This window comes from Stenella coeruleoalba, assembly GCF_951394435.1.
Source record: "Stenella coeruleoalba genome assembly, chromosome: 5".
NCBI classification, from domain to species: domain Eukaryota; kingdom Metazoa; phylum Chordata; class Mammalia; order Artiodactyla; family Delphinidae; genus Stenella; species Stenella coeruleoalba.
In genome coordinates, this window is record NC_137150.1 from 33,000,381 (window position 1) to 33,288,738 (window position 288,358).

A 288,358-nucleotide genomic window follows, 5' to 3' on the forward strand; every position below is an offset into this window, starting at 1 on the left:
AAGAGTTTCCAGTGATTCACTTTTCCAAGCAGTAAGAGTCAGGACTTCACGTATACCTGATGAAATTTATGGAAAATATTTTAAATGTGTAAATCGTCTATATTCTTTTTCTGTACTGCCTTGAACGCTCCATCTCAATACTTACTCTGCATCCTCCTTCCTCCCCCTTCCCCAGCAACACACACACACACACACACACACACACACACACACACAACACACACACAGCCTTATACACTTGATTATATTATAATGACCATGCAGACCCCTTTTAGAAAGAATTCCTACTTGGACTGTACCCAGGAGGTATGGCTATGGGAAAGAGCAAATGAATCTCGAGCTCTGAAGGAAGGGCTAGTTGCACATGTATTTAGTCCTTCCAGACCAAACATTTAGGGAAAAAATGAAGTTTTTAAAAGATAAAACCAATAATAACTTTTATTTTTATTTTGTCCCGCAGAGGTGCCACCACCAAACTGAAGGCAACCAAACCACTCAGACCAGCAAAACCAGGGGAAGCTTATGGGTCCGGTGAGCTCCCATCTCCATCAGGTGGTGGCCCCACTCTTGGATTTTAAGGTCTGTGGAAACTGCAGGCTTCCAGGAGTTCTGTGGGGACAGAGCAGAGGGGTAGGGCAGTTAATATCTACCTATATTTGTTTTCTGTTAAGTGAATCAACAGTTAAGCCTGATACAAAAGTGCTCAGACCCGTTGCCCTGCTCTTCTGATGGGTGGACCTGGCCGTTCTCCTAGTGGCCTCCTCCTCCTGCCTGCACAGCTCCTGTGCCTACAGTGGGCAGTGTCTCACACCAAGAATGGTAACAGGATTTCCCTGCCCTACATCATCCCCCATCTTGTGTCTTACGGGCAGGGCTCACACGCCTGAGTCCATGTGGCTGGAATGAGCCTGGGAGGACTGTCCTCTCTGATCCAAGTGAGGAACTAACATAATGAGATACACTAAGCACCCAGCACGTGCCAGTTTCCGTCCTGGGAGCTGGGGATGGAGCAGGGTACAGCAGGGACAGAGTCTCCACCCCCTCACAGACTGTATAGGTTAGGTAAATACAACCTGGGTACTCAGAACAGTGGCCATGGATCCTTCCTTATACCAGAATTATGTGGGCAGCTGTTTATATGCAGAAACCCTGGACCTGGCATAGACTTGCTGAATCAGTATCCCCAGGACCTGGGAATCAGTATCTTAAGGACTGTGGCTTATGGACCTGCACTCTGCAGTTGAAGAATAACCTCCCTATAGCTACATGGTATTCTCCCACATCTTCCAAATGATTCCAAGTCATTAAATGATGTCCAACATAGCTATAGTACAAAGGTGTGTTTTACTGTATTCTAGTTCTTAGAAAACTGGTGTTCTAGATAAGTACAGGCATACCTCATTTTATTGTGCTTCGCTTTATTGCACTTCACAGATGTTGTGTTTTTTACAAATTGAAGGTTTGTGGTAACCCTGCATCAAGCAAGTCTACTGGCGCCATTTTCCCAATAACATTTGCTAACTTCATGTCTCTGTGTCACATTTTGGTAATTCTTGAAATATTTCAGACTTTTTCATTATTATTATATATTTGTTATGGTGATCTGTGGTCAGTAATCCTTGGTGTTACTATTATTAATTGTTTTGGGGCACCACAAGCCATGCCCATTAACATGGCAAACTTAATCGATAAATGTTGTGTGTGTTCTGACTGCTCCACCAGCACAACAATATTGAAATTAGGCCGGTTAATAACCCTACACTGGCCTCTAAATGTTCAAGTGAAAGGAAGAGTTGCACATCTCTCACTTTAAATCAAAAGCTAGATGTGATTAACCTTAGTGAGGAAGGCCTGTCCAAAGACAAGCTGGGCGTCTTGTGCCAAACAGTTAGCCAAGTTGTGGACACAAAGGAAGAGTTCTTGAAGGAAGTTAAAAGTGCTGCTCCAGTGGACACAGAAATGATAAGAAACAGCCTTATTCCTGATATGGAGAAAGTTTTAATGGCCTAGATAAAGGATCAAACCAGCCACAACATTCCCTTAAGCTAAAGCCTAATCCAGAGAAAGGCCCTAACTCTCTTCAGTTCTGTGAAGGCTGAGAGAGGTGAGGAAGCTGCAGGAGAAATGTCTGAAGCCAGCAGAGGTTGGTTCATGAGGTTTAAGGAAAGAAGCCATCTCCAGAACATAAAAGTGCAAAGTGAAGCAGCAAGTGCTGATGTAGAAGCTACAGCAAGTTACACAGAGACCTACCTAAGATAGTTAATGAAGGTGGCTACACTAAACAACAGATTTTCCATGTAGACAAAACAGCCTTCTATTGGAAGAAGATGCCATCTAGGACTTTCATAGCTAGAGAGGAGAAGTCAATGCCTGGCTTCAGAGCTTCAAAGGACAGGCTGACTCTCTTGTTAGGGGCTAATGCAGCTGGTGACTTGAAATTGAAGCCAATGCTCATTTACCATTTCAAAAATCCTAGGGCCCTTAAGAATTATGCTTAGTCTCCTCTGCATATGCTCTATAAAGGGAACAACAAAGCCTGGATGACAGTACATCTGTTTACAATATGGTTTACTGAATATATTAAGCCCACTATTGAGACCTACTGCTCAGAAAAAAAGATTCCTTTCGAAATATGAGTGCTCACTAAAAATGTACATGGTAACCCAAGAGCTCTGATGGAGATGTACAAGATTAATGTGGTTTTCATGCCTGCTAACACAACATCCATTCTGCAGCCCATGGATCAAGGAGTCATTCTGACTCTCAAGTCTCGTTATGAAAGAAATATATTCCATAAGGCTATAGCTGCCATAGATAGTGATTCCTCTGGTGGGTCTGGGCAAAGTCAAATGAAAACCTTCTGGAAAGGATTCCTCATTCTAGATGCCATTAAGAATATTTTTGATTCATGGAGAAAGGTCAAAATATCATCATGAACAGGAATTTGAGAGAAGTTGATTCCAATCCTCATAGGTGACTATAAGGGGTTCAAGACTTCAGTGGAGGAAGTAACTGCAGATGTGGTGGAAATAGCAAGAGACCTAGAATTAGAAGAGGAACCTGAAGATGTGACTGACTTGCTGCAATCTCATGATAAAACTTTAATGAATAAGGAGTTGCTTCTCATGGATGAGCAAAGAGAGTGGTTTCTTGGGATGAAATCTACTCATGGTGAAGATGCTGTGAAGATTGTTGAAATGACAACAAAGGATTTAGAATATTATATAAACTTAGTTGATAAACTAACGGCAGGGCTTGAGAGGATGGAACTCCAATTTTGAAAGAAGTTCTGCTGCGGGTAAAATGCTGTCAAACAGCATTGCATGCTACAGAGAAATCCTTCATAAAAGAAGAGTCAATTGATGGGGCAAACTTAATTGTCGTCTTATTTTAAGAAATTGCCAGAGTCACCTCAGCCTTCAGCAACCACCACCCTGATCAGTCAGCAGCCATCACCACTGAGGGGAGACCCTCCACCAGCAAGGAGATTATGACTTGCTGAAGGCTCAGATGATGGTTAGCATTTTTTGGCAATAAAGTATTTTTTAATTAAGGTACGTACCTTGTTAGACACTTTTTACACATAATGCTATTGCACACTTTATACTGTAGTATAAACATAACTTTTATGTGCACTGGAAAACCAAAAACTTCATATGTCTTGCTTTATTGCAATATTCCTTTATTGCAATAGTCTGAAACTGAATCTGCAATATCTCCGAGGTATGCCTGTGGTGTGTATGGCAACTTTAGAGTTACTGGAACTTATCATTGTTCAAGCTTTCAGGAGCAGCACCATGTAAAAGAACTCTCTGCAATGCTGGAAATGTTCTCTTTGCTCATCTGTGTGGAGACACATGTATCTATTGAGCACTTGAATTATGGCTAGTGTTACTGAGGAGCTAAATTTAAAATTTTGTTTAATACTAATACAAGTTTAAATACCCACATGTAGCTAGAGGCTACCATCTTGAACAAGGCAGCACTGTATAAAAAGCTGTTTAGAGCAGAGTAATTGGCATGGGCACATAACTCTCTTCCTTTTCTTAGTAATAGCATGGAATTCTGTATGTCCTGGCAGTCACTACCTCAGTGCCTTCAGCCGGTGCCCCCTTACGATCAGCCCATGCAAGTTAGCCTTTCATTCATGCTGGGATTGCATTGTTCCCTCAGCATTTCATCCTGTCTGTTGGTCATCTCCTGGGGACTGCAGCCCGCTCCTCCTTTTGTATCCAGCACCCAGAACCCCGCACATGTTCGTTTTGCAGATTCCCCAATGCTGTTCCTCTTACTCACTTGAGGTTGAGCATTGTCTCAGGTTAGCCACAGCTGTGACATACTCAGTTCCTAAGTAGGTTTCATACGTTGTTGCGTTCGGAAGTGCAGCCAAACATTTAGTGTCACTCCTAAACAGAAGGTCCTTGTTTTCTGAGTCGAACAAACAAAAACTGTTCGGGCAGTTATTTCCATTTTTTCCAAATTGAGCCTGTCAAATGGACAGAAAGTGCATGAGGACCTGTGGCAAAGAGCTGCTGGGAGCACATGGATGGGATGGAGGAGACTGGAAGCTGGGAACCAGCCCTGGGAAGAAAGGGAAGCTGCAGAGGATGCCTCAGGATCTTTCCACATCCATCACCTGGCATTCATACAATTATGGACCACAAATCTGTACTTCCATGAGGCCCCAAAGTCCTCTGTAGGGTCTTTCCTGGTCCCATCTCCTTGGGGAAGTCCCTGCCTCCTGCCCACTGCTGACTTCTCTGATCTCTCTTCCTCACTTTGTTGGCCATGGTCTTGGGGGTGGCTTCCAGGAAATGAGAGGGAAGAAGCATATCCCTTTTAAGTATTATTGTCAAAGAAAATATTAAATATGAGCAACCCAGTGAGGAGTAGTACAGGTAGCTGTTAAAAGTTCATATCTGACTTTTAAGTTCATATGAACTTAAAAGTTCATCTTTGATCCTATCTTGATAAGAGGCTCAACTCCTCCAGGCCTTCTAAGATTGTAAGTGAAATAATGATTACAGAACATTTAGCATTCCATCTAGCACTTAGGAAATGTCCATTAAATACTAATTATTAGTACCATTTACCTTCAGAGGACTCACAAAGGGAGCTATCTTAATTTTTAAAAGAAGAAAACCAATGGTGGATCATTAATTTTTAAAAGAAGAAAACCAATGGTGGATCAACAGACAGGAAGCTGTCACTGAGGGGAGGGTGGTGTTTGTGGGTGGAGGGGTCTTTAGGATTAAAATACTCAGGCAGTCTCTCTCCCCACAAGGCCAGCCCTGGGTTGGTTGTTTTCCCCAGAGGACAAGTTCCCTCAGGGTAGGTTCCTGGGTTCTGCTGCCTGTTGGAATGGTTCTTAGTATGCCTAAGCAAGAGAAACACAGTCCACATTTCATGACTTGTATCTAGAAGGGCTGGGAAATAGGATCAGTCACCTTCATTTTAAAAAAGGCAGAAGTGGGGAAAATGAGGGTACCACAGAGCAAGATCAGCGTCGAGCTGCAAGGCAGGTACTTGGACCCTGGGAAACATGCATCAGATGGGGTCTGATCTCTAGTGAGCAGAGCGAGGCCTGGGAGATCCAGTTCCACAGTCCATGCCCTCCCAGTTCTAACTTCCAGGAAAAGAATGCTGGGGTAGGGCTGGGACTCAGCTGGGAAATCCCCAAATAATCCACACGCACCCAGGAAGAAAGGGTTGGAGGCCCTGTCTGTGCCACCATACCTGCTGTTTTTCTAATATTCTGCGAACACAAGCTGCCTTATCTTCCCGTGAGACCACAGCATGATTCGGGGCTCGGGCCAGGTGGCAATCAATAGCATCCTTCACAGGCTTCCTGCTTCCGTCGGTGCACAGCAGCTCAAAATCTTCCTCCTTCAGTGTTTTTGCCCACTCTTCAGGGTTGTTTCCTGGGTACAGAAAAGGTGGGTCAGCCACAGTTTTGATCAAGGCACACCTCACTGGGGAGATGTGACCAACCCACTGGCGTGTGGAGGGCCTGGACCCAGTGGCCAGCAGGGGTTACAGTAATGTGGAGAGGAAGAGAGTTACCAGGAATTCCCAGAGACCACTCCATTCAATCTGCCCACCCAGCCAGGGGAGGGGGAACCACATTCTATGGATGATGTTCAAAATGATCTTCATTTCTTCTAAATTCCAAAGCATTTGGATCTCCTGCTCCAGTGTAGAAAGAATGTGACCCTCTAAGCAGGTTTGTGCTGTACCATCTGGCACTAGCAAGCAAAAGAACTTTCCCCAGAGGCCCTTTTGGAAGGGCCAAAGATTTCACTTTTATGAGTGAAATCTGGCTCACTCGTTCTAGTTCTATGTGGAATGCCTGCATGCCTCTGTGCATACAGGTCCATATCCTGTTCTCAGCCCCTTGCTTCATCTTTTCTGTATTCTCTCCGAAAAAAGAACATCTCACCTATTCTCAAGGCTTAAGCTCCTTCCTCCTAAGGCAATTCTCAAATAAGTTTTCCTGATTTTTGCTTCTCTCCTAAAATACAGGATTGCAGTCTTTTGCTTAATTTAATTTTCTCATTTAATTGAAAAATTAATATATGAATGCAGTATTTTAAAAGTTTAAATTTATACGGAGAGCAAAAATATCCCTTTTCCTACACTCTCCAAAGGTACGCTTTTGGTTTTTATAGAAAACTCCAAATTGCCTGCCTTTCCTCCCACCAGTACCTGCACATATCTTTGCTCACCTTTTAACATTTCTCCTTTCTTTTCTTACCCATCCCTCCAACTCAACACCTTCCAAGTGAAATCCATCCTTATTCTCTCCAAACCCATTCTGTTCTACTTAGTACTTTAAGCATTTATTCAGTACCATGTCCTCAGCCTTCTGCAAGACACAGTCTTATTGGAGGGGGGAAATAGCACACATACCAAAATCAAAAATGCAGGGCACAGATAATAACATTTTGTATTTTGTGTAACACTCTCTAAACGCTGTGTGAGCTAGGGAACCAGCACAGCGAGAGCACATTAACTCAGGAAGGCAAGTTTTCAGGTGTGTCCTGTAACATGTGTAGGCCTGAGAGGAGGAGAGAGGAACGCTTCTCTGTGAGGGGATGGAGGGCTCCAGCAAGACTCACGGACAGGTACGCGCCCGGTGTTCCTATTGGGTGGAGGATAGCCCCACTGGAACAGAGTCTTGGGCAGTCAGGCTAAACATGCTCAGATCCTCAAGGCCCTGAGTGTGGGATGGAGTGTGGCACTTAGGTAGGAAGAAAAGTGGGTCTATGAGAACTTATGAATGGAAATCAGTGTTAATGTGTGAGCCTGAAATAGGACAACTAGGAAAAATGAGATGGGAGGTGATTTGGTCTGGGTTAGGAGCAGTGGGCATCTAGAAGGGCATGATAAAAAATTTTCTTTCCACTACAAATAATGCTTGTTTACTGCAGCTAATTTGTAAAGTGCTACATAGTTTAAGGAAGAAGACTTTGAAACCCAGTATAATCCCACAGCATTCACCTTCAGCATTGGTGCATTACTTCTAGTCTCTTTTCTAGACTCGTATGATATGCAGACACATATCTATATAATTAGATCATACAGTCTCTATGCCTTCGTATCCTGGTTCTTCCATATCACAACATACCATAGAATTTAATGAAGACATACATATTCCGAAGAAACAAAAAACATACTGACTGAAAAATTAATCTAGGCTCGACTGGCAGGGCATATAATAAAGACCTCCATGGGGACAGAGGCTGTGTGAAGAGGACTGGGTTTTGAGAGAAGTATGAGGAGTTTGGATTTATACAGGTTGAGGTTGCAGTGCCAGTGTACTTTGTACATAAAAATGACCACAGGGCAAACAGAGATCTTGGGATGTTATTTAGATGGGAGGTGGGCCTCCTCTATAAATTCCCCTCAGGAGGTAAGGCTTTTGGAGTCTTTGCAAAGAGAGTTGCGGCCTCGAGAGGGGAGCCCTACTTGGAAGGGTACAAAGAGAAATCAAGGGATGACAAAGAACCAGCCTAGGGTAACACTCAGGTAGCAGGAAAAAGGACAGCCCTTAAAGGAAAAAGCAAAAGTAACAGGAGGGAAGAAAGAAAAATTAGCCAAACCAATTATTCCTTCAAGTAAGTACTTAGCAACTTCTGTGTGCCATGTACTATGGTTGGTGTTGGGATGTAAGAAGAGAAAAAAAGAGCTCCCTGTGGCCATAGTTTATTACGGAATGTGATGAATTCAATAATAAGAGCAATATGGACAGAGGATTCTGTTGTGGGATGGAGGTGTGCCATTGGGGAAGGCGTCTTAGAGGAGTTGGTCCTGTACTAGTTCATTCTAAATGAGTTGCTGGAAACATCTGAGGTTGAGTAAAGGGACATGAGGGAAGGAGGGAAGTAATAGCTGCCTGGACTCTAGGTGGGGAATATAAGCAGTTAGTGATAGAGAGTGGGCAGGTGGAATACTCATTCTTACTGACATTTTTAAAATTTTTGTCTTGTTTGTTAATGTCATGGCCGTCTAATATTCACCCCCTAGTTTTAGTGCCCATTGATGATCCTTGCTTGAATCAATTATTACTATCTTGGTTGCCAAACGATAGTTTTTTAACTTCATAATTATTTCTGCATCTGTAATTAGCATTCTACAATAAGGAAGACGTTTCCCTTATACTCATTTGTTTAATCAGGATGGACTTATGCGTTCCTATTTTATTCAATGGGTTATCATTTCTTACTACTATTATTATGTCTTTTCAAGCTCAAAATGTCCCAGATTTGGCCAGTGGAGGGCTTTCACAATGGCTCCTATGTGCTTTGATACGTCCCATCTCTCTGAGCTCTTCAGCATGATGTTCCAGGTTCACCTTATACTTTTCCTGCCCCAGCCACAGAATCAGCTATTTTTCCAAGGGGCCTTGGTTCCTTCTATTGGAGAATGGTTCTAGAAGCCAAGGTCTTGGTGCTCATTCCTACAGGGGTGCCACTCTCTGTATGTTTTTCCCAGTGGACCTATAATATATTTACATATATATTGGACCTAGAAATAGTTATAAAGGACCTTTTGGGGACAACTCACAGAATTTGAATAGGGACTGTGGACGTGATGAGTATTAAATCCATGTTAGTATAAATTTCCTGATCTTCCTAATTGTAATGTAGGTATGTGAGAGAAAGTCCTGGTTCTTAGGAAATGTGCACTGAAGTATTTAGGGGAAAGGAGGCACAGTGCCTGCACCTGTTGGAAGGTTCCTGGGAGAGACTCAGGGCCACTGGGAAGCCCATGGTCCTTACCATTCTGCCTATCCAAGCAAACACTTCTCTCTTCACCGAACAAACAGGTTGAGAATCAGAGCTCTGGACCCTGACAGTGTCCATAACACTTCCACAAAGACATCCTGGACACAAGTGAACCAGCGACCCTGATTTATGGGGACAAAGGTTATGCACGTACCACCAGTGTTCTCTGTGACAGTCTGGGCCTTCACAAAGGCTACGTCTCCCTTCTCAACCAGACACCTGCAGAGTCCCAGAAAGGGAGAGAGAAGAAAAGAGGTCAGAGACACATCTGTCATTCAGAAAGGCCACCTTATAGATCCAGGGCTGGCCATCTGATATCAGCAATTGTGATTCCCATTTGATCACTAATCTATTGTCACTGATCTTACATATTACTAATGCAAGTAATAAAAAGAAAACAAAACCTCTGATATGCTTTGTAGTTATGCAATCTCACTTCTACACTCTAAATTCTAAATTCTGGCCCATTTTCCCCAACAGAGCTACATCCATTTCCTAGTTTCAACACAGATATTAGAGGGGCAGTTTTCCCTCAAGGTGATTCCTTACTCACAGTCTCCTTGTAAAATTGTAAACTTGTGGGCTGTGAATTGTTCTTACTCTAACTCACAAGCTGGTTGTACCTGGGAAGTTGGGATAATCTTTGTTTTTCCTTCCCTAGTGAGGATTTTAGTTACAATACCACCATCATTGTGAAGTTGATGGATTCATGAACTGCTAAGTGACACAGGCCCAAGTCAGACAGGATAGTTAAAAACTAATAAGGTCGTAAAGTGCCCAGGTGTCTCTTTAAAAATGATAGAGACTCCATGAGCTAGAAATGTAACCAAAGATGTAGAAGTCATGTACTTTACTTTTGTATTGATATATTTCCATGGTTGTAGGTTCCCCCAGAGGTGAATGGAAGAGCATGAGCCAGATGCTTGACTCCTGTGTTTATTCAATTATGGTAGGGTTTCCTCACCTGGCACTAGTGACATTAGGGGCCAGATAATTCTTTGTTGTAGGGTGCTGTCCTACGCATGTAGGATGTTTAGCAGCCTCTCCCAGTTAGATGCCAGTAGCATCCCCCAACTCCACTGATAATCAAAAACATCTCCATACACTGCCAAATGTCCCCTGAGGGGCAAATCACCCCCCGCTGAGAACTTCTGACCTGTACCATACTGCCAGTCTTTGCTGTCTATGACAGCCAGGTCTGGAGACCGTGTCCTGGAGGGAGCTGGATGCCTCTTCTCACAGGTTTCTACTTATGTTTGTAAACGTGACACCCTAACATGCAGGACTAATGGGATAGGAATGTAAGAATCTCACCTGCGTTCCTAAAAAGGAATCTCGTCAGGGCTGGGATTACTATTATTTTTGTATGAGGATTATAATACTCACCTGAAAGCCCCTGAATAGCCATAGTATCTCTCATGGTTGTTGGGAAGACACTCCCTTCCCGGAACACCTTCTGAGCCAATGCACAGAGCACAGAGACTGGAATCTCGCAGAGACCCAGGAGCACAGCCTTCACTGAAAAATTTATCTGTGCAGAAGGATAAGAGAAAGTCAGCTCTTCCTGAGTCAATGTCAGTGGCCTTTACCTAACACATCACAGGTGTGTATGGCCCAGGATAGGTAGAACATACTCATTATGTGACCTGCCATCAACTCAGGACCTGCCAGGGTATAGGCTTTGAAAGGAAACTTAATTGAGGCTGGGAACCTTCACAAGTCAGGTGGAGGGGATTCCATCAGCATACCAATAGTGTCTCACTCACCTAGAGAGATGGGATGGAAATGATATGAAAGTTGACTAAAAGGGGTAAAATTGAAGGTCTCACTCCCTGAGCTGTGCCACTTGTTTTTGGTGTTTCTTTTCTCTGATATTCATTAGAGGAGCCTTTAACAGAACTTAGAACTCCAACCTTGAGAAAGTGCTGGGGAGTTTCACACACAGTTCAGCTGCTCTCCCATAGCTGTAAAACTGCCAGGAGGCTCAGGAGAGCAGAAGTGCTGCCCTTGCTGGTGGGAAACAGAACTCCTGAATGCACCCCCCTCACACACACACACACACACACACACACACACAGGACTTGCCTGGTTCATAACTGTCTTTAGAGACCCTCCTTTTGAAGTACCTACAAATATTTGGAGGTGGCAGGGAGGAAGTACTCAGGAAGTTAAAGAAAATAAGAACCATGAGAAAACATGTCCATGGTGAAATTACACACAGATTTTAGGAGGTAGAACTAAGCTCATACCTGAAGATATTCAGAGGACACAGAGAATAAACTGATTTCCACCACTTTGAAGGGGCCTAGGAGCTGAGCAGTCACTTGGTGAGACTGCCAAGATCTTAAAGAAACCTGAAGATCCCTCATACCACATTGCCTAGAAAGCCCTGTGGCAGGGCTTGGAGCTGTCCACCCAATGGCCATTTCCCCTTGCTTCTTCATAACAAAGATCAAGTTTCTTTTCTTTTTCTTTTAATTTTTTTCTCCATTAATTTTTTATTGAGATATAATTGATGTATAACATTAATTTCAGGAGTACTACATGTTTCGCTACTGTGACTATATTGTGAATGATCACCACAATAGGTCTAGTTAACGTCCATCACCATACAGTGTTAAAAAACTTTTTTTCTGGGCTTCCCTGGTGGCGCAGTGGTTGAGAGTCTGCCTGCCGATGCAGGGGACACGGGTTCGTGACCCGGTCCGGGAAAATCCCACATGCCGCGGAGCAGCTAGGCTAGGCCCGTGAGCCATGGCCGCTGAGCCTGCACGTCCGGAGCCTGTGCTCCGCAACGGGAGAGGCCACAACAGTGAGAGGCCCGCGTAACGCAAAAGAAAAAAAATATTTTTTCTTTTGGCTAGGACTTCCAAACTATGTTGCATAAAAGTGGCAACAGTGGGAGTCCTTGTCTTGTGCCTGATCTTAGAGGGAATGCGTTCAGCTTTTCACTGTTGCATATGATGTTAGCTGTGGGTTTGTCATATACGGCCTTTATTATGTTGAGGTATATTCCCTCTATGCCCACTTTCTGGAGAGTTTTTCTCGTAAATGGGTGATGAATTTTATCAAAAGCTTTTGCTGTATCTATTGAGATGATCATATGATCTTTTTCTTCAATTGGCTAATGTGGTGTATCACATTAAATTTTTTTTCTTGTGATGAGAACTTTTAAGAGCTACTCTCTTAGCAACTTTGAAATGTGCAATACAGCATTAACTACAGTCACCATGATGTACATTACATCCCCATGACTTATTTATTTTATAACCGAAGTTCTTACCTTTTGACTACATTCACCCAATTTGCCCACCCCCAACCCCTGCCTCTGGCAACCGCCAATCTGCTCTCTGTGTCTATGAGCTCGGGTTATTTTGTTTTATTTTTGTTTAGATCCCACATATAAATGAGAACATGCGGTATTTGTCTTTCTCTGCCTGACTTATTTCACATAGTGCCCTCAGGGTCCATCCATGGTGTTGCAAGAGGCAAAATTTCTTTCTTTTTTATGACTGAATGATATTCTATTGTATATATATAAACCACAAGTTCTTTATCCATTCATTCATGATGGACATTTAGGTTCTTTCCGTGTCATGGCTGTTGTAAATAATGCTGCAGTGAACGTGTGGGTGCATATCTTTTCGAGTTAGTATTTTTGTTTTCTTCCAGTAAATACCCAGAAGTGAAATTGTTGGATCATATGGTAATTCTACTTTTAATTTTTTGAACAAAAATCTAGTTTTATTTGGGACAGAAACATGCGCAAATAAACGATGACATTTTTCAGCCTCTCTTACAGCTAAATGTGACTATGTATCTAAGTTCAGGGCAATGAGAAGTTAGCTGAAGTAATTGGGCTAGAGCTCCTGAATAGCTCCTTTAACAAGGTGGCACATACGTCAAGTGCCCTTTCTCTTTGTTCCTTGAGGTTGCCTGGATCATGGATATAATGGCAACCATGAGTGACCTTGAAGATGGAGGCCTCATGCTGAGAATGGTGCAGCAGGAAGAGAGAGGAGCCTGGGATTCTAATGAGAGTACCAGCCACGGACTGCTGTCTCTGGTCTTTTTCATGAGAGAGAAAAGTAAATGCATATTCACTTAAGCCATTATGTGCAACTGAAAAGAACCATTCTGATCCACCTCCCAGCCCTACCATTCCTTTTAGATATTTTCTTGAAGTTCACTAAACCAAATTGTATTACCATAGAGCCACAGCCACAGCATCTTGTACCATACCACACTCTTCCCAGTACAGCTCTTCCCACCTGGCCCTGACAACAGTACCCTCTCAAAGCTCACTCACCAAATTCACAGTGGTTAATATTATTGTAGAGCAGACCCATGGGGATGTTCCAACCAGCGGTTCTGTCTACTGCAGTGTGGCAGGACTTCCTGCCTTTCAGATTGTTCCAGTTGAGATCAGTATCTGATTTCTTAACCACAGCCACAGCAAGGTACCCTGCAAGAAAGACACCTAAATAGGGAGTATTAACATCCCTGGGCCCTCCAGAGTGTCTAAACCTGCCATCTCCTTAAGGAGTAGAATTATCCCAAACCATTCCTTCTCTCTTTGAAAGGGTCTTCCCAATAACTGACGGGGGGGTGGGGGTGGGGTGGATACAAGTCATTCCAGGAGGTGGAGATTAATCTGAACTTAAAAAGTAAAGTAGTAAGAATACATAACCATCAGAGCAATGGCTGGTGTATAACCCTTCCCCAAATGCATGAAGCTACTGACATAAACCAGCAACTCACCCTCCACTGTGGAATAGCAGAGGAATGGATACTGAAGGGTACATTAGGAAAGAGTAGTAAATGAGCAATAAACCACAGGGATATTCTGGCCAGATAATTTGTGATAAGGAGAATACAGGTTTGCAGCACAATAAATATGCAAAGTGGAAACTGTCAAAATCAAGTTAGCTGCCATGATTAGCTGCAAATACATGCTGATCTTTAAAACTGGTAATAGAATATCAACTCATGATTTCAGTTTTCCAATTTAATTAATTCAGGAAATTGTTTCCAACAGAAAAGACACAAATCTTATTGTTCATGGAATAAGAATAGTTCTGTTTTCGGCTGAAGAGCTTGGTTCCTAGTGTGATGGGGAGAGGCTGAAGGTTGTAACTGGGAAAAGTGATGAGGACAGACTTGCACACTAATGGCTGGAAATGACCTGCAGGGACCTGAGTGTGGGCCCCAGAGCCCACTTTGATAAGATTTCCTGTCTTTCTGCTGCCACATCTTTCCAGATCCACCCCCAGCCAGAGCGCTGGGTGAGAGCCAGGTTGGCCTGGGTTCCTGGGCCTAGCTCTGGCTGGGAGACTAAGCAATCACATGCCCCTAGACATCTGCCGGTATGAGCCTCTCCCTTCAGCCCTGCCAGGCACGTATCAGCAAGGCTCCTGGGCTGGTGCTAACTCTCATCTAAAACTTTGCTGGCCTCGTGCAATGCGAGGCAGTCAGGAGTGGTGGGGAGGGCCTGTATTTGCTTGCTGGATGTTGGAGTGTAGACAACTTGTAATCTCTCTGAGCTGTTGGTCCTCTTATGCATCCTTAGAGGACAACAAGACATACCTTATAGGATTAAATGAAAATTCCCATGTGCAAGTCATAGCAAGTATAAAAAAGTAATCATCATTGCCAGTTACTCTACTTCCATGATTCCTTTGCATTCTGAAAATTGGTCTCTTATCTACTTTTGATTTGAATTTAAACTTACCTTACCCTTTCCCAAAAGCAATGGGAATTTATCTTAAACTCATGAGGTTACCAATCTCAACTCACCGTCCTCTAGTGTGGTTGTACAATGTTGGCCCTCACTTTCTGTAGAGGAGAAAATGAAGAAGTCATTAAATACTCATTTATAGATTGGAAATCGTCTTTACCATGTGCAGCTCAGAATTAAAAGAGCCAGGAAAACTGTCTACATATCACCAGTTCCCAAAAGGTCCAGGCTGTCTGGATTATACAAGTTCACTTTAGCTCCCTGGCCTCTGGAATGTAGTCCAAAATTGTAAATTTCAAGTTTCCCACCCTATCTGTCCTGTGGCCACAGTGGTCTCTGCCAACCGTACTTGAATCCCTGCACCAGGGCAACAGGAGAAGTGTGAGCTTTGGAATCAAGAAGACCTGCCAGGAATCCCAACTGAGAATCTAGATGTCCTCTGCAGGGGGGTCACTTTTAGCTAGAACTTCCCAGTGCAAAGCCTCCAACTCCCTTGTGGGAGGTATGATAGAAGATTCCATCCTTCAAGAAAACTGTTGGGGACTAGAGATGAGGGAGCCCAGAGCCTAGGAAGTAGGAGGTGCTCAGTAAGCAAGAGCTTTATGGCCCATGTGGCATAAATCAGGCTGTGATTTTCCATTTCCTTTCTCCATGGCCCAGGGGAAATGAAACACTGAGAGAAGCCCCTTCCACTTACTGTAGTTCTCTGCCAGGACAGGTACCAGACCACATTTGCCTGCTATGTAGATGTAGCCTCCATCCAAGCTCATGGCATCAGCTTCTCCTTTCTGCAAAGACACAGCACATCACAGCAGGTGAAAAGAGACCATCTTCTGTCCCACATGCCCTCCAAGCTGTTTCCTTGAAGCAGCCTTGCCAGCACAGGTCATGAAGGCCCAGCGAGACAGAAGCTGCTGGTACTGGACCCCCAAAGGATCAGTCAGGCACACCCAACATAGAAAATAAAATGTACTCCCATTTTCACCCAAACCATGATGAACTGATGATCAACTCTGGGTGCTTTGCTTAGTTTCTTCAGAAGGAAAGACCCACATTCAGTCCCCCTGTCCTCTCATAGGGCACACTGTCCCAGAGACACTCTCACAACACCTTTCTGACACCAAGAATTCTCATTTGTAAGACAAATGAGCGGAGTCAGAGACTCAGGGCTGTGTCTGTGGCACAGAGCGCCTCCTGATGGGGGCCCCAGACCCGAATCTCGGCCACATTGGCTGGGTGCTATTTTGGTGCTTGATCAATACAAGGTCTTTAATGAATGAGTCAAATAAACTCAAATGATCTGTTAGATATAATGATCTAATAGAGCTAATAAGCCCCAAATTTCAGAAATGCTTAAATTCAACAAGACTGCCAAGCTTCCCATTGGGCTTAGAAATATGCTTTTGAGGAATATACCCTAAAGGAATAATCAGATATGTGGGAAACTATTTGGGCAAAATGTGTAAGTGGGCAAAAGCATGCAAGTGTGATTCATAATATCAATAAGATAGGACCAAACTTAATGCTCAATAGCAAGGAAATGGCTCAACAAATTGTAGCACATCCACACTCTGGAATAGCTATCAACATGTTTTCATAGAAACAACCTAAATGTCCATCGACAGATGAATGGATAAAGAAGATGTGGTACATATATACAATGGAATATTACTCAGCCATAAAAAAAGAATGAAATAATGCCATTTGCAGCAACATGGATGGACCTAGAGATTATCATACTAAGTGAAGGGAGTCAGAAAGAGAAAGACAGATACCATATGGTATCACTTATATGTGGAATCTAAAATATGACACAAATGAATTTATCTACAGAACAGAAGCCGACTCACAGACTTGGAGAACAGACTTGTGGTTGCCAAGGTGGAGGGGGCTGGGGAAGGAATGGGTTGGGAGTTTGGGGTTAGCAGATGCAAACTGTTATACATAGAACAGGTAAACAACAAGGTCCCACTGTATAACACAGGCAACTGTATTCAACATCCTATAATAAACCGTAAGGGAAAATAAAAATAAAAATTTAAATTTAAAAAAAAGGAAAAAAAGAAATGAAAGTCCCCCATAAACTTGGTCCCCAGATATACCACTGTAAACAGAATAGTGTATATTCTTTCAAAAATAAACTAAAATATATTTTTAAAAATCATGTTTTCAAAGAATGACTTGTGACAAGGGAAAAGCTCCCTAGATAAGATTAGGTGAGAAAAGAGAGTAAATTGTATGAATGATATGAGCCCAGTTAACAGGATTTTCTCTGAGTTATAAGGTTACAATTAGTTTTTATGTATTTTCTTCTTTATATCCTCCAATTTTTCAACATTATCTAAAAGCAAATATGGAATACTCTTGTGATCAACAAGGCTAAACTTCTACCTGCTTGCACAATAACACGACCCTGTCACACTTGTCTCACTTGCCATGGCACACCATGGGTTTCAGGCACACCCACACTCAGGTCCAGCCTCCCTAAGCAGACATGGCTCAGATTGCCCTCCACTGGGTGCTAACACTAGGAGGAAACAAGCCCTAAGGAGCCCTTCAGATCCAGAAGCCCAAAGGTCCTGAGGCTCCAGTTGGGCTGGTCTCCCACAGTGAGGGCAAGGTTCCTTGGAACCCGGCTTTTCGTGTCATTCCCAGGAACACTCACTCACCCTTGGGGACAGGTGGGCAACAGTGGCAGGGATGCTGCCCTACAGAGGCAGGAGTGACGTACCGTTATCTTGGCGATGCATTCTTCAGTGCTGTCTGCTGATTCACACTCTATTTCCCCGTCACTGCTCACACTCCACATATCACACTTGACCTTCTCCTGGTGGTGCACTGCACACCACTTCACCTTCTTGCATTCATCCTTTGAGGCGATCGGGCCTAGGACATAAGGAAGAGAACCAGAGATTAGAAGAGGCCCAGATGTTGCCTGCTGGTTATGCTACTGTCTTCATGAAAATGCTAGGATTTTTCAGCAATACACAAACAGATCCCATTCAAGGAATTAATCTCTTAGAAATCAAAGGTAATAACAGTCTCTTAGTTGCTTCTTATCATTTAGATTTAACTTAAAATTGTTTCTTATGAGAAGTCAACTTTCCTCCCAACCCCAAGGCACTCTATCACTTCAGGCTGGGTTTTTTTTTTTTTTTTCCCCTCTTTGTTTAGAAATAGCACTTAACCATCTGAGCTGTTGTTATATATTTATTCATTATTTATTGTCTGTTCCCTGCAGGAGAACATAAGCTTGGCCAGGGCTAGGGTCATGCCTGTCTTGTTCTCCATGGCACCCTTAGTGCCTGCCTCATGGTCAGTACAATAAATGTTGGCTGAATAAATGGACACCAACCCAACTTTCAGACCCAGCTCAAGAGGCACTTCCTCAGGGAAGCCTTACCTCAATTCTGGGACCTGTCTTTCTTTGTTTTGCACCCTTCTAGAGCCATGATATTTTGTTCTGGGTTTTTGTTTTTGTTTTCCTTCTGCTGAGGAAATCTCTCATTTTTAATTGATCATTCAATGGAGTGACTATTCCTTCAACATTTGTCTTCCCCACTGGGCTGAAGGTTCCATGACAGCAGAATTTAATATATTTTTGACTCACCATTGTATGCCCAGCACGTTGCACAGTTTATAGATAAGTGGTCAATACATGTCTGTTGAATGAAGGTTCAAACACATCCCCAATGACCCAAGGAAATTCAGAAGCAGGATCGACCTGTCTAAAGCTCCAGCTTCACCATGGCACATGTTGACCATAGCATTGGCTTCAGATGTGCACATTTGTAGCAATTTCATTCTAGTTGACTTACTTCACGCCAGGCTAACTGGCTTCACAAAGTGGGTAGGGTAGCCTTGATTTATACAAGGAAAACAGTGCTGGTATCAATACAAATCATTTTAAGCATGAATTTCCTTTAATGCCCTTTGGTGATGCCATTTAGCATTCATCTAACACTGGGCTGCACAGGCAGGGCAGACAAAGGATTGTTGGGACAGGTGTTCAATACCTGGAAAGACTCTATTGCTGGTGCACACCCTCACCAGTTTTCCAATCTCCTAGAGCCACACGATCCTTCGCAAACACTTACGTGTATCTTCTCTTAGATTCCGGAGAGCGGTGACATACTCATATCCCAGGTAGAGCCAGGAGTCCATCTTAGGAGGAATCTTTAAAAACCCATTGGCAGAGTCCTTAAACAGCAGGTCCTTCCCATGAGGGGAGCTGAAGAGCTGGAAGCTTTCAGAGGTATCTCTGCCAAAATGTTCCTGTGTGTGGTAAAAACACAGATCTGAATGGCTACAGCAACAAGGGATGCTGCAAAATGGGACCGAAGAAAAATTTAAAACTCAGGAAACTAAACTAAAAAGTGAAATTTTCAAGATGCCAGGAGAGAGGGCAGTCGGATCTGTTCTTTCCCACCCAGCACCTTCCCCATTCACAGCCCTCTTGGGCCATATAACAAACACCCTATTTCACTGAATGTGTTTCTGTGCCTGTCTCCCTGGCTGGATGACAGCTCACTGAGTGCAAGAAACACATCTCCTTCAGAGGCTGACACTGTGTGGCTGCCTTGATGGACAGATGGACAGATGGGAGGGCCGGATAAGAGAAAGTTGGCTCAGTTCTGGTGTTCTGCTGCTCTAGGGAAGGAAAGCTGGCTGTGTGTGCAGCTCCCTTGCAGTCAGGCTGAAGGACCTTGGAAGAGAGATCATTTCCTTTCCAATGGGAGAGATATGGAATAGAGCAAGAAGGAGCAGCTTCATGTCACTGGTCTAGAACGTAAGGGTCTGACAGATGATAATGCAGGACTAGGCTCTGTGCAAGTCCAAGAAGGCTTTGCTGGGTGCTTTCTTACAAGTGGATGGTGTGTGGCATGGTCCCCACTGTATCCTGAACACAGAAGGGCTTCTACAGTGGCAAGAAGGGAGTGCAGGAAAATGCCCCAAATCCAAGCAGGAACTGCTAAGCAGGAAAGAGGATGGGGATTCGATACCTGGGCCTGGTTAAGAAGCTCCCAGATCAAGTCCTCCTTGCCGCCCATGCTTCGTGCCACGACAGCGTGGGAAGGGACCCGGGCCAGGTGGCACCTCTCGTACTCGTCCACAGGCCCCCGGGTGTTGTCCCTGCAGAGCAGCTCATACTCGTCCCTGTCAGCCTTGTTAGGCAGGTTCTCTGGGGGAGGGAAGCCCACGTGAGCCGACGGCAGGCAGAGCGTGAGGTGTGGTGCCCCTTCCGCTCCCTTGCAAAACCCCACTGAATCATAAACTGTGTGAGCCGAGAAGCCTAGAGTAAACACTGAGCCAGAAGAAAACTGACTTGCTCAGGATCCCACAGCCAATTTACAGGTAAAGCTTCTGATGTCCCGTGCAGGGGTGACTGCCCACACCCCACAAGAGGTCTCATCTCAGCAGGCTGACTACAGGCCAAGGCCGGCCAGACCTCCTCCCAATCCTTTGCTATTGCAACACTGACCAGGAGGAAGGGTCCCAGTGTCTAGGAAGTTGAACGATAGGATGAAGCCCAGGAGTCCAGCCGGGGACCCCACAGACACACGCCTCTGCGCGGGTAAACACCCCAGCAGTGAGAAAGGAGGAACACACTATGCTCATGTCTGACTACTGAGCATGTAGAAGAAGGCAGGAAGAAAAGGAAGGCCTTCTGCTTGAAGGGACCTGCAGATGCTTCTCCTGTCACCTACCAAATACCGTGGTGTGCTTGACAAAGGCCACTTCCCCAGCGTCCTCCATCAGACACCTGTGGGAAGGAGACACATTAGGAGGGTTCCTGCAGGGCTGGCCCTTCTCCTCAGGTTGAGGGTCTGACCACACTGTCCAGCCTTGGAGAAAGGGCAGGGCCTGGGGGAGGCCTCTACGAAGACCCACAGCTAAGGGGGCACCATGGGGCACTGATATCCAGGGTACCATGGAGATAGGGGGGTGAGCTCACAGGAGCTGGAGGACCCTCACCATGTGCCCCAAAGCATCAAAAAGGCACTGAAGATGTTTCAATGAGAAAAGTGTTTTCAAACTTCTGGTGGAGGATAAAGGCATAGTGTCTCTTGAGGGAGGAAAGGTGCCCTTGGCTGGCTCTAAAACTTTAGAGTATAACCAAGGGAGGAGAGGGAGCAAGAAATCAGCCACATGAGCTGCCTGCACAGGGACAGTGAGAGGAGCCAGGAGAGAGGCCAGCGCCTTGAGCGGCCAGCGCTGCTGCAGTGGAGAGCAGAGGGCCCGCCACTGAAGAGCAGCATGGACACTAGGGCCGTGCCCGTCATTTCAGGCTCTGCCTAGTCCAGTGAGAGAACTCTGGGGAAACGGAAAGAAGAACCCCAGGAGAGGGCTTCCTTGTCAATGTCACATGAAGAGAGTATGCACTGGCCCGGCCTGGCCTGGGGAGTCCCAGCTGTGTCACTAAGTCCCTGTGTCACTGAGGCGATTAGGCCCCCTGGTTGCCCCTTTGAAGACTGGGCTCTGCTGTGGGCCAGGGGAGATTTCCAGCCAAGGACATTGGACACTTAGGAGCCCGGATGGAGCAGAAGCCGGTCTCACTCACTTGAAGGCCCCTGAGTAGCCGAAGTACGGTTCATGGTTGGAGCAGGCGCACTTGTCCGTCCCTTTCCCCGCACACAGTTGGCACAGTTTGGGGAAGGCCGACTGATCCACACAGGGGACGCAGCTGCCGGCGAAGAAACTGGCCGCTGCTGCTCAACACAGAGACACAGAAGCACAGGGCGTGAGCCAGCCTGGCCAGAGGCACTTACAGCTCCCAGCTTAGGCTCATGATGGGACAGAGAGACCCAGACAAAACCAGCACCCCCAGACCCAGTTTGCCTTTACAAGTGTTCACTCTTCAAGATTAAGGGTTTCCAAAAAGGGACGAGTTTAACCCCTTTCCTCCCTCTTCCCTCCCCAAGAACCAGGCTTGTGCCAGCCACCCTCCAAGACCAGGTCACCGTCAGCCCCCCTCCCTGCCTTGTCAGACTGGAACAGCTCAGAGACAGGTCTCCTCTGGGATCCATGCGTGAGAAATGGAGGACCCGCCTGGAGAGGTGCACGCCAAGGTCATGGCCAGCAGATGGCCACCAGGGAAAGCTCCAGCAGAATGGGAAAAGCATCAGCCACAGACAGGAAAGCACCCCAGGGAAGTGAACAGTGGGGCCCAGCAACCTTGGCCCTGACTGAAGCCCTCTGTTCCCTTCCCCCGACTCCTCAGGACAACCTCTGGTGGGGTGTCAGGAGCTCAGAGATAAAAGGACTTGTGACAGCCCCTAATGGCTGCTGGTGCAGCAGACCTGCCAGTTTAAAGCTGTTTAACCTCCCACCTCCACTCCCAGAGTCATCACATATCATCACCTGATCATGTTGAGTGACGCCGGTGTGGCCCATGTGGGCATCTGAGGAAGAGATGCCTGCTGAGGGCACTCACCCTCCTGCCTGCTTACCTCTCTGAAGAGATTCATGTGGCTCAGGCAAGTCCCAGTAAAGTAAGCCCATGGGGATATTCCACCCAGCAGATCTGCCGAGGCCTGTGTGGCAGGACTTCTTGCCTTTGAGCTCTTTCAGACCGAACTCAGTGCCCTTCTTCACCACGGCCACAGCGTAATACTGAGTTTGCGGCTCTGCAAAGGGAGAGCGTGGATGAAAGACTCTCAAACTGGGCCCCAGGGAAGCACTGCTCATCACTACTGGGCTCCTGAGTAGGGAAGGGGAACCCCGAGGTAACGTTTATGTTGGGTTGGCTTCTAAAGAGGGAAGGATCAGAAAAACTTTCCTAGGCTTACATGGGAAAGGTAGGACCACAGAGGAGACATTTGTAACAACCCTCCAGGCAAACCCAGGAGCAAGAAGCCACATGCACACATGCCCCAATGCTATTGCCTACCCAGGCCTTGCAGGGAGTGTCTGCCTACAACTACCAAGCCAAGCTCCCCTGGAAACTGGAACTGTGGCAACAGAGGCCACAGTCCTGACTTTCTCTAAGTATTTCTGTCCCTCACACAGCCCCAGGGACAGTGGAGTTGCTCTCAGATGAGATGCAAAGCTGTCAGGGCTCCAAGTTCATGCTCCTGTGTGATCTCTCCCCTGCGTGTGGCACCTGTGGTTCTTGGAGAGCTGCTCTTTACACATTTAAACCCCAGTGGTGCAGCTCAGATTGCACACAGCCTGCCCAGGAGGTCAGTGTCCTGAGCACCAGTCCTCAACCAGCCCAAAGCTCCCAGAGGCCTTGGGTTGTGGCTGTGGTGGTTGATAGGGCCTCTCATTCCCCACTCACTGCCCCCTGGGGCAGGCTCTTCAGTAGCTAATCTCCATTACCTGCCTGAATGAGACAAGACTCAGCATCTACCAGGAGAGAACAAGGGCCACAAACACCTTCCTTGGTCCCCGGGGAGAACTTACTATCTTTCGGGCCATAGTACTCTGCCACTGCAGGCTTCAGGTTGTAGGGCTTCAGGCCTGCCTCAAATACCAAACCACCATCCAACGTCACAGCATCTGCTTCATTATCCTGGAAGAGAACAGACCAGAGTCTGAGGAAGCCCTTACTTCTGAGCAAGGTCTATCTATAGTTGGGTGGTGCTCCTTGGATCTGGGGCCAGAAGAACACTCAGTTTGGCCAATAGCTAGCTGCACAACACCACAAGCTTCAGTTAACTCTACCTCCCTGGTGAGGGGATTTGGCCACCATATTCCTTAATTCCTGCAAAGAGAAAGAATGGATCGTGTTTCTGTTTTCCCTGGTGAGGAGTCCAGCTGCTAGCCCAGAAAACTATCGTGATTTTTCAAGACTGACCTAAATTACAGAGGCTTTACCAGCAGGCCTCTTGGGGGAAAGCTGCCCGCCAACACCAGACTGGGTGCACAGCCCATGCACCACAGGCTCTGAAGGGGCTGCAGTCAAGGACTCAGGTCCCTCTGCCTGGCCATGCTGTTACACATATTTACATTTCAAGTTCAGGTCCTTTCATTTGGTGACCTCTTTATTTTGGGCCTTCTGCTGAGATCTTCCTCAGATGCCTCTGTGGGGAAGGGGAGCCTTGAAGACATCCTTCTCCACTCTGATTCAGTACTCAGTACTTTTTCTTCCTGTCCTGGGTCCATATAACTGCAGGAGTCTTTTGTTCAGGGACGGGTGCTTTCTCTGGCTTTAACTTCTAGCCTATACTCTGAACTGAGTGTTAAATGCTAACTATTACTTCCATTATGGCTGATTGTTCATTTAATCAACTACACAGACACCATTGTCCAACTCAGCTCCATTTTACACATTAAAAAATAGAGGCCCAGAAACTTTAAGTCACCTCCCCAAGCCACATAGCTAGTAAGTCATGGAGCTGGGATTCAAATCCACGTAGTGTGGGTTTCTTTCTCCCATTTACTGTTACTTGCTGGGTTTTTGGTTTTCATTTTTAGTTTTTGCTTCCACTAATTCTCATCTTTAAACCAGTAGTTCACTTGGTTCACTATAACCAATATTATAGATACCTTCCCACTAGGTCTAGAATTTATTTTCTCTTGAAGTGAGAAGCACCATCTTTTATATAGGCACTTCATAACATACTTTTATTGCTTTTTTTCTTGCTTCAAATATCTTTAATCAAAATGATTTTTCTTGAAGCCCTTGCTAGTACTCCATAAATAGTTCTTACTATTTATGGATTAAATTACAAGGCAGGGACTATAGCTCTATGATCTATGTCATGTTATAGATAAATAATAAGGTAATAGTATTTCTAAATGAAATAAAATAATAATGTAAACCAAACCATATATTTGTCTAGCTGAAACTTTTCTTTCGATAGTTGGAATTGTTTTTGTTATTTTATTGTAATTAAATAACAACATAAAATTTATCATTTAACCATTTTTAAGAGTACCTTTCAGTGCCATTAAATACATTCACAATGGTGAAGGACTCTTTTATTCCACAAATAGACTCCATATATGAAACAATCTTTATGGTTTTCTTGGTATCTCAAAAGGTAGGTGAAACCTCCAGAGACTGTCCCCACCCACCTCACACACCACAGAATAAAAATAAATGAGTAAACAAATAAGAGCTTATCCTAGAGCAGTGAGGTTGGGGCTTTTTTGGCCCAGACACCAGGATCCTGGGCAGGAATCACTGGGGCCTCAGGGGCTCAGGAACCAAGGAGCCAAGGCCTAACTCATGGAGTCCACAAGAGCAACAGGGATTCTGAAGGGAAACTGAACCAGCAGGGAGGGGCAGGATTAAAGTCAAGCATGACTTCCCAGGTGCAGATAAACAAACCCAAAAGAAGGTAAGCCACAATGCATGGGCATCAGCAGGAACAGCAGACTTGGGCTCTCAAGGGTTGTGGATGTTGGAATGGTCAGAAACAATGGAGAAGAGCTATATATGTGCTTTATGCACAGAGTGAAGGCTACAATCACAGAGATAAGCATAGAAAGGAAATTATCAGGAATAAAAAAGAAAAGCTGTTTAAACTGGTACTTCTAGAAGCAAAAAATATAGTTGTTGAAATTAAAAAAAAGTGAATGAATGGGCAACAAGTTGATTAGACGTGTTTAAATTGAGAATTAGGAAACTGGAGGCTATATCTGAAGAATTCATCCCAGATGCTGCCAAAAAAGAGGTGCAGAGACTGAAACTATGAAAGAGGGATTAAAAGATATAGATGCTAGGTTAAAGAAGGCCTAACATGTTTTCTTGGAATCCTAGAATTAAAAAAAAAAAAAAAGGAACTAAAGAAAAGGCAGTATTTAAAGAGATAATGGCAGCAAATTTTCCAGAACTGGTGAAAAACATGATTCCACAGATCCAACATACTTTAAGCAAGATAAGTAACAAGATTTCTACAACTGGAAATATCATAGCGAATCTATGGAACATCACCAACCAAGGACATGAAATCTCAAAGTTTTCCAGAGAGATGATTGAGGGAATAATAGGATAATATCAGACTTCTCAACGACTACAGTGGAACTCAGGAGACAGTGGAATGGTATTTTTAAATAGTGTAAAAATATCAAACTAGAATTATACATTCAGCAAAATTACCATTCAAGAATAAGGGGGAGATTAAAGCATTTTCAGAGAAAACAAACAAGCAAGCAATGGAGAGAGTTTAACACCAAGATACTGACTCTAAAGTATCACCAAAAGAACACATTTCAAAAGGAAAACTTGTCCCAGAAGGATGGTCTGAAATATAAGAAGGGATAGTAGGGAGTTCCCTGGTGGTCTAGTGGTTGGGATTTAGTGTTTTCACTGCCGCGGCCTGGATTCGATCCCTGGTTGGGGAACTGAGATCTCGCAAGCCACGTAGCTCAGCCAAAAATTTTTTTAAAACTTAAAAAAAATAAAAAGAGAAGGAATGGTAAACAGATGAAATGGCAAAAATGGAAACAAGTCCAAATTTCTCTCTCTGCCTCTCTCTCTCTCCGTCTCCTTCCCTCTTTCTGAACTTTTGGATGCATACACAAACTTACACATGCACACACTCACACACACACACACATATATAAATATATATTTATATAGTATTTTATGTATACTGCCAACAAATACATGAAGTATCTACATTCCAGGGTTAAAACAAGATAGACGTAAAATATCAAATAGTAATATCTACACAGGGAAGAGCAAAGTCTGAGCTACTACATTCCAGAGTTCTTTTGCTGTTTCAGAAGGACATAATGGTCAAGATTATTTTACTATTAACATTTTGTTAAGCTAAAATTGTACAGCAAAAATTTAAGGGAAGTCATTAAAATATATAAATTGTTTAAATTTACTTTCAGTAGGGGGAAAGGTGGAATAAAGGGAAAACAATCCAAATGAACACACATGTACGAACTCCATTTTTAAAAATCAGAAAAGGAAAAATCAGAAATCAGAGGGAAAGCAGGACTAAGAGAAATCAAAAAGTAAATGGCAGAAATAAGCACAAATTTATCAATAATAAAAATAATAATTTGGGCTTCCCAGGTGCCTCAGTGGTTAAGAATCCACCTGCCAATGCAGGGGACACGGGTTCGAGCCCTGGTCCGGGAAGATCCCACATGCCGCGGAGCAACTAAGCCCACGCGCCACAACTGCTGAGCCTGCACTCTAGAGCCCGCAAGCCACAACTACTGAGGCCGCGTGCCACAACTACTGAAGCCCACGTGCCTAGAGCCTGTGCTCCTCAACAAGAGAAGCCACCTCAGTGAGAAGCCCATGCACCACAACGAAGAGTAGCCCCTGCTCGCCAAAACTAGAGAGAGCCTGTGTGCAGCAACGAAGACCCAACGAGGCCAACAAAGAAAATAAATAAATAAATAAATTTATTTACTAAAAAAAATAATTTATTAACGGTCTAAATTTACCATATAAAATAAATAAGATTGTCAGATTTCATTAATAAACAAAATCCAGCAATATACAAATTTCAAAAGACACACCTGAAAGATCAGCACACAGAAAGTTGAAAATAAAGGAATGGAAAGAGATATAGGAAGAGGATACTAACCAAAAGAAAGTTGATGTAGTATGTATGCTAATATCAGAAAAATAGAGTTTAGTTAAGAAGTACTGCCAGAGATAGTGATTTTTTCATAATAATAAAATATCAAATTCACCAAGAATGATATGGGTTATGCTCTCATACACTGCTGGTGAGAGTGGAAATTGGAATAACCACATTGGATTTGCTTAAAAACCAAATACATTTGGCATCGTCTTCAAAGTCAAATACTCACATATCCCATGGCACAGAAACTCTGCTCCTACATATATATTAAAGAGAAACTAGTAATTCTTGTGTCCCAGGAGATTTGTATAAAAGTATTCCACAAACACTGATTAGAATAACAAAAAACTGGAAAAAATCCAAATGTCTTATGACCAGAAAAGAAAACATAAATTGTGGTATACTAACACAATGGACTTTTGTAGAGCTCTGAAAATGAATGAACAATAGCTATATTCAACAACATGTGTGAAAACTTAGCATAATATTGAGGAGGGAAAAGCAAGTATGAGAAGACAACACATAGCGATGGCATGTTTATAAAATATTTTAAGAAGCAAAACTGTACAATCATCCACACATACCTATATGTCTTAAATTAAAATAAAAGACAAGAAAGTTTTAGGATTCTGTTTGCACTGGATGGGGAAACACACACTAGTTGTAAGTAGGGCCAGTGGCTTACACTACCCCAAGTGGTGTTGTTCCCATAGAATCCAATGCTGCCACACAGTAGCCCTAGAAATAAGCTATTGGCAGTGATGAAGTTTTGAGAACCTCTGGTGGGTTTGTGGATAATATTATTTTTATATTATTAACATATTTAAAAACAAAGAGGGGTATGCATACACCAAAGCTGAAATTATGTCATAAATCAAGAGTTATAATTAATCCATGATAGTAACTAAGGTTCAATAAACACACACACACACACACACACACACACACACACAACAGACCAGTTGTTTATACCAAATCACTGATTCCTTGAGCTAATCATGCTCCATCTGGCTGAGTCTACCTCTCCCACCTCATTCCTCCTTCCAGTCTCCTGCTTGCTCTGCTCCAGTCACCCTACCTTCCCTACAGAAACTCAAACAAGCCCAGCTCTCCTCTGTCTCAGGCCCTTTGCACATGCTATGGTTCACTACCTGGTGTATTCTACCATAGCTTTTGGCAGGCTTACCCATGCTCATCCCTGGGGTCTCAGGTTCCTTGCTCCCTCTCAGAGAGATTGTCCCTGACACCCAGGCCAAAGCAGGTTTCCTCTGAAAGTTCTGTTTCTTTCCCTCCATTGTACATGACACAATTTGAAATTTCACATCTACTTGTTTTCATGTCTTTCTTCTCTCCTGACTAGACTGTAAACTCCTCAAAAGTAAGGAGCATGTGTGTTTAAATTCACTACTGCAGCCCCATTGCCCAGCACAGGGTCTGACACACATTCAAATGTGCAGGAACAATGTTAAAGGAGCGAAGAGTATTTTGGAAAACCTAGAAGACAAAAGGATCAGCTATCAACTGCAATCATGACTATGTATTCCTCTTCCCTGTGTGTACCATTCATCTACTTCTTGTGATGCATCAGGAACCTCCAAAATAGTGTTACATGGTCATTCTGATAGCATGTATTCTTGTTTTCTTCTCTGAGTTCAGAGAATTTGGTGGCTCAAAAGAGTCCCCTTTCAGAACATGTTAGATTTTGCTTCAAGACTCATTAAAGGTGACTGCTCGTATTTCCATTTCTAAAGTGATTTTACTAGCACTAGGGCTGACTGCCCCACACAGCAGCCTCCTACCTGTGAGTACAGAATGATTCCAAAACAACAGGAGAAAGAGAAAGTATGGATTTTCTTCTGCTCTCCTTTAGGCAGCCACGACTTACCATGATGGCCTTGATGCAATCGATGTAGGAGGTCTTCTTCACACAGGAGACAAAAGGACCAGTATCAGCAAGGACTTTATTCATATTTTCACGGAAACTGGAGCACTTATTGGCCTCATGACTTGAAACGGTGCACCACCTCACAGTTTTCTCTGAGACAGCCAGACACAGCCCTAGGGGAGAGAGGTCAGAGGTCCCTGTGCCAGTGGGCGAGACAGCAGCACCCTCTGGAGGGTCGTGAAGTCTACTTCCCCTCCATCATGTCCACTCCCACTCCTGTCCGTGAACAACAAGGGACAGAGTTTCCACTGCATTCTGAGTCTGGGGACAAGTGACAGGCACCCTAATGTCCTCTTAGTTTCCCACTGACCAGACTGTGCTGGCCAGAGGGATGCCGACTTGACTATCAGCTCTCAATTGGAGACAATAAGCTGCTCCTCTGTGTTCTCTGAGCCTCCTTCATTCACCTCATGACCCGTGGCCTGCCATGGAATACAAGCTTCAGTATACACAGGGGATTTTCAGCTACGTCAAGGTGTTGGTTCAATGCTACAACTCTGGGAAGCCAGCAGGGAAGGAATTACATCATCCAGTAATTACTATCTTTTAGAGATGAGGGAACTGGGCTCAGAGAGTGATGCTTTACCCTAGGTTACCCAGCCTGTTAGTAGCTGAGACTGGCCTAGAAATCAGGTCTCCAGACTTTGGTCTCTGCCCAGGGAACAAAAGAAGATAACATTCTGAGTTGTTTTCCATGTGCTTGGCCAGTACATAGGGCTACATGATTGATGAGGCAATAAATTTGCCTGTGATGCTCATCTGTCATCCTCTGTTCCAAGAATAACTAGAAACTCCACATATTCAATGTTTCTCTCTGTTTCCAATGACCCCTCCCTCAATTTTACCATTAGGCTTTTTGGCTGCCACTATGAGAAGCTAAAGCCAGCCATGTCTGTGGCAATTAATCCATGGGGTTGCAGATGTGTTGTCCCCATGATATGAGCATTTGGCACTGTCCGCAAAGCCCTCTGTCATCTCCACTCTGTGGATCAGCAGCACAGGGCTGGCTCAAGGACGCGGATGAATATTCACAATGCACAAAGCAAGAGAGGGGGAGGGAACAGTTCTCCAGGATGGAAAAAGAGGGGCCACAGGAAGCCTGTCCCCCAACCACCCTTTATTCCACCTCTGCCCATGGGATATCAAAGGAGGCAACAAGGAGTCAGTGGCAGACTCTCCCAAAAACCACTCCTCCAGGCCCTCCCCAAACTACCCCTCCTGAGATCCCAAAGGCAGGAATTTGTCCTCAGTCAAGCATTTACCTTCCACAGCCCTGTGAGATTCTCTGAGGTTAGGATTGGGGGCTGGGCGGGTAGGCAAAGGCAAGTAAGGTGGGTCGACTCTCAAGGGTTAACTTTTTCAGGAAAGACAAGTAGCTAAACACAGAAGGCTCCAAAGGTATTATAAATGCACCACTACTGGCCAGCAGAAGTTAGAGGACAAAGGGGGCCTAACAGTGACAGGCTTCGAAGCACAGATGTGTGCAGCAAAGTCCACTCCACTAGTGCCTGGATCCACAGCCTCATTTACTCTCACGGGACCTTTCCAGGCCAGGCTGTACTACCCCCCTCACCGCTGGGGACGCAAAAAGTTTGGCTTCAAATCCCATGCTCCAAACCCTTCAACTGCCCTGCCTCATTAGTGGGGCATGGTCAGCACCAAGGGCACCCATGGGACATCAGACTATCAGTGGAGGTGGGACCAGATCTGGGGAGGCCTTGAATGCCATCCTAAGCAGTTTGGACTTGATTGAGACCGCAGCAAAGGGATTTGATAAACCGTGATGGAAGTGCTCTAATTTATTGTGTTCCGCTACTACAAGGTTTTCTGGACAGGAGGAGGAAGCAAGGAGGGGGTGAAAATGTGGCAGAGGCACAGGCAGGACCAGAAGGTGCGCACAAGCGCAGAGCTGTCCCTGAGGCAGTGATGAAGCAGATGCAAGGGTGCAGCGGGGAGAAGCGAAGGAAAGGTCCGGGCTTCCAGTTCCAACGCGGAGCCCAGGGATGGTGTGGCGGGCTCCGGTATTCAGGGGGCGCCCGGGCCGGCGACTCTGCGGGCCTTCCCAGCGACCGCACTCACCCAGGACCGCGCAGGCTAGCAGAGCGCAGACGGCGAGCCTCATCCTCCCGGGTCTGCGAAGCGGAGTGCCGAGCACAGACGGACCGGCTTCTGGGCCACCTCCCTGCACCCCGCGCCCCTTTATCACCCGCGGGGCTGGCCAAGCACGATCTTTGACCCCCTTTGTTTGTGCAGCCCGCTTGCCCAATCGCCCCTCAGCCCTCCCCCTTCATTCCTCGCTCAGGCTGATCACCTCATTTCCTGACCTCTGGGACAGACCCGTGGGTGGAATCCAACACAAAAATGCTGACTGGAAGGGAATTAAAGAAAAATCACCCCGTTGTTAACGCGCGCTTGCTCTGTGCCAGGAGCAGAGTTGCAGCGGAAAGAGGCGGGGGTGGCTCTGCTTCTGAATCCCAGGGTGCCACAGCTGGTCCTGAACCAACCTATGTGCTCATTCTACAGATGGAAGAAGGAAGGGACTGCCCCAAACACACACCAGAACAGGAGAATGACAGGCAGAGACCTTCCTGGGAGAGGGTGTGAGAGAAGAATAAGGCTGACCACAAGTCAAAGACAACAGGCTCAACCTCTTTCACTTGTTCCCAGGTGTATCCAGAAATCCTACTCCTTCTTGGGCCCTTAAAGGCCCACAGAGGAGCTGTCCCTCCCCATGCGTCCTCCTGAGCACAGGATGCTGGACCGGTAAACTTCCTTCCCTTCATGCAGCCTGCTGGACACCTAGGCTAGGGACAGAGTCACAGGAGAGACAATGTCTCTCCTACAAGAAGCTGCCCTGGAATGTGATCAAGACTCTGTGACACTCAGGACAAGTGACACATGAACACAAAGAAAGGGACCCAGGAGAGGATGTGGCCTGATCTCATTGCCCTGGGTCATCCCTGGGTCCCTCCAGAAAAGTGGTCTCCAAACCATTTTGATTGCCCATCCTTATCCAGAAAAATAGTGAGGCTGTACACTGTGTGTGTGTGTGTGTGTGTGTGTGTGTGTGTGTGTATATATATATATATATATATATATATATATATATATACACTTTTTAAACTAATATTGTGTATATTTCAATCATGAAAGGAATAGAAAATTTGTAAACAATGAGACAAAGATGAAACACTCATTTTTAAATGTCTCTCTCTATACTCTGCCTTATACACAATGAAAAATATCTCAAGGCAAAATATACACTTAGGGAAGGGGCAAAGTTCCTGATAGTAGATGTAAGTCCATATTCCAGAGAGTCAAGATAATTTTAGGGTTTTCTTAAGTTACTTATCCAACCCAATCAGATTAGCATTGTTTTTGGTTTTATTTACATTAATTTACACCAGACTTAGAAGATATCTCAGTAGTGCCATTTTATTTTAGTTCACCTGTGTTTGTGATATCGGAATCATCTTCTAGGTCTAGTTTCTTTGCAGGAATCTTTCTAAGGCACTCATGCATTTTGGGAGATCTGATGAGTTAAATCACGTTACTTAATCTGTACATCCATTTTACTGGGCATATGCAAACCACAAAATGTGGAACCACAAAAGCCAAAAGTAAAGGACAGTTCAGGGAGTCACAGCCTTCCAGCATCCCCTTCCCCACCCCACCCCTTGTGAGGCTTTCCCCATCTTCCCTCAGGAACCTCAAAGGCCCTCCATGACATGCGTCTGCCTGCCTTGCAGACCAGGTGGGAGGCAGTGCCAATCCTCATATGAAACAAGAGTGAGTGTTAACTTATTCATCTTTTGCATGAGGAGTAAATATAATCGGAAGCTAGCATAAACTCCCCACGCCCCAATAGATTGTCTCATGTACAGGGGGCTACACACGCTCCATTTCAGAGAGCGCTACTTTAGCAGGGACTTTCTGTTTACAGGGGGGACATGAGACAAGCCTGGCCCTCCAAATCCCTGCCTCACCGTGAAGAAGAGTGGCGGCTGCTGCGCTTGTGTCTCTGCCCTTGTGGACCCTCTGGCTCAAGCCATGGGAAACCCAGAATCTTGGCAGAAGGGGCGAATTCCTGCTGCCCACTGCAGCAGGCATTAGGGGGTGGCCTGTCCTCATGGGGCACCTTGAGGTACGGAGAGAAGAATGGAGGGGGAAAGTCAGGGGCAGGGCTGGCTGGGAGAGACTCCACAGAGCAGGATGCCCACACTCAGCTCATGCCTTCTACAGGTCCTGCAGTGAGCTTGCAGAGTCTGCCCAGAAGCAGGAAGGAGAGTTGTCGAATGTTGAGCTAATCCACGAACACATGGGAGCTTGGTGGAGGGCATGCGAGGCAGATGGATCTTGATCCTCCCCCCTGGGCCCCTTCTGCACTCACACAGTGAGCCTTTCTTGAGGCAGCTCCTCTGGCGACAGGCCTACAGCCTGGCCTGAGCCCTCAGAGAGAGCACTCTGGCCAGGCTGAGCCCTCTCTGGGCCAGCCAAGCCTATGCCTTGCCTCAGTGGAGCCCTCTGAGTCTGAGCCTAAGACACGCAGGGGAGGAAGTACAGAGCCCACGGGATCTGAAGAAGGGCCAGAGGAGACATGGAGAACAGGATCCCGCACCATCTACTCACAAGAGCCTTGGTTCTTGCTCAGGAGGACAGGATAGAGGCCTGTGTCTGCCACTCCCAGGAGGCAGGGGTGAGGCCAGCTGTGGGTGTACATGAGTGCATGACCCTGGTTGTATGGCTGTGCCCACATCTATAATGTGTATGGGGGTGTGTGGTGGTGAGAGGTGAAAGTGTCAGTGTTCTGTGTCCTTGGTGGCCCATGACACTTGTCCCTGTGCTCTCCCTTATGGTGTTTAATTCTTTACTAGAAACACTCTGGAGTCAGGAAGCTCATTGTCCCTCTTTTACAGCTTAATGATGGCTAATACTTGCTGAGAGATTCACTGGGCCCTCACCACAGCCCTCTGAGATCAGTGCATTAGAATCCTCATTTTACAGATGAGATGAGGACACTGAGGCCCTGAGGGGTTATTAACTTGTCCAAGGTCAGCTGGCGAGCCAGGTGCAAAATCAGGCTGTCTGGTTCCAGAGCGTATGTACCCATCCACCAGGGACACTGCCTCTCCCATGAAACAGGGACACACACACAGGCCAAGAGGCTTGTCTGGGGTCACACTGAGAGAGAAACAGACCAGAGGCCTCCAGGACTGCCATTTCTCCACAGACACACAGCCCCCATTTTCTGCTGCAGAGGGGCTTGTCTCTGGGAGAGGTGTGGGTGTCCCAGCTGCAGCACCTCAGGCATGCACTGGCTTATCATGCTCAGATGGAAGGAAAGGATCATGTTTTCAGCTGTTCCACATGCCAGGCACTGTTCTGGGGCAAGACCTTGTGATCTTGACTAACTGCCTAATGAGGTAAGATCAGTCCCCCATTTTTTAGATGTGAACATTACAGTAAAATGACAGGTCCTCATTCACAGAGCTCTGGAACCTGAACTCAAATCTCCTAAGTCCCAGCCTTCTCTAGACCACAGCTGCCTTCTTGATATTGATCTTTTCTCCTTTTTTTTTTTAATATTGATCTTGTCTCCTTTTTTTTCTATATTGATCTTCTCTTTATTTGTCCAGAGAGGAGGGGAGAAAGGGAGGAAGGGAGGGAGGAGAGAGAGAGAGAGAAGAGAACTTCCAGTTACAGATGAATCTAAGTCATGATCCAAATCTTCCACCATAAGCTGAATAAAACTTTTAAATTTCAACAGGATTGGCCCTCTTGTTGAAAGAGGTGGACTTGTGTGTACATGCAGGGAGGTTGGGTAGCTGACCTAAAGGAGATGGCATGAAGGCATTGGTCCTCTGAACCAATATTTGTTTCTAAATGTTGCCTCATTTACAAAGAAGCAGAGCAAACAAAGGGCCTCTGTCTGCTTGAACCCGTCCCTCCTCCCCCTCTCCCTCACTGCTCTCTGCCCAACACCAAGGCTTCTCCTCTGAAAGACATGCCTGTGGTCATTGGGAAGGTGGGATCAGGCAGCCGGAGAACTACACTCGTAGACTCCTTATCCTGGAGACCTGCCAGCTCAGGGATGTGTGGCGTGATAGTTGGTAACAAAGAGCAGAGTCTTTTTAGGAAAATGCCAGGTAATTTGTAATGTCATACACCACCACCTCTGTCTCTCTCTTAGTTCTATCCCTCAGAAGTCCCTGAACAATGGATGGTTCTTGAGTTTCTATTCTTTCCCCAGGGGAGCCCATAAAAATATCCTTTCCATGAAGAATAGTCCAGGACCAGATAGCTTCACGGATGAATTCTACCAAACATTAAAGAAGAATTCTTCTTACACACACTCTTCCTGGTAATAGAAAAAGAAGGAATACTCCTTGACTAAATTTTTAAGGCAAGTATAGCAAAAACCAAAAACTGTCAAGGATATTATGAGAAAGATTAAAAAAATTCTTTTTATGAACATAGATGCAAAAATCTTAAGCAAAATATTAGCAAATTGAATCCAGCAACATCTAAGAGGGATACTAAATCATTACCAAATTGAGTTTATTCCAGGAATGCAAGTTATCTTCAAAAAAAAAAAAATCAGTGTAATTGATCACATTAACAGAATAAAGGAGAAAAGTTATATGACCATCAGTGGGTAGAGGAACAGCATTTGGTAAAATCCAACAACCATTCATTTTAAAACACTCAGCAAACTTATTCTAGGAAATTTGCTTAATCTGATAAAGAGTATGTACATGTGTGTGTGAAATATACATAAAAGAAATATATATGTAAATATACATAAGAAATGTATATGTGAAACCATCATATTCAGTGGTGAAATGGTGAATGAAAGTTTTCCCTTTGAGATCAAGGAAAAGATCAGAAGGTCTACCATTATCATTTCTATTCAACATTTTTACTTGTAGCCCTACCTGCCAGTCTGCTCAGGTATGAAAAAGATATAATAATATAAAAGGATTGAAAAGGAAAAAATAAAACTCTTATTTTCACTAATGATATGATTGAAAATGTATAAAATTCTAAAAAACTGGATTAAGTATTAGAAAAATAAATGTTAGATAGGCTTCCAGGAAGATGGCGGAAGAGTAAGACGCGGAAATCATCTTCCTCCCCACAGATACACCAGATACACGTGGAACAACTCCTACAGAACACCTACTGAACGCTGGCAAAAGACCTCAGACCTCCCAAAAGGCAAGAAACCCCCCCACGTACCTGGGTAGGGCAAAAGAAAAAAGAATAAACAGAGACAAAAGAATAGGGACGGGACCTGCACCAGTGGGAGGGAGCCGTGAAGGAGGAAAGGTTTCCAAACACTAGGAAGCCCCTTCGCGGGCGGAGACTGCAGGTGGCGGAGGGGGAAAGCTTCGAAGCCGCGGAGGAGAGCACAGCAACAGGGATGCGGAGGGCAAAGCGGAGAGATTCCCACACAGAGGATCGTTGCCGACCGGCACTCACCAGCCCGCGAGGCTTGTCTGCTCACCCGCCGGGGCGGGGCTGGGAGTTGAGGCTAGGACTTCGGTCGGAGCATTGGCAGTGGACTGGAGTTGGCAGCGTGAACACAGCCTGCAGGGCGTTAGTGCACCACGGCTAGCCGGGAGGGGGTCCGGGGAAAAGTCTGGACCTGCTGAAGAGGCAGGAGACTTTTTCTTCCCTCTTTGTTTCCTGGTGCGCGAGGAGAGGGGATTTAGAGCGCTGCTTAAAGGAGCTCCAGAGACGGGCGCGAGCCGCGGCTAAAAGCGCAGACCACAGAGACGGGCATGAGACGCTAAGGCTGCTGCTGCCGCCACCAAGAAGCCTGTGTGCGAACACAGGTCACTATCCACACACCCCCTTCCGGGGAGCCTGTGCAGCCCGCCACTGCCAGGGTCCCGGGATCCAGGGACAACTCCCCCGGGAGAACGCCCGGCGCACCCTAGGCTGGTGCAACGTCATGTTGGCCTCTGCCGCTGCAGGCTCGCCCCGCACTCCGTGCCCCTCCCTCCCCCCCGGCCTGAGTGAGCCAGAGCCCCCGAATCAGCAGCTCCTTTAACCTCGTCCTGTCTGAGCGAAGAACAGATGCCCTCCAGCGACCTACACGCAGAGGCGGGGCCAAATCCAAAGCTGAGCCCCTGGGAGCTGTGCTAACAAAGAAGAGAAAGGGAAACCTCTCCCAGCAGCCTCAGAAGCAGCGGATTAAAACTCCACAATCAACTTGATGTACCCTGCAACTGTGGAATACATGATTAGACAACGAATCATCTCAAATTAAGGAGGTGGACTTTGAGAGCAAGATTTATGATTTTTTCCCCTTTTCCTCTTTTGGTGAGTGTGTATGTGTATGCTTCTGTGTGAGATTTTGTCTGTATAGCTTCGCTTCCACCATTTGTCCTAGGGTTCTATCCGTCCGTTTTTTGTTTTTTTAAAAAAAATTTTATAATAATTATTTTTTTATTTTAATAACTTTATTATATTTTATCTTATTTTATTTTTCTTCATCTTTCTTTTCTTCCTTCCTTCCCTCCTTCCTTCCTTCCTTCCACCCTCCCTCCCTCCCTCCTTTCTTTCTTTCTTTCTTTCTTTCTTTCTTTCTACTTATACTAATTCTCTCTTTCTACTTTTTCTCTCTTTTATTCTGAGCCGTGTGGATGAAAGGCTCTTGGTGCTGCAGCCAGGAGTCAGTGCTGTGCCTCTGAGGTGGGAGAGCCAACTTCAGGGCACTGGTCCACAAGAGACCTCCCAGCTCCACGTAATATCAAATGGCGAAAATCTCCCAGAGATCTCCATCTCAAAACCAGCACCCAGCTTCACTCAACGACCAGCAAGCTACAGTGCTGGACACCTTATGCCAAACAACTGGCAAGATAGAAACACAACACCACCCATTAGCAGAGAGGCTGCCTAAAATCATAACAAGTCCACAGACACCCCAAAACATACCACCAGACGTGAACCTGCCCACCAGAAAGACAAGATCCAGCTGCATCCAACAGAACACAGGCACTACTCCCCTCCACCAGGAAGCCTACGCAACCCACTGAACCAACCTTAGCGACTGGGGACAGACACCAAAAACAATGGTAACTACGACCCTGCAGCCTGAGAAAAGGAGACCCCAAACACAGTAAGATAAGCAAAATGAGAAGACAGAAAAACACACCACAGGTGAAGGAGCAAGATAAAAACCCACCAGACCTAACAAATGAAGAGGAAATAGGCAGTCTACCCGAAAAAGAATTCACAATAATGATAGTAAAGATGATCCAAAATCTTGGAAATATAATAGACAAAATGCAAGAAACATTTAAAAAGGACCTAGAAGAACTAAAGATAAAACAAGCAAAGATGAACAACACAATAAATGAAATTAAAAGTCCTCTAGATGGGATCAATAGCAGAATAACTGAGGCAGAAGAACAGATAAGTGACCTGGAAGATAAAATAGTGGAAATAACTACTGCAGAGAAGAATAAAGAGAAAAGAATGAAAAGAACTGAGGACAGTCGCAGAGACCTCTGGGACAACATTAAATGCACCAACATTCGAATTATAGGGGTTCCAGAAGAAGAAGAGAAAAAGAAAGGGACTGAGAAAATATTTGAAGAGATTATAGTTGAAAACTTCCCTAATATGGGAAAGGAAATAGTTAAGTCCAAGAAGCACAGAGAGTCCCATACAGGATAAATCCAAGGAGAAATACGCCAAGACACATATTAATCAAACTGTCAAAAATTAAATACAAAGAAAACATATTAAAAGCAGCAAGGGAAAAACAACAAATAGCACATAAGGGAATCCCCATAAGGTTAACAGCTGAACTTTCAGCAGAAACTCTGCAAGCCAGAAGGGACTGGCAGGACATATTTAAAGTGATGAAGGAGAAAAACCTGCAACCAAGATTAGTCTACCCAGCAAGGATCTCATTCAGATTTGATGGAGAACTTAAAAGCTTTACAGACAAGCAAAAGCTGAGAGAGTTCAGCACCACCAAACCAGCTTTACAACAACTGCTAAAGGAACTTCTCTAGGCAAGAAACAAAAGAGAAGGAAAAGACCTACAATAGCAAACCCAAAACAATTAAGAAAATGGGAATAGGAACATACATATCAATAATTACCTTAAATATAAATGGACTAAATGCTCCCACCAAAAGACACAGACTGGCTGAATGGATACAAAAACAAGATGCATGTATTTGCTGTCTACAAGAGACCCACTTCAGACCTAGAGACACATACAGACTGAAAGTAAGGGGATGGAAAAAGATATTTCATGCAAATGGAAACCAAAAGAAAGCTGGAGTGACAATTCTCATATTAGGCAAAATGGACTTTAAAATAAAGACTATTAGAAGAGACAAAGAAGGACACTACATAATGATCAAGGGATCGATCCAAGAAGATATAAAAATTGTAAATATTTATGCACCCAACATAGGAGCACCTCAATACATAAGGCAAATACTAACAGCCATAAAAGGGGAAATCGACAGTAACACATTCATAGTAGGGGACTTTAACACCCCACTTTTACCAATGGACAGATGATCCAAAATGAAAATAAATAAGGAAACATAAGCTTTAAATGATACATTAAACAAGATGGAGTTAATTGATATTTATAGGACATTCCATCCAAAAACAACAGAATACACACTTTTCTCAAGGGCTCTTGGAACATTCTTCATGATAGGTCATATCTTGGGTCACAAATCAAGCCTTGGTAAATTTAAGAAAATTGAAATTGTATCAAGTATCTTTTCCGACCACAACACTATGAGACTAGATATCAATTACAGGAAAAGATCTGTAAAAAATACAAACACATGGAGGCTAAACAATACACTACTAAATAACGAAGTGATCATTGAAGAAATCAAAGAGCAAATCAAAAAATACCTAGAAACAAATGACAATGGAGACACGACGTCCCAAAACCTATGGGATGCAGCAAAAGCAGTTTTAAGAGGGAAGTTTATAGCAATACAATCCTACCTTAAGAAACAGGAAACATCTCGAATAAACAACCTAAACTTGCACCTAGAGAAAGAAGAACAAAAAACCCCCAAAGTTAGCAGAAGGAAAGAAATCATAAAGATCAGATCAGAAATAAATGAAAAACAAATGAAGGAAACGATAGAAAAGATCAATGAAAGTCAAAGCTGGCTCTTTGAGAAGATAAACAAAATTAATAAACCATTAGCCAGACCCATCAAGAAAAAAAGGGAGAAGACTCAAATCAATAGAATTAGAAATGAAAAAGGAGAAGTAACCACTGACACTGCAGAAATACAAAAGATCATGAGAGATTACTACAAGCAACTCTATGCCAATAAAGTGGACAACCTGGAAGAAATGGACAAATTCTTAGAAATGCACAACGTGCCAAGACTGAATCAGGAAGAAATAGAAAATATGAACAGGCCAATCACAAGCACTGAAATGGAAACTGTGATTTAAAATCTTCCAACAAACAAAAGCCCAGGACCAGATGGCTTCACAGGCGAATTCTATCAAACATTTAGAGAAGAGCTAACACCTATCATTCTCAAACTCTTCCAGAATAAAGCAGAGGGAGGAACACTCCCAAACTCATTCTACGAGGCCACCATCACCCTGATACCAAAACCAGACAAGGATGTCACAAAGAGAGAAGACTACAGGCCAATATCACGGATGAACATAGATGCAAAAATCCTCAACAAAATACTAGCAAACAGAATCGAACAACACATTAAAAGGATCATACACCATGATCAAGTGGGGTTTATTCCAGGAATGCAAGGATTCTTCAATATACGCAATCAATCAATGTGATACATCCTATTAATAAATTGAAGGATAAAAACCATATTGTTATCTCAATAGATGTAGAGAAAGCTTTTGACAAAATTCAACACCGATTTATGATAAAAACCCTGCAGAAAGTAGGCATAGAGGGAACTTTCCTCAACATAATAAGGCCGTATATGACAAGCCCACAGCCAACATCGTCCTCAATGGTGAAAAACCGAAAGCATTTCCACTAAGATGAGGAACAAGAGAAGGTTGCCCACTCTCACCACTCTTATTCAACATAGTTTTGGAAGTTTTAGCCACAGCAATCAGAGAAGAAAAGGAAATAAAAGGAATCCAAATTGGAAAAGAAGAAGTAAAGCTGTCACTGTTTGCAGATGACATACTATACATAGAGAATCCTAAAGATGCTACCAGAAAACTACTAGAGCTAATCAATGAATTTGGTAAAGTAGCAGGATACAAAATTAATTTACAGAAATCTCTGGCATTCCTAAACAATAATGATGAGAAATCTGAAAGTGAAATCAAGAAAACACTTCCATTTACCATTGCAACAAAAAGAATAAAATATCTAGGAATAAACCTACCTAAGGAGACAAAAGACCTGTATGCAGAAATTATAAGACACTGATGAAAGAAATTAAAGATGATACAAATAGATGGAGAGATATCCCATGTTCTTGGATTGGAAGAATCAACATTGTGAAAATGACTCTACTACCCAAAGCAATCTACAGATTCAATGCAATCCCTATCAAACTACCACTGGCATTTTTCACAGAACTAGAAAAGAAAATTTCACAATTTGTATGGAAACACAAAAGACCCCGAATAGCCAAAGCAATCTTGAGAGTGAAAAACGGAGCTGGAGGAATCAGGCTTCCTGACTTCAGACTATACTACAAAGCTACAGTAATCAAGACAGTATGGTCCTCACACAAAAACAGAAAGACAGCTCAATGGGACAGGATAGAAAGCCCAGAGATAAACCCATGCACATATGGTCACCTTATCTTTGATAAGGGAGGCAGGAATGTACAGTGGAGAAAGGACAGCCCTTCAATAAGTGGTGCAGGGAAAACTGGACAGGTACATGTAAAAGTATGAGATTAGATCACTCCCTAACACCATACACAAAAATAAGCTCAAAATGGATTAAAGACCTAAATGTGAGGCCAGAAACTATCAAACTCTTCGAGGAAAACATAGGCAGAACACTCTATGACATAAACCACAGCAAGATCCTTTTTGACCCACCTCCTAGAGAAATGGAAATAAAAACAAAAATAAACAAACGGGATGTAAAGAAACTTCAAACTTTTGCACAGCAAAGGAAACCATAAACAAGACCATAAGACAACCCTCAGAATGGGAGAATATATTTGCAAATGAAGCAACTGACAAAGGATTAATCTCCAAAATTTATAAGCAGCTCAATAACAAAAAAACTAACAACCCAATCCAAAAATGGGCAGAAGTACTAAATAGACATTTCTCCAAAGAAGATATGCCAACTGCCAACAAACACATGAAAGAATGCTCAACATCATTAATCATTAGAGAAATGCAAAACAAAACTACAATGAGATATCATCTCACACCTGTCAGAATGTCCATGATCAAAAAATCTAGAAACAATAAATGCTGGAGAGCGTGTGGAGAAAAGGGAACCCCCTTGCACTCTTGGTGGAAATATAAATTGACACAGCCACTGTGGAGAACAGTATGGAGGTTCCTTAAAAAACTACAAATAGAACTACCATATGACCCAGCAATCCCACTACTGGGCATATACCCTGAGAAAACCATAATTCAAAAAGAGTCATATACCAAAATATTCATTGCAGCTCTATTTACAATAGCCCGGGGATGGAAACAACCTAAGTGTCCATCATCGGATGAATGGATAAAGAAGATGTGGCACATATATACAATGGAATATTACTCAGCCATAAAAAGAAACGAAATTGAGCTATTTGTAATGAGGTAGATAGACCTAGAGTCTATCATACAGAGTGAAGTATGTCAGAAAGAGAAAGACAAATACCGTATGCTAACACATATATATAGAATTTAAGAAAAAAAAAAATGTCATGAAGAACCTAGGGGTAAGACAGACACAGAGCTACTAGACACCGAGCTACTAGAGAATGGACTTGAGGATATGGGGAGGGAGATTGGTAAGCTGTGACAAAGCGAGAGAGAGGCATGGACATATGTATGCTACCAAATGTAAGGTAGATAGCTAGTGGGAAGCAGCCGCATAGCACAGGGAGATAAGCTCGGTGCTTTGTGACTGCCTAGAGGCGTGGGATAGGGAGGGTGGAAGGGAGGGAGATGCAAGAGGGAAGAGATATCGGAACATATGTATATGTATAACTGAGTCACTTTGTTATAAAGCAGAAACTAACACACCATTGTAAAGCAATTATACTCCAATAAAATAAATAATTAATTAATTAATTTTAAAAAATGTGAAAAAAAAGAAAAATGTCAGGCAGTGTTGCTGGATACAAGATAAATATACAAAAATCAATTATATTCCTAGATTAAAATTTTTTTAATGAATAATGCTATTTAAAGTAGTATAAGAATCACAAATGACCAAGAATAAGTCTATCAAAAGATGTCTAAAATTTTTACACACCGAACTGTAAAATATTGATGAGAAATTTTAAAGAAACTCTAAGTTAATGCAAGGCTATACACAGAAAATGGAGTGGTGACTCAATATTATAAAGATGTCAGTTCTCCTCAAATTATAATATATAGGTTCAGTGAACTCCCAATCTAACTCCTAATAAGTTTTTAATATTTTTTAGTGGGAATTGACAATGTAATCCTAAAGTTTATAAGGAAATGCAAAAGACCTTAAATAGACATTTGTTTGGTTGTGTAAGTTGTAGCATTCCAAGATTAGAGCAAAATGCATTTGATTTTTCTAAACTTTTCTGCCTAACTCTAAGTACTGACATCTGAAATATAATTGCCATGTCTATCCAATTCAGCTGTTCATTATCAATAAAATTACCTACGTGCTTTCTATAACTTGACACTGGATTAGTAGTATGAATAAAAATTATATACAGTCCACTAAATAAGTATTTGTAGACATACATCCACCACAGTTGGTATATAATTTAGTTCTTATGTTTATTCCAATTCTTTCACATTAAAAAGCAAATTAAACTCTAGCTATGGTTTAAGGTCTATTTCAGATTCCTCTTCTCTTCCAGATTCGTCTTCTCTTCCTCCGCCTTCTTTTACATAGATATATGCCATTTTCAAATATACACATAAGTAGAGAAAATGATGTAATAAACTCCCATGTACACCTTACCCAACTTCATCAATTGTCAACATTTTGCCAATATTATTTCATCCATCCTTCCACTTCCCATTTTTTTCTGGAGTAACAGACAGTGCATTACTTCACCCACAAAAGTGTGCATCTATAACAGCTAAGGGATTTTTAATATATAACCATAATGCATTTATCACACCTGTCAAAAATGAACAATTATTCCATATTATTATCTAATTCCCAGTTAATATTCCAGTTTACCTGGTTGTCAAAAAATTTTATTACCTCATTCAAATTAGAACCTAAAACAAGATCTAGGCATTGAATTGGTTATATATCTTAAATCTCTTCTGCTCTTTTCTTTTACCCTTTATGCTATTTACTTGTTGAAGAAACTGCATCATTTGTCCTTTGGAATTTCCAACATTCTGGATTTGGCTGGTGTGATTTAACATGTTATTTTGCATTTAACAGCATTTTACAGAAAGTCCCTCAATTTGGGTCTGTCTGAAATTGCTTCATGATTTGATTCAGGGTGTGCATTTTTGACAGCAACATCACAGAAGTGAGGCTGGGTTCTCAGAGTATTGCATTAGAAGGAACACAATAGTAATTTGTTCCATTATCACTTCTGTAACCTTTATTTGCTTGGTTAAGGTGGTGTCTGACAGGTTTCTACACTGTAAATTTTCCTTTGTAATTAATGAGTAGTCTGTGGAGAGACACTTTGAAACTACTTAACATTTTGTTCCTCATCAGACTTTCATCCTCCAGTTTTAGCATCCATTGATGATTCTTGCCTGAATCATTATTACTATATTGATTACCAAATAGTGATTTTTCTGATTATATCATTCCTTGTGCATTTATCAATTGCCATTCTAAAATAAATAAGTACTTCTCTTTCTCCATTTATTTATTGATTTCCTTTTATTTGTTTTTATCAGCATGGGCTTGGGGGTTTCTTTTATATTCAGTGGGTTATAATACTTTACTATTATTGTTTTTTTTCCATTTTTTATTGTGGTAAAAAACACATAACATGAAATTTATCATCTTAGCCATTTTAAGGTGCACAGTTCAGTGATATTAAGTACATTCATATTGCTGTGCAAATTGTCACCACCATACATCTCCAGATTTCTTTTCATCTTGCAAAATTGAAACTCTACACCAGTAAACAATAATTCCTCATTTTCCCTTACCCCCAGCCCCTGGCAACCACTTCTCTACTTTCTATCTCTATGATTTTGACTACACTAAGTGCTTCATTTAAGTGGAATCATACACTATTTGCCTTTTGTGATTGTCTTTCTTCACTTACCATAATATCCTCATTTCATCCATGTTGTAGCACATGTCAATAATTTCCTTCTTTTTTAAGGCTGAATAACATTCCATTGTATGTACATACCATATTTGCTTATCCATTCATCTAGCAATGGGCACTTGGGTTGCTTCCACATTTTAGCTATTGCAAACAATACTTCTATAAACCATGAGTGTATAAATATCTCTACAAGACGCTGCTTTCAATTCTTTTGGGTATATACTAAGAAGTGAATATCTGGATCATATGGTAACTCTACATCTAATGTTTTTTGAGAAATCTCCATACTGTTTTCCACAATGGCTGTACATTCCCACCAACAGGGTTTTAATTAATCCACATCCTCACCAACACTTACTACTTTCTGGTTTTTTTGATAGGAGCCATTCCAATGAGTATGTGGTATCTTAATGTAGAGTTAATTTGCATTTCTCTAATGATTAGTGATGTTGAGCATCTTTTCATGTGCCTATTTACCATTCATATAATTTATTTTCAAAAAAGTTAAAGTTCTTTGCCCATTTTAGAATTGGTTGTTTGTTTTTCTCTTGTTGAGTTTTAGGAGTTTTCTATATATTCTAGGTATTAATCCCTTAACAGATATCTAACATGGAAATGTTTTCTCCCATTCTGTGGGTTACCTTTTACTGTTCATAGTATCTTTTGATGCACAAAAGTTTTAATTTTCATAAACTTCAATCTGTCTGTTTTTGCTTTTGTTGCCTGTGCCTTGATGTCACATCCAAGAAATCACTGCCAAATCCAATGTCATCAAGCTTCTTCCCTATGTTTTCTTCTAAGAGTTTTATACTTTTTATGTCTTAAGTCTAGGTCTTTAAATAATTTTGAGTTAATTTTTATATGGTATTAGGTGAGTGCCCAACTTCCTTCTTTTGCATGTTTATACCCAGTTTTCTTAGCATGATTTGTCAAAAAGACTATCCTTTCACCTATTGAATGACTTGAACTCCTTTGTGGATATATGTCAGTGATTATTTCTGGGTTTTCTATTCTATTACTTTGATCTATGTATCTGTCTTTATGCCAGCACCATACTCTTTTGAAATCTATAAAATATAATGTTATGTTTGTTGGTATGTTTTGACAACAGGAAATGTGAGTCCTCCAGCTTTGTTCTTATTCAAAAGTGTTTTGGCTATTCAGGATCACTTGAGATTCCATATGAATTTTAGGATTTTTTCCTATTTCTGAGAAAAAAAAGTCATTTGGGTTTTGATAGAATTGCGTTTAATCTGTAGATTATTTGGGGTAGTATTGACATCATAACAATGTTAAGTTTTCTAATCAATAAACATGGAAGGTCTTTACATTTATGTCTTCTTTAACTTCTTTTAGCAATGTTTTGTAGTTTTCATTGTGCAAAACTTTTACCTCTTTTGTTAAGATAATTCCTAAGCACCCTCTTTTTTTTAACATCTTTATTGGAGTATAATTGCTTTACAATGGTGTGTTAGTTTCTGCTTTATAACAAAGTGAATCAGTTATACATATACATATGTTCCCATATCTCTTCACTCTTGCATCTCCCTCCCTCCCACCCTCCCTATCCCACCCCTCTAGGTGGTCACAAAGCACCAAACTGATCTCCCTGTGCTATGCGGCTATTTCCCAGTAGCTATCTATTTTACATTTAGTAGTGTATATATGTCCATGCCACTCTCCCACTTTGTCACAGCTTACCCTTCCCCCTCCCCATATCCTCAAGTCCATGCTCTAGTAGGTCTGTTTCCTTAATCCCATCTTACCCCTAGGTTCTTCATGAGCTTTTTTTTTTTCCCTTAGATTCCATATATATGTGTTAGCATACAGTATTCTGTTCTAGTCAGACAAGATACTTTATATTATATCTATCTTTAAAGTCTATTGAGACTTAACGTGTGGCCTAACATATCCTGAAAAGAATGTGTATTTGCACTTAAAAAGAATGTGTATTCTGTTGTTATTGCGTGGAGTGTTCTGTATATGTCTGTTTGATCTAGTTGATTTAATGAGTTGTTGAAGTCCTCTATTTCCATGCTTATCTTCTATCTGGTTATTCTGTCCATTATTGAGAGTGGGATATTGATGTCTCCAACTATTGCTGTAGAACTGTCTATTTCTCCCTTCAATTCTGACAATTTTTGCTTTATATATTTTGATGGTCTATTGTTAGGTTTGTAAATGTTTTTAATTATTATATCATTTTACTGTATTGAAATCTTTACTAATATATAATGTTCTTCTTTGTCTGTTATAAACTTTTTTGATTTAAAGTCTATTTTTTCTGATATTATTATAGCCAATCCTGTTCTCTTTTGGTTACTATTTGGATGGAATATTTTCTTCCATCATTTCACATTCAATCTATTTGTGTCTTTGGATAAAAGTAAGTCTCTTGCAGACAATGTTTTATTATATCATGTTTTTTTCCATTCTGCTAATTTCTGTCTTTTGATTAGAGAGTTTAATCCATTTACATTGAAAGTAATTGCTGATAAGGAAGGAGTTCTGTCATAGTACTATTTGTTTTCTACATGCCATACAGCATTTTTCTGTTCATTTCCAGCATTACTGTCTTCTCTTGTGTTTAGTTGATTTTTTTTTTGGTAGTGAAACATTTTAATTTCTTTCTCATTTCCTTTTGTGTGTATTCTATACCTATTTTCCATGTGGTTACTATGGAGATTACATCTTAAAGTTATAACACTCTAAGTTGAACTTATACCATCCTAACTTGAATAACATACAAAAACTGCTTGTTTACAGCTCCATTCCCCATCCCTTTCAATTGTTGATTTCATAAAATTACATCTTTATACATTGTGTCTGAAAACATAAGCTAATAAATTTTTATGCGTTAGTCTCTTATATATGTAGAAAACAAAATGTGGAATTATAAACCCTTGTTACAATAATACTAGCTTTTATAATCACTCATGTATTTTCCTTTACTGTGATCTTTATTTCTGCATAAGTCTTCAAGTTATTGTCTAGTATCCTTTGATTTCTTTCTTTTTTTAATTAATTAATTAATTTTTAAATTTTTGTCTCTATTGTTTTTCGTTGCTGTGCGCAGGACTTCTCTGGTTGTGGCGAATGGGGGTTACTCTTCCTTGCAGTGTGCGGGCTTCTCATTGCAGTGGCTTCTCTTGTTGCGGAGCACAGGCTCTAGGCACGTGGGCTTCAGTAGCTGTGGCTCACAGGCTCTAGAATGCAGGTTCAGTAGTTGTGGTGCACAGGCTTAGGTGCTCCATGGCATGTGGGATCTTCCCGGACTAGGGCTTGAACCCACGTCCCCTGCGTTGGCAGGTGGATTCTTAACCACTGCATCGCCAGGGAAGCCCTGTGTCATTTGATTTCAACCTGCAAAACTACCTTTAGTATTTCTTGCAGGGCAGGTCTAGTGGTAACAAATGTCCCCAGCTTTTGTTTATCTGGGAAAGTCTTAATTTCTCCCTCACTTTTGAAGAACAATTTTGCCAGACATAGGATTCTTGATTGATAGTGTTTTTTCTTTTTGCACCTTAAATGTACCAGCCCACGGCCTTCTGTCCTCCAAAGTTTTGTTTTTAAATACTTATTTATTTATTTGGCTGCGCTTGGTCTTAGTTGGGGTATGCGGGATCTTCATTGCCCATGCGGGATCTTTGTTGTGGCATGTGGGCTCTTAATTGTAGCATGTAGGATCTACTTCCCTGACCAGGGATTGAACACAGGCCCCCTGCGTTGGGAGTGCAGAGTCTTAACCACTGGACCACCAGGGAAGTGGTGGTCCTGCAAAGTTTTTGAAGAGGAATTTGTTAATAACCTTGTTGAAGATCACTCGTATGTCAAGAGTTGCTTCTTTCTTTCTGCATTCAAGATTATTTTTTTGTCTCTACTTTTGACAGTTTGGTTATAATATGTCTTGGTGTGGGTCCTGGGTTCATCTTACTTGGTGTTCACTGAGCTTCTTGGATTTATATTCACGTCTTTCATCAAACCTGGGAAATTTTTGACCATTATTTTTTCAAATGTTCTCTCTACTCCTTTCTATTCTCCTTCTGGGACTCCCATAATGTATATGTTATTCTACATTATGAAGACACACTTGTCCCTTATTCTCTGTTCACTTTTGCTCCATAATTTTTCTTTTTGCTCTTCAGACTCAATAATTTCCATTGTCCTGCCTTTCAGTTCACTGATTCTTCTCCCTGTTCAAATATGCCTTTGAATTCCTTTAATGAATTTTTATGTCAGTTATTATACTTTTAGCTTCAGAATTTCTTTTAGGTTTTCTATCTCTTTACTTATATTTCCATTTTGATTATACGTCATTTTTTTGTTTGCTTACTTTCTGCACATATCCTTTTAGTTCTCTCTTGAGCATTTTTGAAACAGTTGTTTTAAAGTCTTCATCTAGTAGACCCATCATCAGGTCTTTTTCAGGAACAGTTTCTGTTGATTTTTTTCTCTTTTCAATGGTCCATACATTTCTGTTTCTTTGTATGCCTTGTTTTGTTGTTGTTGTTGAAAACTGGACATTTGAATCTAACAATATAGTAACTCTGGAAATCAGATTCTCCTTCCTCAGGGTTTGCCGTTTTGTTTTGTTTTCTATTGCTGTAGACTATCTCTGTGCCAAGGATCAGCTGAAGTACAAACTTAAGATCTTTTCAGTCATTTTTGATCCTGCTCCTTTCCCTGGGTATGCACAATGACTTTCTAATTTCTCTTGAATATGCAGTTGCTTTTTAATGCCCTAGTCTTAAATGTCTCATTTTCAAAAGGGAGAAAAAGAAAAAAGTGAGGGGGGGGGGTAAAAAGGTATTGGCCCTTTAAACCCTCTGGAAGTCACTCAGAGGAGGAGGGTCTTGCAACGAAGAGAAGTGCAGTAACAATGGCTTCCCTCCTCTGTATCTGCACCTCCATGTTCAGAAGCTGCAATCAATGACCATAACACAAATCCCTAATATTTCATAACAGGATCCTTATTGCCCACCTTGGATCCCACAAGCTGTGTGCAAGCTGCTCCAGGAATACATACACAGCTGCCTGATGTGGGGCATGGGGGAGGGAGATGGGTAGCCACTGCTAGGCTAAGAACTGAAATTGACTGAAATTAATGGCAGTTTACCCTTTAAACATTCCCCTGGAATTTGGAAGCCTTCAATGGATGCCAACGTTCAAAAATACTTACATCAAACAGTTTCTACCAGTGTAATTGTTGTTTGAGTGGGAAGACTGATTCTTGGTGCTTTATACTCTGCCATCTTCCCAGAACACTCCCCCTCATTTATTTTGATGAATAGATTGTTGTGGCCCTTCACGCTTGCTCCTGTGTATTTGTTACAAGCCCCATAATTTTTTAGGCACATCACTTTCTGGCAGAATAAGACATTCAGGCCTATCTCATACTTTCCCTATACTAGCTCTGGAATCTCTGTTTCAGGAATCTCATTTCTCTAAGAAACTTTATCCTTTTAGTATAGAATGGTATTTAGGAACCAAAATATGGGTGCTAGGTGTGGTAACTGCTTTGGAGAGAAATTGATACTAGGATCTTTCAACATATGTATAGATGATACAGATATAGATATATAGATATAGATTTCCATAATAACACACATCTACATCCATCTCTCCCTCCCTCCTTCTCTCTCTCTCTCCAACCATGAGTTCACACTGATTCCTCCAATTCAAGTTGAACATCGCAGCAAATCTTTTAGTTTTCTCCCTCCCCATATTTGCAACTCCCTTCCTCCTGACAGTGAGAAAGCTGGATCTTGATGTTCTCAATATTTTTAGCTCTTTGTTCCATTCCCCTGTATATTATCAACCTCCTGATCCTCCAGCTGCCTCTTTGGCCCCAGTCCCTCAGGCTTCACTCCCCCTGGCCATCTCAAGGAGAGGAAATGAAGGAGAACAAATAAGTATTTTTTAACTGAAGAAAAGAACAAAAAAGGGAAGAGAAAGAGAAAAGTAGAGAAAAGGAAAAGGAAGAGGAGCTTTTTAACCTGTCTCCACAGTCACACAGTAAACTGTGAAGGGCAGAGAGCAGGATCCTGTGCAGAATGAGGAAAAACTGAACAGAGATAGTTAACATTTTTTACCATTAAACAAAGCTCTGGGCTCCTTTTCCTCAACACAATCATTCTTCTATAATGTACTGGGAGAGACTAGCTGGTGTTTGTCCTTGTTTCAAAAGCCAGAGATGTCTATTCTGCATGCAAAAGAACCTCCTAATAAAACTCTCTCCTTATCAGTATAATGTTCAACCTAACCTGGTTGTATCTGACCGCTAGGCCAATAGGTGCAGAGGCCACTGACCCTGGAGCTAAGTGGACTATGGAAACTGTCATGTGTAAAGGAACAAAAGTCCCTGATCAAAGGCAGGTGTGCAGGGAAAGTTGGTCTTCTCTGGCATGCTCTTGGCAGGGCACTCCGACAGGTCTGGCAAAGATGGGAAGAGAGTTAGAGGTCAGGGCTGGGGCACAGTTTAGAGCTCCATGGCAGGGTTGATTTCAGACAAAATTGTGAAACAGGCAGGATCTGTCCCAGGATGGAACATCTATTCAAAAGCCCCTCTGGCAATTGACTTCTCCCAGGCCACACAGCGGGATACTATGGAGGGGAAAGGAAGGCTGGGGAATTCTAAGAGCCTGGTATAAAGTAGGCCAGGACACCAGGGTGTCAAGGAGTCTTCATTTTAAAATGAAAGAAGGATCTCAGGTAGAGGAATCTGCTCCTAGAAGTGGAGTTAATTTCCAAATTTGTATTTGGAAATCACCTGCCCAGTGCTAAGCAAGAATGTAGTGGTGATAGAAGGAGCATTAAGTAAACATGAGAAATGATCACAACTGCAAAGACTGGGACAAGAGGAGAACCTGGTCCTGGTTCTCCTTGACTGGGGACACCACTATATCTAGTGTGATTTGGTCATTTACTTCTATTCAGTAAGACTTTCAGTTGTTTAGTGACTTAGGTGAGTTAGTTCACTCTCACCACCTTTTGTTTCCCACCTAGAAAATGAGAATAATAATACCTACTTCATAGGGTTATTATGAGAACTAAATTAGCAATTAAAGTAAATCACCTGGTACAGTACCCAGCACATTATTCTCCTTCTTATTTTTATTTATGTCATGACCAATATCTTCCCCTTCAATTCCCGTGTGCACAGTGTTGTGACCCCAGCTCCTGAGTCACACCACATCAGGGAGCCCTGCAAGCATGCTCACCACTAGATCCTAGACAATGCATCATAAAGAATATAGCAAGCAGATGCTGCAAAGTTTTTTTCACCTTATGCTAGTTACCTATGCATGCTTTTTATTCACCTGTCCATTCTTGAGGACAGATACTGGGTATTATCATGTGCAATCTGTAGAATAAAATGGGTATGAAATTGGAGTCAGAGACTCCTCGTTTTGAATCATAGGCCACTTAGAAGGTACATGATGCTGGACAAGTTACTTACCTATTCCTAGCACGTTTTCTCTTTAATAATAGGAATATGAGACCTTCTTGGGTCCTTTCGAAGATTACTTACAGTGCTATTAAAGTGCTAGTCCTGCCTGACATGTAACAGTAACCAATAGATGGGCAATGCTATCATTATTATGGAACACTCAGCACAGACTGAGTACTAACAACATATTCAGTGAATTAATGAAGTGACCTCACATAATATCTTCATGGCACCTTCCATTGCTAATGGACCCTTCAGCAAAACACACCCTGCAAGACCATCTAGTACAATGATCTCATTTTATAGAGAGAAAAACTGAAGCCCAGCCAGAGAACATAACTGGTAGGGTGCCCAGCAGACAAAGCCAGAACCCAGGATTTTGGACTCAATATCCTGAGCTATCCCCACCATCCTGTGACATGCTTTCTTGAAAGGTGTCATTCATAATGTCTTCTAAGTCATTTAGGGATTTCACTTCCCATGCTCTTTCACCAAGAGAAGCCAAGTCCTGAGATCTTCAGGTGGGCCCATGAGGAGTGGCTGGTTAAGCTGAGCAGAGTCTAGTGCTCCTGGGGCAAAAGAAACAGATTGCAGATTCCTCTACTGCCCTGACAGCAAATGCCATTATTTGATGTCCCTGCTCTGCGTGGGAAGAGGATAGCAAAGTCCACCTGGTTTCTTAGCTGTTTCAAAGTAAACCTTTGATCTATACAGATTTGTAGACAATTGGTGTCAACTCTTGGTTTCTACAATTAAATTATCCTACCCTTTTAGTTGTCCTAAATGTTCCACAGATAGGCCTTTTACATAAATATATGCAACTTGTCTATATGTGCAACAAGACTTATTAACCCCTCAGGGTAGAATCTGCCTGAAAATAGATTAAGTAGCCTCTATCTCCACCCCTCCACCCCAGGGGAAAGTGGTGTGAGGTTGCAGAAGAATCAGTGGACTGGAGCTATGAATACACAAAAATTATACACCAAGGGGTGTGTGTGTGTGTCTGTGTGTCTGTGTGTGTGTGTGTTATGATGGTGAGAGTCCCAAGATTTTATTAATACTCAAAGGGGTCCATTAGTACCCCAAACGTGTTGAAATTCTAAACATTTATTATCTGCTCTTGTCTTTTTTCCAAGTCTTAGAATTGGGAAAAAGTAGAGGTAGAGTGCTTGATAGCTTTTCCCCAGACAGGGAGAAGTCCCTGTTGGACCAGGATCTTCAGGCTCCTGCCTCAAGTCTAATCCACTCAAGACTGCAAGGGTGGCTTTCCTGGTAGGGGAAACTGGTGGCAGAGACTCAAGCCCATCAGAGGCAACAGTCTCTGAGGCTTCAGGCAACAGAGCCTGAGGACTCTGTAGCAGGTGAAACTCTAGAAGAGAGTCTTCCTAGAAGCCCCAGGTTGAAGGATAAGCATGCCTGTGGCTTCCTAGGGGTATCCTGTAGGGAGACAGCCTAGGACGAGATGTGAAAATACCTTTCCCAAGAAGGACAAAAGGACCTGGAGCAGTCTGGTGCAAGAGACTGCTGAACGTGGAATCAGATTTGTGTAGGAAAGGGAAAACAAGGATTAAGTAAAAGGAAGGTTTAGACCAAAGTGGACAAGGGAATAAAACCAAAAAATCCAAGAAAGCAAGCTACTATGTTTTTGAATAATGCACAAAACAACAGAAGACGGAGCTCTGTAAAGTTAGAAAATCTTTCCTGAAAATAGCCTTAGTCTAAAAGTTCAGGAAAGCAAATTTCACATAAAATTCAGTAACCAAAAGTACTGCGGTCAAATACTATACAAAGTTATTACAGAAAATTAAATAAGAAGAAAAATAACATATCTACAGACAACGAAAGCATGCCAGAAAGACATAGCCTCAAAATATCTAAAATCTATAACCTACACAAAAGTATGGAGAGAGCTAGAAACAGTAGAGATGTGGGTAAATATTATAAGATTTTTTTCATTTTTAAATTTCTTTAAAAGGTAATTGACAGCTTGATGTAAAAATAATAAAAATATACTGTGGAGTTTCTAACATATGTAGAAGTAAAATGTATGATAGTAAGAGCACAAAAGATAAAACAGGGAAATCAGTGGGGTAGTACAGCCAGCTTGTGATGGCTTGCAAAGGCTGATTGTGTGTATCTCTACTCAACTCTGAATTCATTGACATTACTTTGGTAGCTTGAAATCATCCATGGCGAGAGTACATACTCCATGAAACTGGCAAATGACACAAATCAAGGCTTTTTTTACCTTGAAGATCTGGTTGTTAAAAGTTTATCCACACATCACTGGGGAAAGTGAAGCTGTACAGGATCTTATGTTAGACACAAAGTGATATAATGTTATTTGATGCTGGTATTAAGCTAAAGATGTATATTACAAACCTTGGAGAAGATATTAAAAATAAAATAATAGCTAATAAACTAACAGAGAAGTAAAATGAAATACTAAAAATTATTCAATTAATCCAACAGAAGGCAGAAAAGAGGAAATAAGGAACAAGGAACAGATGAGACAGATAGAAAACAAATATCAAAAATTACATTATATATAAATGAACTAAACACATCATTTAAAAGGGAAGAGAATGTCACACTGAATAAAAAAAAAAACTATGTGCTCTTTATAAGAAACCCTCCTTAATAGAAAGAAACAGATGAATTAAAAGTAAAAGAATGTAGAACAATAAACCAAGCACAAACTATCATGAGAAAGGTGGAGTGGTCATATTAATATCCAATGAAACAGACTTAAAAAGAAAAAGTATTACAGAGACAACTAGGAACATTTCATAATGGTAAGGGAGTCAATTCATCAAGAAAGCCTAATCTCCTAAATGTGTATGTAACAAAGCCTCCAAATATATAAAGCAAAATCTATTTAAACTGGAGGGAGAAATGAGCAAATCCATACTTATAGTTGGAGAGTTCAATCCTCTTCTCTCAGTAATTAATGCAAAAAGTAGATAGAAAATGAGTCAAGGCAGAGGATTTGAACAATAACTTTAGCCAACTTGACCTACTGCTACTTATAGTACTACACTACATATTACAGAACTACACCAAACAATTAAGAATACTTTTTTTTTAAGTATACATGGAACATACACCAAGATTGGTCATATGCTGGCCAAAAAAAAAAAAAAAAGTCAATAAATTTAGCAGGATTGAAGTTATATAGAATATATATCTTCTGACCACAAAGGAATTAAATTAGAAATAAATTACAAAAGTATATCTGGAAAATTGCCAAATATTTGGAAATTAAAAAGAACTTTTAAATAATCAACAGATCAAAGAAGAAATCTTTGAAAAACTAGAAAAAAATGTACCTCAATGATAATGAAAATAAACATATCAAAATTTGTGGGATTCAGCTAAAGCAGTGCTTAGAGGGAAATTTATCATTTTAAATGTCTATATTAGAAAAATAAAATGGGCTAAATATTGATATAAGCTTGCACCTTAAGAATCTATGAGATTAAAAAATAATAGTGGGACTTCCCTGGTGGCACAGTGGTTAAGAATCCATCTGCCAATGCAGGGTACACGGGTTCGATCCCTGGCCCGGGAAGATCCCACATGCCGCGGAGCAACTAAGCCCATGTGCCACAACTACTGAGCCTGCGCGCTAGAGCCGGGGAGTCACAACTACTGAAGCCCCAAGCCTAGAGCCCACGCTCTGCAACAAGAGAAGCCACCTCATTGAGAAGCCCACACACCACAATGAAGAGTAGCCCCTGCTCGCCTCAGCTAGAGAAAGCCGAGTGCAGCAACAGAGACCCAACATAGCCAAAAATAAATAAATTAAATAAATATAAAATTTAAAAATAATAATATGAAAATTTATAAAACTAAAAATTCATTCTTTGAAAAGTTCAAGAAAATTGATAAAGCTACAGCTACACAGGTCAAGAAGAAAGAAGAAAATACAAATTACCGGTATGAAAAATAGAAGAAGAGATATCACTACACAACCTATAAATATTAAAATAATAATAAGGAAATATTTTGAGCAATTTTATGGCAAAAATAGACAATTTAGATCAAACAAATTCCTTGAAACACAAATTTTGCCGCTCTAGATTTTCACTGGTTCTTTTTGAAACCTTACACTTTTTACTTTGTTATGTTCATGTATGTATGTATGTATGTATTTTTGGCCACATGGCTTGTGGGATCTTAGTTCCCCAACCAGGGATGGAACCCGGGCCCTTGGCAGTGAAAGCTCCCAGTCCCAACTATTGGAGTGCCAGGGAATTCTCTTCATGTTTTCATTTAAATCCTTGTGCCTGTTTATAACAACTGTTTAAAGTTAATTGTCTGAATACCATCATCTCTGTGGTTTCTAGGTGAGTTTCTACTGGTTGATTTTTCTGATGACTCTGGGTCACATTTTGTGCTTCTTTGCACATCTGGTAATCTTTGTATCTGATGCTGGATATTATGCATGTCACACTGTTGAATATTTAGATTTTGTTGTATTCCTTTAGTGAGTATTGAGGTTTATTTTAGAGGGCAGTCAGGTGACTTGCAGATCTGCTTGATCTCACCAAGGCTAGTGTCACTCTCAGTAAGGGCAGTTATGGAGCAGCCCTTAGTCTACAGCTATTTCAGCCCCAGCTGCCTTCAGAGAAAAGCTTAGGTGTTCAGTGAGGTCTCTTCACACTGGTTGGTAGGAACGTGATTGACTCCTGGCCCCATGGGAGCCCTGGGCATTGTTCAGCTTATGGGCCTCTCACAGTCATTCTTTGCCTAGCCTGACGGACTTCAGTTTCATTCTATACACAAGCAGATTAGTATTTTGCCAAACATTTCAAGGAGACTCCTGTACAGATCTCTCTGTTTACAAATTCCAGTCACTCTGGCTTCCCCAAACTCCTATCTCTGTTTCCTCAACTCAGTGTGATGGGCTCTCTTGGGTTCCTGCTCCCTTTGCCATGATCTGGAAATTTCCTCTAAGGAAAAAGTAAGGTCATCACTCTGCACACCTCTTTTCTTTTCCTTCTTTCAAGGATCATAGTCCTGCACTGTTATAGCCCAATGTTTGAGAACATTTGTTTCATGTATTTTTTCCAGTTTTTTAGTTGTTTATGGAAGGACAGCAAATCCTGTACTGGTTACTCATTCACAGGCAGAAGCAGAAGTCCATACACCAAACTGACACTTCACAATATATAACTTGGGTTCCCATGCAGCATTTATTGAGGCACTACCATAGGCTGGAATCATGGTAATAATAGATAAGGCAAAATCTCTGGTAAGAAACTGACTTAAATGAGTGTAAATCACACTTCTAGGAAATATACTGCAAAAAGGTAGTAGGATGAGATTTTTGCGGTAATTTTCATATTTTTCAATTAATCTGATCAGGAGTTTGATTCCGCTTGACATTATGGATTTTAAATGCTCAAATATATTTTCAAAATGCAGAAACTCATTCCTTATCAGTCCTTGATACTGCACACACTAATGCTTTTTTTGCACACTCAGACTCCCTTCAGACAGATTTATTGCTTAAATGTTATTTAAGTGACTCGTGGGTAAAACCATCAAACAATAGGGACGGAAGTTGAGCTAGTATGGTAGAGATCTAAAAAAAGATATAATTTAAAACATACTAAATTCAGAAGCACAATTCTAGTATAAACAAACCATTTTCTGCCCCTGCCAAAATCTGAGAACATTTCATGAAGTTTTCTGAAAGACACAATAATTTTTATTCATTTTATTTTTTGCATCAGTTACAGGACACACTTATAAAGATTAACTGATATTAACACAGACCCACCATGCAGACAAGTGAGAATGTGGCCCCACTGGATTTGCAGGCTCTGAGCATCTCTGCGGTTGCCCACTTGGATCAATTTTTAATTTCCATGGAATGTGCAGGCATCCAGAAGTTCTGTGAGAGGTAACATAAGAGAAAGACCGTCAGGTACTACCTGTGCTTATTAAGTATGATGCTCTTCCTATTTTCTAAAAGTAAATGGTAGGTAATGAAGATTTTTTTAAAAAAATCTCTCTCTCTCTCCTCTAACTGATGTCAGTGCTATCCTTAAACATCTACATTTTCCTCTCCTCCTATTCTCCACGTCTCTAACACATGATATAATTTAACAAAAATTCAGGCACACTCCCAATAATTTGATTATTCCAGCTCTAATTTTATTTCTCCAACTTATTTTTTTTGAGGCAGCTATGCCATGTCTATAGTACATAGAAATAGAGAGAAATGACTTACTTAGTGCCACTTCTACATATGTATATATGTAGAGGTGGCCTGCTTAGGCTAACAACACTTGTTTATTTTAATATTAATTATACATTTTATTTAAAATCTTTGAAAATTGGTCCACTATGAGTGGTATGTGTGTGTTATTTCCAACCTCCTCCCTACACTGAAGTGCTCCCACACACAGACATTTTCATTCTATTAGCCAAAAAATGGAAATATACATGTAAACAAGTTCAATTTCCAAATGATCTTCAGTTCTGTTGCACTCTCTGGCTCCTTCAAATGATTTGGCCTTTTCGGTTAGTGTCTTATACTGTGGCCTAATTGACTGCCTCCCTGGTAAGCCTGAATCCTCTTGCAGGGCCAGGAGCAAGCCTTCCTAATCTTTGTGTCCTATTCGTACTGGCCCAGGCTTGGCACACTGTCGTCCTTAAGACAAACATGTTTACTTTGACCGCCACGTTATTGCTCCTTGGTGTTTATTCTACTCACCAGAGTGTAAGCACTGTCTCATGTTAGCAATAGCATGAAGATACTCTGGCCCTAAGTATTTTTGATAAGTTGTTCTGTCCTGAAGGTTAGTCAAACATTCTGTATCATCGCTGAAGAGCAGATCCTTGCTTGAGGATTTGAACAGCTGGAACATCATGTATTCAAACCCGTTTCTTCCAAAGAGCTCCTGGGTTAGACAGACAGACAGCGAGTGACCAGCAGCACTGGGCAGCACGGAGCTGTGTGTTCTGCTTCAGAAGCCCCGAGTCTGCTGGACTGCTCAGCGCCAGGCCCTAGGAGACCTGGGACACAGAGACAGCTTAGGAGGTACCGTAGTAAAATGGCACAAAGCATGGCCTCTGGGTTCAAATCCAGGCCCTAGCTTTTCCTGTCGAGTGACATTAAGAAAATTCTTGACGGAGCTCAGTGAACCTCAGTTTACTCATTTGTATATGGAGGTAATTATGCTAAATACTGAGATGATGTATGTAAAGCAACTGCTAAATAGAAAGAGCTCCAAGTTCACAGCTGTATCACTATCCCAACCAATCACTGCCAGATGTTTTCAACTCTCTGGGTCATCCTTCCATGTCTTCCTGTGGCCGGAGCCCTTACTACCTTGCCTCTTCTGTTCTCTGGACCTGCCCCAGGCACTGACCCTGCCCCTCCCCCGCTTCCTGCCCCTCCCCGCTTCCTTTGTCCACTTTCCTTGTAGCCCAGGTGACAGCTTGCTCTGTGTGGGACCCATCCCTTCAAAAGTCCATGACCAAGAGCCTCTGTATTTCCACCTGTCCCTGGGTCATCACCTTTTAACTGGGATGTGTGGGCAGAATGTGCTAAGATATGTATGACTCATTTGGGGCTCCTCCAGGAATGGGGTGTGCTAGGGCAAAAGGCAGACAAGGCTCTGGGTTTCCTTAAGATCATCTGATTCAGACAGCCACTACTTCATAGGGTCATCCCTTGTTGGCTGCCTGTAGAGGTCATGAGTTGTCTGAATGTTGGCTCTTCGACTTTCACGAAGCCAAAACAGTCTCAGCCTACCCAGGTACGGGAAACACACTGGGATCCTCCCTAGGTCACACAGAGTAACCTCCGTTCTGCCTTTTCCACATGTAGCCCAGCCTACTGTGAAGGGCACAGGGCCAACTCCCTTATTTCTGTGACAGAACAAGCCCAAGAGGTACCACGACTCTGCTTAGAGAGTCAAGTGAGTCTCAGGGAGACGCTTGAGATACCCATGCGTCTGGGACTCTTCCAGTCCACTGTGATATCCTAGACAGCCCCAGAGCAAGAAGTGAGCGCAGCCGCCAGCCTTCCGCATTCATCAGAGTCAGGGCCCACTGCCTAGGGAGAAAGGGCATGCGACTGGGATGTGGCCTGTGCAGCTCTGCAAGTAACCTAAGCATTCGTTTCGGGGATGAGGACTGAATTCCCACACCTGTTGATTGAAGAGCATTCTGCGGACAAAATCCGCCTTATCTTTCCTTGAGACCACAGCATGACTTGGGGCTATGGCCAGGTGGCAGCTCTGAGCCTCGGTCACAGGCTTCCTGGTGCCATCGAGGCACAGCAGCTGGAAGTCCTCCTGCTTCAGATCCTTCGCCCAGGCTTCAGGGTTCTTTCCTGGGGAGAGAGAGGAGGTGGACAGGCTACAGCTGACAGCTTTGGTCAAGGCACCCTCAATGGGGGGTGTGACCGACCACCAGTGCCTGGGAGAATCACAGAGGCGCAAAAAAAACCAATAAAGCCTTTACAATAAAGCAGAAGAGCAACATTCATAAACTCATAGATTCTCTTAAAGGCAAAGATTTCTTCAACAGACCTGAAAAGCACTAGGCAGAAAGGAGAAGATTGATGGATTGAACCATACTAAAATGAAGAATGTTTATCAAAAGACATCATCAAGAAAGTGAAAGGCAAGCCTTTTCAGAGAGGGACAAGATATTTGCAATACACATAGCTGACAAAAACTTGTATCCTGAACGCCTAAAAATCAAGACAGCCAGATGTGCTCATATGGACTGTGGCAGCTGTGTGTTTGTCAGTTGAGTTCAAGACCAATGTGATAACCAACCCTGTCAAGTCTGCCCAGACATGAAGAATTTTCTCATTCCCTAAATAAAAAAGGTTAGACCAAAGTCACCAGAGTCTGATGGGGTTAATAAACTTCCCCCTTGCCCATCTGGGGAATGATTTCCCAGGAAGGACTCTGAGTTTTCCGAGAAAGGAAAGGACAGCGTAGGCGCCTACCGTCAGTGTTCCGCAGGACCGTGGGATACTTCACAAAGGCCACGTCTCCCTTCTCAACCAGACACCTGCACAGAGAGGGTCAGGTCAGCAAGGAGGACTTACAGCAGTGGGAGGGAGAGGCTCCAAGAGGGAACCACTGGGAGCTCCCAGCCCTACCCCGGGCCACTTACACCACACACGCTCCTGTGATGCCTGCTGTCCCTGGGGACTCAAGGGGAAATGCCGTGGGAAAATAGAAGTCTGCTTATTTAGATTCTGTTGTAGATACCTATTGTTTGGTTCCTTGTTTTAAACACTGATTGGTTTCTCCACAAGAGCTGCTTGTGTTCTCCTATGAATAGGGATATCCAAGGATAATTCTCTGGTTGGATCAAAACACACATCAGAGATTAAAATCAGTGTAAGATGTGATTCTGAAGGAGTCCTATCACATCCATATGTCTACTCAGCCTTAACAAAAGTTAATGTGCATCATGAGATATTTTTCATGCTTAATCCCCTGAAAAATGTTTCTGTGTGTTTTTTTTTTTTTTTTTTTTTTTTTTTTGGTGATACACGGGCCTCTCACTGTTGTGGCCTCTCCCGTTGCAGAGCACAGGCTCCGGACGCTCAGGCTCAGCGGCCATGGCTCACGGGCCCAGCTGCTCTGCGGCATGTGGGATCTTCCCAGACCGGGGCACGAACCCGTGTCCCCTGCATCGGCAGGCGGACGCTCAACCACTGCGCCGCCAGGGAAGCCCTAAGGTGCATTCTTTGTGAGAAATGTTGAGCGCGTTAAAAATCAGTTTTGTGACATTCAATCAGTTGGAATTGATCCAGTTCTCTCTCTCTCCTAATCTTCGGGTCCCTCTATCATTAGCTAGGCTCAGCTACTCCGTTCAATTCTCCATCTTGCTCTATTTCCTTGCTTCAACACCACGCCCTCCACCCTGGCCTGATCGTCTCAGTCCTGAAAGAGCCTGATCGTCTGCCTCAGGTGTGTCTGCACCTCGGCAGTGAGGTAAACCAGAGCTTCCCGATCGTTGACTTCACCTGGGCATTCCTGTTGTCCCTTCTCTGCTCTAGATCTGTGATTCTCCAAGTGTGGGCTGGACCGGCAGCATCAGCACCAGTGGGAACCAGTTAGAAATGCACGTTCTCGGGCCCCACCCCAGACCTACTGGCTCAGGAATTCTGGGGGTGGGGTCCAGCCATCGGTGTTTTAACAAGCTCTCTGGGAGATTCTGATTTGTGCTCAAGTGTGAAACAGTGCCCCCTCACCCCCGCTCTATAGAGCTTGAGACAGCACCCCCTCAACTCTATAGAGCATGGACTCCAAAACGTTCACCCACTTCCTGTAAACCTCTGTCTCTCCACACACCCCTACCCAACACTCACACTCTGACATGTGCTTTGGCTTCCCAGAGGAAACACAGAAATCATCACTTGGGCTTCCTTTCAGCATCCTTCTGCCAAATCTGGCAGCCCAAGGCTCCAGCACGCTCCTGCCCTCCAGGGACAAAGGAGGAGGGAAGGTCTCTCTCCAGCAAAAGTCTCCTCCCTGGGTGGTCTGCACCTCACCCACGCTCAGGCACTTTCCACTGTAGTCATCCTCTTTCTCTTCTATAACCCTCTTCACTCTTCTCATCAGCTTCCACACTTCTTGTAAAAACAAACAATAAGCCCTGCCTTGACCCCACACTGCCCTTAGCAATGGGCCTCTCTCCAGGACTCATCCAAACACCTGAAAGGATCATCGCACTTGCCATCAGCACCCCTGCACATGACTCTCTGACCCTTGCCAGTCATCTTAGGGGACTGACTCAGTATTGAATCTCCTCCCGCCCAGGTCACCAGATCCAGGAGCTAGGTTCACTGTACTCATTTTATTTGATCTCTCAAGTTCATCCTTTCCCCAGTGATCTGAAATGTCATCTTTGTTTTAGATTAAATATAGTATGTCCATGTACCTGTCTTGGAAATTTTTTCTCTTCCACTGATTTATTTGTCATTTTTCACATAAACCAGCCTGTATTGCTCACAGCATTACTATATTAAGTAGTATTATAATATTATTTTTATACCTAAGAAAACAAAATTCCCTTTGTATAATTTTATTTTTAAATTCTTGGCGTTTGTTCGGTCTACCTAGCTTTACTACTTTTTTGAGTACTAACCCCCCCCCCCCCATCTGCTTTAATCCATCTGGTCACAGCAGAGGCAGCTGGAACTTCACGATGCAACTTCACAGCATGAGTTATGTGAGCGGGAAACTTTCACCTGAACTGGGCTGACAATCCTATGTCCTGGGACCTGGGACTAATACGTTATGGTCTGTGTTTGCTTCTTTATAACTAAAGACCTGTAACAATGCTGGGGCTGCTGGTCACAGACATTCCCTCTGTGTAGACTGAGAAACAGAGAAAACCACCCTGCGGGGAAAGAGAAATGAGGCAGATGTGCAGAGAGAGAGAGAGAGAGAGAGAGAGAGAGAGAGAGGAGAAGCAGAGTGCTAAAAATTCATTCGTCATTTATCTGGAATTCTAATTTAACTGGATGACCTGAATTTTACCTGGCAACCCTCGCCTTAAAGTATCTTGGCTACTCCTGAGGCTCAGGTCTCAGCCCTTACAAGGAGAAAGCTCCCACAGCACCTGTTAAAATATGCCCTTGCCTTAAGATGGTTCATATGGGTGTTTTCGCTTGCAACCAAAGTCCTCATTCACTTTATTAAAGAAAAAAGATGTGAACCAAGATCAGCAGATAAAATGTATAATATTCTAGAGAGTAAAAAGTGCTAAAGAAAACATAAAGCAAGAAAGGCGGATATGAAATATTGGCAAGGGTATGTGTGTAAAATCAGAGAGTGGCCAGGAAAGACTTCCCTGAGAAATCTTAAAGGAAATGAGGGAACTAGCCATGATGCTATGAGAAGAAGGAGCACTGCAGGTGGGGGTAAGAGCAAGTGCAAAGGCCCTGAGGCAGGAGTGTGCCTGATATCTTCAAGAAACAGCTGTGACGCCAAGATCACAGATGAAGCAGAGACAACAAGAGGAAAGATGTAGGAGATGAGGTCACACAGAGCCTTCCCAGATCTCAAAGGGACCACACAGGTCAAAGAAGGACCCTGACTTTTACTCTGAGTAATATGGAAAATTACTGGGGGGCTTTAAGCAGAGAAATGCTTTAAACAGAATCACTCTCGTTGCTGTGTTGAGACAACACAGCAACGAGAGTGGGGGAGGAGGATAGGACAGATGCTTGGAGATCTGTTGGGGGTTATAATCCAGGGAGAGATGATGGTGGTTTAGATCAAGGTGGTATCACTGGAGATGGGCGATGAGGACAATTCTCGTTACCCTTTGCAGGCAGAGCTAACATGATTTGATGATGACCCAGACGTGGGGTTTGAGAGAGAGAGAGTAGACACGGTTATCACACACCAAGGCTTTGACTTTTTCCTAAAGGAAAAACGGAGTTACCTTTAACTGAGATGGCGAAGGCCTCAGGAGGTACTGGTTTGGGTGGGAGTGTGTAAATTCCAAAAGGTCAGCTTGGGACTTTTAAACTTGACCTGCGGATTAGAAACCAAGTGGACATGCCCAGGAGGCAGTTGGATATATGCGTTTGGAGTTTCATCTGGAGTTTTGAAGAGATGTCTGAACAGGAACATAAATTTGGGAATTGTCAGCATATAGATAGATCGAGACTAGATAAAACCACCAAGGTCTGAGCATGAAGAGAGAAGACCAATGCTGGAGCCCTGGGGCACACCAACTTGTACAGGTTGGGCAATGAGGTAGAGCCAGCAAAGAGGCCGAGATGCAGTAACAGGAGAGGGAGGAGGGAATCCAAGAAAGTGTGGGGTCCTGAAGCCAGGGAAGAAAATGTATGCAAGTGGGGGAAGAGATCGGTGGTGTCGGTGATCTGGGCTTTGGATTTATTTAACAACACAGAGGTCCCTGGCAATTTAAAAGTGCAGTTTCAGCTGCGTGGTGGGTGGTGGTATACAGGGGAGGGGGTTGGGAGGCAGGGAGTGGGGAGGTATGGTGGGAGTAGTCTTCTCACGTGCCAACAGTAAGGAGGAATGTTTTCTGTAGATAATTTAAATACAATAATAAAACCAACTCCACTGGTTGGGGTGGGGGAGGTGAACAGATTCCTAAACTAGGCTTTTGGGAGATTGAAAGGAGAGAAAGTGAACCGAGCAAGGACATTAAAATATCCTCCTTCAAGGAATTTTGTTGTAAAGAGGAGAGAAATGGAAAGCTGCTGCAGAGGAAAGTGAGGTCAAGAGAGGTTTTACTTATTTCTTTATGTTTAAGGTGAGAAAACAGCAGCATGTTTGTATGCTGATGGAAATGATCCCGTAGAGAATAAGATGTGAGAACACAGGAGAAAAGAGGGGGAGGAGCGCTGGGGCAACGCCCTTGAGCGGGCTGCCTGCCGGAGACAATCGCTGCAGATGCAGGGCTGGGCTCGGTGAGGAGATGGCCCGCTCCTCCCCAGTAAAAGGAGGGAGGGCAGCGTCCAGGGGCGCACACATGCCAGCACTCGGCAGATGTGGCGGTGGGACGTTGTGGAGTTTCTCTTTTGATTGCTTCAATTTTCTCAGGTGAAATAGGAAACAAAGGTGTGACAGATGGAGGAAGAAGTGTTGGAGGATTGAGGAGAGGAAAGAGTATGGAATGGTCTTGTAGGAGCGTGGGGTAGTAACGGACTAGAGACTTCTGGCTCATCTGAGCTGGGTTCGCATTACTTTAAAGGGAGGCCAGTCAGCCTGGAGGCGCTGGCACCGAAGTAGAATGTTGCACCCAACCCAGGTCGAGGTTCAGCCAGGAGAGATGACCGGCATTTGAGGATGTACCCAGGGGAATAATTATCACGGTTGGCTGTGGAATGTATGCTGCATCTGGAGGGGGAAAAGGACATGAGGGTGGGTGTGAACAGGATCAACGGACCTCAAGTCAGTAGGAATGGTGGAGCCGGGAAGCTAGAAGGCATGCAAAGGCAGGCAGGTGGTGGCGGGCAGGATGAGATGTCTAGAGCTAAGATTGTTTTTCGTGTGCTCGTCTGCACTTTGGAACTTCCGTGGTTCTGGATAGAACTCTGAGGACAGAATTCTAGGTCTCTGTGATTCTACTGTAATCATACCAAAATGGGACCATGGACCCTAATACCAATGTACTTCCCAGTGTAAAGAGAAGTTCAACTATTTTAGCCTAGGTTTAATGTTCAACATATATTTTTGTAGTGGGGTCTGTGAAAATATGTAATTTATGTACGGCTTATGAAAGTGACCAAACTTTGGAGAGGGAGGGACGAAGCAGTCTGGCAGTGTGATGAGTAGAAGGCTCCTTTCTAGAGACTCACGTGTTCTCCACACCACCCTAACTCCACAGGGTGCCCTTCATACTGAGAATTAACTCTACCTCCTTAGCCAGGCCCTCAAGGCACCGAGACAGCCAATGCCTGCAGCTCCAGCCTCCTCCCTCACCTGATCCCCTCCCTCCCAATGCTCTACTCTGGCGCCTTCTCTGGCCTCAAATATGGCATCATTTGTCCAGCCCCAGCCTTTGTCCTTGCTGTTCCTTCTTCCTGGATTACTCTTCTCCATATTTTCTCAGGCCTGATTCCCTCTCAACATTTAACCCTCAGTTCACATGGCCCCTTTGATCCTGAGGCCTTCCCTGACCACCTTTTCTAAGATTGTCCCTGAGTCACTGCCATATCACCCCCCTTGGTCACCACCACCACCCCCAGCACTTATCACAGTCAGGAAGTGATTGTGCTTTAAGTATTTATTGTCTTACTCTCCCCACGGTGTGTCTTGCTGTTGCTCTAACCTCTCTACTTAGAATAGTGCCTGCCACATACTAGGTGCTCAATAAATATTTCTTGAATGGATGGAGGAGCCCAGGAATATGTGTTTTTAAATATACTCTTCAACCAGGTGTAAGAAGCATGTAGCCGGTGTCCTTCCTTTGATCTTAAACTGGGTCTCTGAAAGATCCTGTGACTTGTCCACAATCACACAGAAGAACAGATCAAAAGTAGAAGCAGGGTTGTGACCTGTGTCCATCAGTCTTGCCTCTCCCCAGGTGCCCTGAGTCCGCTGGCTCTGCCCAAGAGTGCTCCAGGAAGAGGCTGGGCTTGAGTCCTCAGGGCCCCTGGGAATCTGCAGTTCTGTTCTCTAATTCTGGCTCCTCCTAAATGCAGCACCCAGATGGTGGGATGATGAGAGAGGTGAAAGGGCAGGAAGTTCACCAGGCTGGTGCCAAAGCGAAAGGTGGTGGACAGATGCTACTTGCCTGAGAGCCCCACTCGAGCCGTAGTACCCCTCGTGGCTGTTGGGAGCACACGTGTGGGCTGGCGTGCCACTGCCATTGCACAGGGCACAGAGACTGGACGCTGGATCAGACCCAGGGGCACAGCTTTGACTGAAGAATTCATCTGCACAGGAGGACACGAGAGGTCAGCTCTTCCTGCCTGTGTTGGCAAGAAAGCCTCAGACTTTGTTCCTAAAATTGCCTGAGTGACATAAAGACACACTCAGGTATTTAGTACCATATGATTAGAAACAAGAAGCTTATGGAATTTAAAAAAAAAAAGGTTGCAGCTGAAGCAGAGTAAAGGGGGCCTGGCTGAAGCTGGGACAAGGGTCTTTGAGATCACAGCAGTCCCGGCACAGGTCAGTGGTGTGGACGGGTAGACACAGGTTTAGCCCTAAGAGAGTGGACAAAATTGGAAGTCCTAGGTGGTTGAACCTGTCCTGTATGCTTTCCGATCTCTACTGCCCTTGTCCATCTTTACAAGTCTGCCATCATGACTCAAAGGCCAGGAAGGGGCCCAAGAGGCCCAGCTGCCCACCCCTGTGCTGAGCCCCAGGGCACTGTGGTGAGGAAACCACACAAGCCCTGCCCTCCTGGACCCCAAGTTTCTGTGTTGACAGTCACGACTCAAGTAACCACGCCAGTGAATTTATGTTTCCCTATCATCGTGTTTCCCCACCGTGCTCTGGGAAAAAGAACATAGTTCCACGGCTACAGATAAAGGAACCTGGGAGTCAGGGAGAGCCCTGAAGTGGACAGATGAAGAATGAATAGGAATTACCCAAGTGAAGGGCAAAGGGACGAGTTTTCCAGACAGGGAGCAGCATCTGCAAAGGCCTAGGGCAGGAGTTGGGGGAGGGAGCAAACAGCACAGAGAGCTTAATGGAGGCCATCGGTCCTGGACCACCCAGTGGTCCAGTGAGTGGGAGGGGTCAGGGTCCAGACCACATGTGATATTTTACACCTTTGTGTATATTTTGTTCTTTATTTGCAGAGAAATGGGGAGCCTCTGACGGGCTTTAGACAATGTTGGGCCAGGGGTCTAGCAGCAGGGTGAGCCAGGACAGATGTGGGGTGTAGGCAGCAGGCTACTGCAGGGGTCCAGGGGACATGAGGGCAGCTTGAAGTAGCACAAAGGGGAGGGAGGAGCTACGCGGAAGGAGGAGAAGCTGATATCACTGGTGATGGACAGGTGTGTGGTGGCTGGCAGACTCATTTCCAGCTGGGGCCAGTGGATGGACAGTGGGGGGCCTCCACCAAGCTAGGCAGCTCTGGAGCAGGGCCAGGATCGGCAGAGATGATGCATTCCATGTTGTACAGGTCGAGTTTAATGTACTTTTTGAAATACTGGACTAGATAATGTCAAACAAGCAGTTCAATATACATAGGTTTGGAGAGCAAGGAGAGATCTGTGCCAGGGACAAAAACTTGACAGTTATCAGCATATAGACACAATAATCGTACAGCAGCAGACTTATCTAGTGCTTGCTATGTGCCTAGCTTTGTACGTATAATGTTTGTTTAGATCGTTATCTAGGCTATAGGCATGGATGTGAGGGCTTGGGGGTTGAGTTTAGAGTGGGGAAAAAAGTTGCTTTAAGCAACTCAAACATTTATTAACCAGGTGGGAAAGGGACTTTGTAGGGGTAGGAGAAAAAAGAAGCCAGTGTGTTTTCACAAAAGCCAGGAGATGGTGGTTTAAGGTGATCTGAAGCAGGAAAGGTCATGGAAGCACAGACTGGAGCCCATCCTTCCAGTTGAGCAACATGGAGGTCCCGGTACCCTTGACCAGAGTTCTCCCTGTGGAACCAGGTGGAGGAGCCAGAGGGCAGTGAGTGCAGCCATGAGTGGGGTGAGTGGCTGAGACCATGATTTTATGAGGTTTGGCCATAAAGGGGAGAAAGAGAAGGCAGGAGCTGGAGGGGAATGTGGGGAGAGGGAGGGTTTTTAAAGGTGGAAGACACTGGGTACGTTCACATGCTGAAAGAAATTGTTGGGCATACCAGAGGAAGAGGTAGTCACTGAGGGTGCAGCTCTGGGGAGGGGCGAGGCAGGGCCCACAGCCAAGTGCAGGTAGGAGGACGGGCTGCGTTGTAGAGGGAGGCTGAGCAAGTGCAGCCAGCAGGAGCCCCCAGCTTTGGCGGTGGGGTGTTGATGGGAACCTTCCTGAGGGTTTGAAGTATCTCTTGCAGGTGCAGATGAGATCATGTGCTCAGAAAGGGTGATAGGTAGGTAAGCGTGGGATGGAAGTGTACGGACAGCTAGGACATTAGGATAATTATTGGGAAGTGTGGGTGTGGAGCAGAGGAACAGCGGGGGTACTCGTGAGCACCAGGGTAGGGCAGGGGGCGCTGGGGTCAGCAGCTGGAGCATCTCCATGGAATGAACTGCTCTGCCCTGCGACATTCTCCAGCTGTGTTCAGCTGATCAGGTGCAGAGGGCCAAGAGAGCAGGTGACAGGGTTCCTGCAGGGCTCGGATTTGTCAGATGGCTGGGGAATTCCGGGGAGCAGGAGCCTTTTAGGTATTGGCAAGAGCATTGTTGAAACGACTAATATGGAAATTTAAGAGAGGTGAGGGTGAAAGTGAAAGCTAAAGCACTCAAAACTTACTGGTGTAAGGTTTTCAATTAAGAAAGCAGCCTATTCAGTTTATGTGGAAAGACAACACATACACACAAACACACACACATATCACATGTGCACCCCTACATTCCACTCTTTTTTTTTTTGTGGTACGCTGGCCTCTGACTGTTGTGGCCTCTCCAGTTGCAGAGCACAGGCTCCGGACGCTCAGGCTCAGCGGCCATGGCTCACGGGCCCAGCCGCTTCACGGCACGTGGGATCTTCCCAGACTGGGGCACGAACCCGTGTCCCCTGCTTCGGCAGGCGGACTCTTAACCACTGCGCCACCAGGGAAGCCCCCCTATGACCCACTCTTGCTTTGCAACCCAGGTCTCTTCCCTGAGCCAGATTTGAAAGACATAAAGAGTAGCGTATTTCCCTGAGATCTGCCCTTTGGGCCGAACCACTCCCCTCAGAAGCAATGGGAGAGGAGAAAGGGGAGTCCTGCTAAGGAGATGTGAAGCTCACTCACATGGCTGTCCAGACCTTGTCCACACCATCCACTTATGCCATTCATTGAACTGAATTTCTCCCCTACACAGGCACAGGCCCAAGGAAGGGGCTGCTGCACCACCGCTCAGAGCACACTTACCAAATTTACAGGACCCAGTTTGGTTGTATATGAAACCCATGGGGATGTTCCAGCCTGCAGAAGTGCCAACTGCAGTGTGGCAGGACTTCTTGCCTCGCAGAGAATCCCAGGTGAGGTCAGCATCTGACTTCTTGACCGCTGCCACGACGTAATAACCTTGCAACAGAGATACCAGGATGCAATTTCAATACCTCCAGGGCCCTCCCAAAATGTACTGCAGAGTTGCTGCCTGCCAGTCTCCCAGGGGAGGGGGAACAGCTTGAAGCCCTCACCTTGCTCTAGCAGATCCTCCCAGTAACCATCATTGTTAGGTACTCAGCCAAACAGAGCGACTCTACTGCTCTCCAGATATGTCTCCAGGCATACACTCACAAATATTTACACACACACACTTCATACTTTTTCAACAGAATCCTGCCAGTGCTTTATTCTTCCTCAATGATATACCTTTTTGATTCAGTAGAAATAGATATGCCTGTCTCATTCTATTTATTAGTTGAATCTAAGTTATGTCCACTGTATAGAACTACAGTGTTTTATAATCCCCATACTGGTGGGCATTGAAGTTGTGACCCATTTTTCCCCATGAAAAATCACTTATCTAAATAAAGCTTTGTATGGAGTGTGCACCTGCTTAAATATTTCTGTTGAATAGAAGTCCAAAAGAAAGAGCTTTAATGACTTCTTTTTTAAAGTCAGGTCTCTGATTTTCTAGGTTTACAATAATACCATTTTCTAATAATGACAATTTAATCTCTTCCTTTCCCCAATATATTTTTAAAATATTTTTCTTATCTTTCTGCATTCACTTACAAAATAATGTCAAATATCTTTGGTGGGTGTGGGCATTCTTGTCTTCTTCCTGATTGTTATAGGAACACCATTGATACTTGATGTATTCCTATTGCAGTAGAGTGTAACAGAATCCTGCTTGTTGAGTAAGGCCTAAACTGCAAGGCTGAATTTAGAGACTGGAATCATGGGTAATGTGGTTCCCCACCACCACTCCCACCACCCCCAACACACACACCCTGTCTTGCTGTTGTGGATGAGGTATCTATATATTCATGCCTGGAAAATTTGGGAATCAACATGGCAGTGGAAGACCTGCCCACCAGTTACTAAATGATCTCAGACAAGTCGCTTAGCATCTAGGATCCTAAATTTCTCCTCAGTGAAATGGTAACAGTAATGCTAATATGAGCACACTGTACGTTAGGAATGGGAAGGGGAGGTTACATGGATAGGTTTCCAGCCATATTGCTAATGCAGAAGCAGTACCAGAGCCCCTTTCTTGGTGAAGCAGATTCTCCTGAGGCCACCGCAAGCTCTTGCCTATCCGACTGGGTTCTATTATGCCATTCCGGCGGCCAAATACTGTTACAGTGCCTTTCTTGAGCTGTAACAATTTCTGCACAAATGGTATTATTTATTGTCATCTGGTGTGTGTGTGTGTGTGTGGCTTTGGGATTAACCCCTCTCCATCTCTACTCCAATCTAACTTTCTCCATTACCCTGAACCGTCTTCTAAGCATCCTCATTGACCTACATTTGTATATCACTGCAGTTCCTGGAAATTTCAATCACTTGTGAATCAATTAGAATTCTTTCTGACTTTACGTATTTTATAATCAGAACAACGAAATGCCAGCCCTTAGAGTTGAAGATACAGATCCAATTCAGAGAAGACAGAAAGCCGTGAAAGCAGAGGGAAGAGGGACAGTTGACCCCAGGGCTGGGGTCCTGCTGCAAACAAAGGGCAGCTGCCGCAGGGTGAGTGGCTTTGCCCCCCTGAGGCCTTTGTGGAGGCGGGCGGTGCAGGGCCTCAAGACCCCAAGCTTGTGTGCCCGCCCACCTCCTGCAGCTCTCCTGTCTCATAAGAAATTCCAAACCCAGGTGAGCACTTGTTTTCATCTCAAGATCCTCCATCACGATGGTTTCCAAAGCTTAATATGCATCAGAATCATCCCAAGGGCTTGTTAAAACACAGAGCAGCGGCCCCATCCTGGACCCCAGCAGACCTGCAGTCAGACTCAAGAACGCTCACATCTAACAAGTTCTCAAGCGACGCTGATGCCGCTGGTCCAGACACCACACTACCTAGAGAACCACTGCTCTAGCCAATGCCCAACACTAGGTACCTCAGGGACAGACACAGAACCTCTCTGCCCATGTGGAGACATGGATGGGAAAACTCGTCACCTGGTCTCCTATTCTGAAGAGGAGGTCACTCCCCAGCTATTCAAAGCCAGCCACTAAAAGCTAAAGGGCTGATTTCATCTTCATCCTCCTCCTCTTCAGTAGCAGCATCTATGACTCCCCTCCTCCTCCCCCTCTGAGGCATCCACTGGGCCCCAGAAATGTCAGGAACGGGCTCCTGCCCCGGTGCAGACATGGGTGGCAGTATGTGACAGGGAGCACTGCGGTGGGTCAGGAAGGGCAGGGGTCTCCAGTCACGGCGCCTCTGCCCAAACCTAGGTGCAGCCACTTCCTGGCTGTGTGGCCCCGGGCAAGTCACACCATCCCTGAGCCTCACTTGCCCATCTACGTGATGCAGCCAGCGATGTGCATGTTCTAGAGGACTGCCGAGCAGAGTGAGCAGAAGCAGTCCAAGCAGGAGCCCTCTGTCCACTGTGACATGCCCCACGACAGACCTGCTCCTTCACGATGGACTGCGGCAGTGTCATCTCTCTCTCTCTCTCTCTTTTTTTTCAAACAACTCTACTAACTTTGGTTTATTTGTAAGGCTTTCCTCACCCCCTCCCTGACAACAGGACTTTATCTTTTTTTGTGTGTGTGTGGTACGCGGGCCTCTCACTGTTGCGGCCTCTCCCGCTGCGGAACACAGGCTCCGGACGCGCAGGCTCAGCGGCCATAGCTCACGGGCCCAGCCGCTCCGCGGCATGTGGGATCTTCCCGGACCGGGCATGAACCGTGTCCCCTGCATCGGCAGGAGGACTCTCAACCACTGCGCCACCAGGGAAGCCCAGGCCTTTACCTTTGAGCCCCAGTGTTACCGATTCTGACTCACCTTCCACAGGTGTGTTCACACACTTAGACCCAAGCTGCTCTTTGCCATCTTGAGACACTAAAAAGAAAAAGAATTGAGGTACAGGTCATTAAATTCTCACATTACTCAAGTCCTGACTTTCTCAGTCTCAGTAGTCAAGAATAAAATGAGAAACGCTGCTAAGCAGTTTATCATTGGCCATCAACAAGGCGAGATCTTGCAGTCCTATTTCACCTCCTCTCTCCTGACCTTTGCCACTGGAACATTAGTTCCCTCCCAGAACATGCCCAACATTCAGGGAATTACAGAGAAAGAAAATGAGATGCTCATTGAAGGGGGTGGGGTGGGGAACAGAAGCCACTGAAGACCTTGACAGAGATCCTTTCGATTTGCTGTGTGATTCTAGGCATACGGACATTCTTCCCTTCCGAGCTCTGGGCTGTGTAGACAATCCTTGTAGTCATGCTGTGTTGGAGGGGAAGGATCCAGCCCATGGTTCAGAAAGACCTGGTTGCAGTCTTTATTCTACCTTGGACACATCATTCAACTCCTCCAAGCCTTAGTAAAATGGAGATACCACTATTTACTTCATAGAGTTGTTTTGTTTTGTTTTGAAGGATAACGTATGGTTTCTCACTCACTGCATAGCAGATGAGGCATTTAACAAATAGTGGTGAAATCCTCTTTTCCCCTGGCTGTATTTTTCCAGGTGGAGGGATCCCCACAAAGACCATGACCTTGTGGCCCCATCCATCAATGTCCCAGTGCATCTTGGGTGAGCTAATTTTGGATTAGTAAATTTGGCAAAAGGATCTAGGCACCTGTGGCTCTTTCTTTGTTGAAGAGAATGGGGAGAGGGTGGTTTCGATCTCATCTATGACAGAATGTGTTTTCCCTCTGCCCTCAGCATGCGGTCTGCCAGCAGACCTGTCCTCCTGAATTGGTGGGTGACTCTAACTCAAGGACAATTTGACAAGCCCCATGGCTAGCTCTATGCCATGCCCTCCAATATCACTCTTTCAGTAATAAAGGTTTTATTTTGATTTCTTTCAGCCTAAGTTCCGCATCTATATCTTAACTGGTTCTGACTCTGGGGAAGATAGATGTTATCTACTAGCTCCCTACACTCCAGATAACATCTACTGTTATCTCCACATCGAACTAAATTATTTCCTCACCTTTCTGTGTCCATAGCCCAGAAGGAAGAAAACACAGAGACCCTCCCCTCCACTTACAGTAGTTCTCTGCCAGGACAGGCACCAGACCACATTTGCCCGCTGTGTAGATGAAGCCTCCATCCAAGCTCATGGCATCAGCCTCTCCTTTCTGAAGTTAAGAAATAAACCAATAGCACAACAGTGAGGCTGTTATCCTGTCTCATCCTCAGAGGTTTCCATCTCATTGGCTTAATGTCACACGTCCTTGTGATAAACCAAATGGTGTATGACCCAGAGCTTCTGCCACATAAACACAGGGTTTAGAAAACTGGACATGCCTTTAGCCTGTTAACCCAGAAGCAAGCACCCAACCCAGGTCATGCTCCCTGGTCATCTCTGTGCCCTCGCATGAGACCCCGTTCTGAGTACTGGACATGCCATCACTACACTTTCTTTGTGACCATTGTCACTCACTCGACAATCAGACTCAGAGTATGTGTCTAATCTGTTTCTATGGAACACGTTTTCTTCCGTATGGCATAGTTCAATTCTGTTCTTATAACCCCATTAGTACTCTAATTAATAATTCATTAATAATTAACTTATGATTTTAATCAATGAACTTTTCCAACAACAGAGACAAAAAAATGCATACTTATATTCATAGATAAGGTCATCAAGAAACAAACACACAGGCACAGGCACTCTTTGCTCTTCTCCTGTTAATTGCTCTTCTAGAAATCTATCTTAAAACAGTAGTAACTACAGAAGCAAAAGCTTATCAAGCCCCTACTATGTGCCAGGCCCTTTTCTAAACACTTTACAATGATTTCCTCATGTACTCCCTCACAGAACCCAGTAAGGTAGGTACTATAATTCTCCCCCTTTTATACCTTAGTTAACTGAAGCAGAGAGAAGCTAAGTAATTTATCCAATAGATGGTCACTAAGACTTAGGTAGTTTAATTCCTTAGCTTCTGCTCATAACCACTATGGAATGTGTCAGCCTCCAGGATCTGACTAATCCAAAGGACACATCCCTAAATACTATTCTAGGTACGTTTTTTTCATCCACAAAATGGGTGAAAAATCTACCTCATAGGCTCATCATGAGGAATAAATGAGTTAATACAAGTTAAGAGCTCATACATATGCATGGCACATAGTAAGTAACTCCAGACATATTCACTGTCATTAATATTAAAGATATACTTAGAAATATTGATGGGTATAGAACAAAAATGTTCAATCCTATATTGTTTATAACAGCAAAGGATTTGGAAATCATTCAGATATAGACATTTAGAAATTGGTTGAATAAATATTTGGTGGACTATTATGCAGCCATTAAGAACATTTTAAATGAATACTTCATTACCTAAAAAGTGCACCAATTGTGCTCAAGAATTGAAATCGTAATAACAACTGTTAACATTTATAGACTGCTTATTATATGCCAGGCAATGTTATAAGTGTTTAAATTCATTTAATTCTTATAATTGACAAATTTAGGAGACTGTATAAATAGCAAGACTTTAATCTTAGACATTGGTCCCAGGGACGTTTACCAAAATTAGATCTTCTTTCTTAAGAAAAATTGTAGTCTCCTACGCTTGTCATTTTTTCAATCTTTTATTTATAAATTTTTTTCTAATCTCAAAAATATTGTCTGGTCATAGAGAAAATGGACAGTTGATACCAACACAACATCATAACTCAGAAATTATGTGGTGCTGATTTCTAAGTTATGAAGTTGTAAATGATATCATTTATTTTTCAATTCTCTTCCAGCATGTAATAATTTTATCCCCAGAAAAAAACCTGAACCTGTCCAGAGAACTGAAAAGGTTGATTTGCTTTCCCAATCCACAGGGGTCCTGACCACACCCTGGGGTGTCACCCAGCTTCCTAGGCAGGACCCCTCAGAGCTCCCTGGGCTCCAGAGCTGAGCTCCTAAGCAGTCTGGGTCCTGGGCTGCTCTGTGTTTCCGCCGGCCCCGGAGCGCGAGGGGCCTGTGGGAGCAGCAGGGTGTGGCTTTCGAGAGCTGGGGGTGGGGGAAGGCAGCACGTAACAGGTGCGTCTCAGCCTCACAGCTGATGGGAAGACATCTGGGAAGGGGGCTTCACCGCCAGACTGCAGAAGCGCTGCGTGTCTGAGTGTCAGAGCCCAACTGCAGGAACGGGGCCCTCCTTACTGCGACGGCGGCGATGCAGCCCTCCGTGGTCTCCTCCGCGGTGCACTTCAAGATGCCACCGCTCAGGGCACTCCACTCGTCACACTTGGCCTTCTCGTGCTGGCCCACTGCGCACCACATCACCCTCTGGGGGTCTTCTGTCCCTAGGTCTGGTGGAGAAGAGCCAGGGATCCAAAGGAAGCCCCCAGATGGGGGAGGGGAGGGGGGCGGTTAGCGCCACTGTCTTACGAGCGGCTGCCCAACAGCAGAGTTGGCAGCAGTGTCTCATGCCCATGTCACCGCTCATTGCTGCCTATCACCTCCCAGGAGAAATGGTGAACTCGGTTCCCAGAAAGAGCAGTGAAGGCAGAGCCAGCACCCTCCTGACCTCCCCTACTCAGACGTCACCACCCCAGGGGAGGCCTCTCTGAGCACCAGCCTGGCTCAGGGCCTTCTGGGGTTTTCTCTTCCAGGATGGGGTTCTCCCACCGAGGGAGCATCCCCTAGTTGGAAGCCAGTGTCATTTGTTCTGGGTGGGCCTGCTTGCTCTGACGCCCACATCAATCTCAGTGGCTTTGGTACATGCTCCATAACTACTGGTTAACTAAATGAAGGGGGAAAAACAAAAGGAAAGAAGGAAGGAAGAAATAAACCATGGGGATCCAAGGGAAAGCAGGCACTGGATTAAAACCCTCTGAAATTCTAGCTGTGCTGCCGGTGGTGGCAGAGGCTGTGTTCCCACTGCAGTTTAGGATGGGCTATTTTCCCTGTCAAACAGACCTACTGCAGGGTGGGGCAACCCTGGTTCACACAAGGGAGCCAGGACCATCATTACTTCAAGTTGCCTGTAATCTGAAGGTCTTTCAAAGCCTTTTGTGACCCCCTAATTCAGGCCTTTTCCCCAGATCAGCAGAAAATCCTTGCATGAACCCAATGCAGGTGGTAGTTCCCTTGGGCCCTGCAGCCCAGTGAAGGTTGGGTGAGGTGAGGCTTGTGGGCACCAGGAAAACCTCCATGGCCACACCCTGCCCCATGTCCAAGCTCTCCAGGTCCCCCCGCAGGACCTTACACACCACTCATTAGATGCTGGATGGCAGAAAAATGCTCATATCCCAGGTATAGCTTGGCGTCCATCTTAGGTGGGACTCTTAAAAACCCAAGGGCGGCGTCCGTAAACAGCAGGTCCTTTCCATGAGGAGAGCCGAAGAGCTGGAATTCTGCTGACTTGTCTTTTCCAAAATTTTCCTGTTCAAAGGATAAAAGAAACAGTGAAGAAAGGAGGCTAGCATAAGGAAGTAAAGGAAAAACAAACCCCAAACCAGACAAGGAGAGCAGAGAGCGAGAGAAATATGAGTGCCTGAGAGTAAAGACCATGCCAAGGCCCTCCAAAGTCCCTGTGGCTCATGGGGTTCTCAAATCTTCTCCAGCAAATCCCAGCTTGTCTGCTTTGTGGGCCTCAGAGAGACTGCCAGGGGCTGCCCCCAGGTCTGCATAAAGAGTAATGGTCACCATGGGCCAGGCAGCTGCCCCTCTCCTATGCTGCATTCCCATGGGGCAGCCAGTGATGGTGGCCTTGTTGCTGGCCATCTGATTGCCCCAAGTGGCTCCGGTGGGCTTCATCCTGGAGCGGGTGCTGATCCAGGACCATCAAGCCTGGAGATCAGAAGTCCTGTGCGCATCTGCCACCCCAAGCCTGCCACTGAAGGCCTTCAAGCAGTCCCTTCCTCTTTCTGGCCCCCCCCAAAAAGCGAAGGGCCCTTTGCGTATAATTCCCACTGACTGGCCCAAAGCCATTCCTGATGGTAGCTGACAGTAACACCTACCCACACACTCTTTGCGACGTCTGTCTGCTTTTTGCTTTTGCAGTGGCTCTGCATGTTGCCTTCTCTGGCAAACCCCACATTTCCTTGGGGTGCCCACAGCTTACCCCGGGGCCCAGGAACCTTTCCAGGTACGCCCTGCAAGTCAGTCCCTTCAAAGTGCATAATCCATGTCCCCAAGGTTGTGTCCTCTGGTGATTAGCTGTGTGTATAATGTGCTCACCATATCTTCCACAGTCGTCTGTGAGTGACCCAAGGGCAGGTCTGTGTCTAGTTCATCTCTGACCACCCAGTGCTGAGCAGAGGGTGCTGACAGAGATGGGACAGGTGACCGGATGAGGGCGGGCTGGGAGAGAGGGCCGCCAGCGCAGGACACAGAATGCTCACAGCCGGGAACCTGCCGCTGAGGGGTCCCCACCAATGGGATAAGAGGGGAGCACCTCATGGAGGAACGGCACCTGCATTGTAGCCTGAGGACCTCTTTACAACTGAGAAGAATAAATTGGGGCAACAAGGGGCTTCTGTGCAGTCTTTGGCCCATGGCGTTGATGATGCCAAGGGAGGGAGTTTTATGGCCACTGCTGCCCATCACGTATCCAGACCGAGGGCTTATCAGTGAAGCGGAGGACATGTGGCATGGTTCCCGCTGTGCTGGACACCCACGACTTCCACAGTGGCTAGAAGGGAGTCAACGAGAGCGCCCCAAATCTAAGCAGAGACCCCTACGCAGGAGGGGAGGATGGTGGGTGGGGCTACCTGGGCCAGGTTGAGAAGCTCCCAGATCAAGTCCTCCTTGCCGCCCATGCTTCGTGCCACGACAGCGTGGGAAGGGACCCGGGCCAGGTGGCACCTCTTGTACTCGTCCACAGGCCCCCGGGTGTTGTCCCTGCAGAGCAGCTCATACTCGTCCCTGTCAGCCTTGTCAGCCAGGTTCTCTGTGGAGGGAAGCCCACATGAGCCGACGGCAGGCAGAGAAAGAGGTGTGGTCCCTGCCCCTCCCTGTATCCCAGATTGTTTGGGGATTTGTTGAAATAACTTTCTAAGCCCAAGATGGAGCCGCTCCTGCCTGGAATGCCAGGTCACCACTGAAACTTAGATAACTTCCTGTGCCTGTAAATGTTCTGCCTGACCAGAAACACAGTCTATCCAGTCAGCCAGGCCCCCAGTGCCAAGCCAACTCTGGGTCTATACTTCCTTCCTTCTTCCTTCTCACCCTTGGCAATGTGGCCCCAGCCAATCAGATATTATCTATTTTTCTCTTAGTTGTTCTTTACCCTATCAAAGCTTCCTGCCTTCTGCCCTATTCTGCAGTTCTCTGAATGGAGACTGCCCACTTCAAGAAGTGTTGAAGTTTGTATCACCTAAACTGTCTTCTTTAATCATTTTTTAACAGCCTGAGGAGGACTAAAAGAGAATCTTTTCCAAATACATTTTATACAGGTGAGGATGCTGAGCCCTCAGGAGATGAAATGACACATTCTCACTGCAGAGAGACCCAGGGCTGGGAGGCATGCTCAGCCCAAGCCTCTGCTAACAAGGATGATGACAGCAAATGTTTTCTGAGAGCTCACAGCACACCAAAGACTGACCTGAAGGCTCTCCATGCTCTGTCTCGTTTAATCCTCATAACAACTGGGGGAGGCTGGTAGATTATCCAGATTATCCTATTCTAGAGATGAGGAGACTGAGGCTAAGAGGGTTAAGGGAACTCATCAAAGTCTGAGTTAGTCTGTGGCTGACACAGCGCCAAGCTAGGACAATGAAACTCAGAAACTTCTGCTTAAAAGACAATGAGGGATCTTATATAATAGTGGACATGTGACTTTCAGCAAAGGGAAATTGGGATGGTCTCGGACAATTGGTTGTTTTCAGAAAGTGAGGATGTTTTCAGTTCTCCAGGGTGAGCATTAGAAGATGCTACCCATTGGCCTAACTGTGCCAACTTGAGCAGCCAGAGGAAATAACAATGACGGCTATCGGGAACAACTTGATTCTGGGAGACAAAACCCATAGATGACACCACTAATTAAAATTATTGATGATAAGATACACATGAATTGCCAAAATGCTAGCAAACCAGGTCAGTGTGTGATAATGAGGGGACAGTGAATTGTGAACAGCTGAGCAAGGGAACAAAGCCACTACACTTCTGCTCCATGTCAGGGAAAGACACCAGGCTGCGAGGAACCAAGGCCCCTGGAAAAAGTGAGGGCTCAAAATTCTCCTTGAGGTGGCAGACACATTTTAAAAAATGAACCTAGCATAAAATACACATCTCTTGTTTAAACATCCTAAGTGATACAAGTGTGTTTTGTATCTAACAGAAATTTAATTGGTTATAAAACCCAGAATCTGTAAACTGAACTTGTCTGAAATATTATTTTGTTTGTTTCTGATAAACTGCCCAAAACTCTGGAAGGTTTTTTTTTTTTTTTAACATAGAAATACATCTTTGTCCATGGTAGTAATGCTTTTGCAACAGATTTAATTATAGATGTGCCAATAAGTTCTGAAATCATTATAATAATCTGTGTTTGTTTAAGGTGATTAAAGCATTTAGGAGCCCTTCATAATGAAGTATTCAGGAGAAAGTGATTAGATCGGAAACTGGTATTCCAGTGACTAAGAGAATCTGATTATTAAAACTTGTTTTATTAGTTGGTAAGTAATGCTTAAATGCTCAGATTTGTTTGGTAGATTTATAGACTGAACAAACTGAGCACTAAACAAAGTACAAATAGTGGAAGTGTTTTTTATACAGAAACTCTCCTATTTCATTAAGATCTTAGCACCACCCATCTCTAGATGTAAGGCGGCTCAGGAAGCAATGAGTTCCTCTGGCCAGAGGGTGGCCCGCAGGATTCTTCCTCCATCCGGCACTTACCAAACACCGTCATGTGCCTCACGAAGCTCACGTCCCCCACACTGTCCTGAAGACACCTGAGGACCAGGACAGCTGTGGTCAGGCGCTGTCCACAGCACAGTCTCGCCCCTCCCCCAGTACCCCCCTCCCCAGGCTCTGCCCCGGGCCACTGGCTAACAGGGCTTCACCCACAGTTTCCCAGGCTTCAGTCCGTCCTCACAGAGGTGATGGCCCTGTCTGAAGACCCTTTGAATCCCCACAGCCAAGCCAGGTCTGAAGCAAGCAGGAGCCCCCTAAGCTACATCCCAGGCAACTCTGGGGAGGGAGGCTGCAAAAGAGGAACCCACCACCTTCCTCTTCGAAGGCAGCCAAAAGCAACAGATTAAAAAAAAAAAAAAAAAAAAGGTTTAAAGCCTTTTACATAGAGGTTAAAAACTCTAGACAGGCTTGGACTCCCGGCCAGTTTTGCTCTGGTTTTGAGCAGCAGCTATGTCTCTTGCAGGGTGTGGAGTATGGAGAGGTGCCTGCAGGCAGGGGGCTGAGAGGGAGGTGGGGAGAAGCAGCATGCGTCCCTGACACAGAGATACTCAGGTAGAGAGAAGCAGCTGGTGTAGGGGAGGGTTCCCAGCCCTTGGCCCAGCTGGGAGTCCAAGCCTGTGTCCATGGATCCCAGAAACCTCCCTGGTCCAGACCCCTCCATCTGGGGAGACGAGCGGGGCTCCCCCACAGAAGACTGCCCCTCAGGACGGGCAGGAACGAGGGTGGGCCGTGGGAGGCACTCGAGACCCTGTGTTTCACACCGACACTCTAGGTGGTCTGAGGCAGGCCCCGTCCACTCCCTGTGGCTTAGTTTCTCCATCATCAGAGTGAGGAAGAGGAGCAAGGGGGCCCCACTCACTTGAAGGCCCCTGAGTAGCCGAAGTACGGTTCGTGGGAGTTGCAGGCGCACTTGTCGGTCCCCTTCCCCGCACACAGTTGGCACAGTTTGGGGAAAGCCGTCTGATCCGCACAGGGGACGCAGCTGTCCGCGAAGAACTTAGCCGCTGCTGCTCAACACGGAGACACACGGACCTCAGGGCATGAGCTGCCGGGGCCCCTTGGTCACGCATGCGTGTGTGTGTGTGTGTGTGTGTGTGTGTGTGTGTGTGTCCGTATGTGAGAGCCCAGAGGTCTGCATGCACTGCCTGGGACTGTCATGAGGAAGTGGGTGTGCAGAGGTGGCCGACAGTGCCCAGGTCTGAGGGCGTGGCTGGCTCACGCGTGGTCCCGGGGCTCCAGCCCAAAAGAAGCTTCCCAGCCTGTCCCCTGCAGGGTGCGAAAACTGCTGAGCTGCACTGACCCAAGCTGCAGCCCCAGCACCACTCACCTGGTTAGCTCACCAACACGGAGGCTCGGGGGTGGTGGGGGAGGCCGCAGGACTCTAAACACGCAGGAACCCCCGACAGCCCTTCCTTATCTCAGGACGTGGTCCCACCCACCCCTCTCCTCTTCTGATCCAGGGTCTGTGGTGGCTCCCGGGGATCCCTCTTCCAGGAACTCATGGGAGGGGGTTGGATTAACTTGCCTCATGGGCTCGGGGGTGTGCCAACAGCCACATCATAACCGCCCAGACAGACGTCCCACAGCGTCTGACACCGGGGCAAGCAGGAACCCCAAGAAAGGGCAAACATAGCCAGAGCTGTGGCCCAGGCTGCGCACCCCATCTGACCTCTGCAGCCCCAAACACAGGTGAAACATAAATGCTGCAGAGTCGGCAGGGCTCAAAAAGACACAATTTTGCAGAGCACAGAAAATTTGGCTGTCATCTTTCAGGGGCTGAAAAGGCACCCTAGGCTCACCATGACTCATCGGAACTGAACAAGAGACTGGAGTACACAAAAAATCATAGCTCTGGTCCACTCATCCCCTCTCGCCTTCATCCCAAGCCCTCACCCACAGCACTGAGGCCTGACTGCTGGCGGTATGGCGATCATCCCCAGTGAGCCTTCCTGGGCAGCTGGAAGGCAGTTCCCCTTTCTCATCAGCCTCCACGATGGCCCTTATCAAGCCAAACTGCTGGGATTACCGTGAATGTGGGGCTGCCAGGAGCTCAGAGACCGGGGTTCCTTTGCTGAGAGAAGGAAAGACTCAGCTGCCAGTTCCCAAGGCTCGCTGGTGCAGCAAACCCAGACAGCACACGTTTAAAGCAGGTTGTCCCCATCTTGGAGTTTATGAAACCTGTACGCCTGTTAGTGTTCGTAAGGCCCCAATAGAATCCACGTGGGTGCTGGGAGTAGGAGCCCTGCCTCAGGGCACCCCGTCCCAGCCAGCTTACCTTTTTCAACCAAGTCAGAGGGAAGAAGTATCCCGATGGGGATGTTCCACCCAGGAGACCATCCCAGGCCTGTGTGGCAGGACTTCTTGCCTTGGAGCTGGTTCAGCTGGAAATCGCTGCCTTTCTTCACCACGGCTACAACATAATGGTGAGTCTGTGGATCTGAAAAGGAGTAGAGAAAGAAGGGCCAAAGGAAGATGCCACATCATTGCCACTCATCTTACAGAGTGTGTGCAAAGGAACTTGGGGGGATCCTAGGACCTGCAACATCTCCTGGTAAGCAGGCAGAAAAGGAAAGGGAAAGGCCCTTGATTGACAGAAGAAAGGAAACTGCCCCTCTTCAAGGCAATACACTTGAGTTCTTTTTCTGCACCAGCTATTACAGGGCCTGCAGCTCCCAGTCATTGAGATTTACTGTTTCTCCCCACGGGCTCTTCTCCCTTCTCTGTCTGCAGCCTGGGCACGAAGATGAAGGTGTGGGGGGAAGGTATGGAGGGCGTCTCCAGGGTTTCGCCAGGGCCCTGCAAGCTGGACTCAAATTGAGACAGACCGTGCTCACACACACACTGGTGACACTCATGGACAAGTATGGCAGGCACCCCATTCTTCGCCTCCCCAAACCCCATTCTTCAAACTGTGTTCTCTAGCAACTGCAGAGGACTTGGCACACGGAGAGGATGTCCAGGTCTGTGTGTCTCCAGAGATGGGCGACCCCACCGGGCGGGCAGTGGACTCTGGACAACATGCCCGCTCTCACTCAGCAGCACAAGCAGCATTCCCATCAGGATGCTCAGAGTTCACAGCTTCCCAGAAAGAGCCAAGATCCCAGCCCCCACGAGTTAGCGGAGGTAACAGCCTCTCACAGTCTAGAGAACTCCAGCAGCTTTGTTCCCTGCAAGTGTAATGCCAACAGAGTCCCTGCCTTCTGCTGTGCCTGCTGTGTCAGAACAGAGACCTGGGTCCCCGTGGAAGACGCACCATCTTTTGACCCGTAGAATTCTGCCACGACGGGCTTCAGGTTGTAGGGGGCCAGGCCTGCCTCAAACACCAAACCTCCATCAATGGTCACAGCATCTGCTTTGTTTGCCTGAAAGAGAAAAGGCCAGACATGAATGAAGCCCCTCACCTCTGAGGAAGACTCACCTAACCCTCTGCCAGGGACACTTGACAAGTATCGCCATGGATACTTGGTATGGCTCAGACCTCCTCCACCTCCCTAGTGTTGGCTCAAAAGCCTTCGCAGTGAGCTTTCCTCCGACTGTGCTCTTAAAACTACCACCTCATAAATGCTGGAAGCCCTCTGTTTCTCTCCTGAGCCCTTATCAACCATCTGACAAACGTTTATTTATTGTTTGTACTCCCCTTTGAAATGCAGCCTCCTCCAGGGTGGGGATGTTACTGTGTTGTTTTATCCTGCCAAATCCCAGCACCAACTGCCAGTAGGTGTCCAATAAATGTTGAATTGAGTGAATGAGTTGTAGAATATTTCCATCCATAAGAAGTCATGGTTTGCACTCTTGAGTCTGGATTCCCTCTTCAAGGATCTCTCAGCCAAGAATTCCTTCCTCCCTGAGAGAAGCAGTAACTTCACAGCCTCTTCTCAAAAATGAGGTTGGATTATTCCCTACCCCTCATTTCCTCATGGAAATCTTTTTTTTTCAACTGGAAGTCTGTACCTCTCAATCTCCCCCACCTATATCTTTCCTCCTCCTACCCATCTCCCCTCCGGCAACCACCCGTTCTCTGTATCTATGACTCTGTTTCTGTTTTGTTATATTTGTTCATTTGTTTTGTCTTTTAGAGTCCACATATAAGTAAAATCATACAGCATTTGTCCTTTCTCTGTCTGACTTATTTCACTTAGTATAATACCTTCTGGGTCCACCCATGTTGTCACAAATGGCAAGATTTCATTCTTTTTTATGGGTAATATTCCATTGTATATATACACCACATCTTCTTTATCCATTCATCTACTGATGGACACTGAGGTTGCTTTTGTATCTTGGCTATTGTAAATAGTGCTTTTTATTCATTTCTTAATTGACATTTAAAGTAATTTGGCTTTTTATAAATTTAATACTACATTTCTGTATACTTGCCTCCCTTTACTCCATCTCATTTTTTCTTACATATATTTTACAATGTGTATTCATATATAAGTATATGTATACATATGTATATACATATATCAAGTTAGTATTCTGTTGGTTGCATGTATCAGAAACCAATTTAAGAAAAGGAGGGATTTAGTATAAAGGTAAAAGACAAGAAGGCCTTGTGAACACCATCAAGGTCAGAAGCAACAAGAACAGGTTTCAGTCCATCCCCATGGGCTCCAGCTCATGACTGAGGTTCTAGATGGTTCTCAGTCTTTCCTCCTTTTCACACATCTTCCCCCTCCTGCCCACCTCCTCCTCAAGTTCCAGTATCAGATGCAAAGACAATAGTCTTACAGATATCTCTTAACCAGGTCCCACAATTGCATAAGGTCATATATAAATATGAATGAATTAGAGAAAATAAATAAAGTTAGTGTACATCTTTATGACCCTTACTGAATATTTCCAAATTTTTCTCCAGAAATGATGTAGAAATTTATAATTTCTAATGCCCATAGCAATACATACCAATTTCACGCAAAACTACCGGCAAGAAATACTATCATTTAAGAAATGTTATCACATTACGAGATATAAACTGCTACCTTAAGGTGGTTTTATTTGCATCCTTTGATTATTATAAAGGATGAACATTTTCCTTTCCTTACTTGTATCGTCTATTAGTTGTCATTTCTGTGAGTAGTTTGTTTATAGCTTGTTATTCTTAAGCATTTCTTATAAATTTAAATGACATCTTTACATAGCTTTTACACTACACTGTTTCGTTATAGCTGATGTGAATATATTTTTCTGTATGCTTAGGGCTTTAATTTTTTTCCTTTGTCAGAGACTTAAAATTTTTACATTTCCAAATTTGTCTACTTCTGTGATTTATCTTTTTATATCTATCTACATTAGTCAAATTGAGTCAAGCTGGGAGTTTATTTTGGTAAATGGATTAAAAATCTCACTTGATTTTATTTCTAAATGGCTATCCAGTTGTCCAACTAAAGAATCCTTTCTCAGACATTTGTTTGGAAAGTATGCCTTATCATACAATATCTAAATCTATGTGTATGTAACCATTAAGCCTAGGACCAGACTGCCTTAGTGTTGGACATTCATCATAGTTTGCATCTACATCATATCACGTAGATAATTAGACAGATGTATGTATGTATAGAAAGCTCGGAATACGTCTGAATTTTGTTCTCTTCCAGATCTTCTACATCTGTCCGAGGACCCTGTTCTTTGTAATGCTGTTATTAAATATGTTATAGTTTCAGGCAGGCCTCAGCTACTCCCCAGCTCATTTTATTTTTCATAATACTATTTTATATTCTCACCCATATTTCTTCTTAAGAATTGTAAACTTATTTTACTGACTTTTTAAATTTTATAATATAATTTTGATAACAATTATATTAAATTTATGAATTAACTTTGGGAAAATGTGCACATATATGAAGTTTAGTCTTCCTGTCTGGGAATATGGCATATGTTTTAATTTATTAATAAGTACTGTTCATTTGTCTCAGACTTTTGTATTACATTTATAATAATCTTGCGGATCTCTCATATGATTTTTTCCCTGCAACATTTTTCTGTATATCATTTTAAATGTAAATGAGATCACAATTTGAGGTTATTTTTCCCCAACTAGTGACTGTTGATATATGAAAATGACATTAATTGTGATATATTTATCTTTTACCAAACTAATTTTTTCATTAATAATTATGGTAACATTTCTCTTGATTCCATTGTACTTTCTAGGCATGCAAGTATCTGAAAATATTGATATTTTGTTTGTTTCTATCTCATATGTATTTTATATCATTGCATTACTAGGAAATTCCAAAAACAATATTAAGTAATAATAGTGATACTACAGCTTCTTGTTTATTTCTGAGTCTTTATAGATTTCTCTTTCAGTGCAATTCTGGCTTTGCTTTACCGTGGCCATTTTCACTGAATCCTTCTCTATCAGTTGTTTAATTATTATTATTGTTGTTTTCACTATTAATGAATGTTGAGCACCTATATTTTCATCTACACATAGTCTCTGTACTTTGAAGTCTTTAGCTTATTTCTTTCTCCTCTAAAGCATGGTCTAGTTCCTTGCTAGAGAGAAAGTTGTTCTGAAGCAATAAACTATAACAAGTACAAAAAAAGAAGGAGAAAGTATGGATTTTCTTCCACTCTTCTTAGGCAGCAGTGACTTACCACAATGGCCTTGATGCACTCAAGGTAAGAGGTTCTCTCCACACAGGTGACATGAGGACCCTCCACTGAAAGGACATTATTCATGTTGTCACGGAAGCTGTAGCATTTATTGGCCTCATGACTTGAGATAGTGCACCATCTCACAGTTTTTTCAGGGACAGCCAGACACAGCCCTACGGGAGACAGGCCAGGGGTGTAAGTGACCCACAGCACTCACCTTTCTCTGCTGTAAGAAGAAGGTAAAGACAAGGTCAAGGGTTGGCTGAGAGGGGTAGACACACATTGGACTGGCTGCCTGGCCCACATAAATTCTCAGGTCCCATTTCTCTGGTTGTGCCTTTTCCCTTGGAGAAAAAAGCCAAAGCATCCCCCCAAAGTTAAATACAGAATTATCATATGACCCAGAAATTCCACTCATAAGTATATACCCAAAAGAATTGAAAACAGATACTCAAATACATATATACAAATATTCAGAGCAGCACTTTTCACAATGGTCAAAAAAGGTGGAAACAACCCAAATGCACAGCAATGAATGAATTGATAAGCAAAATATAGTACATCCACAAAATGGAATATAATCTACCGTAAAAAGAGTAAAGTACTGCTACATGCTACAGCACTGATAAAGCTCAAAAATAATACGTTAAATGAAAGAAGCCAGACACAAGAGGCCACACATTATATGACTCCATTTATATGAAATATCTAGAATAAGTAAATCTACAGAGGCAGAAAGCAAATTGGTGGTGGCCAGGGGCTGGGGAAGAGGAGGATGGGTACAGGATGCTCTCTTGGGGTGTTGGAACTATGGTGGAACTAGATAGAGGTGGTAGTTGCATAACCCTGTGAACATACTAAATACCACTGAATTGTACACTTTTAAATGACTAATTTCATTTTAGTGAATTTCACACCAAAAAAGAAAATAGCATTATGGGAAGGAAGATTTGGGCCTAATGATTTAATCTTTGTCTTGGCATTAGATACTCTAACCTTACATGGTAGTAACTGCTGGGGCATTAAAATCAGTGTCTGTTCATTTCACTGGCACTTTAGGCTGTAGTAATTAGTGTTAACAATAATGCAAAGGCAAAATGCTGTTTACAGAACTGTGGTATTTGAGCAAAATGTCATCTTAGATGAAATCTAGCAGATGCAAGTAACAGCAGTCACAGCTATGAATTTTTGAGAAGGCCCTGTGTGTCAGGCCAGGCACATGACCCTCCTCGAGTGCCCACAATTGTCCTGCTGGTTAAATACTGGTGTTCCCATTTTGTAGATGAATTTAAACAAGCAAACAAAAAAAACTGTCAGAGACATCAAATAACTTGAGATGAAGCTAATACTTGAAACACCCAGGTTTGTTTGACTCCAAAGCCTGTATTGTGTTTTAACTGTCTGCAAGTAGGAAATATCAAAATAAATGGGACTGGAGATGTCAAATTTCCTTAGAGAGAATCCCATACCAAAGACAGGGAGTGACAAATGGAGTGCTTCAGCTCTGTTTTGAACAGGTCTTCGATAGTAGCCACCAGGGTAGAAGAGCCAGTGAGAGAATGGAGCTGTCAGGACAGATGCCCTTGCGCAGAATAGAAGTGTGTGGAGTAATAGCTCATATTGCACTTTGAGCCTTTCAAAGCATGTTTACTCTGCTTGCCAATACAGATTCTTAAAACGTTTCTGCTCTTAGAAATGACTGATAACTGTAGAGACAATACAACTCTATAAATGAAAATAGCTTTGTAAGCAGGTTAAGTTACACAAAGAGCCACTGTATACAATTGCAGTTTTTTTTTTTTCAAAGGTTTGCACTTACTGAGAAAGCCTTTTTGAAAGTCTATTTTCAGTCACCTGTGCTTATGGTCAAATGATTAAAACTGTAGCTTTTGAATTTCTGATGTTTTTAAATTATTTATTTATTTATTATTGAATGAAAGATTCTTTAAATTCTACCGTGCTTTACAATTTCCAAAAGTTTCACACAGATAATTTCATATAATCCTATAATAACCTTTTATTCCCTCTCCTACCTATATATTGCCCCTCATCCCCTCCCTCTCCCCAGTGGTAATCACTAGTTCATTCAGTGTGAGTATAAAATAGGGTGAATGATATTCACATCATTAGGGGAAACGCTAAAGTCTGGACAAAAACATGGTACTAAAGCAGGGAACTAAACAAATGCAAAACAAATAAAACATAAAACAAACAAACAAAAAATCAAACCAGGATGGGCTTCTATTTCCACCTATGAGAAATAACTGATATGGGACTTGCCCTAGCACTTTAAACAGGTGAGAAAAAAAAAAAAACCTGGGGAAAAACATACGAAAAAAATGTTTTAACACATTGGACAACAGGAAGTGCAGGACTGTGATCCCCGAGAGAAGGGAAACAAATAAAGTAAGCCCTGTAATCACACTAGCTTTCTTCCTGGACAAAATGTCCAGATAGCAGGGCAGAGAAGAGAAAAGAAACAGCCCGATGGTCACCCCAAGTTGAGGAGACAGAGACCATAGTTTGGTAAGGTGGAGGCAATTAGAATGTGCAGCACAGGGTACCAAAGAGCAGGGAATGCAAAAAGAGAGGAGAAAGAGAAGAGAGATTGAGATCCAGAATTGTCACACCTTGGAGATTCTGGCTAAATATCAATTTGAGCATTGTGGAGGCCAGGCAAGGACAACTGCTAGGGAAAGAAAATTTAATAGGGAGCCTAAACCAAACATTTCTCAGAACTCAAATGGGGTTAGGAATCATTTGGGTTCCCACCATTCAGAGTGGAGAAAATCTTATTGAATAAATAGTGCATTTATGAAAGATTCCATAAGTAAGCTAAACTAGATCTAGAAAGAAGGGTATTCTAGACACTGCCTAAACATCTTGAAAAATAGTCTTGAGAAGGTTAAGCTGATCTGAAGACATTATGAGTGCCTGTCAGAAAAAAAGGTTGACACTCCTTAAATTAAAAAAAAAAAAGCAAAAACCAAAATACAGTACTCAGCAAGGTAAAATTCACAGTATCCAGCAACCAATAAAATTAATACACAAGTGAAGGTGCAGGAAAATGTAATCCATAACCAGGAGGAAAATCAGTCAATACAATCAGACAGAAATGAAAGAGATGAGGAAATTAACAGAAAATAGCTTTAAAACAGCTATTTTAAATGTTATAAGTATGCTTGGAGCGCTAAAGAAAAACAGGAACATCAGCGCTGCTGGGGGATGCAGCGCTTCCTTTCTGCTCCCATGCTTGTTGTGGTGCCACCAGACATGCCCTCAACATGCAAAATGATGCCAGAGAGTTCGTGGACCTGTATTTGCCGCAGAAATACTCTGCCAGCAACTGCATCATCGGCGCCAAAGACCACGCGTCAGTCCAGGTGAACTTGGCTGAGGTTAACAAAGTAACAGGCAGGTTCAACACCCAGTTCAAAACCTAGGCTATCTGTGGGGCCATTCACAGGATGGGAGAGTCAGATGATGCCATTCTCCGACTGGCCAAGGCCCATGGCATCCTCTCAAAGAACTTCTGACTGGAGAGGATCATGGATGTGGAATATTTGCCATAAGTAAATAGTGAACCCTACCCCCAAGAAAAGAAAAACATGAGCATAATGAGGATACAAATATAAGATGTAAGGAGCCAAAAAGAATTCCTAGAAATGAAAAATAGAATATCTGAAATAAAAATTCCAGTGGATGAGATTAACAGCTGATTAGATATGCGGAAGAAAAAAGATGATCTAGAAGACATTACTACAAACTATCTAAAATGAAGCAGAGAGAAAGAAAGATAGAAAAACAAATGAGCAGAGCCTCAGTGACTTGTCATACAGTATCAAGTGATCTAACATATGTGTAACTGGAGTCCAGGATAAAAAAGGGGGGAAGGGGCAAGAAAAAATATGTGAAGAAAGATTTGGCCAGAATTTTTCCTAATATTATGAAAACTACAAACTCCCAGTTCTAAAGCAACCAGAGAAAAGAGACAAAATTAGGTACAGAGGAGCAAAGACAATAAATATCTCAGACTTTTTGTCAGAAACCACACAAGTCATAGACAATGGAATATCCTTAAAGTGCTAAAAGAAAAATAACTTGCTAACCTAGAAATCTAAAACCAATGAAAATAACTTTCAGAACTGAAGGCAAAAATAAACTTTTCCAGACAAACAAATGTTGGGAGAATTTGGGTACAGCAAACTTGCACTATAATGAATGTTAAAGGAAGTTCCAGACCCAAGTGGTTACACTCATGAAATCTATCAAACACTTAACAGAAATAACACCAATGTGGCAAAAACTATCTTATAAAGTAAAGGAGAAAGTAATACTCCTAACTCATTTTCTAAGGCCAGCATTAACCTGATACCAAATCCAAACAAAGACATTATAAGTAAAGAAACCTACAACCAAATATCCCCCATGAACATAGACACAAAAATCATTTACAAAATATTAACAAATCAAACGCAGCCAAAAAAAAATTCTTAAGTACATGAACACACACACACACACACACACACACACACACACACACACACACACACAGGTTTATCCCTTGTCCAGGAATGTGAAGTTGAATTAATGTGCAAAAACTAATCAGTATAGCTCACCATATTACAGAATAAAACAGAAAAATTCATACGATTATCTCTATAGAACAGAAAAGGCACTTGCCAATTCAAAATTCCAAGCAAAGTAAGAATAGAAAGGAATGTCCTCAACCTGATAAAGAACATCTACAAAAAACCCCACAGTTAATATTATACCTAATGGTGAAAGACTGAATGCTTTCCCCTTCAGGTCAGAAACAAGGCAAAGATTGACATTCTCTTCACTTCTGTTTAACACTGTATTAGAGGTCTTAACCATTTTAACAAAGCTCAAAAGAGAAACAAAAGGCATACAGGTTGGAAAAGAAGATAGAAAATTGTCTATATTCACAGATAACATGTTTCTCTACACAGAAAATTTTAAGGAATAAATGATTTAGAAAGGTCTTAGGATCTGAGGTCAAAGCGCTAAAATCAGTTGAATCTCTACAAAGCTAAAAAGAAAAAACTGTAAAATGAAACTTTAAAAATACTACTTACGGGCTTCCCTGGTGGCGCCGTGGTTGAGAGTCCGCCTGCCGATGCAGGGGACGCAGGTTCGTGCCCAGGTCCGGGAAGATCCCACGTGCAGCGGAGCGGCTGGGCCCGTGAGCCATGGCCGCTGAGCCTGTGCGTCCGGAGCCTGTGCTCCGCAACGGGAGAGGCCACAACAGAGAGAGGCCCGCGTACCGCAAATAAATAAATAAATAAATAAATAAATAAATAATAATACTTACAATGGCTTTCAAAGATATGAAATATCAGAACTTCCCTGGTGGTCCAGTGGTAAAAAAAAACCCACCTTCCAATGCAGGGGACACAGGTTCCATTCCTGGTGGAGGAACTAAGATCCCACATGCCGCGGGGCAACTAAGCCCTTGTGCCACAACTACTGAGCTCACATGCCTCAACAAGAGAGCCCACCTGCCGCCAACTACAGAGCCCACGCGCCCTGGAGCCTGCGCACCACAACGAAAGAGAGAAAAACCTGCATGCCACAAGTAGAGAAAAGCCTGCGCACCACAACAAAGAGCCCGTGCCGCAACGAAAGATCCCATATGCCTCAACGAAGATCCAGCGTTCCACAACTAAGACCTGATACAGCCAAGAAAAATGAAAGAAAATAAGAAAAAAAATCTAAAATAGATATATATATGAAATATTAGGGATACATTTAACAAATTATGAACAAGAACTGTACATGAAAACTACAAAAAATTTCCAAGATAAATGAAAGAAGACCTAAATAAATAGATATAGAATGTTCATGGATTAGGAAACTCAATATTGTTAAGATGCCAAGCCTCAAAATAATCTATAAATTAAATGCTATCTCAATAATAATCTAAGCCTAATTGTTTTTTATAGAATTTGATAACCTGATTCAAAATTGTGTTTGGATATGCAAAAGATCTAAATGGCCAAACCAACATTGAAGTAGTACAATAGAGTTGGAGGATTTATACTACCTGATTTCAAGACTTATTATAAAGCTACGGTAACCAAGACAGTGTGATATTGCCACAAGGAGAGATATAAAGCTTAATGTAACAGAACAGAGAGTCTAGAAATTGACCCATATATATAGGGTCAGTAGATTTTCAACAAAGCTGCCGAGGTAATTCAGTGAAGAAAGGATATTCTTTTCGAAAACAAGTCCTGGAATAACTGGATATCCATATGAGAAAAGTGAATCCCAACTCTTACTTTATACCATACACAAAAATTAACTAAAAATGTATCATAGACCAAAACATAAAAGCTGAAGCTATAAAACTTCTAAAATAAAACAAAGAGGAAACTATTGCAACTTTGGGGGTAGCCAATTATATCAATATTTTTAGAGAGGACACAAAACATAATAACAAAAAATAAAAATTAGGTAAGGGAACCTGATCAAAATGTAAAACATCTGCTCTTCAGAAGGTATCATTTAGAAAATGGAGGGCTTCCCTGGTGGCACAGTGAATCCGCCTGCCAATGCAGGGGACACGGGTTTGAGCCCTGGTCCAGGAAGATCCCAGATGCCGTGGAGAAAGTAAGCCCATACGCCACAACTACTGAGCCAGCGAGACTAGAGCCTGTGCTCTGAAACACGAGAAGCCACTGAAATGAGAAGCTCGCGCATGGCAACAAAGAGTAGCCCCCGCTCACCATAACTAGAGAAAGCCCATGTGCCGCAACAAAGACCCAGCACAGCCAAAAATAAATAAATAAAATTAATTATTTTATTGGTGGTGTGATGAATTGGGAGATTGGGATTGACATATATACACTAATATGTATAAAATGGATAACTAATAAGAACCTGCTGTTTACAAAAATAGAATTCAAAAATTCAAAAAAAATTAATTAATTAAAAAAAAAGAAAATGGAAAGCTAAGCTACAACATTATTACTCATCAGGGAAATGCAATTTAAAACCATTGTGAGGTAGTACACACACCTATCAGAATGGCTAAATGTGAAAATATTGACAACACCAAGTGTTAGCGGGATGTGGAGCAACTGAAATTATCATATTGTGGGTGGGAATGGAAAATGGTACAACTACTCAAAAAAGTTTGACATTTTCTTAACAAGTTACCGTTATGACCCAGCAATGCTACTCCTAGATATTTACCCAAAACAAATGAAAATATATGTCCACCCAAAGACTTGTACACTAACATTCATAGCAGCTTTAGTCATAATATCCCAAACTGGAGACAACCTAAACATCCACTAACAAATGAATGGAAAACAAACTGTGATAAAGTCATACCATGGAATACTACTCAGCGATAAAAAGGAATGAACTTTGATACATACAACAATGTGGATAAATCTCTAAACAATTGTGCTGAATGAAACAAGCCAGTTACAAAAGACTATGTAGTGCATGATTCCATTTACATGAAATCCTAGAAAAGGAAAAACTTACCTAAAGTGGGAAAAAATGCGAATGACAGGGAAGGGGTAGGGGACAGTTTGGGAGTGATGGAAATGTTCTATATTTTGATTGTGGTGGTAGTTATGGGGGTAGGCGTATTTCTTGAAATTCATTGAACTGTATGTATACTTGTAGGAGACCATTTTATTAAAAGTAAGTTATGCTTCAATAAAAATGATTTTAAAAAGAAAGAGTGTGTGCAAGCAAGCTAAGTGTCAATGGAGTCAAGTAACCTATACTAGGCCAGCCATCAACAACACTCCATCCAACTATGTGACAATTTCAAGAAGGGGCAATCAGAGCCCACTGTGAATATTTCAATCTGCTCTAGAAGGGAAAAGCTGCTGGTGGCCACATGCTCACTGCGTGGAGAAATCTCTTCCCTGGAAGAGCAAAAGGTAGAGAAAGGAGGTGGCAGCCAAGGTGGAGGTACAGGCTGTACTGAGCCCCTGGTTCTTGGCTCTTGCAAGGCCTACTGATCACCACTCCCACTCCTCTGACACTTTTAGTTTAAGCTAGTTTGGTTACATTCCTGTCATCTGCCACCAGAAGGGTTTTTATAGGAAGAGAACACTGAGCTTTGAAGAAAGCACGTCCTCGATTCCAGCCTTGTCCAGTGGCCAAGAGAGAAGGAATGTTGGGATGGAGTGGGCGGAGGGCCAGGGAGAGGCAGCTCTTGCCTCTGTTTAGTAAACACAGAGCCGACTGGGAAAGTGAACTTTTGGTCAGTGCCTGACACTGCCAAGAGAGGGGATGGGGGAAGAACAAACAACAGAAGCCCTGTTCAGGAAGAATACGGGAGAGGCCAGGGGGCTGCACTCTGGATTTTCTGCAGCCATAGTTGGACCACAGCTGTAGCAACATTGCCAGCCTTCCCCAGCCCCATCAGAGCTCCCCGTGTGGCCCTAGGTGGCAGCACTGGGCCAAGGAGGGCCACCCCCATCCCTGAAAGCACTCCTTGCCTTTCCTGCCTTCTTCTGCTCAGCCCAGGTTATGCCTCCCCCCATGATAGATACCCTACCCCAGAAATGATTTAAGACAGCCTGAGACCTGACAGAATCAGGGCTGGACAGAACCCAGTTGTCCCGCCAGGCAGGGGTCTCCACCTGCATGAGGTTAGTGACTTTGCACCATTACCTTCCTTACAGTTACCCAGCCAAGAGCCCTGACAGCCCCCCAACACGGGACGGGGTCCCCTACATTTACGTGCAGGATTTTTTTCCCAGTGATAACTCACCTGTGCCTACAGCTCTGCCCTTAGGTACATGACTTCATGTCACTTTCACAGCAACTGTGTGTTTGCTGTGAAAAAGTAATTTCTACTGAACTGAGGAGGAAATCAGCTCAGAGAGGAGGGCAAGGGACCACCCAGTCACATGGCACCGAGTGGCAGGTGGATTCCATTCTAGGGTGATTGTTTCTCCCCTATATTCCTCCACCTGCCTAGTGTGTAGTCGGGATGGGAGGCATTGTACAGTTCAGAGCAGGAAAGATCCTTCTGGTTAGATACCTGACATGACAAGCTTACCTGATGTGCCCCTCCCCCTCTTAATAATAGTCCTTGAGCCCTCGGAAAAAATCCCTTCTCTCCTCTGACGCTGTTTCCTTCACTGTAAACTGGATGAACAGCCTCCAGGCCAGGGGTCATGAACTTTTTCTGTACTGGGCTAGCTAGGCAATTACTAGCTTTGTGGGCCATACAGTCTTTGTGGCAACTCTCTACTCTGCCCTTAAAGCCTGAAAGCAGCCATGGACAAATACCTGAATGAGCATGATCGTGTTGCAATGAAGTTTTATTTATGGACGCTGACATTTGAATTTCACATAATTCTTATGTGTCAAGCTATTTTTCTTTTTATTTTCTTTCACACATGTAAAAATGTAAAACCCATTCTTAGCTCGTTCGGCTGTATATCAGGCAGCTGGCGGGATTTGGTCAGCTGGTCAGAGTTTGCGAACTCCTGCCCTAGCCTGCAGGGTTTCTGCAAGGGCGAAAGTTGGTCAGGTGCACTGATGAACCACCGGCGGTGGAAGGCACTTTGGAGCCAGCCAGGCGCTGGGTTGCTTCGAAGCCTCCTAGACGAGACAGTGCAGTGTCCCGCCGTGGCTGACCCTCGGCTGGCACCCGGTCCCATCCTAAACGGCCGGCCCCCACCCGGCTCCCAGTGCGCACTCACCCAGGGCCCCCGCGCACAGCACGGAGCAGACCGCGAGCCTCATTCTCCTCGGCGGCGCGCGACTCCTACCCGGCTCTCGGGGCCTCGGCCAACTTTACCTGCCCGCGAGGGAGCGGATCCGCCTCCTCCGAAGGGTTCGCCCTTCCGGCCCATCGCCCTCGCCACACCCCCACCCCTCTCCCAGACAGCTCGCAGGGGCTCGCTGCGGCTGCACCTCTGCCCAGCGCCCGGAACTGAGAGGCTGGATCTCTGCTCGCGGGCTAGTAGTCCGCACCCCGGAGGTACGAACCACAGCAACCCCGGAGCCCACTGGACAGAGAAGCCGAGGCCCAAGATGAGAGTGACCGCCCGGGCCCCAGGTTAGTTACTAGAATGCGGGTTCCTTGACCCCTGGACCTTCATCTAGACAAGCAACTCTTCGATATCTCCAACACAGACTCTTCGGGACTGAGGGGCGGTCCACTAGGTGAACACTGTGGACCCTTCCCCCAGGAGAGCATGTGCACACGCATACACAACGTTTTGAACGCAATTTTCAGGTATCCTCAGACTCTTCCTCCAAAAGCGTCTCGGTTGCCCACTCCGGGTCCCTCCCCCACCCCCAATCCCCCTGACACCGTCTCCTGCAACCCTGGCTGAAGTCTGAGGTCAAGTGAAGCGCTGAACCCTGGGAGGGCTGCTTCTACTCACCAGTGCAGCCCGCAGCCCCATCCTCCTGAAGTCTATGAGCTCTGCCTGGGGGAAGTCTTCCGAATTTAGATTTTTCAAAATTTTTCTTTAAGTGTAATAAACATACATAAAACTTAACATATCCTAAGTATACAACTTGAGCAATTATCACCAAGTGAGCACACCCCTGTAACCAGCACCCACATCAAGAAACAGAACGTTAACAGAGTGGGGGGTGCCTCTCCTCCAATTACTTCCCATCTCCCCACAAAGATATCCATTATCTTGACTTCTGGCAACATAGACTAATTCTGCTGACTGTTTAACTTTACAAAGATGGAATCATACAATATGTACAATGTTGCATCTGACTTCTTTCTGGTTACATTTGTAAGATTCATTTATGTTGTTGTGTATAGTTGCCCGTCAGGAGATCTTGGTGTTGCATATGACCCCATATTGTATATGCAGGACTTGCTATTTATCCTGCCTGTTGATGATAGTGGTTTCTAGTGGGCTCTTATAGTGAGTGCTGCTGTGAACATTCTCGTACATGTCTTTTCCTGCACACAGGTATACATTTCTGCAGGATATTTTCCTGGGAGAGTAACTGCTTGGTAATAAAGTAGGCATATGTTCAACTCACAGATACTGCCAAACACTTTTCCCAAGTGGTTGAACCAATTTCCACTCCCACATTAAGAGTACAAGAGTTTGGCTGTTCCACATTTTTACTGTTTTGCTGGGAGTGTTGTTGGTTTTGCACCATAATTTTGAGTTTTTCTGATGACTAATGAGGTTGAGTATCTTTATATGCTTATTAGCTATTTAAATGCCCTCTTGTTCAAGTCTTTTGCCCTGGATACATTTTAAGTAGACTTTCTCTCAAGGTAAGTATTAGGACTGGCAATATAGTAATTCAAACCACAAACCAAGACTCATCTAATAAAGCATCCTCAAAACTGAGTCTTAAGACTGTAAGAATGTATTATAATTGAATTTAAACAGTTTATTATTTTAGCCCACCATAACTCTTTATTCTGCCCCCCTCTTCTTGTGCGCAAAGGGTGAATCTTTGCTAAGGAAATACTGTTGTTTGTTTCAGCTCCTACCAAAATTATGAAAAGTTCTTCCCTCTGTCAGAGATTAACCCTGCCTTCCACTGAGGCCAGAGATAGTCCTGAGGGAGTAGGAAGAGGTTGTAAGTCACAGAATTCACAAGGTCAAAGGCATGAGACTATTATACACAAACCTGGGCTCTCCTCCCCTTCTCTTACACACACACACACACACACACACACACACACACACACACACTCTCACACATATACCTCAAAGTAAACAATGTATCCTCTTCCTTCCATATCTTACAGACATCACCATCATTGGACAACTAATGGGAGATTGTCCCCATTCTCTCCCCCTTCACACCACCTCTAGGCAGCTAAGTTGAGTTTTCAATTCAAGAAATGTATTGTCTCTATGTGCCAGATAACTAGGGACAGGATAGAGTGAGGAGGGGACCTCTCACATCTGGTCAGCTTTCAAGGTGACCGTCTGGGCTTTGGAGTAAGACCAGCTGGAGGGCACAGAGAAAGGCTTAGGAGCCTCGGTCACACAAGGTCCATGCTGTGCAGAGAGGCTGTCAGGGTCCCTGAGACCACATCCCATATGCTCATGAGCTGGAAATAGCCAACATATTTCTGGTCAGAGATTAAAGCAACCTCTAGACCAGCAATCTGCTGAACACCATCTCAAAGGAAAGGATGAACATGTCCCCTCCTTGGTGAGACACTCATCAGGGGGTTCTTGGCACGGGTTGTCCCAGAGACTGCTATGGTGTAAACCCTTACCCTGGGCCTGCTGTGATGGTGACACAAAGTCCTGAAGGCCACCTGCTGCCCCCCCATGCCAAAGACACTAGAGGCCAGAGATTCCACGTTGGGACTCAGGGCACGATTGCTGAATCACAGCATATGCCTATGTTCAGCTTTAATAAGTGCTGCCACACTGTTTTTAAAGTAGTTGTACACTTCCCACTCCCACCAGCGTATGAAAGTTCCAGTTGCCTCACATCATTGTCAACCCTTGGTTTGGGCTGACTTTTTAATTTTAGCTCTCCTGGAGCATATGATGAAGTTCACTGTAGTTTTAATATTAATTTCCCTGATGACTAATAAAGTTGAACACTTTTTCACATGTTTATTGGTGATTCAGATATCTTCTTTTTATTGGATTATTTTCACATTTTTTATGTTGTAGGAGTTCTTTATTTATTCTAGATATGAGAACTGTGAAGGACATATGTATTTCAAATATCTTCTTCCATTTTATGGGTTTTCTTTCACTCTCTTGATGGTGTCTTTTAATAAACAGAAGTTTTATATATTTCTGAGTCCTATTTCAACATTTTCCTTTATGTTTAGCACTTTTTGTAAACTGTTTAAGAAATCTTTGCCTGTCCCAAGTTCATGAAAATATTCTCTTATGTTTCCTTCTAGAAGCTTTATAGTTTTACCCCTCACATTTAGATCTAGAATCCACCTGGAATTGATTTTTTTAAAAAAACACAGACATTTATTTTCCATTCATGTGAACGAGAAATTAGGTTAAAAGAAGTAGATGACTTTTCTTAACATGACATTTTTTTGCCCCAAATATTCACTCAGTAGGTCTCCTGGAATTTAACAAATGATGTATAGACCCTGTAATTTGTGCTATATAACTACAGTTATAAACTGAGTAACTTAGTGAGCTATATATAGCATGATGTCATAGAAGACAAGGCTAAGGCACATGGCCTAGATCTTTTTGGAACTGATATTTGTGAATGGTATGGGATAGAAGCCTGTATTCATTTCTCCTTCCATATGTGTGCCCAGTTGACCCAGCACCATTTACTTGAAAGATAATTCTTTTTTTACTGCACTTTAGTATAAGCTTTGTCAAAAATCAGGTAACTGTCTATGTGTTTCTAGACTCTCCACTCTGTTCCACTAAGCTATATATCAACCCTTCCACTTATATCTGTCTCAGTCTCTGTAGCTTTATAATAAGTCTTGATATATCAGTGAAGACACCCATGTCTAGAGTTTTATTGGTGGAAAGGTTTTCAATTCCGGATTAAATTTCTTTAATAGCTAAAGAAATGTTCAGATTTTCTGATTCTTCAAGTCTTGGTATTGCTAAGTTTTTCAAGAAATTTACCCATTTCATCTAAATTTCAAATTTATTGATGTAAAGTTGTGCACAATATTATCTTTATTCATTTTTTATGTTTACCAGTTTATTATAAAGGATATAGATGAATGACCAGATGAAGAGGTTCATTGGTGAGGTTTGGAAGGGTCCTGTTACAGGAGCTTCTGTCCTTGAGAAACTGGGATGCACCGTCCTCCCAGCACGTGAAAGTGTTCACCAACCTGGAAGCTCTTATACATTTTTAATGTGTGGAGGATCCTTGCTATAATTTTCTTTTTCATTTCTGATATTGGTAATTTATGTTTTCTCCTTTTTCTTGATTAGTATTGCCAAGGTTTTACCTATTTTATTAATTTTCATAAGGAGCCAACTTTTGGCTTTGTTGATTTTCTTTATGGTAAATTCACTTATTGATTTCTGCTTTCTTGACTTTCTTTGGGCTTTGTTCTTTTTCTGGATTTTATAAAAGGAAGTTAAGATCATTGATTTTCAGCCTCTCTTCTACTCTAATATATGCATTGAAGGCTACAAATTTCCTTTTTCTTGATATATTATTATATCTTTATGATTATCTAAAATATATTCAAATATATATTCTAATTCAAAATATATTCCAATTTTCATTGTGATTTCTTGTTTAACTCATAGTTTATTTAGAAATGTATTGCTTAATTTCCAGTGTTTTCAATTTCCTGGTTATCTTTTGTTATTTATGTCTAACTGAGTTCCACTATGGTACGATAACATACTCAGAATGATTTCAGTCTTTTGAAATGTGCTGAAGGTTGTTTGGTGGCCCAGCATACAGTTACTTTTTGTTGTTTAATATGCATTTTAAAATAATGAGTATTCTATGGCTGTTGGGTAAAGTGTTTTATTTATAATGCTATACATAAATCAAATACATACATATGTGTTTTATATATATATATATATATACACACACACACACACACACGTTGAAAATTGTGTTGTTCAGCTCTATAATTGTTTTTATCCGATTTTTCTATTAGCACTGGAGAGAAGTGTGTTCCCCACTATGATTGTGGATTTGTCTATTTCTTCTTTTAACGCTGCTGACCTTTGCTTTATATATTTTAAAACTATGTTTTTGAGTACATACATATTTGAGATTGTGATACCTTACTGTTAGGTTTTTCCCTTTATAATTCTAATCATTATGAAGTGCCTCTTTTTATCTCTAGTAATGTTTCTTGCTTTAGATTCTTGTCTAATACTGGGGTAGTTACACCAGCTTTCTTCTGGCTATTGTATGCATCATATATTTTTTAATCCTTTTGTGTTCAGTGTTTCTGTGTCCTTATATTTAAAGTGTGTCTTTTACAAGCAGCATATATTTTAAAAACTCCATGTGACAATCTTAGACTTTAATTGGCATATAGTTTGTTGACATTTAATGTAATTACTGATATGTTAGAGTGTTATCTGCCACCTTATATTTGTTTTCTATTTGGCTCACCTGTTTTTAATGTGCAAATCTTCTGGCAGAGCATTTTCTCAGGATTTTTAATGTTTTTAACTAACAGTTTGTAGAGTTTGTTCTTTTCTTCCATAACTTTAATAATGTCACTGTATTGTGTTCTTTTGTCTATAATTTCTGTTGAGAAGTCAACTGAGGTCAACTGTTGTTCCTTTGAAGGTAATTTGTCTTTTTCCTCTGGCTGCTTTTAAAATATTCCCTTTATCTTCTTCATGTTCTTTGGTTTGACCATCATATGCCTAAGTGTGATTTTACCCTAGCTGTGAAGGTTTGGGCTAATTTTTTTTATCACTTTTGGAAAATTCTCAGCCATTGTTTGTTTAAATATCCCTCCTGCCTATTCTGTTGATTCTACTTCTACAACTATAATTGTATGTGTAGTAATCTCATTTTTTAATATTTATTTTTTTATTTTGGCTGGTCTTAGTTGTGGAATATGGGATCTTTGTTGCTGCGTGCGGGATCTTTGTTGCGGCATTCAGACTCAGTTGCGGCGTGCGGGATCTAGTATCCCGACCAGGGATTGAACCGGGGCCCCCTGCATTGGGAGCGTGGAGTCTTACCCACTGGACCACCAGGGAAGTCCCTGTAGTAATCTTTTTCAAATGCACACATGTATCATGCCTTTTTCTGTATTTCCATTTTTTTCCTTGTGTTTCAGTTTGGATATTTTATATTAAACTAACTTTCAGTTTACTAATCCTCTCTTCTTTGCATCTATTGTATTGTTAAATATACTTAATGAGAAATTGACACAAATTATTGCCTTTTTCATGTAAACTCAAATTTCAGACTTTTTAGGGGGAGTAAAACAGGCTCTTTGCTGTTTAGAATGTTATTTCTGAGTTGCAAAAATTCTCTTTCCATGGTTTTGTAATTCCTGTATTCTCCCATTCAGTCTTGGCTGCCACAAGTGCAAAGACACTTTTTCTTGCATCTTTAGTGGAACGATTGCCTTTTTCACTGCTAGAATTTCCATTTTTATTTCTTCTTCATAGATTCCAATTCTCAAATGAAATTCTCCACCTTTTTCATCCTTTTATTCTACTAAGAAGATAAAATGGGGACTGATCACTTTCATCCAATCGAGGTTTGGCTGAATCAAGACTAGCCTGCAGTTTTGATAGGCTCCTATGTCTACCCACTGAAAGCCTGGTGTGGTGGGCAGAAAATGGACCCGCAAAGACATCCATGTCCTAATCCCACAAACTGTGAATATGTTATGCTACATGGCAGGGGAGGATTAACGTTGCAGATGGAACTAAAGTTGCTAGCAAGGCAATTTGGGAATAAAGAGATTATCCTAAATTATCTGTGAGGGTCAATGTAATCACAAGGGTCCTTTAAATGTGGAAGAGGGAAGCAGAAGGGTTAGTGTTTGAATAAGGCAAAGAAAGCCTGCAGTTGCTGGCTTTGAAGATGGAATGGGCTGCAGTCATGAGCCAAGAAACGTGAGCAGCTCTAAAGCAGGAAAAGCCAGAAAATGGGTTCTCCTATGGAGCCTTCAGAAAGGAGAGCAGCCCTGCTGACAACTTGAGTTTAGCCCAGTGAGACCCATTTCAGACTTTAGTCCTACAAAACTGTAATATAATAAATCTGTTGTTTTAAGCCACTTAATTTGTGGTGATTGTTATAGCAGCAATAGGAAACTGATACACCTGGTATATTCTTTGGGACCTCTCTAAGGTGTAGAATTATATTTTTTGCCTCCCTTTCCACAGAACTTCAAATTGTGCCAAATATCTTAAGGGGAGAACTGGTCATTTATCAGGCTTAGTTCTCTGCACCTCCCTTCTCATTGGGATCTTGTCTCCACTTGTGTTTTTCCAGCCGTGAGACTGCCAAAGCTCTGCTAGCAGTAGCCCTCTGCTCAGGCAAAACCAGATACCTCTTACCTTGTACCAGGAAGTGGCAAATTCCCCCAAGGAAATGTGGTTGCAGAATGTCATCTCACCTCCCTGGTTTACCCCTTCCCTTTTCCAGAAATTTGGCACCTCTAATGTCTAATGCTCTTAAATAGGTTTTCTGGTGCTTTATCCACATCTAGATGTGCTCAACAAGAGCACAGTTCTTGAACAAGCTACTTCACCATTACAGAAGCACAAATGAGGACATTAACTACTAATTTTTAATCTTTATTTTTGAAGATTCTAGTATATTGTTACTGAATGAATGAATTTTACAAGTTACTGTGCTCACAACTGCTCTAACTCCTCATTTATTCATACCTTTGAAAGGAAATAGGGTCTATGAGGGCAGAGACCACATTCTTCTTGTTCAGCATGCTAACCCTAGGTTGGAAAACAGTGCCTGGTATAAGACTCAAAAAAAAAAGATCAAATATATGATAATTATTATGAATAAATGCATGTAAAGGATTGACTCAAAAGGAGGTTGAACAATCTTCTCTATAGGCCTGTGGACAAAAATCAAATAGGGTTAAGAGGTGAGCATTGCTCCTAAGGTTAATGATCTACCTAAAGCTAACACAGCCTAAATCCAATAGACCAAGATGCCCTCTGACCTCTGAGTGGAGCAAACTCTGGGAAATTCCTGTGTACCGGAACAAAGTCATATTGCAAAGGAAGGACATCCATAGTCCTAAAGCCATCTCTGTTGTTTTGGCACAATCTCTCTAACAGCAGAGCAGGAGGTTAGGAGATTGTATTGTAGGAAACAAGTTAAAGACTTCATTATGGCCTTTGGAAAATTAGGAATTTGTGAATTTATCATTAACTGTGTGCGAGGCACTGAGCTAAGTGCTTTTCAGATATTAATTTATAGCAACTCCATAAGGTAGGTGCTATTGTCATCCTCATTTCATACAGGAAGAAAGCGAAGTACAGAGAGGTTAAGTTACTTGCCGAAGGTCAGACAGCCAGTACATGTCAGAGCCGGCAATCAAACTAGGCAGCCTGCTTCCAAGTCCAAGCTCTCCCCATGTGGCCTCTGGCATTTGTCTCTGAAGCAGTTTCACTTCCCTCTTTCCAAGGCCCTTTGTGGTAATAAAAACAGTTTTTGAAGTGGCAGCACATTTGTTTAAACCCTGGCAACTTCAGAATTGATTAGGTTGGTACTAGTTGACATAACAGATGAAACTCCCGATCTCAATGGTTTAACATAATGGAAGTTGGCTCCTTGCTAATATAAAACCCAGATGGCAGCAGTGGTCTTGTTTGGTTGGAGAGGCAGGGATGGGGAGTTCACCTTCATAGCTCTGGTCAGTCATTCAGAGATCCAGGCTAAGAGATGCTCTGCCATTTTCAACATGTGGTTTCCAAGATTGCCTTGTGTATTGACATCTAGAATAAGGAATTGTGTAAGGCGGTACAAGAAGTTTCCATGAGCCAGGCCTGGAAGTGCTAAACATCACTTCTACCTATATTCTATTGGCTATAACTCAGTCACACAATCCCACGGAGATGCAAATAGGATGGGAACTGGAATCCCTGGTTTGGGCAACTTTGTCCCAGCAACAACACACACTATCAAAGAGGACCGCATACCTTGGGTCTTTTGTCTCAGTTTGAGTTTCCCCAGAAAGCACACTTTTAGACAAGCCTTTGTAAATGTTTTATTTGGTAAGTGAAGAAACAAAGGTTAGAGAATGGGGAAGGGAGACAGGGATAAGAAGGCATCCAAAGGATGTACTGACAGGTCAGTTATCACTGTGGAGACTGGGGCTTAATTCCACTGGGGAAACTCTGGGAGCCAGGGTAGAATATCCCATTAAAAGGCTTGCAAACAAGAGTCTTTATACACGAACTTCTGTCAGTCATTGTTTGAGGGTTTTTTCCCATGGGTCATAAATCCCCTTGCCTTCTGGGATACTGTGCAGGCGGCTAAGCAGACTCCTGGTGTCAGAGAATGGCTTCATGCAAGGGAATGCAGGTGCTGGCAATTGGAAGTTTCCCAATATGTCTGTGAGTGGTAAGGCTGAGGGGATATGTATGGGATACTAAGGATCTGCTACACAGTCTCAGCCAGAGTCCACGGGATGGTCCAGTGACATGTGGACTAACAAGACCAGTTGTTGCCCACCCCTCACCCCGACCCAGTCGCATACCTGATATACAATGGTGGAGCAGGGACAGAATAATTACAATAAAATTCCTTTTCAGAAAGGGAAGGAGGGGAGACTCCTAGCTGTTGCTGATCAGCATTAACTTCGAAGTCCTACTGGGCAGGCATTGGGTGGTTCCTCTGCCTGATTAGATCCAGCTTCTGCTCTCTGAAAGCAGTTCCTTTGCTCATTGCTCTCCAAGGTCCCTGGCCCCTCCCTCTGGGATGGTCTTCCTTTTCTATCAATATTATATCCTCTCTAGCCAGGTCTGGACGGCGTACTGAGGAGCTTGTGCTCCGTGGGGGCTGTATGACTTTTCACCCACTTCCGACTATGCAAGCTTGAAGGTTGTATAAAGTTTGAATACTCCGGATTTCTGGTTTTCTTCACAAAACAATGAACCTTCAGAACCTTAGTAACCTTCAGATCTATTTGCTCCCAGTCAGTTTCACACATACAAGACAAGGTCAAGGGCAAGGCCTGACTGATGAGGCTGGTGAAGATACATGAGACACGTTTATTATTCCATAGATAGCAAAAAGGAAGAAGTCAAAGGTGCCAGCTCCCTGGGTCCTTACCCACACACCAAAAAGGACGACACTGAAGGGGCTGGTGGCTGCAACTTGAGTTGTGGGAAACCCCATCACTGGGGAGCCAAATCTAGATGGTAGCTAAGTCGTTTTCTATTCTGTAGCTCTGTTCTGAGGGGAGTGGTGCAGAAAGCCCTACACTTCATCAGAATCTGGGAGGTGATGAGAAACTATCTGATGACAGCCTTCCAGGGGAGGCAGGAAGACAAGTGGGAGGTGGCCTCCATCCTCTCATGTTCCTGCAGGATCACAGAGTGTTTTGGCTCACATATGCTGCAATCCCAACCTTAGCCTGCATGGATGTGTGCACGTCTGCCAGGAAGCCATGGCAGAGCTGCTCCCCTACAGTAGCTGCCACACCACAGTTCTCTCCTGGACTAATTTTCATGACTGATTGCTATCCTTGGCCCCAAACCTTTCTCTCTCAATTAATGGTGCCTACTCAGCTTGGGTGGGAGGACCACACTCTTAACTAGGTCTTTTCCACGTGGATGGGTTGTAATGTACGTTTGTTCTGGAAAACCTCTCTTGGGTTTCTCTCTCACTTTTAGAGCCTAGATGCAGTCAGCTTTTCCAACCCTGCAAATCGCCAGTTTTGGACTTTTTAATTCCTTTTATTTTTTGCTTGCAAACAAGCCAGTTCTTCCCTGAGTTTACCACTTTCTTATAATGCCTAATTAAATGCAGCCAATAGCAAACAACACGTGCCACTAACATTCTATTTTACCTCCTCTTCCCAACACTTCAGCAGACTCAGTAGGCCTGTGTTCTACCTTCCACGTACTGAAGACAACAGTTTAAATAAGTATTTTGCCACTGCAAAGACTATTTCTGCAGCAAGAAAGATGGTTTACTAATCTCATTTTTAAATTATACATCCCCTTATTTGTACATATTTATTCATTTACAGCACTGGAAACAAATCTAAAACCCTATCCCTGAAAAAAAATCTACTTTTAGTTTATGTTCTAGTTTTCAGAAATCTTACGTAGCAAAACATAACAAGAAATACTCATATTCCCACCACCCATATTTTAGAAGTAACTATTTTGTCATATTTGTTTCCTGTATTTTTTCATTTTACAAACACATAAAGTTCCCTTTAATTCTACTCCAAGCAGGGTCTGGAGTGACTGGCTCCGCTCTAGGTGACAGAAGTGCCAAGGAAACAGGGAAGGAAGGGGGAAGTTAATGCTCAGACCCCAACTTCACAGGCAGCTGCCTGAGGACACATCACAACTAGTCCCCGCAGTCACCAATATCTTCATGGACCACAACCCATATAACCATTTTCACCTTTCCCTAAGGGACTGCTATTCAAGCAAACGTTAATATGCATCAGAATCATCCTGAGGGCTTGTTAAAACACAGAGCAGCGGCCCCGTCCTGGACCCCAGCAGACCTGTGGTCAGACTCAAGAACGCTCACATCTAACAAGTTCTCAGGCGACGCTGATGCCGCTGGTCCAGACACCACACTACCTAGAGAACCACTGCTCTAGCCAATGCCCAACACTAGGTACCTCAGGGACAGACACAGAACCTCTCTGCCCATGTGGAGACATGGATGGGAAAACTCGTCACCTGGTCTCCTACTCTGAAGAGGAGGTCACTCCCCAGCTATTCAAAGCCAGCCACTAAAAGCTAAAGGGCTGATTTCATCTTCATCCTCCTCCTCTTCAGTAGCAGCATCTATGACTCCCCTCCTCCCTCTCTGAGGTATCCACTGGGCCCCAGAAATGTCAGGAACGGGCTCCTGCCCCAGTGCAGACATGGGTGGCAGTATGTGACAGGGAGCACTGTGGTGGGTCAGGAAGGGCAGGGGGGCTCTGCCCAAACCCAGGTGCAGCCACTTCCTGGCTGTGTGGCCCTGGGCAAGTCACACCGTCCCTGAGCCTCACTTGCCCATCTACGTGATGTGGCCAGCAATGTGCATGTTCTAGAGGACTGCCAAGCAGAGTGAGCAGAAGCAGTCCAAGCAGGAGCCCTCTGTCCACTGTGACATGCCCCACGACAGACCTGCTCCTTCACGATGGACTGTGGCAGTGTCATCTCTCTCTCTCTCTTTTTGTTTAACAACTCTACTAACTTTGGTTTATTTGTAAGGCTTTCCTCACTCCCTTCCTGACAACAGGCCTTTACCTTTGAGCCTCAGTGTTACTGATTCTGACTCACGTTCCACAGGTGTGTTCACACACTGCTGATCTTTGCCATCTTGAGACACTAAAAACAATTGAAGTACAGGTCATGAAACTGTCACATTACTCAAGTCCTGATTTTCTCAATCTCAGTAGTCAAGAATAAAATGAGGAAAAACGCTAACTAAGCAGTTTGTCATTGGCCGGCAACAAGCGGAGATCCTGCAGTCCTATTTCACCTCCTCTCCCCTGACCTGTGCTATTTGAACATTAGGTTCCATCCCAGAATCTGCCCAACACTCGGGGAATTACAGAGAAAGAAAATGAGATGCTCACTGAAGGGGGTGGTGTGGCACTCCTGAAGAAGTTGGCAAAGACCTCTTTGCACCAGGTGTGTAATTCACGTCATCCTGACATCTTTCTTCCCTTTAGACCTCTTGGCTGTGGTAGCTGGTGAGTACATTCGGACTATACTGGAGGAAAAAGAATCCAGTCCGCCAGTCCATGGAATCAAAAAGACTTGGATGCAGTCTTAATTCTACCACTTACTGTGACCTTGAACCCGTCATATACCTTCCCTAAGCCTCAGTTTTTACATCTGTAAAATGGAGATACCACTATTTGCCTCACAGAGTTGTTTTGGATGATAATATATGGTTTCTCAGTATAAAATATTTATTAAAGAAACCTTTTTCCTGCCTATATTTTTTGGTGTGCTAGGGCCTCCTCTAAGGAACTTCTGGCCTGCGGCCCCACCCGCTAGCCGTGGGCGCTTGGCCAGCTCCCAGCGGAGCACAGGCCCGCGCTTGCAAGCCCTGATCGCGAGGCTCCCACCTCGAGGCTCCGACCTCAACGCTCCGGGTACCCCTTGCCCCCGGCCCAGCGCGCCACGCGCCCCACCCACCTCCGCAGCCTTACGTCTCCGCCCTCCTCCCGCAACTGCGGTGGCGTCACTTCCGCCGGAAGGGGCGGGCGCGTCCGCGCGGCTGGCGCGAAAGTTGGGTCGCGGTTCGGCAATTTCCGGGTCTGCGCTTGCTAGGGCCGGGGGCGCCGCAGGGGGCGGCGGTTGTGCGCCGGGCTGGCGCCCGACCCCAGCCGCCGTCCCACGGGCCGCGGAGCCCCCCACTCGCCGCCTGGAGACTCCCAGGCTCCACCGAGGTGAGTGAGGCTCGGAGTAAGGACCCAGCTCCCTCCCGCCGCCCCGCTGGGGGGTCGCGATGCTGCTTCTGGCCTTCCGAGCCCTGGTTTCCGGACCTTGTAACCGGCCCCTGGGCCGGCGGATAGGACTTAGACGCCGGAGAGGGAGTAACTGCGGCTGGACCGAGAGCCGGGCCTTTCCCTGGGACCTGGGGAGCTAGAGCGTCCGGCCTTTTAGGCGCCTGACTTTGCTGGCTGGCTTTCATGTTTATATTTGAAGTCCGTTTACTGAGGGCTGAACCTACCTCGAGGGCCGCGGATACCCACAGGGACCGATTCGTTCTGAGCATCCTTAAGCATAATGCAATTGAATGACTATTGGCTTAGGAGACTTAGCCCCAGAGCAAAGGTCCTAGATATATTCAGTTTAGCGTACATTAATTTCGTTCTCTGATTTGCAAGGATTGGTGTTGTCATCTTTTTCCTTGATTGTACCCACATTCCAGTGTTTGTTACAAATCGTAATGGACGAATTCATGGGCAAAGCCGGAATGTTTGTGCTGTGGCATTCTTGTCTTCGCAGAAGAATAGGTGCTTTAAAACATTTAACTTAATATGTAATGTGTTTTTGTTCTTGTTCATGGTTCCTTTATTTTGACAGTTCAGAAATGTCCCACAATGACAAAGAACCGCTTTTTGTGAAGTTTTTAAAGTCTTCAGACAATTCTGAATGTTTTTTTAAAGCTCTTGAGGTAAGACTACTTGAAAATGTCTTGTTTGATGCTGTGAATTCATTTTCTTGTTTTTAGTGTTTTTGATTTATTAGGCTTTTTTGTCTTAGTCATAGTTATTTTATTTTCATGATAGTTTTACTGTAGTCTACATTCATAAGTATCTCATTGTTACACAGTTTTGAATTGATATTAGTATATCACTGTATTTTGGGGGGCTTGAAATCTTTAATGACATTTCTATTGACAGTGATGGACCTACTATTCTTGGAAATTGTTTTCTTTTGTCTACTAACCATAGACCTTTGTGTGTTGAAAAAATTTGAGTCAGTCCTATATTGGTTACACTTCATTTCTGTTGTTGTTAATTGTTAACTATGTCTCATTATGTACAGTATTATATTATCTAGATAGTGTAGAGCCTTGCTACTCACAGACCACAGTAGCATCACCATGGCCTGAGAGTTGGACCCCAACTCAGACTTACCAGTTGGAATCTGCTTTTTAACAAGATGCTGTGTACGTTAAAGTTTAAGGAACACTGTTGTAGCAGGTTTTTCTTTAAAGTTCATTCATTGAGCAAACAATTATTGAATGTCCATCATCTAAGAAGCACTGTTCTAGTACTTGGGATGTATCAGTGATGAGATCAGGCAAATATCCATACTTTCTCAGAGCTTACATTCTATTCTAGCTGGAGGAAATAGACATTAATCAGACGTATAAATGAGTAAACTGTAATGTTAAAGGTGCCAAGTGCTATGGGAAGAGAAAAACAAAGCAGTTAAGGTGTTCTGGAGGTTGTTTGTTGGGGGAGAAGGGAAAGTTACAATTTATTTTAAATGGAGTGTGATCAGGGTAGACTTTATGGAGAAGATGATACTTGAGTATACTTGAAGGAGGTGAGAAAATGAGCCATGTGGATATCTGCAGAGGAAGGTTTCAGGCAGAGGAAATAATCATACACAAACCCTGGGAAAGTGCTTGCGGTGTCTGTCCTGCTTTAGTGTGGCTGTAGTGTAGTGAAGAAGGGAGGTGGAAAGAATGCTAAGGTGTGCTTTAGAGAGTAAGAGTAAGGAGGTCATGAAGGGCCTTGTGGGCCATGGTAAAGACTTTGGCTTTTTCTTCCAGTGAGATGGAGAGCCACTGGGGGCTTTTAATCGGAAGAGTAACATGATCTGACTTAATCGTTTTAAAAGGATCACCCTAAGTATTTAATGTAAGGACTTCAAAATTTGTTCAAAAAATATTCGAGTGTTTACTGGGAGCCAGGATATTTTGGCAAACAAGATAGATCATGAAATTTTCATTCTTAGAAGGGAGAGAGACAAAAACAGTATGTGTATATGTGTGTGTGTGTGTGTATATATATATATATATATATATATACCATCTATGTTATTTTTCTTCATAAAATACACTAGAGGGATAGGGAAAGAATATTTTAGAAAAGGGTGATAAGGAAAGGCATCTCTGAGGAAGTGACATGTGAGCAGATGTGGTTGAAGTAAGGTAAGTCAGGTGAAGTCCTGGGGGGAAGAGTATTCCAGGCAGCGGGGAAAAAGAGTAAAACCTCTAAATGAGGTCATGCTTAGTTTGTTCTAGGTTGCAAAAGAAAGCAGGAGTGGCTAGGGAAGAGGGAGCAAAAGGGATTAGAGGAAGAAGGTAAGTGTGGGGAGATAGGCAGGGGCCAGACTCTACGGTCTTGTAGGCAATGATAAGAAACGTGGATTTTATTCTGAGTGTGGTGGGAAGCTGCTGGAGGTTTTTTGTTTGTTTGTTTGTTTTGCGGCACGTGGGCCCCTCACTGTTGTGGCCTCTCCCGTTGCGGAGCACAGGCTCCAGACGCGCAGGCTCAGTGGCCATGGCTCCCGGGCCCAGTCGCTCTGCGGCATATAGGATCTTCCCGGACTGGGGCACGAACTCGTGTGCCCTGCATCGGCAGGCGGACTCTCAACCACTGCACCACCAGGGAAGCCCCACTGGAGGTTTTTAACAGGGTGACATGACCTTTTTTGTATTGTTAAAAAGATTACCAGGTGCTGGGTAGAGAACAGATTTAGGGGAAGGGAGGGAGAAGGAACCACTTTGGAGACTTCTGGACAGGTCTAGTGAGAGATGACGGTTCCTTTCAATAGGAGAAAGGCTGGTTTTGAGATGGATTTTAAAGATAGAGTTCATAGGACATAAATACAGGTGAATTATTTCATATGCATTCTTACTTTTTCTTTCAGTCAATGAAAGAGTTCCAATCAGAAGAATATCTTCAGATTATTACAGAAGAAGAGGCATTGAAAATGAAGGAGAATGATAGATCACTTTATATCTGTGACCCTTTTAGTGGCAAAGTCTTTGATCATCTCAAAAAGGTTTGCTAACTTTTAGTGTGTTCTTTCAGGTAGTCTGTTTTTTGGTTTGTTTTTGCTTCAGTGGACGTAAGTTCTTTACTGATCATGAAGTATTTTGCAAATTATGAATTGAGAGGAATCCTTTGGTTTTGGAAGACCAGAATAGTATTTTTCAAGGTAAATCATATTACAGTAGGCTTTGGTTAGTATGTAATTTTTATATTTCAGGGAATTTAACTTCACTTAGAATAATTTAACCCTGTAGTAATGAAGCATTTTATTGATGAAGTTCTACTGTACTTAAACTCAGTTTGATTGCAAGATATATTAGGGAAAAATAGTAGAGTAGGAAAAGACTTCAACATAATCCTGGGTTACTTACTGTCTTTCCTGTGTGCTCTTGAATTTTAGTACCTGTACTTTGTATAGGGTCTGAAAAATTATATGCTAAAGGAAGCATTTGGGGGCCGAGCATTGCTAATATACCATTGAGCCATCTTATTTCTTTTTGTTGATTCTAGAGTCTACTGACTCATTACTTTTTTGGTGTCTGGACAAGAGAGAAGCATTGAAATAAAAGTAAACTGGCTGTAATTACATCCAGATTACAAAGAAGTGATTCTTGTTTGAAGGAGAAGAAAGCATAGAAGAGTAGGTAGATGCAGTACTATCTGTACAGTATATGGAAGGTCTGTGCCCACCTTTGCCAAAAGCATTGTTGGTCGTACCCTCCTTTTGGAAATAACACCGCTTGTAAGATAGAATCAATAGCATCGAAAACTCAGTTTTCTTATGACTGATGGAAAAGATAGCAATAATCATTTACCCTGTAGATATTTATATCGGTCATGCTTTGGTGACTTTGGCAGCTGTAGGCTTTTTAGCCTGGGTTGGATGTGCTGATGTTGAGCAAGATTGTCACGTTTCTCAGTTATCAATGAAAGTGATACCTTAGGAGAAGTCTTTGTAGGTCTTCCTTGGAAAGACATTGAGTTGCGAACAAAGTATTTAAAAAACAAATGTAGGAACTGCCTAGGATTATACATTTTTTGTAGCAGAATAGGTTTTTTACAGGGGGGTTAGTTGGGCTCTCAACACTTTTTAACCGCTTCATTGGCTGGCTGCTTCATTTGAAAAGTAAATGGAGATATTTCCTAATTATTATGGCATAAGACTGTTACTCATATCTCCTATTGTGTTTGTTTCAGAAATTAAAATTTTAATGGCAATTTTGAGTGAGTGTGGCTTTTGGAGCTTATTTCTTTTGATAGCCTGCATTGTTTGATTTGCTTGTGTGTGTATGTTAACGTGTGATGTGTCTGAGAAGTTATATAATGGTTATTTTTTTTTCTTGTAAAAATTTGGTGGTTTTTCTGCAGTGGTCATCAACTTCTGTAAAGAATTGGTAAATACAGTATTACAAAATGTAATTTTATAAGACTGGAGGTCTTTTTCTGCTTAGTAAACTTTCTCTGTTTTTGTAGCTTGGCTGCAGAATTGTTGGTCCTCAAGTAGTCATATTTTGTATGCACCATCAACGATGTGTCCCAAGAGCTGAACATCCAGTTTATAACATGGTTATGTCTGATGTAACCATATCTTGTACAAGCCTGGAAAATGATAAAAGGGTAGGTGTTGCAGTATTGAGTGGAATATCATGGTCAATATGTATGTATTTCCACACTTAACTTTTCACTGTGTAGGGTATATTTTGAAAGACCTTGACTTGGTGTTTATGACTGATAACTAAGTCAAGATGACAGTGTATATCTTTTTTTATTTTTTAATAAATTGAATACAGTGGAATCTTTTATTGCAAACTGGCTAGTTGAAGTTTTTGGTTTTGATTTAAAAAGGAAACTCACTTTTTTCCCTGTGTAATTTTCCCTGTTTGTTTTTTTTTTTTTTTTTTGTGGTACGCGGGCCTCTCACTGTTGTGGCCTCTCCCGTTGCGGAGCACAGGCTCCGGACGCGCAGGCTCAGCAGCCACGGCTCACGGGCCCAGCCGCTCCGTGGCATGTGGGATCTTCCCAGACCGGGGCACGAACCCGTGTCCCCTACATTGGCAGGCGGACTCTCAACCACTGCGCCACCAGGGAAGCCCCTCCCTGTTTGTTTTTGAGTCACATTTTTCCACCGTAGTTGCTTAATCTTTTAAAAAAGGATTGAGATTTACATATATGTTTTTATATATTCTATATATAATTTGTATATATTTTTTTTTTCACTTTTTATTTTATTTTATTTTTTTATTTTTTATTTTTTTTAACATCTTTATTGGAGTATAATTGCTTTACAATGGTATGTTAGTTTCAGCTTCACAACAAAATGAATCAGTTATATATATACATATGTTCCCATATCTCTTCCCGCTTGCGTCTCCCTCCCTCCCACCCTCCCTATCCCACCCCTCCAGGCGGTCACAAAGCACCGAGCTGATCTCCCTGTGCTATGCGGCTGCTTCCCACTAGCTATCTACCTTACGTTTGGTAGTGTATATATGTCCATGCCTCTTTATCGCTTTGTCACCGTTTACCCTTCCCCCTCCCCATAGCCTCAAGTCCATTCTCTAGTAAGTCTGTGTCTTTATTCCTGTTTCACCCCTAGGTTTTTCATGACATTTTTTTTTTCTTAGATTCCATATATATGTGTTAGCATACGGTATTTGTCTCTCTCTTTCTGACTTACTTCACTCTGTATGACAGACTCTAGGTCTATCCACCTCATTACAAATAGCTCAATTTCGTCTCTTTTTATGGCTGAGTAATATTCCATTGTATATATGTGCCACATCTTCTTTATCCATTCATCCGATGATGGACACTTAGGTTGTTTCCATCTCTGGGCTATTGTAAATAGAGCTGCAATGAACATTTTGGTACATGACTCTTTTTGAATTACGGTTTTCTCAGGGTATATGCCCAGTAGTGGGATTGCTGGGTCATATGGTAGTTCTATTTGTAGCTTTTTAAGGAACCTCCATACTGTTCTCCACAGTGGCTGTATCAATTTACATTCCCACCAACAGTGTAAGAGGGTTCCCTTTTCTCCACACCCTCTCCAGCATTTATTGTTTCTAGATTTTTTGTTGATGGCCATTCTGACTGGTGTGAGATGATATCTCATTGTAGTTTTGATTTGCATTTCTCTCATGATTAGTGATGTTGAGCATTCTTTCATGTGTTTGTTGGCACTCTGTATATCTTCTTTGGAGAAATGTCTATGTAGGTCTTCTGCCCATTTTTGGATTGGGTTGTTTGTTTTTTTGTTATTAAGCTGCATGAGCTGCTTATAAATTTTGGAGATCAATCCTTTGTCAGTTGCTTCATTTGCAAATATTTTCTCCCATTCTGAGGGTTGTCTTTTGGTCTTCTTTATGGTTTCCTTTGCTGCGCAAAAACTTTTAAGTTTCATTAGGTCCCATTTGTTTACTCTTGTTTTTATTTCCATTTCTCTAGGAGGTGGGTCAAAAAGGACCTTGCTGTGATTTATGTCATAGAGTGTTCTGCCTATGTTTTCCTCTAAGAGTTTGATAGTTTCTGGCCTTACATTTAGGTCTTTAATCCATTTTGAGCTTATTTTTGTGTATGGTGTTAGGGAGTGATCTAATTTCATACTTTTACATGTAGCTGTCCAGTTTTCCCAGCACCACTTATTGAATAGGCTGTCCTTTCTCCACTGTACATTTCTGCCTCCTTTGTCAAAGATAAGGTGACCATATGTGCGTGGGTTTATCTCTGGGCTTTCTATCCTGTTCCATTGATCTATCTTTCTGTTTTTGTGCCAGTACCATACCGTCTTGATAACTGTAGCTTTGTAGTATAGTCTGAAGTCTGGGAGCCTGATTCCTCCAGTTCCTTCTTTCGTTCTCAAGATTGCTTTGGCTATTCGGGGTCTTTTGTGTTTCCATACAAATTGCAAAATTTTTTGTTCTAGTTCTGTGAAAAATGCCAGTGGTAGTTTGATAGGGATTGCATTGAAAATTTGTATATTTTTAAGTATCAATGTGTATGTAGTATATTAAAATATATAGTGTTTACTGTAGAACCAACATAATTAAATTCATGGAGTTGCAAGAGAGAAATGTAGGAAAATAATGTATATAAAGGTAATTATTCTAAAATTTAAACTTTATCTTCCAAAAAGTAGTTTCATTAATTATTTAACTTTATAGTGGTGAGAAACATTTGTGCATTCAAGCTAACAACAAAAGATGTTTATGGGATATTGTATAAAAAAATGGAAGAGATATTGTTTGTTTCAGTATTAACAGTATATTTTCTTTTGGGGCTATAGGAAGAAGTTCATAAATATGTACAAATGATGGGTGGACGCATATACAGAGACCTTAACATATCAGTAACTCACCTTATTGCAGGAGAAGTTGGTAGCAAAAAGTATTTAGTTGCTGCAAACCTGAAGAAACCTATTTTACTTCCTTCTTGGGTAAAAACACTTTGGGAGAAGTCACAAGAGAAGTAAGAAAGTTTTCAGATATTTTCTAGATTTGAATAAATGATACATTCAATCACTTTGGCACATTGTGGGTTTTCATAGGGGAGGTTTTATGGTATCCTCTTTGGATTTGTTATTAGGGGACAAAAATAGGATCATTACTCTTCTCTCCAATGAAAACAAAAGGTAATCTACAAGCTCTTATTATCAAGGTATAAGTTGATAGGTGGAATGGGCTATGGGCTTTAGCATTAGCTACAAGGTAAGCAATGCTTTGATAATAAAATGGTTTTCAGAAGTAAACATTTATAAAATAGTTGAGAAAATCAGTGTGGCAACTGTAGCTTTTATGTTGCATTTATCCTTCAATACTGTGCTAACATGTTAAGATGGAGAGTAAATTTTAGCCACTTTGGCATTCGTATTCCCTCCCAAAAAAGACATATTTAAGGTTGAATATAAACACATATAAGCCATTAACTGAGATGTGATCATTCAGTAAACATTAACTGAGCCCATTTTATGTACCTGGCCTGAGTTAGGCATTAGATATAAGTGGAGAGCAGAACAGGACAGCATCCCTGCCCTCATGGAGCTTAGAGCCTATTTCAAAGGATAGAATTGAGTTTCCATTAGAATTAGATTAACAACCAATAAGTCCAGGTACCACTGTTTGAATTAAACAGGCATTTTCCAGTCTTCCTTTCAACACCATCTAGCACATCCTAAACACGTCTCCACGTTGTGTTTCGTCCTAGCCTGTTTTGTCAGCGCATCTGCCTAGCACGGCAACAGAATGATAATGATATTTTTGTTGGCATTCTGCCAAAAAGCATTCCTTATTATTTGTATAGTATAATGGAGGAATTAAAAGTCTGTTTTTCTAGTAGGCAACCAAGGAACCTTTGGGTTTTTAGGTAGAAATTTAGACTTATAATTTTGGAAAATGCACCAGTTTCACCAGCATGGATTTACAGTTAATGAAATATATATTTTCCCGTAAAACAGTTTTACTTGAGAGACTCTGAAACATTAGTTTTTATTAGAGACATGGTTTGAGCTACATGAGCAATTAGTATCATTTGAAGTGTGTTTATCAGTTTCCCTTTTCTTAATAATGATTAAAATCCTAAAAAATGAGGAAAGCATTAGTGATATTTCTGTTGTTTGTCATTATTCTTCTGGTAAATTTAAACTATCTGGTATATTTAATATGTTAATGTTTTTTTCTTTTTTATTGTTTGTTTACCCCAGAAAAATAGTTAGATATACCGATATAGACATGGAAGACTTCAAGTGTCCTATTTTTCTTGGTTGCATAATCTGTGTCACTGGCTTACGTGGCTTAGACAGGAAAGCAGTTCAGCAACTCACAGTTAAGCATGGAGGTCAATATATGGGACAGTTGAAAATGAATGAGTGTACACACCTCATTGTGCAAGAACCAAAAGGTAAAACTGTTTCCCAAATGAACAAATGCAACATTTTCTACTATTTAACATTTTAAGATCATTATAGAATACCTTTTACTTCTGACATGTCATAAATCTGCTATGGTTTTTTTTCTTGCAAACATAGTTTGGTTTATAATCTTTAGAAAACTTACATGACTTCCCAAGTCTTTATCAGGTCATTGAATAAATATTAAAAAACAAAAATTTCCAGTGGGGTTTTATCTAAATTTATTTTCAGATCTTTTTTTGTTTGTTTTTTAAGTCCCCACACGGTTACCCAGTACTTAAGAGATGAGAGATTTGAATGAATAACAAGAAAGCTAATGGATGTCGCTAAATTACATTTCTTTCTAATTATAAATTTTAAAGGCTTGGCTTAGTTTTTAGTTGAATGAATCAACCTTACTCAATGAACTACAAGTTTTAACTTGAAGATGCACCTTGCAGAACATGAGACTACTAAAAGAAGAAAAATATATTACCAAGAAGAAGAATTCCTTAAAATTGCAGTTAATTTTGGTGTTCTATAACCTTTATTCTGGAGAATATTTTTTACCAGTACTCTTAAAATATATAAAAATTGATAAGAGCAGAGTTTTATTAATATTTTTATTATATCTTTTTATATCTGTACTGTGTTTTATTAAGCTCCCTAAATAAGTAAAATTAGGGAAAAAATTAAAATTAATAATTGTCTTTAAGTGAGAACTTTGGGTATGGCCAATTATGATATTATGATTGTGAGTAAAGTTGATAACTGCTATTGGTTTTCTGAATCTAAAGACAGTACATCTCTCAGCTCTCATGAACGTCAAAGAAACCTTTCTTGTTTACTATATATTGTCCTTAGTTTCTCTATACCGTTTCAAAATACATTGTGTTAAAAAGTTTTTTTAAGGCAATAAAAGATACGTATTTTTAATATGACTTATTTAACTATTTGCCTCTCTATCCTGGACTTCAAGTAGAATCCTGTTGACATAGGAATAGTCTCTTGAAAGTTGCTGTTTTTTATATTGCAGACATTTATAATTTTCACGGTTATTTTATACAGTTTATTAAACCACATAATTCTGTGAGTTATCCCCATGTTACAGATTAAGAAAATGGTTTAAAGAATTTAAATGATGGAGGCTGTACTCGAAAATATTGAGTTACCCCACAGTTGCCTCTGTCTCTGTGCAGTTTTGTAAAAGATAAACCCCCTCGCATAGCATCATAGCATGTGTATTTAACAACACATAGAAAATATAATTGAGCAATAACCTAATATATTACCTTTTAATACACTATAGCATACTGTTAAAAGTAAGAGTAATTGCTGGTAACTTTAATTTTGTCCCAGGTAGATTTTTTTTATAACCTGTCATTTAAATATTTCTACAAAGATTTTAATGGTTTGCATTTCTCTCTCTCTCTGTTTCTCTTTCTTAATGAACATAATAGGTCAAAAATATGAATGTGCCAGGAGATGGAATGTACACTGTGTGACTGTGCAGTGGTTTTTTGACAGTGTTGAGAAAGGTTTTTGTCAGGATGAATCCATATATAAGACAGAGCCTAGACCAGAAGCAAAGACTATGCCTGATACTTCAACTCCTACTGGCCAGATCAACACAACTAATAGTAAGTCTCTTTCGGATTAAAGTAAACAATCAGTTTTAAGACAGTCAGTTTTCTGTGTAAGAATTGATTTGTTAATAGGATCAGGGAGGTACAGTAGGAAATTCCATCTTTTCTTGCTATGCTTCCAGGTATAATTGTATGATAAAATAACCGAATTGTATTAAAAAATTAGTCCAGAACTCCTGATATTTCTTTTTATAATGAGTGCGTACTTTCATACCCTCATGTAATGCACAAGATTATTAAAGAAATTAAGAATGTTAATAAAGACTTAAGAGAATTAATTTTTTAAAACTTGACTGGCAGGTATTAGTACATTTTCTTTATTAGTTTGCTGCAATTGTTATAGATCATCTGTATTCATATAAAATTTAAAACCATTTCTGTTTTGGAGGTATTAATGTTGGCAGTTTAACAAATGTTATAAATTTTTTTTCAAATGTAACTTTCCTGGACCTTAAAGCCAGCAACTTCAGATTTTTATTGGAAGCAAGTCACTATTAAGAGAATGTATTAAATATATTTTCATTTAAATAAGATATGAGCCTTAATTAGTTTCATTTTCCCTTTTCATACTTTGCCACCAAGATTTCAGTAAAAGCATTTGAATCTTACTTTAGAAATTGTTCATGGCTCTTTTTGTATAAGAAAAGTTCATGTGTAGGAAAATATGTAATCACAATTATTTTATCTCCATAAATTACATCTTTGTTTTCAATATGTAGGTTATGCTCTTTCAGATGTCAGCCATATTTCCAACATCAGTGCAAGTTGCATAAATGAATCGATATATAGTTCAGTTCTTAATAGCAAAGTGGAGCCTACACTTGAAAATCTGGATGTCAGTGCATTTCAGGCACCTGAAGATTTATTAGATGGTTGTCGGGTATGTCTTTATCATGTAATAAATGCAGTAAGTGATAATATACTTTAGTACTTGTAGCTTCACTTTGAAGACCCTTTAGAGTTGGGCTTGTTCCTCATTTACATAAGCCCTCCACTCTAGCTAAGCAGATGCACTCATTAGGCCATGTCTATCTTTTAGCTTAGGGGCTCTATGCCTGGGGTGTACCTTCATCTCTCATCCATTAAAAGTTCATATCGTTTTTTTCAACTCTTCTCTGAACCTTCCTAATAACTACCTTAATCTTTCCATCTACTGTGTTTTGAGAGCATTTAGTTTCTGAACCACTTAATGAATTTTTATTTATAGCTATCATTTATTAAGTGCTTATAACATACTAGACAGTGTGCTAATTATTTCATATACATTGTTGATACGTTTTATATATAATCCCATTTAATTCCCACAAATAACTCTAAAACAGATAATATTGAGACTGATACTTAGAGGATTAAAGTTCCTGTTCAGAATCTCACAGACATTAAGTAGCCAGACATCTACTCCAAAGCCTATATTCCTAACCATTAGGTGTACTGCTTTGTTTAATATCTCTTGGGCTATTTTATTTTTTAGTGTCTGAGTAACTATCTTATAAGTGCCTTTGATGGGATCATCATATATATATCTCCTAGAACTGAATACTTAATATATTCTTGTTTGTAGAATCAATAGGCTAAGCATTAATTCTAGAGTAGCAAAGATTTAACCTTATTTTATTGTTAAGGAAATTGGGCAAATTACCTTCCTTTCTATACTTTTAAAACTTAGCAGTTTACTAGCAGAACAGGAAGTGTGTTGTGTAATCTTTTATCTAGACTATACTAATTCTGAATATGACTTAATTATTCGTATAGAAAAACATATGATTCCTCATTTTTGTTAAAGTGTATTCTAGTGATGGAGGTTATTTAGTTTGGGATATAAATGCAGTTAGGAATAGATTGGTCATTAAGAAGTTTTTTAAAGACACGTTATGTAAAATAGAGTTGAAGAAGATTGTTATATTGATTAAATTGGTTTAAATACATACATAACCCCATCCGTGCCTCCAAAAGTATATATATACATATTGATAGTTAAAAATAAGTTACTGCTTACATATCATCCTAAGCATTCTGCTTAGCTCTTTGACTTAAATTTTCTTGTTTAATCAACTCTGTGAAAAAGATATCTCAATATATAAGTAAGAAAATTGGTTTAAAGAGTCTGAGTATCTTGAGCTGGTCATGTGGTTAATCATTGGCAGCTGAACCAAAATTTAAACCTAGCTTTTCTGAATTCAAGTGTTTAATGCCAGTTTATTTCTGTAATTACTTTAAAATTTAAAAGTGGTAAGAACAATTTAAGAAGCTACCTGATTTTAGAAATTGCTATGCACTAATGTTCAGAAGATAATTGAATTATTCTGGCTTCTATTTTATTTAAAGCCTCAGAATACTTATCAAGTAGTGTCTACTGTAAAGGGTAATAATGCTATGGGATTGTGAAGAAATGATAAAATTTAAGAATATTTTAAAATTCAAACCTTCAGAATATACGTCACTTCTTAATGTATCTTAAAGTGTAAACAAGAGTTGTCTTATTTACGCACAATGGATTTACATATATGCTTTTAATAAATAGGTTTCTATTGAGAGAAATAAGCCATTTTAAATACATTAATCTAAAGTAAATGTTTTCTTTCTTTGCAGATCTATCTTTGCGGTTTTAGTGGCAGAAAGCTAGATAAACTGAGAAGACTTATTAACAGTGGAGGTGGAGTTCGCTTTAATCAGCTCAATGAAGATGTAACTCATGTTATTGTGGGAGATTATGATGATGAATTGAAGCAGTTTTGGGATAAATCAGCCCACAGGTTTTGTCAGTTTTTAATTCAAAGCAATTTCTACTCTGTGATAATTTTTTTTAAATTGCATGTCCTGGCAATTATGTAAACTGCATGGCAAGTGGGATTGTGGTCCTTATAGTTTAAACTAATATATAACTATGTACTATTTTTGTAGGCCTCATGTAGTGGGAGCAAAATGGTTGCTAGAGTGTTTTAGTAAAGGTAATATGCTTCCTGAAGAGCCATATATCCATGCTAACTACCAGCCCGTGGAAATTCCAGTTTCAGACCAACCTGAAAGTAAAACAACCCTTTTAAAAAGGAAGAAGAGCAGCTTCTCTAAGAAAGACTTTGCTCCAAATGAAAAGCATGAGGAAACTGATGAAGATCTGCTCTCTCAATATGCGACTAATAACCCAACCATAGGTAAGAAAGAGTGATTAGTGTTTACAGTCATTAAATATTTTGGTAGCAGAATATATACATATGTGATTTCTGCCAGGTTCTCTAGAATTTAGTTAAACTAACGTTTTTCTTCCCTTGAAGTTTTGTGTGTGTCACTTCTTTTTTTTAAGCAGGCAAGGCTAAGGGATTCTGGACCTTCTGACTCCCTCTTCTCTCTTCAACTCACTTGTTCCTCTTAGATCTGTTTTATACACAGGCATTATTGGTTTGTGTGAGTTTGTAAAGCCCTGAACTTTTATTTTAACCTTGTAACAAATGCCTCTTACTTGGTAATTGTGCTCTTTGATGGGTATAATGCTGCACTGTAGACTACCATCTCAGGATGTAGTCTCAGTGTGGTAAGCAAAATTGCCAGTAAAGAGTTGTGGGCAGCATTTCTTATTTTTTTACTCTTTATACTTTGTTATTCTTCTCTCGTTTTGCCTTGTTCCCGCCCTCCACCCTTTTTTTTTTTCTGTTGTGGTTTCATTTTGTTACAGTTGTTTCAATTATAGTTTTATTTTTTCTAATATATTTCATATCTTTCTAATTGTATTTTGTTTTCTATTCTTTGATATTGTACTGATCTGTCCCTCCCCTCCCCTCCCCTCCCCCATGAGGCTTACGGAATCTTGGTTCCCAGGCCGGAGGTCAGGCCTGAGCTCCTGTGGTGGGAGATCTGAGTTCAAATCTCTGGACTGACAGAGAACATCAGACCCCAGAGAATATTAATTGGAGTGACACCTCCTGGAGGTCCTCATCTCAGCACCAAGACTTGGCTCTATCCAACTGCCTGCAGACTCCAGTGCTGGACATCTCAGGCCAAACAACCAGTAAGACAGGAATACAGCACCACCAATCAAAAAAAAAAAAAACACAACAACAAAAAACTATGTTGCAGACGATGGAGCAAGGTAAAAACCTGCAAGATAAATAAATGACGACAAAATAGGCAACCTACCTGAAAAAGAATGCAGAATAATGATGGTAAAAATGATTAAAAACCTCAAAAACAGAATGGAGAAAATACAAAAAACATTTATCAAGGATCTAGAAGAACTAAGGAGCAAACGAACAGTGATGAGCAACACAATTACTGAAATTAAAAATACTCAAGGAATCAATAGCAGAATAATTGAGGCAGAAGAACTCAATTGAGGCAGAAGAAGTGAGCTGGAAGATAAAATGGTGCAAGTAACTGCCAGGGAGCAGAATAAACAAAAAGAAGAATGAAAAGAATTGAGGACAGTCTCAGAGATCTCTGGGACATTAAACGCACCAACATTCGAATTATAGGGGTCCCAGAAGAAGAAGAGGAAAAGAAAGGGACTGAGAAAATATTGGAAGAGATTATAGTTGAAAATGTCCCTAACATGGGAAAGGACATAGTCAAGTCCAGGAAGCGCAGAGAGTCCCATACAGGATCAATCCAAGGAGAAACACGCCAAGACACATATTTATCAAACTATCAAAAATTAAATGCAAAGAACAAATATTAAAAGCAGCAACGGAAAAGCAACAAATAACATACAAGGGAATCCCCATAAGGTTAACAGCTGATCTTCCAGTAGAAACTCAGCAAGACAGAAGGGAGTGGCAGGACATGTTTAAAGTGATGAAAGGGAAAGACCTACAACCAAGATTCCTCTACCCACAAGGATCTCATTCAGATTCAACAGAGAAATTAAAACCTTTACAGACAAGCAAAAACTAAGAGAATTCATCACCACAAAACCAGCTTTACAACAAATGCTAAAGGAACTTCTCTAGGCAGGAAACACAAGAGATGGAAAAGACCTACAGTAACCCAAAACAATTAAGAAAATGGGAATAGGAACATACATATCGATAATTACCTTAAATGTAAATGGATTAAATGCTCCAAACAAAAGACATAGACTGGCTGAATGGATACAAAAACAAGACCCATATATATGCTGTCTACAAGAGACCCACTTCAGATCTAGGGACATATACAGACTGAAACTGAGGGGATGGAAAAAGATACTCCATGCAAATGGAAATCAAAAGAAAGCTGGAGTAGCAATTCTCATATCAGACAAAATAGACTTTAAAATAGACACTATTACAAGAGACCAAAAAGACACTACATAATGATCAAGGGATCACTCGAAGAAGATATAACAATTGTTAAGTATTTATGCACCCAACGTAGGAGCACCTCAATACATAGGGCAAATGCTAACAGCCATAAAAGGGAAATCGACAGTAACACAATCATAGTAGGGGTATTAACACCTCACTTTCACCAATGAAGAGATGAAAAATGAAAATAAATAAGGAAACACAAGCTTTAAATGACATTAAACAAGATGGAAGAGATGAAAAATGAAAATAAATAAGGAAACACAAGCTTTAAATGACATTAAACAAGATGGACTTAATTGGTATTTATAGGACATTACATCCAAAAGCAGAAGAATACACTTTCTTCTCAAGTGCTCATGGAATATTCTCCAGGATAGACCATATCATAGGTCACAAATCAAGCCTTAGTAAATTTAAGAAAATTGAAATTGTATCAAGTGTCTTTTCCAACCACAACGCTTTGAAACTAGATATCAGTTACAGGAAAGCAATCTGTAAAAAATACAAACACATGGAGGCTAAACAATACACTACTAAATAACCGAGAGATCACTGAAGAAATCAAAGAAGAAATCAAAAAATACCTAGAAACAAATGACAATAGAAACACCATGACACAAAACCTCTGGGATGCAGCAAAAGCAGTTCTAAGAGAGAAGTTTATAGCAATACAATCCTACCTGAAGGAAAAAGAAATATCTCAAACAACCTAACCTTACACCTAAAGCAATTAGAGAAAGAAGGACAAAAAAAACCCGAAGTTAGTAGAAGGAAAGAAATCATAAAGGTCAGATCAGATATCAATGAAATAGAAATGAAGGAAACGATAGCAAAGGTCAATAAAGCTAAAAGCTAGTTCTTTGAGAAGATAAAATTGATAAACCATTAGCCAGACTCATCAAGAAAAAAAGGGAGAAGACAAATCAACAGAATTAGAAATGAAAAAGGAGAAGTAACAACTGACACTGTAGAAATACAAAGGATCATGAGAGATTACTACAAGCAACTCTATGCCAATAAAATGGACAAACTGGAAGAAATGGGCAAATTCTTAGAAAAGCACAACCTTCCAAGACTGAACCAGGAAGAAATAGAAAATATAAACAGACCAATCACAAGCACTGAAATTGAAACTGTGATTAAAAATCTTCCAACAAACAAAAGCCCAGGACCAGATGGCTTCGCAGGCGAATTCTATCAAACATTTAGAGAAGAGTTAACACCTATCCTTCTCAAACGCTTCCAAGATATAGCAGAGGGAAGAACACTCCCAAACTCATTCTACAAGGCCACCATCACCTTGATACCAAAGCCAGACAAAGATGTCACAAAAAAAGAAAACTACAGGCCAATATCTCTGATGAACATAGATGCAAAAATCCGCAACAAAATACTAGCAGACAGAATCCAACCGCACACTAAAAGGGTCATACACCATGATCAAGTGGGGTTTATCTAAGGAATGCAAGGATTCTTCAGTATACACAAATCAATCAATGTGATACACAATATTAACAAATTGAAGGATAAAAACCATATGGTAATCTCAGTAGATGCAGAAAAAGCTTTCGACAAAATTCATCACCCACTTATGACAAAAACTCACGAGAAAGTGGGCACAGAGGGAACCTACCTCAACTTAATAAAGGACATACATGATAAACTGACAGTCAATATCCTTCTCAAAGGTGAAAAACTGAAACCATTTTCTCTAAGATCAGGAACAAGTCAAGGGTGCCCACTCTCAGCAGTATTCAACATAGTTTTGGAAGTTTTACCCACAGCAGTCAGAGAAGAAAAAGAAATAAGAGGAATCCAAATCGGAAAAGAAGAAGTAAAACTGGCACTGTTTGCAGATGACATGATACTATACATAGAAAATCCTAAAGATGCTACCAGAAAACTACTGGAGCTAATTGATGAATTTGTAGAGTAGCAGGATACAAAATTAATGCACAGAAATCTCTTGCATTCCTATATACTGACGACAGAAAATCTGAGAGAAATTAAGGAAACACTCCCATTTACCATTCCAACAAAAAGAATAAAATACCTAGGAATAAACCTACCTAAGGAGATAAAAGACCTGTATGCAGAAAACTATGAGACACTGATGAAAGAAATTAAAGATGATACAAACACAGAGATACACCATATTCTTGCTTTGGAAGAATCAATATTGTGAAAATGACTATAGTACCCAAAGCAATCTACAGATTCAATGCAATCCCTATCAAACTACCAATGGCATTTTTCACAGAACTAGAACAAAAAAATTCACAATTTGTATGGAAACACAAAAGAACCCAAATACCCAACGCAATCTTGAGAAAGAAAGCCAGAACTGGAGGAATCAGGCTCCCGGTCTTCAGACTATACTACAAAGCTACAGTAATCAAGACAGTATGGTGCTGGCACAAACACAGAAATAGAGATCAATGGAACAGGATAGAAAGCCCAGAGATAAACCCCTGCCTATAATGGTCACCTTATCTTTCATAAAGGAGGCAAGAATATACAATGGAGAAAAGACAGCCTCTTCAATAAGTGGTGCTGGGAAAACTGGACAGCTACATGTAAATGAATGAAATTAGAACATTCCCTAACACCATATACAAAAATAAACTCAAAATGGATTAAAGACCTAAATATAAGGCCAGACACTATAAAACCCTTAGAGGAAAACATAGAACACTCTATGACATAAATCACAGCAAGATCCTTTTTGACCCACCTCCTAGAGAAATGGAAATAAAAACAAGTAAACAAATGGAACCTAATGAAACGTAAAGCCTTTTGCACAGCAATGGAAACCATAAACAAGATGAAAAGAGAACCCTCAGAATGGGAGAAGATATTTGCAAATGAAGTAACTGACAAAGGATTAATCTCCAAAATATACAAGCAGCTTATGCAGCTCAATATAAAAAAAAAAAACCCAATCCAAAAATGGGCAGAAGACCTAAATAGACGTTTCTCCACAGAAGATATACAGATTGCCAACAAGCACATGCAAGGATACTCAGCCTCATTAATCATTAGAGAAATGCAAATCAAAGTTACAATGAGGTATCACCTCACACTTGTCAGAATGGCCATCATCAAAAAATTTACAAACAATAAATGCTGGAGAGGGTGTGGAGAAAAGGGAACCCACTTGCACTGTTGGTGAGAATGTAAATTGGTGCAGCCACTATGGAGAACAGTATGGAGGTTCCTTAAAAGACTAAAAACAGAACTACTTTATGACCCAGCAATCCCACTACTGGGCATGTACCCTGAGAAAACCATAATTCAAAAAGAGTTAATGTACCACAATGTTTATTGCAGCACTATTTACAATAGCCAGGACATGGAAGCAACCTAAGTATCCATGGACAGATGAATGGGTAAAGAAGATGTGGCAATGTATACAATGGAATACTACTCAACCATAAAAAGAAACAAAATTCAGTTATTTGTAGTGAGGTTGGTGCACCTAGAGTCTGTCTTACAGAGTGAAGTAAGTCAGAAAGTGAAAAATACCATATGGTAACACATATATGGAATCTAAAAAAAAAAAAGGTTCTTATGAACCTAGGAGCAGGACAGGAATAAAGGCGCAGACGTAGAGAATGGACTTGAGGACACAGGGAGGGGGCAGGGTAAGCTGGGATGAAGTGAAAGAGTAACATTGACTTATTTACACTACCAAATGTAAAATAGATAGCTAGTGGGAAACATCTGCCTAGCGGGTCCACCTAGAGGGTTGGGATAGGGAAGGTGGGAGGGAGACGCAAGAATGAAGAGATATGGGAACATGTGTATATGTATAACTGATTCACTGTTATAAAGCAGAAACTAACACACCATTGTAAAGCAATTATACTCCAATAAAGATGTTAAAAAAAACAAAAAAAAAACTCAATACACAGAATGTTCTATAGAAAACTTTTAATATGATATCTGATATTAAAAATATTTCATTCTTATATACCAGCAAACAGTTCAAAAATGTAATTTTAAGACAAAAATTATCAAAAAGAACAAATGAACATAATATAAATAGAAAACAAAAAATTAGGAATACTTATAACACAGCATGTGCAGGATCTTATGAGTGTAGTTATACTTTATTGAAAAACATTAAAAAAAGATAAAACTGTATGCTGATATTCTATATTCATGGAAAGGAAGAATTTTTCATTGTAAAGTTGTCAATTCTGCTCCAAATTATAAATTTAATAGAATCCCAACCAAATTCCCATACTGATTTATGCAAACTGACAAACTAATTTAAAAAATTAGAAGCAAAGGTCCAAAAAAGGGTAAGACACTTTTGTAAAGAAAATTGGAGAGTCCTTTTATTTCAGATATCAAAACATTTTACACAAAGTTATTATAATAAGATGGTTTATCACTGCAGTATCTCAATGGAACAGAATAAAAAGCTTAAACACAGATCCCCATTTAACAGACCCTTAATAAATGACAGGGGCAGCAGTGCAAATTAGTAGAAAAAGGATGACCTGTTCAATAAAAAGTTTGAAAACAAGTGATTATCCACATGGATAATCTGAACACTTCTTATCAAATACAAAAATCAACTCCATGTGGATTGAAGACGTAACGTGGGAAGGCAAAACTTTAAGACCTCTAAAACATATACATAAAAGTAACTTTATGACCCTCAGATAGGAAAACTTGTATAAAATAGAAAACCACAGACCACAAAATAAGATTGAAAAATCCAACTACTTTAAAGTATTCGTCAAATAACACTCAAAAAGATGCTCTACCTTATTAGCAGTCAGTTATAAGATTAAAACCACAATGAGATCCCACTTTACATCCATCAAATTAATAAGAATTTCAAGCCTTATGGGAAATTCTAAATGTTGAAAGGATGTGCAATAGGAATCCTTACTATTGTTCTAGTATAAAGTGGTAAACTAGAACAAACACTTCAGAAAGCAATATGCATTATGTAAGAAAGTGGAATATGTACATATCCCAGGAATCAGCCAAGCCAACCCTAGAAAAATTCTTGCTCATGTGCACAGAGACGTGCATAAGAACAATCTCAGCAGTACGGTTTGTACTGTATTGGCAAAACAACAAAGCAAAACCAAAAAAAAACACAATAAAAATATCCTTAGGTGGAAAAATAAATTGTGGTATGTTCGTATACCAGTGTGGTACATTCATAACCAGTTACTTGGATGAGATGAATATCTCTCATGCTGAGGTTAGGATAGCAAAAGAGTACATACCATGTATCACTTATGTAAGTCAAAATACACGCAAAATGAAGTAGTGTATATATTACTTACAGTTATATATATGTTGTAAACCACAAAGAAAATGGGAAGGGATTCACAGGAGAATTTTGGCCAAGTAAAATATTTTATTTTTTCTAATAGCTAGATTAGTAGTATATGGTTACTCATTATTCTTTATATGTTTTTAGATGTATTAAATACTTCATAATAAAAATTTTAACACCTTTATCAGAGTAAAATTGCTTTACAATGGTGTGTTAGTTTCTGCTTTATAACAAAGTGAATCAGTTATACATATACAGATGTTCCCATATCTCTTCCTTCTTGCGTCTCCCTCCCTCCCAATCCCACCCCTCTAGGTGGTCACAAAGCACCAAGCTGATCTCCCTGTGCTTCCCACTAGCTATCTACCTTATGTTTGGTAGTGTATATATGTCCATGTCACTCTCTCACTTTGTCACAGCTTACCCTTCCCCCTCCCCATATCCTCAAGTCCCTTCTCTAGTAGGTCTGTGTCTTTCTTCCTGTCTTACCCCTACGTTCTTCATGACATTTTTTTCTTAAATTCCATATATATGTGTTAGCATACAGTATTTGTTTTTCTCCTCCTGATTTACTTCACTCTGTATGACAGACTCTAGGTCCATTCACCTCATTACAAATAGCTCAATTTCATTTCTCTTTATGGCTGAGTAATATTCCATTGTATATATGTGCCACATCTTCTTTATGCATTCATCCAATGATGGAAACTTAGGTTCTTTCCATCTCCTGGCTATTGTAAATAGAGCTGTAATGAACATTTTGGTACATGTTTTTTTTTTTTTTAGCATCTTTCTTGGGGTATAATGGCTTTACAATGGTGTGTTAGTTTCTGCTTTATAACAAAGTGAATCAGTTATATATATACATATATTCCCATATCTCTTCCCGTTTGCATCTCCCTCCCTCCCACCCTCCCTATCTCACCCCTCTAGGCGGTCACAAAGCACCGAGCTGATCTCCCTGTGCTATGCGGCTGCTTCCCACTAGCTATCCACCTTACGTTTGGTAGTGTACATATGTCCATGCCTCTCTCTCGCTTTGTCACAGCTCACCCTTCCCCCTCCCCATATCCTCAAGTCCCTTCTCTAGTAGGTCTGTGTCTTTATTCCTGTCTTACCCCTACGTTCTTCATGACATTTTTTTGTCTTAAATTCCATATATATGTGTTAGCATACGGTATTTGTCTTTCTCTTTCTGACTTACTTCACTCTCTATGACAGACTCTAGGTCTATCCACCTCATTACACATAGCTCAATTTCATTTCTTTTTATGGCTGAGTAATATTCCATTGTATATATGTGCCACATCTTCTTTATCCATTCATCCGATGATGGGCACTTACGTTGTTTCCATCTCCGGGCAATACAGCTGAAATGAAAATTTTGGTACATGCCTCTTTTTGAATTATGGTTTTCTCAGGGTATATGCCCAATAGTGGGATTGCTGGGTCATATGGTAGTTCTATTGGTAGTTTTTTAAGGAACCTCCATACTGTTCTCCATACTGGCTGTACCAATTCACATTCCCACCAGCAGTGCAAGAGTGTTCCCTTTTCTCCACACTGTCTCCAGCATTTATTGTTTGTAGATTTTTTGATGATGGCCATTCTGACTGGTGTGAGGTGTACCTCATTGTAGTTTTGATTTGCATTTCTCTAATGATTAGTGATGTTGAGCATTCTTTCATGTGTTTGTTCGCAGTCTATATATCTTCTTTGGAGAAATGTCTATTTAGGTCTTCTGCCCATTTTTGGATTGGGTTGTTTGTTTTTTTGTTATTGAGCTGCATGAGCTGCTTGTAAATTTTGGAGATTAATCCTCTGTCAGTTTCTTCATTTGCAAATATTTTCTCCCATTCTGAGGGTTGTCTTTTGGTCTTGTTTATGGTTTCCTTTGCTGTGCAAAAGCTTTGAAGTTTCATTAGGTCCCATTTGTTTATTTTTGTTTTTATTTCCATTTCTCTAGGAGGTGGGTCAAAAAGGATCTTGCTGTGATTTATGACATAAGAGTGTTTTGCCTGTTTTCCTCTAACAGTCTGATAGTTTCTGGCCTTACATTTAGGTCTTTAATCCATTTTGAGCTTATTTTTGTGTATGGTGTTAGGGAGTGATCTAATCTCATACTTTTACATGTACCTGTCCAGTTTTCCTCGCACCACTTCCTGAGCTGTCCTTTCTCCACTGTACATTCCTGCTTCCTTTATCAAAGATAAGGTGGCCATATGTGCGTGGGTTTATCTCTGGGTCTTTCTATCCTGTTCCGTTGATCTATATTTCTGTTTTTGTGCCAGTACCATACTCTCTTGATACTGTAGCTTTGTAGTATAGTCTGAAGTCAGGGAGCCTGATTCCTCCAGCTCCGTTTTTCGTTCTCAAGATTGCTTTGCCATTCGGGGTCTTCTGTGTTTCCTACATATTGTGAAATTTTTTGTTCTACCTCTGTGAAAAATGCCAGTGGTAGTTTGCTAAGGATTGCATTGAATCTGTAGATTGCTTTGGGTAGTAGAGTCATTTTCACAATGTTGATTCTTCCAACCCAAGAACATGGTATATCTCTCCATCTGTTTGTATCATCTTTAATTTCTTTCATCAGTGTCTTATAATTTTCTGCATACAGGTCTTCTGTCTCCTTAGGTAGGTTTATTCCTAGATATTTTATTCTTTTTGTGCAATGGTAAATGGGAGTGTTTTCTTGATTTCACTTTCAGATTTTTCATCATTAGTGTATAGGAATGCAAGAGATTTCTGTGCATTAATGTTGTATCCTGCTACTTTACCAAATTCATTGATTAGCTCTAGTAGTTTTCTGGTAGCATCTTTAGGATTCTCTATGTCCTCTGCAAACAGTGACAGCTTTACTTCTTTTCTGATTTTGATTCCTTTTATTTCTTTTTCTCCTCTGATTGCTGTGGCTAAAACTTCCAAAACTATGTTGAATAAGAGTGGTGAGAGTGGGCAACCTTGTCTTGTTCCTGATCTTAGTGGAAATGCTTTCAGTTTTTCACCATTGAGGATGATGTTGGCTGTGGGTTTGTCATATATGGCCTTTATTATGTTGAGGAAAGTTCCCTCTATGCCTACTTTCTGCAGGGTTTTTATCATAAATGGGTGTTGAATTTTGTCGAAAGCTTTCTCTGCATCTGTTGAGATGACCATATGGTTTTTCTCCTTCAGTTTGTTAATATGGTGTATCACATTGATTGATTTGCATATATTGAAGAATCCTTGCATTCCTGGAATAAATGCCACTTGATCCATGGTGTATGATCCTTTTAATGTGCTGTTAGAGTCTGTTTGCTAGTATTTTATTGAGGATTTTTGCATCTATGTTCATCAGTGATATTGGCCTGTAGTTTTCTTTCTTTGTGACATCCTTGTCTGGTTTTGGTATCAGGGTGATGGTGGCCTTGTACAATGAGTTTGGGAGTGTTCCTCCCTCTGCTATATTTTGGAAGAGCTTGAGAAAGATAGGTGTTAGCTCTTCTCTAAATGTTTGATAGAATTCGCCTGTGAAGCCATCTGGTCCTGGGCTTTTGTTTGTTGGAAGATTTTTAATCACAGTTTCAATTTCAGTGCTTGTGATTGGTCTGTTCATATTTTCCATTTCTTCCTGATTCAGTCTTGGCACGTTGTGCTTTTCTAAGAATTTGTCCATTTCTTCCAGTTTGTCCATTTTATTGGCATAGAGTTGCGTGTAGTAATCTCTCGTGATCTTTTGTATTTCTGCAGTGTCAGTTGGTACTTCTCCTTTTTCATTTCTAATTCTTTTGATTTGAGTCTTCTCCCTTTTTTTCTTGATGGGTCTGGCTAATGGTTTATTAATTTTGTTTATCTTCTCAAAGTACCAACTTTCAGTTTTATTGATCTTTGCTATCGTTTCCTTCATTTCTTTTTCATTTATTTCTGATCTGATCTTTATGATTTCTTTCCTTCTGCTAACTTTGGGGTTTTTTTGTTCTTCTTTCTCTAATTGCTTTAGGTGCAAGGTTAGGTTGTTTATTCGAGATGTTTCCTGTTTCTTAAGGTAGGATTGTATTGCTATAAACCTCCCTCTTAGAACTGCTTTTGTTGCATCGCATAGGTTGTGGGTCGTCGTGTCTCCATTGTCATTTGTATCTAGGTATTTTTTGGTTTCCTCTTTGATTTCTTCATTGATCACTTCGTTATTAAGTAGTGTATTGTTTAGCCTCCATGTGTTTGTATTTTTTACAGATCTTTTCCTGTAATTGATATCTAGTCTCATAGCATTGTGGTCGGAGAAGAAACTTGATACAATTTCAGTTTTCTTAAATTTACCAAGGCTTGATTTGTGACCCAATATATGATCTGTCCTGGAGAATGTTCCATGAGCACTTGAGAAAAAAGTGTATTCTGTTGATTTTGGATGGAATGTCCTATAAATATCAATTAAGTCCATCTTGTTTAATGTATCCTTTAAACCTGTGTTTCCTTATTTATTTTCATTTTGGATGATCTGTCCATTGGTGAAAGTGGGGTGTTAAAGTCCCCTACTATGAATGTGTTACTGTCGACTTCCCCTTCTACGGCTGTTAGTATTTGCCTTACGTATTGAGGTGCTCCTATGTTAGGTGCATAGATACTTAAAATTGTTATATCTTCTTCTTGGATCGATCCCTTGATCATTGTGTAGTGTCCTTTGTCTCTTCTAATAGTCCTTATTTTAAAGTCTATTTTGTCTGATATGAGAATTGCTACTCCAGCTTTCTTTTGATTTCCATTTGCATGGAATATGTTTTTCCATCCCCTCACTTGCAGTCTGTATGTGTCTCTAGGTCTGAAGTGGGTCTCTTGTAGACAGCATATGTCTGGGTCTTGTTTTTTCCATTCAGCCAGTCTGTGTCTTTTGGTGGGAGCATTTAATCCATTTACATTTAAGGTAATTATCGATACGTATGTTCCTATTCCCATTTTCCTAATTGTTTGGGGTTTGTTATTATAGGTCTTTTCCTTCTCTTCTGTTTCTTGCCTAAGGAAGATCCTTTAGCATTTGTTGTAGAGCTGGTTTGGTGGTGCTGAACTCTCTCAGCTTTTGCTTGTCTGCAAAGGCTTTAAGTTCTCCATCAAATCTGAATGAGATCCTTGCTGGGTAGAGTAATCTTGGTTGCAGGTTTTTCTCCGTCATCACTTTAAATATATCCTGCCAGTCCCTTCTGGCTTGCAGAGTTTCTGCTGAAAGATCAGCTGTTAACCTTACGGGGATTCCCTTGTGTGCTATTTGTTGTTTTTCCTTTGCTGCTTTTAATATGTTTTCTTTGTATTTAACTTTTGACAGTTTGATTAATATGTGTCTTAACGTGTTTCTCCTTGGATTTATCCTGTATGGGACTCTCTGTGCTTGGCGGACTTGATTAACTATTTCCTTTCTCATATTAGGGAAGTTCTCAACTATAATGTCTTCAAATATTTTTTTAGTCCCTTTCATTTTCTCTTCTTCTTCTGGGACCCCTATAATTCGAATGTTGGTGCGTTTAATGTTGTCCCAGAGGTCTCTGAGATTGTCCTCAGTCCTTTTCATTCTTTTTTCTTTATTCTGCTCTACAGTAGTCATTTCCAGTATTCTATCTTCCAGGTCCCTTTCTGTTCTTCTGCCTCAGTTATTCTGCTATTGATCCCTTCTAGAGTATTTTTAATTTCATTTATTGTGTTGTTCATTGTTGCTTGTTTCATCTTTAGTTCTTCTAGGTCCTTGTTAAATGTTTCTTGCATTTTGTCTATTATATTTCCAAGATTTTGGATCATCTTTACTACCATTATTCTGAATTCTTTTTCAGGTAGACTGCCTATTTCCTCTTCATTTGTTAGGTCTGGTGGGTTTTTATCTTGCTCCTTCATCTGCTGTGTGTTTTTCTGTCTTATCATTTTGCTTAACTTACTGTGTTTGGGGTCTCCTTTTTGCAGGCTGCAGGTTCGTAGTTTCCGTTGTTTTTGGTGTCTGTCCCCTGTGGCTAAAGTTGGTTCAGTGGGTGTGTAGGCTTCCTGGTGGAGTGGACTCATGCCTGTCTTCTGGTGAATGGAGCTGGATCTTTTTTTTCTGGTGGGCAGGTCCACGTCTGGTGGTGTGTTTTGGGGTGTCTGTGGACTTATGATTTTAGGCAGCCTCTCTGCTAATGGATGGGGTTGTGTTCCTGTCTTGCTAGTTGTTTGGCATAGGTTGTCCAGCACTGTAGCTTGCTGGTCGTTGAGTGAAGCTGGGTTTTGGTGTTGAGATGGAGATCTCTGGGAGATTTTCGCCATTTGATATTGTGTGGAGCTGGGAGGTCTCTTGTGGACCAGTGTCCTGAAGTTGGCTCTCCCACCTCAGAGTCACATCACTGACTGCTGGCTTCAGCACCAAGAGTCTTTCATCGACACTGCTCAGAATAAAAGGGAGAAAAAGTAGAAAGAAAGAAAGGGAGGGAGGGAGGGAGGAAGGAAAGGATAGAGGAAAATAAAATAAAATAAGGTATAATAAAATAAAAAAATTATTAAGAAAAAAAAATTTTTTTTAAGTAAAAAAAAAAAAACGGTTGGATAGAACCCTAGGACAAATGGTGAAAGCAAAGCTATACAGACAAAATCTCACACAGAAGTGTACACATACTCACAAAAAGCAGAAAAGGGGAAAAAATAATAAATCTTGCTCCCAAAGTCCACCTCCTCAATTTGGGATGATTCGTTGTCTCTTCAGGTATTCCACAGATGCAGGGTACATCATGTTGATTGTGGAGATTTTATCCACTGCTCCTGAGGCTGCTGGGAGAGATTTCCCTTTCTCTTCTTTGTTTGCACAGCTCCTGGGGTTCAGGTTTGGATTTGGCCCTGCCTCTGCGTGTAGGTCGCCGGAGGGCATCTGTTCTTCGCTCAGACAGGACGGGGTTAAAGGAGCTGCTGATTCGGGGGCTCTGGCTCACTCAGGCCGGGGGGAGGGAGGGGCACGGAGTGCGTGGTGCGCCTGTGGCAGCAGTGGCCGGTGTGATGTTGCACCAGCCTGAGGCGTGCCGTGCATTCCCCCGGGGAAGTTGTCCCTGGGTCCCAGGACCCTGGCAGTGGCGGCCTGCACAGGCTCCCTGGAAGAGAGGTGTGGAGAGTGACCTGTTCTCGCACACAGGCTTCTTGGTGGTGGCAGCAGCAGCGTTAGCGTCTCATGCCCATCTCTGGGGTCCGCACTGTTAGCCGCTGCTCGCACCGATCTCTGGAGCTCCTTAAGCAGTGCTCTTAATCCCCTCTCCTCCCGCACCAGGAAACAAAGAGGGAAGAAAAAGTCTCTTGCCTCTTTGGCAGGTCCAGACTTTTTCCCAGACTCCCTCCCGGCTAGCTGTGGTGCACGAACCCTGTCAGGCTGTGTGCACGCCTCCAGTCCTCTCCCTGCGCTCCGACCGAAGCCCGAACCTCAGCTCCCAGCCCTGCCTGCCCCAGCGGGTGAGCAGACAATCCTCTCGGGGTGATGAGCGCTGGTCGGCACCGATTCTCTGTGCGGTAATCTCTCCGCTTTGCCCTCCGGACCCCTGTGGCTGCTCTCGCCTCTGCGGCTCTGAAGCTCCCCCCACCCCGCCAGCCGCAGACTCCGCCCGCGAAGGGGCTTCTAGTGTGTGGAAACCTTTCCTCCTTCACGGCTCCCTCCCACTGGTGCAGGTCCCGTCCCTATTCTTTTGTCTGTGTTTATTCTTTTTTTTTTTGCCCTACGTGGGGAGTTTCCTGCGTTTTGGGAGGTCTGAGGTCTTCTGCCAGCGTTCAGTAGGTGTTCTGTAGGAGTTGTTCCACGTGTAGATGTATTTCTGATGTATCTGTGGGGAGGAAGGTGAACTCCATGTGTTACTCTTCCGCCATCTTCCTCCTCTCTCTGGGTATTGAGTTTTTAAAAATTGTGGTAAAATATGCCTAACATAAAATTTACCATTTTAACTATTTTTAGTTGTACAATTTAATGGTACTATATTCACACTCTTGTGCCACCATCATTACCGTTCATGCCAGAACTTTTTTATCTTCCCAAACTGAAACATTATAGCCATTAAATAGTAACTCTGTCTTCCTCCCTCTGCCCAGTCCCTGGCAACCACCATTCTATTTTCTGTATCTGAATTTGACCATTCTAGGTAGCTCATATAAATGGACTCATACAGTATCTGTCCTTTTGTGTCTTATTTCACTTACCATAATGTCCTCAAGTTTCATCCATGTTTTAGCATGTGTCAGAATTTCATTCCTTATTTAAGTTGAATAATAGTTCATTGTATGTTGGAATTGTCTCTTCCTTTCTGTTGATGGACACTTGAGTTTTCTCTGTAGTTGGCTTTTGTAAATAATGGTGCTGTGAACGTTGCTGTACAGGTATCTGTTCAAGTCCCTGCTTTCATTTCTTTTAGATACAGTCCCAGAAGTGGAATTGATAAGTCATATGGTAATTCTATGTTTAATTTTTTGGGAAACCACCTTGCTGTTTTCCACAGTGGTGTACCACTTTACATTCTCACCAGCAATGCACAGGGGTTCCAGTTCCTCCACATCCTTACCAACATATTGTATTTTCTGCTTTTTTTTTTTTTTTTTTTTTTTTTTGCGGTACGCGGGCCTCTCACTGCTGTGGCCTCTCCTGTTGCAGCGCACAGGCTCTGGACGCACAGGCTCAGCAGACATGGTTCACGGGCCTAGGCGCTCCGCGGCATGTGGAATCTTCCCGGACCGGGGCACGAACCCGTGTCCCCTGCATCGGCAGGCAGACTCTCAATCACTGCACCACCAGAGAAGCCCTCTGCTTTTTTTTTTAATAAACATCATCCTAATGGGTATGAAGTGGTATCTCACTGGTGGTTTTGATTTGCATTTCCCTGATGATTAGTGACACTGAGCATCATTTCATGTTTTTATTAGCCATCTATAAATCTTCTTTGGAGAAATGTTTATTCAATTGGGTTGATTTTTTTGTTCCTGAGTAGTAGGAGTTCTTTATGTATTTTGAATATTGATCCCTTATCAGATATATGATTTGCATATATTTTCACCCATTCTTTGGGTAGCCTTTTCACCCTGTGTTCTTTGATGGACAAAAGTTTTAATTGTGATGAAGTCCAATTTATTGTTTTCTCATTGCCTGTGTTTTTGGTGTCATAATTAAGAAATCATTGCCAAATCTAATGTAATGATGCTTTTCTTGTATGTTTTCTTCTAAAAGTTTTGTAGTTTTTATTCTTTAGGGCTGTGATCTGGGTATTATGTACTTTTCCTCTGCTCATTAGAATTATATGGTTTTTTCTCCTTGGTGTGGTAAATTGCATTAGTAGATTTTACATTGTTAAATCAAGTTTAAATTCTTCTGGATATGATATATTCATCTTTTTTTTTTACTGTGTTCAGTTTACTAATATTTTATTTAGGATTTTATCTATTCGGTGTGATATTGGCCTATAATTTTCCTTTTCCTGTTGTCCTTGTTGGGTTTTGTTATTATTGATAAAATGGATTGGTGAGTTACTTTTTTTTTCTTTAATCTCAGTTTATGTACGATTCGAGTTCCCTTATACTTGAATGTGTGATGAAACTCATCTGTCTAATGGCCTGGTCTAATGGCCTGGCCTGATTTTATAGTACGGATTTATTTAATGGATATGAAACTATTTCATTGTTCTATTTTTTCCTGAATAAGTTTTGGTAAGCTATATTTTCTAGGAGATTTAAATACCAGTTTCATTAGTCTTTTTAACAAACCAAGTTTGATTTTTGTTTCATTAATTTATTGTCTTACTCTTTTTTTTCTTCTCTTTTTTCTTCTCATTTCTTAAGTTGCACGATTTGTTTTTTTTAGTCTTTTTATCTAAGTGTTTATGTCAGTAGATTTCTCTGAAAGTAGTAACTCAGTTATATTTCAAAAGATCTTCTATGTAGCATTTTTGTAATTGTTCAAGTCTAAATATTTTCTAATTTTATCATATCTTTGGTCTATGAGGTGTTTAGGAAGTGATTTTCATAAATGTTCTTCTGTGCCTCAGAAAAATAAAGTGTACTTGTCATCTCCTTTTGCAGGGTGGACTTGGTGGTGGTGGTGGTTGATTGGGTTTTGGTCGACATTTTCACTGAAGGCATTTCCCTTTAGTGTTTCTGAGTGGTAAGGAATACTCTGCCCCACGTCTAATTTGTGTGAGATCAAAGGCTTGACTCCTATCCCTCTATGTGATATCCTTAAATTCTAAGGGTATAGGTCACTGCCAAAATAGATGTTAATCGTTAGCTTTAGTAATCACTTAATGATCTGAATTCAGGCTACTACTTCCTTTTTAGCCCTTGAGAATTTCTCTTGCTTTCTTGCAAACTCAGCTATGTATTTATAAGGATACCTTTAATATTTCATCCTGTATTTTAGGTGTTTTTAGTGAGTAGGTTTTGAATATCTAGCCTACCATATTTCTAGAAAGGAACTTTCAGTATTCATATTTTTTTATCCACACTGTTTCTCTTCATGGAGTACTGCAGAATTGACTTTTGTCAGACCACTTGCTTATGCTTTAGTAGTGTATCATATCAGATCATCCTAATTTTTTAGGATGTTCTAGTATAAAGAAGCCGCAGATGACTGGAAGTAGTTTTATGCATTATCCTTCAACAAGGGTACTTGCTGGAGGCAGGCAGTTGGTTTCTCAAACCTTCCTTTCTAAAGCAGCTAGTAGTCTACTGACTTTGAAAGGATTTAGTGACAGTAAATCTCAGTGAATCCCCAAGCATCAAATTTAGAAGAATGTAATCAAGTATTTTCAGTTACCTCTTAAAACAAAATTACTTTTGATTTGAGAGAGCTTTTTCAATAATAGTCTTGTCAAAAAGCCTATTATTTGGTAGTCTATTGGGCAACTGAATGACATCTATTTGAGAAAGGGTTTTATTTCTAAAATAAATGGGAAGAACTACTGTAGAACATGTTAATTTATTCTGAGTCTTTAATAACTTCAGGGTTTTACTTATCATTTATAAAACTTAGTATTTCTAGTTTGTTTTTATAGTAGTCTAAAATTCCCCTGGGCTTCTTCCTTCTTCCTATCTCACCACCTATATATAGACATCAAACAAAGTTGTTTTTTTCCTCCTAGATGTGATTGTGAACAATTTTAATGGCAAAATATTTTGTTTTTACATTTTATATTAGAAATATCTATTTTTAAAACTACTTTCCAAAATGTTTTATAGTATCATGTCACCTTTATTTCCATCTAAGCTTATTCATCCTCATACATCTCTATAAATTATAAATATACTGTTATCCCTTATTCCTTATAATATGAAACTGAGGGTCATAGAGTCTCCTGACCTACTGATCAGTAATGCTCTAGACAAAACTGCTTCTTCAGAGTGTCAGTAAGAGCAATTTAAATACTTGTATTAAGTAGGAATTAAAGTATATATAAACAGTAATTAGTTTAAAAGTGAAAACGGTCGTGTCTATTGGAGATGAAGATAGAAATAAGAATATGGCACTATAACATAATGTTATGGACCCTGGAGTCAGACAGACTTCGGTTTATATCTCATTTCTGCCACCTAATAACTGTATGACTTTAGGTAAGTTACATAACCTCTTTAAGCCTGGTATTCTTCTTGAAGAAAGGGTATAGATACAGCAATAGAATGAGCCTAATAGTATCATGACCATTAATTACATGCATGTAAAGCACTTAGGCACAGTGCCTATATAAATAAATGTTAAGAATCCTTGAATACCTTCCAGGCTTGTTGGAATCCCATGAAGCAGGGCTTGGCAAACTGTTTTTGTAAAAGGCCAGACAGTAAATATTTTGGGCTTTACCAGACACATTCTGCCTCTGTCACACATTCTATTTTGTTTTGTTTTGTTTTTGCAACCATTTAAAAATGTAAAAATGATAATACACAGGCCATGGGCCCACTTTGGCCCCTAGGCTGTAGTTTGCCTATCTCTGCTGTAAGGCATTACCCTTCAACACAGCACCACTAGAGTTTTCAAGAACATACTAAGTTTTTACCTCTTAAACTTTTAGCATTGATTTCATAATATTTATTGCATATTAGGGTATGCATTTTCTTTTTCTTTTTATACAGCAAGTCAGTAGAGCAACTGCTCCTAATCTCTTTATTTTTTTTAATTTAATTTGATTTATTTTATCATACAGCAGGCTCTTATTAGTTATCCATTTTATACATATTGGTGTATACATGTCAATCCCAATCTCCCAATTCATCACACCACCCCACCTCCACCCCCTCCCCACCACTTTCCCCCCTTGGTGTCCATACGTTTGTTCACTGTATCTGTGTCTCATTTTCTGCCCTGCAAACCGGTTCATCAGTACCATTTTTCTAGATTCCACATATATGTGTTAATATACGATATTTGTTTTTCTGTTTCTGACTTACTTCACTCCATAAGACAGTCTCTAGATCCATCCACATCTCTACAAATGACCCAGTTTCATTCCTTCTTATGGCTGAGTAATATTCCATTGTATATATGTACCACATCTTCTTTATCCATTCATCTGTTGATGGGCATTTAGGTTGTTTCCATGTCCTGGCTATTGTAAATAGTGCTGCAATGAACACTGGGGTGCATGCGTCTTTTTGAATTATGGTTTCTCTGGGTGTATGCCCAGTAGTGGGACTGCTGGGTCATATGGTAATGCTATTCTTAGTTTTTTAAGGACCCTCCATACTGTTCTCCATAGTGACTGCATAAATTTACATTCCCTCCAATAGTGCAAGAGGGTTCCCTTTTCTCCACACCCTCTCCAGCATTTGTTGTTTGTAGATTTTCTGATGATGCCCATTCTAACTGGTGTGAGGTGTGATACCTCACTAGTTTTGATTTGCATTTCTCTAATAATTAGTGATGTTGAGCAGCTTTTCATGTGCTTCTTGACCATCTATATGTCCTCTTTGGAGAAATGTCTATTTAGGTCTTCTGCCCATTTTTAGATTGGGTTGTTTTTTTTTTTAATATTGAGCTGCATGAGCTGTTTATATATTTTGTAGATTAATCCTTTGTCCATTGATTCGTTTGCAAATATTTTCTCCCATTCTGAGGGTTGTCTTTTCATCTTGTTTGTAGTTTCCTTTGCGGTGCAAAAACTTAAGTTTCATTAGGTCCCATTTGTTTATTTTTGTTTTTATTTCCATTACTCTAGGAGGTGGATCAAAAAAGGCCTTGCTGTGATTTATGTCAAAGAATGTTCTTCCTATGTTTTCCTCCAAGAATTTTATAGTGTCTGGTCTTACATTTAGGTCTCGAATCTATTTTGAGTTTATTTTTGTGTATGGTGTTAGGGAGTGTTCTAATTTCATTCTTTTACATGTAGCTGTCCAGTTCTCCGAGCACCACTTACTGAAGAGACTGTCTCCATTGTATATCCTTGCCTCCTTTGTCATAGATTAGTTGACCATAGGTGTGTGGGTTTACATCTGTGCTTTCTATCCCGTTCCATTGATCTATGTTTCTGTTTTTGTGCCACTACCATATTGTCTTAATTACCGTAGCTTTGTAGTGTAGTCTGAAGTCAGGGAGCCTGATTCATCCAGCTCCGTTTTTTTCCCTCAAGACTGCTTTGGCTATTCAGGGTCTTTTGTGTCTCCATACAAATTTTAAGATTTATTTGTTCTAGTTCTATAAAAAATGCCATTGGTAATTTGATAGGGGTTGCATTGAATCTGTAGATTGCTTTGGGTAGTATAGTCATTTTCACAATATTGATTCTTCCAATCCAAGAACGTGGTATATGTCTCCATCTGTTTGTTTCATCTTTAATTTCTTTCATCAGTGTCTTATACTTTTCTGCATACAGGTCTTTTGTCTCCCTAGGTAGGCTTATTCCTAGGTATTTTATTCTTCTTGTTGCAGTGGTAAATGGGAGTGTTTCCTTATTTTCTCTTTCACATTTTTCATCATTAGTGTATAGGAATGCAAGAGATTTATGTGCATTAATTTTGTAACGTGCAACATTACCAAATTCATTGATTAGCTCTAGTAGTTTTCTGGTGGCATCTTTAGGATTCTCTATGTATAGTATCATGTCATCTGCAAACAGTGACAGTTTTACTTCTTTTCCAATTTGTGTTTCTTTTATTTCTTTTTCTTCACTGACTGCCGTGGCTAGGACTTCCAAAACTATGTTGAATAACAGTGGTGAGAGTGGATATCCTTGTCTTGTTCCTGATCTTAGAGGAAATGCTTTCAGTTTTTCACCATTGAGAATGATGTTTGCTGTGGGTTTGTCATATATGGCCTTTATTATGCTGAGGTACATTTCCTCTATGCCCACTTTCTAGAGAGTTTTTATCATAAATGGGTGTTGAATTTTGTCAAAAGCTTTTTCTGCATCTATTGAGATGATCATATGGTTTTTCTTCTTCAGTTTGTTAATGTGGTGTATCAAATTGATTGATTTACATATATTGAAGAATCCTTGCATCCCTGGGATAAATCCCAGTTGATCATGGTGTATGATCCTTTTAATGTGTAGTTGGATTGTTTGCTAGTATTTTGTTGAGGACTTTTGCATCTATATTCATCAGTAATATTGGTCTGTAACTTTCTTTTTTTGTAGTATCTTTGTCTGTTTTGGTATCAGGATGATGGTGGCTTCATAGAATGAGTTTGGAAGTGTTCCTTCCTCTGCAATTTTTTGGAAGAGTTTGAGAAGGATGGGTGTTAGCTGTTCTCTAAATGTTTGATAGAATTCACCTGTGAAGCCATCTGGTCCTGGACTTTTGTTTGTTGGAAGATTTTTGTTGTTGTTATTGTTGTTGGAAGATTTTTAATCACAGTTTCAATTTCATTACTTGTGATTGGTCTGTTCATATTTTCGGTTTCTTCCTGATTCAGTCTTGGAAGGTCATACCTTTCTAAGAATATGTCCGTTTCTTCCAGGTTGTCCATTTTATTGGCATAGAGTTGCTTGTAGTAGTCTCTTAGGGTGCTTTGTATTTCTGCAGTGTCTGTTGTAACGTCTCCTTTTTCATTTCTAATTTTATTGATTTGAGTCCTCTCCCACTTTTCTTGATGAGTCTGGCTAATGGTTTATCAATTATGTTTATCTTCTCAAAGAAGCAGATTTTAGTTTTATTGATATTTGCTATTGTTTTCTTTGTTTCTGTTTCATTTATTTCTGCTCTGATCTTTATGATTTCTTTCCTTCTGCTAACTTTGGGTTTTGTTTGTTCTTCTTTCTCTAGTTGTTTTAGGTGTAAGGTTAGATTGTTTATTTGAGATGTTTGGTTCTTTTTGAGGTACAATTCTATTGCTATAAAGTTCCCTCTTAGAACTGCTTTTGCTACATCCCATAGGATTTGGATTGTCATGTTTTTATTGTCATTTGTCTCTAGGTATTTTTTAATGTCCTCTTTGATTTCTTCAGTGATCTTTTGGTCATTTAGTAACGTATTGTTTAGCCTCCATGTGTTTGTGGTTTTTACGTTTTTTTTCTCTGTAATTGATTTCTAATCTCATAGTGTTGTGGTTGGAAAAGGTGCTTGATACTATTTCAGTTTTCTTAACTTTACTGAGGCTTGGTTTGTGACCCAAGATGTGATCTATCATGGAGAATCTTCTGTGCACACTTGAGAAGAAACTGTAATCTGCTGGTTTTGGATGGAGTGTCCTATAAATATATCTGGTGTATTGTGTCATTTAAAGCTTGTTTTTCCTTATTAATTTTCTGTTTGGATGATCAGTCCATTGGTGTAAGTGAGGTGTTAAAGTCCCCCACTGTTATTATTTTTATTAATTAATTAATTTATTTTTGGCACATTGGGTCTTCGTTGCTGTGCGTGGGCTTTCTCTAGTTGCGGGGAGCGGGCTACTCTTCATTGCGGTGCACAGGCTTCTCATTGCAGTGGCTTCTTTTGTTGCAGAGCATGGGCTCTAGGTGCACAGGCTTCAGTACTTGTGGCACATGGGCTCAGTAGTTGTGGCTCACGGGCTCTAGATAGCAGGCTCAGTAGTTGTGACACACTGGCTTACTTACTCCGCGGCATGTGGGATCTTCCTGGACCAGAGCTCAAACCCATGTTCCCTGCATTGGCAGGCGGATTCTTAACCACTGCACCACTAGGGAAGTCCCCCCACTATTATTGTGTTACTGTCGATTTCCTCTTTTATAGCTGTTAGCAGTTGCCTTACGTATTGAGGTGCTCCTATGTTGGGTGCATATATATTTATAATTGTTATATCTTCTTTTTGGATTGATTCCTTGATCATTATGTAGTGTCCTTCCTTGTCTCTTGTAACATTTTTTGTTTTAAAGTCTATTTTATCAGATATGAGTATTGCTACTCCAGCTTTCTTTTGATTTCCATTTGCATGGAATATCATTTTCCATCCCTTCACTTCCAGTCTGTATGTGTCCCTAGGTCTGAAGTGGGTCTCCTGTAGACAGCATATATATGGGTCTTGTTTTTGTATCCATTCAGCGAGCCTGTGTCTTTTGGTTGGAGCATTTAATCCATTCACGTTTAAGGGAATTATCTATATGTATGTTCCTGTTACCATTTTCTTAGTTGTTTTGGGTTTGTTTTTGTAGGTCCTTTTTTCTCTTGTGTTTCCCACTTAGAGAAGTTCCTTTAGCATTTGTTGTAGAGCTGGTTTGGTGGAGCTGAATTCTCTTTGCTTTTGCTTGTCTGTAAAGCTTTTGATTTCTCCATGGAATCTGAATGAGATCCTTGCCGGGTAGAGTAATCTTGGTTTTAAGTTCTTCCCTTTCATCACTTTAAATATGTCATGCCACTCCCTTCTGGCTTTTAGAGTTTCTGCTGAGAAATCAACTTTTAACCTTATTTGAGTTCCCTTGTATGTTGTCGTTTTTCCCTTGTTGCTTTCTATAATTTTTCTTTGTCTTTAATTTTTGCCAATTTGCTTACTGTGTGTCTCGGCGTGTTTCTCCTTGGGTTTATCCTGTATGGGAGTCTCTGTGCTTCCTGGACTTGCGTGGCTATTTCCTTTCCCATGTTAGGGAAGTTTTTGACTTTAATCTCTTCAAATATTTTCTCGGGTCCTTTTTCTCTCTCTTCTCCTTCTGGGACCCCTATAATGCGAATGTTGCGTTTAATGTTGTCCCAGAGGTCTCTTAGTCTGTCTTCATTTCTTTTCATTCTTTTTTCTTTATTCTGTTCCACAGCACTGAATTCCACCATTCTGTCTTCCAGGTCACTTATCCATTCTTCTACCTCAGTTATTCTGCTGTTGATTCCTTCCAGTGTATTTTTCATTTCAGTTATTGTATTGTTCATTTCTGTTTGTTTGTTCTTTAATTCTCCTAGGTCTTTGTTAAACATTTCTTGCATCTTTTCAATCTTTGCCTCCATCCTTTTTCCAAGGTCCTGGGTCATCTTCACTATCATTATTCTAAATTGTTTTTCTGGAAGGTTGCCTATCTCTACTTCATTTAGTTGTTTTTCTGGGGTTTTATCTTGTTCCTTCATCTGGTACATTGCCCTCTGCCTTTTTTGTGTGTTTGTTTGTTTGTTTGTTTTTGTTTTGCGGTATGTCGGCCTCTCACTGTTGTGGCCTCACAGGCTCAGCGGCCATGGCTCATGGGCCCAGCTGCTCCACGGCATGTGGGATCTTCCCGGACCGGGGAACGGACCCGTGTCCCCTGCATCGGCAGGCGGACTCTCAACCACTGCGCCACCAGGGAAGCCCCCTCTGCCTTTTTGTCTTGTCTGTCTTTCTGTGAATGTGGTTTTAGTTCCACAGGCTGCAGGACTGTAGTTCTTCTTGCTTCTGCTGTCTGCCCTCTCCTAATCCCTTTATTTTTAAACCAGGACTTTTCCAGTGTCTAACACCCTGCTAGTGTTGGAAGGTCTCCTGCAGAGGCAGGGGGTAGCTGTGTCTCACCGTGAGGACTAGGACACTGGCAGCAGCTGCATTTTCATTATTGACATTTATATTTTAAAATATTTATGTTTTTTTTCTTCTACTACCCATTTATAAGCCAACTTTATCCTGAAATGAAATTGTTGAGACTGTTGGGTCCTTGATCAGTTGTTTTCTTAAGAATCGGTATAGAAGCTAAATAGCTCCAATTTCATTATAAAACTTTATAGAAATTTTTGAAAGGGAAATAACCATAATTCTCTTATTATTGCATTTATTCAGTTATTTCCATGTGATGGGCTTGACCACTTAGGCCTGTTGCTTCCATTTTTTCCTTAATGATATTTTTTTAATTCTGTTGTGAATTATCTGAACCAGTTTCGGAACTCAAACAGGCCCATGGAGTTATTGGAGCTTCATAATTTTCAACTAATTAGAGTTTTCTAGTACACTAGTAATACTTAGAATAGTAACATGATTGCTGTTGTCCTAGGATAGTAATACTGATAACACTCCTGGGAACCCAGAGGATGGGATGGTTCATATTCTTTCTTCATTGTATACTTATAAAGCCTTAGTTTTATATGTGTGGTCACAGTTCTCAGGTTCCATGTTACCTTAATATCCTTACTAGGAAATAAACTTTATAAAATAAAATACCTGTTAGAAAACATTTCTTTTTCTGTTCCAGTTGAAGTTGCGCGGTCTGAAGTTGGACCCTTTAATGATTCTGCTCATGTGGAGCCCCTTATTGATTCTACTCATATTTCTCTGCAAGAAGAAAACCAGTCTTCCGTCAGTCATTGCCTCCCTGATGCTTCTACAATTACTGAAGAAGGTTTATTTAGCCAAAAGAGTTTTCTTATTTTAGGTTTTAGTAATGAAAATGAATTTAATATTGCAACTATCATAAGAGAAAATGCTGGAAAAATTGTGTCACTTCAGAGCAGAGTTGTTGCTGATTATGCTGTGGTTCCTCTGCTGGGGTGTGAAGTACAGGCAACTGTGGGAGAAGTTGTTACAAATACATGGCTGGTAAGAAAACACTGTAGCAGTTGAAATATAGTATTGAAGGATGTCTGAAACTAGGAGTACACATTTATTTCTTAGGCAGTTCAGTTTCAGTAAATTGGTATTTGGGTTTGAGCACTGTCTGGATTTTGCTTTTAACAATGGAAAGTGTAAATAATAAACTATGCAAGCTTCTTGGTCCTAATCCTGGTAGAATAGAGGGGCCACACCAGCAGTGTTCCTTCTTAGGAAGTTACTCCAGGTCATCTCATATTATTTCAATTTTCCTAGTTTTCTTACTACCAAAACATGACATACACTTTTGTATTATTCCATCTTGTTGGCTTATCACTAATAATTTCATCATTGATTTATTTTTCAACTTTCAAAGAGAAAAAGTGATAATACATTGGAAGAAATTAAATTTTAAGCAAAATTCAATAAATTCAATGACAAATCTGACTGATTTTAACATCCTATGTAACGGATTGGTGTGTATGTATTTCTTTAATGTTATAATTTTAAATGTGTTGAGAATGAGCATATATACACATTTATATGAAAGTAAAATTGGTTTTCATCTAAACTAAAATTACTGTTACTGTAACTGAACCAGTGTTAACCACTAGTCGCTTATTTCAGGTTGATGTTATTGTTTCTCTTGTTTTTGAAAGGTAACTTGTATAGACTATCAGACTTTAACTGATCCAAAGTCAAATCCTCTCTTCACACCAGTCCCAGTAATGGCAGGAATGACTCCGTTAGAGGATTGTGTTCTTTCATTCAGCCAGTGTGCAGGAGCTGAAAAAGATTCGTTGACATTCTTAGCAAATCGCCTTGGAGCAAGGTATGTAGTATTTTTAGTGTACCTGCTGTCTTGGTGTACTTTTTATTTGTTTTGACTTATAGAAGAGCATTCAAATTAGGATTTCACTGGGTGTCTTTATAATATTTATGAGGAGTGTGTTGCATATCTATGTGATGGCTCAAAGTGGGAGAGGGAGAATGCTGTTAGACGGATGCCTGGCAAATGTTAAGGCTCCAGGTGTTAATGCTTACCTACCAGGAAAGGGAATATTTAAAGCTGATATGTGGGTCGTTATTGAGTGTTGCTTATCTAAGCATTATTTATTCCCTTCCATATGCCATCTGGATGATTTATTCTTTTTCAGTGTACATTAATTGTTTTTCTGCAATGCAAATGTTAAGCAGAAATAATGAATACTTTGGGAGAAAGAAAATGAATTTTAAAGTTCCAAAATCCAGATTAGCCCAACCTGTAAGTGAACTTTAATGGTGGCTGTTTAAAAAGGAAGTAGAAAACTCATTATATAAATAAATATAAATGAACTAAACTTTACATTAAAGGAAAAGTTCTTTTAGATTATATCATTAAGCAGCGCTTAAAATGCTTTTAAACAAGAGACACATCTAAACCTAAATGATTCAGAACATTTGGGGAAAAAAAAAGATGGGCAAAGATATATTAAAAGAAAAGAGAGTGTTGCAGTTTTAACGTCAGACAAGTTTGGATTCAAATCAAAAGGCATTAAACAGGAAAAAGAAGAGCACTGTAAATAAAGAGTGCTGTTTACACTGAAGGTAAAAAATATGTATATACCAAATAGAGCATGACTACCATTCATAGAACAAAAACAGCAGGAAATTCAATGAGGAATCAGCAGAAACATTAATTGTAAGAGACTTTAATTCCCACCTTTTACCTCATGACAGGTCAAATGGAAAACAAGAAAGGATACAGATTTAAACAGCATAGTTAGCTATCCACTCTAAAACAGTGACCATACCATTTCAAGCACCTGTGGAACACTCATAAACGTTGCCTGTATAGAAATTGGCCACAAAGAAAACCTCAGTAAGTTCCCTGAAGTAGAAAGAGTGGAGACCATATTCTGTAATCACAGTACAAAAAAAAAAAAACCCAAAATTAGAAATGAGTAGGAGAAATAGAAGATGAAAAGACTTTATCAACTCAGCATTTTAGAACTTTTTAGTAACTCTTGGTTCAAAGAGGAATTCAAAACCACTTTTAAGCCTAGAAATCATTATCAACCTGATAGTAACAAGCAACACCAGTGCCCACATTGTGACCTTAAAATACCACTTCCCACTAAAAGAAACTAAAGCTTAAAGAAATGATCAGTTCTAGGTCTGGGGCAGAAAAGATACCAGTGAGTCTGGAACATTTTGTCAGAACAGAGAGCAAGTATTGATATATTATTGAAGACTAGTAGGAAGGGTTGTGTCAAAAGGACCTCCACTGGCTAAAGACAGGAAAAGTTGTCACTAGAGATAATAATAGCAGTGGATCCAGACACATCAAATAATGTTTAAATCATAACTTCATAATGGCACCAAACAAACTAAGCTAATTGGTCATGTTTGAAGGATGCTAGGAAACCAACTCATTATTTTGAAAGCTGGTAAATAAAGAGAAAGGATCAAAGTATTTATCCTGCCTTTCCTATACAGTCTGTATCAGAGTACCATAATAATGGATAAGACAATTTCCCTTTATAGAAGTATTCCAACAAATAAGTGAAAAAGGAATGATAAGATTGTGACTCCTAATAAATGAAAGATTCTAGGCATTGAAAACCAACAGTTAATCACATACTAAAGAGAAAACCAGACATATGCTTCCTTGTGAAGAATACATCACCACCTTGAAGTAGTCTTAGCAAAATAATGAAACCTCAATCTAATAAAACCTAGATTCAACTACTGAATTATAGGAAATACAGGAGAATAACATGTTCTACTACAGCACAGCAATACAATCAGCAAAATCCAGACTCTGAAGTAACTCTACATTATAGTGTCTTCAACAAGGGGGCAAGGAAAGAAGAGGGAACCTGCAAGCTAAAAGACATAAAAAATTAAATGTAGTGTTTAAAGATGCACTATGTGATAAAACAAAAGAAAAGTAAGGAAGTGATGATCATAAATATCCAAATAGTGGCTACTGTTAGCAAGGGAGGGAAGGGGGTTAGTAACTGAGAAGAGGCACGTTGGAGAGGTTCTGGAGTGACTGGTAAGATTCTGTCTTCTGACGTGGGTGGTTGATATAAGGGTTTTCATCTTATGATAATTCATTAAATTGTATATTTCCTTTTTTGCTGTGTTGTGTACTTGGATTATACCAAACAGTAAGCTTTTGGAAAAAACTGAAATTGTAACAAATAACAATAACAAAATATGGCAACAGACTAAAGTGGTGCTCACAGAAAAATTCAGCAAAGTGGTTATGTAGAATATTAATATACAGAAGTCACTGACCTTCATATGTACAACCAGTTAGAAGAGCTAATGAAAACAAAGGTCTCTTACTAAATCTGGAATAAGAGATAAAACACCTAGCAACATGATGTGGAATCTAAAAGGACAAAACAAAGGAACAAACAAAATAAAACCAAAATAGACTCATAGAGAACAAATTAGATATAGAGAACAAATTAGTAGTCACCAGAGGGGAAGGTGAAGAGGGATTAACAGGTACAGAATTCCAGTTATAAAGTTAAAACGTCATGGGGATGTAATATTCAGCATAAGGAAAAAAGTAATACTGTACTAGCTTTGTATGTTGACAGATGGCTTCTATACTTTTGGTGTTGATCATTTGTAATGCATTTAAATGTCGAGTCACTACGTAGTACACCTGAAACTAATACAATATTGTATGTCAACTATACTTCGATTTTTAAAAAAATTTTAAAGGGAAACTTGGAAGAGCTACAGAAACTTGTAAAATGCTATTGAGGGAAATAAATAAGACTTAAACAGTATGAAAGATGTATCTGTTCTTGGACAGGAAGACTAAACGTTTTAAAGAAATTTTTTAGAGAGGGCAATAAGCAAACTAATTCTTAAATTCAAAGAAAATATTAGCAAGCAGGAAAGTCATAAAAATTCTGAAATAGAATAGTTATTTAAATATATTTTGTAAACCTCACTAGATAAAATAGTGTGTCTGTAAGTAGCAGAAAGTTCAGTGAACAGGCAGAAAGTCTAGAAATAGACCTAAACACAAACAGGAATTTGGTATATGATAAAAGTGATATTTCAACTTATTGAGGAAGAGATGGTTTATTTAATAAATATGATTCAGTAAAGTTGGAGCAACATCTCATCCCAAAATAAGTACCAAATTAATTGATCAGTGGGTTAAATGTGAAAAATGAATCCGTGAAAGTACTAGGAAAAATGTGGAATATTAAAAACATCTTAAAAGTGGGGATCTAGACTTAAAACCCAGAAGTCCTAAAAGAAAAGACAATTCTGTTTATATCTCATATTCTGTTTTTGCCCCCATATTTCCTTTAATATTCTGTGATCATGAGGAAGGCGTTTAATTTCTCTGCATCTTTTCTCAGGTCGTATTTTTACAATAATTTGTAAAATATTGGTATTTCACAAATATTGAGAGGATCGAATGAAATATGTGAAAATACTTGGAGAAGTTGTAGTGGGCTAAAAGATATAATGTGTTATTCATACTCTTCCTTTGCTCCCGTAGTTGTTCCATGCTGCCTTCTTTTGGGAGGAAAGACAAGGTGGATGGGTGATGACTAATTAAATAGATGGTTTTTCTGGTTATTTCTTGTAAGTCTAGTTTAATTTGCTTATGTTTTTATAAAAAGTTTAATTTCATTCTAGAGTAAGCACTTGTAAGGGGATTAGCTTAATTTAAGAAATAGAGCCAACTTTTAATCTGTGAGTATTTTCATATATTCAGAACTCTAACAAAACCATTGTATTAGAAACTTCATTCTTACTTTGCTGGCTAATTGTGCATATGACATTTGCTTTTCTTTAAATGTAACTTTCAGTGTTCAAGAATTCTTCGTTCGCAAATCCAATGCAAAGAAAGGCATGTTTGCCAGTACACATCTTGTATTGAAAGAACCAGGTGGTTCTAAATATGAAGCTGCCAAGAAGTGGAATTTACCAGCGGTCACTATAGCTTGGCTGTTGGAGACTGCTAGATTGGGAAAGAGAGCAAATGAAAGCCATTTTCTGATCAAAAATTCACCTAAAGAAGGTTCATACTTCTGTTTTGTCCTTTTATGTATATATTTTTACAATTTGATGGTTTCTGGGATATGAATGTGCTAAAACTTATTTTTAGGACAGGTCATTAAAATTTCTCCCTTTCATGTGAGCCACTCTTGGGCACTCATTATTGGGGGTGTGAGGCCAAATAAATATGCGTTCATAGCACAAATGTTTAATTTGTATCTGTACTATCAAGTGTAGGCACTATCTGAAAGCCACAGGGTACAGAACAATATAGGAGCATTCTAGGGTCTCAGTGTTTGAAGTCTAATGAGCTTAGATCCCATTTACTGTTCCTTCAGTGGCTCATACTGACACATCTTGTGAGTAAAGTGCTCTCTATTCCTCATCTTTGGGCTTTTGCATGTTATCTCTTGCCTGCTTCATGCTAGCCTGTTTCTCCTTATCTTTCAGTTCTCGACTTGGATATCACTTTCCCTGGAAAGCCTTCCTTGACTCACCAAGTATGGCCTTTGTCTTGCCATAACACCCTGGCCTTTTGTAGCTCTCATCCCAGTGTTACCGTTGTAGTTTACTTTCATGTTTCCCCGCTCAACCATAAGCTCTGAAAAGGCAAGGAGTACATGTGTCTTGTGCATTATATATTTTCATTGTCTAGATTGGGCCTGGCACAGAGCAGCCGTCTAATAAGTGTATTTGTTAAATGTTGAAAAAAAGGTAGGAGGCAGGGTGGGAGGACACAGTAGCCTCTCTTGTAAGATGATGGCATCCCTGGGCAAACCAGGGAAGCTTCTCAAAGCTATTACTTACTACTTTTTTTTTTTTTTTTTGCGGTACGCGGGCCTCTCACTATTGTGGCCTCTCCCATTGTGGAGCACAGGCTCCGGATGCGCAGGCTCAGCGGCCGTGGCTCACGGGCCCAGCCGCTCCGCGGCATGTGGGATCTTCCCGGACCAAGGCACGAACCCGTGTCCCCCGCATCGGCAGGCGGGCTCTCAACCACTGCGCCACCAGGGAAGCCCATACTTACTACTTTATTTAGACAACCTGGAAATTTTACAATGCAGGCAAAGTAATATTAAAACTTCATTAAGCACTTTCCAAAAACCTGACCGTAGTTGTTAACTCTGAGTGCATGTAATTGGGATTTTCTTTTTTACTCTGCCATTGACTAAGATGACATTATTTATATAATTTTGGGCAAATTATGAGGTTTATTGAGAATATTTCAAGTTACAACAAGATGAAACAGGAAATCTAATTTCATTAATTATTTCTTTCAGTTGATGTACTTGTCTAACTCAACACATTTTAGTATATTGTCTGGTTTGTTTCTTTGAAAGTAGGTATATAACTTTGTGGTTTGAAGTATACTTGAGAATTCACATGAAAACTCACAATAAGATGTAAAAACATCACTTCTTGTGTGCCTCTTTAGACACAAAAGACATTAGTGGCTCACATTTGTTTCTTTTCATTTTAAATCTCTAGAACAAAGTCTGGAAACTGAGACAACAAACGGGGTGAATCTAAATCCAGATACTCCAGAGCATCCTGTCACAGACCTGGAAACTCACAGAAAAACAGCCGTTACACCTTTAGATATGAACCGCTTTCAGAGTAAAGCTTTCCATGCAGTGATCTCACAGCACTCCGGACAGGCTTCAGTCTCCCCTGCAGCAGGACAACCACTTCAGAAGGAGCCCTCATTATGCCTGGATACACCATCAAAGTTTCTGTCCAAGGACAAACTCTTCAAGCCTTCCTTTGATGTGAAGGTAAGGCTTATAGAAAGTGGTGCTGGAGATAACAGTTTCATAGCTTATAAAGTAAAGCACCAAGTTCTCCATCACCTCTGAAGTTTGTAGTAGTAACTTCCAGAAGTGTTGGCAAATAGATGCATAGTATTGAATCCCTACATATATCCAGGTTTGAGGTAACAGCTAGAGATATATACGGTGTGAAATCAGGACATCTGGATTCAAGTCCTATATCTGCCATGAACGGTATGACTCACAGATCATTTAATGTATCTGAGCATTAGTTCCTTTTGTACAAAGAGCATAGTATCACTTACTCTGAAAACTTACAGGTTTATCATAAGGATTAAGTGTAATTGTGTGATGAAATAGTTTCATAAACTGTAAAATAACATAAACACATTGCTACTTACGTTTTGATTCTAGGTGTACACCCGGTGCTCTTTCTGAAAATGTCTGTTATCACTTTACTTTTCAATCATTTCCCTTAAAAAGATGAGTTAAGTGTGCATCTTTCTTTGATCTTCTGAGCACTGGAGTATGGCTCCCCTTCTGAAAAATTCATTCACAAATCAAGGGCTAATTCAAGCTTCTCAAATGGTTTCCTTTCATTCCCCAAAGATAATTTCTTCACTATTCCTTTAGTAGTTTTTGGCCTTTCAAATGGCTATTCAAACCATGTTTTTTTTTTTATCCATGACTTTGCAAAATTATTGTACGGTTTATCTATTGAGGTTTTACTCATAGAGTTTAATAGTTTTTACTAGTATGTTTTGGAGCAGACTTAAAGTTTACAGATTGTTCATCTTTAGAAAATAAATATAAATTGATACCCGGGACAGTTTTCTCCAAGCTAAATCTTTGATCAAATTTCTTCTGAAGTAACATTTTGTGCTGTGATTAACACTGTTCCTTGTGCCTTAAGAAGTAGAGGAAAACCACTGGTTTGGGAACTGCAAGATCTAGAGTCAGGCCTCTGCTTTTCCTCTTGCAGCCTTTTAAGGCGAGTCAACCTCTTTGGGTTTCATTATCCCCGTCTGTAAAATCATGGAGCATATCTAGATGATTTCCAAGGTCTCAAAGCTCATAGACTCTTTGAATAGTAAATGAAATAATATTAGGAGACAAGAAGATAGTAGAAATATTTCTAGTCATTGAGACCATTCTTCTACCTTGCAGTGAAAAGCTGATGGTTCTGAAATAGAAATAGTCTCAGTGAAGGTACAAAACACATTTAAAGGTTTCATTGTTTAGTCATAGTGTATTTAGCAGTGTCTCTCTCTCTCTGTCTTTTGTGATATATAAAATAGTTCTTCATCTTATAATCAGTGGTTCTTCAAATTGATGTAATATGGTATTTTGAATTTTTTCTCTGAAAACAGAAGGGCCCATGATTCCATATGGGTCACAAAATTGAACATACATTAGCCCTCACAATAAAAAGCGCCCCTTATTTAACTTAATTTTTAATTGACACACATCCAGAAAAGTACAACAAATGTGCTGATAAATGAAACATTAGTGTTAACAGTTGGGAAGACACAATACATATTCAGAAAGAGATCATTGCCAATTCTATAGAATCTTCCTCAAGTCCCCCCTTCCCATCACTTCTTCCTCCTTCCTCCCCAAAGGTAATACTCCTGACTTCTACCACTAGCTTTGTTATGCTTGTTTTTCACTTTTAAATAGGTGGAATCATAACATGTATTATGAGTCTGTCTATTTTTGTTCAACCTTCATTTAGAAGATTTGTCCATGTTGCTATCTCTATAATTCATTGATTTTATTACTGTGTAATAATCCAGTATATGGATATATCACAATTTACATATTCAGTCTACTGTTGATGGGCATTTAGGTGGTTACTAGTTTTTTGCTCTTACAAATAGGACTACTATGAACATTCTTGTGCATGTCTCTTGGAATATGTATACATGCTTTGCTTTTTGGTATATACCTAGAAGTGAAATCGCTGGGTCATCTTTCACCTTCAGTAGAGACTGACAGGCTGTCCAAATGGTTGTACCAGTTTATACTTCCACCAATAGTGTATTGAGCACCCAGTTTCCCCATCCTTGCCAAAGAAGTATTATGTTTTTTTTTTTTAATATTATACTTGGAAATAATTCCTAACTTACAAGAAGTTGCAAAATAAAAATAGTATAAGGAATACTCATATAACCTTTTACTCAGATATGTAGAGTTTTCATTAATTTCCAGATGGAAGGATTTTGTTTGTTTCATTTTTAATTTCTAGTTTTATTGCATTGTGATCAGACTTTTGTTTGTAATATTTCTACTTCACAGAACTTACTGATCTTTTCTTTGTACCCTGATATATGAGCAGTTTTTGAGAACATTCTTTAATTTTTGAAAACATTCTTTGATAAGATATATTCTTTATCAGGGTTTTCTCTCTATAGATAAAAGTCTGACATATTGATTATATTGTTTAGATCTTTTATATCCTTTACTATTTTTTGTTCATTTAACTCTTCTTATACTAAGTGGTATTTTCAAGTTTCCTAATATTGGTGTGTTTTTAATTTCTCCCTGCATCTGATGTGGTTTTTGTTTTGAATAGATAATTGCAGTATTACTTAGTGCATAGATATTCATAACTGTTATGTAAGTAGGAATGTGTCCTTTGTCTCATTTAATGCTTTTGGCTTGAAGTGTACTTTGGTATCAGGATTTCAATCGCTTCTCTCTTACTGTTTTCATTTCCCTTATAAATCTGTGCATTCCTTCATTTTTAGCCTTTTTGGATTGCTGTGTTTTAAGTAGGTCTCCTGTATACAGCATAGAGTTGGGTTTGCTTTTTGAGCCATTTTGAAAATGTTTCAGTTAGGCAGGTTAAGCACATTCACATTTAATATGACTTATATTGTATTTGGTCTCATTTCTGTCATATATTATATTGTAATTGCTTTGTGATTATGTTTTATATATTTTTATTATATGTTTCTTCACTTATTGTGTCCTCTTTGTGTTTTTTTTTTCCTTTTGGTATTTAGGAAAGTGTTTGTTTTAGCCTCATGGTTTCTTATAGTGTTCTTAATCCCCCTTCTTAACCTTTTATATGACAGTTTTAAATTATGTCTAGATCCCCTGCTTACTGCTTCTATTGCAGTCAATGATCTTATCCTGTTTCCACCTTTTCTCTCTTCCACTATTTTTAGTTACATTTGTCTACTTTGTCAGAAAATAAAATGTTTATATATTCTTCAACCCATGGCCCTCACCCTTGTTTTAATCTTAACTCTGCATTTAAATATATGAAATGCTCACTGTCTGTCCTTTGTGAAGCTTCCCTGTCCTCTTTTGGTAGGAATGAAGTTCTGCACCTTTAAAACTTTTACTAAGGCCTTGATTCTTCAACAGATTGTTCAGATGTACTATTCTTGGTTTGCTTTTTTTTTTTTCCCTTGAGTTTCCTGAAAATGCTGGTCCACTGCTACCTTGCTTTTTTTTTTTTTTTTTTTTTTTTTGCGGTATGTGGACCTCTCACTGTTGTGGCCTCTCCCGTTGTGGAGCACAGGCTCCGGACGCACAGGCTCAGCAGCCATGGCTCACGGGCCCAGCCGCTCCGCAGCATGTGGGATCTTCCCAGACCGGGGCACGAACCCATGTCCCCTGCGTCGGCAGGCGGACTCTCAACCACTGCGCCACCAGGGAAGCCCTACCTTGCTTTTATGTATGTTGTTTTTGAAAATTGTAATGCCAATCTAATTATGTTGTCTTTGTAAATTATTTCCTTTTGCCTGAAAGCCATGTGGATTTTTCTTTTATTTTTAAAGTCTAATAGTTTTACAAGGATATGTGTAGATATTGATCATTCTCAATCAATTTTCCCTAATACATGGTGAGTTTTTAAATGTTTAGAATTTGGCTTCTCTGAATTTTGGTCTGAGATTAGAAAAATGGAGCTGCCAGTCAACTGAGTTGAATAGAATGCTTTGGGATTGGAGCCTAAAGATCAAGAGCTCGTGTTTTGGACACATAAAGTTTGAGATGCCTGTTAGACATCCAAGTACTTTGTCAGATAGGCAGTTACACATAAAGCCTGGAGTTTGAGGAATGGTGAGTGGTCTGGGCTAGAGAAAGAAATTTGGAGATCCGAGTTTGTAGGTAATATTTAAAGCCATATAAGAAGAGATGCCAAGAGAGCAGAAGAAGAAAAGAGAAAAGGTCTAAGGAACACCCATAGGGGCTCACATTTAGAGAAGGAAACAGCAAAGGAGACTGAGAGGAGCCACCAGTGAGGGAAGAGAAAGCCTAGAGATTGTCTTAGAGACCAAGTAAGAAAGTATTGAGGAAGGAGTAGTTCACTATGTCAGATGCTGCTGAAAGATCAACAAAGGTGAGAATAGAAAGTTGACCACGGGATTTGGCATTGTGGACGCTGGTGATCTTAACAATAAGGGTTATTGTGACATTGTGGAGGTGGAAGCAAGTGGGTTCCTACAGGAATGTGGGAAGAGTTCGGGACATTGACTATAAACTATGCGTTTGAGGAGTCTTACTGTAAAGGGGAATCAAGAAATGGGGTGCTAGCTGTAGGGCAAAGTATGATCAAAAGAAGGTTGTTTTGTTTTTATAATGGAAGAAATAACTATGCCAATGTGATGGATCAGTAGAGATCCAGTTGATGGTGCAGATGAGAGGGGAGAATTAGTGAGAGGAGTTGGGATCTAATGTTTAAGGGGGGGAAAGTACCAGAAGGAAAGCAGTGCTCATGGCATAGGTTCAGAAGGCGGGTAGACATGGTGTGGGAGCTCTGATTTCTTTTGTATATGAAGAATTCTTTTAAATGCTGCAGAGAAATTTAAAAAAAAAACCAAAAAAAAACTTTGGCAAATAGAAAGCCTTACCATATTCTCAAAAAAAAGATTAAACATCCTAAAGATCTAAAAAGGTAATATAGATCCTATTAAAAATGTAAGCAGAAATAGTATAAAAATTCTGAAAAGAATAATTAAGGGAAGGCACTAGCCCTACTAATTATTAAAACATCTTATAGAGCTTCAGTAATTGAAGCAGTGTGTTATTGTTACATGAATAATCAAATCAATGCAGAAGATTACACCCCATAGATAGAAGAATGCATTATATGACTAAGGGGACATTCAAATCAGACAACTGGGTAGCCATCTGAGAAAACAGTTAGGATAAAACCTCAAACCTTACATCAGAATGAATTTCAGAGGGTCCGATACTTAAGTACAAGAAAGGAAGGCATAAAAATACTAGAACAGGCCATGAGAGAGTGAGTTTGTTTTTAAATAATTCCATTGTGAGGAAGGCCTTTCTAACTATAACATAATACCAAAAGAAATAAAAGATTCATATGAATTTGACAGCATTAAAAAATTCTCTACATTCAACTATGCAGATTTTATAAATATGCAATAAAAGTATTTGTTTTAAAAAAAATTCTCCATGGCAAAAATTTGACAAATGACAAATTGGGAACAAATATGTGTATATCATAGTGGGTATATATGTGCATAAAAATATATACAGATATATTTAGGCAAGTGGATATTTTAAAAAGACTAATAACCTAATGGGAAAATAAGCGAAGGATAGGAAGAGATATCTGTCACAAAAAATTGAATAGAAATATTATACATGCATGAAGGTGTTTAATCTCATTCAGTATAAGAGGATGGAAAACTATACATGCATGAAGATGTTTAATCTCATTCACTATAAGAGGATGGAAAATTAAAGCATGCAGATATATTTTTTAACCTATCAGATTGGCAAAAAAGAAAAATCTGATTACCCACTGTGAAGTCAAGCATGTTGGGAAACACTAATGCTTTGCTCATGAGAATGTCAGTGTTGGTGCGCACATTTTGCTTAAATGGTTCCCTTTACTCTTGTGTGTACAAAATGTGTGTGTACAAGGTTATTCACTACATTGTTATACTGGCAAAAGATTGTTAATCTAAATATTCATCAGTTGAGCACTGGTTAAATACTTACTGCTGTATACATGGAATACTATGTAGATGGGAAAGAGAATGAGCACAAGCCCTGGACAGCAGTGGCCTCTGCTCACGAGGGAATTGTGGGTGGCTTGGGAACAGGAATACATTTTGTACCTTTGAAGATTTTTCACAATTCTCAGCTCAATCTAACTTTTTAACCTTCTTTATAGTTCATGTCTTATTTATGTCCATCCTTGCTTACTTGTTTCCGTCTGTGTGTTTTGTTTGTTTACTTGTTCGTTTATTTTGTTTTTTGGTATCATTAATTTTAACGAACTTCAACTCTAAGATCAGACAAATGTGGTAAGTGCTGCTGAAAATGTAAACTTGTCAGTCTCTTTGAACTAATTTGCTGGACAGTATGAAATTTCTTTTCTTCATAATAGATACTAGTTCAGTCTTTTTATTGTTGTTTAGAGGAAAACTGGAGGAGGTTAAAACTATAATCCAATTAATATTGAGGATTATTCCCTTTCTCTCTTTACCTCTTTTTTCTCCCTTTTTCCTTTTTCTGTTTACCTCTCTCTCTTCCCTTCTCTCCCCTCTTCTTCCTTTCTCTCTCCTTTTCTTCTCCTTTTCCTCTCTTCCTTTCTCCCTCTCCCCCTCCATACATACAGGATGCACTTGCAGCCTTGGAAACTCCAGGAGGTCCCAGCCAGCAGAAAAGGAAACTGAGTACACCACTCTCAGAAGTCATTGTCAGAAACTTGAAACTTGCTTTGGCAAATAGCTCTCGAAATACTGTCGCTCTTTCTGCCAGCCCTCAACTGAAAGATGCCCAGTCAGAAAAGGTAGAATTAAATCTCTCATTATAAGGAAGTTTTAGATAAAAAACACTTAAAACAATAATCGTTGATCTGTTTCTTTTATTTTCTATGGGCAGGAAGAAGCTCCAAAGCCACTTCACAAGGTAGTGGTATGTGTTAGTAAAAAACTCAGTAAGAAGCAGAGTGAACTAAACGGGATTGCAGCCTCTCTAGGTGCAGACTACAGGTAGTTGGTTCATCTTTCTGTTTGGTGGTACGGCCTAAATTTATAGGGAAACCTAAAACTTTTGTGAGCATCTACAAAAAACATTATTTTGACTTTTAGTTTGTCATATTATCTACAAAATCTCTCCAATTGATTTTTAATTTAGCACATCCTTTTAAAATATTCTCTCCCATATCAATTCACTCTTACAAGTATGTTTTTAGGGCATGTTTAACAAATATATGAGAACTTATTTTGTGCCACTCACTATTCTAAAAACTTGGGATCCATGAATGAGTATAATCTAGAAAAAAATCCTTGTCTTCAAGGAGTTTATAGTCTAGTAATACATTTAGGTCTGACATTAAGCATGTTTCTTAGTGATTTTCAAATTAGAACCTTTCTGTAAGTAGTACTAAGTACTGCAGCACTCCTGAATTAAAAGTGTCTTTTTGAGCATGTTTGAATTTCTATCATTTTTACTACTCTGGAGGCATAGTTTATCAGATCCACTCTCAACCTGACAGCCAAACTAGAGACAGGTCTCTAGCATAAATGGCATCAGTATCAGGGAATGAGAGACCCTTGCCTATTCCGGCCAATCCTGAATTGATTGTATTCCTCCATTGTCTGTGGAGCTTGCTTTCTTGATCACCTGTTTTCAGCCATTCATAGATAGCACAATGATTGGTTTTACAAGTAACAAACAGTTTGAGGAACATGATTAGCTTTATCTTTCCCTTTGGTAAGTCATTTCAGTTATCTTTCTTTTTGATAAAGAAATTAGATCAGGAGAATGTAAAAATAAAATGGGTCTGTGATAGTTATAAGCACCTTAGTGTTTAATTCATCTATTGTCGAAGGGTAAAGGTTTCTTACTTATTATAACTATTATTTGTATTGTCTATTTTATAGACATATTATTCTATAATAATTATTATGTAATTGTCTAATGTTATGTAATTACTATTATATTTATATTACTAGTTGCTGAGGGCTTAGTATGAGGCAAGTATTATCTCATTTCATTCTCACAGTAGCCCTATGAGAGTATTCATATTTGTCAAAATTGAATGCTTCCTTCAGTATTCCATTTGGATGTGGACTTGATGTAAGATTTAAAAGGAACATATATGACTTGTGTTTCTATAAGATTTAAAATGCCAGTCCTGGGAATTCCCTGGTGGTCTAGTGGTTAAGACTGCACTTCCACTACTGGGGGTACAGGTTCCATCCCTGGTCGGGGAACTAGGATCCTGCATGCTATGCAGTGCAGCCAAAAAAAAAGGAAAGAAAGAAAGAAAAAATTTGCCAACTCCTGATCTATCTCCATCTACTGTCTATAACCATTGATGGTCTGTTCTTGAAGGACTAAAAGGCACAGTTTTTGTATTATCACAGTGGAGTCAGAGAGTAGTAAACCAAGATGATTCAGGCAAAAGATATTCCTTTTTTTTTTGAATTATCTTGATAATTTATTTACATTTTACTGTTTTACCTCACAGCAGAAATAGAAACAATTATTAGAAAGACTGGCAATTCAATTAGCAGGGGGTTTTTCACTATTATTTCTAAGGACACATGGACAGTGAGAAATAGAATGTTTATAATATAATTTAGGAGGGAATATTCCTTCTTAATTTGTTTAACTTGGCTATTTAAAAAGTTCAGAAATAGGAGTTCCCTGGTGGTCTAGTGGTTAGGATTCTGGGCGTTCACTGCTGTGGCCAGGATTCAGTCCCTGGTCGGGGAACTGAGATCCCGCAAGCCGAGCGACGTGGCAAAAAAAAAAAAAAAAACACGTTCAGAGATATTTCTTAATTAGGAAATGGGAAGTATGTTAGGTATCCATAAAGAGAAACCTCCCTTTATTTTGGTGATTACATTTAGAATTACACTTTTTATTTCCTCTTTGGTTTTTACTTGATCTTTTGAAGGATGACATATTTTACTTTTTTAGATTATTTTCCTAAAATAATCAAGAAAATATTAAATGGAAAGAAATCAGGAGCATAATGTAATAGCTAAGAGTGTGAGTTTTGAAGTCAAAACTGGCTCTACCTCTTATTCACTGAATATCCTTGAACAGGTTACTTTAACCATGCCCTTCAGTTTTCTTATCTGTTAAATGAGTAAAATAATACATTGTTTTAGGATTGTTGTGAGGAATGGATGAAATAATGCTATGTAAAGTACAGTGTGTTATGGGGCACAGAGCAAATGTACAGTGAATAGTGACTGCCAACAACTGGAAGACAGATTGGATGCTTTGCCATTTCATTAACTTGAAAATACTTTTATTGTTATATCACCTTTATAAAATGATATTATAAAAGAAAATTGAAAATTTAGAAAAGTATACAAAGGAAAGTAATATTTTCAAGAATATCCTTCTAAATATGTCTCTGCATTTATATACCTAGAGATATATGTATAAAATTTGACAATGAAAGTGGAGCCTGTCATTTAATGTTTTTTGCTTACTCTGGTTCTTGAAAGTTTTGAGAAGGTCAGAGTATTCTGTTTATAGACAGTAATGATCATCTTAAACTAATGTAGTTATTTCTCTCAGGTATTCATTTTTGTGTGTGTTTGCTTGTTTCAGGTGGAGTTTTGATGAGACAGTGACTCATTTCATTTATCAAGGGAGACCAAATGACACTAATCGGGAGTATAAATCTGTAAAAGAGAGAGGAATACACATTGTTTCAGAGCACTGGCTTTTAGAAGTAAGCCATACTTTTTTCCCTCCCCTCCCTGTTAAATGAAAATGCATGTAAACAGTATTTCAAGGCACAAACCCATTACTTTGTATGTAAACAAGTTCGATAACCTTAGTTAATTACACATTTCATATCTTTGGCATCAAAAAATTAAGATCTTTAATCCTTAAATGCTTAACGAGTCTTTAATGGGTACTCTTTCAGAGTCTCTGATTCTTTTTGCTAATTAAAAATGGTATGAAAGAAAATTTTATAATAATTTGAGGAGAATTAATTTAGCATGCCAATACAGCTTCTTTTCTTTCCTCTTCTTCCCTTTCCTTTTCTTTCTGGGTATTGCCTGGAATGTGATAGATACCTTGGCAAAAGCATAGAAATAGAATTAGATTTTATACTTTAGTGGACATGACATTTAAAAAGTGAGGACAGTTTGTCATTTGATGGGATTTTTAAGTGTCAACTACTTTTCAAAACTTTAATTTTGTGGACTCTTGCCATCTTAAAACGTAATGTATTGGCTGTCTTTATTCTACTTAACATCACTTATTTGCTAAGATTTTTTTTCAGTCCTGTTTTAAAGCACACCATTGTATTGCAGTGTGCCCAAGAGTATAAACATCTTCCTGAATCTCTTTATCCACATACTTATAATCCCAAAATGAGCTTGGATATCAGTGCAGTGCAAGATGGCAGACTTTGTAATAACCGACTACTCTCAGCTGATTTGACAACGAAGGATGATGAGGTGATGATATTGATGATACATTTACCCCCTCTTTAAGCTGAATGTACAATCATATACTGCTATGAAACCTTATACTGGGCTTGGTTTGAGAAATGGTAATTTTTCTCCTTCAATAGCCAGATCATTTGCCTGTAGAAGAAAATGATATAGACAGTATGACTACCAGTAATAAAGAACCAGCAACATCAAATGGAAATGGCAGGAATGACTCTAAAGGAGGTAAAATATTTCAAATTACAAACAAAAAAAATTTATAAATATGTATCTTTAATATGGAATGCTTCCTTTGCATCAGATGGACAAATAAAAGTTTTTTTCTATGTTGCTGAATACAAGTAAAGCATATATTTGAGGACTGAATTGAGGTTCCATGCCAATCATTAAGTAATAGTTAACAAAGCTTTAAGTGATTTTAGTGTGAAACTTGTGAAATGTGTGGAACTAGGTATTTTACAGAGTTAGTGTGACACAGCCCTATTCTATTAAAGGTAGGTGGAGTTGGTAATTTTTTAAACATTTGTCCTTTGGTTCAGTTCCTTTCAGTGACTTTCAAAAAGTTTTATTATGTGCACAATATATTTTAACATAAATTCACATGGTTTTAAAGGTGCAGAAGGAGGTGTGAAAAGTTTCTCCCACCCTTCTGATGTTATTTTCTTATGGAGCCTTCTAGAGCTGTTTCATGCGTACAATCAAACATGTTTTCTGGGACTTCCCTGGTGGTGCAGTGGTTAAGAATCCACCTGCTAATGCAGGGGACATGGGTTCGAGCCCTGGTCCGGGAAGATCCCACATGCCGCAGAGCAGCTAAGCCTGTGTGCCACAGCTACTGAAGCCTGCACACCTAGAGCCCGTGCTCCGCAACAAGAGAAGGCACCGCAATGAGAACCCCGTGCACCACAACAAAGAGTAGCCCCCGCTCGCCACAACTAGAGAAAGCCCGTGCGCGGCAACAAAGGCCCAACACAGCCAAAAATAAATAAATAAGTTTTCTCCTTCCCCACTTTTAAAAAAATGCGTAAATACTGACTATTGTATATTCTGTTTTATACTTTGATCCTGATCTTTTTATTTAGCAGTTCTACCTGTGGAGTGTCTTTATTAGTACATAGGATCTTTTTCAGTCATTTTCCCTTTTTTTGGCAACTGTATAGTATTCACAGTATGAATGGCCCACTTTATTTAGCCAGTTCTTTGTTGATGGGAATGTAGTTTATTTCTAATTTCTTGCTGTTATAAAGAGTACAGCATTGAATAACCTTATATCTATAGGTGTCCTCTTTTTAATGGATTAATATTTTCTGTTTTTCTCACCCTACCATAGCTTTCCCTGTCTATGATTTACCTGTTTAGTTAGTCCCACTCTGTTCATTCCAAAAATCTTTATTTAGTACCTACTTCAATGTTTAGTCTACAAGGAAACCAAAGATAAGTATGTTGTGGTCTGTGTTTTTGAGGACCATAGGGGAAAATCATAAATGACTGTAATGTACCTTGGTGTAGTACAGAACATGAGAGGGTCAGAAGCAGGCAGGGAGCTCTACAAAAGGATGACTACTGTGGGTCTTAGCACAGTGTCTGCAAAGGGCTTCCTGATTATTTCCTCTACAGTCCTCGTAGTAAGGGTTGCCTTTATGTTCTGCAGGATTCATAGTCTTAGTACATTACTATAGCCTATAGTAAGTATCTGATAAATGTCAAGTTAATAAATTTATGTTCAACCAAATCTAGACAAAATAGTTAATGTGAATAGGGTGTGATAGAAAGGAGAAACTTCCCTTGATTGGTGTATTTGTGTTTGTTTCAAGCTCTGACACAGACCTTGGAGATGAGAGAGAACTTTCAAAAGCAGCTGCAGGAGATAATGTCTGCAACTTCACTAGTGAAACCCCAAGGGCAGAGGACTTCCCTTTCAAGAAGTGGTTGTAACAGTGCCTCTTCAACCCCTGACAGCGCTCGCTCTGCCCGCAGCGGACGAAGTAGAGTCCTAGAGGCACTGAGGTCCGTACCTGTCGCTGGTGGCAGAATAGCTTTTCCTTCCTCCCTTCCTTCCTAACTTTTCCTTCTTCCTTCTCTTGTTCCAGGCAGTTCTAGAATTCTTACTTGGGGACAGGAAGCAGAGGTTAATTCCATACGAAGCAACTGCTTCCTGTGAGGCATGAGTAATACATTTTATTACCTCCCCTGAGAAGGAAATGATTTTAAGATCCAGTTTGCCTTGTTTGAAATGGATTCAATGGATAGTCCCCTCAGTTCTTAATATTAGAATTAAATAATATTGGTATTAAACAGTAAGTGCATATATATATGTGTATATATATATTTAAGCAGTTACTTCTTATTGGAACTACATGTGTTTTGTATTTTCTTTATAAATCTGTCTTCTAGGGAAGGTGATTACAGATCTTAGTGTGATGTGACTTAAGTTCAGTAGAATAACTTCATCTTTTCCTTGATAGAAAAATCTCTGATTGATGAATTATGGTACTTATATCTTGAATTAATTTAACTGTGCATTTATCTACATTAACTGTATATTTCATGAGGCTATTTCTTTTATCTGAGTACTGAGCAAAAATGGTTTTTTGTTTAATAGACCAGATCATGTTTTATCATTTTAGAGGGCCTAAATCTTGTGTCAAAGTCAGAGTAAATAAATAAGCTCTGAGAATAAAAGGCCATCTTCCTTGTATTTGAGGCAAATGAACACTTTGGGAGTACCATCAGCTTTGGCAAATTATTTTTACTAAGATTCCATATATATATGGAATTGAAATATTCAGTATACACAGTGAAGGAAGATATTGGAATTCTATTTACTTTCCAGTGGAATTGTTACAGTTATACCATAAAAACATGTTTCACCGTAGTTCACTGTAAGGCTGTTCTACCTAGACTCTGGGAGGTTTGGTTACCAGTAGCCAAAAGGACCTGCTTTTAAGGCAGCCTGTAGATAGTACACTTCCTGTGTAATTATAGTTCTTACTATTTCCAGTGATAAAAATACAACTATTGACTGGTCAGCAAAGTAACCAGGTTTCTAAACATTACCATGTTACCCTAAGCCTATATAATTAAGAGAAATCCCTTTTTAAAAGCAGTAATCATTTAGAATTTTTTAAAATTTCTTGACAGTAAACTCCCCCTTTGAAGTTTTAAATATATGGACATTCAGTCAAAATATGTGTTTCATTTTCTAGGTAAAACAGATAAGTTTCTGGAAGAAACATTTTAAAAATTAAAAATTTCCCGAAGTTCACTTATTCAATAAGTATTTTCAAGTGCTTACTATGTGCTAGATGGTGGACATATAAAGGTGAACCACCAATTTACAAGACTTACAGAATTTATGAGTGGGATTTTGTTATGGCTATCCGTTACTAAAATTATGACTTTTATTCCTTAGGCAATCTCGTCAAACAGTACCTGATGTCAACACAGAGCCCTCCCAAAATGAACAGATCATTTGGGATGACCCTACAGCCAGGGAAGAGAGAGCAAGACTTGCCAGCAATTTGCAGTGGCCTAGTTGTCCCACACAATACTCTGAGCTTCAGGCTGATGTTAAAAAATTGGAGGATTCTCCTTTCCAGGAGCCTTTACATGATTCAGAAATTGCTGAACAGGGTAATGAGAAAGAAATCTATTTAGTTGTTTGTATTAGGTACATGTTGACCTCTTGACAATAAACAGATAAGCACCTGTGGTTACTGTGGTTCTCTGAATTGTACATGCAAATGAAAAACTCACTAGATGTTTTAAGTTTAAACCCAAACCTTAGATTTGGGTAAATTGAAAAATATATTTTGATTCTTAAATTTGGAAATTTAGGGTTAGGCATTTTTTTCCCTGTACATTTTTCCAGTCCTTTTTGCGTTGTGTAGTTAATGCTTGGTTTTTCTTCCAGTCATCTTAGTTACATTTAAGTCTTCTTCTGAATTCCACCCAGCACATACCTACATTTGGAGTTGTATGTGTTTCTTTCTGGATTCCCTATCCAACTTCCTTGGACTTTACCTTGAAAACAAAATACTTCCCATCTCTCATCATTGGTCATTTTCCCCCCCTTTCTCTTTCACATGATTATATCTCTATACTAGATATATAGATTTATCTCTGCTTCTGATTTTCTTCAGGTGTAGAATTGCTCTCACTTCTAAAATTTTGTTTACATTTTACTGGTGAGAGCATGGTACTTAAAGAAAGGGTTAGGCAAACCCACAGAGAAGCCATTTGCCCTTTTAAAGCTAACTAATTGCATTTAATTATAAGCTCTAGAAATAGGTTACTTTTTTTGCATGTACTCTTTACATTCCAGAATTTGTGTTTAATTTCATCTTGGCTAAGACAGATGAGAATATTTCCTAGACTTTGTTCTTAGTCGTATTTGGATAACATCACACTGCAGCATTTTATTGCCCTCAGCTGTCTGTGATCCTGAGAACATATGTGTGACTGAAGCCCCAAAACACCCGATCTCTGAAGAACTGGAAACTCCAATAAAAGACAGCCACCTGATCCCTACGCCTCAAGCCCCCAGTATTGCCTTCCCCCTAGCCAACCCACCTGTGGCTCCACACCCTAGAGAAAAGGTTCGTTTATCCTTAGTTTGGTGATAAGGCTTTTGGATATTGCTCTTATGCTGCATTCAGAATTTATTGATATCAATATCAAGGGTTCATCGAATGTTGAAAACTGCATTTCTTTGCACTCTATTATTATTTCTATATTTGATAACTCAGAAGACTAAGTAAAATGTCACTATAAAAGAACATAGGCCTGATAACTTTTTAATGTTAATTTTTTCTAAAATAAACTCTTCCATTCCAGATTATAACGATAGAGGAGACTCATGAAGACTTAAAAAAACAGTACATATTTCAGTTGTCATCTCTGAATCCTCAAGAACGTATTGATTATTGTCATCTGATTGAAAAACTAGGTACAAGTATTTTACTTAGGTCAAAAATGTCCCATATAGTAACCTTATTTGGAAGTCAAATGTAGCTAATTATTGATATCATTTGTAAGCTGTGGAAATTGAGATTAAAAAGATGGGTAACTTGCCTCAGGCCATACACTGAGTCACCAGTAGAACTTTGATTTTATAAAGCTCTAATCTAAATCTAAAGTCACTGGGTCATAGGATTTAAAGATTTAAATTGAAACCAACCATTAAGGTTTAAGAATCTTATGCTGCTTTGAGCATTTGTTCATTGTTGAAACCTTGGACAAAATCAATGGAATTATAGACTTAAAATATGATTAAAACTACATTTTTATGAAGTTGAAGGTACAGTGACATCCAGACAGGAGCTCCTCCTCATGTGACATTCTTATTCCACTAGTTGTCAGGCTCTCCATCTGACACCATTCTGAAAGCAGCATACTAGGAAGGTAAACTTTCTAGGAGCTACATTTTAAAGAGTGGAAAGAAAGAGGTGAAATTAATTTTAAATATATATTTTATTTAACCTAGTATATGCAAAATATATTCAATGTGTAATTAGTATAAAATATCAGTGAGATAATTTACCTTTTTTTCTTACTAAGTCTTTGAAATCTGGGATATATTTTACACGTACAGCACATCTCAACTTGGACTGGCTGTGCTTCAGGTGTTCAGTAGCCACATGTGGCTAGTGGCTACTGTATTGAACAAAGCAGCCCTATAGAGTTAAGAACATTACTGGGAAGAACTTAATATGACAACTTGACCTAGAGAAAACATTAAGAAATAATGGTTGTTTTTAATAGTGGCCCTGAATCATCAAGAAAAGATTAAATGTCATTTAGTGCTATCCTTTTAAGGATGTGGAGAACTATTTATTCTGTTGGTCACAGAATAAATTTGTTATGTAGAGTTAGATATTGATATTAGGAATGGAATTTTTACCTATTCTTTTGTCACTGTGATTCTGGGTGAGTTACTCTGTACCTGTGTCCTCATGTGCAAATTGCACATAACAATAGTGCGTTCATAGAGTTGTGAGGATTAAATGAGTTAATACTTTCAACTTTCAACAGTCCCTGGCATGTATATAGTAAGTGCTCAAAAAGTCTTGTTGCTATTATTAGAGTCATCTGTAAAGCATGAGTGGAGTTCCATTGTTTTGTTGAAATCTTAGAAAGTTCTTGATACTCTGCCTAACCTCTAAAGTGTAATCAAAAGCCATGCTTTACATAAGCTTACATTTACTTATGCCTTCTTCTGTCCTCAAAGTCAGACTTCATAATACATATCTGAAAAAGGGTTCAGCTCCCACCTTCTTCATCTCTATTTACCTAGTGTTTTCCTCCCAAGCTTCTGTGTGGGTCTACTGACCTTATTTCCACTAAAAGCAGAAGAAATAGTTTCCCCCTTTGAACAAGGATTTAGTATTGAGAGAGCAAAGAATTTTTGTTAATTATATTAGATCTAATAGTGGCATTGTAGCTGTATGAGAAAATTTCCATGTATTTTAGAGATGCATACTGAATACATAGGGATAAATTAAAATGATATCTGGTATTTGCTTTAAAATGGTTAAGCAAAAAACGGGGTAGTTTGAAGTAAGGATGGTGAAATTTTGATAATCTTAGCCAGTGTATGGTAGCCAGTGTATGGGGGTTCATTTTACTGTTTTATCTACTGTTGGAGTTTAAATTTTCATAATAAACATTATTTTATTAAAAAATATATGTAAAGTATGTTAGGGGGTTTGTTTATTGGTACATTTTGTTTATAAATAATTCCTCTGCATAGTTGAGGTACATTTTCCCTCAGGAAAATTTAAGAATCAATAAAGTACCTATATTTTTTCTAATCAAGGTGGATTAGTGATTGAGAAGCAGTGCTTTGATCCCAACTGTACACACATTGTTGTGGGACATCCACTTCGAAACGAGAAGTATTTAGCTTCAGTGGCAGCTGGGAAGTGGGTGCTCCATCGCTCCTACCTTGAAGCTTGCAGGACTGCTGGGCGCTTCATGCTGGTGTGTATGCAAATTCATGTGAAGGGTTGTTTTTCTTTAAAAGTAAAGGTCTTAATAACTGATTCCAGCACATAAAATATTAAGCTAATTATTTGAAATATTTTGGTTCCTAACTGACCATTGCAGTAATAATCTATCGTGTACTTTTTGACGTTTTCAATCAAGATCATTCAGGGATCTCGCCTGTGTAGACAGGTAATCAAGCTGTTAATACATACCTCTTTTGAGACCATGTCCTTCTGTGAAGTTCATCTTACAGTAGGTGAAGCCCAATAATCTATTACCAATTGCTAAGATATAGTTTCTTAGAAATGTATGCAATATTCTTCTGATTTCTAATTAAAAGCCAGATATACTTGACTTTCATACGAAGCCAAATTAATCTACATTTCCTCCATGCTCATAAACTGATGCTTACTTAGTATCCTCTGTATTTAGAGGAATGGAATGTATAGCTTGTAACTCTTATTAGATTGTGGATTCTTTGAGGACATATTCTATGAACTCATAAGTTTGTTGGACTAATTCTCTAGGAAGAAGACTATGAATGGGGAAGTAGTTCCATACTTGATGTTTTGACTGGAATCAGTGTACAGCAACGAAAACTAGCACTTGCAGCGATGAGATGGAGGAAGAAAATCCAGCAAAGACAAGAATCAGGCATTATTGAGGTATTAACGTATATAATTATGTAGGTAGTATAAATGGCATTCGATGTCATGACTAGTCCAGATTTTTTTTTTCAGAGAATGTGCTTGACAAAATAAGAATAATTCTATTTGTCTTTTATCACTTGATTGATATACTTAATTTGGACATTCTAAATTGAGCTTAGTGTTGATTCCTAATTCTTCTAATTATGATCAGCAGTAAGATATATATAATGTTGATAGCTCTCTTAAAAATCATTTATATGTGTAAAATGTGACCCATACTGTATTTCTTCCAAAGAGTCTTTCTAGCATCCAGCTTCAGGGCTTCTCAACTTGGGGTCCACAGACTCTCCCAAAGGAGTTTTATAGATCAAATTCAGGAAGGCTATATACACTTTGTTTTTGTTTTGTTTTGTTTTGTCTTTTATTGGAGTATAGTTACTTTACAATGTTGTGTTAGTTTCTGCTGTACAGCAAAGTGAATCAGCCACATGTATACATATATCCCCTCTTCCTTGTATTTCCTTCCCATTTAGGTCACCACAGAGCACTAAGAGGTCCCTGTGCTATACATTCTGTTCTCATTAGTTATCTATTTTATACATAGTACTGTATATATGTCAATCCCAGTCTCCCAATCCATCCCACCCCCTCCCTTCCCCCCACTGGTATCCATACGTTTATTCTCCACATCTGTGTCTCTCTGCTTTGCAAATAAGTTCATCTATACCATTTTTCTAGATTCCACATATATGCGTTAATATACAGTATTTGTTTTTCTCTTTCTGACTTATTTCACTCTGTGACAGCCTCTAGGTCCATCCACGTCTCTACAAATGACCCAATTTTGTTCCTTTATATGGCTGAGTAATATTCCATCATATATATGTACCACATCTTCTTTATTCATTCCTCTGTTGGTGGACATTTAGCTTGCTTCCATGTCCTGGCTATTGTAAATAGTGCTACAATGAACATTGGGATCCAGGAAGGCTATACACTTTGGATGGGGGAAGAAATACATCCTTATTTTTACTAACCTCTAATTGAAAGTTAACATTTCCTTCATTGTAAGTCTAGGCAACAAATCGCAACACTATGAACAGTACTATGATTTTGCCCCACAGGAATCAGATATTTTTGCTTGTATTATGATTGCAACTTGAAATACTGTTTATGTTTGTCACAACTTTAAAATAGTACATACAGACCTCCCCAACTTGCGATGGTTCGACTTTATGATGGTACAAAAGTGATACACATTCAGTAAAAACCATAGTTTGAATTTTGAATGTTGGTCTTTTCTCAGGCTAGCATTATGCAGTACAGTATTCTCTGGTGATACTGGGCAGAGGCAGCAGCCACAGCTCCCAGTGAGCCACGTGATCATGGGGGTAAACAACCGATATACTTAAAACCATTCTGTTTTTCACTTTCAGTATAGCATTCAATAAATTACATGAGATGTTCAACCACTTTATTATAAAATTGGCTTTGTGTTAGATGATTTTGCCCAACCACAGACTAATATAAGTGTTATGAGCATATTTAAGATAGGCTGGGCTGGTAAGCTATGATCTTCAGTAGGTTAGGTGTATTTAAATGCTTTTTTTTTTTTTTTTTGGCTGTGTTGGATCTTAGTTGTGGCACATGAGATCTTCATTGAGGCACATGGGATCTTTCATTGCAGTGCATGGGCTCTTCATTGGCGTGCGGGCTTCTCTCTATTTGTGGCACGCAGGGTGCATGGGCTCCTAGTTGTGGCGCGTGAGTTCCAGAGCATGTTGACTCTGTAGTTTGCAGCACGCAGGCTCTCTCGTTGAGGCATGCAAGCTCAGTAGTTGTGGCACACAGGCTTAGTTGCCCCACGGCATGTGGGATCCCTGGGACCTGACCAGGGATCGAACGTGCATCCCCTTCATTTGAAGACAGACTCTTTACCACTGGATCACCAGGGAAGTCCCTTAATGCATTTTTGACTGAACCGTATTTTCAACCCTATGATGGGTTTAATATAGAAGCACGTCTATTATTTTGTCACAGATTTTGAAACATTTTGATACTTTTCAATAAAATGGTTTCTTTTGTAATACTTTGTATTTTATTTTGGACATTTAAAAAACATTCATATGGTATGGAAATTACATCTCAATATAAGCTGTTATTTTTTTTAAGTTATTTAGAGAACAGATCCATAGGTTTTACTAGACTTCCAAATGGGTCCATGGCTCACAAAAAGGTTAAGAACCTGAGTTATATCATCTTTTGTGTTATATTCTGAGTTCTCTGCTGTCTCCAAGTCCCTGTTAGCCTTGATTCCCTTTCTTTTAAAGTAATTCCACAGGCTTCTGTTAATTGCTAATTCTGTACTTAAATATTTTATGTTTCAAATTTGTAAATATTTTCAAGAGAAATATTAACTGGAGGCTTCATCTCATCTAAGAAGCTGTGCTTTAGGCTCTACCTTTGATTAGTTTTAAGAAAAAAATAGTAGAAAAGACTAAACAAATGTCACGTTGCTTTGTTTTAATGTTACCAAATCATTAAAACATTTTCCTTCATTCTTCAAGTATTTATTGATGGGCTGCTGTGTGCCAGACACCGTGGCTATGTGTTTCAGAGTATTCTGACCAAGATAGTTATCAGTATGTTCATCAGAAGTAAAGGTTATAAGGTTATTCATTGACAGAGAAAATAATGTATTTTTTATATTATTTTGTCATTTATTTTTCCAAATAATTTCAACACTGATTATTTTTTTATTTGTAGGGGGCATTTAGTGGGTGGAAGGTTATTTTACATGTCGATCAGTCCCGAGAAGCAGGATTCAAACGCCTTCTTCAGTCAGGAGGAGCAAAGGTTTGTATTGACAAGGTTGCTGTGATCAATTCTTGATTTTCTGTGCTTTGTGAAATGGTAATCCTTTATGTGTAGATTATACAGTTGAACTACTTTGAAACACTGATAGATTGTGATGCTTTTTGTTTTTTCCTTAGGTGCTACCTGGTCATTCTGTATCTTTATTTAAAGAAGCTACACATCTCTTTTCTGACTTTAATAAACTAAAACCAGATGACTTGGGAGTTAATATAGCAGAAGCTGCTGCCCAGAATGTGTACTGCTTGAAAACGGAATACATTGCTGATTTTCTTATGCAGGTTTGTAAGATCCTGTCCTTGACCTCCTCACCACCAGAAATGTGCTTATATGCATAGAGACATAACTGCACAACAAAACCCTCGGCTTGTTATTCATAGACTGTTAATCTCTTGTTAGTCTCCCCCATTCAACCCCTTTCAGTTTCAGTCTATTTTTTAAAATAATGAAAACCTATGTAAACATTTAGCCTAGAAGTTAAATATGAAATGGGTATAAAAATCTGGGTACCTCTAAAAGTGCCCTCTAAAATGTTGGAATATAAAGAAAGCAGAAATTGATTGCGCGAGTCCAAGGAGAAACATTTACCCAAGGGTCCTTTTTAAATTTTCTTGACCTTTTGTTTCGATACACTGTAAATACCTGTGTTAGACAGTAAGGGAAATGAAACACTACATGGAGGGCTCACTATACTCCTGTTCAGAATTGGCCTATGTTGGGTGGTTTGAATGGGCAAAGAAAAATCTTGACACTGGAGTGCCTAAAATGCCATCAGGAATCAGCAAGATATGACACATGATTGTAAATGTCTTACAACAAAGGATTTCAAACAGATTAGTGTAGAAGTAGGGGGAAGCCAAAACTAACCTGCTTTGTGGTTGTTGCTGCTTGTTTTTGGAAGTTGGTCAGCTTTTAATAGGAGTGCCTGAAACATGCATGCAAAGCCTCTGTCATAAAGCAGTGGGGTGTATTGATTAGGACTTAGTAAACCAGTACTAGCTCTCCTTGAACATCTAAATAACTTTTTAAAAATCTCTATTTGTTGAGACATGAGGTTTTAAAATATTACCCACTGGGAAAAGGGGAGGGATTGGGGGAATGTAGAGAACTTCCCATACCTCATCCCTCCAGAAATTTCTGATCGTTTCAGGGATACAGCTGCCATCTAAGATGGGACCCAACATAGATTAATTGCTTAAACTTGTGCTGTGTTAAACTTGTACATGTGTTATAATTTGGGGGTATTTTTTTCTTTTTACATAAAAAAGAGTGTATAGAAAATATGTTCTGGTTAAAGAATAGCAAAATGTCATTCAGGTGCCGAGGATAAGAAATAGAAGATTGCTAGTCCCATAGGAACTCCCTGTTGCTCCTTCCCGGTTGTTCCTGCCTTTCTCAGGGTTGTAATGTGTGTCAAATACTAGATGTCTGGAGAAACACATTGGGGGAGTGAGCTGCTCTGTATTTCTGCATCTGAGCTTATTATTGCCTATCTCTAGCTCTCTGGAGTAAGTCAAAACAGAACACTTCTATAGTGTGAAGCAGCAGGCTAAGGAGGGGAGAGCAGCAGCTTCATGTCAAGTTCATGGCCAAGATAAGCCAAGCACAGATAGGACTCTGAGATAGGCTCACCCCAGTGTTCTGACTTCAGCTTAGAAACTAGGTGTGGTGACTGCAGGGATCTTTGTCACCCTCTGTCTACTTCTGTACACTGCCATCGTCCCAGGAGCTCCATTCACCACCATTTGTCTCTTTTCTGTTGAATCTCCTCTTTCTGAATTGCATGTCATCCTGATCTGCTGTCTCATTGTGATGGAGGTCTCTTCTCGTAACTTCTTGAGAGGGAACACATGGAAGGTAAATTGAGACTTTCTATGTGTGGAAATTCTTTTTTCTATTCTCATTCCTACTAGACTGATAGTTTGGCTGGGCATCAAATTCTAGGTTGGAAACTGCTTTCTCTTAGACTTTTGATTGTTTGTCTCCTTGCTTCTAGTATTGCCATTGAGCAGTCTAAAGCCATCTGATTCTTAATCCTTTATATGTAACTGTAATCTACTTAGGAAGTTCTTTTTGCCCCAGTTTCATGAAATTTCAAAATGATACACTCTCATGAGGATCTGTTTATATTATGCTGGGCACTTGGGCCCTTTCTGGTCTGGTAACTTCTATCTTTGAGTTCTGGGAAATCTTGAATTATTTCAATGATGAGGGTTTTTTTTCCCACTTTCTGTTCTCTCCTTCTGTACTTCTGCTATTTGTATATTAGATTTTATTATTTTTCACTTATTTTTATCTTTTTGAGAGATTCTTGCAGTTCAATATTCTATCAACTTCATTTTGCTATCATGTTTTAGACCTGTTTTCATTTTTTGAATTTATATTTTATTGTTTTAATGTTTTCTTGTTTCATTGATTAATACCTTCTGTGAGCTCTCAGAGGATTTATTGATGTATTTTTTTTAAGTTTTCTTATCTCTGCATAGTTTCTACTTCCACCAAGCTGTGTTTTTCCCTTTATCTGGGTTTTTATCTTCCATGTTAGAGGAATTTATCAGATATCTAGTAATTCTTGGTTTTCTGTCCATGATTAAGAATAGGGAGGGGGTAGGGACTTCCCTGGTGGCACAGTGGTCAAGAACCAGCCTGCCAGTGCAGGGGACACAGGTTCGAGCCCTGGTCCAGGAAGATCCCACATGCTGCAGAACAACTAAGCCAGTGTGCCACAACTACTGAAGCCTGCGAGCCTAGAACCCATGCTCCTCAACAAGAGAAGCCACTGCAATGAGAAGCCCGCGCACCGCAATGAAGAGTAGCCCCCACTTGCCGCAACTAGAGAAAGCCTGCACACAGCAATGAAGACCCAACACAGCCAAACGTAAAAATAAATAATTAAATTTTTTAAATATCACTTAAAAAAAAAACGGGGTAAAAAGCTGCTTAGAAGTACTGAGCATAGTTGGGTCTTGTCCATTTTGAGCTGGGTGAGATGGTGTGGATGAACTAGTTATTGGACACCTCTCCTAGATTCATAACTTTATGTGCTTCTTGAATTGTTTCATTTTTATCCAAAGAGGAGTCTTCTGATCTGCCTAAATGATGAGTCTGGCCACCTTTTTTTTTTTTTTTTTTTGAATTGAGATACAATTGACATATAACATTAGTTTCAGGTGTACAAAATAATGAATGATTCAGTATATATATATTTTACGAAATGATCTACGCAGTAAGTCTAGTTAACATCCATCACCACACATAATTACAATTTTCTTTAATCTTGTGATAAGAACTTCCAAAATTGAGTCTCAACAACTTTCAAATATACCGTACAGTATTATTAACTATAACCATTATGCTGTGTATTATATTCCCACAGCTTATTTATTTTATAACAAATTTGTACCTCTTGACCACCTTTATCCATTTTGCCCACCCCTCACCCCCCTGCCTCTGTCAAGCAACCACCAGTCTGTTCTCTGTTGTATCTATTGAGTTTTGAGGGTTTTGTTTTTTTTAGATTCCACTTAACAAGAGATCATACAGTATTTGTATTTCTCTTTCTGACTTTTTTTGCTTAGCATAATGCCCTCAAGGTCCATCCATTTTGCCACAATTGGCAGGATTTCCTCTTTAATGGCTGAATCATATTCCATTTTGTGTGTGTGTGTGTGTGTGTGTGTGTGTATACGTGTACATACCAGTTTTCTTTATCCATTCATTCATTGCTGAACAGTCATGTCTTGGCTGTTAGATATCTTCGAGTTAATGTTTTTGTTTCCTTTAGATAAATACCCAGAAGTGGAACTGTTGGACCATATAGTAGTTCTGTATTTAATTTTTTGTGGAACCTCCATACTGTTTTCCAGAGTGGCTGCACCATTTATATTCCCACCAATGGTGCACAAAGTTTCCATTTTCTCTGCATCCTTGCCAACATGTGTTATCTCTTGTCTTTTTTATGTTATTGCCAACATGTGTTATCTCTTGTCTTTTTTATGTTAATTATCCTAATGGGTGTGAGGTGGTATCTCATTGTTGTTTTGATTTGCATTTCTCTGTTGATTAGTGGTGTTGAGCACCATTTCATGTACCTGTTGGCCATCTGTATGTCTTCTTTGGGAAAATGTCTATTCAGATCCTCTGCCCATTTTTTAATCAGTTTTTTTTGTTTGTTTGTTTGTTTTTTTTTTTTTTTTTGCTGTTGAGTTGTATGAGTTCTGTATATATTTTGGATATTAACCCTTTTCAGATATATAATTTGCAAATACTTTCTCCTATTTGATAAGTTGGCTTTTCATTTTGTTGATGGTTTCCTTCACTGTGCAGAAGTTTTTTGGTTTGATATAGTTTCACTTGTTAATTTTTGCTTTTGTTACCTTGCTTTTGGTGTCAAATCCAAAAAATCATCACCAAAACCAGTGTCAAGGAGCTTGCTGCCTGTTTTTTTCTAGGAGTTTTATGGTTTCAGGTCTTATGTTCAAGTCTTTAATCCATTTTGGGTTTATTTTTGTGTATGATATAAGATAGTGGTCAAGTTTCATTCTTCTGCATGTGGGGGTTCCGTTTTCCCAACACTATTTATCGAAAAAACTGTCTTTTCCCTATTGTATATTCTTGGCACCTTTGTCGTAAATTAATTGATCATGTATGCATATGTTTACTTCTGGGCTCTCTAGTCTGTTCCATTGATCTGTTTTTGTGCCAATACCGTATTATTTTGATTACTGTAGCTTTGTAATATAGTTTGAAATCAGGGAGCATGATGCTTCCAACTTTGTTGTTCTTAACATTGCTTTTGGTATTTGAGATATTTTGTGGTTCCATACAAATTTTAGGTTTGTTTGTTCTGTTTCTCTGAAAAATGCCATTGGAATTTTGATAGGGATTGCATTGAATCTGCAGACTGCTTTGGGTAGTAAGGATATTTTAACAATATTCTTCCAGTCCATGAGCACAGCTTATCTTTTCATTTATTTGTATCTTTTTCAGTTTCTTTCATCAGTGTCTTACAGTTTTCAGTTTACAGATGCTTTACCTCCTTGGTTAATTTTTTTCCCAGGTATTTAATTTATCTTTTTTTAATTTTTAAATTATTTGTGTCTTTATATTTAAAACGGCTTTTTTGTAAACAGGACATAGTTGGGCCTTGCTTTTTATTATCTGGAATGTTTAGTCCGTAATTACTGATACTGTTTGTTTTTTTTTTTTTTTGCCATTTGTTTTTGGTTTGTCTCTTCAGTTCTTTGTTCGTCAGTTCTTCTTTTCTTGCTTTTTTTGGTATTTAATATTTTTTAGAATTCCATTTCATCCATTGTCTTTTTTTTTAATATTTATTTATTATTTATTTGGCTGTGTTGTGGCATGGGGGATCTTTGTTGCCATGTGTGGGATCTTTGTTGCAGCTTGCAGGATCTTTAGTTGCTGCACATGGGATCTAGTTCCCTAACCAGGGATCAAACCCAGGCCCCCTGCATTGGGAATGTGGAGTCTTAACCACTGGACCACCAGGGAAATCCCCTCCATTGTCTCTTTTTATTTTTATTTTTATTTTTTTTGGCTGTGTTGGGTCTTCGTTGCTGCACATGGGCTTTCTCTAGTTGTGGAGAGCAAGAGCTACTCTTCATCGCAGTGCGTGGCCTTCTCATTGCTGTGGCTTCTCTTGCTGCGGAGCATGGGCTCGAGGTGCACAGGCTTCAGTAGTTGCAGCACGCGGGCTCAGTAGTTGTGGCTCACAGGCTCTAGAGGACAGGCTCAGTAGTTGTGGCGCATGGGCTTAGTTGCTCCACAGCACGTGGGATCTTCCCTGCCCAGGGCTCAAACCCATGTCCCCTGCATTGGCAGGCAGATTTTCAGCCACTGCGCCACCAGGGAAGACCCTCCATTGTCTTTTTAAAGCAAAAACTTCTCTGCTTTTTTTTAGAGGGGCGGGGGTGTTTTGCTCTACAGATTACAATATACTTCCTTAATTTTTCATAATCTTCCTAGAGTTAATATTGTGCCACTGCATAAAATGCAGAAATCTTGAACCATGTAGATTCCTTTGCTTCCCCTGTTCTTCAAACCAAGGGCCAGTAAACTATAGCCCACAGGCCAAATCCAGCCCACTGCCTGTTTTATTAATAAAGTTTTATTGAAACCCAGCCACGTTCTTACATTTGCATATTCTCTTTGGCTGCTTTTGCACTACAGCTGCAGAGTTGAGTAGTCGCAACAGAAATTTGCAACTACTAAAATATTTAATGTCTGGCCCATCTATCTGTTTTAGCCCCACAAGTACGGTGTTATACTTTAAGTAAGTTTTGCTTTAAACAATCCAATGTATTTTAAGGAAATCAAAAGGGAAAAAAGTCTTTTATATTTACCCTAATGTATACCATTTTGAGTGTTATTTTTTTCTGAATATCTAAGTTTCCATCTGGTATCATTTTCCTTCAGCCTGAAGAACTTTCTTTAGTTTGTAGTACAAATATGATGGGGACCAATGCTAGTTTTCTTTTTTTCTCTTTTTTTTGAAAATGTGTATTTTACCTTTATTCTTGAAGATTCTTGGCAGGATATAGAATTTGGGGTTGAGTTTTTTTTCTTCTTCTGGTACTTCAATAAAGACTTCATTCTCTCCTGGCCTCCATTGTTTCTTTTTCGTTTTACTTTTTAACAAAATATTTATTTTTTAAAATAAATAATGTTTTTTGGCTGTGTTGGGTCTTAATTGCAGCACTTGGGATCTTTGTTGAGGCATGCAGGATCTTTGTGGCATGGGCTCTTCATTGTGGCACACAGGCTTCTCTTTTGTTGTAGTGTGTGGGTTTTTTTCTCTCTCTAGTTGGGTCACGTGGGCTCCAGAGCGCCTGGGCTCTGTAGTTTTGTGGAATGCGGGCTCTCTCGTTGAGGTGCACAGGCTTAGTTGCCCCAGGGCATGTGGGATCTTAGTTCCCTGACCAGAGATCGAAACTGTGTCCCCTGAATTAGAAGGTGGTCTCTTTACCACTGGACCACTGAGGAAGTCCTAAGGCCTCCATTGTTTCTGATAAGAAGTTAATGGTAATTTGAATTGTTCTCCTTTATGCAATGTGTCATTTTTCTCCTGGCTGTTCTCAGGATTTTCTCTTCATCTTTGATTTTCAACCATTTATATTTCCAGGTATGGTTTCTTTGTATGAATCCTGATTGGTATTCACAAAGCTTCTTTAAACTTATGTCTCTCACCAAGTTTGGGAAATTTGGGGCATTATTTCTTCATTCTGCTATTTTTCTGCTTCATTCTTTTCTGTCTGGGAATTCAGTTACTCATGTTACTCTTTTGATATTGTCCCACAGGCCCCTAAGCCTGTATTCACTTATTTGCAATTATTTTTCTCTGTGCTCTTCTGATTGCCCAATTCCTGTGTATCTATCTCCAACTTCACTGATTTTTTCCTGTTATTTTCATCTGCTCTTAATCCTATCCAGTGAGACTTTGATTTAAGTCTTATATTTTTGGACTTCCCTGGTGGCTCTGTGGTTAAGAATCTGCCTGCGAATGCAGGGAACGTGGGTTCAATTCCTGGTCTGGGAAGATCCCACATGCCACGGAGCAACTGAGCCTGTGCACCACAACTACTGAGCCTGTGCTCTAGAGCCCGCACGCCACAACTGCTGAGCCTGTGCGCCACAACTACTGAAGCCCGTGTGCTCTAGGGCCTGTATGCCACAACTACTGAGCCCACATGATGCAACTACTGAAGCCTGCGTGCCTGGAGCCCATGCTCCACAACAAGAAAGCCACTGCAATGAGAAGCCCACGCACCAGAACGAAGAGTAGCTCCCATTTGCCACAACTAGAGAAAGCCTGCGTGCAGCAGTGAAGACCCAACACAGCCAAAAATAAATAAAATTTTTTTTTTAAGTATTACTTGTTTATATCTAAAATCGCTTTGGTTCTTTTCTGTGGTTTCTGTTTTTGTGCTGAGATTTCGTCTGTTCACTCATTTCAAGCATATTTTCCTTTATATCATTAAGAACAGTTATAATAGCTATGTTGCAATTGTCTACTATTTCCAACATCTGGGTCATGAGCAAGATGTTCTGTTACTTTTTTTTTAATTAATTAATTAATTAATTCCAATTTATTTGGAAATAATTGTAGATTTACATGCAGTAGTAAGAAATAATACAGAGAGATTCCATATACACTTTCTCCAGGTTACACTAGTGGGTAGCATCTTGCAAAAACAAGGATATCCTTACAACCAGGATATTGGCTTTATACAATCCAAGCTTATTCAGATTTCCCCAGTTTTACTTCTATTCATGTATATTTGTGTATTTAGATTTCTGCAGTTTTATCATGTGTAAGTTCATGTATCTGTCACCACAGTCAAGATACAGAACAGTTCTATCACTACAAGAATCCCTCTTTTTTTTTTTTTTTTTTTTGCAGCACACAGGCCTCTCACTGTTGTGGCCTCTCCCGTTGCGGAGCACAGGCTCCAGACGCGCAGGCTCAGTGGCCATGGCTCACGGGCCTAGCCACTCTGTGGCATGTGGGATCTTCCCAGACCGGGGCACAAATCCATGTCCCTCGCATCAGCAGGTGGACTCTTAACCACTACGCCACCAGGGAAGCCCAAGAATCCCTCATTTTTTAAAACTTAAATAAATGGAATTAATAATAGTGTGTAAACTTTGGCAATTGGCTTTTTTCACTCAGTAAAATTCCTTTGAGTTTCATCCAGATTGTTGCATTCTTATGCAACAATGAATACTTTTATTGCTGAGTAGTACAGATGTACCACAGTTAATCATTAACCTATGGAAGGACATCTGGGTTGTTTCCGTTTATGTACAGTTTCATAGTGAAAATAAGATTTCATTGCACTGGGATAAATTCTCAAGAGTGTGTTTACAAAGTGGGCATATTTTACATTCTCACCATCAATGTATGAGTGATCCAGTTTCTTTGTATCCTCATCTGCATTTAGTTGTCATTTTTTATTTAGCCATTTCATTTGGTGTATGATCTCTCTTGTGATTTTAACTTGCATTTTCCTAATGGCTAATCAAAGTGACCATCTTTTTGTGTGCTTATTTGCCATGTTCATATCCTCTTCCTTGAAATGTCTCTTCATGTCTTTTGTCCACTTTGTAATTGAATTGTTTTTTTTTACGCTTGAGAGTTGTTTATAATAGATACTAGTCTTTTGTTGGATATGTATTTGCACATATTTTCTTCCAGTCTGTGGCTTATGTATTCATCCATTTACCTTTATCCTCTTTTTTTTTGGCTTAGCCACACAGCTAGCAGGATCTTAGTTCCTCAACCAGGGATTGAACCCGTGCCCCCGGTAGTGGAAGCACTGAGTCCTAACCACTGGACCACCAGGGATCCCCTACCTTTATCCTCTTAACAGGAATTTTTGCAAAACAAGTTTTAAAAAAGGTTTTATAGTTTTTACTTTTTATGTCTGATAATACGTAGAGGTGTAAGGTTTAGGTCAAAATTGTTAGGAGGTTGGTTGAGGGGTTTTCTGCCTCAGCATGTCCAGTTGCTCCAGCACCATTTGTTAAAAGAACTATACTCCATTTAGTTGCACTTGCACCTTGGTCAGTATTCAGATGTGCATTTTGTGTGGGTCTATTTCTGCATTCTCTGTTCTGTTCCATCAATCTATGTGTCTTTCCCTCTGCAAGACTCTTAATTACTGTATACATAATCAGTCCTAATATTAGGTCGTGATTCCTTCCTCTTTATTCCTCTTTTTCAAAATTGTTGTTGCTATTCTAGGGCCTGTACTTCTTTTTGACTGTGTCTTTATATGTAAATTTTTAAATAAGTCTGTCTATAAAAATACCTTTCTATGATTTTGATAGGAATTACATTAAACCTACAGATCAGTTTGAGTGTTTGACATCTTTACTATGTTAAGCCTTTTAGTCACTGAGGACAGCTTATCTCTAATTATTTAGATTGTCTGATTTCTTTCATGGGCATTTTGTAATTTTCAGTATATGTATATTTTTTTCTTAAGTTGATGCTTAAGTATTTCCATTTTGGGGGGTGATTTGTTTTTCTTGAGAATAGTTCATGTTCTGCTTCTTCACGTGTATAGTAATTATGGATGTATCCTAGAAATTACAAATCAGTTGTAGAGACTAGATCCTGTCATGTTCTTCTGAAGAGGACCATTTTATTTGTTTAGCAGGCAGTTTACTTGGCTGACCCTCCGCAGTGAGTGGCAGCTCAAATCTTAGTTGGGTTCTTTGAGCCTTACCTTGAGTCTCTGCACATACATGATTTAGGGGTCAAGCAAGGATTTGGTCAGTGTTTATAACACAGAGTTTGGAGCTCCTCCCAAAATTTCTGGAATTTCCCACCTCATTTTCTAGTGCTGTGGTTGCCATTCTGTCCTCTGGTTCTTCAAAGTTTTCTGTTAAAGTTTTAGCCAGTCAACATGACACAGACAGGGGCTTCTCCTCAGACTAAAAGCCATAAAAAATGAAAAGGGGAATTCATCCCATTCCATTCAAAGATTTTCAAAAATTTACACTAAACATAATATCTCACAGTTAAATGATAGCTATTAACTGTATTTTACCATATTTTCCATATTCTGTACTTAATCCATATTTTACAGATGAAACCATTAAGATCTGAGCTAGCCCCACTCTGCCTGAGCTATAAACTCATTTTTCTGATAAAGGTGAAATTTTGTTACACAGGATCTGTCACTAATGGTGACAGGTGCTAAATAGCTACCTTGAAAGACAAATGTTTAAGTTTTTTGGTCATAAAGCAGAGTAAAGGAATCTATTACCTAATTAACAATTTGAAATCTGAAAAAAATGAACAATGTTGGGTTTTTTACCCCCTTTTATAGGAATCTCCTCCTCAAGTAGAAAATTACTGTCTACCAGAAGCTATTTCATTTCTTCAGAATAATAAGGAACCTGGGCCTGGATTCTCACAAAAGAGGAAAGCTCCTACAGAGAAAAATAAAATCAAACGACCTAGAGTACAGTAATTGTATTTACTCAGTTACCAAACATTAAATGTGTTTTAAATTAATAGCTTGAATGTAACTGTGATGGATTTGTATAGTAATTTAAAGACAAGAACTTGAAGAATTCAGCTTCAGTGTAACAATGACCCTGCTTGAAGTTAGTTTTTAACACCTGAAATTTTAATCATTGAAATATTAACTGTTCCTGAATGGAAAGTTACCTAAAATAACAAAGTGCAACTCCTCAGCTAGCTTGTCATTAAACCATATTGACATGTGTAAAGGGCTTTTTGTTTATTTATTTTCTTGTAAATGTCTGAGTCTGTAGCTTAGTAGAAGTTTTAGCAAGGTGATAGATTTTGCCTTAAAATGTCTTTTAATTCATAACAACAAGGAAATTATCAATTGGGATTTATTCTTTTCCATGATTTTTAGCTTCTCACCATTTTACCTCTTTTTAACAGGAGCCTGAGCGCAAGGTTTAATGAGGAACTGAGGCTTTAAACTTAATGTGTGTGTATATATGTATATGCATGTTTATACAAATCTCCATGAGGTTTTCCAAGTTTGGACGCCAAAACTTCGAAAATAAGGACAATAAAGAATAAAAGTAGTGACTCAAAGTAGTTCAAATAAGTTTTTAAAAAGAAAAGCTTTCTGGTATCCATTTTCTTGTTGAAGCAATAAAAGATTTGTAAAACACATTAAAAAGTGAATCTAGTCATGTTTCTGATGTTGTTTATATAGAATATTGGTCTAGTGGGTTGAAAAAAAAGGAACTACAAAATTGCAGTAGCCTCTATTAAATAATCTAAACCTAAACACCAGGTACTACATGCATGACCACAATTCTCTAATTATAAAGCTACCTCATTTTGTTTGTAATTTTGATGTAAACTGTTCAATTCCTAATAATTCTTTTAAAGCCAAATTCAAATGGTGATGGATTAAAGTCCTCAACCTGGACATCAAACCCCTGAAGTTTTCATCAGGTTTTCCTCTAAATGGAGTAGGGGTTATCCTTGCCCTTCACAATACGAATTCCTACACCGCCAAACAGGTAGCATTGTTATATAAACTGTACTCCTGTCCCTCCCCCAAGCAAAAAAACACATGGGCCTGGTTTTATTAGAGCCAGTTTGTGTTAGTTGGGTCCTTTCATTGGCAGTTTGCAGTAAGTTTCTCCCTGAATTTCACTACTTAAAAATTCTTTGAAATAGTTACTCTACAAATCTTGATGAGCACACTGTTGACAAAACAACAAATGTTATTCCATTTCTCTATCCCAGGAAAAATTAACTAATGTACCATTTTCTTTTCTGCCAAGATTATGAACTATTTTTTCAGTTCAGGCCTTCAACACACAGTTTACAATTTTAAGGCTCCAGATCGGTCTACACCCAGCATAAATCATTTCAACTCAGGCTTTGGCTCTTACACTGTAAATGTCCTAATGCCAGCAAGTTCTTCTTAGCATGCAAATAATTCCAAGCATAGGTAGGTATCTCATTTAAAAAGGAAAAAAAAACAAAAATCTTTCCTTGATTATTCTTATTTTCTCCTTAGTATTACTACAGTATTTTAATCTGTGCCGCTTAAATTAGCATCTTATATTCCTCCATGAATTTTTCATGTTCATTGGTCTGATCTCATCACCATTAATTCAACAAATAAGACACCTTAGCTGTAAGGTAGTGCGTGGGCTTCAGGAGCAAACCACTTAGAGCACGTGCTCTCTGAGACAGCTTACAGAAGCAGGGCCCTCAATGCAGACACAGCACTCAGTTATACTCAGTATTTATATTATGGGCTGAATCGTGTCTTTCTTCCTCAACCCCCAAAAGAAAATTTCGTAAATTGAAACTTAACCCCATACATAACTGTACTTGGAAATTGGGCCATTGAGGGGGTAATTAAGGCTAAATGAGGTCCTATGAATGGGGCCCTACTTTGGTAGGACTGGTGGCCTTATGAGGAGAGACCAGGAGTTCATGGGCACAGAGGAAAGAGAGGAAAGACAAGACCATGTGGGGACACAGAGGCAGCTGTCTGCAAATTAGGAAGAGATGCCTTACCAGAAGCCACCCATGGCAGCACCTCAGCCTTAGAATTTTAGCCTCCAGAATTGTGAGAAGTTTGTTGTTCAAGCCACCCACTCTGTGGTATTCTCTTTTGGCAGCCCCAGCAGACTAATAACAATATTACCATGCAGAGGTTCACAAACTGCGCCATAATGCTCAGGAATGGCATAAGCACACTTTCGTAGGGCAGAGCTCAGAGTTTTAGAGTTCACATCCGTGGCTTCCCACCCAAAAAAGACAAACCACTGCTCTAGTCCAAACCTGTTAAAAGACAGGAAGGAAAGGGAAGGACAGAACAGCTAGAAAATGAAGGAGGGGCACAGCTGTTGGGATTCAATAAAAAGGAGCTGGAACTGGCTGAAACCAAGGAGGCTTCAAGAATAGTCTGGTCATTGACCTTTAGCTCATTATACCTATATTGTAATACAGTGGTCCCCAATCTTTTTGCCACCAGGGACCAGTTTCGAGGAAGACAATTTTTCCACGGATGGGGAGTGGTGGGGTGGGGGATGGTTCAGGCGGTAATGGGAACAAAGGGGAGCGGCAGATGAAGCTTTGCTGGCTCACCCGCCGCTCACCTCCTGCTGTGTGGCCCGGGCGTTGGGGACCCCTGTTGTAATACTAAAAATCACTCCCCCTTACGTGGACCAGAAAAGTGGGCAGTGGCTGATACCTGGGAAATACCCATGTTTCACTGAAATAGCAAGAATATTCCTCCCACTCATTAGCCTATGAAATTAGCCCATAAAACCCAAAAACCCCATGCCCTGGGGTCACTCTCACTTTCTGAAGACATCAGGCCAGAAGGGAGTGGCATGATATATTTAAAGTGCTGAAAGAAAAAAATACTGTGCTGGCAAACTTGTCCTTCAGAATTGGAGGAGAGATAGAGGGTTTTCCAGACAAGGAAAAGCTAGAGAAGTTCATCAATACTAGACCAGACTTACAAGAAATGTTAAAGGAACTTCTTTAAGCTGAAAGAGGGTTGGAGGCACTAATTAGTAATGAGAAACATGGAAGTATAAATCTCACTGTTAGAGATAAATATATAGTAAAATTCAGAAAAATCTAATGTAAAATTGGTGAGTTAATCACTTATAAAGGTACTAGGAAGGTACTAGGAAGGTTAAGACAAGAGTAGTAAAACTACAATTTTTTAACAATAATAACAATATTAATAATATTAATAACAATAACAATTTGTTAATGGATACACAAGATTAAAAGATGTAAATTGTGACATCAATATAAAACGTGGTGTGGGGAGTAAAAATGTAGAGCTTTAGAATGAGATCAAACTTAAGTTGTTATCAACTTAAAATAAACTGTTATAAATAAAAATATAAGTTGTTTTATGTAAGCTCATGGTAACCACAAAGCACAACCCACAGTAGATACATAAAAGACAAAGAGAAAGGAATCAAAGCATACCACTACAGAAAACCATCAAATCAAAAAGTAAGAGAGCAAGAGATGAACAAGGGAACAGAGGAACTACAAAACAGCCAGAAAACAATTAACAAAATGGCAATAACTATGTACCTATCAATAATTATTATAAATGTAAATGGAGTAAATTCTCCAAACAAAAGACATAGAGTAGCTGAATGGATAAAAAAACAAAATAATACATCAACAACAAAAAACATCTATATGGGTCTCAGCAGAGACTCACTTCAGATGTAAGGACACAAAAAGACTGAAAGTGAAGGGATATAAAAAGACATTCCTTGAAATGGAACCCAGAGAAAGCCGGACTAGCTATACTTATAATGGACAAAATAGATTTTAAGTCAAAGAGACAAAGAAAGTCATTATACAAATGATAAAAGGGTCAACCCTACAAGAGAATACAATATTTGTAAATATTTATGCACCCAACATAGAATCACCTAAATATATAACGCAAAAATTAACACACATAAAGGAAGAAATAGACAGCAATATAGTTGTAAGGGATTTTAATATTCTACTTTAATTCATGAATAGATCATCCACAATGAAAATCAATACAGAATTACTGGCCTTAAATGACACATTAGATCAAATGGACTTAACAGACATATATAGAACATTCCATCCAAGAGCAACAGAATACACATTCTTCTCAGGTGCACATAAAACATTCTCCAGCATAGATAATATGTTAGGCCACAAAACAAGTCAATAAATTTAAGAAGACTGAAATCATACCAAGCATCTTTTCTGACCACAACGATATGAAACTAGAAATCAATTACAAGAAGAAAACTGGAAAAATCAACAAATATGTGGAGATTAAACAACATGCTACTGAACAACAAATGGGTCAAAGAAGACATCAAAAGAGAAATAAAAAAATACTTTGAAACAAATGAAAATGGATATACAACATACCAACACTTATGTGATGCAGCAAAAGCAGTTCTAAGAGGGAAGTTAATAGTGATAAAAGCCTTATTAAGAAACAAGAAAGATCTCAAACAACCTAACTTTAGACTTCAAGAAACTACAAAAAGAAGAAAAAACTAAGTCTAAATTTATAAATTTAGAAGGAAGGAAATAACAAAGATCAGAGCAGAAATGAAGTAGAGACTACAAGACAATAGAAAAGATCAATGAAACTAAGAGCTGTTTTTGAAAAATGAAATATCAAATATAAACTAAAGAAACAAACCTTAGCTAGACTCAAAAGAGGACTCAAAGTCAGAAATGAAAGCAGAGACATTACGATGTCTACTATGAATAATTATACACCAACAAATTGGACAACCTATAAAAAAATGGATAAATTTCTAGAAACATACAGACTACAAAGACTAAGTCATGAGGAAATAAAAAAATTTTTTAACATCTTTATTGGAGTATAATTGCTTTACAATGATATGTTAGTTTCAGCTTCACAACAAAATGCATCAGTTATATATATACATATATTCCCATATCTCTTCCCGTTTGCGTCTCCCTCCCTCCCACCCTCCCTATCCCACCCCTCCAGGCGGTCACAAAGTACCGAGCTGATCTCCCTGTGCTATGCGGCTGCTTCCCAGTAGCTATCTACCTTACGTTTGGTAGTGTATATATGGCCATGCCTCTCTCTCGCTTTGTCACAGCTCACCCTTCCCCCTCCCCATATCCTCAAGTCCATTCTCTAGTAAGTCTGTGTCATTATTCCTGTTTCACCCCTAGGTTTTTCATGACATTTTTTTCCTTAAATTCCATATATATGTGTTAGCATACGGTATTTGTCTCTCTCTTTCTGACTAACTTCACTCTGTATGACAGACTCTAGGTCTATCCACCTCATTACAAATAGCTCAATTTCGTTTCTTTTTATGGCTGAGTAATATTCCATTGTATATATGTGCCACATCTTCTTTATCCATTCATCCGATGATGGACACTTAGGTTGTTTCCATCTCTGGGCTATTGTAAATAGAGCTGCAATAAACATTTTGGTACATGCCTCTTTTTGAATTATGGTTTTCTCAGGATATATGCCCAGTAGTGGGATTGCTGGGTCATATGGTAGTTCTATTTGTAGTTTTTTAAGGAACCTCCATACTGTTCTCCACAGTGGCTGTATCAATTTACATTCCCACCAACAGTGTAAGAGGGTTCCCTTTCCTCCACACCCTCTCCAGCAATTATTATTTCTAGATTTTTTGATGATGACCATTCTGACTGGTGTGAGATGATATCTCATTGTAGTTTTGATTTGCATTTCTCTAATGATTAGTGATGTTGAGCATTCTTTCATGTGTTTGTTCGCAGTCGGCATATCTTCTTTGGAGAAATGTCTATTTAGGTCTTCTGCCCATTTTTGGATTGGGTTGTCTGTTTTTTTGTTATTGAGCTGCATGAGCTGCTTGTAAACTTTGGAGATTAATCCTTTGTCAGTTGCTTCATTTGCAAATATTTTCTCCCATTCTGAGGGTTGTCTTTTGGTCTTGTTTATGGTTTCCTTTGCTGTGCAAAAGCTTTGAAGTTTCACTAGGTCCCATTTGTTTATTTTTGTTTTTATTTCCATTTCTCTAGGAGGTGGGTCAAAAAGGACCTTGCTGTGATTTATGTCATAGAGTGTTCTGCCTATGTTTTCCTCTAAGAGTTTGATAGTTTCTGGCCTTACATTTAGGTCTTTAATCCATTTTGAGCTATTTTTGTGTATGGTGTTAGGGAGTGATCTAATCTCATACTTTTACATGTACCTGTCCAGTTTTCCCAGCACCACTTATTGAAGAGGCTGTCCTTTCTCCACTGTACATTCCTGCCTCCTTTATCAAAGATAAGGTGACCATATGTGCATGGGTTTATCTCTGGGCTTTCTATCCTGTTCCATTGATCTGTATTTCTGTTTTTGTGCCAGTACCATACTGTCTTGATTACTGTAGCTTTGTAGTATAGTCTGAAGTCAGGAAGCCTGATTCCTCCACCTCCGTTTTTCGTTCTCAAGATTGCTTTGGCTATTCGGGGTCTTTTGTGTTTCCATACAAATTGTGAAATATTGTGTTCTAGTTTTGTGAAAAATGCCAATGGTAGTTTGATAGGGATTGCAATGAATCTGTAGATTGCTTTGGGTAGTAGAGTCATTTTCACAATGTTGATTCTTCCAATCCAAGAACATGCTATATCTCTCCATCTATTTGTATCATTTTTAATTTCTTTCACCAGTGTCTTATAATTTTCTGCATACAGGTCTTTTGTCTCCTTAGGTAGGTTTATTCCTAGATATTTTATTCTTTTGGTTGCAATGGTAAATGGGAGTGTTTTCTTGATTTCACTTTCAGATTTTTCATCCTTAGTGTATAGGAATGCCAGAGATTTCTGTGCATTAATTTTGTATCCTGCTACTTTACCAAATTCATTGATTAGCTCTAGTAGTTTGCTGGTAGCATCTTTAGGATTCTCTATGTATAGTATCATGTCGTCTGCAAAGAGTGACAGCTTTACTTCTTCTTTTCCGATTTGGATTCCTTTTATTTCCTTTTCTTCTCTGATTGCTGTGGTTAAAACTTCCAAAACTATGTTGAATAAGAGTGGTGAGAGTGGGCAACCTTCTCTTGTTCCTGATCTTAGTGGAAATGCTTTCAGTTTTTCACCATTGAGGACGATGTTGGCTGTGGGTTTGTCATATATGGCCTTTATTATGTTGAGGAAAGTTCCCTCTATGCCTACTTTCTGCAGGGTTTTTATCATAAATGGGTGTTGAATTTTGTCAAAAGCTTTCTCTGCATCTATTGAGATGATCATATGGTTTTTCTCCTTCAATTTGTTAATATGGTTTATCACGTTGATTGATTTACGTATATTGAAGAATCCTTGCATTCCTGGAATGAACCCCAGTTGATCATGGTGTACGATCCTCTTAATGTGCTGTTGGATTCTGTTTGCTAGTATTTTGTTGAGGATTTTTGCATCTATGTTCATCAGTGATATTGGCCTGTAGTTTTCTTTCTTTGTGACATCCTTGTCTGGTTTTGGTATCAGGGTGATGGTGGCCTCGTAGAATGAGTTTGGGAGTGTTCCTCCCTCTGCTGTATTTTGGAAGAGTTTTAGAAGGGTAAGGGATAGCTCTTCTCTAAATGTTTGATAGAATTCGCCTGTGAAGCCATCTGGTCCTGGGCTTTTGCTTGTTGGAAGATATTTAATCACAGTTTCAATTTCAGTGCTTGTCATTGGTCTGTTCATATTTTCTATTCCTTCCTGATTCAGTCTTGTCAGGTTGTGCCTTTCTAAGAATTTGTCCATTTCTTTCAGGTTGTCCATTTGATTGGCATAGAGTTGCTTGTAGTAATCTCTCAAGATCTTTTGTATTTCTGCAGTGTCAGTCGTTACTTCTCCTTTTTCATTTCTAATTCTATTGATTTCAGTCTTCTCCCTTTTTTTCTTGTTGAGTCTGGCTAATGGTTTATCAATTTTGTTTATCCTTTCAAAGAACCAGCTTTTAGTTTTATTGATCTTTGCTATAGTTTCCTTCATTTATTTCTGATCTCATTTTTATGATTTCTTTCCTTCTGCTAACTTTGGGGTTTTTTTGTTCTTCTTTCTCTAATTGCTTTAGGTGCAAGGTTAGGTTGTTTATTCGAGATGTTTCCTGTTTCTTAAGGTACGATTGTATTGCTATAAACTTCCCTCTTAGAACTGCTTTTGCTGCATCCCATAGATTTTGAGTCGTCGTGTCTCCATTGTCATTTGTTTCTAGGTATTTTGTGATTTCCTCTTTGATTTCTTCAGTGATCACTTCGTTATTAAGTAGTGTACTGTTTAGCCTCCATGTGTCTGTATTTTTTACAGATCTTTTCCTGTAATTGATATCTAGTCTCATAGTGTTGTGGTCAGAAAAGATACTTGATACAATTTCAATTTTCTTAAATTTACCAAGGCTTTTTTGTGACCCAAGATATGATCTACCCTGGAGAATGTTCCATGAGCACTTGAGAAAAATGTGTATTCTGTTGTTTTTGGATGGAATGTCCTATAAATATCAATTAAGTCCATCTTGTTTAATGGATCTAAAGCTTGTGTTTCCTTATTTATTTTCTTTTTGGATGATCTGTCCATTGGTGAAAGTGGGGTGTTAAAGTCCCCTACTATGAATGTGTTACTGTCGATTTCCCCTTTTATGGCTGTTAGTATTTGCCTTATGTATTGAAGTGCTCCTATGTTGGGTGCATAAATATTTACAATTGTTATATCTTCTTCTTGGATTGATTCCCTTGATCATTATGTAGTGTCCTTCTTTGTCTCTTCTAATAGTCTTTATTTTAAAGTCTATTTTGTCTGATATGAAAATTGCTACTCCAGCTTTCTTTTGGTTTCCATTTGCATGAAATACCTTTTTCCATCCCCTTACTTTCAGTCTGTATGTGTCTCTAGGTCTGAAGTGGGTCTCTTGTAGTCAGCAAATATATGGGTCTTGTTTTTGTATCCATTCAGCCAATCTGTGTCTTTTGGTGGGAGCATTTAGTCCATTTACATTTAAGGTAATTATCGATATGTATGTTCCCATTCCCATTTTCTTAATTATTTTGGTTTCGTTATTGTAGGTCTTTTCCTTCTTTTGTGTTTCTTGCCTAGAGAAGTTCCTTTAGCAGTTGTTGTAGAGCTGGTTTTGCGGTGCTGAACTCTCTCAGCTTTTGCTTGTCTGTAAAGGTTTTAATTTCTCCATCAAATCTGAATGAGATCCTTGCTGGGTAGAGTAATCTTGGTTGCAGGTTTTTCTCCTTCAACACTTTCAATATGTCCTGCCACTCCCTTCTGGCTTGCAGAGTTTCTGCTGAAAGATCAGCTGTTAACCTTATGGGGATTTCCTTGTGTGTTATTTGTTGTTTTTCCCTTGCTGCTTTTAATATGCTTTCTTTGTATTTAATTTTTGACAGTTTGATTAATATGTGTCTTGGCGTATTTCTCCTTGGATTAATCCTGTATGGGACTCTTTGTGCTTGGTGGACTTGATTAACTATTTCCTTTCCCATATTAGGGAAGGTTTCAACTATAATCTCTTCAAATATTTTCTCAGTCCCTTTCTTTTTCTCTTCTTCTTCTGGAACCCCTATAATTCGAATGTTGGTGCGTTTAATGTTGTCCCAGAGGTCTCTGCGACTGTCCTCAGTTCTTTTCATTCTTTTTTCTTTATTCTGCTCTGCATTAGTTATTTCCACTATTTTATCTTCCAGGTCACTTATCCATTCTTCTGCCTCAGTTATTGTGCTATTGATCCCATCTAGAGTATTTTTCATTTCATTTATTGTGTTGTTCATCATTGTTTGCTTCATCTTTAGTTCTTCTAGGTCTCTGTTAACTGTTTCTTAAATTTTGTCTATTCTATTTCCAAGATTTTGGATCATCTTTACTATCATTATTCTGAATTCTTTTTCAGGTAGACTGCCTATTTCCTCTTCATTTGTTAGGTCTGGTGGGTTTTTATCTTGCTCCTTCATCTACTGTGTGTTTTTCTGTCTTTTCATTTTGCTTATCTTACTGTGTTTGGGGTCTCCTTTTTGCAGGCTGAAGGTTCGTAGTTCCTCTTGTTTTTAGTGTCTGTCCCCAGTGGCTAAGTTTGGTTCAGTGGGTTGTGTAGACTTCCTGGTGGAGGGGACTAGTGCCTGTGTTCTGGTGGATGAGGCTGGATCTTGTCTTTCTGGTGGGCAGGTCCACGTCTGGTGGTGTGTTTTGGGGTGTCTGTAGGCTTATTATGATTTTGGGCAGCCTCTCTGCTAATGGGTGGGGTTGTGTTCCTGTCTTGCTAGTTGTTTGGCATAGGATGTCCAGCACTGTAGCTTGCTGGTCATTGAGTGAAGCTGGGTGCTGGCGTTGAGATGGAGATCTGTGGGAGATATTCGCCATTTGATATTATGTGCAGCTGGGAGGCCTCTTGTGGACCTGTGTCCTGAAGTTGGCTCTCCCACCTCAGAGGCACAGCACTAACTCCTGGCTGCAGCACCAAGAGCCTTTCATCCACACGGCTCCTTAATTTGGGATGATTCATTGTCTATTCAGGTATTCCACAGATGCAGGGTACATCAAGTTGATTGTGGAGCTTTAATCCGCTGCTTCTGAGGCTGCTGGGAGAGATTTCCCTTTCTCTTCTTTGTTCTCACAGCTCCCAGGGGCTCAGCTTTGGATTTGGCCCCGCTTCTGAGTGTAGGTCGCCGGAGGGCGTCTGTTCTTCGCTCAGACAGGACAGGGTTAAAGGAGCCGCTGATTCAGAGGCTCTGGCTCACTCAGGCTGGGGGGTAGGTAGGGTCACAGAGTGCAGGGCGGGCCTGCGGCGGCAGAGGCCGGCGTGACGTTGCCAGCCTGAGGTGCGCCGTGCGGTCTCCCGGGGGAGTTGTCCCTGGATCCCGGGACCCTGGCAGTGGCGGGCTGCACAGGCTCCCCGGAAGGGGGTGTGTGGATAGTGACCTGTGTTCGCACACAGGCTTCTTGGTGGCGTCAGCAGCGGCCTTAGCGTCTCATGTCTGCTCTGGGGTCCGCACTTTTAGCCGCGGCTCGCGCCCGTCTCTGGAGCTCCTTTAAGCAGCGTTCTTAATCCCCTCTCCTCGCGCACCAGGAAATAAAGAGGGAAGGAAAAGTCTCTTGCCATTTCGGCAGGTCCAGACTTTTCCCCGGACTCCCTCCCGGCTAGCCGCGGTGCACTAACGCCCTGCAGGCTGTGTTCACGCCGCCAAACCCAGTCCTCTCCCGGCGCTCCGACTGAAGCCGGAGCCTCAGCTCCCAGCCCCTCCCGCCCCGGCGGGTGAGCAGACAAGCCTCTCGGCTGGTGAGTGCCGGTCGGCCCTGATCCTCCGCGCTGGAATCTCTCCGCTTTGCCCTCCGCACCCTGTTGCTGTGCTCTCCTCCGCGGCTCCGAAGCTCCCTTAACTCCACCACCTGCAGTCTCCGCCCGCGAAGGGGCTTGCTAGTGTGTGGACACTTTTCCTCCTTCACAGCTCCCTCCCGCTGGTGCAGGACCCGTCCCTATCCTTTTGTCTCTGTTTATTTTTTTCTTTTGCCCTAACCAGGTACGTGGGGGGTTTCTTGCCTTTTGGGAGGTCTGAGGTCTTCTGCCAGCGTTCAGTAGGTGCTCTGTATGAGTTGTTCCACGTGTAGATGTATTTCTGGTGTATCTAGGAAATAAAAAATTTGATTACAGTGATTACTAGTAAGGAGATTGAATCAGTAATCCAAAACTTCTTAACAAACAAAAGTCCAGGACCAGATGATTCTACTGGTAAGTTCTAGCAAACATTTAAAGAATACCAGTCCTTCTCAAACTCTTTCAAAAAACCAAAAGAGGAGGGAACACTTCCAAACCAATTTTATGAGGCCAGCATTACCCTGATACCAAAACCAAAGACACTAGAAGAAAAGAAAATTACAGGCCAACAATGAACATAGATGCAAAAATCCTCAACAGAATATTTGCAAACTGAATTCAACAATACATTAAAAGGATCAGAAACCATGATTAAATGGGATTTATTCCAGGGATGCAAGGGATAGGGGTGGTTCGATATCCACAATCAGTCAATGTGATACACCATATTAAAATGAAGAATAAAAATCCTATGATCATCTCAATAGATGCTGAAAAAGCTTTTCACAAAATTCAACATCCATTTTAGAAACTCTCAGAAAAGTGGTTATAGAGAGAATGCACCCCAACATAATAAAAGCCATGCATGACCAGCCAACAGCCAACATCATACTCAACAGTGAATAGCTGAAAGCTTTTCCTCTAAGATCAGGAACAAGACAAAGGCCCACTCTTGCCACTTTTATTCATCATAGTATTGGAAGCCTTAGCCAGAGCAATGAGGCAAGAAAAAGAAATAAAAGGCATCTAAATTGAAAAGGAAGAAGTGAAACTGTTACTGTTTGCAGATGACATGGTATTATAGCAAGAAAACCCTAAAGACTCCACCAAAAAACTGTTAGAATTAAATAATGAATTCAGTAATGAAGCAGGACATAAAATCAATATGCAAAAATAAATTGCATTTCTGTACACTAATAATGAACTATCAGAAAGTGAAATTAAGAAAACAATCCTAGACCTATACGCTGATAACCATAAAACATTGATAAAGGAAATTGAAGATGATTCAAAGAAATGGAAAGAGATCCCATGCTCTTGGATTGGAAAAATTAATATTGTTATAATGGTCCTACTATCCAAAGCAATCTACAGATTTAATGCAATTCCTATCAAATTACCCATGACATTTTCACAAAGCTAGAACAAATAATCCTAAAATTATTTGGGACACAGGTTCAATCCCTGGTCCAGGAAGATTCCACATGCCGTGGAGCAATTAAGCTCATGCGCCACAACTACTGAGCCTGCGCTCTAGAGCCCACCAACCACAATTACTGAGCCCGTGTGCTACAACTACCGAAGCCTGTGTGCCTAGAATCCATGCTCTACAACAAAGAGAAGCCACTGCAATGAGAAGCTCACGCATCACAATGAAGAGTAGCCCCCGCTCACCGCAACTACAGAAAGCCCACGTGCAGCAATGAAGACCTAATGGAGCCAAAAATAAATAAATAAATTTATTTTTTTTAAAAAAAGAACATTCCTTCATACCATATACAAAAATAAACTCAAGAAGGTTTAAAGACTTAAATATAAGACATGACACTGGACTTCCCTGGTGGCGCAGTGATTAAGAATCTGCCTGCCAATGCAGGGGACATGGGTTCGAGCTCTGGTCCAGGAAGATCCCACACGCCTCGGAGCAACTAAGCCCACGCACCACAACTACTGAGCCTGCGTTCTAGAGCCTGCCAGCCACAACTACTGAGCCTGAGTGCCACAACTACTGAAGCCCACATGCCCATAGCCCGTGCTCTGCAACAAGAGAAGACACCACAATGAGAAGCCTGTGCACCACAATGAAGAGTAGCCCCTCCTTGCCGAAACTAGAGAAAGCCCGCATGTAGCAACAAAGACCCAACGCAGCCAAAAATAAATAAATTTATTTAAAAAAAAAAGACATGACACCATAAAACTCCTAGAAAACATAGGCAAAACATCCCCCGACATAAATCGTAGAAATATATTCTTAGATCAGTCTCCCCAGGCAAAAAAATAAAAGCAAAAATAAACTAATAGGACCTAATCAAACTTACAAGCTTTTGCACAACAAAAGAAACCATAAACAAAATGAAAAGACAACTTACAGAATGGGAGAAAATATTTGCAAATGATATAATGCCAAGGGGTTAATTTCCAAAATATATAAACAGCTCATACAACTTCATATAAAAAAAAAAGCCAAACAACTCAATCAAAAAAGGGCAGAAGACCTAAATAGACATTTCTCCAAAGAAGACATACAGATGGCCAACAAGCACATGAAAAGTTGCCCAACATCGCTAATTATTGGAGAAATGCAAATCAAGACCACAGTGAGCTATCACCTCACATCAGTCAGAATGCCTATCATCAAAAATCTACAAATAGAATTCCCTGGTGGTCCAATGGTTAAGACTCCATGCTTCTAATGCAGGGGGTGCGGGTTTGATCCCTGGTAAGGGAACTAAGATCCCACATGCTGCGCAACATGACCAAAAAAAGAAAAAAAAAGAAGTCTACAAGTAATAAATGCTGGAGAGGGTGTGGAGAAATAGGAACCCTCTTACACTGTTGGTGGGAATGTAAATTGATGCAACCACTATGAGAAACAGTATGGTGGCTCCTTAAATAACTAAAAATAGAGTTACCATATGATCCAGCAATCCCACTCCTAGGCATATATCCAGAAAAGACAAAAACTCTAATTCAAAAAGATACATGCACCCCACTTATCATAGCAGCACTATTTACAATAGCCAAGATACGGAAACCACACAAATATCCGTGAACAGATGAATGGGTAAAGAAGATGTGTGTGTGTGTGTGTGTGTGTGTGTTATATGTATACAATGGAATATTACTCAGCCATAAAAAAGAGTAAAATAATGCCATTTGCAGCAATGTGGATGGACCTAGAGATTGTCATACTAAGTGAAGTAAGCCAGACAAAGACAAATATCATATGATATTGCTTATATGTGGAATCTTTTTTTAAAAAAAGATACAAATGAACTTATTTACAAAATAGAAATAGACCCACAAACATAGAAAACAAACTTATTTCCAAAGGGAAAAGGGGTGGTGGAGGGATAAATTAGGAAGTTGGGATTAATATATACACACTACTATATATAAAATAGATGACCAACAAGGACCTACTATATAGCACAGAAAAATATACTCAATATGCTGTAATAACTTATAAGGGAAAATAATCTGAAAAAGAATATATTGTCATATATCTATATATATAGCTATATGACTGAATCACTGTGCTCTACCCTTAAACTAACACAACATTGTAAATCAACTATATTTCAATAAAATATATATGTAATTATATATATAATTTGATGATTAAAGAATAATATATATTATATATATAATATATATTTTATACATATATATATTAGTCATAAAATTTGTATGGAATCACAAAAGACCTGAATAGCCAAAGCAACTTGAGAAAGAATAACACAGCTGGAAGCATCATGGTTCCTGATTTCAAACTATATTACAAAGATATATTCATCAAAATAGTATGGTGCGGGGCTTCCCTGGTGGCTCAGTGGTTAAGAATCTGCCTGTCAATGCAGGGAACACGGGTTCAAGCCCTGGTCTGGGAAGATCCCACATGCGGTGGAGCAGCTGAGCCCGTGGGCCACAGCTACTGAGCCCGCACACCACAACTACTGAAACCCATGTGACTAGAGCCTGTGCTCCACAGTAAAAGAAGCCACCACAATAAGAAGCCTGAGTACCTCAATGAAGAGTAGCCCCCGCTTGCCACAACTAGAGAAAGCCCGCGCACAGCAACAAAGACCCAACACAGCCAAAAATAAATAAATTTATTTTAAAAAATAGTATGGTGCGGACATTAAAAACAGACACATAGATCAATGGAACAGAATAAGCCCACACATACATAGTCAATTAACTTACAAAAAAGGTGTTAAGGATATACAATGGGGGAAAGATAATCTCTTCAATAAATGGTGATAGGAAGGGGCTTCCCTGGTGGCGCAGTGGTTGAGAGTCCGCCTGCCGATGCAGGGGACATGGGTTCGTGCCCCGGTCCGGGAAGATCCCAGGTGCCGCGGAGCGGCTAGGCCCGTGATCCATGGTCACTGAGCCTGTGCGTCCGGAGCCTGTGCTCCGCAACAGGAGAGGCCACAACAGTGAGAGGCCCGCGTACCGCAAAATAAATAAATAAATAAGTAAATAAATAAATAAATAGTGATGGGAAAACTGAGCAACCACATGCAAAACAATGAAACTGGACCGCTATCTTATTCCATACACAAAAATATACTCAAAATGGATTAAAGTCCTGAACGTAAGACCTAAAACCATAAAACTCCTGGAAGAAAACATAGCAGTGATCTCCTTGACATAGGTCTTGGTGATGATACTTTGGATTTGACACCAAAAGCAAAAATAAACAAGTGGAACTAAATACTTCTGCACAGCAAAGAAAACCATCCACAAAATGAAAAGGCAACCTACTGAATGGGAGAAAATATTTGTAAACCATATAACTGATAAAAGGTTAATATCCAAATTGTATAAGAATCCATGCAACTCAATAGCAAAAAACCAATCTGATTAAAAAATGGGCAGAAGGGACTCCCCTTGTGGCACAGTGGTTAAGAATCCACCTGCCAGTGCAGGGGACACGGGTTTGATCCCTGGTCCGGGAAGATTCCACATGCCACGGAGCAACTAAACCCATGCGCCACAACTACTGAGCCTGCACTCTAGAGCCTGTCAGACACAATTACTGGCATCAAAGAAGTTCTTGAGAATGAGCATGTCTTTGCAAGGCACTCTGACCCAAGTGAAGAATCTCAGGATTTTCAAGAAAATGTTCGCCTCCTCAGCTAACACAGGAGGGCAAACTATGTCCACTGACAAGGAAGGCTCAGAGAGACTTGACTTTTTAACACTCTCAGTTTAGCCTGAGTTCAACCAGAATTTGCCATTCCAAGTTCCTCCATCTCTCCCAGTCAATATCCTAAATTTCACATGAGCAACTTAATGAGGTTGTGAATTCAACTGATGTCATAATTCTACAACCTGCACAATTAAGTCTTGTTTGATTTTCAGCAACATCAGCTCCCTGGCTCCGTGAAATGATTCTCTTAGGGCTGCCATGGATGCTCTCTGGTCCTTGGACGGTGACTTGAGCTGAGAGTTTCAGGACCTGAGCTTGTCATTTCTTCTTGTAAGCACTCCAGTGCATGGAGAACCAGCCCCACACTAGCCCTTGCAGGCATCATTACTGCCATAAAACTCAAGTGCAGCCCAAGTCCCAGGGGCTCCCAAAGCACTTGCTTCAGCAGACACTTCATCACAAACAGAGGTGGTAGCTGAACTGTAATGCATGTCGTGGATTATGAGTATCCCATTTCCCACTGGCAAGGAGCTCATCATTTTGCTTGAGTCCAAAGGTACCACCAAACCAATCCCCAAATCCAATCTTTGAAGATTTGTCTCCTGAGACCATTCCTGGTACCATTTCATCAGCCAGCATTCAGTCAGGAAACAAATTAAACCAGTAATTTAGACAGGAAAAATATAAAGAATTATTAACTAGTTAAAGTGGTTAACAATTAAAAAGGGTAAAAGAGTGTGCTTAGGGGTACAGCAGTAGCAACTACAGAAAGCAGCCACTAGTCCTAGAGCTGAGGAAGAGTGAACAAGAAAGGAACTTAGAAACTTAAAGGCAAGGGTCCCTCCCAAGGCTGAGGTTCAAACCTGTGAGGGGAGAGCATGGCTGCCACTGCAACAGCCAACCTGCCAGTGGCAGAGAAACTTGCTAGGGAATATGGGCTGAAGTAACTTCTGGAGGGTGGCTGAACCGCGAGGGCTGCTGAGGTGAACATCCCAGGCTCCACATGCCAATCCTCCCAGAGGACCTGAAGAAAGACACGGTCCTCTTGCTAACTCTGCAGTGTTCCTCTGGCGCCCTCTGTTGGCAAAGCATAGATGTGTACAGGGTCCAGAGTTCTTGAACCACAAAATAAGGCTATCAATTAATAACGGGCACACGACTCATTTATAGGAGACATAGGAAAGTAACCTGCTAAGTTCAGAATGTGGACAATTCTACAAGCCAAATGACCAGAATTGTGGTAAGAATACAGTGGGAAAATTATAGGAGCCTTAAAGACTAAATGCAATGGGTCATCTTTGTCTGGATTGTTTCATACAAACCAACTGTAAAGCACCAGGAGAAATCAGAGTAATTTTAACATCAATAGGATATTTGATATTAAGAAAATGTTAGTTGTCAAGCCTGTGCGCCACAACTACTGAGCCTGTGCTCTAGAGCCCACGAGCCACAACTACTGAGCCCACGCACCACAACTACTGAAGCCTGTGTGCCTAGAGCCCGTGCTCCACAACAAGAGAAGCCACTGCAATGAGAAGCCTACGTACCGCCATGAACAGTAGACCCCACTTGCCACATCTAGAGAAAACCCACGTGCAGCAAAGAAAACCCAATGCAGCCAAAAATAAACAAAATAAAATTAATTTTTAAAAAAGAAAGAAAATGTTAGTTGTTTATGTGTGATAATGGTGTTATGGTTAGGGATCTTTATCCCTAGGTGAAACATTTATAGATGAACTAAGTCTGGGATTAGTTTAAATTAATCCGGGAAATGGGGAGGGTGTTTGCAGGTGAAATAAGAGTGGCCCACAGATTGGTAATTGTTGAAGCTGGGCTATGGGTTTGAGGACATCTATTATACTATTCTCTGTACTAGTGTATTTGAATCATAAAACATCCTAAAAAATAAAATCCCACACCCAGAAAAAAAATTAAAGGTAGTACACCTCACCTCAGTATCAGGAACTCCATCTTCTGCTACTTTGAGAGGGAGACTGTAAGGAAACCAGCCTCTAGGACATTCATACCGACCTTGGGATGGGAATATGGCAAAAGGCATTTTCAAGCCAAATTCGAAGAAACATTAGTTTCCCACTTTCCTTCTCTAGCCTTAAATCTAGCAAGTGGAGTGGAAGTAAAGCCTCATGGTTAAGAACACGCCAGGGCCAAAACACCTGGGGTGGAATCCTGGCTCCTTTATCACCTGCTCTGTGATTCAGGCAAGTTTACCTAATTTTTCAGAACCTATTTTCCCATCTTTAAGGGACTGCCAGGAATTAAATGAGTAACATTTGTTACCTGTTTTGAAGAGTGCCTGGCCCAAGGTTAAATACTATATGAGTAATTTTTAAAAATTCTAACAAATGGGGACTTCCCTGGTGGTCCAGTAAGACTCCATGCTCCCAATGTAGGGGGCCCGGGTTCGATCCCTGGTCAGGGAAGTAGATCCCACATGCATGCCACAACTAAGAAGTCCACATGCTGCAACTAAAAATCCCACATGCCACAACGAAGATTCCATGTGCTGCAACTAAGACCTGGTGCAGCCTAAATAAATTAATTAATTAAAAAAAATAATTCTCTAAAAAAAAATTCTAACAAATGGTTTGCTATTTAACACCCTTGCCAGACTAGAGCTAAGGTTAAAAAAAGAGAAGGAAGAAGGGAGTGTCAGAAAAGGACACAGGAACATAACAGAAGCTGCAACCTGCTTTCATCCCCATTACACTAACGTGGTGTTAACTGAGGTTGGGAGTCCCTGACATGCAAGTTTAATTCAGGTCCTAATTAAAGGCATACATCTGAACTCTAAAATCAGAGAAACCCAGGAAGACAACTGCATTAGTTCCAGCCATCTAAAGCCAAAGACAAGCCTAAGAGGATTCCTCTCTGTGCCCACACGCCATTCAAAAGGATGCTTCAGTGCAACCCAAAAACCCCTAGAAGGTGACTGAAGTAAACCACCGGCCAGGAGTGTGGGCAGTAAAGTGTCTGAGGTTCCAGGGCTGAGTAGGTAAGCCGTAGGATAGTGCAGTTGCTAAAGCCTGTCTCTGGTAAATTTAATCATGTTCATTTCATAGTCACCAGGGAGAACTCAGAATTACAAAGAAACCCTTAAAACCTAGAGGTGGTGTCACTGGGCAACATAATGGAAGGACAAATTAAAAGTAGTCAGTGTAAGGCAGATTAACATGTACAGTGAGTAACTTCTGGAATGGTCAGACTTATTGTCAAGACACAAGTCAAACAAATTACTGTATGAGAAGGAAAACAAAGTAGCTACGGTAATTATATTGATGGTGAGGCAGTTTTCTGGGAAATATTTAACATAGCCTTTATGCTGATAATTACTGAACTATAAAAAGGTGTATGGAAAAATCAAAAAAACTTAGTATTTCAGCTTACAGGTCTTCCCCCTTCCCATTTCAGTATCCATTTCCTCCCATTTCACAGTCTCCAATAATGCATTTAGAAATATGATAATCTTTTCTGGGCTAAGAATACAGTAGAAAGAATTTCCTACATAGTCTAATGAGCTCTGTGAATGTTTTCCCACTCAGTCACAGAGAGACCATTTGTCTCTCACTTTGACATAGCCCAGTGGTTCCCATAATTTGCCACACATTAGAATTAACTGAAGAGAAAAAATATCCCTGTGTGCAGGTCACACCCCAAACCAATTAAATCAGAATGCCTGGGAGTGGGAGTCAGACATCAGTACTTTTTTGTTTTTTAAATTTTTTTAATTTATTTTTTTTATACAACACATTCTAATTAGTCATCAATTTTATACACATCAGTGTATACATGTCAATCCCAATTACCTAATTCATCATACCACCATCCACACCCTGCCACAGCTTTCCCCCCTTGGTGTCCATATGTTTGTTCTCTACATCTGTGTCTCAACTTCTGCCCTGCAAACGGTTCATCTGTACCATTTTTCTAGGTTCCACATACATGCATTAATATACGATATTTGTTTTTCTCTTTCTGACTTACTTCACTCTGTATGAGTCTCTAGATCCAACCACGTCTCAACATGTGACCCAATTTCGTTCCTTCTTATGGATGAGTAATATTCCATTGTATATATGTACTACATCTTCTTTATCCATTCATCTGTCAATGGGCATTTAGGTTGCTTCCATGATCTGGCTATTGTAAATAGTGCTGCAATGAACATTGGGGTGCATTCGTCTTTTTGAATTATGGTTTTCTCTGGGTATATGCCCAGTGGTCAAATTGCTGGATCATATGGTAATTCTATTTTTAGTTTTTTAGGGAACCTCCATACTGTTCTCCATAGTGGCTGTACCAATTTACATTCCCACCAACAGTGCAAGAAGGTTCCCTTTTCTCCACACCCTCTCCAGCATTTGTTGTTTGTAGATTTTCTGGTGATGCCCATTCTAACTGGTGTGAGGTGATACCTCATTGTAGTTTTGATTTGCATTTCTCTAATAATTAGTGATATTAAGCAGCTTTTCATTTGCTTCTTGGCCATCTGTATGTCTTCTTTGGAGAAATGTCTATTTAGGACTTCTGCCCATTTTTGGATTGGGTTGTTTGTTTTTTTAATATTGAGCTGCATGAGCTGTTTATATATTTTGGAGATTAATCCTTTGTCCATTGATTCGTTTGCAAATATTTTCTCCCATTCTGAGCGTTGTCTTTCCATATTGTTTATGGTTTCCTTTGCTGTGCAAAAGCTTTTAAGTTTCATTAGGTTCCATTTGTTTATTTTTGTTTTTATTTCCATTACTTTAGGAGGTAAAAGATTCTGCTGTGATTTATGTGATTTATGTCAAAGAGTGTTTTTCCTATGTTTTCCTCTAAGAGTTTTATAGTGTCCGGTCTTACATTTAGGTCTTAAATCCATTTTGAGTTTACTTTTCTGTATAGTGTTAGGGAGTGTTCTAATTTCATTCTTTTGCATGTAGCTGTCCAGTTTTCCCAGCATCACTTATTGAAGAGACGATCTTTTCTCCATTGTATATCCTTGCCTTCTTTGTCATAGATTAGTTGACCATAGGTGCGTGGGTTTATCTCTGAGCTTTCTTTCTTGTTCCATTCATCTATGTTTCTGTTTTTGTGCCAGTATCATATTGTCTTGATTACTGTAGCTTTGTAGTATAGTCTGAAGTCAGGGATTCTGATTCCTCCAGCTCTGTTTTTTCCCCTCAAGACTGTTTTGGCTATTCAGGGCCTTTTGTGTCTCCATACAAATTTTAAGATTCTTTGTTCTAGTTCCGTAAAAAATGCCATTGGTAATTTGATAGGCATTGAATTGAATCTGTAGATTGCTTTGGGTAGTATAGTCATTTTCACAATACTGATTCTTCCAATCCAAGAACATGGTATGTCTCTCCATCTGTTGGTATCATCTTTAATTTCTTTCATCAGTGTCTTATAGTTTTCTGTATACAGGTCTTTTTTCTCCCTAGGTAGGTTTATTCCTAGGTATTTTATTCTTTTTCCTGCAATGGTAAATGGGAATGTTTCCTTAATTTCTTGTTCCGATTTTTCATCATTAGTGTATAGGAAAGCAAGAGATTTCTGTGCATTAATTTTGTATCCTGCAACTTTACCAAATTCATTGATCAGCTCTACTAGTTTTCTGGTGGCATTTTTAGGATTCTCTATGTAGAGTATCATGTCATCTGTAAACAGTGAGAGTTTTACTTCTTCTTTTCCAATTTGTATTTCTTTTTCTTCTCTGATTGCCATGACTAGGACTTCCAAAACTATGTTGAATAATAGTGGTGAGAGTGGACATCCTTGTCTTGTTCCTGATCTTAGAGGAAATGCTTTCAGTTTTTCACTGTTGAGAATGATGTTTGCTGTGGGTTTGTCGCATATGGCCTTTATTATGTTGAGGTAGGTTCTCACTATGCCCACTTTCTGGAGAGTTGTTATCATAAATGGGTGTTGAATTTTGTTATTAGCTTTTTCTGCAACTATTGAGATGATCATATGGTTTTTATTCTTCAACTTCTTAATATGGTGTATCACATTGATTGATTTACATATATTGAAGAATCCTTGCATACCTCGGATAAATCCCACTTGATCATGGTGTATGATCCTTTTAATGTGTTGTTGGATTCTGTTTGCTAGTATTGTGTTGAGGATTTTTGCATCTATATTCATCAGTGATATTGGTCTGTAATTTTCTTTTTTTGTGGTATCTTTGTCTGGTTTTGGTATCAGGGTGATGGTGGCCTCATAGAATGAGTTTGAAAGTGTTCCTTCCTCTGTAATTTTTTGGAAGAGTTTGAGAAGGATGGGTGTTAGCTGTTCTCTAAATGTTTGATAGAATTCACCTGTGAAGCCATCTGGTCCTGGACTTTTGTTTGTTGGAAGATTTTTAATGACAGCTTCAATTTCATTACTTGTGATTGGTCTGTTCATATTTTCTGTTTCTTCCTGGTTCAGTCTCGGAAGGTTATACCTTTCTAAGAATTTGTCCATTTCTTCCAGGTTGTCCATTTTATTGACATAGAGTTGCTTCTAGTAGAGTCTTAGGGTGCTTTGTATTTCTGCGGTGTCTGTTGTAATGTCTCCTTTTTCATTTCTAATTTTACTGATTTGAGTTCTCTCCCTCTTTTTCTTGTTGAGTCTGGCAAATGGTTTATCAATTTTGTTTATCTTCTCAAAGAACCAGCTTTTAGTTTTATTGATCTTTGCTAATTGTTTTCTTTGTTTCTATTTCATTTATTTTTGCTCTGATCTTTATGATTTCTTTCCTTCAGCTAACTTTAGGTTTTCTTTGTTCTTCTTTCTCTAGTTCCTTTAGGTGTAAGGTTAGATTGTTTATTTGAGATTTTTCTTGTTCTTTGAGGTAGGCATGTATAGCTATAAACTTCCCTCTTAGAACTGCTTTTGCTGCATCCCATAGGTTTTGGATCGACATGTTTTCATTGTCATTTGTCTCTAGGTATTTTTTGATGTCTTCTTTGATATCTTCAGTGATCTCTTGGTTATTTAGTAATGTATTGTTTAGCCTCCATGTGTTTGTGTTTTTTACGTTTTCTCCCCTGTAATTCATTTCTATCTCATAGCGTTGTGGTCAGAAAAGATGCTTTGATATGATTTTAATTTTCTTAAATTTACTGAGGCTTGATTTGTGACCCAAGATGTGATCTATCCTGGAGAATGTTCCATGTGCACTTGACAAGGAAGTGTAATCTGCTGTTTTTGTTTTTGTTTCTGTTTTTTGTTTTTTGTGGTACACAGGCCTCTCACAGCTGTGGCCTCTCCTGTTGTGGAGCACAGGCTCCGGACACGCAGGCTCAGCGGCCATGGCTCACAGGCCCAGCCACTCCGTGGCATGTGGGATCCTCCCAAGACTGGGGCACGAACCCATGTCCCCTGCATCGGCAGGCAGACCTTCAACCACTGCGCCACCAGGGAAGCCCTAATCTGCTGTTTTTGGATGGAATGTCCTATAAATATCAATTAAATCTATCTGGTCTATTGTGTCATTTAAAGCTTCTGTGTCCTTATTAATTTTCATTTTGGATGATGTCCATTGGAGTGAGGTGTTAAAGTCCCCCAGTATTATTATGTTACTGTCGATTTCCTCTTTTATATCTGTTAGCAGTTGCCTTACGTATTGATGTGCTCCTATGTTGTGTGCATATATATTTATAATTGTTATATCTTCTTCTTGGATTGATCTCTTGATCAATATGTAGTGTCCTTCCTTGTCTCTTGTAACATTCTTTATTTTAATGTCTATTTTATCTGATATGAGTATTGCTATTCCAGCTTTCTTTTGATTTCCATTTTCATGGAATATCTTTTTCCTTCCCCTCACTTTCAGTCTGTATGTGTCCCTAGGTCTGAAGTGGGTCTCCTGTAGACAGCATATATATGGGTCTTGTTTTTGTATCCATTCAGCAAGCCTGTGTCTTTTCTTTGGAGCATTTAATCCATTCACATTTAAGGTAATTATCGATATGTATGTTCCTGTTACCAGTTTCTTAATTGTTTGGGTTTGTTTTTGTAGGTCCTTTTCTTCTCTTGTGTGTCCCACTTAGAGAAGTTCTGTTGGCATTTCTTGTAGAGCTGGTTGGTGGTGCAGAATTCTCTTAGCTTTTGCTTGTCTGTAAAACTTTTGATTTCTCCATTGAATCTGGATGAGATCCTTGCCAGTTAGAATAATCTTGGTTGTATGTTCTTCCCTTTCATCACTTTAAGTATATTATGCCACTCCCTTCTGGCTTGTAGAGTTCTGCTGAGAAATCAGCTGTTAACCCTATGGGAGTTCCCTTTTATGTTACTTGTCATTTTTCCCTTGCTGCTTTCAATAATTTTTCTTTGTCTTTAATTTTTGCCAATTTGATTACTATGTGTCTCAGTGTGTTTCTCTTTGGGTTTATCCTGTATGGGACTCTCTGCGCTTCCTGGACTTGGGTGGCTATTTCCTTTCCCATGTTAGGGAAGTTTTCGACTATAATCTCTTCAAATATTTTCTCTAGTCCTTCCTCTGTCTCTTCTCCTTCTGGGACCCCTATAATGAGAATGTTGTTTCATTTAATGTTGTCCCAGAGGTCTCTTAGGCTGTCTTCTTTTCATTCTTTTTTCTTTATTTTGTTCCACAGCAGTGAATTCCACTATTCTGTCTTCCAGGTTACTTATCCGTTCTTCTGCCTCAGTTATTCTATTGATTCCTCCTAGTGTAATTTTCATTTCATTTATTGTATTGTTCATCTCTGTTTGTTTGTTGTTTAATTCTTCTAGGTCTTCGTTAAACATTGCATCTTCTCAATCTTTGCATCCATTATTTTTCTGAGGTCCTAGATCATCTTCACTATCATTATTCTGAATTCTTTTTCTGGAAGGTTGCCTATCTCCACTTCATTTAGTTGTTTTTCTGGGGTTTTATCTCGTTCCTTCATCTGGTACATAGCCCTCTGCCTTTTCATCTTGTCTATCTTTCTGTGAATGTGGTTTTTGTTTCACAGGTGCAGGATTGTAGTTCTTCTTGCTTCTGCTGTCTGCCCTCTGATACATTGCTTTGATTGAACTCCTCCTCCTACAGACATCAGTATTTTTAGAAAGATCTCCTGGCTTTCCAAAATGAAGCAGTTTGAGAACCATGGATGTAACCCATAGAGCTGCCTCACTTCTTAAGAAGAAAGTCGCTACAGGATAAAAACTTCAGCTGCAGTCTTTTTAGGGATGATACACTGACTGAACTTTGGAGTTGAAAATCCAGGACACAGTCTCTGTCCCGAGGTAATGTTCTGTGTTTCCATACGCTCACATTCAAAATTATCAATAGTTTATTTTGTACATTTTGCCTCCTTACACAAAAAAGATTAAAAAAATCAAAGTTTGAGTTTTTCGGGGAAAAAAAGGTTAAGTTATACAACAGGAGTTAAGAGATGGTATAGAAAGTTATTGCCACTTTGTCATAACAAAGTAAGGAAAGGTAAATACCCTGGTTTAAGATTTAAAACCTGAGAGCTTCGGTCAAAACTTCTCAGGTTTAAAGAAAAACAAAAACAGAAGACCATGTTTCCTAAAATGGCACTGCAAATATGTAGAACATCATACTAAATATTTGCAATAATTTTTTAAAAAATAAATTTATTTTTATTTATTTATTATTGGCTGCGCTGGGTCCTCGTTGCTGCCGGGGGCCCGCGGTGTGCAAACCTCTCACTGTGATGGCCTCTGCTGTTATGGAGAATGGGCTCCAGGTGCATGGGCTTCAGTAGTTGTGACTGGTGGGCTCTAGAGGTAGTTGTGGTGCACGGGTCTAGTTGACCCATGGCATGCAGGATCCTCCCTGACCAGGGATCGGACCTGTGTCCCCTGTGTTGGCAGATGGATTCTCAACCACTGTGCTACCAGGGAAGTCCCTAAATATTTGTAATAAATTTTTAAAATCATCCCCTCAGTTGAATCTGCTATGCTTTTTAAGGAGAATGTGGCCACCTCCTTAGATGTTTTCACCTGATATTAAAGCTGTCTGCTCAGGCCTATTACCAATTAAGACAGACTATGGATGCCACTTCCTTCATACTTACACACTATCTTCCATCTATTTGGAGATACAGGATCTTATTCTTACACACAAGTTTCTTGCTGCCTGCTCTGACTGGATTCCTGTGGAGTGCAGTTGCAGGAGGGTGTTCAGTGGGGAGGATATTCGCAGGTGAAATAATAGTTGACAACTTAAGTTCAACGCATCTTCTGTTACTATATCCAGTTATTGTCTAAAATGCTAGTTCTCACTTGGGTTATAATTTCAAAAGGCTTAAAATACCTTAATGATTTTATATATATATATATATATATATATATATATATATATTCTAAATCCTTGATGTGGATATAATCCCTTCTCATTGATTTTTAGATAATAAAAACACTTATTTAGATCAGTTATCTATGTCTTTTGATTAATTTATTCTTCATAATATTCTTTACCTTTATATCAAGCTCTAGAAACAATTCATCGGAATTCCCTGGTGGTCCAATTGTTAGGACTTGGAGCTTTCAGTGCCAGGGCTTGGTTCAGTCCCTGGTTGGGGAACTAAGACCCCACAACTGCACAGCATGGCCAAAAAACAAACAAACAAAAGAAGCAATTCATAACTTGCCTGCATTCTGCAGGCCCCATTATGCCTTGTCAAAGTAGCTGGGTGATAAAACTATTATACGCCTGCAGTTTCAAGACACTGGTTATTAGAGCATCTGTGTATATGATTCTCTACTTCCTTGATTCTCCTTCCTAGCTCTGATTATCCCATTAAATTCTGTCTCCACTGTGTAATACTGATTCTTTTCTTTAATTTTTAAAATTTTTTATTAAAAACATTTTTGGGGGTCTGCGTTGGGTCTTCATTGCTTTGTGCGGGCTTTCTCTAGTTGCAGCGAGTGGGGACTATTCTTTGTTATGGTGTGTGGGATTCTCATTGCAGTGGCTTCTCTTGTTGCAGAGCACAGGCTCTAGGCATGTGGGCTTCAGTAATTGTGGCTCACGGGCTCTAGAGCACAGGCTCAGTAGTTGTGGCCCTCGGGCTCAGCTGCTCCACGGCTTGCGGGATCTTCCCAGACCAGAGCTTGAACCCGTGTCCCCTGCATTTGCAGGCAGATTCTTAACCACTGTGCCACCAGGGAAGTCCCTGTAATACAGATTCTGATCACAATCCTTTCATGTCTACCACCCTCCACCTGACCTCTCTCCCCAAATCCTATGCCACACTCCGAACCTGACATCACTTCCCATATGTTTCTACTCCAATTTCACATTCTAGTGGAGGGAGATAAACAAGATGTTTAATGTGCAAAATAATGGAGGAGTCTTAATGATGGAGGAGTCTTTTTAACAAATGGTGCTGGACAACTGAATATCCACGTGTAAAAGAATGAAGTTAGACTCCTACCTCACACCATATTCAAAAGTAACTCAAAATGGATCAAAGTTCTAAATGAAAGAGCTAAATTGCAAAACTCTTAGAACAAGTATCTTTGTGATTTTGGTAGGTAATTTCTTAGATACACCCAAAACATAAGCAATTAAAAAAAAAAGATAAATTGGGCTTCATCAAAATTAAAAACTTTTGTGCTTCAAAAGACACTATTAAGAAAGTGAAGATGGGAGAAAATGTTTGCAAATCATGTATCTGATGAGGGAGTAGTATCCAGAATATATATATATATATATAGAACTCTTATAACAATAATAAAAAGCCAAAAAGTCAATTTAAAAATTAGCAAAGGATTTGCATAGACGAATTTTTCCAAAGTTATATCAATGGCCAACAAGCACATGAGCAGATATTCAACATCATTAATCATTACAGAAATGCAATCAAAACCATGAGATATCACTTCATGCCAACTAGGATGACTAGAATTAAAAGTCAGGTAACAAGTAATTATGAGGCTATGAGGAAATCAAAATCCTCAGACACTGAACAGACATTTTGGAAAAGAGTTTGGTAGTTACTCAAAAAAAGTTACCATGTGACCCAACAATTTCATTCCTAGATATATACCCAAGAGAATTGAAAAACATGTTGACATAAAAACTTGTAAGTTCATAGCAGCATTATTCATAACAAGGACAAAGTGGAAACAATCCAAATGTTCATCAAATGATGAACGGGTAAATGAAATATGGTATATCCACACAAGTCTGGTAATCAAAAGGAATGAAGTACTGGGACTACCCTGGTGGTCCAATGGTAAAGAATCTGCCTTCCAATGCAGGGGATGCGGGTTCGATCCCTGGATGGGGAACTAAGATCCCACATGCTGTGGGGCAATTAAGCCCTTGTGCCACAACTACTGAGCTCACGCGTCTCAATGAGAGAGCCCACCTGCCGCAAACTACAGAGCCCATGCACTCTGGAGCCCACAAACCACAACTACAGAGCCTATGCACCCTGGAGCCCGCAAGCCACAAATATAGAGAGAAAAAAACCCGCATGCCACAACTGGAGAGAAGCCCGTGTGCCGCAACTAGAGAGACGCACATGTGCTGCAACGAAGACCCGACACAGCCAAAAATAAATAAACAAAAAAACAAACATGCCAAATGAAAGAAGCCAGTCAAAAAAGACCACATATTATAAAGCCCAGTTTATATGAAATGTCCAGAATAGAGAAATCTATAGAGAAAAAATAATAGTCGGTACCTAGCGTTGGGGATTTGAAGGGAAGTAGGGAAGGACTGTTCATGAGTATGGGGTTCCTTTGGGGATAATGAAAACATTCCAGAATTAAAAGTAGTGATAGTTCCATAACTTTGAGAATATATTGAAAACTACTTAATTGTACAATTTAAAATGGTGACTTTTATCTCAGAAAAAAAAGTTGGTTAAAAAAATCCATGGAGGAACTTAGAGGAGGGAAGAGTGATAGGAAGTGTGTTTTTGTGTGTGTTCTATTTTAAATAGGGCTTTGAGAATAATCTCAATCAAATACAAAGAATGACCAAATAGTAAATCGTTAACATTAATGGCTGGCAGCAGCCATTCTGGGGACCTCATTCTATCACAAGGACACTGGTGCTGGCAAGTGCCATTTTGGAATCCTCCTTCTAGATTATTAGCACCGGGACCCCACCCCACACACCAGTTTGTCGGCACCAGTCCTTGGGCCCCCCCAAGCCAAGCAGCTATCTGCATGGGGACACAGCTTTACCCATCAGGAGACCAACAGCAGATGTGGGCCTGCCTGAGGCCCCCAAGGTCCCTGACCTGGCCCCTCATAACATAGAACCCAAGAGCTGGCCCCACCCACTCGTGGGGCCCCCAAAGCCCGTAAGCCAGCCATGTCAGGACCTGGCCCTGACCACCAGTGGGCTGATACCAGCTCCAGAACCCTGGGCCCCTACCAGAGACCCCAGGACCCAGCTCCACCCTTTAGTGGGGGTTTAGTGAGACCAGCACTAGCCCTGGACCTGGTCTCACTCACCAGTGTTGGACACCAGCTCCGAGACACCTTGGGCCCCTCAGCCAGCAGCCTGGGGTCTGGCCTCACATACCAGTGGGCCAGCACTAGCCCTAGGCCCTGGCCCCAACCACTGGCAGTCTGTCTAACACCAGCTCTGGGACACCTGGGCCTGCAAGCAACCATCCCAGGACTCAGCTTTCTCACCAGCAAGCTGGCACCAGCCCTAGAACCGCCCCCCCACCTCCTGAAGCCAGCTGCCCATGAATCAGCCCTGCCCACCAGTGGCTGGTGGCCTGTGCACTAAGCAGGTCCTTGTGACCAACTGGACCAGGGGCCAGTCATGACTACAAGCATGCCCACGGCAGTCTGCTCCACCACAACAGAAAATCCCAGAAGTTCACAGAGCGGGCACCCCTAGAGAATATAGGTCTGGTGACCGGAGGGCAGTGTGCTGCTGGGACACACAGGACATCTCCTACATAAGGTCACTTCTCCAAGATCGGGAAACATAACAGACCTACCTAATACATAGAAATAAAAACAGCAAATCAGGCAAAGAGGAAATAGAGGAATATGTTCCAAACAAGGAAAAAGATAAAACCTCAGAGGAAGAGATAAATGAAGTGGAGATAATCTACCCAGTAAAGAGTTCAAGGTAGTAATAATAAAGATGCTCAATGAACTCAGAAGAATGGATGAACACAGTGAGAAGTTTAACAAAGAGAAAATATAAAGACGACTCAAAAAGATCTGAAGAATACAGTAACTGAAAAAAAATACACTAGATGGAATCAACAGGAGACGAGATGATACAAAGGAACAGACCAGCAAACTGGAAGTCAGAGTAGTGGAAATCACCCAAGCTGAACAGAAAAAAGAAAAAAAAAAAGTGAAGACAGTTTAAGAGACCTCTGGGACAACATCAAGTGTATTAACGTTCTCATGATAGAGGTCCCAGGAGAATAAAGAGGCAAGGAACATATTTGAAGATAAGAGTTCAGCACCACTAAACTGGTTCTACAAGAAATGTTAAAGGTACTTCTCTAAGTGGAAAAGAAAAGACCACAACTAGAAATGTGAAAATTACTAAAGAAAAATCTCATTGGTAAAGGCAAATATAGTCAAGGTAGTAGATCAATCACTTACGAAGCTACTAGGAATGTTATATGGAAAAGTAGTAAAATCACCTATATCCACAAGTAGTTAAGGGATACATAAAACAAGAAAATGTAAAATATGGTGTCAAAAACATTAAACATGGGGGAGTGAAAATGCAGGGCTGTTAAAATGTGTTCAAACTTGAGATAATCAACTTAATCATATATATATATATATAGTTATGTATAAACCTCACGGCAACCACAAACCAAAAATCTATAATAGATACACAAGAGAGGAAGCCAAATATAACACAAAAGCCAAATATAACACACCAATCAAATCACAAGGGAACAAAAAAAGGAACCAAAAAGAACTACAAAAACAACCAGAAAACAAGACCCAAATTTATGTGCTGCCTATAAGAGATTCACTTTAGATCTAAAGACACACAGAGTCTGAAAGTGAGGGGATGGGAAAAGGTATTCCATATAAATGGAAATGAATAGAAAGCCAGGGCAGAAATACTTATATCAGACGAAACAGACTTTAAAATAAAGACTGTAACAAGAATCAAAGAAAGACATTACATAATGATCAAGGGATCAATCCAAGAAGGTATAATAATTGTAAATATAACAACTGTAAATCCAAGAAGATATAACAATTGTAAATGTATAACAATTGTAAGTATACATGCACCCAACATAGGAGCACCTCAATATATATGGCACATTTTAACAGACATAAAGGGAGAAACTGACAGTAACACAATAGTAGGGGACTTTAAATTAAACACCCCTCTCTCCTTACATCAATGGACAGATCATCCAGACAGAAAATCAACAAACACTGGCCTTAAATGACACATTAGATCAGATGGACTTAACAGATGCATTTTTTCCAACCATAATGCCATGAGACTAGAAATTAATTACAAGAAAAAAAACAACTGCAAAAAGTACAAACACATGGAGGCTAAACAATATGCTACTGAACAACCAATAGGTCACTGAAAAAAAATCAGAGGAAATAAAAAGAAACCTGGTGACAAATGAAAACACAATGATCCAAAATCCATGGGACACAGCAAAAGCCATTCTAAGAGGAAAGTTTATAGTAATACAAACCTCAGAAAACAAGAAAAATCTTATACCTATACCTATAGGTATACCTATACCTATAGGTAAACCTCAGAAAACAAGAAAAATCTTATACCTATACCCAAACAACCTTATACCTAAAGGAAGTAGAAAAAGAACAAACAAAACCCAAAGTTAAGTAGAAGGAAAGAAATAATAAAGATCAGAGCAGAAATAAATGAAACAGAGACTAAAAATACAATAGAAAAAAAAGGAATGAAACAGCTGATTCTTTGAAAAGATAAATAAAATTGATAAACTTTTAGCCAGATACATCAAGGAAAAGAGAGAAGGCCCAAGTAAGTAAAAATCAGCAATGAAAACAGAGAAGTTGCAACCAATGCCACAGAAATATAAGATCATGAGAATACTATGAACACTTATATGCCAATAAACTGGAAAACTTAGAAGAAATGGATACATTCCTAGGAATGTACAATCTCCCAAGACTGATTCAGGAAGGAGAAAACATGAACAGACTAACAGTAATGGAAATTGAATCAGTAATAAAAACAAAAAAACAAAACAAAGAAAAAACCCCAAAAACTTCCAACAAAAGTCCAATACCAGACAGCTTTACAGCTGATTCTACGAAACATTGAGTTAACATCTACCCTTCTCAAATTCCAAAAATTGCAGAGGAAGAAACACTTCCAAATTCATTCTACAAGGCCACGATCACCCTGATACCCAAACCAAAGATATTAAGAAAATAAGAAAATTACAGGCCAATATCATTGATAAACACAGATGCAAAAATCCTCAAGAAAACATTAGCAAATCAAATTCAACAATACATTAAAAGGATCATACAACATGATAAAAGTGGGATTTAACCCAGGGATGCAAGGATGATTTATCCCCAAATCGATCAATGTGATACACCATATTAACTGAATAAAAATCATGATCATCTCAATAGATGCAGAAAAGCTTTTGACAAAATTCAAAATCCATTTATGATAAAAATTCTCAACAAAGGGACTTCCCTTGTGGTCCAGTGGGTAAGACTCTGTGCTCCCAATGCAGGGGGCCCGGGTTTGATCCTTGGTCAGGGAACTAGATCCCACATGCATGCCACAACTAAGACCTGCAGCCACCAAAATAAATACAAAAATATTTTAAAAAAATTATCGACAAAGTGGGTACAGAAGAGAACATACCTCAGTATAATAAAAGCCATGTGTGACAAGCCTACAGGTAACATCATATGGTAAAAAGCTGAAAGCATTTCCTCTAAGATCAGGAACAAAACAAGGATGTCCACTCTCACCACTTTTATTCAACATAGTATTGTAGGTCCTAGCCACAACAATCAGACAAGAAAAAAAATAAGAGGAATTCAAATTTCAAAGGATGAAGTAATGCTCTCACTGTCTGCAGATGACATGATACTGTATACAGATAATCCTAAAGATGCCACCAAAAAACTATTAGAACTTATCAATGAATTCAGTAAAGTTGCAGGTTACAAAATTAATATACAGAAATCTGTTGCATTGCTATACACTAACAACTATCAGAAAGAGAAATTCCATTTACAGTTGCATCAAAAAGAATACCAGGAATAAATCTGACTAGGAAGGTAAAAGACCTGTATTCACTGATGAAAGAAATTGATGACACTAACAAATGTGAAGATGTACTGTGCTCATGGATTGAAGAATATTGTTAAAGTGACCATACCCCCCAAGGCAATCTATAGATTCAATGCAATCCCTATCAAAATACCAATGCTATTTTTCACAGAACTAGAATAATTCTAAAATTTGTATGGAAACACCAAAGACCCCAAAAGGCCAAAACAATCTTGAGAAAGAACGAAGCTAGAGGTAACATGATCCCTGATTTCAAAGTATACTACAAAGGTATAGTAATCAAAACAGAATGGTACTGGCATAAAAACACACACAGATCAATGGAACAGAATAGAGAGCCCAGAAACAAACTCACACTTTTATCATCAATTAATCTATGATAAAGGATATACAACAGAAAAGACAGCATCTTCAATAAATGATTTGGGAAACTGGACAGCTACATGCAAAATAAACTGGACTACTTTCTCACACCATATATAAACTCAAAATGTAAGACCTGAAACCATAAAGTTTCTAGAAGAAAAAACATAGGGAGGATGCTCTTTACCATTGGTCTCAGTTTTGTGTGTGTGTGTGTGTGTATATATATATATCTTCTGTCTTCTCAGGTAAAAGAAACAAAAAAAAAATAAACAAATGGGACTACATAAACCTAAAAAGCTTTTGTGCTTTTGCACAGTGAAGGAAACTACCAACAAAATAAAAAGGCCAACTATTAAATGGGAGAAGATATTTGCAAAGGATGTATCAGGTAAGTGGTTAATATCCAAATATAAAAAGAACTCATACAGGGACGTCACTGGTAGTCCAGTGGTTAAGACTCCACGCTTCCACTGCAGGGGGCATGGGTTCGATCCTTGGTCAGGGAACTAAGATCCTGCATGCCACATGGCATAGCCAAAAATAAAAATAAAAATAAAAATAAAAATAAAAATGGACAGAGGACCTGAAGGACCTGAGAAGACATTTTCCCACAAAAGTCATGCAGATAGATGTTCAACATCACTATCACCAGGGAAATGCAAACCAAAACCACAGTTATCACCTCACACCTGTCAGAATGGCTATTATCAAAAAGACAACAAATAACAAGAGTTCTCAAGCATGTGGAGAAAGGGGAACCCTCATGCACTATTTGTGGGAATGTAAATTGGTGCAGCCACTATGGAAAACAGTATGGAGGCTCCTCAAAAAATTAAAAATAGATCTACCATACGACCCAGCAATACCACTCCTGGGTATTTATCCGAGCAAAGTAAAATCATTATTTTGAAAAGACATGTACATCCCTATGTTCAATGCAGCATTATTTACAACAGCCAATATATGGAAGCAACCTAATGAAGAAAATGTGTTACATAGATACAATGAAATAACAGCCATAAAAGAGAATGAAAATTTGCCATTAGCAACATGGATGGACCTGGAGGGTATTATGCTTAGTGAAATAGTTCAGACAAATAGTGATTTCACTTATATGTAGAATTTATAAAACAAAAACAAAGAAACAGTCATAGATACTGAGAACAACACATGCCAGAGGGGAGGGGTGTGTGTGGGGATGGGTGAAATAGATGAGGAACATTAACAGGTACATACTTCCAGTTACAAAATAAATGAGTTGTAGGTATGAAAAAAATACATATACTTACATTCCAAAATGAACAGTTCAGTTAAAAAAGCACTTGTATTTGATTTTTGATATTTCAAAAATTTCACACTCCAACCAAAAATGACTGAAAATATACTTCCTCTAGTTTAGAAATTTAGGGACTATAATCCAGACTAAATCCTGAAATTTAAAATGGCTCTCATTTGAGAAATTTGTAAGCTTCTCAGAGGACAAGCCCTGAAATCTTTAGTTTACATAGTAAAGACTGTAGATTTCCCTACTATGGTCTAAGATAACACAATTTAATACAGCAATGAAGACAAGAATACATTTCAATGTTTATCTTTGGAAAATAATATTCATCACAGGTTCACAGCCAGTTTCATTCCAGGTCTGGTTTTAACATTAAGAGTACTCTACAAACATTTCTCAAATGGAAAGGTCACTCGAGATGACATTATCAGCCTCCTAGAGCAAAGGAGGAATGTCATCAATTCTCCATTTTCAAAGATAATCAGTTACCAGTTAAGAGTAAAAACCACCAGACTCCAAAATCTACATATTTACTTTTTATTGAATTTGTTAATGTTACAGAGTTTTTGCACTGCCAAACCATGCCTGAGAATTCAAAGAAAGAAATGGTACAATGGACAGCCTCATCCACCCATCATACAGCATATTAAAACTTGATTCATGTGCATTTTGATAATTTCACAATCTTTTAAAAAGTTATAAGAAGGGTTGGAATTTTAAATCTCCTGCAGGTCTTCAGATTTCTATGCCATTAAGTAACATTTCCACATATTCGTCTCAGTTCATTCCTCAATAACATAACCCCCAACGAAATTTTGCTGGAAAAAAATGCATATTTTAGGGGAAATACGTGGCTCAAGGTCCAAGAGGTTATTTGTTAAAAGATTTTTGGTTCTCAAATGAAGTCTTCAGATTAACCAAGAACCTTTGTTTCTCACTCATCCAACCTCTCCTTGGCTGGCTCAGCTACTCACCCAAGTACACCAGAACGTAGGCATCCTGCCTGCCACTTCAAATAATGCCAACATTATTGCCCAGATATGGTTCGCATCTGACAGCAGATGACTCTGTAACACTCCTAGGAGTGCGATTCCTGCACTGACACTTATCAAGACTGAACTCCTAGAGGAAAATGCTCCCACATCAGGATAGTTTTACTCACCCATTTGCTTCACTCTTGCCAGTAGCAAGTCTGCAACTCCTACATTTGGCAAAGGGATTTTATTACAGAGAAATCCAGACTCTGCATCAAGTGGTCACATGCCACTTTGAAATATTTCTATTGAACCGAAGATACAAAACTAGGAAATTACCAGACTATCTCATTAGATGGAAAGACTTTTCAGTAATCCTGGGTAGCGTCCTGATGTCCTTTTCCAGGACTAAAAATTACTGGATAGTTTAAGCTGTAATCATTAAAAACAGAAGTGCTACATCACCTGTCTTTCGCCCCTGACTCTCCAAATGAACAACGTAAAGACACACCAGGAGGTTGATGACAGAGCTAGGCTGAGACAATCACTGCGTCTAATACCTTAAACGTTTGGGCACAAGTGCATCTGGAATTCTTGTCAGAGATCATGCAAGATCCATGAAACTTCAGTGGGTTTTAGGTTGAGGTTCTGCTCTCACTGCTTTGAATTTATAAGGACACATCTGTGACTCCCTTGGCCTGAGCAGAAAATATACTCTTTCCACAAGTTTACTATACAACTTAGACCTGATTAGAGGAAGCTTTAGCAGCACCTGAAGTAGAGCCCCCTGCATCTACTGCCCTTTGTATCAAAGGCCATCTGGTTCTGCTCTAGGGATTGGCAAATTCATGAGACGTTTCACAATTCCAATGCATATTTCAGGTTACTTAGCCAAGCAATATGCTCTGTCAAAGAACTATTCCAAGTCAAAGCAAAAAAAAAAAGAAAGAAAGAAAGAAAAAAAAAGCCTTAATATGGAACACAGAAAAAGTACTACCCAAATAAAAAATTACTAAAAAAATAAGATTATTCCCCCCCCACACCCCTTTTCCCACTTGGTGACCCGAGTTTGGTTGAATTTAATTTGTGGTTACCTCAGAATACAACTCAAAGTTTAAATTATAAATCACAGCCCTACACAGATTATCTGAACACATCAGTTCTTTAGAGAGCGGCATGTTCCAGGAAGTCTAATACCCACTACAGAGTGTTCCTTATGAATGGGGCACAGGACAGGTTAATTAAGGTCACTTAAATCTTCATCTTTTACAGCAGATCAGAACCCAGAAGATGGCTGACTTTCTGCAGGATTTCTGATAGGAATCCAGTAGAGCTGGTTTCAAGTTTCACATCGACACTTAAAAGCTGTAACCTTCTTATCCAGAAGTTGTGATCCACATGAAGTCCACAATGAGTGCAGCAAATCTGAGGTAGTCAACCCTTACGAAGGCTCAGTATCTGAACATAAAAAGATTTTGAAATGACCACTGGCTGCAGTTTTCGATTATTTTGTATTTGCAGAGTAACTCTGAAAGAACACTGCTGAATCTAGTTGACACATTTATATAACAATGAAAATCCCCCTAAATCCAATACACATAAAGAGCAGTTGTGATACTTTAAACTTCCATAGTGCAATAGGGCCGGTCCCGTATACCGAGTGGTCTGCATCAGTTGTAGATCCAGCAGAGATCAGATGATGATGGCTGTCCGTGGTGGTTAGCTGTGGTCTAGTTACCTTAGAAGGGTTAGCAAACACCATTCCTTAATTGTACTGTGTGTGGCTGCTTTTCTGATTCTCAAGCACAGCATACTGGTTGTCTAGCTGAAGTTTAAGGGCCTGGTTTTTTGAAACCTCATCCCTACCTCTAGTTTTGTGTCTTACTACTTCAAAGCTCTTCTCCATTTCTTTATCCCTAAGGGAAAAGAAATGTAATCAGTAAATATTTCTTCTTCACTAGGTTGTTTTGAAAATATCCTTCCTTGAATTTAAAAAAAAGCCACCCCTTAGAAAAATCCTGAGGAAGGGACAGGAGGGGGAAACTGGTATATAAATCCTTACCAAAACCACTTTTAAGGTTTCAAATGAACAGAAAATATAGAATACTGTACTGAAGCTCTAGGGTCCTATTTTCTGTGGTAGCAAATCTACTGAATACTATTAACTGAAGACCTATTTTGGGACCAACTTCAAGACAACTGGAAAGTTAAAAAGCTGTCTAATGACATGGTGATTCCTTCTAAGACTCATTGTTACTCTTAGCAAATAATAGACAATACACATCTCTTTCTTTATGCATAAAGTAAGAACAACAATTTCCTCATTCAAGTAAAGTTCTACTCATTATTCAAAGAACTCTCCACGCATCTACTTTATGGGAGTGGGTCAGATAAAGATGAGTGTGGTGAATCACTGCCTCTCGTGGAGGACAGAGCAGAGGAACAAGTCAAGTGGAGGCTTAAATTCAAGCCAGCTATGCTCTCAAAGAGGCAAAAACGCTGGGATTTAATTTAAAAGCCACCCCGAAAAATTTCCATCTGATGTCATTTACATTTCTTCCCATTTTATTTACTTTGTAAAAAATTCATGTCCCTAAATAAGATGTGGATGTGCCATATGTGGTCATTTAACTCCAGGTAACATTCATTTTAAGTACCTGCTGAAATAAGATTATTTTTAATATTAGATTTATAAATGCCAACATCTGTCATCTACTCATATTAACTGGGAATATAATGAAGTATTGCTGACTTTTCTAGTTTCTATATTACAAGGAACACAGAAGCAGCAATAATGTACTTAATATTTATTAAGAATTCTTACTAGATGAGACTTGTCATGGCTACAGAATGACATAAACTAGGGATAAGGGAAACTTGCAGACGAAGTTTGTCTTTGGTGCTCTTTCCCCTCGCCCCCCCGCCCCGGGTCCTTCCCCCCTTCTCCCCCCAGTCCTGGGCATATAAGTCCCACCTTAATTCTCAGTTGCCTCTCAGCTGCAGCTTGGGCTTTACTGCAACACCCCAGGTGGGTTTTCAAATCCCAAAAACCCCACTCCCTGGCCAAAGGATAGGGCTCCAAAACACAATATTGAGAATACTTACTTCCGGCTTTCTACATGCTTGGCAGTGGACTGCAGGGATGGGAACTGTGTATCACTGTAGATTTCTGGTGGTCCTTGGGGTGCTTTCCTTGTTGTGGTCAACCTGGCCCCAGGAGGCCTATACACGCCACTAGTCATTGTCGGTTCTGGGGTTTCTGTAACTAACATTTCAAAACAGTTTAGAGAAACTATTCAAGTGCTTGGCGTTTTAATAAGCTACTCCTGAATTCCTGATCATTTTAACAGTATGGAAAAAAACAATACTTACATTAAGGGTCTCTGAACAACAGAAGGAAAGTTATCTGAGGAAATGTCCAAAAGCAAAGGCCTATTTTTCTAGGGTAAAAGTAGTCTTCCAATTTCTCTTCCATGTACAATTTTAATTATCTATGTAAGTGAGTTCTATTAAGTCAACTTATTGGAAGTGGGAAAGGCATCTGCTGTTCCTGGGAGACAGGTCTCATCAGGGACTACCTTTCAAAGTATGACCACTTTTACATCATCAATGAATTTTTTATTTTCTAGTAAAACAGGAGAAAAAATTAAGCAGCCCAAAGTCTTGTACCATGACCAAGATTTTGAGGACACAGCCTTTCAGCTTTTCTTACACACCATTCACCGCCCCCCATCCTAAACATGAATTCAGTGTTTTACACACGTTTTCTAGTTATCCAAAGCTTCCTTTCAAATGAACATCTCTACATCATTCATTAGCTCAAGTGTAATGCAGCTAGAAGGAAAAACTATGCATGGTAGTAATCTGTGATCTTTGGACAGTAACATTTGGGGGTGATTTGTTATCCTTTATATTATTCTGTATAAAATGGGTATACATCAGAGCATTATTTCTCAACATTTTTTCTTTATTGCCTTCCTAAAAGAGCCTTTTTAGACAACTTTCTTCTAAACAGTACTGTCCCCACGCCCCAAGCAAAAAATGTTAATACCATAGATACACTGTACATATGTTTACATACTCTGGCCCTCTGATGGGCCACAAACCACTGTAAGATCCCTTTAAGATTTCTTTACCATTCCCACTCTCCCCCGAGCCAAGAAGCACTTTTCATCCTCTTGGGAGTGATAAAATCCACCTGTCTGAGAATTCATTCTTCAGAGAGAGTAAAATAGGGAATGGAAAAAAAAAGACACAGGTACCCAATATTCCTTAGTCAGCCGTCAAACATTGAAAAAAAATGCTTAAACATGTAAATCTGGCAAGCTATAGGGCTGCAGTAAGATTTAAGCAGCCTACAGCCTTAACTTCCAAATTTCTTTATTGAGGATATGAAAGTCTTTAGATCAGACACAAGTCTCTCTCCTAGGAATGGAAAGAAGACCCTACTCACCCAGTGCAAGCATGCATTTAGTTGAAAGCTGACTGCATATAAAATTATACACAAATAGACATCTTTATGAAAATGAAATATGAAGGTTACCAACTACTGGAGCAGGAGGTGCTTGTACCGGAGCTGTTTTATTCCAGGGACCTGAAGATTTTTCTACACCACCACCACCTCCTCCGCCTTCTTCCCAGTTATCACCTGGATCTTCTCTTTTTTCATTTTCATCTTCTTCCTTTTCACTATTGGAAAATAAACAAGTGAATTCAATTACAGAAACACCAGGAAAACTGTCAGTCCAAATCCTTAATTCTATCAATAATGATCTGTGATTCTGGAGAAGGTACTTATTAACCTCTTCAAGCCCAAATGCCTCACTTGCTTTTAAAAAAAAAAAAAGAGAGGAAGAATTAGGGGATTTAATCTATTTTATGCATTAGGACTTCATGTAAAAGGATTCATCGCTGGAAAAAGGTTGAGAAAACCTCTCTGTCTGACAGTCTCCATTTCCCTTTTTGCAAACTCCATACACTCAAGAATATCTAGAAATATTTAACGCACTGACATGCCAGGCTTTTAACAATCTGTGTTGATTATTTATAGCAGCCCCTACTGAGGGAGGGAAGAGAGGTCAATCTAACCTGAAATGTAGAGAAAAGGGCAACTTGAAAGATTAAAAGTACAATTACTTGATTTTTTTCTAGGACCAAAGTGTACAAACAGGCACTTACGGTAAGCATATTTTTAGTGATCAAATGTATGGGTTTTAAAAGTTGTATAATTTCATTTGCTAATCCTTTAGTACATGTAAAAAAATACTCTCAAAATTAATTCACATTCCAACAGAGGAAAACAAGTTAGCATTCAGTATTTACATCAGTGCTTCATACTTTATTAGTGTCAGTCTCTACTGTCTAGACATAGGAAATACATAGAACTGGTCCCTAACATCAGAGATGTGTCACGCATTTAAAGAAGAGTCTTTGGCTTACTAGTGATTATAAATGCAAAATATATCCTCAGTGGTGACATACCATTCTAAGACTGACTGAACTGTTCTATTTAATGCCTATTTTTAATTTTTTTTTTAAGATTTGATGTGGACCATTTTTAATGTCTTTACTGAATTACAATATTGCTTCTGTTTTATGTTTTCTTGGTTTTTTGGCCATAAGGCATGTGGTATCTTAGCTGCCCGACCAGGGACTGAACCCACATCCCCTGCACTGGAAGGCGAATTCTTAACCCCTGGGCTGCCAGGCAAGTCCCTATTTTTTTATTCTTGAATCGACTTGAGTCAGAAGTCTGTGATCTCTGAAAGGTATCTTTATTTCTCCTTGTGTTGGATTACTTATTACTATTTTATGTAAGCCTGAATTTGCTAAATTATCAAGTACATATATCTTGCCTCTATACCGCTGGCTTGACAGCACAAAGATAACTGCCAAATCAAACTTCCTTTTTGCAACTCTTTGCCCTTGCAGATGATGCACCTGGCACAGACCACCAACCTTCTCCCTGGATTACTTTCCATGACAGTGGTGGTGTTTCCTAGGTCTTCAGCTTATCAATCTCTGTCATCAATCTAACTGTCCTTTCCTCTATTAAAAAAAACAGGTTGCGGGACTTCCCTGGCAGAGCAGTGGTTAAGAATCTGCCTGCCAACGCAGGGGACATGGGTTCGATCCCTGGTCCAGGAAGATCCCACATGCCGCGGAGGAACTAAGCCCATGTGCCACAACTACTGAGTCTGTGCTCTAGAGCCCGTGTGCCATAACTACTGAAGCCCACGCACTGCAACTACTGAGCCTATGTGCCTCAACTACTGAAGCCCCCATGCTCTAGGGCTCATGTGCTGCAATTACTGAGACTGCATGCTGCAACTACTGAAGCCTGTGTGCCTAGAGCCCATGCTCCTCAACGAGAAGCCAATGCAATGAGAAGCCTGTGCACCGCAACAAAGAGAAATCCCGTGCGCGGCTGTGAAGACCCAACGCAACAAAAAGAAAAAAGAAAATGCTACATGCTGCTGCCTAAAGCTCTGTCCCTGGCCTTCCACTCTTTCAGACATTTTCTCCTTTTGATATCTGATCCATGACAATGGCCATAACAACGTATATATGACTCCTACCTTGACTGTGACCTTGGGAACATCAGGGTATATCCTGGTTTCTGCAAAATGACATCTAAGGGTGCTTTCTTTCCATGTCTATTAAAATAAGTTCTGGCTATATGACAAATTTCTTGAATAGCTAATGGTCTTCTTTAAAGACACTCAGATAATAGTATCATCACTTATTGTCCACCAACCAGAGATGATTCCAGAATTTAGAGGCCTAGGGTGGCAACAGAAAGCGAGAAAGGGAACAAACTTACCTTCAATCTGCATTTAGAGCCCGATTTTACTAAAGACTATAGTTTGAGAGGAAAAAAGCGTGGGGAGTATGGCTAAGCCAGCCTTCAGTCTTCCTTTTTGCTAACACATAATAGAATCCTATGGAGCCACTTAAAATGTTAGGCCTACACTAACATGGAAGTAATAATCATGTCACATAAACCAACAACGTATCAATACTAAAAATCTATGCACCTAATATAGATAGAAAGACAATTAGAATGATTTCTTGGGTAAATGTTAAAAAGTGGGTGCTAGAATGCATGACTTTATTTTCTTCATGGAGCAAGCAGTTATGAGCAGATTTTAAAGCCAAACTGGCTGGTTCAATACACCCAGGCTCTGCCATTTACTAGCCAGGAAGACTAGGTACGGCATCTAACTTCTGTATGCCTCAGTCTTCTCGTGTAAAAAGGGGGTAACAGCCCCATTATGAAGATTAACAGACACAAAGCACTGATAACAGTGCTTGGCACATGGTAAGTGCCGTAAGCATTTGGTATTACATGCTTTTTATTTATTATTTTTTAACATCTTTATTGGAGTATAATTGCTTTACAATGGTGTTAGTTTCTGCTTTATAACAAAGTGAATCAGCTATATGTATACATATATCCCCCCTCCCTCTTGCGTCTCCCTCCCACCCTCCCTATCCCACCCCTCTAGGTGGTCACAAAGCACCGAGCTGATCTCCCTGTGCTATGCGGCTGCTTCCCACTAGCTATCTATTTTACATTTGGTAGTGTATATATGGCCATGCCACTCTCTCACTTCGTCCCAGCTTACCCTTCCCCCTCCCCGTGTTCTCAAGTCCATTCTCTACATCTGTGTCTTTATTCTTGTCCTGCCCCTAGGGTCTTCAGAACCATTTTTTTTTTTTTTTTTTTTTTTTAGATTCCATATATATGTGTTAGCATACAGTATTTATTTTTCTCTTTCTGACTTACTTCACTCTGTGTGACAGTCTCTACGGCCATCCACCTAACTACAAATAATTCAATTTCGTTTCTTTTTATGGCTGAGTAATATTCCATTGTATATATGTGCCACATCTTCTTTATCCATTCACCTGTTGATGCACACTTAGGTTGCTTCCATGTCCTGGCTACTGTAAATAGAGCTGCAGTGAACATTGTGGTACATGCCTCTTTTTGAATTATGGTTTTCTCAGGGTATATGCCCAGTAGTGGGATTGCTGGGTCATACAGTAGTTCTATTTTTAATTTTTTAAGGAAACTCCATACTGTTCTCCATAGTGGCTGTATTAATTCCCACCAACAGTGCAAGAGGTTTCCCTTTTCTCCACACCCTCTCCAGCATTTTCATATTTAGGTTTTCATATAAGCACCACATATACCACCTTTATAATAAGAAAAAACATAGTTTTCATTAAAAAAAAAAAGCAACATGAAAACATGTTCTTTTAAAATGGACACTAAGCAGTATGATCTTGCTTCCTAAAGCTTTTAAGTAGAATGATCAGGTAAGAGTATGAAAGTCATAATTTATCCAGGAGTCTAACAGTGGTATCCAAATGTCAAAATTGTCCCAAAAGAAGTTTTTTTAAAAAGTTACCCACCTCTGAAGCCACACCTATGTAATTACACTAAAATGTAATTTGCTTGGTCCATGAGTAAAAGCACAGGTATAACTGACTAGCTATAATTGACTATGTAGTTAGCAATGTCGCAGCAACCCAATCCATGCCAGACTGGGTGATAAGATCCCCACAAAGATTTAAGTGACTTCATGGCACTTTTACATTCTTATATCCCCAAACTGTGATAGCTTTCATTTGATCAGTTACATTTAGAAATGGTTAATTTCAACAATGCACTGAATTAAAATAGCTTTTCCCTTAAATTATTTTAATATTTAAACTCCAGAATTATCAGCTTGCAATAAACTGAAAATCAAAAAAATTTTAACACTGATTATCCCTAAGCAGAAGGGATTATGAATAATTCTTGCATATTTCTTTATGCTGTTATACTCTTCAAATGTTCTAAAGAACAAAAACATTGTTTTCCTAATCTGCAAAAAAATAAACTTTGAAGAAAAACTCCAATTTGGTCTGATAGAATGCTGAGAGTCTCAAAGAAAAGAAGATTCCTTTACTGTCTAGTGTTCATCACCTTTTCACCCTCAGAGACAAGTGAAGAAATGAATTTAAAAAATCACAAATCTAAAATACCTCTAGATTACAAACTATTACTAGAAAATAAGAGTGATCTGTTTTAATTAGAGGGATTGTATATTGATAATAGGCACAAGACAACTTAGTATTTTGCTTCATAAGATTCTGAAATATCAGCTAAACTAAACATTGGAAATTGTCTAGTCAAGACACTTCACCCAACAGAGGGAAATAAGGCCCAGAGATGCTAAGAGCCTTGCCCAAGTGCTATAGTAACAATGGCAGGATAGAAATAATTTAAATAGCCTACTACTCTTTCATATTTACATATTCCAGAAAATGTCAAACCTCCAAATGCCAAAGAACAAAAATCATGTTGCAGAGAATTATTTCCACAGAAGACAACTAGGCTAAAATTTGGCATCTGATCCAAATATAATATACAACGTCTCATCAGCTAAATTTGATGTTTTAAAAACTACAATGCTTAAAAAATAAGTAAATAAAATAAAAATAAAAACTACAATGTTACTGTAAATTCATTATCACAATCCAAAGTATACTGTCTTGAATATGCATTAGTCTGTAAGGCACTATTTTGGGGTACTGGGAATGATAATGCTACAAAAAGGAATATTTACTGAGCATCTACTATACCAGGCAGTGTTGTACCCGTTTTACAAAGTTAAAAATCGAAAGAACACTAAGGCGGGGAGAAGACCCATTGTACATATGAGGAGACTGATATTCAGATACTTAAGTACCTTCACCAGGGCTACAATGTAGCAGAGCCAAGTCAGTGGGACTCCAGAGCCCATATTCTTTCAGGTTGCCTATTACTTCATTTCACTCTCTTTATAGCTCTAAAATATGAAACAAAAATTTTCCCTATTTTGAGATTTGAGAAATTCACTTTTTTTTAGTAAGACTGATCAGGATCACACATTCTACAGCGGTGTATCTATAAAGAACTGAACATTCTTACCTCCTTATCTCAAGGGACATTACAGGAGAATTTATGTATCCTAACTCCCCCTTCCCCAAAAGCAGCTAAAACAAAATCCAGACTTGACTGCACGTTTGCCAGAATGCTGGGCAGCACCACTGATTTGACCCTATTATCCAATCACTGTTACAACAGTAAACTGGGGGGATAGAAATGGCCTGATGAGCCATGGCTGGCAGCTTAAAATGTCACTGTATTTCATCCAAGGACTCTTTCTTGACCCGTTCATGGTAGACCTAAGCGTCTCTCCTGGACTCCACGGCCCCTGCACATCACTGAAATGATCTACTAGTGTTCAGTAGAGCATGAGTTTTTTTTTTACAACTCCAAGACCCAGCAGTTGATGCCCAATATCCAGGACAAAGCAGTCCCACAAATATTTGCTACTACGAATCCAGCTTGGATGCTGGAATAATTTCTTCTCTTCAAAGGACAAATTAACCAGCTCTACCTAATGGGTTTAAAAGTCTAGATTTCTTAAGATTCCTAGAAAACCACTGGGATCCAAGGACTCAATTTTTTATTGAAACATGACACATGCTCACCATTTAGTAATAAGTAGTAAATGAAATCTTTCTTCCTCAAATCCATTTTAAAGATGGGAAAGGCCTATAGGTCCTACTATCAACCAATAATCTAAGCTCAAGCGCTAGGCCCCTTCTTTTATCACCATCTCAATGGCTTCCCTCTCAGAACTTGTCTGTAAACAATGTGATCTTGAATAAGATTAACCTAGACACAAAACTTGACACATGACCTCATAATACTCTTGGTCCTTAAATCTTGAGCTAATGGGTAAATGTGAGCTAGGACGTTAATACAGTATGCTTGCTGCTGCTGAAAACTCTCCCCCTTTCAATTGCACACTCACCTTCAACAAACGTCCAGCATGCTAACTTACTACGAGGACTAGTGTCAAAAACTTTTAAGACTGTATGCAGCTAACTAAAGAGAAAGTAAGTGTGGCAAAAATGATTTGTACATCTCCAGCAAGAGTATAAGGGTACTTATTCTACTATTCTTGCAACTTTTCTGAGGTTTGTAATTTTTCAACACAATAAGTTGGGAGAAAAACAATTAAGACTATAGATGGAGAATTTCAAGATATTTTTAAGTCAACTTCAAAGTGTCATTTTCCCTTGTTTCATATTGAAATAGCAAGGCTGTCTCTCTCATGGATAGAAAAGGTAACAAACTAAAGGCATAACCACCCCCCTCCAATTCCACAGAAGAGAGAGATCTCATTTCTCTCCCCTTCTGAGGGCTTCTGCACAAAAGGTAAGACCAAGTCATAAAAGACAATCATTCAAGATCTCCAGCAACTCTGAGAAGGATTTTTCTTTATATGGTTATACTAATGCCAACCTGAACATGTCATGTTCTCCTATTAAGTCCATAGTGAACTGACTCACCAGAGTAGGACTTTAGTCATGATAATATTATGTGCCTCCATTACCCCTTCTCCTCAAATATTGGTATTATAAAGCAGGTGCCTCATGGTTAAATAGCAGAGAAATTCCCAAGAGTAAGACATTCTAATTTACCCACTAAACAGAGGTTGATTAACATTAACCAAGTGGATATATTATGAACATCCTGTTCAAAATCCTCACAAAAATCCTGAGTAGTCATCTCAATTTTGCAGATAACATTCACAAGTAAAGTAACTCGCCCAAGGTCACACATATGCAGCAGGGCTAAAATGCAAGCCCAGGTCTGTCTTTCCCTAAAGTCCATGTTTTTGCCACATTATCAACTATATCCTATTTGTGTGAGTAACCTACTTCCCATTCTATTGAACCAATGTGTCTTTCCTTGTAGACTCCCACTCCTACTGAGTCAATGTCAAGAACATTTAATACAAAGTTTATAAAGATATTCAGTACATGGTTGACCCTTGAACAACAGGGGTGTTAACATGCCTCATCTGCAGTTCTTCCGTATCGGTAGATTCAACCAACCGCAGGTCGTGTAATACAGCATTTACTATTGAAAAATATCTGCATATAAGTGGACCCATGCAGTACAAACCCATGTTGTTCAAGCGTCAGCTGTATAAAGTGAAAGTTTTTGTCATTATTATTAACCCTCTGATGGCTTCTCACTCTCAAACCTTTCCTGGAAGCCCTCTGTTGATTAGATTCCCCTGTTGATTTATGAAGGCAACGGAGACAGACCCCAGACTCCACAGTGACTGAGAATCCACAAAAGCAGCTTCCTGAAGAAGGTATGTTTCTCAATGTTAGCAGGTAAGAGAAAGATCTCTGGATGGCCACTGAGGGGCAATGACTAGATGCTAAATAATGAAAAAAGCAGTACAAAAAAGCTGGTCTGGGCTTCCCTGGTGGCGCAGTGGTTGAGAGTCCGCCTGCTGATGCAGGGGACATGGGTTCGTGCCCCAGTCCGGGAAGATGCCACATGCCACGGAGCAGCTGGGCCCGTGAGCCATGGCCGCTGAGCCTGCGTGTCCGGAGTCTATGCTCCACAACGGGAGAGGCCACAACAGTGAGAGGCCCACGTACCGCAAAAAAAAAAAAAAAAAAAAAAAAAAAAAAGAATCCTCCTGCCAATTCAGGGGACATGGGTTTGATCCCTGGTCCGGGAAGATCCCACATGCCACGGAGCAACCAAGCCAGTGCACCGCAACTACTGAAGCCCACGCACTCTAGGGCCCGCTTACCACAACTACTGAGCCTGTGTGCTGCAACTACTGAAGCCTGTGTGCCGCAACTACTGAAGCCTGTGTGCCTAGAGCCCATGCCCTGCAACAAAAGAAGCCACGGCAATGAGAAGCCCGCACACCACAATGAAGAGTAGCCCTCGCTCGCGGCAACTAGAGAAAGCCCGTGCGCAGCAACAAAGACCCAACACAACCAAAAAAAGAAAAAACAAAAAACATCTAACACACGAAGGAAGCCAGGAAGTGGCTGGGAATAAACCTCCAGTCTAATCACCTCTACTTCACACCACCACGGAAGGTATTTCAAATGTGGGGAAGCTGCATTTCCTAAAAGTTTCCCACTATCAATCAGGTTTCACTTTGCTTAAGCTCACACAGCGACGTGAAAGAACCTAGGACATGAATGCCTAGTTGTGGTAAGTATCCAACAAATGTCATAAAAGTTAGCCCTGGTTTTTTAATAAGTTATTTAACACCATAAATGTTACCATCTAGAGAGGTCAAAAGACAGTATTTTGTTAAGGAAAAGTATTTCCTCCACTGTGCCAGGCAGTCACGGGCATATATAAATCACAGACTTCAAACTGGAAGGCAGTGCATCGGGTTCACTTCTTTTTTTGGCTGTGCTGTGTGGCGTGCGGGACTTTAGCTCCTTGACCAGGGATGGACCCCAGGCCCCTGGTAGTGAGAGTGCTGAGTCCTAACCACTGGACTGCCAGGGAATTTCCAGGGATCACTTATTTCTTGAAACTGAGAATAAAGGGTTTTTAATCTAAACCAATGGATTTTCTACTTCATGAGACCCTCAAAAACATGACATTTATTTACATGAATCTAAAGTCCATGTGACTACCATAGACTGGACTTGATAAAATACGTTAATTTCAAATTCTCTAAGCCAACCAATCCAATTTTCAGAAATTACTGTTTTCTTGAACTTTAAAAATATACTTAGAGTATGATTCCATTTCTATAAGTTTCTAGGAAAATTAATCTAGTGTTAGGTTAGTGGTCATTTGAGGGGTGAAAACAGTGACTATGAGGGGGCTTTCTCCTCTACCAGTAATGTTCAGTTTCTTGACCTCAGTGCTAATTACACAAGTTGGTTTCACTGTGTGAATACGTAAAATCTGTTATTTCCCTCTAACTATGCTTCAATTACGAATACATATATAACTTGTTTGTAAAATCTGCTATTTCCCTCTAACTATGCTTCAATTACAAATACATATATAACTTGTCTGTCACAGAGGATCTGAAAACCACCCCTGTTATTTTTTGAAACAAAAAGAAAAACTAACTTCGACCCACCAATATTAAAAGTAAAAATTTTGAAACCACAAAATCCATTTTAGCTGTCTCAAAAAGGCCTAACCAAGATTTGAAGCAGGCAAGCTCTCACAGGATTTTAGAGCTGGCAGCTAATTTGATCAGCATATAGAAGGGCCGCCATCAGAGGAATAGGCACAATCCATTAGAGTCCTAATAAGCATATCTAAAGCACAAGAGTACTGTGATGCTGTTTTGGGGCTAAAAACCCCCAAACATACAGTATCTATCCCTTGAGTTATCTAAGCACGTCTGTAACCAGACCATACCTTATTTGCATTGCTTGAACTCTTAGGCCGCTGTAATCAACCTCTTTTTGCTCAAATTCTTTCCACTCATCTTCATCCTGTAAAACAGGTACCACTTAGTCAATTAAAGCTACTTGTAAAAACACAACTAAGACAACTATCAGACTATGAAAAAGGGATGAAGCGGCTGGAACCTAAAGTGTGGACTCGTTTTCTGGCCAAAGCCCTTGCTCAATCCCAAGGCCAACTAGGCTGGAGGACAAACGTGAGTAAACTTTACTTCCACCGCGTTCCTTCATGAGACCTGTTACTTTAAAAGCAACCAGGAAACGCCAGATGAAATCAACAGGAAGCCCACAACTAAACGTCTAGCTCAATCTTGCCATGAGACTTTTCTTTTACGGACTTCGGGACCAAGTCGTGCCAGTTAGCGCTGCCACAAATGTGATTGTTAGAAAATTCAGCTCAGACTACTGGTCTGAAATCAGAACGCTAAATTACTCAGAGTAGACGTCATTCGATAGATGCACTTCCGACCCGGGCCGATTCCCCGGGAGGGTGCCGCCGCCAGCTTGCGTCCTCGCCCGAGCCAAGCGACGCGGGTCGGGAGCGGGGTGCCGGGGGTCCAGCGGGGAGCGCGAGGCGGCCCGCCGTGGGAAGCCCGCGTCACGTGGCAGCCTCCGCGCCCATCAGCCCGCCAGCCGGGCCCCGGCCGCCCCTCCCGGCCGTTTCCCCGGGCAGGCAAGGAGGCAGGCGGGCGGGGGCGGGCACATGGGCGCAAGCGCGCGGCCCGGGCCCCGACTCCCAGTCTCCCTGGCCCCTCACCTTTGTCACAACCTTGGTGGCGGCCCCGGGGCCCGTGGCCCCCGCGCCCGCGGTCCCGCCGTCGCCCGGCCGGGTCCCCACGCCCGCCCCACCGCCCGCCGCGCCCGCGGCTCCGCTGCTCCCGCCGGCGACGCCCGCCGAACCCGCGGCGCTTGCCGCCCGGTTGCTCCGCTCCTTCTTCTTCTTCTTGTCTCTCTTGGCGAAGAAGTTGTCCAGGCTCCGCTCCTCCATCTCAGCCATGGTCGCGGCCTCCTCGGCCCGGATGGGTGGGGCCGGCGGCGGGCGCTGCCCGCGGGGCTCCGAGCTCGGGGTCGAGGCCGGCTCGGCGCTCAAGCTCCCGGGCGCGGCGACGCCTCAGCCCCGCGGGGTCGCCGAGGCGTTTGCGGCGGGGCGAGCGGCTCCCCCCGCGTGCTGGCGAATGGTGGTACGGCCCTCCTCCGGGCTCGCGTGCCGCTGCCGCCGCCCCGCCCGCCCGGGCTGCAGCGACAGCGGTGCAGGATCCCGCCCGCTCCGCAGCCGGAGGGCAAAGGGAACGTTCGGGCCAGAGGTTCCAGCGAGAGTGCTAGGCTAGCGGCGGCGCGTGAAGGGGGAGGACGCGCGCACGCAGGCCCAGATAGGAGGGGAAGGGGGTTGGGGAGGGAGGGAGGGGGAGGAGGGCGGGCGGGCCCCCAGAAGAGAGAGGCAACACCCACGCCTGCGTACTTAGCTCCGCCCGCCAGTGTGGGAGAGTGGAGGGGAGGGCGGCGGGAGGAGACGGAGGCGGGGCTGGAAAAGGAGCTAATCATATGCCAGAACGAAGTGCTTTGGCGACCATCCCTGTCTCGGACGGGGCGGGGCCATGGCTTGGGGGCGGGGAGAGGGTATATGCTAAATGTGACGTGCCTGATGACTCTTGCCTCCCGATTGGTCGAAGGTTTAGCCTTGGGGGCGGGCATTTAGAGGGCTGGTTGGTGACTTGGCTAAAGAGGTCCGGTCGAAGGGGCGGGTAGGTCCCGTCTGGGCGCATGCGTACGATACACGTGTGTCTGCTCGTCAGGGGCCAGCTGGGGCCTTTTAGTCGTTTGAACTTTAGCGAGACGGAAAGGCCCTGTGTTAAGCTAGCTATGTTAAAGATGGTACCACCCGCTCTGCTGGCCTCTGTACTTTCACCCTCTCTGGTCTGGCAACTATTCATTTTCATCATAGGGGATGATTGTTATGAAAGTGAGGAGCAGTGGCCTTGAAGTTTAGTTCTCATTTACTAAAAGATCTTAGTAAGCCAGTAGGTAGTTAAAAGGAGATTGGTTTTATCTATTGGTTTTATCTATACTCTACTAGATATTGATTTATCTACCAAGGTCAAGCTAAATCTGACCCTCAAGCTCCTGATCTGTAAAATGGAGATGTTAGCTCTTGCAAGATACTTGGGGAAAGAGTACCTCTTAGTTGCAGTGCTTAATACACATTGGATGCGATAAATGATTTTACATTTAAATAGTATCCCCTGCCCTGACGAGATGACTGTAATCTATCTTTTTTTTTATCCCTGATAAGAGGAGGGGAATGGCATACCATAGTAATGGGGACCAAATGTGCCCATGCTATACGTAGTTGTGCCATTTAAGTACCTTTTTGGCCTTGAGAATGAAATGAATCCTTGCATATGAAAAAGGGCCTCTAATGTAAGGTATTAAACTTTCCACTTCCTCCTTCTAAAGACAGAGAACTGTCACAACCACTGAGGAAATGACTCAGACTTATGTTAGTAGCCTTGTGGGGTAGATAGAGCACAGCCAATAAATGGAGCTACTTCTTGGTCTTTTCCTTTACAGTTTTTCCGTTAAAGTTTGTCTCCCCCATGCCCCCTCCACCTACACTATTAACGTACTAAGCCTAGAATATGTCAAAGAAGCAAATCAAGGGCCTGGCCTTGGCCAACAGCAAGCTTACGTATAATTCCGCAAACATAAACTGCCCTCAACCATCTGGGATGGGTCTCTAGGTAACTTCCTTCTGTGACACCAGGTATCTTCTTGTGATGCAGGCCAAGTTCAGTATTGCCCTTCCCCCACCTTCCTTAACATCTCTGATCCAATTTCTTTTTCTTCCTTTCTCTCCCTCCCTTGCTTTCCTCCTTCCTCGTTCCCTTCCTTCCTTTTGTTCTTTCTTTCATCATCTGTGAAGGACCTATTTAGCTATATTTAAGGCAATGTCCTTTGTTCCAGGCAGAGTAATTTGTCATTCCTGCCTTCAACTCCGTTATAATCTAGAAGAAAAGATCTAGATATGAATAACTGAAATTCAGTCCTCCTTTTCTTAGGTCCCCATCAATGTATCCGTGTCTTGAAAGAAGTAATGATGGGAAAAAAGCAGAGAAGGTACAGCAGTTGAGGGTTAATGCAGTAAAATTCTCTACTACATCTTTCAGTGTGATTGATGGCATGCTCCCCAAACTTGATCATATGTAGAAAACTCAGGTCAGGCCAGTAGAGAGACAAGGGTCTTTGTGGTTGTGTCATTATCTGTAGTTAATAGTCTCCCGCATGGAGCTGGTCTCCTCCACTTTGAATCCCCTGACCTGAAACTGACAGCATATATTCCTACCAGGTTTTCCTCTTAAATCTCCCTTGCTACCCTCGTCCAGATGGGTTACACAGAGCCCTGAATCCTCATCTTCACCCCGTCCTCATCATGAAGCATCATCCAGCTCTCTCGATATTTGGACCTTCCCCATCTTTAAAGCAAAACAGACCTTCATTTGTACTCAGTAGATGGAAAGTTGAATAGTGGCGAGCACTCGGAACATTACCAGGTATTTCAGCACATCTTCTAACTATCCTAATGCTGTCTGAATGTGGAAATTTCTCTCTGAGTCCTCTGAAGTGGTATAATCCAAAGGACATCATTTATCTCCCTCGACAAGGCCCACTGAGCTCCAATATTCCATGAGCTCAAGAGCTGGCACAGGGCAGCTGGGCCCAGCCCCATTATCCCTGGGTTCTTTTTTGCTGAGCTATTCATTCCAAGTTCCATTCTGCTACCTAGGCTGGAAATTCTACACACGCTCAGCTCAAAGGAATGCAGCTCATGCTGGCCAAAGACTTGCCAGGAAATGGGGAGTAACTTTTCATTTGTGGCTTCCTCTCTCAGATCTGTGAGCTACTGCCTGGCCTGTTCCACTGATGACCTTTTCCAGTTGGGGAGCAGCTACTTTCAGGTCACTTCCTCTGGTGAAACCTCTACTGACTTCTACAGGCAGCCTGGTTCCTGACCTTTAAAGGCCCAGAGACCTTTTGTTTGGCATGGGTATTTGATGCTTTCCTGGTATTTGTATGATTTGTTGTTTAACTATTCATCCACTCATTAACTCATTCATTTATGTAAAACATTTATTTAATGAGTACCTACTGTATGCCAGGCCTGATGTTAGGAGTTAAGTATAAGTCAGATATAGGCCCTTCCCTCACAGAGCTTACTGTATGGTAAACTGGTAGCCAGAAGCACACACGTATACATACAATTATAGCACATTGAAAATGTAATAGGGGCCGGGTGGGTGCGCAGCCCTTAGAGCCTGGGTTAGAGGTCCACTCCACCAACATCCTTGCAGTGGTCCTTGCAGCAGAGAGTGCGGTGAGAGGGGGATCACGGCTTTCTCCCTGGGACCCTCCAGGCCCTCCGGCCTCGGGGCCAGCAGGTGAGCTGGGGGGCCTGGGGACAGGGCTGTGTCCTGCGGGGCTCCAGAGTCCTCGCCACAGGCACCCATTGGCCAGGCCCAGGCCTTGAAACAGCCGAGAACCTCTCCCTCATCCCCACTTCTGTGATCTAATGGCAGCGGCTGTCTTCTGCAGGCACCCATTGGCCAGGCCCAGGCCTTGAAACAGCCGAGAACCTCTCCCTCATCCCCACTTCTGTGATCTAATGGCAGCGGCTGTCTTCTGCAGGACCTGGCCCCCGTTTGGGTGGCTTGAGGAACATGAGGGCCTGTGGGGTCCTGTGCACCTTGCCCCCTCAGTGACGAAGGCTGGGCGGGTCTGGGGACCTGGCCCTGAGGGCGCCACCAGCTGAGATCTGCCTCTTCAGCCCGGCCTGGGCACTGGAGGGAGGACCCAGACTGGGTGCCGGACAAATGCTCCTGGGCAGGGTAACCGGCCTATGCAAGGACCCCCTCCCCTTAGCCAGGGCCTGGACCTTGGAGGGCGAAAGTTGAACCTTGGAACCTTGCCCCTTTTAGGTGGAACAGAGGATAACATTTGTTTTGGTGGAGGTTTACAGGAACATGGTGACCTGACCTCAAGAACAAAGGATCTGACACCAAGAAGTTTGCAGCAACTAACCATGCCTCTGTCTTACCTTTCCTAGAAAAGGGCTTTGCTGAAAGCTTTTGGGGAGTTTGGGGTTTTTAAGGCATGAGCCACCCCTCTCCTTGCGTGGCCCCACAATAAACCTTTCTCTGCTCCAAACTCTGATGTTTTGGTATTGTTTCGCCTCACTATGCATTGGACACACGGCCTTGTGTTCAGTAACAAAAACACTTGAAGGTAAGAATGGTGTTGGGCATACAGCCTATGTCACAGAGGCATTTGACCGAAGTTTGTAAAATGTCTCCACTAGTCCCCAGTTTTCCACATTAACAGGGGATTGCACAAACCATGGACTATCTAAGTGTTCCTTAACATCTTTCCTTGTTGGCTTTAGAATACATAGCCAGTCATGTGTAGCCAAAAATTTGACCTTCTTCCTCAACCTCAAGTCCCTCGTTAGCTCGTCCTTGACATTAAGGTTCTAGTTGGAGGATAAATGGTTAACAAGAGGAATGAGGTCCCAGACACCAGTGGCTACCCAGAAGAGCCTGTTTCCAGAAAGAGGTAAAGGGTTGCCATGCATGACCCTGCACCCCCCCCACCATATATAAACCTACCACCAAGGCTTGCAAAAGGGAGTTGGACTCATTAAGCCCACCCCTAGTGGATCAGGTCTGCTGTTTGTTGAACCACACGAAATTGCAGCTCTCTGTTTTTTAACCTACCAAAATAGCAGTTCCATATGGTTCAACCTAATATATCTGAGAATAAACAAAAAAATTATGTAAATGAATGAAGAGCTTGGGAACAACCAACCCACCCATTAAGGTGATGTCCTTGATGTAATCTTAGGGTGGAAGGGCTGGAATGTGATGGCAGTTGAATAATCAGCAATCTAATCAATTGTATTCTATGGAGAATGCATGAAACAAAGAGAAAGAATGAGGCTGGCATATAGAAAGAGGAAGGAAAAAGAAGTAGGGTAAAGCCAAGAGGCTAGAAGTTGGCACTTATTACCTACCACTGTCCAGGAAAGAGCAACATGAAATTGGAGCTCACACCGTACCCTGCTGTGAGGTGGAGATGACTCTCCAAACCCCACCCTGACTTGGATTATTACATCTGCCTCCCTTAACTCACCAACCAGCCTGCTGATGACTGATTTGGCTCCCAGGGATTGCTTATATTGGGAAAAGGGTGCTCTGGTTGAGGGAGGAGACAGCCAGTTACTGGAGGACTAACACCAACTGTTAATGAATACATGGGCATCTGGTTATATACTTCAGCCTCCTATGCGTTGGATTGTTGGGAGTCAGTCTTCTCTAGGCAGACAAACCTCAGAACACTGACTTGGCTGTGAAACAGTTTCAGCTCTGTGGTAAATTGATCAAGGTAAAACTACCCTGGGTGGCCTCTTTGGGAGCCAGTCAGATGACTCTGGCACAATGCAAAACCTTCTGACTCAATCGTTTTGATCATAGAGTGCAAGGATATAATTATGTTGGCAAGGTACCATTATCCTATCCCTGACCTTAACTCCGGTCCTAATCCTATTTCATGACCCAACAAGTAAATGTGAAATTGTCTGACATTTTCTGCTTCTGAATCAGAGCCAGCCCAGTCTTGGTTACCAAGTCAGTAGGTCAATAGTACTGTCATCCTCCTTGGACTAAAAAAGCAGGAAAAGGGTGAGGGTGTAGGGAGCCTAGAGAGAGCTTCCCATACTAAAGGCAAGTCCTTTACATTCTCACAAGCACCTTGCTCTTTACTTCATGATCAAGCACCTGTTTTTTTGCAGTACACGGGCCTCTCACTGTTGTGGCCTCTCCCGTTGCGGAGCACAGGCTCCGGACGTGCAGGCCCAGTGGCCATGGCTCACGGGCCCAGCCGCTCCGCGGCATGTGGGATCCTCCTGGACTGGGGCACGAACCATGTCCCCTGCATCGGCAGGTGGACTCTCAACCACTGCACCACCAGGAAAGCCCCAAGCACCTGTTTTCTAAAGTCAGACCTGGACTCAAATCACAGCTCTGCCTCTTCCTTGCAAGTCACTTAGCTTCTCTGCATCTCAGGTTTTTTCACCTGTAAATTAAGGATGATAAACACACCTGCCTTGTGGAGCTGTGAGGACTCAATGAGAGGATGGAATTGAAGCCCACCCAGCTCAGTGTCTGACACAGAGTCATCCCAGTTACTGTTAGTTATTATTATTAATAGTATTCTTGTTATTACTAAGGCATGTAACATGATTTATAGTTGCATAGGGGTTTTTGGTGACTGTTCCTTTATCTGTCCTCTCTGACCCTGCGGCTCATTACTGGGTCTTCATTTCCTGCTGAGTGGGTGCCAGCCCCATAGTAAACAATAACTAAACATTTGCTGACAATTAAAAAAATAATTAAAAAGACAATTTAAGAGGATGGCAGAGTAGAGGGACGTGCGCTCACTCTCTCTTGCGAGGACAATGGAATCACGACTAACTGCTGAACAATCATCGACAAGAAGACACTGGAACTCACCAGAAAGATATCCTACATCCAAAGACAAAGGAGAAGCCATAATGACATGGTAGGAGGGGCGCAATCACAATAAAATCAAATCCCATAATGGCTGGGTGGGTGATGCACAAATCGGAGAACACTTATACCACAGAAGTCCACCCACTGGAGTGAAGGTTCTGAGCCCCACATCAGGCTTCCCAACCTGGGGGTCTGGCAATGGGAGGAGGAATTCCTAGAGGATCAGACTTTGAAGGCTAGCAGGATCTGATTGGAGGACTTTGACAGGACGGGGGGAAACAGAGACTGTACTCTTGGAGGGCACACACAGAGTAGTGTGCACATTGGGACCCAGGGGAAGGAGCAGTAACCCCACAGGAGACTGAACTAGACCTACCTGCTGGTGTTGGAGAGTCTCCTGCAGAGGTGGGGGGTGGCTGTGCCTCACCATGAGGACAAGGACACTGATAGCAGAGGTTCTGGGAAGTCCTCCTTGACATGAGTCCTCCCGGAGTCCGCCATTAGCCCCACAAAAGAGCCAGGTAGGCTTCAGTGCTGGGTCACCTCAGGCCAAACAACCAACAGGGAGAGAACCCAGCCCCACCCATCAGCAAGCAAGCAGATTAAAGTTTTACTGAGCTCTGCCCACCAGAACAATACCCAGTCTACCTACCACCAGTCCCTCCCATCAGGAAGCTTGCAGAAGCCTCTTAGATAGCCTCATCCACCAGAGGGCAGACAGCAGAAGCAAGAAGAACTACAATTCTGCAGCCTGTGGAAGGAAAACCACATTGACAGAAAGACAGACAAAATGAAAAGGCAGAGCACTTTGTACCAGATGAAGGAATGAGATAAAACCCCCCCAAAAAACTAAATAAAGTGGATATGGGCAACCTTGCAGAGAAAGAATTCAGAATAATGATAGTGAAGATGATCTAGGAACTCAGAAAATGAACGGGGGCAAAGATTGAGAAGATTCAAGAAATGTTTAACAAAGACCTAAAAGAATTAAAGGACAAACAAACATAGATGAACAATACAATAACTGAAATGAAAAATACACTAGAAGGAACCAATAGCAGAATAACTGAGGCAGAAGAACAGATAAGTGACATGGAAGACAGAATGGTGGAATTCACTGCCCCGGAACAGAGTAAAGAAGAAAGAATGAAAAGAAATGAAGACAGCCTAAGAGACCTCTGGGACAACATTAACTACAACAACATTCGCATTATAGGGGTCCCAGAAGGAGAAGAGAGAGAGAAAGGACCGAGAAAATATTTGAAGAGATTATAGTTGAAAACTTCCCTAACATGGGAAAGGAAATAGCCACCCAAGTCCAGGAAGCACAGAGAGTCCAAGGCAGGATAAACCCAAGGAGAAACATGCCAAGACACATAGTAATCAAATTGACAAAAATTAAAGACAAAGAAAAATTACTGAAAGCAGCAAGGGAAAAGTGACAAATAACATACAAGGGAACTCCCATAAGGTTAACAGCTGATTTCTCAGTAGAAACTCTACAAGCCAGAAGAGAGTGGAATGATATATTTAAAGTGATGAAAGGAAAGAACCTACAACCAAGATTACTCTACCCAGCAAGGATCTCATTCAGATTCCATGGAGAAATCAAAAGCTTTACAGACAAGCAAAAGCTAAGAGAATTCAGCACCAACAAACCAGCTCTAAAACAAATGCTAATGGAACTTCTCTAAGTGGGAACACAAGAAAAGGACCTACAAAAACAAACCCATAACAATTAAGAAAATGGAATAGGAACATACATATGGATAGTTACCTTAAATGTGAATGGATTAAATTGTCCAACCAAAAGACACAACCTTGCTGAATGGATACAAAAACAAGACCCATAAATATGCAGTCTACAAGAGACCCACTTCAGACCTATGGACACATACAGACTGAAACTGAGGGGATGCAAAAAGATATTCCATGCAAATGGAAATCAAAAGAAAGCTGGAGTAGCAATACTCATATCAGATAAAATAGACTTTAAAATAAAGAAAGTTACAGAGACAAGGAAGGACACTACATAATGATCAAAGGATCAATCTGAGAAGAAGATATAACAATTATAAATATATATGCACCCAACATAGGAGTACCTCAATACATAAGGCAACTGCTAACAGCTATAAAAGAGGAAATTGACAGTAACACAATAATAGTGGGGGACTTTAGCACCACACTTACACCAATGGACAGATCATCCAAACAGAAAATTAATAAGGAAAGAGAAGCTTTAAATGACACAATAGACCAGATAGATTTAATTGATATTTGTAGGACATTCCATCCAAAAACAGCATATTACACTTCCTTCTCAAGTGCACATGGAATATTCTCCAGGATTGATCACATCTTGGGTCACAAATCAAACCTCAGTAAATTTAAGAATATTGAAATCATATCAAACATCTTTTCCAACCAAAACGTTATGAGATTAGAAATCAATTACAGGGGAAAAAAAAATAAAAAACACAAACACATGGAGGCTAAACAATACGTTACTAAATAACCAAGAGATCACTGAAGAAATCAAAGAAGAAATCAAAAAATACCTAGAAACAAATTACAATGAAAACAGGACAATCCAAAACCTATGGGATGCAGCAAAAGCAGTTCTAAGAGGGAAGTTTATAGCAATACAAGCCTAGCTCAAGAAATAGGAAAAATCTCAAATAAACAATCTAGTCTTACACCTAAAAGGAACTAGAGAAAGAAGAACAAACAAAACCCAAAGTTAGCTGAAGGAAAGAAATCATAAAGATCAGAGCAGAAATAAATGAAATACGGGCTTCCCTGGTGGCACAGTGGTTAAGAATCTGCCTGCCAATGCAGGGGACATGGGTTCAAGCCCTGGTCCAGGAAGATCCCACATGCCACGGAGCAACTAAGCCCGTGCGCCACAACTACTGAGCCTGCGCTCTAGGGCCTGTGAGCCACAACTACTGGCCCACATGCCACAACTACTGAAGCCCTCACGCCTAGAGCCCGGCTCCACAACAAGAGAAGCCACTGCAATGCAAAGCCTGTGCACCGCAACAAAGAGTAGCCCTTGCTCGCCGCAACTAGAGAAAAGCCCACATACAGTAATGAAGACCCAACACAGCCAAAAATAAAATAAATAAATTTATAAAAACAAACAAACAAAAAGAAATAAATGAAATAGAAACAAAAAAACAGTAGCAAAAATCAATAAAACGAAAAACTGGTTCTTTGAGAAGATAAACAAAATTGATAAACCTTTAGCCAGACTCATCAAGAAAAAGAGGGAAGGGACTCAAATCAATAAAATTAGAAACGAAAAAGGAGAAGTTACAACAGACACCACAGATATACAAAGCACCCTAAGAGACTACTATAGGCGACTCTATGCCAAAAAAATGGACAACCTGGAAGAAATGGACAAATTCTTAGAAAGGTATAACCTTCCAAGACTGAACCAGGAAGAAATAGAAAATGTGAACAGACCAATCACAAGTAACAAAATTGAAACTTATTTAAAATCTTCCAACAAACAAAAGTCCAGGACCGGATGGCTTCACATGTGAATTCTATCAAACATTTAGAGAAGAGCTAACACCCATTCTTCTCAAACTCTTCCAAAAAATTGCAGAGGAATGAACACTCCCAAACTCATTCTATGAGGCCACCATGATCCTGATACCAAAATCAGACAATGATACTACAAAAAAAGAAAATTACAGACCAATATCACTGATGAATATAGATGCAAAAATCCTCAACGCAATACTAGCAAACAGAATCCAACAACACATTAAAAGGATCATACACCATGATCAAGTGGGATTTATCTGAGGTGTGCAAGGATTCTTCAATATACGTAAGTCAATTAATGTGATACACCATATTAACGAATTGAAGAATAAAAACCATATGATCATCTCAATAGATGCAAAAAAACTTTTGAAAAAATTCAACACACATTTATGATAAAAATTCTCCAGAAAGTGGGCATAGAGGGAACCTACCTCAATATAATAAAGGCCATATATGACAAACCCACAGCAAACATCATTCTCAATGGTGAAAACCTGAAAGCATTTCCTCTAAGATCAGGAACAAGACAAGGATGTCCACTCTCACCACTATTATTCAACATAGTTTTGGAAGTCCAGCCAAGGCAATCAGAGTAGAAAAAGAAATAAAATGAATACAAATTGGAAAAGAAGAAGTAAAACTGTCACTGTGTGCAGATGACATGATACTATACATAGAGAATCCTAAAGATGCCACCAGAAAGCTACTAGAGCTAATCAATGAATTTGGTAATGTTGCACGTTACAAAATTAATGCACATAAATCTCTTGCATTCCTATACACTAACAATGAAAGATCAGAAAGAGAAATTAAGGAAACAATCCCATTTACCATTGCAACAAAAAGAATAAAATACTTAGGAATAAACCTACCTATGGAGGTAAAAGACCTGTACTCAGAAAACTATAAGATATTGATGAAAGCAATCAAAGATGACACAAACAGATGGAGAGATATACCATGTTCTTGGATTCGAAGAATCAGTATTGTGAAAATGACTATGCTACCCAAAGCAATCTACAGATTCAATGCAATCCCTGTCAAATTACCAGTGGCATTTTTTTTCAGAACTAGAAGAAAAAAAATCCTAAAATTTGTATGGAGACATAAAAGACCCCAAATAGCCAAAGCAGTCTTGAGGGAAAAAAACGGAACTGGAGGAATCAGACTCCCTGACTTCAGACTATACTACAAAGTTACAGTAATCAAGACAATATGGTACTGGCACAAAAACAGAAATATAGATCAATAGAACAGGATAGAAAGCCCAGAGATAAACCCCGCGCACCTATGGTCAACTAATCTATGACAAAGGAGGCAAGGATATACAATGGAGAAAAGACCGTCTCTTCAAAAAGTGGTGCTGGGAAAACTGGACAGCTACATGTAAAAGAATAAAATTAGGACACTCCCTAACACCATACACAAAAATAAACTCAAAATGGATTAGAGACTAAATGTAAGACCAGACACTATAAAATTCTTAGAGGAAAACATAGGAAGAACACTCTTTGACATAAATCACAGCAAGATCTTTTTTGATCCACCTCCTGGAGTAATGGAAATAAAAAAAAAAAACAAAAACAAATGGGACCTAATGAAACAAAAGCTTTTGCAAAGCAAAGGAAACTACAAACAAGACAAAAAGACAACCCTCAGAAGGGGTGAAAATATTTGCGAACGAATCAACAGACAAAGGATTAAGCTCCAAAATATATAAACAGCTCATGCAGCTCAATATTAAAAAAACAAACAACCCAATCAATAAATGGGCAGAAGACCTAAATAGACATTTCTCCAAAGAAGACATACAGATGGCCAAGAAGCACATGAAAAGTTGCTCAACATCACTAATTATTAGAGAAATGCAAATCAAAACTACAATGAGGTATCACCTCACACCAGTTAAAATGGGCATCATCAGAAAATCTACAAACAACAAATGCTGAAGAGGGTGTGGAGAAAAGGGTACCCTCCTGCACTGTTGGTGGGAATGTAAATTGATACAGCCACTGTGGAGAACAGTATGGAGATTCCTTAAAAAACTAAAAATAAAATTACCATATGATCCAGTAATCCCACTACTGGGCATATACCCAGAGAAAACCATAATTCAAAAAGACACATGCATCCCAATGTTCATTGCGGCAATATGTACAATAGCCAGGTCATGGAAGCCACCCAAATGCCCATCGACAGACGAATGGATAAAGAAGAAGTGGTACATATATACAATGGAATATTACTCAGCCATAAAAAGGAATGAAATTGGGTCATTTGTAGAGACGTGGTTGGATCTAGAGACTGTCACACAGAGTGAAGTAAGTCAGAAAGAGAAAAACAAATATCATATATTAATGCATATATGTGGAACCTAGAAAAATGGTACAGATGAACCAGTTTGCAGGGCATTAACTGAGACACAGATGTAGAGAACAAACGTATGGACACCAAGGGGGGAAAGTGGCAGGGGCGTGGGGGTGGTGGTGTGATGAATTGGTCGATTGAGATTGACATGTATACACTGATGTGTATAAAATGGATAACTAATAAGAACCTGCTGTATAAAAAAATAAATAAAATTTTTAAAAAGACAATTAAAAAAATTAAAGCTTCATGCTGCGTAATTGTAGTTACTAAATATGAAATCACTTGGTATATTGGCCTCTTCTCTCAAATCTCAAAATTACCTGTGACCTCAAAATGGCTGGACGCAAATAGCCACCACAAAGTACCCATCTGCCTAGAGCTCCCGTGGCTTCATCTGAGGACCTCAGTGCTACCTGACGTCCGCTCAGTCTTCTGAGATGAGGAGGCACCCTCCCTCTCAGCCCAACAGAATTTGACTTGCTGGCCTACTCCCCAGTCTGGGGTTTGAGGGAGGTGCCTGGCGTAGCCTCAAGGAATCATTGATTAGCCCCTAGTCAAATGGTTACACAGAGGAAGAAAGTATTTTGATGAGTTGGACCAACCTCCTGTGTGGAGTTCCTCCAAGATTGTATGATTCTGGGGTCTGCACCCCACCTCCGTCCACCGCCCGGGCCCATCCTCAGGCAGACATCTCCATGTAGTGGGATGCCCAGCCTGAGAAGTGCCAGAGGGTAGAAACTGGAAACTTTTTGTGAGGCTGCTGGGAGCTTTCACCCTTGTTGTTGGCAAACCTCCTCCTTATGGGCCTCTGTGGGTCTTGTCCCTGGAGGAACAAAAAGCATGTCACGTAACCAATTGTAAAATAATATAAATCAATAAGATACAATCAAAGCTTATATATTAAAGCTGCTGCCAAACGCAGCTCAATGAAGAATACCGCTGCTTGTAAGTTCTCAGTAAAATGGCAAAGTTAGTTAAAGGTTCTTAGTGATGCTGTGCCCTTCCGTCTCCCCTAGCCCCATATCCATGACAAAGAAGCTCTGATACCAGCTTACTTTGTCCTGCTCCGCCAAACTGCAACAAATCTGCAATGGCTCCGAGAATGCTTATCACCATATTCCAACTCAATTCCCAGGTCCCTGGGTCCTCACATTCCCCAGGATGGCCTACACAAAAGGGAACCTCGTTTCCTGGGTGTGGAAAATGTGCAGACTGAAAATCTCCTCCCTTTACCCTTGAGTGTGACATTTGGATGAAAACGACCTGGCATTTGGTCTTACCTGACCAGCCTCGGTGGAAGCTGACTCCAGGTGCATGTCGACTTTGATAACCTTCCAAGGTTCCTGAGGACTTCCTGTGTTCAGTTCCAGTTCACTCAAAGCACTGTCCCCAGAGTCCCCTTCCTAAGCCTGCTCCTTCCTGCACTTCATTTAGGGTCCTCTCCTGGACCCTTGCTCTGTCTGGATCCACCCATGAGACTCATGGCCCCTTTGAGATTTGGTGGACATTGGAATGGTTTTGAAAGATATGATTTAGTGTTTTATAGGTTTATTTTTACATACCTTATTTCCTCATCTAAAGGCTTAAATAGAAAGAAGGTAAAAGGAAAACTACAGGTAGGAAAGTAAGGCAGGGAGAGATGAAGCTAGTACAACAAATGCACATCCAAATGCTCTGGAAAGTTGCTTTTGGAGGTGGGGACAGGGCAAGCTCAGAACGAGCTGCCTAGCATTTTTCCCAGATGATGTCACAGGAAATTTTGATTTTAGCCACTGATGATGAAGATGATTTGGGGGCCAAGTTTGGATTGTTGCCCCAGACCCTCACAGTCTTGTGAGTCTGAGCTGTATGAACAGCTGTGCCTCCTTGCATCTGGAAAGAATCATGCCACTGCAAAGTTTCTCTGTCTCCCGCAAGTCCTGTATTTCCCCTCTTTGGACTTTTTCATTGACCATTGCCTCTTAGACTGTTGTGCCTTCTCCTGTCTCCCTGTGGAAGTCAACCTGTTTTTTAGGGCCGCCATCACTTCTTCACCTTTCCAGGTGTCCAGATGGAATTAAACTCTGCCTTTCCCAGGTTTGCATCTCTCTTAAAGCACTGATCCCAGCCTGTGCTAGTCACCTTGGTATTTGTCACTGGCTGGCTGTAGATCTTTGGGAGGGCAGGGACCCAGGGGATTTTCTTCCTGGGGCTACATCTGAGCTGGTGCTTTCCCTTAGGTATAGAATCAGAATCTTCAAACTGAAAAGCTCCAGGGACTTGATGACCTCTAGCACAAACAGTCCCTGAAGATGGGGTAGTCCTGGTCCCTTGGTAGAAAGGAGGGGATTAACAGTCTCTGGGTTACTAAGGCCTCATGGACTCAGGGCCTTCCCCAGTGTCCTCAGTTCTTCTGCTGGGCCAGCTGTGCCTTCCTAGAACCCTCTGATTCCATGAGCTGGCCTGGCCTATGGGTCCCTCCTTCTGGGCTTCAGTCCCTGTGACCAAGTAGCCAGCCAGCCAGCGCCCTGGGGCATAAGCATCTGAAGTCAGCCTGCTTGCCTGCCCCCATTCACAGCCTGCCCCAGGCCCTGCCCTCAGGCACGCCTAGCTCACCTGGTCCAAGAAAGAGCTACTTATCGTTCCCTTCCTTTTCTGCTTCTCATCCTACCCACCCAGCTGCCCTGGGCAGAGCCCTAGGGTCATGCTAGAGTACTTCTTGTTCCTCACCTCCATCCCATTAATCACTAAACCCTGCCCTCCAAACCAGGGTGTTTTTTTTTGGATCAAAAAATCAGATCAGGTTATCACTCCCCTGTTTAAAACCATTCAAAGGTTACTCATTGCTCTCAGGATACCAGCTAAAATTCTTAACAGGATTTAAAAACCTTTCACCTGGTCCTTTTGAAATAAGAGGATTTATAATCTTTTCAAAACCAACAAGAATCCTGACACAACCTTAATTTTCCAGCTGTCAAAACTATTTAAGATCTATGAGGTCTGCATTGAATTGTTAAAAGGTGATTAACTCATCTGGCTTGAATGGGTATGAATTCCAAGGGAATTGTTTTTCCCGCCCCCTTCTCTGCTCTGCCTGTGACACTCTCCTCAGGTGACTGCTGGTGATAAGGTTCATTAAGGCAGTCAGGGTGGAGAGGACTGTGGAGGGGGCTGGAGGTGGAGTCTTGTAAATGAGATTCCTAGTAATACCAAAGAATGGCCCACCCCTCCCTCTAAAATTCCTACTCTATATCAACACTATGCAACTGTCAGAATTCCTTTTAATGGCAAAAAGATTTGGAAGGAATGTAAATACTCAACAATAGGGGAATGGTATGTAAACTATGATTGGAATAATATGCTGACATTTAAAAGGAAGGTTTTGGGCCATTTCCCTAGTGGCACAGTGGTTAAGAATCCACCTGCCAGTGCAAGGGACATGGGTTCAAGCCCTGGTCCGAGAAGATCTCACATGCTGCGGAGCAACTAAGCCCATGCGCCACAACTACTGAGCCCGCACTCTAGAGCCCGTGAGCCACAGCTACTGAGCCCACGTGCCACAACTACTGAAGCCCTCATGCCGAGAGCCCATGCTCCGCAACTAGAGAAGCCACCTCAATGAGAAGCCCGCGCACCACAATGAAGAGTAGCCCCCGCTCACCGCAACTAGAGAAAGACCGCATGCAGCAACGAAGACCCAACACAGCCAAAAGTAAATAAATAAATAAAATTTAAAAAAATAAAAACAAGGTTTTGAAGACTCTGCAACATGAAGAAGCGCATATTATGTCACATTAAGTGGAATGTAGGTCACAGTCTGAGACAAGAGAGGTGGTGTAGGGATGTGAGATGGTGACAAAAACATGGATTTTTTAGCTGGATATAAAGACTGGCCATTCAATCGCCCCTACTCTCCCCACTCACAAGCTGTGTGATCATCTGCAAGTTAACTTCTCTGGGCTTTGGTTTCTTCTTTTTTAGAAATGTAGATAGTAACACAAGCTAGATTGTCTTGAGTGTTAGATAAGATAATGCATATAAAATTGCCAGGCAGAAATCAAAACAGGAGCTCAGTAAATATTAGTTCCCTTCCCCTTCTCTAAGTTGTGTGTGTGTATATTTTTAATTTTGTAAAAAGACTTGAAAATAATTAACAAAATTAAAGACTTTTATTTTCTGAACCATTTCAGTTATCTGTTGCTGTGTGACAAAGCAGCCTACAACCTAGTGGCTTAAAACAACAACCTTATTGAAACCGTGCACCTCAGATTGAGACTTGAACCCACATGCCGGGACTCGAACCCGGCCAAAACCCACAGTCTTCCAACTGAGATCACACACCTGGTTTCAGGACTTAATGAAGCTCAGGTTCTTGATGTCTCTTCACAGAAGTAATTCAGTGAGAGACAAAGTGATAGGTAAGAAGTGGATTTATTTAGAGAGAAACACTCCACAGAGTGTGGGCCATCTCAGAAGGTGAGAAAGGCACCAGGGTATGGGGTTGTCAGTTTTTATAGGGGTGGGTAATTTCATAGACTAATGAGTGGGAGGAGTATTCCAGCTATTTCAGGAAGGGGCAGGGATTTCTAGGAATTGGGCCACCGCCCACTTTTTGACCCTTATGGTCGGTCTTGGAACTGTCATGGCGCCTGTGGGTATGTCATTTAGCTTGCTGATGTGTTACAGTGAACATATACGGAAGCTCAAGGTCTAGTGGAAGTCGACTTGTCCACCATCTTGGACCCATTTGGTTCTAATCAGTTTATGTCATGTCCTCAGGCTATGTCATTCTTTCAAAGGTTGTGCCCTGTCCCCTACCCTCCTGTTTCACTATTATCATATCACACAATTGTCACAAAAGTCAGGAATTCCTGCAAATCTCACCCAGGCAGTTCTTCTGCTTCACATGGCATTAACTGAGGCCACTCCATGGTATTTATCTGGTGACTGGGCTGGTCAGGAGGGTTAAGACAGCTTCCTCATTCACCGGTTAACACCTTGGTGAAGATGACTGGCAGGCTGGGCTCAGCCGGACTATTGGCCAGGACAGAAGTGAATCACAGGAGGAAAACTTATAATATGCAAATGTGTGAAGTTGTGAAAGTCCAGAGCAAGTACAGGCAGACCTGGGAGATATTGTGGGTTCAATCCAGACCACTGCAAATACTGCAATCAAGTGAGTCACATGAATTTTTTTGGTTTTCCAGTGCATATAAAATTTACGTTTACACTATACTGTAATCTATTAAGTGTGCAATGGCTTTATGTCTTTACTGTTAAAAAGTGCTAACCATCATCTGACAAAGCATGGTTGCCACAAACCTTTGATTTGTAAAAATCACAATACTTGTAAAGCACAATAAATGAGGTATGTGCATACTTCAAAATAACATGGTACTTTGGAGCCTCAAATGAAAGAAAGCTTATATCTGTGTGAGAGATTCTGAAAAGGCCCTCACATGGACCTTTGAGGGTGTGGGAGAGTCCCCAGGTCCAGTTGGGATGGAAGACATCTTAGAGGAAATAAAAAAGCACCAGCAAATGTGTGAATGTGGGAAGGTAAGGGACCTGTTTGGGCATGAAGGAGTAGATAGATTCGGAATGAGGTATAGTCACAGGGGTAAGTCTCAGTAAGCTGTGCTGTGAAGGGTGTTTGACTGCCAGGGTGAGATTAGATCTGTTTCACTTGATAGGCAGAGGGAAAGTCTCACCTGGCCTGAGTGAAAAAGATTCCAACAGGGGTCAGGCAGGGATGATAAGTGAGTCAAATTGTCTGGGTATAAAAATAATCAAATTGGAGGCAGCCACTACTCAACTTTGTCATAGTTACCATTCAGGGATATGAAGCCGCTTGGCCAGAACCTTTGATTTTTCAAAAGAAGTTAAAAAAAAATCCAGATTCTTAGGGAAAACTTCTCACTTAAAAAAAATATATATATATATATATATATATATATTTATATATATTTAGGCTGTGCCAGGTCTTAGTTGCAGCATATGGGATCTTCATTGCAGCATGCAGAATCTTTATTTGAGGCATACAGGATCTTTAGTTGCAGCATGCGGGATCTTTTAGTTGTGGCATATGGGCTTCTTAGTTGTGGCATGCGGTCTTAGTTGCGGCATGCAAACTCTTTAGTTGTGGCATGCATGTGGGATCTAGTTCCCCAACCAGGGATCGAACCCAGGTCCCCTGCATTGGGATCACGGAGTCTTACCCACTGGACCATGAGAGAAGTCCCAAAACTTCTCACTTTTAAAATGTTGACCACTACAATACGTAAAAACTATGGGCCAGATGAGGCCTGTGGGTGTCGGCTCTCCTTGGATATTTGTAGAGCTGAATTGTGTTTGGAAGGGTGGCTGGGGCAGAGGGAGTGGAGGGAAGACCAGGGGATGACACAGCCAGAGAACTTAGCTACTTTTGTTCTCTTTCTATCCTGCCGAAGAAAGCCGAGGGAATTCATCTCCAGAGTTTTTGCATATGTTTTTGGTTTTGTCTTTTGGAATCGTCTCTACCCTAGGGCTGGTTTGCCAGGGAATTTTGGATTGGGCCTGGCAGCTGGTTCTCACTTTTCAGGCCTTCTCACTAAAAAGTCTTATTTATTCCATCCTCTTTCAGTGGTTTGTTTCTATGTCCTGGGGTGAGGCCTCACATAAGCATTTGTGTGTGTGTGTGTGTGTGTGTGTGTGTGTGTGTGTGTAAGAGTTCTTGCTTCTGAAGAATTCAGAATTAACAGCAGATCTTCTGTGCTGGGCTTTCTGGACCTGGCAGGAGCTGACCTTTATGGAAACAGAACCCTTTGCCTGCCGTAGACTTGAGGGAGGCCACTGACCGAACTCATAATCTTGGCTGATTACCTTGCATCCTGAGGTTATCAGCAAACCTTCGTAGAGGAAAATGTTCTACTCTATTATGTCTATACGTTGGGATGACAGATAACATAGTGGAAGAAATATTAGAAGCAGCAGAGCTAGATGAGAATGTTTTATTTGCTGGGTGACCTTGGTCCAGTCACCTCCCCTCTCTGTGTCTCAGTTCCCTCATCTATAATGTTATAACCACAAGTGTTCACCTCCTCGTGTATTGTGAGGATTCAGTGAGACCATGGATGCAGAAGTACCTGACACCCAGCTATGCTGAATCAGAGGAATAAATGAAGGTATCGAGCTAAGGAGATGTGGATTTAAATATTGACTCCACTACTTTTCTTATGATAAGACATCTGTGTTCACTACAAAGCAATCATCACCAAAAGTCTGGTTACCATCCACCACCATACGATTGACGCCCCCTCGCCTATTTCACCCACCCCCCAAACACCTTCCCCTCTGGTAACCACTAATTTGTTCTCTGAGTCTGTGAGTCTGTTTTTGTTTTGTTTTGTTTCTTTGTTTAGATTCCACATATGAGTGATATCACATGGTTTTTGTTTTTCCCCTTCTGTCTTATTTCACTTGACTCTACAACTAGGATAACAGCTACCATGAGTTCAGTAATTACTATGTACCAGGCTCTGTACATCTTTTAAAATCCTTACAACAACTCTATATGGATGGAGGTATGATTGTTGTTATCCTCATTTTACAAATGAGGAAACTGAGGCACAGAAGGATTAAGTAACTTACCCAAGACCTCCCAGCTAAGTGGTGAAACCAGGCTATCTGATTCCAGAGCCTATACTTTCTTTCCAGCTGTGTGAGTTAGGACAAGCCCTGTAATCTTTCTGCTCCTCAGTTCCTGGCGTATAAAATTGGGAACTCTTTGGGAGGATTAGAAATAATGTAGATAAAATTACTATCATGGCAAGTGCCTGGCATTTCATGGATATTAACTTTTTACTAACTGCTCAGTGTTATGGGTTGAAGTGTATTCTTCCAGGAGATGTTGAAGTCCTATGGTGCCTATGAATATGACCTTATTTGGAAATAGGGTTTTTGCAGATGATGAAGTTAAGGTGAGGTAATTAGGGTGAGAAATTTGGACACAGAGACAGACACAAAGGGAGAGTGCCATCTGAACTTGAAGGAAGAGATCGGGGTGATGCATCAACAAGCCAAGCAATGCCAACGATTGCCAGCAAACCACCAGAAGCTAGGGTAGAAGGTTGGAACAGATTTACCCTCACAGCTCTCAGAAGGAACTAGCCCTGCTGACACCTTAATTTGGACATCTAGCCTCCAGGGCTATGAGAGAATACCTTTCTGTTGTTTTCAGCCACCCAGCTTGTGGCACTTTGCTACGGTGGCCCCGGGGATCTAATAGGTCGGTGAATGGTACATGTACCTTCATTTACTCTGCAAGGTGTCTCTGGTTCTCTGGGTGCACACGGTAGCCTGCCAGTGAGCACGCTGGGTGCTCTGCACACGTGCAGCCCTGCAACCTAACTGTACATAGAGTCAGTCTAACATATTAGGAAGTGGACCAAGGTCAGCTTTTCAAGATCCCACCTGCCTTTTGTGATTCCCTGGATTAAGTTCCAACTACTGTACTCTTATGCTATCCTGGGCAGGGCAGAATGTCTTCAATAAACTCATTCAGAAGAAGGTGCTAGTGGATAATTTGTGCCTCCCAAATGAATTAATCACACTTGAAAGGTGAAATCTCAGATACCTTGGTGCCTGGTTAGAAGAGATTTTAGTCTAAGACCCCTCAGGCCCCCACAGGATATCTGCATATCTGACAGGCCATGTACCCCGTGCATTGCTCTCTGCACACAGATATCCATGTTGCCAGAGATCAAGGGATACTTTCTAGCAGAGAAGGTGATTTAAGCAGCCCAGGTAAGCACCTCAGGCCTTCAGGGAAATCAGGACCGCCTCACAGAGCATTCAGAAATGGAGAGGCAGGAGGACTTTGTGAGCCCAAGAGATTCATTGTTAAAGCTTGGAAAACAATTAAGAGTTGGAATGAGCTCAAGCAGCAGCAACCAGGGGCCCTGCCAGGCACTGTTCTTCAGGAACTCTAGAAGCAGAATTCCCTCAGGTTGATTTTCAGGAAAGGAAAAGAAATCCCCAAACAGAAAGACCATCACAACTGTTTAAAACAGGAGGAGATCAATATCTGTTAGCCACCCCTGTTCCTGTTAACTATTAGGGGGTATCAGACCACCTGCATAAGTTACCTATTGCTGTTTAAAAAACTACCCCACATTGAGCAGCTTAAAATAATCAATATTTATTGTCTCACAGTCTCTGGGGGTCACCTTACCTGGGTGGCTCTGGATCAGGGTCTTTCACGAGGTTGCAGTTGAGCTGTTGGCTGGGGCTGCAGTTGGCCCAAGGCTTGACTGGGGCTGGTAGATTTGCTTCTGAGATGCCTCCCTCATGTGGCTGTTGGTAGGAGGCCTTGGTTTCTTGCTCCCTGTTGTCCAGAAGCCTCACTTCCTCACCACATAGGCGTAGGGTGACCAATCATCCTGGTTTGCCCAGGACTAAGGGCGTTCTCAGGATGTGAGAATTTCAGTCTAAAACTTCAGTCCTGGGCAACCTGGGGACAAGTTGGTCATCCTGTGTGGACCTGTCTCCCAGGGGCTGCTCAGAACATGAAGAGTGACCTGAGAGAGTGGCCAAGACAGGAGCCATGAGGTCTTTCATCATCTAATCTTGGAAGTAACCTACTGTGTACATCACTTCTGGTCTATTCTATTGGTCACACAGACGAGCTCTGGTACAGTGTGCAAAGTGACTATACAAGGTGTAAATATCAAGAGGTGGGGATCAGTGGAGCCATCTTGGAGGCCCCCAAACTCATTGGTTTAAAGCAACCACCATGTTAATATCTCTCATGAGTCTGTGGGTTAACAGGGCTCAGCTGGGTGTTTCTTCTGTCCCACATGATGTCTGTTGGACCTGCAGTCTTCAGGGCTCAACTGGGCTGGAATCCCAAATGACTTATTCCCATGGCTGGCAGTTGGTGCTGGCTGTTGGCTAGGAGCTCACCTAAGGCTCCAATGGGAACATCTTGGTTCTGCTTCATGCGACCTTTGCACATGACTTGGGCTAGGTTCTGAGAGGGAACATCCCAAGAACAAGTGTGTAAGAGCAAGGAAACAGAAGCTGCCAAATCTCCTAAGACTTGAGATCAGAAGTCCTCCAACAGCTTATGCTGCATTCCACTGGCAAAGCAGTCACAGGGACAGCCCAGATTCAAGGAAAGGGGAAATAAACCATACTTCTTGATGTGAGGAACAGCATATGTTTATAGGAATGGGAGAAATTATTAGGGGCTACTACACTGCCTAATGGGGCTACCACTCCCCAAAGATTGTGCTGCAAGGCCTCTCATTGGCAAATGTGCAAAATCCCCAGGGGTGGAGAAGTATTCCAGGCATTCTTAAATTTCTGTATCTATAACCCTGGCTTTATTTTTTTTTAATATTCTTAGTTTAAAAATTACACATGTAACTGTAATGAGCTTCATTATAAATAGAAAATACAGGTAAGCATAAGAAAAAAACCTATAATTCCTATACCTAAAGACAATACTGTATAATTTTGGTACATAGCATCTTAGAATTTATTCTATGCAAAAATAACAATTTTGGGACTTCCCTGGTGGTGCAGTGGTTGAGAATCCACCTGCCAATTCAGGGGATCTTCCTGGTCCAGGAAGATCCCACATGCCGCGGAGCAACTAAGCCCGTGCGCCACAACTACTCAGCCTGCGCTCTAGAGCCTGCAAGCCACAACTACTGCAGCCCACATGCCTAGAGCCCATGCTCCGCAACAAGAGAAGCCACCACAATGAGAAGCACGTGCACCGCAACAAAGAGTAACCCCTGCTCACCGCAACTAGAGAAAGCCCGCACACAGCAGCGAAGACCCAATGCAGCCAAAAATAAATAAATAAATTTATGAAAAATAATTTTGTTTTACAGAACTGTAACCACTCTGTACCTACTATTTTTGAATCTGCCATTTTCTCTTAAAACTACATTGCAAACATCTTTCTGTGACAGTTAATATAGAGCTAACTCAGCTTAAGGGTTACATAGTGTTTCATTGTATATCTACCAACTGAGACTGTTGATGGCAACAACAGAAACAAACCGTGGTTAACTTAATTAGCAAAAAAGGAAATTTTTTGAAGGGTATTGGATAGCCCATAGAATCTATGATATGTCAGTTTAGAGTTCCATTAGCTATTGTTGTGTAACAACCCATAAGACTTAGTGGAATAAAAGAATCACCATTTTAATATATTTATAAATTCCGTGGGTCAGGAATTCCAACAGGGAACAGCAGGGATGATGCCACAGTGTCTGGGACCTCAGCTGGGAAAACTCAAACTAGGAGTGAAATGAAAGGCTGGGGTGGGGTGGGTGTGGAATCATCTGGAGGCTTCTTCATGCACATGTTGGAGATTGGGATGGCATGAGTTGGACTATGAGCTGAGTGGGACTCTTGATCAGAGTGCCTATATGAGGTCTCTCTACATGGCTTGGGCTTCCTCCAGTGTGGCGGCCTCTGGGTAGTCTGACTTCTTACAAAATGGTTCAGTGCTCCAGGAGCTGGTGTCCTAGCAAGCAGCGAGGAAGCTGCATGGCCTTTCATGACCTAGCCCTGGAAATCACTTCCACCAAGGTCCATTGATTGAAGTGGTCACAAGCCTGCCCAGATTCAAAAGGGGGGGGGACATACTCTCTACTTCTCAATGGGAGGAGTATCAGAGAATTTGTGGCCATGTTCTAAAATCACCATAATTAGGATAAACTAAGATACCATAACAAAGAAAGCTCAACTAAGAGTGAGTTAATGAATATAGAAGTTTATTTCTCTCACACATAACAGTTCCAAGGTGAGTAGTCTAGCTCATTGAGGCAGCTCTGCCCCATCAGACACTTACCTCTATGCTGCTGGAATCTAGGCTCCACTGCCAACGTGGCAATCTTGAAAAGCACTAACTGTCCCTGTGTCTTTGTGGGCAAAACCTTAGGCAGGAGCATCACACTGGCCACTCAGCTCACACGCTTGTATCTTGCCTTCCAGGGAGCAGGGAGTAGGCATATTCGCCTTCTTCCTGCTTCTGTAGTGGAAAGCAGGGGTGCTTCTTTCTTATTTTAGAATTTTCCCTTAAAAGGAAGGATGATCAGATGCTAGATACTCTAAAAGCAACAAATACCCAGTAGAATATGGATGTATCATATTCCATCCCTTATTGATAGATATTTAGGTTGATAAGCTTCTATTGATAAGATGTTATGCACATTGCTGCAACGAACATTCAAATATCTTTGAATGCTTGTAAGATATTTTTTTTCCCTTTAAGATACATTCCAGGACTTCCCTGGTGGCACAGTGGTTAAGAATCTGCCTGCCATCGCAAGGGACACCAGTTCAAGCCCTTTTCGGGGAAGATCCCACAGGCCACAGAGCAACTAAGCCAGTGTGCCACAACTACTGAGCCTGCACTCTAGAGCCTGTGAGCCACAACTACTGAGCCTTCGTGCCATAACTACTGAAGCCCGTGAGCCTAGAGCCTGTGCTCCACAAGAGAAGCCACTGCAATGAGAAGCCCGCGCACCACAATGAGGAGCAGCCCCCGCTTGCAGCAACTAGAGAAAGCCTGCTTACAGCAACGAAGACCCAACATGGTCAAAAATAAATGAATAAATTTATTTAAAAAAGGTACATTCCAAGGAGTCATGTCATAGTTTCTGATTTCTGCATCTAGTCCTACAGGACCCCACTAAAGAAGGCAACCTCCTTTTCTTCAAGTAAGGAGTGACAGCTCAGCAATTTGTATGAACCAGGGAGAAAGAATGGAGACCCTCAGCATGTACTATCAAGGATGCTCCAGGATTAAGTGTTGGTGTGGCCATGATCATAAACCACTCTTGTTTAGGGGCACTGTGTGAAGGACTTTACATATATTGTCTCATTTAGTCTTCACAGTAATCAGATGGGGAAGGTATTATCTTCATTTGGAAGATGGAGAAGCTTAGACTCCAAGAGATTAAGTAATTTATCCAAGACCTTAGAGCCAAATCAGTGCTTGGAACACTTGTTCTTAGAATACTCCCTCTCCTAGCCCAGCTGCCATATTGTGGGAATCCCAAGACACATGAAGAGGCTATGTGTCGACATTTCAGCCAACAGCCCCAGCTGAGCTCCCAGCTGCCAGCCAGCATCAGCTCTCAGCCATGTGAGTGAGCCAGCTTGGACCCTGCAGCCCAAATCTTTAGCCCAGTCGAGCCCCCAATTGGCTGCAGCCTCAACCAACATCACAAGTAGCAGAACTGCTAAGCTGAGCTCAGCCAATCCAAAGACTGGTGAGAACTAATAATAAAATAGTTTTTGTGTCAAGTCACTGACTTTTGGCAAGATTTGTTACGTAGCAATGGGTAACCAAAGCAGGTGAGGAGCTACTCATTCTTGGATGAATCCCAGTAGAGCCTGAAGAGGGGGTTCCTCCTCTGGGGGTGCAACTGGGGTAGGGGGCCTTTGATGATCCTTACAAACTCAGTGCACTAAGCTGCGTCTATATATGACAGTTTTCCTTGTTCCCTGCCCCAGATGGGGAAAACTTCATTGAGTCACAAGTCTGGGAGGAGAAACTGTGTGTAAATGAGTTGACAGAAAGATTCCCAAAGTAAATAATGTTGATTCTCAGCACAAAGAAGGCATGGATTAATGCTACAAAAACTCACATAAACAGTCATTGCTTTATTACTGATGTGTTATATTTTTAAATTTCAAAAAGTAACCATAATAACCATCATTAAAAAAAAATAGTACTTGGAAATGGTTGAACACTCTGCGCAGTTCCTGAGGTCATAAGAGTGTCCTTATCTTTTGAAACTTCCTGGTCCTGTGGGCTAGAGGTGGTGCCAATATGACCTTTGGGTAGCCCCAGTTGGCACTTGGATCCCAAAGTAAAATCCAACTTCTCTCTCCCACTCAAAGAGCAGAGGAGGAAGCTCACAACAGTTCAGTAAGACGGTGGCCTTATCAATCTTAGGTGTTTACTCTCCTAACCCTCACCTCTCAGTCCCTTCCAGTTCAGTGGTTCTCAGATTTGGGGGCATCAAAATCATCTAGGAAGTATGTAAAAAAATGCAAAAATCTCGGGTTCTTCCCCAAAGATTCCCATTCTCTAAGTGTGGGGTGGGATCCCAGAATTTTTATTTTAACAAGAACCAGCTGGGACTTCCCTGGCGGTCCAGTGGTCACGACTCCAAGCTGCCAATGCAGGGGGCGTGGGTTCAATCCCTGGTCAGGGAACTAAGATCTGAAATGCCGCGGAGCGCGGCCAAAAAATAAAAGGAACCAGCTGATTCCTTCATTGGTGGCTGGCCCTATACCACACATTGAAGAGCACTGTAATCTCAGGCCTTTCCTAAAAGTACAGAATAGAGATGGGGAGAGTCCTCTCTAAGCCAAACCTCCAGAGACCAGAATGGACCTTGGAAGGGGATCAAGATGGGATATTCAGATACTAAGCCAGGAAGGATATAACAAACCCACCCGGAGCAAATGGTTTTCAAACTGTGTTTCTTCAAACTGTGTTTCTTCAAACCCTAGGGGGTTTCTTAGATGTGCTATTACCTCCACCCCAGCAGTTTCTCTTTGATCTGTTTTACTATAGTAGCTTTCCAAGAAAGATTTCATTAGAAGAAAAGGTTTTACTACTAAATTCCCTTCCTGCTTAAAGATATTATCAGTTTGGTGAGGATGAGGAGGAAATAGAACCCTCAAACCTTGGTGGTGTGAATGAAAAATGATGCAGCCACTGTGGAAAATAGTGTGGTGGTTCTGTAATAAGTTAAGCATAGATTACCATATGTCTTAGTCTGCTCAGGCTGCTGTAACAAAATACCATACCATACTTAAACAACAGACATTTATTTCTCACAGTTCTGGAGGCTGGGAGTATAAGATCAGGGTTAGGTTCTTGGTGAGGACACCCTTCCTGACTTACAGATCACTGTGTCCTCACATGGGTGGGCAGGAGTAGGGGGTTGGGAGGGAGATCGCTGGTCTCTTTCTCTTCTCATAAGGACACTAATCCCACCATGGGGGCCCCACCCTCATGACCTCATCTAAACTTAAATTACCTCTCACAGGCCCCACGTCCACATACCATCACATTGGAGGTTAGGACTTCAACACATGAATCTGGGAGGATGCAGACATTCAGTCCATAACACCCTATATCCCAGCCATTCTACTCCTGGATATATACCCCCAAAGAATTGGAAACAGATACTCAAATAGATTGTTGTACACATATGTTCATTGAATGTTTGGCTCTTTACAACAGCCCAAAGGTGGAAACAACTCAAATGTCCATAATTGGTAACTGATGAATGGATAAAAGTGGTATATCTCTACAATGAAATTATCTAGCCAGAAAAAAGAATGAAGTATTGATACATGGATGAACCTTGAAAACATTATGCTAAGTGAAAGAAGCCAGTCACAAAAGACCACATAGTTGTATGATTCCATTTATATGAAATATTAAGAATAGGCAAATCCACAGAGACAGAGACAGATAGCAGATTAGTGGTTGCCAGGGGTTAGGGGGAGGGGATAATGGGGAGTGACTGCTTAATGGGTGCAGGACTTCTTTTTGAGATGATGAAAGTGTCCTGGAACTAGATAGTGGTGATGGTCACACAACATTGTGAATGTACTAAATGTCAGTAATGACAAGTTTTATGTTATATGAATTTTACAAAATACAACAATTAAAAAAGATCCCAATCAACAGATCTAGAACAACCATCTCATTTTTTTTACTGATAAGGAAGCTGAGGTCAGAAAGAGGAAATGACTTGGTGAGGTCACCCAGCCTGTCAGGGGTAAAGCCAAGGCTGGTGACCCCCAGCCTGCCATAGCAGGCTGCCTCTCTTCCTCAACATCCTTGCTCCCCTACACCCAGGCCCTACCAAAAAAGCTAAGATCCAGGGACGTGCAAAGTTCTGAGCTACCTGCCACGCCATAGTTTTTGCAGCCAGGCCCCCTGCTTCCCAGGCAGCGGTCCACCTTACCCACCCATAGAGCTGGGTCAGCCTTTCTTCTGCTGTCTCCAGTGCCTACTGCCTTCAAGTGTGTTGATGAAAGACGAACCCACTTCTAACTTCATACTTAAGTAAGTAGTCCTAAGGGCCTCGCTGCAGCTGCAGTCTTCAGACGGGGTTGATAGGGCTGGGTGCGTCAGATTCCTTACACAGACATTGCTGAGTTTCCCAAACTCCAGCTGAGCAGACAGTCTGGAGGAGCTTGTGGTGGTCCCAGGGCTGGGTTGGATTTATCCCAGCCATATGCATTTGTGCAGTTGACTCTTCTCTCCAGCTGTTGGACTATATGCATCCATCCCATAGTAGGTGCTTAATAAAGATTCATTGGCACCAGTTGTTCCTGTATCGTGGTCATCCTGGGACTGTTTTCTTCATTCTAGTTAAAAGAGTTCAGGAAAAATCTTCAGTTTCCTCAGTGCCCTTGAGAATAAAGGACTCAGGGTAAGCTTGCACATGAAGTGAGAGTCATTTATCTGATCACCATCTGAGATGGAATTATTTGCCATTCTGGGAGGTGGCAGCAACAGAAGGGTATAACTTATTTGCATTTGCTTTACTGTGAACTTTAGAGGTCAGGTCTTCTGGAACAATCCCTTCAGCCCCTTCCCCAGGGCCTCAAAAAATTGCTAAGGCTTTTGTTCTGTCCCAGATCCTGACCTTTTCTTACATCTCTTAGTTACAGCCTCCAAACAGATCATGGCTTTTTAAAAAACTGCATAAACATACAAAAGGGCAATTGCAGGACCCAAGAAAGCTGGCTTTCTGGAAATTTACTGAACTCAGATGAGAAACCTGGTTGAGAAGGGATACCTAATTCTGCCCACTTGTGTTCAAGACCTGCTTCAGCGTGGGAGTGGGGAGGGCGAACTCCCTCAATCCTGAGAAGGTGACTCTCTTCATTCAGCCTCAGAAGATTATCTAACACCTTGAACTTAAACCTGGATATTGGCTTCATGCAGCAGGGATGAATGGTGCCATTAAGGAAGATGGCAGAGTAGCAGTGGCTGCAGTTTCTAAGTTGCCATTTGGGATAAAGCAGGAAAGGCGAGAATTGCTACAATGCAGAGGTTTGGGAGTGAATATTTAGAACTCGCAGCTGAGGCTGACCTTGGTGGTTGTATGTGGTTTCCCTGCTGTGTGGACGATGCCTTATGTTTGGATGCAGATTTTCCTTTCCCAGGACAGAGAGGTTTAGGAAACGCTGTTGACTCCATGCCTCACTGGGGATTTCAAAGTGCATGACTCTGCTCAATGCTCTGAGGAGTCCTGCAGAAGAGAAACCTGCTTCAATGTTATTTAACCCAGTGTTTCCCAGTTATTTGACCTCAGAATTCCTCCCTGCTACCCCCACCTTATAGCACTCCTTTATGCCCTGTGAAAGCCAGGTTTCCAAGAAATGCTGGGAAATGCCTCCCTATGTGCTGTGGAGCTGGTTCCCCTGATGCCCTACGGTGAGCAAGAATGGGGATATTTGGGTAGGACACAGGACAGGGGGCCCTGCTATGATAACCCAGGAAGCAGAATTGTGTGCTGTACCTATCAGGCTCCCTCCCACACTGAGGTGTTGTGATTCTCTCCACACTGACCAGGTAACCCCTGACATTTGCTGAGCACCATGTGCTAGGAGCTTTTTGTATGTCACCTATGTAATCTTCCCTCAAGCCTGTTGTCCCCATTTTACAATGAGGAAATTGAGACTCTAAGAGGTTACATAACAAGGTCACCCAGTTGAGTCTGTGGCAGAGCTAAGATTCGGGCTGGGGACTCTGGGACTCCACACTGGTACTCCCTCCTCAGACACCAATTATGGGAATAGAAAACGGTGCAGCCACGTGGAAAATAGTTCCACCATTTCTCCATCATTTAGAGAGAATTGCCAACTGTCTTAGTCTGCTCTTGGGCTGCTCTAACAAAATATCATGGACTGGGTGGCTTAAACAGCAGGCATTTAGTTCTCACAGTTCTGGAGGCTGACGAGTCCCAGAACAGCGTCAGTGTTTGGTGAGGGCTGGCGGGTGGCTGCCTCTCTCTATGGCTCCCCTGTGCTGTGCCACTTCACTAGCAAGGTGCATTTTCATGTCACTCTTTCCAGAGTGTCTGGTTCCCATGAGGAGCTGTTAGTGGACAAGTGACCTTGGGCCTCTGGGCCTCAGTTTCCTCATCTGTAAAATAGGATAATACTCTCATTTTCTTCCTTCTGAACTTTTCCTCTTTTTCCTCTAACTTCCCTCCTTTCCTCTTTCCTTCTCCCTTAATTTCTTTCTCCCTCAATTCATTTTTCCACATTGTGATAGTCCTCAACCTCCTGTATTAATTTTCCCCTGGAAGATCCTTGAAACTGCCCTGTGGGCTCCTCCCTAAAGTGGCTTGAGAAACACTGACGGTTTCTCTGTAACAGAGACCAGAAGAGAAGGCGGCTGCTGATTAATTCCACGTCAGCCGGGCGTTCTGTGCTCTGCATCTAGAATAGGGCAGTTTCCAAGGTGACTGAGCCTGGTGTGTGAGGCTAAGGTGAGGGCCTGTAGTTATGAGCTGCCAAACTCGTAAACCACGTGGGCTTCCTCTGAGCCACTCGCCAAGCAGTTTAACAACCGACTTGCGGCAAAGTGTTCCAACACAATTTAATGATCAGTGCATCTATAAATAGGGTCGTAAGAACAATCTGGATGGATGTTAATGTATGGGTTCAGTCCTGGAGTGACTAAACCTTGAGTTGTTTTGACCTCAGAAAGCCATCAAAAGTCTGCTGCAAGGAACAATTCTGCAGTTGTCTTGTGGCAGATGTTTTGTTCCTGTTCAACATGTCCTTGTGTGTATAATTTACTAACATGATAATAATGTGCTGCTTGGCACTTGCGTTTTATTAAGTGCCTTCACACACATGTTTTCATTTGATCCTGGCATGACAGGAGTTATTACTGTGGCTCAGGGAACCAAGTGACTTGCCCAGGGACGTCCAGATTGTGGGGTGAATGGGGCTGGGGTGGGGGAGTAGGGATGGTGGTGGTAGTAGTAGAGTCCAGATTTCAGATAAGGACAATGTGGCTTCCAAATTGATCTTCCTTTCTTATTCCATCAAATCCTATTTCCTGGTTTAAAAGACTTGAAACAATCAATGACTCTCCTGTCCTCCAAGGGGCCAGCACATCAGGGTCTAACACCCTGATTTCTCCTTTGATTGCTTTGCATTGAAAGTAGGCTTGCCAGATTTAGTAAATAAAACTACAAAACACCCCATTAAGTTTAAATTTCAGATTAAACAATGAATAATTTTTTGGTATAAGTATATCCCATGATATTTGGCAACTGTAATTTAAAGTACTTGTCATTAAAATTTTTTCTTTTAAAAAATAATACGAATTACTTATAGAAATTTTTGAAAAATGATAAGCAAAATGAAAAAAATATAAATTACTCCTAATTTTACCATCAGGTAATATTAATATTTTAATATTAACTGTTAATACTTTCGTATATTTACTGAGACCTCTTTTTCCATGCATACGTTTATATGTATAAATTCCTTTTTTAAAAATAGAAAAAGAGAATTACGGAATACATTACTTTGATCTGTCTTTTGTTTTTTTTTGTTTTTGTTTTTGTTTTGTTTGCGGTACGCGGGCCTCTCATTGTTGTGGCCTCTCCCGTTGCAGAGTACAGGCTCCGGACGCGCAGGCTCAGCAGCCATGGCTCACGGGCCCAGCCGCTCCGCGGCATGTGGCATCTTCCTGGACTAGGGCACGAACCCGCGTCCCCTGCATCGGCAGGCGGACTCTCAACCACTAGGCCACCAGGGAAGCCCTAGACCTGTCTTTTTTCACTCAGTAATATATCATGAACATCTTTCTGTGCCTTTATGTATTCTGTAACATTCAAATGACTGCAAGGCCATTGATGGGATAGCACACAGCCTTCAGCGAATCCCCTATAGATGAACATTTAAGTTGTGTCCAATGTTACTTATTGTCTTTTTTAAAGGCTAGATTTCTTTTTTTCAATATTTATTTATTTATTTGGTTGCACCAGGTCTTAGTTTCGGCTTGCGGGCTCCTTAGTTGCGGCACGTGGGCTCCTTAGTTGTGGAATGCGAACTCTTAGTTGCAGCATGCGAACTCTTAGTTGCAGCATGCATGTGGGATCTAGTTCCCTGACCAGGGATCGAACCCAGGCCCCCTGCATTGGGAGTGTGGAGCTTTTTCCAACTGCGCCACCAGGGAAGTCCCTGTGTCCAATGTTTTATTACTACAGACTTGTCATGAACAACCTTCACTGAGTCTTTTTGCACATCCCTGGGATAAATTTCTGGCAGTAGAATTTCTAGGTTAAAGGATATGCAAATTTTAAGGCTTTTTAACATATTGTCAAATTGTCCTCCGGAAAAATTGTACCAATTTACATTCTCACAAATAGTATCTGAAAGTGCCATTTCCTTGCTTATTGTCAACATTGAAAATTATCATTAAAAATGAAAAGAAAAATAACCACTTTAATTCTGAGCCTACCCTGACTCCATAATCACATTCAACACTCTGTCCTTAAGCATTAATGATCTTACTTCTTTCTACTGAGACTTCATTTCTTAAGGAGGGGAGTAAATTGGATTAGGAGTAGAAATCACTACCACTGTCCCCTCACATGCCCACATCAGACATCAGTAATCAACCCTGCCATTCTTTCTACTGAATTTCAACAGGGCTTCAGAATCTTATTCATCCCAGTCTTGCTGGTGGCCATTACTAATGTAAAGAACTTGCTCGTTAGGGGAAATTTCCCTTTATACAAGAATTCAGTTAATAAATGGAGAAAGAATGATAGAATTACAATGGCATTGATCATCAGTGGCTGTTTACTTCAGGTGCAGATAAAATGTTAAACTACACTATGAACATATAATCAGTGAAATCCAGACTGTGGGAAACTCTATAGTTCAAATGACCTCTTTTCTTTAAAAAAAAAAAAAAAAGAATGGAGGGGAATCATACAGAGTAAAAGATACCTGAAACACATATCCATCAATCACAATGAATGTATGGACCTTATTTGAATACTTACTTTTTTAAAAAAAACCTTCGGAAACAGTCCACTTATACCATTTATGAGACAATTAGAAATTTTAACCCTGGATTTTTTTTTTTTTTTTTTTTTTTTTTTTTGCGGTACGCGGGCCTCTCACTGTTGTGGTCTCTCCCGTTGCGGAGTACAGGCTCCGGATGCGCAGGCTCAGCGGCCATGGCTCACGGGCCCAGCCCCTCCGCGGCATGTGGGATCTTCCCCAACCGGGGCACGAACCCGCATCCCCCTGCTTTGGCAGGCGGACTCTCAACCACTGTGCCACCGGGGAAGCCCCAACACTGGATATTTGATTACATTAAGAAATAATTATTAATTTAAAAATATATGATAGTATTATCATATCTATGTTTTAAAAAAGTGCCCTCATCTTTTACAGCAGTGGTTCTGTTTTGAGATTTTGCTGCTCAGGATATTTGGCAATCTCAAGACATTTTTGGTTGTTAAAACTGGGGGGAAGGTGTTATAGCCTCTAGTGGGTAGAACCCTGGGATAGTGCTAAACATCCTACAATGCACTGGACAGCTCCTCGCAACAAAGAATTATTTGACTTACAATGTTAATAGCGCTGAGGTTAAGAGGCTCTGTTTTAGAGATACATACTGAAATATTTATGGGTAAAAGGATCCTATGGGTGGGATTTGCTTCAAAATAATACAGTAGCCGCCCCCCCCCCCCCGCCCCCATCGCGGTTTTGCTTTCTGCCCTGTTTCAGTTACCTGTGGTCAGCTCTGGTTCAAAATTATTAAATGGAAAATTCTAGAAATAATTCATAAATTTTAAATTGCACAGCATTCTGAGTAGCGTGATGAAATCTCACACCATCCCACTCCATCCTGCCTGGGATGTAAATCATCCCTTTGTCCAGCGTATCTGCCCATTAGCCACTTAGTAGCCGTCTAGGTTATCAGGTCGACTGCCATGGTAGTGCAGTTCTCATATTCAAGTAACCCTCATTTTACAGGGACCACATTTACATAACTTTTATTCCAGTATACTGTTATAATTGTTTTATTTTATTGTTGGTTATTGTTGTTAATCTCTTGCAGTGCCTAATTTATAAATTAAACTGTGTCTTAGGTATATATGTATAGGAAAGAACATCATATATATAGGGTTCAGTACTGTCCACAGTTTCAGGCATCCACGGGGGGTCTTGTATCCCCCGCAGACAAGGGGGGACTACTGTATGTGGTGGAGGAAATGGATGGAGGTCTGGACGCACAGACTGGTTGATGGTTGTTGGTTGGGGCTGGGTAAGTGGTATGGTACTTCATTATATTCTAACTCCTTTAGATAAGTTTGAAATTCTCTATAATAAAAAGTTTAGGAAATTCCCTGGCGGCCCAGTGGTTAGGACTCTGTGCTCTTCCACAGCAGGGGGCCTGGGTTTGATTCCTGATCCGGGAACGAAGGTCCTGTAAGCTGCGTGGCGCAGCCAGAAAAAAAAAAAAAAAAAAAAATACTTCCCATGAAGTGAACTGCCATCTCCGGAGTCCTTCTCTAAGGACCATCTTTTCTGTTCTCTAGTGACTTCAAACTTTTTCTGACCTCATCCACAAGGAAATTGTGAAATAGCTTATTTTGGGTGTTCTCCTATCTCTACCTACCACCAGAGGGGAGATGTGTAGGTCAAAGTTTCCCCAACCTATTTCCTTATCTGCAAAGCAGGGACACAAATGAAATTGCTTACTTCCTGGAGCTTTTATGAGACTGAGGATTCCATTTTGTCTGCTATTACCAAAATTGTGAAATTTTTTTTCTCCCCTTAATATTAAGTGCAGTATTTGGTCTTGAAGTAAAGTCTTTGAATTTCAGTGTAATTTTAACTTCATAGTTAGCTGGGAAATAATCCCTCCTCTTAAATTTTCTAAAATAATTTGTACAGAATTCATATTATTTCTTCCTTACATATCTGGTAGAATTTACCTGTAAAGCCATCTGGACCTGGAGTTTTCTTTGTGGAAGAGTTTTAAACTATAAATTCAATTTCTTTAATAGGTATGATATGCAGGTTATCTGTTCGTTCTTCAGTGAGCTTTGGTAGTTTGTGTCTTTAAAGGAATTTGTCCGTTTCATCTAAGTTGTCAAATTTATTGACATAAAGTTAAGTTGGTCATAAACGTCTCTAATCCTTTTTTTAAAAATAAATTTATTTATTTTTGGCTGCATTGGGCCTTCGTTGCTGCACGCAGGCTTTCTCTAGTTGCGGTGAGCGGGGGCTACTCTTCGTTGCAGTGCGGGTGCTTCTCATTGCGGTGGCTTCTCTTGTTGCAGAGCATGGGCTCTAGGCATGTAGGCTTCAGTAGTTGTGGCTCACAGGCTCTAGAGCGCAGGCTCAGCAGTTGTGACTCATGGGCTTAGTTGCTTTGCGGCATGTGGGGTCTTCCAGGACCAGGGTTCAAACTCGTGTTCCCTGCATTGGCAGGATGATTCTTAACCACTGCACCACCAGGGAAGTCCCAAATGTCTCTTACCCTTTTAATCTTTGTAGAATCTATTAGTGATGTCTTCTCTCTCATTTCTTAAATTGGTAATTTGTGTCTGAATTAAAGTCTTTTTTTTTTTTTGACTGCACCACGCAGCATGCGGGATCTCAGTTCCCCGACCCGGGGTCGAACCCGTGCCCCCTGCATTGGAAGCGCAGAGTGTTAACCACTGGACTGCCAGGGAAGTCCCTGAATTAAAGTATTTTAGAAGACAAAAATTCAACAGGAAGACAGAATTTCTTTGTTCACATGAGAGAATCTACTTATGTTAGAGGTTTTTGCTTTTACACGTTTTATAGATTTATTCCTTATGCTGAATTAATGCAGCAGGAGGCTTATGGGAAGCAGAAGGGAGACAGTCAGATGAAAATCTGATTTGTAACCAAGCGCTGTCTTTATGAAAGGAGGAAGCAGGGGTGATGGATCACGTTGGTTTTTTGCATTTTGAGTTGCTTCAAAGAAGCAGGTAGTTTGTTTTGTTTTGTTTTTAGAAGTAGGTAGTTTTGTTCAAGGTCATTGACTACTACATTCTGGATCCTTTCCAAACCATTCAGTTTACTACCCTAGCATGTGATCCTAAATGATGTCACTGTGCCTGTTTATTCTCAAACACTGGAGGTTCTGACAACATTGACCAGCTCAGATAATATTCTAGGTCTGCTTTTCCAGGAAGAGTCTGGGGGAAGTTTGAAATAGTGGGAAAACCATGGGTTTTAGAGTAAGACAGACCTAAATTCAAAGTTTGCCTTTGCCACTCACTAGCTATGGACCCAGGGCAAATTGTGGAACTTCTCTGAGCTCCACTTTCCTCATGGACAAAATGGGGACAATGAGACCTACTTCATAGTGCTCTTGGGGCGTTTAAATGAGATAATATATGGGTCTAGCACATATTATCAACTCTGAGTGGATCTCAAAGTGTGGTCCCTGGACCAGCAGCATCAATAGCACTTGGAAACTTGTTAGAAATGTAAATTCTTGAACTCAACTCCAGACCTACTGAATCAGAAATTCTGGGGTGGGGCCCAGCAATCTATGTTTTCAATAGTCTCCTAGGGGATTCTGAGGACCTGCCATGTTCAGAACCACCGGATTAACACATTCTTTGGCAGATGGTAGAAGCTCAAGATAAGCTAGTTTTCTCCCCTCATTTATACTTTCTTGATAACTATTCTTTCAGCTTATTCTTGGCTCTCATATTAAGTAAATTCTCCAAGAGTTAAGAGAGTCTTTCTCTGTCTCCTCTTCATTTTTCTTTCTTTTTACAAAGTTCCTGGTGCATGTTAGCATTCAGTAGGAACTCAGAAAGTTAACCGTATTTCCGTGTGCCACATAAGGACAGAACTGCCCTTGGCTTTACAGCTCTTTACTTATTTATTTGACTTATATAGCACCTTGGCTCAATCGTGTGTCTGGAAGATGAAGTGTTCCGTGTGCATCCAGAGTGAATACCAATCCAGCTCTGACACCAGGGATGTAGGGAGTGTAATGTCTTCCTCTCGGTGTCGGCCAATAAACATAAAGGCCTGAGCAATGTCACAGACCATTTGGTCCTGATTAAAGAAGAGATGTCATAAAACCACAACAGTTCATAGCAAGTGGAGTGAGAGAGAGAGAGGAGGGCAGGCCAATAAATAAATGAAAAACCTAAGTTTTATAGAAAATTCTTTTGTTTAAAAAATGCAACTTTATTTGCATGGCACTTTATGGTTTAAGAGGCACCTTAAGCCGAGACCGGTCACAGCTACCCTACAGGACTGTTGTGAGAAATGAATGTGATAATCCAGCAACATTCAAGGCATGGTGATCTTAATATTTATTAAGCACTCAATAAAGAATATTACTAAATTATTACCGGTAGTAATAGTAGGTGACAGGTGAATGTTTACTGGATAAATGGCTTACTGAAAGAGAGCTTGGTTGAATGATATAATGAACTATCAACTTGTTTGATCACAGATATTTTTTCTTAGTGCAAAAACAAGCTTCAGGGAAAATTATTCATTCCGTAGCTAGTGAGTCCCATAGCAGCTATTGAATAAGTACAGTTGAAACTCAAAAAAGGAAAGAAAAGAAAAGTTTTACTTATAATAGCCCCAAACTAGAAACCACCCAAATGTCTATCAAAAGGTGAATGAATAAAGAAATTGTGGTTCATCCATACAATGGAATACTCTTTTTTTGAATTTTATTTTATTTATCTTTTTATACAGCAGGTTCTTATTAGTCAGCCATTTTATACATATTAGTGTATATATGTCAATCCCAGTCTCCCAATTCATCACACCACCACCCACATCCCCCACTGCTTTCCCCCCTTGATGTCCATACGTTTGTTCTCTACATCTGTGTCTCAATTTCTGCCCTGCAAACCAGTTCATCTGCACCATTTTCTAGGTTCCACATATATGCATTAATATACTATTTTTGTTTTTCTCTTTCTGACTTACTTCACTCTGTATGACAGTCTCTAGATCCATCCATGTCTCTACAAATGACTCAATTTCATTCCTTTTTACAATGGAATACTCTTAAGCAACAAAAAGAAAAGAACATACACATTGGCATACACAACTTGGATGAATCTCATAAACATTATACTGAGCAAAAGAAGCCAGACACAAAAGGGTGCATGCTGTATGATTTCATTTCTGTCACATTTTAGAAGAGACAAACCTAACGCATCAGTGCTTGCCTGAGGCTGGGAATGGGGGTTGGGATTGACTACAAAGGGACCTGCAGGAACCTGAAAAGGTGATGGTGAAGTTCTGTATCTTGATTACAAGATTATATATATATTACAAGTTCTATATCTTGGTTACAAGAGTGTGTACATTTATCAAAACTCATTGAACTGTACATTTTAAATGGATGGATTTTATTGGCTCTAAATTATATTTCAACAAAGCTGATTAAAAAAAAAGATCAGAAAAAAATACCAGCAGTCTCTCCTACCAAGGCCTGGAAGCCACTGTGGTGCCAGTGTGGATTCTGAATCCAGAGTGAGATGGAGCCAAGGCTGCACAGTTTGTCCTGCTCTGGCTGGAAAGGCCGTGCCCCGTACACCCCGGTGCCACCTACCAGGGCTGATCACCCTGGGAAGGCCAAGGCAGTGGTGTGGGACGGTGTGCCCTAAAATGAAGTAATTGTTGCAAGCAGAGCAGATATTTCAACTTGTTCCTCAGGCCGTCTCTTGTTTTGTTCTTAAACTAAAAGCTAACCTCTAATTTCACCCTGACCTGGCCTGTGTCCAAATGCATTTAAACATGATGTTCCAAGCCCTGCAGGATTCTTTCAGAGGGCCTTGAAGAATCTTAACAAGTTGTCTTGAAAGGCTATCTTACAAATCATTTTTCAGACTCCTACAATCACAGACATTCTGTGCAGCCCCACTGCAGTGTGTGTTTGGTTACCACAGAAGAATCCAGACCAAAGTCTGGGATGAGAGAACAGGCACCAGGGAGGGACTGCTTCCATCTACCCAGCTACCATTCGTCTCTCCATCAGCTTAGATATCTTCTCAAGTAATGTTTCACACTCTAAACAGAAAATCTAAATGTGGTCATTTAGCTTACTTAAAGCATAGAAAAAAACACATACAAAATAAAAATTACCACCCATCAGTGATAACCACTGAATAACATTTTGGTTTATATTTTTTCAGGGACACAAACACATACACAAATTTATTTAAAATACAAAATAAGGGCTTCCCTGGTGGCGCAGTGGTTGAGAGTCTGCCTGCCGATGCAGGGGACACGGGTTCGTGCCCCGGTCCGGGAAGATCCCACATGCCGCGGAGTGGCTGGGCCCATGAGCCATGGCCACTGAGCCTGCACGTCCAGAGCCTGTGCTCCGCAATGGGAGAGGCTACAACAGTGAGAGGCCCACATACCACAAAAAAAAAAAAAAAAAAAAAAAAAAAACCAAAAAAACAAAATAAGATCCTCAAATTCTCAGTACACACACAGTTAACATTAGTTCTCATTTAAGTGTTTTCAGGTCATTTGGGGTGACTCTCGTCCGTATGTCTCCATCCTGCCCCTGGCATCAGCAAGCTAGTTCCAGCATGTTCTCACGATGATGAGAGAAACACAGGGGACTCACCCCACTGGCACACTTCAAATCTCTACTAATTTCACATCTGCTAACATCCCATTGGCCAGAACAAGTCACATGGGCCAGCCCAAAGTGAAGGGGCAAAGAAACAGACTCCACTATTTGTGGAGGAATTGCAGAGTTACATGGCAAAGGGCCTGGATACAAGGAGGAAGGTAAAATTGGGGCCAATAATGCAATCTACCACAGACCCCATTTTCAATGCCAGACTCATGTGGATTTTCACCAATTTACTTATTTATCACTCATAGTGCTATGTGCCAGCTACTATTCTAAGTACTTTATAAATATTTAATTCTCAAAACAGACCTGTGAGGTAAGTGCTATTATTTTACAGATGAGGAAACTGAGGTACAGGAGGTCAAACAGCTTGCCCAGTCATCCAGCTAGTAAGTGGGGGAGCAAGGAAGTCTACATCCAGAGTCTGTGCACATGAGTACCATACTTTGCTGCCTCTCTTATGATTTGTCTATCAACCCCCTGCTCCCACTCAACTGTGGACAGGCATTCAGCACCCAGTGCAGTACCTGGCCCTGCAAGCTCTCAGTATATATTTGCTGAATGAGTTTAACCATTATCCTATCATTAGATAGGTCAGTTGGTTCTAATGTGTTTAGCTACTATATACAGTTATGGGGTGAACTGTGTCCCCCCAAAATCCATATGTTGAAGCTCTAACCCCCAGTACCTCAGAATGTGATTGTATTTGGAGATAGGCATTTAGAGAAGTGATCAAGTTAAACATAGCCTGTTAGACCAGGCCCTAATACAATCTGACTGGTGTCCTTAAAAGAAGGGGAAATTTGGACGCACAAAGAGATACCAGGGAAGCTTGTGCACAGAGAGGAAAGACCATGTGCGGTATGGTGGCCTTTTGCAAGCCAAGGAGAGAGGTCTCAGAAGAAACCAAATCTGCTGACAGTTTGATATTGGAGTTCTTGCTTCCAGAACTGTGAGAAAATAAACTTCTATTGTTTAAGCAATTCGGTCTGTGGGCTTTTGTTACAGCAGCCCTAGCAAACTAATATGTATATCAGGTTGTTACAAACATCCTAGGTGTGTCTAAATTTATCTAAATCTGTGCATATATCCATAACTACTTGAGAGATCACTTTAAAATCCCATTTAGCCACGTGTTTGGGGGAAGGGTAATGTTCTTCTTTTTTTTTTTTTAACATCTTTATTGGAGTATAATTGCTTTACAATGGTGTGTTAGTTTCTGCTTTATAACAAAGTGAATGTTATACATATACATATGTTCCCATATCTCTTCCCTCTTGCGTCTCCCTCCCTCCCACCCTCCCTATCCCACCCCTCTAGGTGGTCACAAAGCACCGAGCTCATCTCCCTGTGCTATGTGGCTGCTTCCCGCTAGCTATCTATTTTACGTTTGGTAGTGTATATATGTCCATGCCACTCTCCCACTTTGTCACAGCTTACCCTTCCCCCTCCCCATATCCTCAAGTCCATTCTCTAGTAGGTCTGTGTCTTTAGGGTAGTGTTCTTAATTCCATGGGAATTGAATATCTATTTTCTCCATAAAACTGAGTTATTTGATGACAGGGACTGTGGACTCTTAGTCTGTATGCCCAGTAACTCCAGAATATGCAAGACACATCATGGACACTCATTCCCATAAACATCTGTTATGGGAGTTCTTGATCACACTTCCTTCTTTTTTTCCTGCCTCAGCCAGAACTAGGGCAAAGAATTTACTAGGAGCCCCTGGTCAGAATGGATGGTAAGAAGTGGGGGAAGGGAATTCAGGGTCTGGTCTCATCAGAAGGAGGAAGGGCAGGATGAGAGAGCGAGACAGAGAAAGACAGAGAGGAGACCGCCTCAGCAGGAAAGGTGAGCTACTGTCAGAGAAATGAAATCTTCCCTGAGATGATGAAGAGGAACGGCAAACAGCAGAACTTCCAGGGGACCATCTGCCTTTGCTCAGGAACTCGGTATGGGGATCGGAGTCAGGCAACCAGTGGTCTAGCACTCTTTCTGATGAGAGCACTGCATTTCCTTCTGTAGGTTTTCTTTAACAAGGAATGCAAATAAAAGGGCAACAATTATGAATAGTCTTTAGAAAATTACCATCCGGGGCAAGGATTTATAGGATGTGAAGGTTTAAGATTCTTTGCAGCCCAACCCCCCACCACATCTCCTTCCTCCCATATCTGTTAACTCATTCATTCATTCAACAAATATTTATTGAGTGTCCACTCTACATGGCACTGTGTGAGGTGCTGGGACACACTGGTGACAGGACAAGAAGCACCGGGCTTGTGTCTAACTCTCACAAGCAACTGAAAAAAATTTGAAACGTGCAGTGTTGAATGACAGTCATTGAATAATAGTCAAGTGATTTCCCTCCTCATAAATTCATTGTCTCACTGTTTCATTTATTCAAAAAGATCTGTATAGCACCTATTAGGTATCAGGTGCTGTTCTAAGCATAAGAGAAGGGGCTTGAAGGGGACAGTGTCACTATCATGTGAAGGCTCAAGTCTAGTAGATGAGGAATCAGATGATGCTCATGGGCCCAAGGGCAGTGATAAGAGTGTGACTGTGGTAGTACAGGGGGCCTGTGCAGTGTAGGGGGACGTTGGTTGTATACAGGGGACTGTGGGTGTGTATAGGGGACTGTGGTAGTATACAGGGGGACTGTGGTTGTACACAGGGGGACTGTGGTTATATACGGGGGACTGTTTTAGTGTACAGGGGGACTGCGGTAGTATACAGGGGGACTGCGGTAGTATACAGGGGGACTGTGGTTGTATACAGGGGGACTGTGGTAGTGTACAGGGGGACTGTGGTAATATACAGGGGGACTGTGGTTGTATACAGGGGGTCTGCGGTAGTGTACAGGGGGGCTGTGATTGTGTACAGGGGGACTGTGGTAGTATACAGGGGGACTTTGCTTGTACACAGGGGGACTGTGGTAATATACAGGGGGACTGTGGTAGTATACAGGGGAGACTGTGACAGTATACAGGGGGATTGTGATAGTGTACAGGGAGACTGTGGTTGTATACAGGGGGACCACAGTAGTGTACAGGGGGACTGTTGTTGTATACAGGGGTACTGTGGTAGTATACAGTGGGACTGTGGTTGTATACAAGGGGACTGTGGTAGTGTACAGGGGGACTGTGGTTGTACACAGGGGGACTGTGGTAGTGTACAGGGGGACTGTGGTTGTACACAGGGGGACTGTGGTTATATACGGGGGACTGTTTTAGTGTACAGGGGGACTGCGGTAGTATACAGGGGACTGTGGTTGTATACAGGGGGACTGTGGTTGTATACAAGGGACTGTGGTAATGTACAGGGGGATTGTGGTTGTACACAGGGGGACTGTGGTAGTGTACAGAGGGACTGTGGTTGTACACAGGGGGACTGTGGTTGTATACAGGGGGACCACAGTAGTGTACAGGGGGACCGTGGTAGTATACAGGGGGACTGTGGTAGTATACAGTGGGACTGTGGTTGTACACAGGGGGACTGTGGTAGTGTACAGGGGGGCTGTGGTTGTGTACAGGGGGACTGTGGCAGTGTATAGGGGGACTATGATAGTACAGGAATCCTAAGCAGGAATGGTCACTCTGAGGAAAGGTCAGGGAAGACATTTCAGAGCAGGGGATGTTTGTGCCTATTGTTAAAGGATAACTGGTGGGCAGGACAGTAATGTAGGTCTTGGTCAAATGGAAGCTAGGTTAAAACAAAAAGTGTAATTTTTCTAGAGCATACAGGTCTTTCCTGAGACCCACTGGAAACAGAGTCTGCCAAGGCCTTGAACAGGAGCCCTATACACTCTGAGAGCCAAGGTAGAGATCTTACTCAGCCTCCAAAGCTGGGAGTTCTCTGTCTCTCCTCCCCTCTGCACGTCTGCTTCCTGCCTTCCCCTCAGTAGACCAGCCTTCTAGATTTCTCTGCCCGCCCACAGCTCCTGAGCTGGCCCATCTTTCAGTCAAGAAACGAACAGAAATGGACTCACTTGTTTTAGGCCTAATTTACATTTTTGGGAGAAGACTGACTGATCTTCAGTCAGGTGTCCATCCTTGACCCAGTCAGCTATGGTCAGGGATGGGCAGGTCACTGGTGACAAAATGGCTGCCAAGTCCCCTTCCTGAAGGTGGGTCAGATGGTTCTCAGGGAGGGGTGAGGTGAGCCACACTGTCGCTGCAGAAAGTCTCTCCGACAAGGTGCAAAGGTGAGGAATCCATTAAGGCTTCTAATTTTAAAATCATTCAAGAAAACTGGCTGCATATGCTATGAAGAGGAGCAAATACCACAGGTCAAAGTCCCAAACCAACAAGAATAACTGAACACAAAGAACTACATAGTAAAGCTTGCATAACAAATACCAGAGGATTAAGTAATAGAATCTCGTGAGATTTCCATAGTCACTGTAACCAAGAGGGAGGAAGAGTACGCAAATTCAGGGGGTCAGGATCTTGAAAGCTGGGAGTAGGAAAAGAGCAGCAAAAAGAGAAAATGAAATCTCCCTAGGTGGGAGTCTATAGCATGGAGGTCCTTACTTCACAGGCTGCTGTGAGGACAAAATGAAATCATGCACAAGAAGAATTTAGCCCAAAGCCTGGCCCAATTGTACCTATAATTAGGAACATTAAAGGGTACAGGCCATGTTGGGGCTTCTCCTTGGTTAGCTGGCAAATCAGTGAAGGAACTGGGATTCCTAAGCCCAGCCCCAGGAAAGCAGTGCCACCCAATGAAGATGTGAGTATAGGTCCCCATCTCTTTGGGCATGAGGACCTCTTTCTAATGTCAAATTTTCCAAGCTAGGACCTTCAGTGTTCAGATCTGGAAATTCTGAAAAAGCTGAAAGGAACATTTAATGTCATTGAGTGGAGACACCTCAATTTACTGTTGAGGACACTAAGGGTCAGAAAAGTGAAGGCTATTGCTACTATCATACTGCAGCCTCGACACCAAGACTGACAGAACCTACGCCCCCTACCTGCCTTCCACTAGGATCCTTCTTGCTTCACCATCCCTACTCTGAGAGACTGGGTTTTATAGCTCCTTGCTCTGAACTTCCTTAATTGAGGTTGTGCTAACACTCGTGCACTCCTTCATATAGGCCTTTGTCCATCCATCAGCGACCAGCTGCTATTTGGTACCCAGGGCCAGTCTGGACATTGAGTGTACAGCTAGATGTC

At 41.0% G+C, this 288,358-nt stretch overlaps 4 protein-coding genes and 1 pseudogene across 9 annotated transcripts; 2 read left to right on the top strand and 3 right to left on the bottom strand.

Annotated features, from left to right (window-relative positions):
- Positions 1–502: 502 nt before the first annotated feature.
- Positions 503–31,672, bottom strand: TF (transferrin). The gene is made up of 17 exons (XM_079922861.1): positions 31,552–31,672; positions 29,413–29,585; positions 23,431–23,539; positions 22,476–22,652; positions 21,587–21,734; positions 20,733–20,788; positions 20,028–20,206; positions 19,122–19,299; positions 17,756–17,910; positions 15,722–15,812; positions 15,084–15,122; positions 13,597–13,752; positions 10,674–10,818; positions 9,442–9,506; positions 5,737–5,921; positions 4,297–4,486; positions 503–609 (listed from the first exon to the last, which is right to left on the bottom strand). Exons 1-17 carry the CDS (start codon positions 31,592–31,594, stop codon positions 575–577), a joined length of 2,124 nt encoding a protein of 707 aa, XP_079778987.1. The 5' UTR covers positions 31,595–31,672; the 3' UTR covers positions 503–574.
- A 27,482-nt stretch (positions 31,673–59,154) lies between these two features.
- LOC307186455 (inhibitor of carbonic anhydrase) lies at positions 59,155–99,278 on the bottom strand (the record flags this gene model as incomplete). Its single annotated transcript, XM_079921533.1, has 17 exons — positions 59,155–59,260; positions 60,086–60,272; positions 61,527–61,711; positions 62,339–62,403; positions 68,629–68,770; positions 71,865–72,020; positions 74,896–74,952; positions 76,110–76,200; positions 78,225–78,373; positions 79,277–79,448; positions 80,780–80,958; positions 82,908–82,963; positions 83,785–83,932; positions 85,201–85,362; positions 86,179–86,287; positions 89,529–89,701; positions 99,236–99,278. The coding sequence occupies 17 exons, from the start codon at positions 99,276–99,278 to the stop codon at positions 59,226–59,228; spliced, it is 2,109 nt and encodes a 702-aa protein (XP_079777659.1). The 3' UTR covers positions 59,155–59,225.
- On the top strand, positions 92,813–93,064 carry LOC307186951 (small ribosomal subunit protein eS21-like; annotated as a pseudogene). The gene has a single exon. The product of its transcript is annotated as a small ribosomal subunit protein eS21-like (transcript).
- Positions 99,279–112,149: 12,871 nt separating the features above from the next.
- On the top strand, positions 112,150–191,960 carry TOPBP1 (DNA topoisomerase II binding protein 1). 2 transcript variants are annotated; one of them, XM_079921531.1, is made up of 28 exons: positions 112,150–112,554; positions 113,195–113,285; positions 115,499–115,633; positions 117,097–117,240; positions 119,909–120,090; positions 121,322–121,518; positions 122,968–123,147; positions 123,873–124,033; positions 125,743–125,906; positions 126,055–126,305; positions 152,256–152,599; positions 153,250–153,422; positions 157,426–157,637; positions 159,104–159,390; positions 165,992–166,165; positions 166,258–166,367; positions 168,952–169,075; positions 169,668–169,814; positions 169,931–170,033; positions 171,623–171,815; positions 173,221–173,441; positions 174,240–174,406; positions 174,645–174,756; positions 176,626–176,789; positions 177,323–177,460; positions 180,212–180,301; positions 180,439–180,600; positions 191,176–191,960. In XM_079921531.1, the coding sequence occupies exons 2-28, from the start codon at positions 113,202–113,204 to the stop codon at positions 191,317–191,319; spliced, it is 4,563 nt and encodes a 1,520-aa protein (XP_079777657.1). In that variant the 5' UTR covers positions 112,150–112,554; positions 113,195–113,201; the 3' UTR covers positions 191,320–191,960. The 2 variants fall into 2 exon arrangements, with proteins under 2 accessions (XP_079777657.1, XP_079777658.1); XM_079921532.1 differs by having other exon boundaries at positions 113,200–113,285.
- Positions 191,961–227,950: 35,990 nt separating this feature from the next.
- On the bottom strand, positions 227,951–243,482 carry CDV3 (CDV3 homolog). 4 transcript variants are annotated; one of them, XM_079922950.1, is made up of 5 exons: positions 242,764–243,482; positions 241,960–242,036; positions 232,240–232,385; positions 230,802–230,961; positions 227,951–229,434 (listed from the first exon to the last, which is right to left on the bottom strand). In XM_079922950.1, exons 1-5 carry the CDS (start codon positions 243,001–243,003, stop codon positions 229,431–229,433), a joined length of 627 nt encoding a protein of 208 aa, XP_079779076.1. In that variant the 5' UTR covers positions 243,004–243,482; the 3' UTR covers positions 227,951–229,430. The 4 variants fall into 4 exon arrangements, with proteins under 4 accessions (XP_079779076.1, XP_079779075.1, XP_079779073.1 ...); XM_079922949.1 differs by having other exon boundaries at positions 227,951–229,154; positions 242,764–243,480; XM_079922947.1 differs by having other exon boundaries at positions 227,951–229,612; positions 242,764–243,480.
- Positions 243,483–288,358: the final 44,876 nt, after the last annotated feature.

What these genes read in the sequence shown, in the direction of transcription:
- TF (XM_079922861.1), bottom strand. Translation starts at nt 31,594, where the DNA reads ATGAGGCTCGCCGTCTGCGCTCTGCTAGCCTGCGCGGTCCTGG. An exon ending in AGCTTCTTAACCAGGCCCAG is followed by an intron (nt 19,300 to 20,027) that starts GTATCGAATCCC and finishes TACCACACACAG; the next exon opens with GAACATTTTGGCAGAGATAC. An exon ending in GAGACAATGCTCAACCTCAA is followed by an intron (nt 610 to 4,296) that starts GTGAGTAAGAGG and finishes CTGTCCCCACAG; the next exon opens with AACTCCTGGAAGCCTGCAGT.
- TOPBP1 (XM_079921531.1), top strand. Translation starts at nt 113,202, where the DNA reads ATGTCCCACAATGACAAAGAACCGCTTTTTGTGAAGTTTTTAAAGTCT. An exon ending in CATTGTGCAAGAACCAAAAG is followed by an intron (nt 121,519 to 122,967) that starts GTAAAACTGTTT and finishes TGAACATAATAG; the next exon opens with GTCAAAAATATGAATGTGCC. An exon ending in ATTTATTAGATGGTTGTCGG is followed by an intron (nt 124,034 to 125,742) that starts GTATGTCTTTAT and finishes CTTTCTTTGCAG; the next exon opens with ATCTATCTTTGCGGTTTTAG.
- CDV3 (XM_079922947.1), bottom strand. Translation starts at nt 243,003, where the DNA reads ATGGCTGAGATGGAGGAGCGGAGCCTGGACAACTTCTTCGCCAAGAGA. An exon ending in CCACCAAGGTTGTGACAAAG is followed by an intron (nt 242,037 to 242,763) that starts GTGAGGGGCCAG and finishes CCTGTTTTACAG; the next exon opens with GATGAAGATGAGTGGAAAGA. An exon ending in ACCTCCTGCTCCAGTAGTTG is followed by an intron (nt 230,962 to 232,239) that starts GTAACCTTCATA and finishes TTGAAATGTTAG; the next exon opens with TTACAGAAACCCCAGAACCG.